Genomic DNA, 253,338 nt, shown 5'->3' with positions numbered 1-253,338 from the left:
CTTGACCGTGTCAGACGGTCGACGCGTCTGTTCCATATTTTATACGCGACACCTCACCCTCATTTAAATTCTCATTGGGGAATGCGTCGGGTAACATTCCAGACAACAGACTTGTCTTTCGCACGCGAACAGTGTCCAAATATTGTAAATCAACTCATCCCAATGAAAGTCGTCGCACATGTTAATTCGAAATTTGACAATGTGTTCCATAAGATACATCTTTGTTAAAAATTGTGACTTTAAATTTCTAAGCTTTAAAATGCAAACAATTTCCTTTTTAAACCTTTAATCTTCTTTAAAGAATTTTTTCATTATTATATTTTTAAGAGTTGTGTAAAATACTCTCAAAGTACGTGCATTTTTAAATTCCAATATAAAGTTTTAAATCTTACTTATATTTGTAAGCTTTGTCAAATATTTGTCTTGTATTCTTTTATCATAATATGCTTTCCTAATTTTATCAGTTTTAATGCTAATTTGGGTGGCGTCGAAAAGACCTTGGTCCCACTTATACGCGAACATTCTTATTATCCCGATGTGTCCAGGTAGCTTAGCGCCCGGGTTAGTCGGGATTAAAAATGTGACATATATTTGCACACGGTCGACGCGCGAACAAAGAAAGGCGCGAACAGGGATTCTCGAAGGGACGTAAAACCACTGGAGAAAGAAGAAGAGGAGTGGAAAACAACGGAAGAGAAGGCGATGGGAGGAGGCCTACCGTCACGAGAATCGCCGCTAATAGCCGCTTAAACGTGAAAGTAGTAAAGCAACAAGTGGTACGTGCTTCCTCCGTGTAACCGCGTTGCCCTAAGAGGCCTATCCTAGCTGAAGGGCTCGAGGGAGTCGGTAGTCGTAAAAATTCCTGAAGAACGCGGCGAAACAGCAGACTCTCAGATCATGTCTTTTCCGTCCACGCGGTATCCTATTTCCTTCTCTCAACCCCTCATTCCGTCTCTTTGCTGGACTTTTCTGCCGCTTTTCTTTCCTTCACAGAATGCCCTTTTTTTTCTAATCTCGAGTAGCCGAGAAAGAGCGAGACACAGAGGAAGTGTACGTAACGCGATGTAACGTCACGTAACGAATGTAATTACCTGCGCCTGCCCTTCGTATAGGATAACCTGCTAATCCCTGCTCCGGCTTTTCTTAAGCTGGAGCGCACATATCGGTCAGTTCTACACGAATAAAAATTCTTTCTCTCTCTTTCTCTCCCTTTCTCTCTTTCTGACTCGCTATCTCTTTCGATGGATCGTGTTCAAAGTGCAGTTTGCTGACAGGTTGTAAAATCAGCCTAACGTGTCGTTAAATTACGAGGCTGCTGCGGGACCGCGCAACGAGGAAAAAGAATGAACTGTGAGATGCCGCCGATTAAACGCTTTCTGCTGTGCGCGCTGCACGCTTGTCCTTAGGGTCAAAGTCGAGCCCGGCGTTCATTCTTGCGGCGTTTCAGGTGGTAGAACTGTTCAATGCTTTTCGTTATGCATTATGCACGTCACTCTTGCGTCTCTTTGTCACGTCAAATGCAGATCGGATAACCGCATTTTACGCGAATCTACAATCGTAAGTAGTTACGGTAAACGATAGTCAGACAAATTTGGAATATCTACGTAGGCGACCTACGTCTTGTATACGTACATACTATTTTTTAAACTATAGAAATTAAATTTCAAGCAACTCATTTTGTATTAATGTAATAAATTCTGGCTAGCAACATAAAATATTGATCGCATCGCAAAATATGCAAATAGATGCGAATAAAATAAATTTCTAAAATTTTATTATTTTTTACAGCACCTATAATTTTAACGATACACATTTCGGCGTTCACAAAATCGTAAAGCTCTCGAAAATAAACAATCAAGTTCCTGTTAGGCTGTCGTGCCGGACACGCTTTGTGCTATATAGCCTAACTTTATCTCTCTGCCGGATCGTATAAGGTCAGATCTGCTTTGTATCCTTCGTTGATCACCCACGCCTATGCTCACAGCCATTGTTCGGCGTAGGAAGGCCGTTTCGAGCGAACAGGTTCGCATTAAGGCGAAGAATCCGATGTTTCCTGGAAACCACTTGACGATGTGACGCGCGGACCTTTCGAATCGCGATGCTCACGCCATTCGGCGCAGCATCCCTTGCTGCGAGATTCGAGATTAGCCATATCGGATAACAGCCCCGGCCGGTCCGTTGATTGCTCACCTGAGTGCAATCCAGTTAGAAATAGATGCCGCTCGTGGACCTATGACCTCCGTCGGAATTTCACCGTCAGACTTATCGAACATTACTGTTTTATTTCGATGGAACAACACTTTGCACAAGGCAAGCCTTATATTTTTTTTCTACATATTGCTTCATAACTTTGGTCTGCAAATAGAGTTTTATGTTGTAATGAGCGCGTTTCGAATAAATATATACGCTTTGAATGCAACTCTTTTGCGACTCTTTTAAAGCAACTTTTGTCATGCAAAAATGTGAAAAAATGCATAGAGAAATATCAAAAGAAAATTTGAAATATTTTACACAAGAAGATACACATGATAGATAAAGTTTCACATATTTTTATTTTTTATATATTTTCATAAATAAAGAAAAATTAAAAAAATCCTCTTAATAAAAAAAGGATAAGAAGGGAATTCTTGCGACAGAGATTGCTTTCCGCTGAACAAAGCGGATATGAACGCGCGTCTGTATTTGACCTTCAGGATAAAATAAGGTTCGTACTAAGAATGCAAAGCGATTAGAAGAATAAGCACCGGCGCTTTTTGCGGCGCTACTAAATTCATACTTCTTACAATGACAACGAGGGCGGGACAAAGAAATATTCGCACCGACAAAGTCACCGAGTTTATCCAGCCGAGTGAGGAAACGCCGCGATTCTTCGCGCCGTCATCCTTATTACTTTCCATTGGCGCGATGATGGTTTTGCCGATTCTGACCAGCGATTCATCGTCGAAAGCGAGAGTGGGAGCTGCATTTCGATGTTAATTGCGCTTCAGATTTAAATAAGCGATTAATGAAGATGATTTGCAAGCGCGAGTTGGGCTGATTAATTCGGTAATAGATATTCAAAGCGAACAAGAAGCATCTTGCAGAGTCGTGTGTGGCGATATCATTATAATTAAGGTTTTTACAAAATAAGTCTCCAAAAATGTTTTATTCCTTTTATTCTTTTTGCAAGATATGAATATAAAAAGTAACAGTGTTATAATTTACAATATTTATTGTTTCCAGAATTCCATTGTGTTAAAATAATCGAAATTTTTAAATAAGATTTATCACGCATCATGATAATATAAATTCCATTGTAAGTTTCCGAATAAGCTACTTATAGCCGATCTTTATGTTATAAATTGTGTCGGACGTGCGCGTAATTTTGAGGTTGAGGACGTTTAATGTGGACAGTATGCACCGAGTTAGCATCGTTGCGGTAACAATACCGCAAAGGTGTCACTGGGTCACTTGCTCAAACATACGGCATATAACATCGCGAGAATTATAGCATTTAACTTCGGCTGTGTACACCATACGTGTGCATGCATAAACCGCAGACATAATTTACAAAAGAGTGTATTTTGCGAGCTAATTCCATCTGTTTCATCAGCAATGACCGCAATGTATATCAGTAACGATCGCACGCACACTTCGAACAGACACGTTAGATTCTAGCATAATTAAAAAAATATTCAATTATTAATTCGTTTAAACTGGTTTTATATATTAAAAAAAATTCCATAATGTAATTTGTATTACATTTAACATATTTTTACACTATACTTTTATAATATACATTTTTATGTCTAAAAAATGAACATGTTATATCGTGCTTAAAAAAGCCGAAAGCATAAAAAGATGTATCTAAAAAGAGCAAACCTTACGAGACCGTAGGTCACTACCGCGGGTTAACGATCCTCGGAGAGAACCGCGGCAAATCGCTATAGTAAATCGCTATCGGAGCCGTTGTAAAGGATACCCCGCGTTAACCTATCCCGATAGGCTGCGGAATGCGTTCGATGCTAGAGCAGCTGTGGAATGGCACGCAGCAAGAGGCAACACGAGCAAGGAAGCGAGATTAGGTGCACCTGCGTCCAGCGCTGGTATAATCGTACATTAAGTGTACTCTAATCCGATAAGGAATTAACTGACAAATCACCCTACTCTGATGCACCCGCATGTACAGAGGTACGCGTGCATACTCGCCAATACACACGCGCGCGGACGGCGCTCCGAGTCAACCGAAAGAGAGAGTAAAGCTGAATGTCAGTCGATGCTCCATCATTCTGCCGAGGAGTTCTACGCATTAATCGACGAATCGACTGCGTGTTTTCTCGGTCAGATCAAACGCGCTTGGCAACGTAGAGATTAAAAAAGCAGTTCCTTAACGTATAATTCTGTAAAGGTGAAAAAAAAGGAGAAAGATAAGCGTGCGTGTATTATATGATGCGTGTATGCATGCATGCTTTATAGACGTTATGTAAAACATTCACCGTGCAGTTTCGCACGGAATTATAATTAAGCGAATAAAACGTTACAGTTTGCGTTTAATATGTTAACCGTCACTCAAGATGGTATTTAAAAGAGGGAACCCTTCTCACGTTTCGTTTCTTAAATGCGCAAAATCGAGCACACACACACACACACAATAACTCTGACGTTTAAAAATAAAAAAAATGTTTTAATAAAAGAATAATTATTCAGTCACTAAGCTATAAAATAGATTGTCAAATGTATGACAAGCGATGCGAATATTGTTGATCGAAGAATTCATTTTTGTGATAACGAAAAGTAATCCCTACCTTGTTCACCAAAAAAACATCAGCTAGAAAATCCTCGCCGGCAAAAATTCGTCGCGTTACCACTTCACACTTCTTCACTGATCAGTTCGGATAGACCTTTCCTGTTTATGCGCGAAGCCCCATTGTCACTTCCGCCTTACTCTTGCCGTGATGGCTCACAATTTTTTCCGACGAGCGGCACCGCTCGCTTCGATTCACGTTATCTTTTGGTCAATTTTGTTTTTTCTTTAAAATCTATTTATTATAATCTAGTTATTATAATCGAACGCGATATTAATAAAGTCAAAATAAAATACGTGTTTGTCTAGAAAAATAAGAGTATTCGATGACAAGATTCTCTTTCTCGATTTCATAAGAATTTACGCGATCTTCAAGGACAACATCCCCGAAGATACTAGCCGTTCTCTCTCGATAATTGAGTATTCCCCCCCTCTCTCCCTTCCCCCCTTTTATCTATCTCTCTCACTCTGTCTTTCGTCTTTTTTATCCTCGGTGGCCCTGTCCTTCCCGTTCTCTGCTGCTTGTAAAATCTCGCGACCGCGAGGGGAGCCGAACGGGACCCCCGATGACGATCAAGGTGTCACCTTGACGAGGCGCTACTACGAATCGTCGTGCAGTGGGAGTTCGTTCAAGAAGGAGATCTCGCGATGGCTCGAGTCTATGGTCTCAAGAGAACTGACAGCAGTCTCCGCTTACCGGAGTAAGGTACACCTTACTACTACTACAGCCACCAGCACTACTTCTATCGCTACTACGAATACTAGCTGGAGCGCGCGAGAATCGCGCTCTCCCTTTCCGCGCTAAGTCTTGGTCGACTCCTTCGCTCTCTCCGGCTAGATGTATCCTTCGCTCTCTGCCGTCTCCCGCGTCCCTCTCTACACCTCTTTCTCTGTGTACCTTGCACCGACACGCGCGTACGTACTCGCCCTTTCTCTCTCTTTCGCTCGCTTCGCTCACCTGCACCAACCTATCTACCTTCGTTTTCTCTCGGTGCGACTCGACCGACCGATTGAACGTCCTTACCACACGCGAACGGCGCACCCACATGAGCTGGTCGCTCGTGTTCGCACGCTGGTACCGGCGACATGTGTGGAAGCCGGGGCACGCGTGTACGCGCATCTCGCGCGGCGTGTAAGAACGCCGGGGATGCTGCGGCAGAGACTACTACGTCGTCAGCGTTTGCCGCCGCCTGTAAATGCGGCTCTCGTGGGACCAACAGGTTGCACCGTGTCTTTTCGCACCTTTTTCTCCGCGCACCTGAACACCGGCGATAGCATCTATTGACAGCCAATCCCTAATAGCTGCGAAATAGATTTTTACCACCATACAAATTTAAATCGAAATTTAGGTCGAAGATGTCAGTCAAAGTGGAGCATAATTATATACAGCTGATTGTAATAATATTTAATAAAATTTGATTTCTCGGTATTAATTACTGTAGAATATTTGATCCAACAAAAATTGGTTTTACTTAAATTAAATTAGTAATATTTTAATTGAAGCGTTTCGAAATTATATTTTGAAGAGAAAAACAGATAAAAACTCCTCTTTTCGTGCAAAATGTCAGAGGCAAACAAATATCTAAAATTTACACTGCACGTAGGTGTGTGCTGTACGTAATTATTTAATTTTTGCAATCTGCTATTTTACGAGGCCGAGATTATGAAGAATTTCCGGCTTTATCGTTTTTACCATTTATACCAAATGTCAGACTAAATCAAGTGAAAATATCTGGTGTTAGTTATTTAATGTGTTTGATCAGCTTCAACATTCTAACATTTCACTAGCTGTAAGCTAGCATTATAATGATTATACATACCGAATAAATGGAGTCTGACTGATCCGTGGCCAAATGCCAGAGCCAATCAAGTAGATTGAAATATTGCGGGAAATCAGTTACAATCCACGCGTCACACGTTCAGTATTGTATCTACTAGACTTGCTACAATATGCTTAATAGGTTCCAGCATTTCGTAATTTTACACAACCTTTAAAAGTGTTATAACTAATCAAATATGACGAGCAAAACTGAAGTTATCACGATGCAATATTATAATCAAGATGATTACGCGACAAGTTTATATAATATATATATAACTATTTATTATTATTTGAAATTGTTTGATTCTCACGTTTGTCGGGAATTCATTTGTAGAATTTTCATAGGCACAATCAATGGTATAATTATAATCCCAGCTAATCTCTCGTTCTGATAAAAATAAAATTTCGCGTTTGATTGTTTCAAATAAGGTAAAAGATTCGAACGTAGTGTATGTTTAAAGCAAAAAATCAGTTTTGATATTATGGATAGTTCAAAGAAAAAAAAAAAAAAGCTACGAATTTGGACATTTCGGTTAGTTAAAACATATGCAGTAATCGACTTATAATATTTAAAAATCTAAAAAATTCGCACGATAAAGAAACTTGGAAAAAAGTAATATGTATTGGAAATATTGAAAATAAATAGCTTTTTCCAACTTTACGCAGATGCCAATATTACATTGTCAATATTAATATCTGCAGAAGAAACTTTTAAGCTGCAACAGCGCAAAAAAAAATCATGTAACTGTAGTCGCAGACATGTTGTGCGGTTGCGAGAATCGGGGTGCGACGGAGATAAACGGTCGTGGTTTCTGCTAGTGTCTATTTCGAGTAATTAACAGCAGTATATCTGAGAGTTTTAAATCTTAGGGCAATGAGAGGTGTGCGGGGAAAGAGAGGAAACGGTACAAAATAGAACATGACGGAAAACCCCCACCCTATAGCAAAGTGGTGGGGCGAGCAAGGTCCAATCAAATGTTGTAAAGTAGGGGGGGAGGGGGTAGTAGCATTTGATTGGACCTCGTTTGGGGCGAGATAACACTATATATAGTCCAGCATACAGCTAAAGCGCATTATTCTAATTGCATCAGCGATGGCAGCTTTAAGAGAATTCAGAGAACTTATCCAGTTGGACAATGAAATAAAAAGGGATTTTATCACTCAATTACCGCTTGAAATTTCAAGCACAATATTACGCATGCTTGCTAAGCGATCCCTTCACACAGTTTCTAGTGTATCTCGCAGTTATAGAATGCTTTGCAGGTATGAAATAAATCGTAATAATAAAATAAAGTATCTTTCAAATGCGTTAAATAATAAATTCAATGAAATAAAAAATCTCGCTCGATGCACTCCGCGCACTTCGCGCACTTCGCGCACTCCGCGTACTCTAAGGATATAGCATTTGTATGTAATTATTTTTATTTATTACAGATAGAAATAAAAATGTATATATGAAGTTATTATAAATGTATATATGAAATGTATATATGAGCTTTAACATTGAACTAATTCTAATTGTAAGATAAACGAGAATTTTTGTAAATAATTCGAGAAGAATAAACAAACTACTACAATTACTTTTTCAATTTTTTCTCATTCAATATATCTCATATATAATTGATTCAATCTTTGTTATCTTGTCAGTAATGTAACAATTAAAAATATATATTTATTTATACTATTTCAATATAATATAAAAATTTTTTTTTTTTTTAGTGTGTGGCGCGATCTATCATATATGCATTCTTCAATTCAGTTATAAAATAATGCTTTAAATTATATGGACGTAAGAATTTACATGAAGGTTTTATTTGAATTGATATTATATAATACTGAAGACATTATTCAATAAATATGAATAAGAAGCATGAGTAAATTACAAGTAAATGTCTTCTAATAAAACTTTTATTACATACATACGTAAATTTCTTTAACCGATACATATTTTTGAAATAATGTTACAATAATGCGATATATTATCGTAAAATGGAAATCGTGAATTTTATTCTCAAAATTTGATAACAAGTTATCTAAAACATGAATTACTGTATTAATTTCAGTCGATAGTGAGTAGATTAAAAATCATTGTCGACAGCATGACTGTCGAAGCATTAAAAGACATGTGCACCCTCTATGCTAAGCGAATAATTCAGCGTCGAGATCGACGAAATCGAGTCGGCGCGGCAGTGTCATTCGAGAGCCAAGTCCATTACACGGTGTCCACGGCTCGTGAGTTAGATTTAGGTGGATCTTGCAAATGAGCCTCCACCGTGCACTTGCTATTTTGTTTCCTGGATCGTAAATACGCCTGCAATGCGAACGGAACGGTCAACAAGAGCGAGAGGGGGGAAAAAGAGAAAGGGAGACGCGGCGAGATGGAGCCGCGCGAGGGGAGGAAAGGGGAAAGGAAGGGTTGCGGTCTCAGAGAGAAACGATACAGCGATCGTATTTTCTGCCCGTTCATGCGGAATCGGTATGTCGTGGATATCGTTCGCGACCTTCCTCCGTCGGTGGTAGATGCCCAGGCCTGGGCTGAGTTAACGGTGCACCGTGTCTCGGTGTTGCGCTTTCTTCTCGGTTCACGGAGTAAGGACGCGCGGGGCCTTTTACGACGCGCACGCTAAATCGTCGGAATATGCGCCGATATAGGAAGGCGATGACCGGTGTAACAGCGCGACGATGCCGCGCGCTGCGAGAGAGGCCATTTATTATGCACCGCTGCGGCCGGTGGCAGCGATGACTGCATTTCGCGAATATGTGTACCAGCGAGAAGATACGCGAATTGATGCACTGCCGGCGGGAGGGAAAGAAGGTGAGAGTTGCATGCGGTGGGATTCTCATCATCATGCGCGTGCTTTCGCATTCGTCACAACGGTGGCGATAATTTGTCGCACGATTGGTACCACACTTCCGATTTTAACAGAAACAAGTTATTATAAAACATTAATTTTTAATTAGAATTTAAAAATTAATTATTATCTAATATTTGTTCATACAAATTATTTCCTGTATTTTAATATAAAATTATTTCCTCTTGAATATCTAAATATTCTACCAGCGTTTTGTAAGCGGCTTACCTCCTATATATAATACAATATAAATTGAATAGAGGTTCACGGCGGTGCTAGCTCCGATCTTGACGAAGGGGATGGAATTTTCATTTTGCGAGTCTCCGGGACGAGACGTGTTTGCCATAATTTTCAATATTACACTACAAGAGTCGCCCGTTGTAATCTCCATAGCGAAAAGAATCCCGTAACGCGATGGGAGCATGCGGCGTAGTTCCCTGAATGGTGCAATAAAATTAGGCTACCATACATAATGCGTCCCGAGGCGCGCCACCGACAGACGGGACTCCCATACCTTCGCATTATCCCTGCGGTAATTCTCGGGTACGCGAAACGCATTAGTCATTTTCGCATAGGGTGGAGAGGGCGGGTAAGAAGGGGGAGAGGAAAGGGGCAGCAAGAGGGGAAGAAGAAGACGGCGGCGGAGAAGGAGGAGAGAACTGACTTATATTCATCCACCTAATCCCCCTCTGATGATCAAAGATCCCCGACTGTTGGCGGCACCGTAGCTGCAGCAACAACGACCGCCACCACTGCGCGTCCCGCCGCCGTCGCCGCAGTTTCTTCTGCGGCTGCCGCATTGCATCGCGCCGTGGGGTAATACAGAAACGATCCGTGCACTTCCGACGAGCGCGATTCACGTTTTCCGCGGCGCGGCTACTTGGGAGGCGAGCCGGTTGAATTAACTTAACCCCAACGCCTCGTTTGCCGCGGCGGTTGCGTGTATGCGCTCGCATCCCGACGCGTAACGTGTCGCGTACGCGCGCACACGTATGCACGTATGTGGTACGCGTTGCTCGTCCCTCGCGGTGGCAGCGGCCGCGCGAGAGAGCCCAGTGGACGACGGTAATAAAGCAACAAGACAATGACGGTGATTTACGCGGTCCTACGGCAAATGGGCTTACCCGTAGATTTTTGCGCGGGCAGCACGCGCGTCGGTGCGAGAGAAAGGTGGAGAGGCACCGCGCGCGATTTATTAATCTCGTCCGTGCGACACGCACGCAGATGCGATGCGACTCGGAACTCGGCTCAGCTCGACTCGGCTCGACGCGACGCAAGGCGACGCGTCGAGACCAGGTGCTAGCCGAGAGATTATTTATTTAATACATAACGCGCAGCGCATATATCTATCAAGCTCTGCGAATGGAACTGAGAAGAATGTGCGATTAGAATATTTTCCACATATAATGCTGCAAAATAATTTTCCAGAAATTTTAAAGAATGTCTTGCATGATGCAAATAATACAGTATGGAACGAAAGTTGACATAAGTATAATTTTAATTGTTTTGACACTGATAGAGGGAAAGTGAGGGAATTTTTTTTAACAATTTTATGAAATATCTCTTTATTTTTTTACTTACAAGGATTATTTTTTCAATGAGCTTGAATCTGGATGCTAAAAAAAATTCATCGAAATAATTTCTGTATTCTGTAGAATTTATGGACAAACTTGATATCCAAAAGCTTGCAATTAATAACAATGTTGTTCGTGGAAACATTTGTGCCTATCGCTATTTATAGCGAACTCTTGAAGGATCTCGTCCGCGACGACCGTGGCGTGCGAGCGTAGATCACATTAGACACGGTTGCGCATTCACAGATGCTACCAAAAAGCCATCGACGACACGACTGCGCTGCAATTGGAGAAAAAAATACATTACGAAAACCGCAAAACATTACTTTTATTTGGTGGCATCGATCATGTCTTTAGTAAATAATACGTTAAAATGCAATAGGAAAAAATAATCGACTTAATATACCGAGCATCACGTGTGAACTGAAAGATGTAACTTAAACAAAACTTATACTGATCATGTACTTATTTATATATACATTTAAATGCATGTATGCAAGATGCTTCATTGACATTGGGTACTTTATTAAGTTCTTATTTTAAGCATTGCAATTAAAAATTTCTGATAAAAAATCGGAGAAATATTAAAATATATATTGCGTGTATAAAATTATACTTTAAATAAAAAAATATATTAGAATCAACTAATTGCTTATCGACATAATGATATATTATTATCTAAAGAATATTATTAAAGATTAAAAGTCCGAATTAATTATAGTAATATGAGGGATGAATTGATTAAATGTCGGAGATATTAATTTAATTAAATCGAAAATTATCTTGAACGAGGATCGTCAGGATATATCATAAATTTATTTGTATAGACGGTTTTATAGCGACATTATGTTACTTGTGATCGAAAAATGAATTTTTATAATTATTCCATCGTTACAAAATACTCTGCACATGATTAGAGCTTGATAGCACAACATCCGGATGCAGATGTTTGAGTGTACGAGAGCACAAACCAGTATATGGAGTGAGACACGCGTGCCGGTATTCCAGACTATACTCGTTACGTACTATTATTAATATGCGCGATGTATCTACCACGTGGGTCGGCGGATATTCGTACGTTAGTTAAGCCTACCAACGCCTACAGGAAGGCCGACGTACCCGTAAAGAAGCCCAGCCGCGACAGAGTTAATTAACGTAATTGTTAGTATGAAGAGAAGCGCGACAAATAATTCTTCCGTCTGCGCGTGTAAGCTGTCGCGGAATATTCCCTTTAGAATTATAGTATCGTAAAGTTATAATCGTTGTTTTGCTTTATAAAAGCGAATGTAATATTTTTTTTTTCTGGAAATATTGGACGAACGTAACGCAACGATGTGTTATAAAAAGTTTTATGCGGTTAGCTCTTTGTTTTGTTTTAGACGCTAAAAAGTTAAATGTTAATTGTTTATTTCTTTACAATTGTAATAAATTAATATATTTATATTTTATTTTATTTTACTATATTCTACTTAGATTACAGTTTATTATAGTTTTAATATAATAAATTTAATTTAAATTCGATTTAAAAAAGACATTTTTGCAATATTTATATCGTTTACGATTTTTGAAACTTCTCTCTGGCTATTACTTTAAACAATTTTTTTAGTGTGTTCTACTTATGCTTCCGTGTGCATATTGCGTTTCAAAGCTATACAACTATTAAGCAACTGAAAAGCAAAAAGAACATCAAGGTAAGTTACGTAAATATAAACTGTGTTTCGTGTGACTGGCAATGCACACAATACAATTGCAATTTGTGGAAATGTTGGTATAAACGAGAAGAATTCTTATCGTTTTTTTTTGCTTTTCTTCTGCGGTATTCCACTTCACACTTTCACCCGTTTTCCCACATTACGTTTATTTAGAAGCGAATCTGCAACATTATCGCTCTACGCAATATCAGTCTAGTTAACACGACTGTTGAAACCAGTGATAGAAGTTTCTTTATATTAAAAATGAAAAAATAAGTAAATGATGGTTTTTTCTTAAATATTCGAAGGAATGTTATTTTCAAATTGTTCAAAGAATCCGTTAATGAAAGATTGCTTATGTAATATTATTTACTATGTCATATAATATATAATATTTAGACTGAGAAATTTGCTAACGTCTGCAATATGACAGATCATATATTACACACACCACACATCTGCAAGAAAAGTGACGCAAATTAAAAATATCAAAAAAGAGGAAAGAAGAAATTGCGTTAATAATAACGTTTTCTATTAATAATTATTAATTATTCATATTAATAATTATTAATTATAAATAGTTAATAATTAAATATTAATAATTAAATTAAATTAAAAAAAATAATTAATAATGAAATATTAATAATTAATAATTATGAATTTTTATCTCAAATTCTGTCACAAATTATAAATCGTATCTGAAGCAACCTACATTTTACGGAAAATAATTTCATATGTTTATGCTTGGTTAAACAATAATTTAAAAATTAATTATTTATGTCAGTATTAAACATGTAGAACGCGAAATTGAATTTATTTTCTATCAGTTTTTCCTGATTGAAGACTGATGTATTTGGAACATAATCTGCACATAAAACAAAATTCGAAAAATTCCGACACGTGTCACTATTCTTGCGAATGTGCGACACGTGCAACAGATGTAGTGATAAATTATTTTATTTAATAATATCAATACAATTATTAGTAATTTTCCGAATGTTTAAATAAATTTTTTTATAACTTTAACTTTAACTTATTAACTTTTTTATTTTGAAAGACTCTTTTTCAAAATTTGTAAATAAAGAAATTTAATGAATTTTTTAAATCGCGCGAAATAACATCCTTTGTGTAATAAACTTTGAGAGGAGTTGCGATATTCTTGTTGTAAATTTAGTTTAAAGAGCACGCAAAGCTCGGAAACCTGATCAAAATGTAAGAAAGAAATAACAAAAACGCCAATGTAGTTGTGTATATACTTAGTCACATTACATTTATTTATTTTCAATTACACGCAGTTTCTTGAGTTCTCGTTTTACGCTTTTCTTGCGGACATAACGAACAGAGTAACTTGTAATGACAGAACAGATTGTAGTGACGGAATGCAATTACGAAATCTCAGAATAATGTGTACTCGACTTCGTATTTTTTACGATAACCGTTGTGACGCAATAGTGTTGATTACTTACATTCAATTTGAAGATTAGTCTAAGAGAGAATTCTTAGCGACAGCTAAATAAACTCTGCATTGATTGCACTTTCGACGATATCGAAATTTCCGACTTTAAATTTAATCATTACGCAGTTCGTATTTTATGACACGTTCATGGTACGTGTTTTATGAATGTGATATCAGCACGTAGCGCTACCTCAAGTTGCCAGGAAGTGATTGAAATTTTATGATAATTATATCAAACAATACAATATTTTATTAATTAACTTTTAGAAATTTGATTGTGGCTTTCAGGCAAAATATATTTACGTTTGTCATAAAATTAATTAACAAGTGTACGCATATTAATGTAAATAATTTATTTCTGTTATATTCCGCAAATTGCGCGTTATTATATGTTGCATCTGTTTTATGGTGGAGATGGAAGCGGTATATATTACATCACGTTGACATCGCGTGCACAAGAGACGGTTCAATTGCTTATCAGAATCCGCATACAGACGTAACTTTCGCAGTAGATATTTTCTCTCTGTTGAAGATGTTAACGTCAAGTATACATTTTTCGTATATGTTTTTTCTGTTATTTTTTGTGACAAGGATAGTGCATAGCAACAAATTCTGTTCTTGTAAATACTCTATTTTCTACATATTCCTCGACATTAAGGAAACAAGTATTAACATTTTGTATATTATTCTTTGAAGGTGATCAACCAGATTCAGATTTCGCGACTGATGTCAACTTCATCTATTATAAATGGTGTGTTTCTTTCCATGGCAAAATCTACAATTAATCTATAATTAACAGTAATAATTAAGCGCAATTTTTTCAGCAATAATGAAACACCTGCAACGATCGCTTATCCCGTTACAGCGCCGCAAGATTTAATGGAAGTGTTAGAAGATAAGCGTGTAATCTTTTATATTTTTGGATATATGCAATTTCCGGAAGATCCAGGTGTTCAATATATAATGGAAGGTATAGTGTGTTTACGTAACAAATTTATATACAAACTATTATCAAATCGAAGAAAGACAAAGCAAATTGGAATTTATTTGCATTATCAGCGCTTTGTTATGAAAGAACGGACAACATCATATTACTTGACTGGAGCAAATATTCCAATGGCAGCTACCAGACTGTTTTTAAAAATGCCGAAATAGTGGGAAGTTTGTTCGCTCAAGGTATACGGCTGCTTGTGGATAGCGGGCTCGACGTGTCGAAGATTTACATCATCGGACACTCCTTGGGTGCTCATATATCCGGCTTTGCTGGCAAATGCAATGACTTCGTGATACCTCGCATTACAGGTATGTGATTAAATTTTAAATCTTAAGTCTAGTTCTTAAATATAGTAGTGGAAATGACGATAATAAAATAATAATTCGTAATTTTTTTCGTAAGTTTGCTGGAGCATTTTTATTTTATTTGTTCTGCCTGTCGCTCGTAAATGTTAAATGTGTTTTTTCTATTTAAAAAAATTTTTATTCTTAACAATCTTTGTATTTAGGAAATTAATTGTTAACTTAGTAATTAAATTTTTTTATCATTATTACTCTAATTAGAAATTGTTAAGTTAAAAATATCTGCAGTTAGTACTTTCTGATACGTACGAATATTGGATAGTCTTAAAATGGTACAAAATCATCATTCAAATACATATAGGATTGGATCCCGCGAATCCTATGTTTTATCCTTTTGGATGCTATCTAACGGCTGCAGACGCGGCATGGGTTGACGTTATTCATACAGATAGAGGCATTTATGGCATCACTACCGCTATGGGAACAGCCGATTTTTATGCAAACGGTGGCGTTCGTCCTCAACCTGGTTGCAAACTTATCAATCCAATATTAAGTAAAGACGGTAATACTTGATGTGACTAATTATGTTATTTCTTTCTTGTTGCAGTGCAAATTAATTTTTAACAGATAGATTATTATTGAATATTTTGTTTTAATATTAATTATTTAATAACATACATGAATTACTTGTGTTCGTGCTATTTTTAATATTTTTTTCTCTTTTTCAAACTTCACAATTTGTTAAAATTATATATATATATTTAACTTTATAAATACGTAACCACGTTTTAAAAATTTTAAACTAAAACTGAATTTTGTAAAATATATTAATTGTTAAAAAAATCATATATTTATATTGAAAGAAAATGTACACTGAATTAACCATTACATTGTAAATATTAATTAATTGTTGCCTAATATCTCACAAGTAATTTTTGTTTAAGAATTTTATAAGAACTCTGAAAAAAAATTTATTGAGTATAATTATTCATTGTTTATAGTGGTTAAAAAATTTCGCAAATAATTTTTAAAAATTATTAAGTCGATTTTCTATTTTATAAGATTGCAAACATTTAAATTATTAATGTTTTATTTTAATTACTTTTTTGTTCTTATAAGATTTCTGCAGTCATCAAAGATCAGTCACATTGTACGCAGTGTCAAAGCGTCAGCCAAAAGAATTTATCGCGGTACAGTGTTCTACTTATTTACGTTATATGTTGACTAACTGCACAAATAATTTAAATACTACCATTGGATATACGGCGTCGAATGTGTAAGATGATAATTCTTTTTAATTATGCATCAGCAAACAGATTAAAGATTACGTTTATGAAATATTAAAGATATTAATAAATAATAAAATTTTTTTGCAGACATGGATCATTTTATTTCTCTACAGGAATTGTAGAGGAATGATATAACGCAAGCCGATTATTACATTTGTCTTTACAATTGTATAATGGTGATAACACGATACATATAAAAATTATCCTGCATAGAATATCCAAGGCTAATTGAGTTACTTTTTTTAGAGAGTTAACTTTTTAGAGAGATAACATTTTTTTATTTTTTTTTAAATTTTTTTATAGTATAATTTAATCTGTCTTTTTAATGAATCTTAATATACTCGTATTTGTAAGAAACTACATATATAGCGACAAAAATATTCTTTTTTTTTAAACATTGGAAATTTACGATAAATAATAATTTTTTTAATATCTTTTTATAAAAATCTACATATTGAATCCAGGTCGTTTAAAGAATCTATAAATAAATAAATAAAAGATATATTTTGTTGAAAGTCTTTGATATTCTAGATATATATAATATTTTAAATGTTTTATTGAAAAAGTTGCTGTAAATGTTACAAGTATATCTCTACTAATTTGCGTATTCTTGACAGGTTCAATAATAAATTTTCCGCATTTTCAGCATCTAAAAAATACTGTGCCGTCAAATTTAATTTTATATAATAAGCTTATAAATTCTAAGATTATCTAACTATTTTAAAGAAAAATATGATAAATATTTCAAACTAATTTTTTAAAATAAAAATATGTATATTTACTAATGGGAACTAATAAATGCAATTATAATAAATATTATACGTATTTATTTTAACAGATTGAGCATTATTAAATGTAATTATAATCTTTGAATGTCAACAATAAAGAGTAAGATTGTTTTTTATTAATTTATTTTACTCGCTAATATTATTGGTAAAAAGTTGATGTATATATGTGTGATATCAGTGTGATTTAATCTGTAGAACTCCAATCATAATACAGCTGCAGACACTAAAGACTATTTCTGCTGCATCTTATGGAACGCCTTCGTATTTATGTTAATAGCGGGTCCAATTTCGTGCCGGATCGTAAAACAAAACACGGTTTTGGCAATCGGCCAGTGATCTTTTCAGAGTTTACACCTGTCTACGGTTGCGCGTTTGTTTTTTTTTAGGGTTTCACTATTCGGCAATTTCAGAATGCTTGTCAACCTTTATTTTTAAAAACACATATAATAGTTTATTTTTAATTCTGGGAAGACGGATCGCGTAAGGCAGTGGTCGGATTAATTTTGACTTATACTACTACTAAGTGATCAAAAACTCGAGAATAATAATTTTGCTAATTTAGATACATCTTTTCTTCTTGAAGCATTATTATGAATTGACTATAAACATATTTTTTGGATATATTTATTATTATTTATGAACATTTAATTTATAAATCTCGAGAGATTTGATCATCGTCAAGCGGGAGTTAATAAAAAAATATGAAAAAAAACAATGGCAATTTTCATCAATAAATATAAATTAAAAAAAAAAATACTTTAATATTTTTTACGCAAATATTAAAATTTAATCAATTTATAATCAATCTATAGTCTTTGTCTTTCATTCATGATTTTTTATAAGTTTATAGTTATAAACTTGTATATAAGTCATATATTCCATCAGGCAGAATATGAGTCATGCACATTATTAATCTGTTATAATTAGTATAATTATGCTTTCCGCGTTGCGCGCAATTTCTCAACTGGTCGCTAAATTTGATGCAGCGTATGTACGTGATATGTCGCGTAAATTCTAAAATGAATACTTGGCTCTCTCAGCGAGAGACATCGCCGCTAATTCTGGTTTAATGAGAGGCCCTGATGAAGGACTTTGATTGCTGACGCGCGACGCGTACTAAAACCAAGCCAATCCATAAAATAAGTTGCGGTGACTGAAGGACGCGAACAGCGTCCGGCTGTTGCAGAATATGATTTACAGAGTGGAACAAAGCGTAACTCTCCCGCAATTTTTTTGCGACCGAATCTTTATGTCGCCGTGTGCGTGATATATTATCCGCGCGAGAAACACGTTTATGAATACACAGGTGCCTTTCTCTGCTGCTGCTTCTCGCTCGTTTAATCGGTATATTAAGATTTTATTTGAGATTCTATCGCAGATATCAACAGTCATTCGCGAAGTTTGCTCCGTCTTCGATGACAAGCATTTATCATCACTGCATGCAAATTAACTTAAAATCATAATTTGACGACTGTAAGATTATCACGAAACATTGTAAATATCTTTCACCATCGTAGCGTATTATAAAATTAAGTAACAAAACTAAAGCAATACGAAATTGAAAACTTCGAGATTATAAATCAATTGTTGGTGTCGAGAAGATAATAATTTGAATCGGTAAATATTTTTACTAGCAAAAATGAGCAAAAATTTCTAATATTTGTAATATAATTAAAATAGAAATAAATTTTTTCAGAAATTATATTTTTACAGAGATAATTGTGAAACATATATAATTGTATCAGCAATGTTTTTAAAAGGCGCAGTTGTGTTTTTCTTTCCTTTAGCAAAGAGTAAAAGTATCGGCTTCTCCAGACATATGTGTTGCATGGCATTGAAAACAAATAGCTAGTGTCTACATTCCTGTCTGCCGCGATCAAATCGTATAGTGTCTTTGTTTCATCTTCACAAATGGCACTTCCGCCCACGTATCGCGTCTGGGGAGGAACTATGAACCAATTTGGCCGGCTGACGCACGAGCGGCCGATTATAATTTCACATCGAACGCCGGTCGTCATGAATAATTGATATAGATTGTTTCCATGCCTGGCACTCGTCGGCCGAACCTCCCATCGCGAGCGCTCGCTCGCATTCCGCAGACTTCTTAGCATCCCCGAAAGGTATTCGTGATTATAAATAAGTATTGCGCGATTGATGCTTTTATAAACTGCACAGCTCTAAAAAGGTACAGGTTGAAAAGTCGCTCGACAGAAAATACCGATGTCAGTAAGTTCAACAATGTTATCATTAGCAATAGAGTAACGACAGTAAATATTGCCTTGAGATCTTATGAAGGATCGTAGAAGGATCGTTATGAAGAATTGTAGAGTGTTGAGAAGATACTTGCTATAAAAGTTTCGGATTCGCCGCGCGTTCATTCCCATTTAAGCAATCTACCAATTACTCGCTTGATATGGAAAACGAGCAGCACGCAGTCTGCCTTCTCACCGCTCTTTCTCGCTTCACTTGCGAACCTTTCTTTTCGCATTCGTCTGGCCGCTTCGCAGGTCCGCTGCCGCGCGCTGATTCTCGCCGTGAGCGTCGCGTGCAGTGGCACGTTAACTGCATCGTTGTAAAGCAGATTTCATTTAAAGCGGCGCGACGGAGGCGGAAAGGCCGTAAGAAAATAAGGAGATGCGCGCAGCGAGCGCTTGTGGCCCGACCTATGTAATTTTCATTCGCACTCGTGACCGCGTTTAATCGCGACTGAGGCAAAATGAACGCTTAATGGAATACGTATACTGGGTGATTCACGGTTGAATCGAGAGATCACGTATACAAGTCCCGAATAAAGATTCCGAAAGTAAAGTATAAGCAAATATGTAACGCGATATAATATTATCGAATTCGAAGCAAACCCTGTTTATTAAGTTATTTTAACACCTAATTGGAATTCTTTCTGATATTAATAATCATTTTTGTTTTCCATTAATAGAAGTCTTTTACGAAAATTTTCAAAAATAATAGCAATTTTTAAATAAGAAAAGATTAAAGTAGATAGCGCTGAATTCAACGATATACAACGTGACGAATCGCTTAGAACTTTGAAAATTGAAAATCTGTTTTAAAATTTTTTAATTTTTACTTTTTTTAAAGGCTATACTATAATTACACGCAAAAAAAACTGGGAAAAAATTGAGGAAAGATAAAAATTAAATAGAATATTTTCTTTCAAGTTTAATTAAAATTGTAATACATTAACATTGAATAATGATACAATATCAAGCAATACAGATTTTATTTTCTTCATAATATAATATAGTATATTTTTATATATATACTACTAGTAGAGGAAAAAGCGCTTTTATAATTCAAAATATTTTATTTCAACACTAAACATTTTATTTCCACACTAAACATTATAGAGTTATAAATGCGCGCGTTATTTAGCATTGATCTAATATTTACGAGACCCCGAGTTCCCACTCTTCAAACGTCCGTTCAAAATTTAATCCTACATAGATGGTAAAATTTGATTTATAGTCATATAAGTTTCGAAACGCAAAAGTTCTCGGCTGTGTCGTGTATCATCCTGTAGATCCTGGGCATCAGGATGAACGGAGGCGGGTTGACTTTCAAGTCGGGAGTCGCGACTGGACGTTCTTTTCGACTTTAGTATCATTGGCGGCAAATTAAAAGCCGGCCTTCAAAGGCCGACTAAATGAGATTGCGAAAACGATGCGTTGCGCACGCAAACGAATTCTAAGTCGATGAAGCGCACTTGATAAACGAACGCACACTCAGCGAAACTTTCGCAGCGTTGTTATTCTCAATCGTGAAACGCTAAATGCGGCTGTCTGCTAAATGTTAAATATACATTTTATTATACCATATTATATCATTTGGTAAGCTTAGAACTGTATTGTGATGCATTAAAATCTTATATTTTAGACGTTTAGATTATACGAAGAAATGTTTTAAGTTCATAATTTTAATAATTAATTAATTAATTTTTTTATTTTGCCAATATATTTGCCGATAATTACATAAATATAACATTAATATAGGAATCATTACATTATATATGACACGTAAATTAAAAATTTTTGAATTAAAATAATGCAGAGCTCGCTTTGTTTTGGTGGATTAATAGTTAACGACTTATTGAAAATGATGTAGCAAAGATGGTCTGCGACCTTGAGATAGAATATAGCTAGACAGAGATAGATATAGAATAGAATAACGTCAAGATTTTCTTTTTCATTACACCCGTCATGTAATGAAGATCGCGTCGAACATCTGTTGTAACAAGCGTCACTCAATATATCACACGTTGTACGAAGATCACCTCCTTATGATTTATTACACATTATTAGTATTATCGCACTTTCAGTATTATCGGACTGCGCATCGCATCACACGCATCGGTTTCAACGCGGCGCCTCACATGACGTCCATCAAGAAGCGATAATTAAAAAGAAGGAGGGTTTAAATCGCCTAGATGTGCACGAGATCGACCATCTGCTCCGTGCGATTAGAATGAGAATGGAGTAAGTCATGCTTACTAGAGAAGTTTCGCTATCGAAGCGTGGAAGTATCGTGTTAATTCTGCACATTAACATTTACTTTCTAGTAATTGACTAGAACAAGTCAAACGACACATTTTTGGAAAATTCTGTAGAGAAAATTATTTGTTACATTTCTTCAAGTAAATGTTAATGTGCAGAATTAACACGATACTTCCACGCTTTGATAGCGAAACTTCAAAGAGAAGACTTTGTTCTTAATAGCTTACTACTCGGAAATTATAGATGTACATTTTGATAAAGAAAAATTTTCTCAATCTACGACGTTCAAATTAATGTGAATCTACTTATTGTTAAAAATAGTTTGCATGGTTCAGAATGATTCGATATACATGTAGAGCGATACACAATTCTAGCTGCGTACGTCGTCGTCGGCGTAATCGCCGAGTTGATCACCACGACAGACGCACAGACGCACAGACAGCAAGAGAGAAAAGAGAGTTCTCCATTGCGTCGTACGACAATGCACTTCAACTCAGATGCGCCTACCGCTGCGACTCGAGAGTTGAACCAGAGCCCGCTGCATCCGAGAGAAAGAGAGAGAAAGAAAGGCTGGTCTCTCCTCTCCAGAGGGCATATTTCTTTGATCTCGATTTTTGTCCCGCCTCGCTACCCCTTTCACTCCTCTTTCCCTCCTTCGTCCGCGGAGAGCTCAAGACCGGTTAATCCAGATTAACTTTGAGCCCGAGCACGTAGATACACGTATATGCGGCAGTGTGTACATATTGTAAGCGTAAGGATTCGGGAGGCGCGAAAAATTTATTATAAACGGAATTTTTAAAAACTTACAGACCTTTTCGTATCCACGAGCGCTTTTATCTCCATGTTCGCATCACTTAAACTACGCACCTTAACGTACGATATGTCCCTATCAAGCAAGTCCATCTTGTTAATCTGTAACGTTGCTACAAAAGACGATGCTGGATCTTCGGGTATCTTTTCTTCCTGGTCTATCACATGGCTCGTACCGGCTGTTGCTGCTGCCCAACTCCTCGGCCAGTTAAGACTAACATAGTCTTCCTGCTCGCAATTATAACAAGTTATCTTCCTCCGCAGATAGTCCTTCGATAGGTAACCCGATTGCTCACAGTTAAAGCACGTTGACGAATCTTGTCTGTTGGCAACGTCCTTGATCGAAACTTTGTTTTGGCCGCTTGAGCTAACCGCGCTTCCGTTACGAGTGGCCGGGGGCAGCCTTCCTGGATTTCTCTGTCTTTCTTTCATCACTTGCACCACGGCCTGCACAATCTTTTTCATTTCCCTCGGTATTTGCAGCCCTCCGGATTCAGAACTAGTTTGTCCTGGTCCTTTATTGTTAACCGGTTGCTCGAGAAGCCCGATATTCTTGCCACGCTGTTCTATCTAGCGCGGTGTCCCCTGATTGGTCCACGTAAGGCCGCTCTCCGTACCTAATAGCACGATCAAGTTTTTCTGCGATTAATTACGAATCACTCTAGCTCGAATCCTACTTCTGATATTTTAAACTGTAAGCGTAAGGATTCGGGAGGCGCAGATAAATAAATCGAGATTACTACACAATACTCACAAACTTCTACTTTATAATAATTCAGCTCTAGTCTTTTAGTACAATTCGCCAATGTGTCTTCAAGCTCTTTCGACTCCGAACTGTCTCACAGTTCACGACTCACACACACTACGCACTCTCTTGTCACGAATCTCGCATGCCCAGTCCCTATCTTTCTTCCTTGTTTTGCACTTTCATTACTTATATATCTATTAAGGGAACAGAATTTCTCTTTCCGGGCAATCGTCTGATATTTAGCTTCCTACTTTATCCACTAAGGTCGTACGACTTACCGGAGCTTACAATACTGATAGGTATGCGGGGTGTAAAAATTGTACACGCGTCTAGACAGCTTCGCGGGACTTGCACTCTCAGGAAATCCTTTCTTACGGTCTCGCGAGCTCACTTTACGACTTTAATCGCGTTTAGTTATTCAGAGAGACTATTGGCGTCACACGATATAGTGACCGTGTGCTTCTTGTCATATCTTTTTTTTGTCGAAGTTTTTTGCTCGGTAGCAATTGGACTGATTATAATTTGTGTTTACATTCATATGTAATTTTGATCATGTGTTAATAATAATATTTAAAAAATTTTTTACATTTAGAAATTATAACATAAGTATATTTAATTATACATACATTATAATTTAATTACATTGAATTATATGTAGGGACAATAATTACAAGAATTGTATTGTTTATTTTTTCAATTATTTTACGGCAATTTATGAAAAAAGTAAATTTCTTTTTAATTTCCGCGATTTTAAGAAAGACTGATTTTTCAAACATTTTTTTATTAATTAACGATTAACTATATTATTATGTGTTTATATTTATAAACTTTTTGCTCTGTTTTATTATTTTAAAGAAGGTCGAAAAACCTGATTATAGAGCAACATCCTTGAGCAACGAAAACTTCACTCTTTGCATTCCGCAAATCGGTTGCGTGCATCGCGCGTCGTCCATGAACACATCAATTTTTGCATCCCTGACTCGAGTTTTGCACTAAATGACGAATATTGTAACGCTCAATGCGCTTTAACGAGAACACGTGTGCGACGGCTGGCCGCGAGGATACTTATGTGCAGGTCTCCTCGGTAACGCGATTACGCGAGATCCCGGCGAGATCCGATCTCGACGACGGGATTAAAGGCAATTGCGAGGCGATCGAGAACCGCCATTGGGTAATAAATGCGGCACATAATGAACCGCCTTTATCTAGCAGACTCGTTGAAAGCCGCCGCCGTTCGTGAATGTAAATTTATTCTCCGTGCGTAACAGTGTTGCGTTTTGCCTCCAAGGATAGCGCAAGCACGGCGGAATCTCGTTACATTGAACACACTACAATGTCCGGTCGTTTTTTCACATCTTTTTTCACATCTTTAATATGCTTTTTTAGATCCAATTTATTTTACACACGTGGCTTTTTATCATCTAAATTTTCTATCGCCCGATATCAATGAGCCGCAAAATCGCAGTTTGTACTCATGTGATTGCCGGAAATTTTAATTGATGGAAAAGAACGTTAATGAAAATGATATTGTAAATTCTCTGCAACTTTGTAAGTTTCGCAGAATTCGCTTATTCATTGTAATCGCAGCAACTAGTTTTACCAGTTTTTGTTAAAACATCATTAAAAGTCAATCAGAAGTTTTTCAAAACATCGCACATGTAAATTGTTTGTCGATTCTGTCTTACGCTTTTCTTACGATAAGTTGTCATTATTAACTTGTAATTTGTCCATGGTGGAATTTTCTCTTGCTATTTTGCAAATTAATAACTCTAGAGTAAAATTATTAACAGATAACATATCGTAAATACGAAATAATCATGTAATATGCATGAGTCATGTGAAAGTTTGCACAGTAATTTTATTTACGCATTATTTCGACATTCAATCTTCTTTGATGATATTTAATATTTGGACATATAAACTTTATTTTAAAGAGATCAACTTTATTTGATCATATCTTTGCTAAAAATTTGATTTTTTCAAATTGCTCCTTAAATATATTTTTAATTATACATAAACAATAATTAAAAAATTATCAAAATTACAAATAAATGCTAAAGACAATCTAATTTTTTTATTTGTCACTTCGATGTCCTCTTTTAAGAAAATTCTATTATTTGAAATACTCATATCATTACTTGTGATTCGACCTTACTGTCAATGTTCAAAATAACTGCAAAGTTTTGCAGGACACGTAAAAGAAATTAGAGACTAACAAAACTAATTACATACGCAACTTCTTTATTTGCGATTGTTTGCTTCGAGATAGAGAATTTGTTAAACTTTCATTATGTAAGAGATATTCGCTGTAACCACAAACTTACTGTACAGGCATAACAGATGCCAAGGCATAAAGGGACACGCGCATCTGTCAAGTACCAGCGAGTGTCTCGGGTTTAAACGAGCTCTAGAAGCGCGCATAATTTAGTTGCACTGATATGCATTCATTCGCGAGACACATGCTACTTCTCATGATGGAACAACGAGCCTGTTCAGGATCACCATCTAGGGATAAACAACTGAGCAATGTAGCTCTTCCCGAGCACTTGGTGGTCACCAAAACCTGTCCGACACTCCGAGTGACTTCGGCATTTTTCACGGGATCTTCCTCGATACCGACCCACGCGCGCCAAGCCGCGTCCAGTTCTCGAAGTGGACCTTTTCCAAGGTCAGTGACGTGTGGGCCGCTAGAGAGAGTCCTGACGAAGTGCACTTTGTTGCGAAAGCACTTGCGAACGTCGCGCACGTCGCGTGACGTTTTGACATTGCGACGCGAATGCAATCTCGCGATGAAATTTTTCGCACTGAACCGACGTCCCTCGTAAAAATTGCGTCATTTCACGAAGTCGGCTTAACGGTCAATGAATTCTATCGTACACGTCTTGTCAAGAATGTGTGTGAACTTTGAAGAACGTAAAGAAATTATTGCGATATTCTTTAATATTTATCATTCAATGCGTTGGTAATTAAAGTCAAATCAAATCTCTAACAGAGTTGAATTAAAGTTCACTGAAAGAAATGTTGGAAATAGTAAACAGATATATATAATTTTTAATGTCGAAATATCTGATATTAGTTGATGCATCAACTAAATCAACTGAATTTCAAATTGATTCGCGTAATTAAGCAAATTCGCGTCACATAAAATTGCGACGGCATCATCTTGCGATGATTAAATTATGACCCGGATGGTACGCGTATCCTGCGTGGCGGATGAGCAATCGGGATCAGTGCGTTGCAGCTAATCGGACTAGAAGACGTTAATTAAATCTAATACGGCATATGGATTTGCGTGCAGCGCGAGGAGTATAAGGTGGCGTCTATCGGATGCGATGCGGGGATGCGCTCTGTATAAGGCGTCGTTTCCGATATTAATGATGGCAACGCATTGCTAGTAATGAACACATGCGCGACCTGTCCCGCCCACATACAAGAAGAGCAGCAAAGTTATCTGGACAGTTCCGCGGCGTAATGCGCGTACTACTCTCGCGCGCGGATTTGCATGGCGATTGTAGCTGGATGAAGCTTTGTCCGTCTGCTCCGAGCAGGTCTGCGTCATTTTGAGTTTGCGTAGTGAGTTATCGACCAGCATCTTGAATAGTGCAAGCAATGGTACAGCGAGATAAAAATATGACTTTTCGCACGCCTTATATTTAATGATATATTCAAGCGTAGAAGAGAAGTGAAATCTAGATTTAAAAATAAAAATAGACCAAAATGAAAAAAGATCGGAATAATTTATTTATTTATTTATTTATTTATGTTGTAATTATAAAGAAATTAAAATTATAATTTATTGTTATCTCTAAATTAATATGTAGATATTTTAGCTGCTTCCCAAGTGCGTGTGTAAAGCTACTTAATTTCTTCTCTAATTGTGAAGAAAATAATCGTATTAATTATAGTGGATTATTTTAAAAATAACAATAAAATCTTTCATAAATAGGCTGAAAATATAAAAGTATGAGATTAAGTAGTAAAATACTTGATTTAAATTATAAAATTGATGATGCACTTGGTACAAATTTAGCTTCTTAAACGGCTTTACCGTAATAAAGCAGTAATTAAGAATAACACTCGATACTCGAATTGATTAACATTAAACACATACAACGTTTTCCTTTTCTTCCAAATTATGGTTATTATTATCCATTTTATTAGTTATATTACTATTTACAAACTATCAAAAAATATCACAAAACGTTTAAAGAATGTGTTCGTGAAACAATATTCGAAGAACGCTGATCTATTCATTTGCCGATTAGTCTATGAACTATGCGCCAACCATACGCTTCTTCCGCGACGTCTGCCAACGCGGTGTAAGATGAGTCGATCTTTACTGAGAGATATCGCTTGCCATAAGGCGTTCAAGTTCATTAAGTATCATTCAAGAACGGCCCCATTATGCGCTCGCGCGCTCGGTAGGTGCGCGCAATTCCTTTTTCGCGGCGCGCAATCCAGCCGATTCATGCGCGAAGCCGGGATTACGTTCAGAACATTTCGTTACATACGCCCGATATTTACGAGATTCGACTCTTAGAATAAAACGTGAACGAAGAGCTCGGTCAGTGGTAAGGAAGGCGTACATCGCCGTAATGAGAACGTACGGCGCTAATCAAAGGATGAGAATAATTTAAGACGAAACTCGTGCGTCCTCACCCATATTGTTAATCCGCCACAATCTACTATTCTTAATTACTCCCAATAAAATAGTGCGGTTTATCGCGCTATTAAATTGCTATATGAATAATTTATTGTAGAATATAAAAAACTTACAAGTTTTGTTGATTGTAAACCGCTTCAGAGATAATTAGATAACATTTCTCGTATTTTCGAAGTATTTTCTCGCATTGCGATAAAATCTGAGAAAAATCTTTGATTTTTCAAAATTTTTCATTTATTGCACATTGTTTTTTTTCGGCGATCAATTAAAAACAGTACTAATAACAAAATTTAATAATGTTTGCATCGAAGATTTTGAAAAGATCATTATGTGTCTACACAGGAAAATTTTTTGGAAACTTTAAAATTTTCTGAAATATTTATGTAAATCTTAATAAAAAAATTAATAAAATATTGTTACAAATAATTTTGCTAATAACTAAAAATTAAAAAAAGAGATACGTATGTACATTCCAACATAGTTTCTGTTGTAGTTATCTTCAGTTAGTCAGTTAGTTTTCGTTGCAGGCGATAATAAATATTTATATTTTCAACGTTTTATCTTACATTAATAATTAATATTTTTGTTTTAAATGTTGTAATCGCTTATTATAAATTTGTAAATGTTAAATATAATACATTTTAAGTATAAGTTTTATTTCTAAGAAAAATTTTTGGCTAGGTTTTCGAAGTAAGTTTATTCTATCTTATTATTATTTATAGTCATTAGTTGCTGTTGGAGAGAAGTTTATCCGAAAGGAGTTATCATTTTTCATAGAACGCTTACCGACTCGTCGACTTCCAATATCACTATCTACATTTATTTTACACAGTTAAAACTATATATTCATTTCTCTACACTGCCAATAAACATATCTTTTATCTGTGTGTTTATGCTATATCTATAAATTGTAGATCAGAAATGTGCTTCGTATATTGATTTAATTATGTAATTTAATACAGTCTAGTTTTAACTTTAAATTGAATGCAAATACTTTGTTATAATATGGATGGATAAACTAAAATTAGTGCATTGCAATAATAAATATAATGCTTTTTTAAATTTGTATTATGCGATATTAATGCAAACTTTCAATTGTAACCATCGAAAAAAGTGGTCTAATCAATTTCGAAAATTAAGAACGGAAATATCAAAATATGTGACAAACATCTTCAATTTTAATTATATACGTAAGCATACAATCAAATTGGTATTTTTCCGTTAAAATCCTTTTACAATGTTACGTAGGACATGTATATAAGATATGTATGTGAATAGCTGCAGCACGCATACAGTGCGCAGATAGTATGTAAGGCGATTTGTCTCTCAATTAATTCATTTTATGTGTGTATATATTATACGCGTAAAAAAAATTACTTAATATTGAAAATTTTAATTTAATAAATATCTCTTGATATTTAAATTTGTGTATAAGATTTGTATATGCTTGTTCGTGCATTTTAGCAGGCACGATGAATGGAATTGCTTTCTATTGTCACATTATTTTCTCCCAAGTGGCAATTATCCAGTGATTTAACAATGCATGACAAATATAATCAGAACGTTAATAGCTTGATGTTTGTAAAACGTAAAAGAGTATTAATTTATTAAAATTTTTGAAAAATTAACTTCTAAATTAATTTTTTAAATATTTTTATGTAAAGTATGTAAAATAAATTTATATATCAAAGAAGTATCGCTTATATTGATTATAAAACTGATACACTGTGAAATATCTGGCTAATTCGGGCTAATTATATTTACCCTATTTTTGAACAGTTAATTCTTTGAAAGGATTTCAAAATGTTCATACATATATTTTAATTGACAGATATTTTAAAAATTTCTTTTATACTATACTTTGGAGCTGGGGATATTTTTTCTTCGTTTTTATTTCTTGTGCTTCATCTTTTTATATTTATAATTTAATACAAATTAGGCCATACATGCGCGCCTTTTTTTTCTCTCCTTTCCTTTCTTTCCTTTCAACACTTTAAATAGCTTGTTAAAATACAAACTGTCAAACACAATAATCTCTGTGATAACCGATCGAAAACCGTCGAGATGACAACTTAAAGAGGCCTTAAAAGTAAACAACATGCCCTTTTTAAGGTAAGGAAATTAATTTTTCGTACTTGATCTTTTTATGTTTATAATTTAATAGAAAATTGTACAAAATCGTCAGAAATATGTAGTAAACTTCATTCAGAACGAGTTTCACTTTTATGATATGAGAATGTATAAAACATTGCACGTCAAAATAATAATTAGAATTAATAGTTAGAAAAACGAATCTAATTGAATTAGATTACAGTTTGCATATTCGTTATAAGTAATTTAAAATGGATAGTAAAAATATCGAAGATTTTCAGCCTCTTGAAAAGAGTTATTTTTCAGAAATTATTAAAGGTAAGACTTTCATAGTTATTATTTTTCTGATGGAATAGAAATTGAAAATAATCTGATTATATAATGTGTTAATTAATAATTAATAATAAATAATCTGATGAATTGCGCAGAGACAGGAAAAGTTGCTCTTCCATCTACTGCTTCAGTGAAAAAATCCATCCTTGAGCAGCAAACTTTTACGGGACAGCATAGTTCGCCTGTGACTGACATTGAAATACAAAATACAAAAACTGATGCAGCTGAACGATGGATGAATTTTCCTGCCGATAAATCTATCGTATGCAAATATTTTTATATGAAAAGAATTACATGTTTTTTTCGTTGATTTAATAATTAATTTGTTTTATTATTTTATTTGTTTTATTATTGTTTATTAAAATGTATCATGTTGCAGAAATGCGCTACTGTTGAATCAATCAGACCTTTTATAATAATAAAAAGTACAATTTCATCGATATTTTCCATTTCCATTCCTCCATAATAAACTGCACATAAATTCTTCATCATATTATCAAATTTTTAATAGTACATGTGATATCTACAATTTTTAATAAATTTTTATTTTCTTATAAATGCAGAGTTTTTCAGCGAAAACATGTTCACCAAAAGTGCGAACAAAATACATCGAGAAAAATATGGAGATGACAAGAAAGACATATAAGGATCTTAAAATAGAAAATGCTTTAGAAACAGAAGGTGTCAAATTGTACGATATATTGCCGCCCAAGAAAATTCGTCCATTACTTTCTTATACAGAGAAATACGACTTATACTCTAAGACAAGTTACTTACCGTTAGAAGTGTTTGACAATGAAGAATACGACTGTAGGTGAGAAATATGATACAATATGTGATAATGGTGTTTATACTCTTGGGAAACTAAAGCTGCTTTGTAAGCTTGAGCTTCCATAAACTTTAGAGAATTTATCAGATAAATTTGTGTCTACATTTTCGTATAAGTAGAATATTATGATGACAAGATATAATAATAGCAAAGATTAGCAAATATACTGATAAAAATTTCATGATTAAAAAGTATAGTGTAGTACATAAATATAATATTATTGTATAACATTTTTAAAAGAAACATTGCATAATTTGTAACAGAGGTTTTCTTTGAAAGACGACAATTTATAACAAACATGAGTTTGCTCTGCTTTAATAATATAATAGTATAAAATATATTAAATAATATAATGATACATAAAGTATATTAAGGTAGTTTAATAGCGCAGGATTGAGAAGAGCTTGCTCAAACTCAATTTCGCGTTTCTAGGTAATTTTCAGAAGCACAGTTTTGCACCAGAGCATGAAATTTGGGTACATAGTAACAAAAATATAAGCTATTAAAGCAATCGATTAAATACTACGTTAAATAAAGTTTCCTTTTTAATAAATAATTAATAATCCTAGCATTAAAAATAAAAAATTTCTTTATAAAATTAATTTAAATATATTTAATAAATATAATTTATTGCTAGAGTAAAAATAAAAATTTACACGTAAAATTTATATGAATAAAAAGACGTGTTAAAAATATGTTATTGGTTACTTAAACATTAAAATATTAACACTTTATGACAAATATACTTTATAGACTCTGTGATGTGATTATTGTAATAATCTGTGATTCGCGACAGGACTCCAGATGAATGGCTAAATCTGGGTATTATCGATGGTGTTCGTCATTCGTTACCAGCCACGGTATTCGTGGAAAAGATTATACGCAGGAAACGGATTTCCCACTTTAATCAAGATGATAAATTGCTGAGTAATTTGTTTGGCTGGTTTAATGCCGCCGTTATGGATTATGATAACGAAAGAAAAGTTTGGACCGTTATCATCCTGGACAGTCATAAACGAAAATTCCTTCTGCCCAGAATATACGTTCGCTTTTTAGGAGAAGATCTCAAAAAATTTGCCCAAAGGGTGGCTGCTGCAGTCAAATTAAGACGAATTGCTGAAACCAATATTAGGTTAATTCAAATATTCGATAAATGTGTTTAATGAATGGTTTGATGCAAATTTTAATATAAAATTAAATTTTTCTTTAGAGATTATAAAATTTAATGTTAAAAATCTTGGAAAAATTAATTTTATTCGGTATTTAATACATTGTTTAACTTTTATAAAATATTTCTTATATTTTCCAATTTTTAAATTAATTCAAGTTACTTATGTCGAAAAATATGAAAATATTTCTTTAATATATGCACAATATATACAGATTTTATATTTTTTACATTTTATGTTACAATAAAAGTATGCAACATTAAAATTTATGCTAAAAATACGAAAAACTTATATTTTTTAACTCAAACACAGGAAATTTTAAATAACATTAAAATATTAAGAAAAGATTTTTTTATAATCATTGGATTTTTTTAATGAGAAAAAATAATAAAGGGAAAGTTCTGTCACGTTTTTTTTGTTTTGCTTTTCATGTTCTTTATCCAATTATTTTATGTAACACAGATACAGAGATACCTTTATAACTGTTTAACGTTTTAATTAAATATTTATTAATGTATTTATAAAAACGTTTCATAAAAATACAAGAACATTTTGTTAACTTTTCAGCTTTCTATTTCGCGTAATAAATATAATTTTGTCGGTATTCATTTATGTATTTCTGAGAAAAGTAATGGCTATAGTAAAGAATATAGTAAAAAATAATAAAAACAAATAAATTTCAAACAAATATTTTTTACATTTATAATTATTTTTTTACTGAAATACTAGTCGCTATAAAATTCTGACATATAGACACTTTACGTTTCTGGATTGTAACATTCTTGTAATATTTTAATTATATAATTGTACGTAGATACCAGTTTTATTTGGACTGCATGCTAGTAGAAGGTATGCCGACGCTCCATGAAATGCAACAGGAAGATATAATTCTCTCGGTCACCCGACAAGGTTCTATGAAATGTGAATCTAAACATCTTTCTGGGGTAGGTATATATAATCATTTATTACTTATTTTTTTAAATATATTATTTTTTAAATATGACATTTAGTTAATAGATGAAATCGTTTTGGAGTATCGTCGTACTATGTGTGATCTTATGTGGAGATCTCTCATGGCGAAAGAACCGGAAATATATAACTTTATTACGCTGGAAGAAATTAACGATGTTTATGAAATGAAAGTATCAGAAATGGGAAAGACTCACATAGGAATGAAAGACTTTACGGTATTAAAAAAGAAATGATTTTTATGTATATTCATGTTTTACGTGAATTTTCGTTTTAATTAAAAGTTGTTCATAGGACACCAAAAATATTTTCTATTCGATGGTTTTATACGTTTTCCCGGAAGTGTATGAAGCGATGCAGTGTGTAGTCGTTGAAAGTATTCACGTATCAAATATGAAACTTTTTGTTTCGAATTACGGAAAATCAATGCCTTTGTCGGAATTTGAATCGCAACAGTATCAAGAGGCAGGCGCGGTAATAAAATATTTGAAAATAACGTGGTTAGAGAGGATTACTCAGTTAGTTCGACTGCGCTTAAGGGATATGAAAAAAGATGGTTGGTTTGATCTCGAACAGAAAAATTATGATGTATACAATGCATCGAAATTAAAACGATTCATGGATCTCATTGTATATCAAATGCAGGTAATAGTCATAGTTTGATTGCATTTTATATTGTAATTGTTTCAGTTTTTATTATTAATATTCATAATAAAAATGCATAAAAAATTGTGTGATTATTTTAAATTGTTAGTAAGTTTATTCAAAGTTTATATAAGGGAAAATAAAAATAGAGAATATGGATTAAAAAAATATGAAAGAATTTAATAAATAAATAAAAAATAAATAAAAAATAGAAAATAGAAGACTACTTTAAGGTTTATTCGATATTTGATTTTTAAACAAAATTGTAAATAAAAGAATAAAATATATATGTATTTATAAAATACAATTGCCTAGGTAAAAAAGATATTAATTTTAATATTACATTAAATTATTTATCTATAATTTATTGCATATAATATTTCACTCTATAGCATATAAATTATATTCTATATATTTATTTTCTCTCTAATCTACATCAATTTATGTAAAATTAATAAAGATTTAAAGTTTCGCAACTAATATTTTATTTTCGGTCGTGTGGCGTTGTTATATTTGTTGTTACAGAATGCCCTCCGGAATCTCGTTGAGAAATCGATTGCCCTGTATTTAGAAGTACTGGAAACTCCGGCGCTTTGTATACTAAACGTAAATAAAAATTTTGTGTGGGGAGACGATCTCGTTAATACCCAATTTGAGCCTTTAGGAAATCCAATATTTAATATCGATATCGCAATGAATGATAAAAGTGCCTATTACTTAACGGATTTAGAATCATTTGAGGTATGAACCATTATTTTTCTCTCTATGTTAATTGACGAATTAGATTAGTTGTTCGCAAATTATTTGCAATAATTAAACAATGTTTAAAAACTGGAACACATTCTTTTAAAAATCTATTTGTGATAGTAATAATTCGATAAATTGATTTTGTTGTAAATATGTGTTCAAGAAATAAACATGACTTTTATATTATGTATAATACTTTGATTGATTTTTAGGAAGTTATCGTAACTTTGTTGGACAATATCTTAAGCCAATGCCATCAAATTAGACAAGTTCACCCTTTCTTGCTAACCTTGCTAAAGTTTCCCGAAGATTTGTATCTCAGCTCGGTCGACTTAATGGAGGAACACGTTTGCGAAGTCCGTAATCGCTTGAGAACTGTTTATCGAAAGTCCATAATACCCTTACAGGCATACGCGAGAGAATATCAACAGTATTTAGAAATTTACAAATTGAATATCGAAAAATATGTGGAGTAAGTTCAGATCGCTTCGGGCAATGTCAGATAACCATTTAATCAAATGTTCGAAAAACAAATAACTAGAAAGCAAAAATACGAATATAAAATACGGAATATCCTTCACCTTTTCCATTTTTCCAGGGATTTTAAAAGTGCAGGTCACACTGCCGCAGAGATAAAAAATGAAATATCCTTTCATCTTAAGATGAAATCGATCCTCGAATTTTCGCTGCCGAAGGACATCGTTATTGGACCTTTCCGCGTGAATGTTCAACCTCTAAGGAAATTTTTGGTACAGAAGCGACAGAGCTGTTGCACGCAGTTGCTTATTATGTTTACAGAAAGCTTAAGGGCACGAATCGACGTCGTTCTGACTGATTACATGCGAATTAGAACAAGGTTAAAGGCAACGTCACGTAATATCGAGCATCTGCTGGAAGAGCAGGATTGGGTAAAGACTATACCGTTGACGGTGAAAGCTCTGAATGATATAGTGCAGAAGTTAAAGTACGAATATGATGTCCTCGATTATTTCTGGTGGTATCTGTCTGATCAGGATTTCGAAGCCAAGTGGCAAGCCATTGGTTTTCCATGCCAAATACAATTATATGTAAGAATCGCCAATTGTTGCCATGTAAAGACATATAAATATATAATAATTTAGGGAATACTGCTAAATAAATTTATCGGGTTTTTTATAAATATAAAATGTTAACATCTTTAAATATTTATTAGAAATAAAGTAATAGAACACAAAAAATATATGATATAACTTTTTTATTCGTCTTTTTCTGTTTAGCTATTAATGAATTTCATTATTTATTGCTTTATTGGAAATTTTATAAATAAAAAAAGTTTTTTTATGTATTATGTATAGATGGATTTTTTTCATTTTTTTTTTATTATTCAATCCAGTAATGCGATGTTTCCTTTCCACCGGGCTCGCGACCCGAGAGCCCAGCAGGAAACATCGCATCACTGATTCAATCTATAATACATCTAATATATCCACGATCACCTTTTATGTATTATGTACAGATGGAAGAAGTTGCGAAACGTTTTACCAGCGAATATGAAAAATTCCACAAGCTACAAGTGCAGGATGAAATTCTGCTATCGGAGAGAATCAGTGCGCTCGTGGGAAATGTTACAAATGTAGCATTGCAAACAGATATCAGTAAAGTACACGAGATAGCTGTGGAGGTAAAGAGGATTTGGAAGATAATGAAAGAATGCCAGGAATCGAGTTTATTGTTGAACAAACGGCAGAAATTGTTCGGGATGGGTGTAGTGCCATTCGAGCAATTAAGTAAATTAATGGAGGAATACGAACCGTATCAGATTTTATGGATTATCGCATCCGGTAATTAGAAGCGCAGATGAATTACAAAGTTTTGGAGAATTTCCTTGTTGAAATTCACGCATAATGTCGTCATAATTAAATTTACGCCTCCGTGAAACTTCTTTTAGACAGTAATGTAATGCTTCAAATTATGATAAAAGCAAATGTAAATTTTTTTTATTCTTATGACATTTAAGAACTTTCTTATCAGAATTTTTACATTTTTAATTATTTTTTGTACTATTCTATTACTATTCCATTTTTATCATTATTATTCTATTTTACTTTTGTTCTATTTTACGAAATTTTAAGTTCCAACGTAGTTTCCATATTATTAATCTATTTAAACGATTATTTTTATTTTATTATTATACTTTAATAATTCTCAAGATTATTTTAAATGAATAGTAAGTTTAAATTAAATATTTGCAAATTTTATATATTTCCAAATGTAGATTTTTTGAAATGGCAAGAGGTGTGGCTGGAGAATCCTCTGATGAATGTCGATGTGAATCAAGTAGAAGACATGATTGGTGAAATGCACAGAGCTATCTCGCATTGCATAATAGTATTTGAAGAGAATCCAAGTAGGTCGATACTTTGTTTAGGATTCTTTGAGTTTCAAACGCGTCATGTATGAATTGCAAATCATAGGCAAACTGATTTGTCATAAATGATAACCGATATTTTCTTTTGCGATTCATAGAGGTGGCGGCTATAGCACTCACTGTACGAGATCAAATTGAGGCATTTAAACCCTACGTTGGCATTATGCAGGCTCTGCGAAATCCAGGAATGAGGACGCGGCACTTCGAAAAACTTTTTAAGCAAACTGACATACAAATGACACTTACACCACATTTAACTTTTAAGAGTTTACTTATTCTCGGTATAATGAAATTTGAGGAAATTGTGAAGAGTGTCGCGGACGTCGCGACGAAAGAATACTTGGTAGAAAGTACATTGAATAAAATGACGGATAAGTGGAAAACAATCACAATGGATATTCATCCTTATAAAAATACGGGTATGCAAAGACGATCTTTTTTCTGTTTATTTTTAAGTATAGAATATTAATAAACTTTAATATAATAAATTTTACAATTATTTTATTTTTTATTTAAATCAGAAATATATGTTCTTTTAATATAATAAATTATAAAAAAATATATTTTAATCAATTAAAAATTTATGATATTAGATATCTTTCTTATTTTATTTATTTTACTTGTTGTTTCTATAGAGAAAGACAAATTTATTATATTATTATACCTTAATAATTCTCAAGATTATTTTAAATGAATAATAAGTTTAAGTTAAAATTGTATATTTCAAATTGTAATATAATTAAATAATCAAATATTTATTGTTTTACAAAGATATTTTTAAACTATGTAAAATATTAAAATTAGCGTATTATATAACAAATCTGATTTAATAATGCCTCTTAATATGCATTTATATGCAGACATGTATATAATGAAGATTCCCGACGAAATCACTACTCTCTTAGATGATGATATATTCAATACGCAGATAATTAGTTTAAATCCTTGCAAAGCTGCTTTTGAAAACCAAATCGATGAGTGGGAAACGAAATTGCGATTAATTCAGCAGTCATTCGCATTATGGTTGGAAGTACAAAGGTAACAAATATAACGCAAACTTCCCTTGCCATTTGTGTGAAATATAAACTCGTATTGATCGTATACATTGTTAAAAACTGTGAAACAGGCGTTGGACATATTTAGAACCAATATTCTCATTCGAAGATATTAATCTGCAGCTACTCGTGGAAACGCGGAAATTCAATATGATGCAGGAAAGCTGGAGGCAAATCATGAAAAATGCGTGCGATTGCCCATACGTATGAAGCATAAATTTCATTATTTAATATCACGCTTCGCGTGATTTACATTTCTCCATTTGCTGATCTGTTGAAGCAATGAACATTCTAAATAAAACATCAATTGGAATTAATGTTTGAAAAATACATTTGACACATTCATGTTACGTAACTAAATTTATCACAGATTTAAAAATATTTTTCAAACTAAAATATAGATTTTATATAGATTTTATGTAGATCAATTTTTACAATTTTTGTTTCTATTAATTTTGATATAAAAAGTTTAACTTTAAAGAAGTAACTAATTAATGTTAATAACATTAATAACTAACTATAAATATTTAATGCTTATTAGATTGAATTTATTTATATATATTTTTTGGCTAGTATATTGAAAATTATATATAAAAAAATTGTTTGCAGTAGGATTTGCTCAGCAGCTTGTTAAGTTTTTTTTAGTACATTTTTAAAAGTTTTATATATTTATATTATAATTTATATATTATAAAAACATACACTAAATATGAATAAATGAATATATATCTATATAATAATTCTGGAAACATTATCGTATTTTACTTAATACAGATAATCATAACGTGCGCAGACAAGACTTTGTTAGAGAGACTGAAGGAATGTCTGTTGATCCTGGAAACCGTACAGAAAGGCTTATCCGATTATCTGCAGACTAAGCGAATGATCTTCCCACGCTTCTTCTTCTTGAGCGATGGAGAACTGCTCGAAATTATCGGTCAGTCGAAACACGTTCAAGCAATACAACCGCATCTAAAGAAGTGTTTCGAGAATATCAGGCAATTGAGGTTCGAAGATGATCTCAGGATCACGAGAATGTACTCTAATGAGTACGAAGAAGTTGCATTATGGTCGCCGATCTATCCCGACGGAAATGTTGAGAATTGGCTAAGACAGATCGAAGACGTAATGCGCACTACTTTGCGAAAGATGATCGGTGAGACTCTCGAAGTTGTCGAATCGATACCGCGGCAGGAGTGGGTGTATATGTGGCCGGGCCAGGTAGTCCTGTGCGGAAGTCAAACATATTGGACCGCTCGTGTGGAGGATGGCATTAGGAGCGACACTCTGTCTGATTATTACAGTTTAATACTGCTACATGTATGTAAGAAATGATGACTCGCTGTCTCGTAAAATCAAATCAAACGTTTTTATTTAATTCGTGTATACATTTATTTATTTTTTTTTTTTTTTTTGAATTTTTAATTTTTGATTACATTATATTTTGCTTCTGTCTTAGAAATTCAAAAATTATGATAATACAGTTATGATAAAGTTAATATAATATAATTAAGTATTCTGTTGAAAAAAAGTTATATCTTTTTCTTGCGTTTTTTTCTTAATATAAGTACATTTTTTTATATGATAGGTTTATAAAGCAAATTTTCTTTACTTACACGGTATTTCTTTCACATAATTAATTTGTTGTGATAAAAAAAGGCAAACTCAAAGCAAAAACAAGCTCACTTTTTGAAAATCTGCATTTTGCATTATTTGCATTTAATAAGCATTAAATCAAAATCTTTCCTTGAATGTAATATTTTTCCGTGAAATGAAAAAATGAGCTTGTATGTAAAAGTACATTTTCATTTTTCTTACATATCAAAGAAAATTCAACATTATTGTTTTTTTAAGTAAATAAAATGCATAACTAATAAACTCGAAAATAATGTGTGTACGGATATGTGTGATACGTTCGTTTACATAACATTTTGCAGCTCGAGACATTGCAAAAATTAATACGCAGTCAACAAACTGAGTTACAAAGACTGTTGCTAGAGACTGTGATTACAATTGAGGTTTATGCCAGAGATGTTGTGTATAATTTAATCCAAGAAAAGGTAACAAGTGTCAACGATTTCGAATGGATTTCTCAATTACGATACTATTGGGTCGACAATAAGGACTTAAAGATTCGCGCAATAAACGCAGAATTTTCATACGAGTAAGTTGATACTCGATAATTAATATTTGACATTATAAAATTTATTGTGAACTCACATTTCCGATAACTTTATTGATATTTCATAATTTAATCATGAATTGGATATAAGAGAATTTAATTTTATATTGAAAAGCTTCAAAGCAGCATTATTAAATTCACCGTTTATTATTTTCAGAATTTATGAAAATTAAATTTTGTTAAATTTGTTGTTTTTCCAAGTAAATCAAATAAGAGATATTTATATAATCGATAATATACTCTAATTAAAAATCTTTCATTACTCTAACGAGGCAGATTTTAAGCTTTCTGAAATTATGTATGTACATATTTACTCGAAATTATTTATTGACTTTTTACAAAAGATCGAAGGGACTTTCTTTTGCGATAACATCTGCTCGGTAATTTCACGAAGCTACATTTAATTATATTCTTTAATGGAATCGCAGTCTTTAGAGATAAATTTAGGTAATAATATAAGCATCGCAGAAAACTCTCTCAGGAGCTTGTTAGAATATAGTATTTTACTGTTAGATCAAGCACTAGCTCTTGCTTTTAAAATTGTATTAGCTATATTGAAGTTCTGTCGACATGCAAATTTTTATTAAGCATCCTTTCACCTTAGGTTCTCTTCATCGCAGAATATAAGAAAACGAGAATTTTGCTCGTAGAATTTCACTCTAACAAGAGTATCGCAAGCAAATTTAATCTTATAATCTTATTTTGTAACTATTTTGCGCTTATTTATCGCTTTAAAACCGTGCAGCCATTTATCGATTTTTTAAATATAATTAATTATATATATAATTTTATATGATTATTATACATAATTATTATTATTATAATTTTTATTTTTTATTTTAGTTAAATTTAATGTTCTTTATCTATTAAAATTTTTTATTTTATTATAATTATAAAATTAACAACCTACAAATTTACAGATTAAACACATTTTACCGCGTAAAGCACGTTTAATTAAATGTTGCAAGAACGTAACTAATGCAATATCTTCTACCTGTGACGCTTTTATAATGATCGTTCTGTATGCTTGTTGCGACTGGCTTTTACAAAGGCTTTTAAAATTAATAATTCATTACTTTCTCATTACCTAATATTTTCAAGCCACTTTTGTAGTTCTTTTGCTGTAGTTCTTTTGCTGTTCTGTAATTTTCGTTTTGATAGAAATATGACATCTCTTTTTAACAAACTATGTAACTAAGGTAATTATTATATAATATTTTCTATGTATCTTACAGATACGAATATTTAGGTAACAGCGGAAGGTTAGTAATTACACCATTGACCAATCGCTGCTTCCTCACGCTTACCAGTGCTTTGCATTTGAAATTCGGCGCTGCATTGACCGGTCCGACTGGCACCGGTAAAACGGAGACTACAAAGGACCTCGCAAAAGCTTTTGCGATTCAGTGTGTGGTTTTTAATTGTTCCAACCAACTGGACTTCAGGTCTATGGGTAAATTCTTCAAGGCTCTTGCCAGGTAAGACGCGAATATTTTACATCGGCTGGCTATTTTTGACGCTATTTACGTTGACATTTACGTTTGACAATTCATTGTAAGTTTAAGTTTATATAACTTTATAACATTTCTAGCACTGGTGCGTGGGTATGTTTTGTTGGATTTAATCGGATCGATATCGAAGTTTTGTCCGTCGTAGCACAGCAAATCATAACGATTCAAAAAGCACAACAGGCGCAAGCAAAAGCGTAAGTAAATTGTGACCTAAATATTCCATGTACATAGAATGGTTTGGAACAGTTCAGGAAATGACAGTGAAATGGTTTTAAATTGAATAAAAACTAGTAGTATTTTGACACAACAATATTTCTTTAGGAAAAAATTTATTTATTGTTTACTTCTGGATTTATTTAATATTGATATCTAAGTGGTTTGACATTGGATTATAGCCAATCGATAATATAATATCAATTATTTCCTTTATCAAATAGCTACTTATGATAATAGAGATATCATGAATAATGCAATTTTAAAAATTTGCTTGCAAAATGAATTATAATTTATCAGATAGTGATATCTTTTTATCAATTTTTCTCTGCTTTATTTATTCTATTATGTATTAATACATCGAACAATTTGTATACGTATAATAATGCACTACATATAATAATAATAATTCTGTGCAAACTAAAAAACAATATATAGTAACATTATCATTATGATTTAAATTTTATTTATTATCGCGCGAATCTAGTTTTTCAACGCAATTATAAAAACATTTCTCTTCTTATTATTTATATTCATTATCTGCAGTTTGTAATGATAAATTTTTTTATACGTTATCTCAAAAGCTATAAAGTTACATGCTACAGTAATGTATGAAAATCGAGATAATAATCGTAAGTATCGTAATATTTTACGAAGATGACAATTAGAATTGTATAAAATAATGTTTATATTTAAAAATAGAAATTATTAATTTTCAAAAATATAACAATGTTATGCATATTTATCTCGATAATTTTTCCATTTAATTTTACATGTAAAATTCATAAACTCGTAGATTTCTTTTTGAAGGAGTTGAGCTTGTCTTGAAACCGTCCTGTGCTACATTCATCACTATAAATCCTGGTTATTCCGGTGAAATAAAAGAATTACCTGGTAACTTGAAGGCACTTTTCCGACCCATGGCTATGGTGATCCCGGAATATACTTTGATCGCTGAAATATTATTGTTTTCGTACGGATTTGCGGATGCCGGAAATCTTGCTAGAAAAATCACGACAACTTTCAAATTGAGTTCAGAGCTACTAAGTACACAAGTATCTTTATTTTCCTTTCATTTCTTTTTGTTTTCTCCTCTTTTAAAGATTACATAAGAAATATACGTTTTAGCAAGTTATTAGAATTAATTATTGTTTGTGTACATTATTAATGCACACAATAACAATGTGAATAATAAATATGTAAATTAATATATGTATTTATGTGTATTAAAAAAAATTAAGGAAGCATAAAACATGCAATATAACGTAAACAAATTAAAATTACATTACACAATTTGATTATAATAATAGAAAGTATATTTAGTTGATAACTCATCAAGCTAAATATTGAAATAATTTTTTTAAAAAGTTTTAAAAGTAATCATTAAATGATTAAATAAATAACTAATTCAATTAATAGCAAGCATTAACTGAATGTAATTAATATATTTTTTTGCCAAATGTGTTAAAACGTATGTACATCGATTAATTATGTGCTAAAACTAATTTGTTTTGTAATTCCAACTAATTACATCTGAAACGTAATATGATAGGATCATTATGACTTTGGTATGCGTACGATGAAAGCTGTTATTACTGCTGCTGGCAAATTGAAGAAAGAGCAGAGGAAACTTCAAGAGAAACAAATTTGTCTGCGTGCTTTGAAAGACGTAAATGTTCCCAAGTTTTTGAAGAATGATTTAAAGTTGTTTAATGGTGAGTTGACTTTCATCTTGGAAATATAAAATCATTTTAGAATATATAAAATATGCAAAACATTCATACTGTGTAAAATATCTTTAACCTTTGAGAGATATGTATCATATTTTATAACTAAGTAATATTCTTTCTGAATATAAAATAAAACAACTTATTTTTTATGCTTTCAATGCATCTTATTTTTAGATTTATATCTGTACTTTACAAGTGTCGCTGAAAGTATATTTCTGTTTTTGAAGTTTTTGCTTGTAAATTATTCGTTCACTGGTTTTTTTAATTGTTTTATTTTCTGTTCGATAAACGAATTTTCTTGTATTTATACTTTTTTCACGGACATCAATAGAAGAAAATGTCCAATCTAATTAACGAGTATCCATAATAATAGACACTCCAGAAATTATGTCAAACCTATTTCCTTTTTTTCCAGGAATTGTGTCAGACTTATTCCCAGGAGTTACTGAAAACTCAATAAATTATAGCATCTTAAAAGCAGGCATTTGCAAATCTATTGAATTAATGGGTTTAGAAGATATCGATGGTGAGTTAAATTTTTCTCTTAATCTGTATTTTTTTGCTATTTTTATTTTTAAATGCATTGAATATATTTGAAGTGTATATCTCCACGCAAACACTTAAAAAAATAACTTTATAAATTATATTGAAAATATTTTTTTATAGAGAGAAAGCACATTGCAAAATATACACACATATATACAGGGTATCCGACAATTGCTGAATCACCTCTCGGGTGCAGGTAGAGCGGGTTAAATCGAGTAGAAAAGTTCTCTATCGTTTTGCGAGTTTCGCAATAATTAATTTTAAATTAATTATATAAGATCGGCCAATTCGCACGAGTCTAAGCGCGCGGCGAGAAGAGACCCGTGGCAGTACAGCTGTTATTTAACTCACTGTTATTTGGTTACTTGGCGCGCGACGAAGCGGTGAGAGGAACGCTTTAAACATAGCAACATACAAGCGGCGCGTAGCGCTGAAACTGTTCCGCATTCTTTTCGTTATCAAAAGAAATAAAATAATTAATGATAATTAATTAATAATTAATAATAAAAAATAATAATAAATAAATAATAAGTAATTAATAATGATAAATAAATAATAAATAAAAATAAATCTTATAGCAAATATTATTATGCTATCATTTCCACACCACCTTGCGGTAGATAACACGGCGCATTTTTTTTAAAGTGGTATCCCCAATAGGTCTAATCCACTCTCATAATTTAATGTAAAAATTGTTCGAAGTGCCTTCCTCGTTCTCGTAAACAGAGTTCGGCCCTTCGAGTAATATTGCTTGTCGCGCGATATGCCATTTCCGGAGTGATGGTATTGAAAGCTGGAAGAATTGCTTCTCGTACTTTAGTTTTTGTACCATCATGCCTGTACTCGACTAAATGTTTGATATGTCTCCAAACAAAATAATCGAGTACATTAAGATCTAGCGATCGCGCCGGCCAAATGATTGGGCCACCTTGACCCATCCATCTGTTTGGATAATACGCGTTTAAAAATTTACGTACCTGACGTGAGAAATGCGCAGGAGCTTCGTCGTGTTGAAAAATGAGCTCTGCTCGTACGCGGAGAGGAACATCCACGAGGAGCATTAGTAACTCATTTTGGAGAAAATTTGCGTAAATTTCTCCATTCAGACGCGGCGGGAGAAAAAAGGGGCCAATCTGAAAATCACCGAAAGAGAATGATTTGTTAAAGTTGCAAAAGAAAATTCCTTATTTTTTACTAATAATAAATAAATTTATTATACTTACGATTCGGTCCGCTATTATTCCTGCCCATACATTTATCGACCAGCGATATTGAAATGCGTACTGCCGAACGGCGTGCGGATTTTCTTCTTGCCATAACAAGAAGTTATGACTGTTAAATATGCCGTTCGGTGTGAAAGTGGCTTCGTCTGTCCACAGGATGCGGTCGGGGAAAAAATCGTTGACACGTCAAGTCAAGTCAAGTCGGGCCAAGAGGGTAGAGTCAGGGTGGATATATGTTGAATAGATTGATTCATTCACTGTTTTCGTTTCATAAATTATTTTCCCGTGGTCACTACAAGCGAAACTTCAAAGTGTAATATGCGCTGATAGCAAACTTGTATATGACAACGCGCTACGCACGAAATGCAGCGATTATCTATAAAGGTGTAATGTGGAAGTGATGCTTTAGCAACAATTTTAGTTAACTTTTCTTCCTCAAATATGTGATAACATGTTATTTTTATATTTATTTAACAACTATTGCGCAACACAAGTGCGGTATAAGCGATGCGTCATGCAGCGCGACGCATATAGTGCGATACTGATGATTCATTTTTAAAAGATTCGATTTCGGAACATAATAAAATCATATATGGTTGAATTCAGCGTAAAAAATGCTACAACTTTTGTCATTAAAAAAATTTTGAAATTCAAAAAAATAATAACAAGGGGTGGAGGTAAATTAAAAAAAATTACATTTTTTGAAAATCCAACTACACAGTTATAAAGCCTATTACAAGCCATACAACTTCTATTTGAAACATTTTTTTGTATCTCCTACGGTTTTGGCGATAGTTACATACAAAGAAAAAACCCGTTTTTTTTCAAAAGGGTGTTTTACCTCTTAAATTTGAGTTAAGGCCGCTATAAAAAAATACGTGTCTCCTCAAATTGTACGTTTTACAACATATTTCAAGAAGAATCAAATCGAGAGGGGACACTTGTGAACGTTCCCTTGTTAATCGATCGACTAATATTTTGACTATCGAAGACAACCCGTTAGAATATAATTTGGTCGTCGCCCAGGGTCAAGACGTATTGATTCGCGAATTAAAAAATAAATTAGAAAAGTCGGAAGACTCGAAATTCGAAACGGCATAATATATCAGAAAAAAGACGGACAAATTCTATTTTATGTACCCGCAAATATGGAGAGTAATGTATTACACAAATATCACGATGAATTAGGTCATTTAGGCGTAGAGAAAACTGTCAATGTCTATTATGTATAATTATTGGTTTCCGGGTCTACGTCAAAAGGTAGAATCTTACATACGAAATTGCCTGAAATGTATCGCATTTTCTCCCTTATCGGGTCGACGTGAGGGTTATCTGCATAGTATTCCTAAAGGAAGTGTACCATTCCACACAATACATATCGATTTTTATGGCCCGGTGGACAAGAAGTGATTAATTAAGCAATACGTATTTCTAATTGTAGATGCGTTCACTAAATATGTAAAATTATACGCGACGAAAAATACTTCTACGAACGAAGCAAAGCGATGTTTAGAGGATTATTTCGCAAATTATAGCCGACCAGAAATCATAATTTCTGACAGAGGTACGTCATTTACATCACACGAATTTAATAATTTTGTTAAAGAAAACGGAATAAAACACATTCTAATAGCGACGGGATCGCCTCAGGCAAATGGACAGGTTGGACGAATTAATAGGACTCTTACACCTATGTTAGCTAAGCTCGTGGAAAACGAAAGTGGGAAATATTGGTATCAGATATTGACGGATGTAGAATATGCATTAAATAATACTTTTAATAAGAGCATAGGAGATATACCGAGTAGAGTTTTGTTTGGAATACTATAGCGAGGAAAAGTTAAAGACGAAGTTGCAATGTACATGCAGACTGAGTTAAGAACGTAGGATCGAAATTTAAATCTTATTAGAAGTAAGGTAGCGGAAAAAACGGAGTCAGCGCAGAAACGCAATGAAATGTTAATAAATAAAAAACGAAAGGCAGCGCGTGTGTATAAAAAAGGGGACTTAGTTACGATAACGAACTTTGAGAGTACAGTTGGAGCTTTGAAAAAATTGTTACCGAAATTTAAGGGACCGTATCAAATTGTAAAATGCTTGCGAAATGACAGATATCTTGTATCCGATATTGAGGGCCACCAGAATACACGTCGTGCCTATCAAGGCGTTTGGCAAACTTGCAATATGCGGCCATGGAAAAACAGCGATTCTATTAGATTAGAATAAGCAAGACTAATTATACTATTGGCGGTACTAGCAGGGTTCAATATGTACGGGACGTACATATGTCAGGCTGTCGGCTGTTGTAAGCGATAACGAGCGTTTCGAAAAGTTTGAGCGATAGACGGCGCTTCAGAAACAGAACGCATATAGAGATGTGTTAAGACTACGTATTTTGGGCGAAAGAGGGGAGTCCGCTGTCAACATTGACGAAGTGAAGTTGAATACCTTGTACTGGAAGACTTAAGTACTGATTCCAAAGTAATTCATTACAAATTTACCTACAACAGTTTCTTTATTATTTTTACAATGTATATATATTTGTTGTTCCTTAAGTGTAGAGTACAACCATGTATTTGGTGTTCTTAATGCTATCCATAAAGTTTGATTACTCTTAATATAACGCGTATCGCAATTATCCGTATTTTTTGTTATGTGTGAGTACGCTTGTATTTCGCAAAGAGAATTTGTGTTTATAATATAAATAGAACTATAGGGTTCGCATAAATATGTATTGTGTACATTAATACATTTATCTAAGTTTTCTTTCGTTATAGTCATGTATGTCGGTCCGTCTGTATTTATCGCGATTATATGTTGATTCACTTCAGTGAAAACAAAAATATTGTCATGGTCATGTATAGGTAAAGGAATTATTTTTATTATTTTGTATTTAGGAAACGTTATCAAAGGGAATTGTAGTATAGTATAAATATTTGTATTGTCATAGTATGCGCTTGTGTTAATTAATTTTTTGATGGTATTCCATTCTTCTATTTTAAGTCCAAAGGGAAATGGTGTTCCTTGAGGCAAATGAGGTGTCGCTTCTTTTAATTCAAAAATTATTTTTTCTATTGGTGTTATTTTTGGATTTAATATTCCGTTTTGTATTCGTGTCAGAAAGTCAATAATATCTTGAATATCTCGTTGTAGATCAGTCAAAATTGCGTTTATTATTAGAAAGTGTTCTAATATATCTTCTCGTTTAATTTCATCCGCGATTCAATTGTAAATATTTTTTGTAGCGTTTTTTAATAATTCGTTATTATGTTCTAGTGTATCTTCTAGCTTATTTATGTGTGTAAGCGTTGTGTTTAATATTTTTATTTGCGTTTTCGCGGCGTGTTGTGTTATTTGTTCGTTATTCTTTATGCTACGTGTTATATTATATCAAAAGTGTAAGGTTTTAAGATAATTCTTATATGTGTGTGTTCTGTATTTCGTCCTTTGGAAGGGTCTTGTAATTTGCGCGAGTGCTACTGTGCGTCAGTTCTTGTTAGATCGTGTCTAATGATGGATCTTTCTTTTGAAAATTTGATTATTGTTGTGCGGCCTACGACCGGCCGGCGAGTAGTGATTGTGCGTGAGCTAACCACGGCGGAGCTATTGGAGGACGTAGTTCCCGCTTACGTTGAGGGTTCGGTGGAGCGATATCATACTCGCTGCGAAAGGGCGGCCCTTACCCTTGAACTCATCAAAGGGTTGCGTAGTGCGGTGTCGAGGCAATTTCGACGATTTGGTGGGCATCGTCATCGTCGTATGGGGTGTCTAGAGTGGCGACGTGCAATGTTGACCATACTCGAGGCGACTTGCACCCTGAACCGGGTTTTTTGGCTCCAGGAGGAGGCCAGTGAGAACGAGGATTATCCCGATTCTCCATAATGCGGTAAGTGTGATTTAGTTTTCAATAAAATGCTTAATGCGGTTTGCATGCACCAGCATTGTTTTTCGCCCTTTTTTAATAATGTAGTTAACGCTTGATTTTTTCTCGATTACTACGTAAGGTCCTGTCCATAACGCGTCAAGTTTTTTCGAGCATCCTCGTCTTAGTGTTTAAATGTGCTTACTTGAGTCTTTTTATCATAATAATCTTTAGCTTTAATTTTTTTTACCTTTAAATTTTCTTTTGCCACTTGGTGTGCGGCTCTTAATTTTTCTCTTAGTTCCGCGGCGTAATTATCGTACGTATAGCTAGTTTTCGGTGGATAGGTTAATGCTGTCGGAAGCGTTGCTTGATGTCCGTATATTAATTCGTACGGAGTATAGGTTGTCGCGGTGTGCGGTGTTGTATTATACGTGAACATCGCGTAAGGTATCCACTCATCCCAATCTATTTGATCGGAGTTAATATAATGTCGTAAATATTCTGCTAACGTTCTATGTGATTGTTCGAATGCTCCGTTGCTTTCCGGATAATATGCAGTTGTTTGTATTTTTTCTATCTTTAACAATTTGCACACGTTTTTGAATATTTCGCTTACAAAGTTGGTACCTTGATCTGTTGAAATTTTTTCGAGTATTCCGTATTCTAATATTATTTTCGTCACAAATTCTTTAGCTATTGTGTTAGCTTCTTGATTAGTAATTGGTAGGGCGCGGATGTTCGTGCACGATCCCGTGTCGCGCGCAGAGAACCGCTGCGTGCGAGTGAGATAGATGTATTGAATTCGGATGAATTGACAATCGGGTCTTCTTGAGAAATGCTACCTTAGCGAATACTCGACTCACTCGCATGCAGCGGTTCTCTGCGCGCGACACGGGATCGTGCACGAACATCCGCGCCCTAGTAATTAGTATAGCTTTACTAAATTTAGTCAGATTATCTTGAAAAGTTAGGATGTATTTATTTCCGTTATCAGTAATCGTTAGTGGTCCTACAATATCAAGAGCGCATTTTTCAAAAGATTTCTTTGGCGTATCAGTGATTATTAACGGTGCCTTTGTTCGTCGTGATAATTTATTTTTCTGGCATAAGCCACATTTGGCTATGTAATTTTCGACATCTTTTATTAGTCCCTTTTAATTATGTTTTAAGCGTATACGATTAATTGTTCTTTCTTTTCCTTGATGCCCTTCTATAGGTGCATCGTGGTATTCGTAAAGTATGCGTCGTTTTTCTTCTTCACTATATATTTTAAGTGCATCGTTATTTTCTTCCTTTTGGAACGTAAAAATTTTTTCGGCCACATTGCGACTTAATGCGTCTGCATTTGTATTAGATTTCCCTGACTTATGAATGATTTCATAATCGTATTCTTCTAATTTTAATCTCCAACGGATTAATCTTGATCCCGGATCAGTTACATTAAATAGCCATACAAGTGGTTTATGATCGGTAACTATTTTGAATTTAGTTCCGTATAAGTATGGTCGGAAATGTTTTACTGCCCATACTATAGTTAGTAATTCTTTTTCTGTAGTATTATAATTTTGCTCAGCTCGAGAGAGTATTCGGCTGGCGTATGCTATAGGACGGTCATGTCCTATCAGGCCTTGTTATAGTATAGCTCCAATGCGTAATCTGATGCGTCGGTAATTAATAGAAATTCTTCGTTAAAGTCCGGATATTTAAGGATTAATGCTGTTATTAACTTTTCTCTAAGGATATCAAACGCGGTTTGTTGCTCGTTTGTCCATTCAAATTTTATTTCCTTTTTTGTTAATTTGGTTAGCGGTTTAGCGATCTTTGAAAAATCTTCAATAAATCTTCGATAATATCCCGCAAGTCCGATAAAAGATTGTATGTCTTTTATTTTTCTCGGTACCGGAAAATTTTTTACCGCCTTTAATTTCTCTGGGTCAGGCATGATCCCATTCTCAGCTATTACATGCCCCAGATAAGTAACTTCTTTCCTAAGGAACTCGCATTTATCGGGTTGTAATTTGAGATTGTTGGTTCGTATTCTTCGCAACACGTCTTCTAATCTACGGTTGTGCTCTTGGAGACTGGCTCCATATATCACTATGTCATCGAGATATACTAGGCACTTTATTCCTTGTACATCTGTTAGAATTGTATTCATTAGGCGTTGAAAAGTTGCGGGCGCGTTTGTTAATCCAAAGGGCATTCTATTAAACTCATAGTGCCCATGTAGAGAATGCAGTTTTTTCTTTATCTTTGCCGGCCATTGGTATTTGGTGATACTCTGATGCTAAGTCTAACGTCGAAAAATATTTCGAATTTCCTAATTGATCGAGTATATCCGTAATGTTAGGTAATGGGAATGAATCTCCGATTGTTAAATCGTTTAATTTTCGGAAATCTACGACTACACATAATTTTGCCTTTTCTGAAGCGTCTGTCTTTTTTGGCACCACTAGCAATGGAGCATTCCATTGGCTATTGCTCGGCTGAATAATTTTATTTTTTAGCATTTCCTACACTTGTCGATTTACCTCTGTCTTATGTTTCTCGGGCAGGTCGAGTGTTGACCGGTGCTGAATCGGCACGCGTCGCTATCTCATGTTTCGCGACCGCGGTAGCCGTCAGTGGTTCTCCTTCTAGATGAAATACGTCATCGAAATCTTCGCAGATTTTAAGTAAGGTTTTTCGCTCTTCGTTATTTAAGTGATCGAGACGAAGCGCCTCTTTAATTCGTTGCATGCGTGACAAGGGAATTTCCTTCGGTATATACGTTTGAGCTATTAATATCTCGGCATTTCCTTCTGTCTTTACTTCTTCAATTTCTACTACTGGAGCTTGCATTTCTATTTTAGTTTCGGTAGTATTTATTATGCTAATCGGGCAACTATTATTTTTTGGCTCGACTAGGCAATTTTCGATAAATATTCCTGGTCTAGTTTCCACTGTTTGGATTATTCCTGCTGTGTTTTCTTTAGTTATGGCTGTTATGATAGTTTCGCTTCTAGCTTCTAAAGTAAATTTTTTGCATGGCAAAAGCGTAAATAAATTTTTATCGATGCGTAGTTTTTTAATAGTATAGTCCCAAGATGCTTGATATTTTTGTAGGAAGTCGGTTCCGAGGATTCCGTCATATTCAATAGGAAAGTCGTCTTTTATCACGTTTAACTCGTGTTTAACATCTCTTGTTTTTAAACAAGAAGGAATAGTTGCTTGCATTACGCCTATAGTATCTGCTTTGTGCCCTATTGCGCCAATAATTGTTATCTTTTTATCGTATATTATGGTTTCATCTTTCAATTTATTTAATTTTATTAGACTCATGGTAGCTCCTGTGTCGATCAACATATTTATTTTATTGTAAATCACTTCATTCATGGGTAGTGAAATCAGATCGAGCTCAGTGTGTGCATAGTTTATCTCATCAGCTGTTAGTACCTTATGCTTTCGTACTGTCCTAGCTGTTGCTTTAATTGTTTTCCTTTCTGCATCGTCGTTTTCAGTCGATTTCAGCGATGCTTATTAGTTTTATTTATGGTATTTCGCGTGTTTGATTCTTCATTTATTTTCTTATTTTTAGTATATTTCGGTTTTCCGTTTAATATCCAACATTCGGTACGGTTATGTCCGGATTTCTTGCAATAATTACAATGTTTATCCAGCGTATTAAATCTCGATCCGCTCGGTTTAGGCAAAGTGAATTGATTACCGTAGCGGCTCGTTCGGCAATCGCGACCGTAATGTCCTTGCTTGCCGCATTTATGGCATTGAAATGCCTTAGGATTATTAAAACTTTTATTCGCGTTGTACGCGGAATCACGTGGTTATCTTTAATTTTTCCTCTGCTTTGGCCCCTTTGATGGCTTCCTGCAGGGTTGCATATCGTTGCGCGCGTATTACCATTCGTATATCCTCGCGCAGTTCGTACACAAAATTTTGTAGCGCTAGCTGTTTAACGGTATCTAATATAGCGCGTTTATCTTGCGGTGTCTTTCCTGGACTGTCTGTTAGAGATTCGTATAGCTGCATCGCTAAATGGTCTGCTCGTGCCCCATATTCTACTGCACTTTTTCCGAGTCGTTGTTTCAAATGATTAAATTCAATTTGAATTGATGTAGGATTTCTCTTAGGGTAGTAAAAGCTTTCCAGTTTGTTTTTTAACTGTTCAAACGATCTGATATCTTTGATCTCAAAATTTATTAATGCTCTGCCTCGCAGTTTAGTCGACATTATGACGTCGAGTAGCTCGTCTTCGAACTCGGGCTTTACATACTTCATTGCACATGTACAAGCGCTTAGAAATGATTTTAAGTTCGTTCGTGACGTACCGTCAAAAATAGGTATTAAATTTATCGCGTTTTTTGATGTCATGTAGCGTGGTGCGTCAGTGTCTGTTTCGTACGTCTTCAGTAGTTCGACCGTACGAAATTTCGGTTTCGCGTTCTTGTCGCGGATTTCGTTCGTGATGGTGCGCATGAAGATACTCAAATAATGTCGCAATCTGTTCGCGTATTACGTGCAATGCTTCTTCTGTGGCTGAATTCTGAGTAGTTTTAGTTTTTGGGCGTGTTCCCGTTCGAAGTCCGCCGGCTTCGTTTTCTCTTTTGCTTTATTAACGCGGATATTTCGTTTTCTATTTCGATGTCTGCCTCACTCTTTCTTCTTTGAGACATTTTTTCGTTTCTTTTTTCACGGATTTCGTCCGGATCAAATATGCTACTATCGTATGATGTTAGCTCAAACTTGCTGTAATCTGACACGCGGCTTGGTGTTTTACTAATGTAAGGTCTAGTCTTTTTAGTTTTTATTTTTATCACGGTATCGTTAAGAGCGGGAATTAAACTCGAATCGATATCTCCGAAAGTGTAATCTCGTTTATTCTCTACGTTTGCATATAATTCGTCGTCGGTATCACTGTCCGAGTTTGTGTATTGTAGAGTACGGCGTACGTTATCGCTTATGTCGCGAGTCGCGTCTTCGATAATGCGTATCGGGTTTAACGCTGTGCGGATCGCGTGTCGCGCTTGGTCGCTTAATAGCCACGACCTATTTCGTATGGGACCGGAGTCGCTTTCGCTTTTGTACATTCACGCGTTTTTATATATTATATAATGGTTCGGACTTACAGTAGTAGTAGTATGATCGCTCGCACGTTGCCTCGTCCTTAGCTGCGGTTCGCTGTCCGGCTGTAGATCGTAGGCTGTAGATGTAGGTCGCTCGGCTGCTTTCTGCGGCTGGCTCCTATTTCGCTGACTCCGCTTGGCACTGCTTGGCTCTGGATAGTCTGCTGCTGCGCTGCTACTCTGCTTACCGTTGCGTTGGTCGGGGTCTTCTCGTTTCAATAATCTCCGTATTGAAACTTGTCCGCCGACTATTTTGCACTCAATTTTCGGCTGCTTACTGCTGCGTTGGTCGGGGTCTTCTCGTTTCAATAATCTCCGTATTGAAACTTGTCCACCGACTGATTTTCACTCACTTAAATTTTTTCTTTTTGTTTCAGGCTCTGGACGTTCCGGGTTCCTGGTCCCGAAGGAGAGGCAGATTCCACCGCTGCCAGATTATTGTTGTGCCCTTGGTAATAGGGCACGGGTTCGGGATCTGCCGAGGAGTTAGGCCGGGAATCCGGGAATAATCCTTTTTTGTTCTTCTTAATAAAAAAACAATCTCCCATATATTTATTGGTTTCTTGATTTATTACAAGTTCCCTTACTAATAGATAAACTAAGTTCCGTCAGGAATCCTTGCCTTAGTGTAGTATCACGGAACCTCAAGTTACTCTTATTCGCTTTTAGCGATTTGTTATAATTCGCGATTTTCTAGATTTGTGGTCCCGACGGACATACGTCCGTTCCTTTTGACTGATAGTTTTCGACCCGCCGTCGTGATCTCGCGACGGCGATTTTATAGTCGCGAAACTGCACTTGATTGCAGTTTTGAAGGTTTTTTTGATCGAACTTGCTGACGAAATCCGATAGTTTGTCAGTATTGTCGCGTTAAAAAAGTTAATTAGATTTTCATTTTTGCTGCGCGATTCTCCGGTGTCTCGCACGAGCCGGAAACGCACTGAATCGTCAGTGTTCTTATTTGATATCTTAATCTGATATGTAATAGATATTCTTATATTTTATTAATATATATATATATTTTATTATTAATAATTGGTTGTGGTTCTTTGGACCCACAACAAGGTGTTTTCTTTTCACGAGTACTTCGACGAGGAGCTGGTTGTTCGTTTACAACTTTTGAGTTAGTTACAGTTTTATCTTTTATTCCTGTATTAATAGATTTAGTTTCAGATGAACTTTCTTCTTGATCGTCCTCCGTTGCAGTTGTGAATTCTTCATCTTCATGTTCAGATTCCAATTCCTCTTGAACATTTGTTCCGATAAACGGTTGATGATGTTTAAATCTTGTTTTATCAAAAATGACATCTCGGCTACAGATTATTCGTTGTTCTTCTGGACACCATAAGCGGTAACCATTATCTGTGTATCCCACCATGATACAATTTTTTGATTGAGAATCAAATTTCCTGGGATTTAATTCCTTAGGTACATGCATGTACGCAATGCATCCAAAGACTTTTAGTTTCCTTACATCTGGCCTTTTATTATACCATAACTTCGCTGGAACTATATTTTTCAACGCTGCTGTCGGACTTCGATTAATAATATAAATTGCACTTAGAACTGCTTCCGCCCAATAACTTTTATCTAGCTGTGAATGTAATATCATACATCGAGCTTTATCAAGAATGGTTCTGTTCATCCTTTCGGCAACGCCGTTTTGTTGTAGCGTATATCGAATTCAATATGTATTCAATATGGATTCCTTTTTCTTGAAACGCTTGGATCATTTCTTTAGATGTATATTTCCGGCCGTTGTCACAACGAAATCTACTGATTTTTGAATTAAAGTGTGCAGTGACCATAGCCTCATAAATTTTAAAGTAGTGGAAAACTTCACCTTTTCTTTTAAGTAGATACGCAACTATAAAATGTGTGTAATTGTCGATAAATATCAGTATATATCGATTACCTTCTCGTGACTCGGGTGTAATTGGTCCAATCACATCGCTGTGTATGAGTTCCAATGGACGTTTAGCTCTTGTCCTTTCCTGATTGTGAGGCAATTTCGTTTGCTTTCCCTCTATACAGGTATGACAGATTTTATTATTTGTTAGTTCCAATTTTGTGGAATCTATTCCGTCCACCATTGTTGCGACCCTTTTTAGATTATTAAGTCCTATATGTCCGTAACATTCATGCCAGATTTTAGCATCATTACTTGTACGACAGTTGCTATTTTAGCCAAGCTCATTAATTCCAATTCATATACTTGATGTCTTCTGTACGCTACTGCATAAACTTAAGTATCCTTTTGTATTTTTCCTTTTCTATTTTCAAAAACAACTTTGAAACCATTTGCTTCAAGTTTTGGCACTGACAACAAGTTAAATTCTAATTTAGGCACATAGAGGACATTTTTAACAGTGACTTCAATTTCCTTTCCGTTAACAATAGTTTTTCCATAAATAGTGCCTACTTTATTTGCCATTAACGTTGTACCTGCTTTTGCAATACGAATTTTTGTAGGTTGTGTCAATAATCTTGTATTTTGCAGAAGCTTTTCATCCCTGGTTAAATGCTCTAATACTCCGAAATCTAAAATCCAGGTAGAATCCTTTTCATGTTTTATATCATTAATTATTGCTGAAAAACTGACTGCTTTAAATATCTGCATCTGCCGCGAGATTTGCTTGCTTTTCCTTATATCTGTTCTGTCGAATTCCTTCAGGCTGTTGCTTCGGTTTCTTACATTCCGACCGGCGATGACCATATGCACTACATTTGTAACACCTGTTATAGAAATGTTTGTTTCCAGTGTGTATATTTTTCCGACTGTCATTCGTCGATGAAGTAAATGCTGTATAATGCTGTGCTTCGTTCTTCGTTAATTTAACATTTCCTTTCCGTTTAGACTCTTCATCAAGGAGACGATTTTTGACAAAACTTAGAGTCAATGATTCTTTTGATAACGTTTCCAACACCGTCACTATGACATTATATTCAGGGGGCATTGTTAAGAGTAAATGACACACAATGTCCGTTTCTTCCATGTTCGCTCCTGTGGACTTAAGTTCACGTACAAACAATTCAAATTTTAGGAAATGCGACGATAAAGACTCAACCGAAGGTTTAAATTTCATTAACAATAATTTTTTGCGTAAGAGTAATTGACTAGCTACACTTCGTCGTTCAAATACATTTTTTAATTCCGTCCAGATGTCAAAAGTAAATAACTTATCTTTTGCGTACTCTAAATGCGAATCTGCTATCCTTTGGACTATTTGGGACTTGCATTTCGTGTCTTTTCTCTTTGGACTTACCATTCGCGAATTGTAAGCCTCTTGTGTCTCTCCAGCTTTTATTTCAGCGTCTAATACTTGAGATTCGATATGTTTTTTCAAACTGAGCTCTTCCAGCAATACTTCCATTTGAAACTTCCAGTTGTTATAATTTGTATCATCGAAGAGTGATACTCGATGCTTATCTTCCTCCATTGAGTTGAGATTATTCCTCCTTTTCGTCAGTGTGAGGTTAGTCGATTCAATTTTTATAACTGGGCAATTGCTGGGCAATTCCTGGGCCCATAACCTGTTATGTTTATTAATATTATGCGCACATTCGACCCCGCACACACAGAAGAGAAAGAAAGGAGCTGATTATATCTCTTCAGAGAATTAAAGAGAGAATTTGTACAAAACCACACCTTTATTCTTACAGAGGTTCGGGCGAGCCAGAAAGCAAGGTACAAAGGCAATTGCTAGGGGGCGAGACAAAAGAAGCAAGGCTTAAAGAAGAAAATAAGTGTCACTGTAGCGCCGCACTAGCGCGAGTTTTAAAAACAAGTATAACTAACTTTCTAACACTTCTAATTGAGATTTCTCAAGAAGCACGTTGGATGAGCACCTATTGCTGTAGAGCAGCACTCGGAATTAATTGCACATTTCGGGCCGATTCAGGAGATAACGCTTCCTATTCCCCCACTACCGCCCGGCCGCTGGCGGCCGAGCCGCCGATAGCTCTGGCTCAGGAGCCAATTGAAAGCTGGATGAATTGCTTCTCGTATTTCAGCTTCTGTACCATCACGCCTGTACTCGACTAAATGTTTGATATGTCCCCAAACGAAATAATCGAGTACATTAAGGTCTCAAGAAGCACGTTGGATGAACACCTGTTGCTGTAGAGCAATAAATAATGAAATAGAAAAAAATGAATTTGATAACAAATGAATGTTATAGACCTTTATTATAGACCTTCTTATTCATTTTTTTCTATCTTATTATTTATTGCTCTACAGCAGCGCTCGGAATTAGTTGCACATTTCGGACCGATTCAGGAGACGACGCCTCCTGTTCCCTCACTACCGCTCGGCCACTGGCGGCCGAGCCGCCGATAGCTCTGGCGCAGGAGCGTTTTATATTAAAAATAGGCTGAATTGTTTAGGCCAGTGCTGTCAGCTATTTGCAACTTTCGGCTGGATTTCTCGATGCACGCTTACTGCTCCCCCTCCTACTGCTCGCGCGTTGACAACGCGCCGCTGGACACTCGTAACTAAGGAGCGCGACGCTTTGTCTCAGGACCGTGCGTAATATAAAAATTGTAGGATCATAAGACACAATCTAATTGTCTAACAATACTGCAAAAGTTATTGACATTTTTTCTTGGTATTTTAATAATTGCATAAATTATTTTATTACTATATATATATACAGAGTGTCTGGCAATAATCGCCCCACCGGTCATATACAGGTAGAGGAGGTCAAATCGAGTAGAAAAGTCCTTTACCATTTTTTAATTTTTATAATAAGTACTGAGTAATTAACGAAAAAAGATCGGCGAATCCGCGCGAGTAAAGCGCGCACGGTGAGAAGGACATCCCACTGCTATGCGATCACTAGGCGCGCGATGAAGCGTTGGGAGGAGCGCTCTACAAATGACAATGGCAACATACGAGCGGCGCGTAACGCTAGATCCTTGTGTCCTAGTGATCGCGTAGCAGTGGGACGTCCTTCTCACCGCGCGCGCTTCACTCGCGCGGATTCGCCGATCTTTTTTCGTTAATTACTCAGTACTTATTATAAAAATTAAAAAATGGTAAAGGACTTTTCTACTCGATTTGACCTCCTCTACCTGTATATGACCGGTGGGGCGATTATTGCCAGACACCCCCTGTATATATAATAATTATTACTTTACTATATTATTATTTAAAGTTTTTAATGTGCTTTTTTAATTATATTGATTTATTTAAAATCATTATATGTATATAAAATAATAATTATAATAGAATTAAACGAAATAGATTTCCACATCACCCATGAGGTACTATTAATGATGCGTTTTTTTTAAAGTGGTTTTTCCAGTAGACCTATTCCACTAACAAGATAATAAGAAAATAAATCGCGTAGGGAAAGTAAAATTTACAGATACAGAACGAAACAAAGAATATTTGCAAAAATAAAGAATTAATTAATTACATTTTCTAAATCGTTTACACTGTAAACAATACGCACGGTCCTGAGACAAAGCGTCGCGCTCCTTAGTTACGAGTGTCCGGCGGCGCGTTGTCAACGTGCGAGCAGTAGAAGGGGGAGCAGTAGGCGTGCATCGAGAAATCCGGCCGAAAGTTGCAAATTGCTGACAGCACTGGTTTAGGCATCTCTCAGGAAATCGTAACATTTTCTTCACTACATAAATAATGTTTATTTTCATTAATACATAATATATATATATTTAATTATTAAAAATAAACATTATTTATGTAGCAAAGAAAATATTACTATTTTCTGAGAGGTGCCTCAACAACCCAGCCTATTTCTTATATAAAACGCTCCTGCGCTAGAGCTATCGGCGGCTCGGCCGCCAGTGGCCGAGCGGTAGTGAGGGAACAGGAGGCGTCGTCTCCTGAATCGGTCCGAAATGTGCAACTAATTCCGAGCGCTGCTGTAGAGCAATAAATAATAAGATAGAAAAAAATGAATAAAAAAGTCTATAACATTCATTTGTTATCAAATTTATTTTTTTCTATTTCATTATTTATTGCTCTACAGCAACAGATGTTCATCCAACGTGCTTCTTGAGATCTTAATGTACTCGATTATTTCGTTTGGGGACATATCAAACATTTAGTCGAGTACAGGCGTGATGGTACAGAAGCTGAAGTACGAGAAGCAATTCTTCCAGCTTTCAATACCATCACTCCGGAAATGGCATATCGCGCGACACGCAATATTACTCGAAGGGCCGAACTCTGTTTACGAGAACGAGGAAGGCACTTCGAACAATTTTTACATTAAATTATGAGAGTGGATTAGACCTATTGGGGATACCACTTTAAAAAAAATGCGCCGTGTTATCTACCGCAAGGTGGTGTGGAAATGATAGCATAATAATATTTGCTATAAGATTTATTTTTATTTATTTATTATTTATTTATCATTATTAATTACTTATTATTTATTTATTATGTATTTATTATTATTTTTTATTATTAATTATTAATTAATTATCATTAATTATTTTATTTCTTTTGATAACGAAAATAATGCGGGACAGTTTCAGCGCTACGCGTCGCTTGTACGTTGCTATGTTTAAAGCGTTCCTCTCACCGCTTCGTCGCGCGCCTAGTAACCAAATAACGGTGGGTTGTACTGCCACGAGTCTCTTCTCGCCGCGCGCTTAGACTCGCGCGAATTGGTCGATCTTATATAATTAATTTAAAATTAATTATTGCGAAACTCGCAAAACGATAGAGAACTTTTCTACTCGGTTTAACCCGCTCTACCTGCACCCGAGAGGTGATTCAGCAATTGTCAGACACCCTGTATATAAAGAAAATATATATTCTTAAATCTCTTCTACAAAATATAAAATCTTTATTTAAAATATTTAAATTAAAAATGATTTATTTTTACATTTTCTATTATACATCAGTCGAATGTGAATTTCTTTCTCTTTATTCACAAATTAGTAAAATATATCTATAACTTTATACCGTGCATAAAAAATCACATTAAAGAAACGTTAATGAACAAAATAAAATACAAAATATACTTGCATATTATCATATTTGAAAGTTTTTTTAAATATTCCACATTCACTGTTTTTTTGTGGTTGACATACACTATTTTATAAACGAATAATATGGTGACGTATAAATTACATTAAACGAATGTATGTTTTATTGATGTTTTGTTTAATTAAAAAGTGAATAAGAATTTGTTCTCTCTCTTTTAGACGGACAAATTAATTTAGCTTTTGATGCTGGAACTTTCGAGCCAATATCGCATTTAGTTCGCACTTAAAAGACTTCTGCTTGCAATAAATCATATCATTGCATTAAAGTCACTTTTATTTGCGGTAGAAGGATTATTTTTTCATTTTTCTATATTTATAAAAATTTTATTAATATTGATATTTTACTTAATAATACAAAATAATATTAATTTATTATAAATTTCTTTAATGAAATGTTAATAATGTTAATTATTTATATTTGAAAAATATTTTCTAATGAGATAGATAATGTGATTTAGCATATGATTAGATGCTTTACTGCGTATAAGCACACAGAAACGAATAGAATTTGCAAGACAGAAGAGTTTAGAATCATACTAAAAGTCATATTTTCTCAGACAACAAAATAATATAAATCAAAGAAAGTTTATTAATTATATATATAACTATTATGTCACATAAGCCCGCGAAACTTATATATGATAATATTTTTCTTTCTTTTATTGATTTTTGCAAACAGAATTGGAATTATAAATTATTACTGTTAGTTTTATAAAAGGCACAGATAAATAATTTGATATAATATATTCATATCATATTAATTTTAATATGCATAAGTAATCTAGTCTTGCGTTCTGTTTCACATAATAAATAAAAGTTCGCATAAATTTTCATAAAATTGTGTGTGATAATAATTGTGCTTTTAATAACTGAGTAAATTTTATATGCATTCAATAATGCAGATATATATGAGAAATCGGGAAGAGAAATGAAATAAAACTTCAAGACTCGATTAATATGAGCATAATATAGTGTCTACGTTCGACAGCGAGCAGTAACAGTATGATCTCTCGAACATGCCAGTTTGAGTTTTATACCGTTTCGGCGGTAAGATATTGATTTTTAACGCATCAAAGGGTGGCCGATTTAGCGGAAAGTTTCATATTTTGATCACTGTCGCTTTAAGACCGCCGATCGCGCACGTATTTACAACGGTGATTTCTTTGTCGGCCCTACATATTTAGTATAATCTTGTGTTTGATTTAAATACTTTTAATTATTGTATACATTTAATTATTGTATGTTTAAATATTTGCTTCGTTGAACCATATTTTGCTATTAAATTTAGAATGTATTATAATTATGTACGTATAAATCCTTAATTATTACTGTTAATTTCATATAAATGGCATAGATAAATAATTTAATTTAATATATTCATACCTTATTAAATTTATATTTTTGATATTTTAATATAAATTAAAGTGAGATAAAAGAAACAAAATGTGAAACTTTTATAAAAACTTAAAAAAAGAATAATATTTTTATAATAATTAAAAAAAATTGAAATAATTTTTTTATTACTTACCTTTTTCGTGAAGGTGCGAATTTTATATACTTTTTATGGCACAAAAAATAATATTCTAATATATCTATTTTGCAAAATTACGCAAATCACAAAAATAAGTATCAGTATGCGAAACGTGTTTTCGTATTAAAGTATCTAATTTAAAATAGCGCGCGTAAATATGACGAGACAGTAGATTTGTTTTTTACAGCTGAACTGGCTGCACTAGTTCAGAGTTTATCTTTTTTTCTCTACATTGGAAAGAGAAAGAAGAACTCTGAATTAATGCAGCCAGTTCAGCTATAAAGAATAGACCTAGTTTGGATCAATACTATTCACAGTTTCCGTAACTCGTTTGACTATTTTGTCGAGTCAATTGCGTGTAATTTTAATTACAGGCTTTGTTCAAAAAGTGATTCAGCTTTACGAAATGACGCTGTTGCGTAATGGATTGATGCTGGTGGGTTCGACCAGTTCCGGAAAGACCAAGGTAAGCAGCTAAAATGTGTTCTAAAAGAGGTCTGTTCTTTATAGTTGAACTGGCTGCATTAGTTCAGAGTTTATCTTTTTCCCTCTACATTGGAAGGAGAAAGATGAACTCTGAACTAGTGCAGCCAGTTCTGCTATAAAGAGCAGACCTAAGAGTATGTGACTCGCAGCGCCATCAGGTGTAGTAATAATAAGCTCAGTGCAGTCTAGCGACATGTAGCATACGCCCATATTCTATCGTTACAATCAATAAAGTTAAATTAAAGTATTTAGTTAAGTGTATTAGTTCCTGTGTATCAGTTCCTGTGTATCTGTTCCTGTTACCATAAGGACACAGCATATTTTGGCAACAAGGCACGTACTAAGTTTCGTAATAAATGAAGAATAAAAGAAGAAAGAAGAAGAAGGATCTGGTGTGAAGAAGGTGTGTCAAAAGAAATCGTCCGAAAGAAAACTAAGTCGAGATGTTGAAGTCAATTCAACCTCCTACGGGAACATCTTCAGAAAAGAAGTCCGTAAATATCGCCCAGGTGCCACAATTACAAGTTACAAGTCGAATCTTTCGAAAATTATATCGATAGGTTCACAGCATTTTTTAAAGTTAATAAGGTACCCGAGAATGAGAAAGTCAGCTTTAATAGTTGTCATCGGGGCCGAACTTTATACCATATTAAAAAATAATCTTTTACTGGAAAAGTCTATAAAAGCAGGTAAAAGATATGCTGACTTGATATTGATAGATATGCCAATTTAGTAGAAGGTCGCAATTATATACGAAAACTATCATGGAATATATTCTGGCTCTGAAACAAATGGCAATTACTTGTAATTACAGAGAGTCTCAGCCTTAAGAGACAGACTTATCATAGATCTAAACGATGAGTTCTTAATAAGGAAGTTATTGGCGAAACCAACCAACATGTACTTTGCACAAGCATCTAAGATATGTTTGGATTATGAAACAGTATCAGCAAAATCTAAATTGGTAGAGCGAAGGCCTAGTACATGCTGTATCTAATGTCAACAAAATAAAGAATCAGCGAAGTCAGCAAGGTTCGAAGGCAACAAAGGCTAAGTCAGATATTCAACGCCTACTCAACAAAGGAAACTGTACAAGATGTGGTCGCAGTCAGCATAAGACAAATGAGTGTCCAGCTTAAAAACAGCAGTGGTTATGTTTCCAATGTGGAAACAAGGTGATGATGAAACAAGATGAAACAAGGTGATGTGTCTGCAATCTGCAGATCAAAAAGCAAGATCAAGGTCCAGCACGAAGAAAAAGATCAATCCAACACTATCAACACAGTGGAAATAATAACTGGGAGCGTATCATTAATATCTAGTTTGGTAAAGATAAATTTATTAATCGATAATGTCACGCATAGATTTGAAATTGACGCAGGCTAGTGTATCATTGTGCCTTACAGTCATGTCTTATAATAGATACAAAAAATTTATATTTGTCGTATGTTAGTCTAAGAAAGTGCAATATAGCATTAAGAGCTGTAAACAATCAGATTTTGGAAGCTATGGATCAAATTAACGTTAATGTAAAGCAGCGCTCGGAATTAGATGCACATTTTGAATCAATTTCCGAGACGACGCCCCTATCTTCTTTACTACCGCTCGAGGTTCGACGGCGGAGCCGCCGATAGCGCGTGTAATGCTCTGATTCAAGAACGTCCCCATATAAAAAATGGGCTAGGATTGTACCTTTCATGAAATCTTTATTAAAATTTATATTGTAAGGTGTTACATTGTAAAGTATCTTAATAAGATTCGTAATTTTCCATTAGTTATTTCAAATAATAAGTTATCAACGCCATTAATTGGTGGAGATTAGCTAGATGTTTTAGTTTTTTACGCTTAATTGGCGCAATCAAATTATGTCTCAGCAATCAGTCCTTGCTATTAGTCAAGATTTAAAGAGTTTGTCAGTCAATAGCGAAATCTTCACGAAGTTTCCTAATATTACATTAGAGTCAAACTTACCCATAAAAGGTTTTACGGTGAATATTAATCTGAAAAATAAGACAGTTCCAGTATTTCACAGACCATATTCAGTACCATACGTTTTCAGACAGGCTATTGAAAATGAGTTTTCAAATTTAGAAAAGCAAAATATTATTTTAAAAGTCTCATCTTTGGAATGGGCAAGTCCTATTGTATGCGTTCCTTGTAAAAATAATGAAATGAGATTGTGCGTAGATTTAAAAACAATAAAGTAAACTCACAAGTCAGAATGGATCAGTATCCGTTATTATTGGCCGAAGAGATATTTAATGATTTAGTTGGATGTAAAGTTTTTCGTAAGTTAGATTTTAAAAACACGTATCTACAATTGTCTGTCAGCGAAGCTAGTCAACCATTATTAACAATCAATATGCACATGGAATTATGGCGTTTTCAGCGTCTATGTTTCGGTATAAATACAACAGCTCTTATTTTTTAGTCCATAATGGATCAAGTGTTAAAAGGTTTTAAGAAAATCAAGGCTTACTTAGATGATATACTCCGGAGTAGATTACTCCGACAGTTTCTGCAAAATGGCATTAGGCGTCGTATCGTATCAAAACTGTTGATAGATTCACTTTATTTCACATGTTTAATGACACTTTGTCTTTTGATGCATCAAAAAATCTTCATTTGTTCAGCCGTGAGATGTGTTCAAAGTTGACGCTTTCGAAAAAAAAATGAATTTCTCACGAGAAAATTTTCGTGCGATGATATTTTACGACTTTAAGAAGTCGCTAACTCCGCTACAGTGCGTCGAAAGTCTTCGTTTGGCTTTTGGCAATGAAGCATCATCCCAAAGAACTGTTTATGAGTGGTATGCGAACTTCAAGCGCGGTCGAGTAGAGCTCAGTGACGAATCTCGTGAAAGCCATCCTGCTACGGCGGTCACTCCAGAGAACGTCGATGCTGTGCACAACTTACTGCAGGAAGATCATCATACGACCTACAGAGAAATTAAGGTGTCTCTAGGCATTGGTATGACTCAAATCAGAACAATTCTATATGATTATCTTGGCCAAGATTACGCATTATCTTGCACCAAGATAACGCATTGTTGCACAACGCAGAGAAGACAACTGAGTTTATGGCTGCATGTATACAATTGATGACTCATCCACCTTCCGATTTGGCATCTTGTGACTTTTTTCTATTTGCATACATCAAGGATAAAATGCGTGGTTTGAAGTTTAACACGACAGATACGGCGGTGGAGGCGTTCGAAAATCTGGTGTTTGAGGCCTCCAGAAAAATGAACAAAATGCTTCGACGATTGGTTTCATCGACTGGAAAAGTGTATTCATCGTAACGGAGAGTATTTTGAAAAACAATAAAGCCTTAAATTTCAGAAATTAATTATATGTTTTTATACGATTTTTGCGGAAACTTTCGGAGCAACCTACGTATTAGAAGGCGAAAATCTTGAAAATTGTAAAAGTACATTGAATGAGCGGTCCTAGAGCGGTTAAATAATTATAATATTAAGGTAAATTTAGAGAAATGCTGAATTTTTTTGTAAAGCTGGAATTTGAATAAGATAAAAACTATAAAAGAAAAAAAATAGTCGAGAAATAAAAAGGTTTTAAGATTATATGTTTACATTTTATTACATTTCTCTGGATTAATACAGGTAAAATGGATTAAATCAGATGGATTAAAACAGATAACATTTATTTGAGCAATAATGTTTACATAATGTTTCCTTAAATATAATATATATAATATAATATAATATATATTAAAAATATAATATATATAAAAAATATAATATATATAAATTAACATTAATACTAATATGTATATATAAATTCTAGATTATATATATATATATATAAATTATCGGTGTAAAATTCACGTACATTTTAATCACTTAAATTCGTCATATTTTATTTGAATTAGTATAAAGAAACCGCGCAATATACGTAAATGAGTTTTAAAATCGCAGCAATATAACAATATTGATAACAATATACTCATATACATAATAATATACACAAATCATATACACAGTGACACATATATACATATACACAAATACACACATATACACATATATACATATATACATATAGTTAATGTGTCTCTATATATAGAGACACATTAACAAATACATATTATGCAATACATATCATGTTATACATATTATGTAATAAATATGAATACTTAGACTTAACTAAGAATGGTTTTATATCACAAGAAATAGTAAAAAAAATATGTTAAATAATGCTAAAAAAAACTGTCTTTAGATATGCAGTTTAATTTAATAAAAACATATACTTAAAATGCTCTTTTGAATACTATTAAACATTAAAAAAAATATTTTAAAGAACAAACTATTATGCTAATATATTTTACCGGCTTTATATAAGTATTATGTCAATGTTTATTTTTACTTCAAAACTCTCTCAAAAATATCCATTTTGTTTATTTTAAAAGTATCATCTAGAAAAGGAACATAAAATTTGTATCACATTTTTCCTGCCAAAAAATCAAAATTGATTGAATCTCGATTGAATGTGTTTACGAATTTCTACGCAAAACAAGATTCAATCCAGATCATGTGTATTATATAGTTTCTTGATGGCAAAGCCCCCCCGTAGGGGGGGGCGGAATACACTGCCTCTACGCATACATTTTCCACGCGAAGTGAGGTTCCATATGGGTTTGCAACTGAAAGATAAAAAGTGTAGAAAGTTGCGAATCCATGTAGAACCTCGCTTCGCGTGGAAAATGTATGTAGGAGGCAGTGTGTTCCGCCCCCCTCTACGGGGGGGTCCAACTGCTCCCCCTTCGGGGGGGCTTCACTGTTTCCACACATACATTTTCTACGCAAAGCGAGATTTTACATGGGTTTGCAACTTTCTACACTTTTTATCTTTCACATGAGGTCTTACATGGGTTTGTAACATTACATCACATAACACACGCCACTTCTCATGTGAAGTTTTTATCTTTCAGTTGTAAACCCATGTGGAATCTCACTTTGCGTGGAAAATGTATGCGTGGAAACAGTGTGTTCCTATCAAGGAACTATATTCCACGACCTACATCAAGTGGTTGTAAATAAATTGTAAATAGTAAATTATAATTTAATTTTTCTATTATATATCAGTATAAATAGTAAAATGTTCACTTTTAAATAATCTGTTGCATTGTTTTTTTTAAAGATTTTTCTTTTTATTAATTTTTTTTTATTTATTTTTTATTTATTTTTTTTTAATTTTTTTAAAATTTATTTTTTATTTATTTTTTTTATTTATTTTTAAAAGAAGAATTATTTTTTTAAAGACATACATATTTATTTTTTTATTTATTTCCAAAAAAAGATTTATTTTTTTAAAGACATACATTTGTGGACATATATAATTGAAATCTCGTTAAGAGTTATGATAATAACATCGATAACATAATAACATCAATAACATCATAACATCGATATCATAACATCGATAACATCATAACGAGTGACATATTGATATATAATAGAAATAGTTTTTTTTTTTCACTTTTACAAGACAGTTTTGGTTCTAGATAATAAAATAAATGTCTAAATGTCTCTATATATGTCTACTATATCTACGTGTCTATTCTATCCATATATATCGTGTTATCGTGATGGACGCAGATGGATTTGTGACTTGTATGAGTACGAGTAAACTGCGTAGATCTCAAAGTTTATGCTTGCAGTATCAGGTTCGTGATTCTTAACAATATACTTTTGCATTAAGAAAATATTCAGAAAACAATTCGATAAACATAATATATAAATATATCATTTATAGTCTCTATCTTTTTCAATTAAAAATACATGACGTGATGTAAACACAGTAAATTGATCATTATTAATTCGACAATTAAAAATGACAAATTTTTATTATGGTAAAAATTCAAGAGTGAGAATCACATTCATCTGCTTTTCACGTCGAAATATTATTTAATTCATAAATTTAGATTGGGTTTTAACAGAATTAAAAATTTAAAATATTATAAAAACCGTTACATACAGTTAGACACCCACTGTCTAGCTGTATGCAGAAACTCCATTGTCCTGCTTAGTGTTCTGTGCAGCATTTTTTTTAGACAACGGCGGAATTTCGAACTACACATAGAATACATTAAGAAATTAACACTAAAATTTGTGTAATACAACAGCATAAATAACTGTTGTATATGCCACAAATATATTGGTGGTTCCAATGTTTTCACAGTGTAGTAGTATGCTGCCGCACGAGTTACATAGCTGAAACAGAATAATAACTCGACTCGTAACGCTATTTTCTTGACAATTTAATCTCCGCTAAGAAAATTAACTCTCTTATTCTTGTCGTAAACTGTAATTTGCGCTATAATGTAATCTTGTTAAGAAACAATTACTTGTTAAGAAACAAGAATAAATTTTTACTGAGCATTGTGTCAATGAGATTAGAAAATTAAAAAATTACGATAATACTTCTTGCTTCATCAAATTTAGGAAAAATTAAGAGTTGTAAATTATTTGTAACTTTTGTTCAATCACTTTCTTAAAATCTTTCAGATTTAAAAATATTTTGCAGGAATTTAAAATTGATTAAAAAAAAATCCGGCGGATAATTATTCGGCAAAAATTTTTATCGTAGTGATTTTTCTTACTGTATTAAATTTCACGGAAAAGTAAAATATTCATAAAATATTATCTCTAAAACTTTGTTATCTTACACATTATTATCTTTATGTAGTAAGTATACTATTTAATGTAAACTAAGCAATAAATAATAAATATTTTATGTGAATTTATTTAGTTAATTATTATCAGCACAAATGTGTTCCCATTATCAAACAAACTATTATTCGAGCATGAATATCAGCATTATAATTCTGCGCTTATATATAATGCTTTTGTAGTGTTTTAAAAATGCACAGTCCTATTCTGGCGTACATAACATATTATTCAATTTTCTGAATAATATTAATAGATTTCAAAGAAACAATACGCATTTACCATTATAAGCGGATTCAATTATGCAGATTATGCAGTTACCCGTATACATTTGAAACCACATTAACCAGAGATTTAGCTCTACAAATATTGCACGCTCAAGTGCGTTGTGTGAATCGAAATAATCCAGTACTGTAGGAAAATCCAAATGGAAAAATACATAAGGAATGGAAAAGATGTAAAGGAGATACTCACCTCGGTACATTAAGAACTATGAAGGCCACGCTAATTAGTACGAGCTTTATAGTGATCTTCTTGCACTTCAATTTAGTGGCTTCGATATTTCGAACAGATACAATAACTGCAAAGTGAAAAACAGATTCTATGTATAGCTTTTATGTGTGTTTAGAAACATAAAAAAAAAAAAGAAATTTGTTTCGTATACTCGATAGAAGTGTACCTTTTTAGTTTCGTTAAACATGAAATCTAATACTACAGCCTAAAAGGAGAATGTTCACGCCAACGGAGAAAACTATTGAAGAAAAAAAATCGTGCTGAGTTTTGCAAAGAAAATTTTAAAGCTGTCGTAATCTCCCGTCGCCCGAAAGTATGTTTTTAATTTTATTAGGATATAATTTATGAAAAAAAAATTCTACTGAATTAAATCTTATCTCGCAGTAGATTAACTTACGAGTAATTGGAGTTTCTACTTGAGCGTTTCTTGAGGTTGGCAGTGAACGAGATGAAGATTGATTCCGGGAATGATGACTCTTAAACAAACGTCGTCGCGACGTACCCCCGAGTGAAACCAGATTTATATCGCCGGCGTCGTTATTGCGGTTATTGCTCTTGTTGCTTCTCTGAAAACAGTTTAAAAAATATTTTTGAAAAATACTTAGTGTTAATGCGTTTTTTTTGCTATGCCGCTGATCCGTTGTGATGCAGGTGTAAAATCGTGCCTGCATTCGAAAGAGTAACTTCGAAACAAGGCAGATTTGTCGCGCAATATTTACAGAAGCAACTAGAAACTATTGTATATATATTGTATATTATATATTGTATATATAGGTTTATTATGCAAAAATATATGGTATTTTGTACAATATAAATCTCTGACTTGTGCCTGATACCCTTCCAATCCTCCTTACCCACACTAAAAAAAAAATTTTCTTAATTTTAGTAAATATACACTACGCGTCAAAATTAAGGGATAGAAAATTTCGGGTCGATTTTTGGATGTTTTTGAGCGGCTGTATCTCCGCGAAAAATGGACAAAAAAAATATTTAAAAAAAGTGTTTTGAAGCTTAAATCTTCTAGTTTCTGATTCTTCGAAGAAAACTCCCGTATTATCATTTTTAACTGAGTTATCCTCCATTGAACGGACCAGTCCGGAAATGAAAAAAATTTCCCCAAATTGGGCAACGTGCATGAACCAGAAAAATTTTTTTTGTCAAAAATCGATTCCACGACGTTAAAGCTCATACAATTCTCAACAATTTGCTTTTTTAGTGAATGCTGTGCGATTTTTTTTGACCGAGTACTGCCGTTAGACGCTCATGCATGTTTCTTTCTCTGTACAGAAGGAGAAGAGCGACAAATCATTCTTACCTTGGCGAGAATTGTTTAAGTGATTTTGGGGGTGGTTTTTCGGGTATTAGGGTGTCTTCCGACGCATGCATCGGATCGGTCTCTTTTGTACTTTGTTTGTTAATCTCGAAACTTTCTCCCTGCAAAAGGAGAAGAGCGACAAATCATTTTTAAAAAATCGCTCTAGGAACGTTCCAAACTTTAATCAGTTGAAATTATTTCTTTATATCTATTATAACTTTAAAATCTTGTATCATGATTATTTCAACGCTCTGTAATTGCACATAAAAAAATAACTTTGATGATAGACTTTTTTTTAGAAGTCACAATGTGCAGTGACTTGCTATATTTTTTATCAGTGAAACGAACACTGCAATCACTTTTTATGCATTCATCTTTCAATGACTGAACGTTGCTCGATCAAGGCGAGCTTAACATCATGCAGATTCATTTATTATTATTTTAATTAGAATAGCTAATTAGTATACAGAATTAGTATACAGATTTTCTTCATAAATAAAAAAGTGGATAAATATAATACTAGACAAAATAAAAAGAATTTTAAAAAATCACTATTTATCTGTAAATTAGAAACAGATGGCAATTAAAATAATTGAATTTAGAACAAAACATTTGTTACTGCTACATTTTCATATTAAAGAATATTAAACGATAATGTTACGAAATCGAAATTTGCGCAGATCAAGATTAATGATCAGTCTTTCAGACAATATCCTTCATACATTGATAACAACGTATATCCTGTTGGCAATAAGCTAATATCGCCGCTGTTTAAGAGATGACGTAATCTGCATGAAGTTATTAGTCTCGCCTTGGCCGAAGAACGTTCAGTCATTGAAAAACATGCAGTGTTCGTTGATCAAAAATACAGTGCATCACTGCATATTGCGACTTCCAACAGACAAAATCTATCATCAAAGTTCTTTCTAATTTACGAAGAAAATATAACAACAATTCAATAACTTGTGTGCTATGAACTACATATGTCTTTATGTGATATTGATGTTAACTGAACAATAGTAATTGGAAATTGTTTCGCCGATTCCAAAAAGAACTAGCGACAGCTGGATACCAGTAATTTCCTTACCACATAATTAATTTGGTAATTATGGAATTTTCTACTTTGCTTTTGACTGTTCTCACGGCGGGTGCTTGTCTATATTATTTTGTTCTAAGCAAGTTATCTTACTTCGAACAATTAAAAATTCCGCATGTACGGCCAATTCCGTTACTGGGTAACATGGCACCCTGCATTTTACGACGTGTAACCATGGCGGACAACTTACTCAACATCTACAATTTATTCAATGACGCAAAGTATTTTGGTTTTTTCGAATTTATGCAACCGAAATACGTGATCCGTGATCCGGATCTGATCAATTCACTCGCCATTAAAAATTTCGATTATTTCTGTGATCATATCAACTTTGTAAACGAGGAGCTTGAACCAATGGCCAGCAAAAATTTATTTGGTCTACGGGGCGATCATTGGCGCGAAATGCGAAAGCTTCTTAGTCCGAGCTTCACGTCCAGCAAAATGAAAATGATGTTTGAACTGATGTGTCAGTGCGCAAAGAACTTCACTGATTTTTTAATTGCTGAATCTGGAAACATCGGCAAGACATACAACATGCAGGACATACTGCCTAGATACTCTAATGATGTGGTTGCCACGTGCGCTTTTGGTATCAGTGTGGATTCTTTCAAGCATCCGAATAATGAATTTTATCTGCTCGGCAAGAAAGCTATGAATTTTGCTAGTCCTCGAGTAATGTTTGCATTTCTCATGCATAGAAACTTTCCAAAAATTGCAAATTTCTTCAGAATAAGGATGTTCAGCGCAGAAGTGGACAATTTCTTTAAGAATGTTGTCACCAGTACAGTGAAGGCCAGGGACGAGCAAGGGATTGTTCGACCGGACATGATTCAATTGATGATGGAAACTAGAAACAAGAACCATGGACCAACATTCGATATTAACGAGATGACCGCTCAAGCATTTGTTTTTTTCTTGGGCGGATTTGATACAGTATCAAGAGCTATGTGCTTTGCTGTACACGAGGTCGCTGTTAATGCTGACATACAGAACAAGTTGAGAGAAGAAATCGAAGATGTTCTCAGGGAAACCGATAACAAACCCACATACGAGGCTATCAACAACATGAAATACATGGATGCTATTGTGAACGAAATCATGAGAATTTATCCTCCAGCGATTTTCATCGATAGAGTATGCGTCAAGGAATTCGAATTGCCACCAGCGACACCGGATGGAAAACCGATCACACTTAAGCCGGGAGATAGCATTTTATTCCCGACTTACGCTCTGCATCACGATTCCAAGTATTATTCTCAGCCAGAGAAATTTGATCCAGACAGGTTCCTGAATGGCGAAGTAGATAATTCAGTGTACTTGCCATTCGGTGTCGGTCCTAGGATCTGCATAGGTAACAGATTTGCTCTAATGGAAGCAAAAATTATGCTGTTTTATTTGTTATGGCATTGTGATCTTGAACCTGACGCTAAGACCAGAAATCCTATCGTTCTGGATAAAAAAGCGCTTGCCATGACGTCGGAAAATGGTTTCTGGTTAAAAGTGCGGGCGAGGAAGTCGTCGGTTTCTACCAAGAAATTCTTGTCAAATGGACAAAAAATTTGAAACATTTATAGCATGTAATGTTTACTTTATAAATTAAAGTCATATTTAGAATAAACCTTATAAGTGGATATTAAAGGATGTGTGTATAATGGGTATAATGGATATATATGGATATTTATTTTATTAAATGTTAAAAGGATAAATTCTGAATATATTTAAATAAAGTGCCATGTAGGACAGTAGATTCAATGAAAATGTATTTGTGTAATTTATATTATAATTATTAAAATTTTTGAGCCGTTAATAAATCAATGCTTTTTCTTCATAAAAAGTATCCGAGAAGATTGTACATATTGTAATTCTTTAATATTTTTTTGCGTAAAACAAAGGAGCCTCTTGAGACTCAAATGTTCGTAAAATCTTTTTATAAAATATATAACGTAAAAAAGTGAAGAAAAAATTACATAAAAAATGATGTTATAACTAAATTTTCTTAAAATGTTTAAAAAAATTTACAATTTTTATTTTACGGTAAAATATTGTATTATTTTTTTATTTAATATTGTATAAACAATCTTTTGAAAATCTTCAGAAATACGTGTGTCGATCAAAGAAATTTATGTAAAAATAAAATTTTTATTAGAAAATATTTATTTGTAATTTACTCATACCTTTTACTGATATTTATTAAGTTGTTTTTAATAATGCATTCAATACTATATCAATTCAAATTAAACCTTCACGTAAATTTTTACGTCCATATAATGTAAAGCATTATTTTCTAACTGTATTGAAAAATGCGCATGTGATATATTGCGCCACTTTGTAACAAGTATCACAAGTATCTTAACCTTGAACGAATGTAAAGTAATAAAACAGCGCAAATATTCTTTTAATTAATTATATAGTAATATAATAAAACAATAAAACGTTTATACATTAATGTAATAAAACATTTATATATTAATGTAATAAATTAAAAATATAGTCAAATTTTTTTGTAATTAGATAAGTAAATAAGTAGATAATTAAAAAGAAAGACTGTCAACAGATAAATCTCTATTAAATTTTCTATTCTATTATTATAACAATATATACATATTTTAGTGCTCACGTAATCACTTGATTACAAAAAAACTTATTTTCCAATACTAAATATTATTTCTTTCTATCCATTACATTTTCATTAACATATTGCATTGACATCTTTGTCAAATAGATATTTATGAATAAAATATTAATGTCAATAAAAAAAAGTTACACCATATAAAAATAGACATTATTTCGATTTGATTCTATTTTTAATATTGTATTAACACTTTACATAATCGTATATTATTTTTATTCAAACAATGTATAGTCACTCATATATAAAAAAATTAATTCTATTAAAATAATTTCATAATTTTATTAGATTAATAATTTCTTTTATAGTATTGTTATGAATCGAAATGTGAATCAAACATGATATTAGAAAAAATGAACAGAAGCATGCATTAGTTATTTATAAATTAGAATCAAATATATATAAACAATGAAAGTAATTCAATTTAGAACAAAACATTTGTTACTGGTACACTGTCTTATTAAAGAATATTAAACAATAGTTACTAAACAGAAAATTACGCAGATTGAGATTTATAATCGGACTGTTAGGCAATATCTTTCACGCAAGCAATAATGTAATATCATTTACTGATAACAACGTATATCATGTTCGCAGTAAGCTATATTTAAGAGATTACATAATCTGCACTTCATGTTATAAATCTCGCCCTAAAATAAAAACTTTCAGTGACTGAAAAACGCGCAAAGTGTTTGTTTCACTGATTCAGAATATAACGAGTCATTGCGCATTAACTTCTAACAAACATAATCTACCATCAAAGTTTTTTTTGATTTACAAAGAAAATCTAATAATAATTCAGTAAATTAGTGCACTATCAACTACGTATATCTTCATATAATATTGATACTAACTAAAGAAAAGTGTTTGGAAACTCTTTCGCCAATTTAAAAAAAAACTAGCAACAGCTGGACATCATTAATTTTTTTATCACGTAATTAATCCGGAAATTATGGAATTTTCTACTTTGCTTTTGACTGTTTTCACGGCGGTTGCTTGTCTATATTATTTTGTTCTAAGCAAGCTATCTTACTTTGAACGACTAAAAATTCCGCACTTACGGCCAATTCCGTTATTGGGTAACATGCTACCCCTCATTTTACAACGTGTAACCATGGCGGACAATTTACTCAACACATACAATTCATTCGCTGACGCAAAGTATTTTGGTTTTTTCGAATTTATGAGCCCGAGATACGTGATCCGTGATCCGGATCTGATCAATTCAATCGCCATTAAAAATTTTGATTATTTCTGTGATCATAATAACTTTGTAAACGAGAAGCTTGAACCAATGGCCAGCAGAAATTTATTCGGTCTGCGGGGCGATCATTGTGGCGCGAAATGCGGAAGCTTCTTAGTCCGAGCTTTACGTCCAGCAAAATGAAAACGATGTTTGAACTGATATGTCAGTGCGCAAAGAACTTCACTAATTTTTTAATTGCTGAATCTGGAAACACCGGCAAGACATACGACATGCAGGACATACTGCCCAGATACTCTAATGATGTGGTTGCCACGTGCGCTTTTGGTATCAGTGTGGATTCTTTCAAGCATCCGAATAATGAATTCTATCTGCTCGGCAAGAAAGCTATGAATTTTGCTAGTCCTCGAGTAATGTTCGCATTTCTCATGCATAGAAACTTTCCAAAAATTGCAAATTTTTTTAGAATAAGAATGTTCAGCGCAGAAGTAGACAATTTCTTTAAGAATGTTGTCACCAGTACAGTGAAGGCCAGGGACGAGCAAGGGATTGTTCGATCGGACATGATTCAATTGATGATGGAAACTAGAAACAAGAACCATGGACCAGCATTCGATATCAACGAGATGACCGCTCAAGCATTCGTTTTTTTCCTGGCTGGATTTGATACCGTGTCAAAAGCAATGTGCTTTGCGGTGCACGAAGTCGCTGTTAATCTTGATATACAGAGCAAGTTGAGAGAAGAAATCGAAGATGTTCTCAGGGAAACCAATAACAAACCCACATACGAGGCTATCAACGGCATGAAGTATTTAGATGCCGTTGTGAATGAAACTCTGAGACTTTATCCTCCAGTGATTTTTCTCGATAGATTGTGCGTTAAGGAATTCGAATTGCCTCCAGCAACATCGGATGGAAAACCGACCACACTTAAGCCGGGAGATAATATTTGGTTGCCGACTTACGCTCTGCATCACGATTCGCAGTATTATTCTCAGCCGAAGAAATTTGATCCAGACAGGTTCCTGAACGGCGAAGTGGATAATTCCGTTTACTTGACATTTGGTATCGGTCCTAGGATCTGCATAGGTAACAGATTTGCCCTAATGGAAGCAAAAATTATGCTATTTTATTTATTATGGCATTGCGATCTTGAACCTGACGCTAAAACCAGAAATCCTATCGTTCTGGAAAAAAAATCGTTTGCTATGACGTCGGAAAATGGTCTTTGGTTAAAAGTGCGGGCGAGGAAGTCATCGATTTCTACCAAGTAATGCTTGTTGAATGGACAAAAAATTTAAAACATTTATAACATATGATAATGTATTCTATACTACATCAATTCAAACAAAACCGTATAAATTCTTACGTCCATATAATGTAAAGCATTATTTTGCAACTGAATTTAAAAATGCATGTGATATTTTGCACTACTTTATACAGTGAGTGTCACAAATATTTTAATGTTGAATAAATATAAAGTAATGAAGCGGCACAAATGTTCTTCTAATTAATTAACATTTATATATTAATGTGATGAAATAAAAATATAGTCAAATTTTTTGTAATAAAATTAAAAAGAGTTACTGTATTCAACAGCTAAATTGTTTATTTAATTTTCTACTCTATTATATTTATTATGACAAATATTCTTTTAGTGCTACGTAATCACTTAATTACAGAAAAAAAATTATTCCTTTATATCTAATATAGATTTTTTCTATCTTACTTTCATTATTATACTGCATTAACATCTTTGTCATATAGATATTTATAAATAAAATATTAATGCCAATAGAAAAAATATATATCTTATGCATAAGTAGACTTTATTTCGATTTGATTCTATTTTTAGTATTCTATTATATATATAACTTCAGAATTTTATATTATTTGTATTTGAACAATGTATGTCATTCATATATAAAGAAATTAATTATATTAAAATAATATCTTAATTTTGTTAAATAAACAGTTGTTTCTTTTATAGTAATCCTTTGTCATTGATTGAAATCAAAGATAAATCAAAGATAAGATTTGGAAAAATAAACAAAGTTTAAAATCCTGTATTATTTATTATTTATTTATGAATAGTTATTTATGAATTAGATCAAATATATAAATACACAATACAAATGATTGAATTTAGAATGAAATATTTGTTACAGCTATATTGTCTTATTAAAAAATATTAAACGATGATGTAAACGATGATGAAAATTACGCAGATAGAGATTTATGATCGGTTTTTAGACAATACCTTTCACGTATGCTATAAGTATGATATAACAATGCATATCATAGTCGCAATAAGTTAATGGCGCCGGTGTTCTAGACATGACGTAATCTGCACTTGATAATGTTATTAATCTCGCCTTGAACGAGCAACGTTCAGTCATTGAAAGACGCGCGAAGTGTTTGTTTCGCTTATCAAAAATATAGCGAGTCACTGTACATTGTGATTTCTATCAAATAACATCTATCAAAGTCTTTTCTAATTTGTGTGCTATTAACTACGTATGTCTTCATGTGTGATATTGATATTAACTGAACAATAATATTTAGAAATTGTTTCGCCGATTCCAAAAAAAACTAGCAACAGCTGGACATCAGTAATTTCTTAGTTACGTAATCAATCCAGAAATTATGGAATTTTCAACTTTACTTCTGATTGTTCTCACGGCGGTTGTTTGTTTATATTATTTTGTTCTAAGCAAGCTATCTTATTTTGAACGACTGAAAATTCCGCATTTTCGGCCAATTCCGTTATTGGGTAACATGGCACCCTTCATTTTACGACGTGTAACCATGGCGGACAACTTACTCAACATCTACAATTTATTTCCTGACACAAAGTATTTCGGTTTTTTCGAATTTATGCAGCCGATATACGTGATCCGTGATCCGAACCTGATCAATTCAATCGCCATTAAAAACTTCGATTATTTTTGTGATCATAAGGGCTTTATTAACGAGGAGCTTGAACCAATGGCCAGCAGAAATTTATTCGCTCTGCGGGGCGATCACTGGCGTGAAATGCGGAAGCTTCTTAGTCCGAGCTTCACGTCCAGTAAAATGAAAGCAATGTTCGAACTAATGTGTCAGTGCGCAAAGAACTTCACCGATTTTTTAATTGCTGAATCTGGAAACACGGGCAAGACATACGACATGGAAGATATGATGCCCAGATATTCTAATGATGTGGTTGCTACGTGCGCTTTTGGTATCAGTGTGGATTCTTTCAAGCATCCGAATAATGAATTTTATCTGCTCGGCAAGAAAGCTATGAATTTTGCTAGTCCTCGAGTAATGTTCGCATTTCTCATGCATAGAAACTTTCCAAAAATTGCAAATTTCTTTAGAATAAGAATCTTCAGCACAGAAGTGGACAAATTTTTTAAGGATGTTGTCACTAGTACAGTGAAAGCCAGGGACGAGCAAGGGATTGTTCGTCCGGACATGATTCAATTGATGATGGAAGCTAGAAATAATGACCATGGACCAATATTTGACATCGACGAGATGACCGCTCAAGCATTCGTTTTTTTTTTGGCTGGATTTGATACCGTGTCAAAAGCAATGTGCTTTGCGGTACATGAAGTCGCTGTTAATCCTGACATACAGAGCAAGTTGAGAGAAGAAATCGAAGATGTTCTCAGAGAAACCAATAACAAACCCACATACGAGGCTATCAACGGCATGAAGTATTTAGATGCCGTTGTGAACGAAACTCTGAGACTTTATCCTCCAGCGGTTTTTGCCGATAGAGTATGCGTTAAGGAATTCGAATTGCCACCAGTAACACCGGATGAAAAACCGATCACACTTAAGCCGGGAGATAATATTTGGTTTCCGGTTTACGCTCTGCATCACGATTCGCAGTATTATTCTCAGCCGAAGAAATTTGATCCAGATAGGTTCCTGAATGGCGAAGTGGATAATTCCGTTTACTTGACATTCGGTATCGGTCCTAGGAACTGCATAGGTAACAGATTTGCCCTAATGGAAGCAAAAATTATGCTGTTTTATATGTTATGGCATTGCAATCTTGAACCTGACGCTAAGACCAGAAATCCTATCGTTCTGGATAAAAAAGCGCTCGCCATGACGTCGGAAAATGGTTTCTGGTTAAAAGTGCGGGCGAGGAAGTCGTCGGTTTCTACCGAGTAATGCTTGTCGAATGGACAAAAAATTTAAAACATTTATAACATATGATAATGTATTCTATACTATATCAATTCAAACAAAACTATGTAAATTCTTACGTCCATATAATGTATAGCATTATTTTGTAACTGAATTGAAAATTGCGCATGTGATATATTGCGCTACTTTATAAAATGTTTATAAAAAGTTTCACACAAATATTTTAATCTTGAATAAATATATGATAAAGTAAAATAATAAAACAGCACGAATGTTTTTTTAATTAATTAACATTTATATATTAATGCAATAAAATTAAAATATAGTCAAATTTTTTTGTAATAAAATTATTTTAAAAAGTTACTGTATTCAACAGATAAATCTCTATTAAATTTTCTACTCTATTATGTCTATTATGACAAATATTCTTTTAGTGCTACGTAATTACTTAATTACAAAGGAAAAATTACTCCCTTATACCTCATATAGATTTTTTCTAAATACTACATTTTTATTACATATTGCATTAACATCTTTGTCATATAGATATTTATGAATGAAATATAAATACAAATAAAAAGTTTATATTATTATACAAAAAAATAGACTTTATTTCGATTTGATTCTATTTTTATATATGAATCGAAATGTGAATCAAAGATAATATTTGGAGAAATAAACACAATTTGAAATCATGCATTAGTTATTTATAAATTAGAATCAAATATATAAATGCACAATAAAAATAATTGAACGTATATATATATTGTTATTGTATTATGCTATTAAGAATAATAAATAATAATGTTGCCCGATGTTGCGCATAAATCGCGGTTTACACTTGGTCAATTAATCTTTAAGTATTCATTATAGCATTCACGTGCAACGAACATGATACACTCATACGTATAATGAAAATATGTGTCATGTTCACAATAAGCTAATTATAGTGCTACTGTTGGAGGAATGATGAAGTCATTACAGCGCTGCTGTTGGAGCACGCGTGTAGTAGCTGATCTCGCCTTGGATGAGAAGCGTTCAGTCAGTTGAAAGATACGCGACGTGTTCGTCTGGCTAATCGGAAATATACTGAGTCAGTACGATATCAATTTTTCGTAAACATTTTATTGTTAAAGTTATTTTTAGATTGCACAGAAATTCTGCCAACAATTCACAAAATTAGTATACAATCAAATACGTACGTTTTAACACGATATTAATTGTACAATAAAATTTGGAAATTGTTTCGTCGATTTCAAGAAAAACTGACTACAATCAGCAACCAGCAGTTTCTTTATCACATAATCAATATCGAAAGTATAATATATTCATAATGGAAACTTCAACCTTGCTTCTGACTATCCTCACTGCAGGTATTTGTCTATACTACTTTGTTCTAAGCAAGTTATTTCACTACAAGCGGCTGAAGATTCCACATACCCGACCGATTCCGTTATTGGGCAACATGGCATCGCTAATTTTCCAACGTGAATCTGCACCACACAGTTTGAGAAATATGTACAATCAATTCTGTGATGCAAAATATTATTGTTTCTACGAATTTACGACGCCAACTTACATAATCCGTGATCCGGATCTTATCAATATGATCGCCATTAAAAATTTCGACAGCTTTTGCGATCGTCGTAACGTCGTGAATGAAGACATCGAACCGATGGCCGGTAGGAATCTACTCGGCATGCGGGGCGATCACTGGCGCGAGATGCGAAAGCTCCTTAGTCCTAGTTTCACGTCCAGTAAAATGAAAATGATGTTTGAATTGATGTGTCACTGCGCTAAAAATTTTATTGATTTTCTAACGATTGAATCTGGTAAGACCGGCAAAACGTACGACATGCTGGACATACTGTCAAGATATGCCAATGACGTGGTTGCCACGTGCGCTTTTGGTATCAATGTGGACTCGTTCAAGTATCCAAATAATGATTTCTTTTTGCTCGGCAAGGAAGTTATAAACTTTAATAGCCCTCGCATGCTTTTTGCATTTCTCATGCATAGAAACTTTCCAAAAATTGCAAAGTTATTTAAACTGAGAATGTTTAGCGCAAAGGTGGATAAATTCTTCAAGGGCGTTGTCACTAGCACAGTGAAGGCTAGAGACGAACAGGGGATTGTTCGACCAGACATGATTCAATTAATGATGGAGACTAGAAACAAGAACCATGGCGCTACGTTCGATATCAACGAGATGACAGCTCAGGCATTCATCTTTTTTTCGGCTGGATTTGAGACTGTGACAAAAACTATGTGTTTTATGGCACACGAAATTACCGTCAATCCTGATGTACAGAGGAAGTTGAGAGAGGAGATCGACGATGTTCTCAAGGTGACCAACGGCAAACCTACATACGAGGCAATCAACGGCATGAAGTATTTAGATGCCGTTGTGAACGAAACTCTGAGATTTTATCCTCCATCATTTTCTACCGATAGAATTTGCGTCAAAGAATTCGTATTGCCACCGGCGACTCCAGATAGCGAACCGTTAACCCTTAAACCGGGAGATAATGTTTGGTTTCCTATTTACGCTCTGCATCATGATTCTAAGTATTATCCTGAACCAGAAAAGTTCGATCCAGATAGGTTTCTAAATGGCAAAGTGGATAATTCGGTTTACATTCCATTCGGTATCGGGCCTAGGCTCTGTATAGGCAACAGATTTGCTCTAATGGAAGCAAAAATTATGCTGTTTCATTTATTATGGCATTGTGATCTGGAACTAGACATTAAAACCAGAAATCCTCTCGTTTTTGATAAGAAAACAATGGTCATGATGGTGGAAGGTGGTTTCTGGTTAAAATTGCGAATGAGGAAATCGTTGATTCCTGTCGTGTAATTCTTGACAAATGGATATAGAATTTAGAACACGTATATGTAATAATATTTACTTTAAAAAGGGTTATAGAATTATATTTAAAATAGTCTCTACAAATTATTAATTATTTAAGATGCCATAAAAATGGATATGGTGTATATGATAATGGCATACCATGCAAGGCAATAAGTGGTTTTTTAAATAAAATTAGTTTAGTTTTTAATGTTGCAATTATCAGGATTATCACGTAAAGCAGTAGATTCAATAAAAATTTTGTTAGTTTCTGTCGCAATTAACAATATTTACGAGCCATTATTAAATCAATGCTTCTGTCTTCGTAAAAAATACCTCAACAAACTATAACTATCTTTTTTCCGCGTAAAACAAAAAAGCTTCTTTACATTTGAATGTTTAAATTCAGCCTTTTTTTTATAAATTTTTAAAATTTAAAAATGAAGAATAAAGAGTTGCAAAAAATTATTTTGCAGCTGATATATATATTCTTCATGTTTGCGAAAAAATAAGGAATAATATTATATTTATTTATTTTGAATATTTTAAATATACATGAAACAAAAATATCAATTTTCTATAGTTATATTTAATTTATATGTCAAATATAAAATAGGATGACACCATGAAACCTTAATATATTTTAAAAAATTGTTATTTTATCTTACAATTCAAGATATCATATCATTATAACAATACTTTGATAATTTGTAGAATAATGTATTAATAAAAATAAATAAAATAATAATAATATATATATATATAATAATATTAATAAAAGTTTTTATTAATACTTATAAATATTTTTATTAATATTTTTATTAATTTTATTAAATAAATAAAAAATAAAAATATTAATAAAAAAAACAATTTTTATTGCAAAAATTATTTCTTAACTTTCTTCCATTTACACATTTTCCTCATTTTTATTTCTTAAATACAACTTTTAATTCTGTTTTTCAATGCTACTTCAATTTAATTGCATGTAAGTTTGTAGATATATATATATATATATATATGATAAGAAAAAGCGTAACTTTGTAACTAAATACAAGAGTATATTGAAGAATTGATGGATTGCATAACTTTATTTACAATTATCTCAATCCTATATACATACACATACACAAATATAAAATGGCAAAACAGCATATGTGTACATTTCGTTACATAACATTTGTATGTTAAAAAAGCAATAAATAAATGTATATTTTTTTTTCTATATTCAAATAATAAATAAAAATAAAATTCTATTTTGCAGACGAGCTGTTAGTAAATTTCAAAGAGAGATATTTCTGTTCGCAATATAAACACTTAATTATTAAAGAAATATTATATTTTGTTTAAATCTTATTGAAGACTATTTTTGTAATAACATGATACTTGTCACTTTGATATTTATTAATAAAATGTTGACAAAAAAACTAAAAAATATATTCAATTCATATGCCATCGCATAGAAAAAGGAAAGGAATAAAATGGTATTCCAATTTAACTATATTTTTAGTTTTGTGTTTAAAACTTGAATAATTTCTAGTTGCTTAAAAGCAAATAATATCATTTGCATAGAAGCAGCAATTATTTCTTATATAGTTAGCCTTTGTAATAAATCGAGAAATAAAATTAGCATAAGATTAAACAGAAGAAAAAACCTCAAATTGTTCTACAGATTTCTTATCTGCAGTTAGATAAAATATGCGATAAAAATTAAATTTGGAATACAACATGCGATTACAACATAGGTTCATTTTAATATCTTAAACGATGATATTGAGATGACGATACATTGAGATGAATACGTTTTCAATCGATTTTTAAATTTATCAATTTACTTCACAAGCAATGAGCATAACACATCGATAAAAATAAAAATGCAAAATAAGCAATAAATACAGGATAGCGCCATCAATTAAAGATATAATTTTATGACTTTTACGCACTTTGTATCTCTCTATCTCGTCTTGAAAGATAAAAAGCATTTTTTTTTCGTAAAATAGATTAGTTTCTTGACAATATTTCTTATTTGTATTCCTTAAATACTGCATTTAATAATGTTTTTCAGTGCTACTGCAATTGAATTAAATATAAATTTGTACATCTATATCTAATGATAAAAATAGAATTTAAAACACAACATGTTATTGCAACATTATTTCATTTTAAAATCTTCGACGATGACATTCAGATATCGATAAATTGAAATCAATACGTTCTCAGTTAAACTTCAAGTCATTCTACTTCATGCGCAATGAGCATGACATGATAAGAATAAAAATGCAACAGATAGAATAGTATTATTAATGAAAGATATAACCTTATGACTTTTATGCGCACTTTGTGGCTATATATCTCGTCTTGATAGATAAAAAGCATTCAGTTATAGCATAGTGTGCATAGTGCATGTTTCATTGTCAAGGCAATAAGATAGTCGTTTCTCGGAATAGTTTGATCACGAAAATAGTTTCCGATTTGAAGTTTCGGCATAGTTTCCGATTTTAATAATAATTATTAAAAGTAATAAAAAAGTCCGATTGAACGTTTTTACGAAATATTAACGTAAATGTAAATTATTTAAATAAACAATAGATTGTGAAAATTATTTCGCCGATAAAAGTGATAAAAAATAGCAACAACCAGCAATATTCTTTGCACACATAATTAAACCAATTATCATTATTGCAATGGAGATTTCTACTCTGCTCTTAACTATCCTCACGGCAAGTGTTTGTTTTTACTATTTCATTGTGAGCAAGTTATCTCATTTCGAGCAGCTGAAGATTCCGCACGTGCGACCAATTCCGTTGCTGGGCAATATGGTTTCTTACATTTTTGGACACAAGTCCTTGATGGATAATTTAGGCAGTATATACAATTTGTTTCCTGACGCAAAGTACTTTGGATTTTATGAATTTATGAGACCTACCTATGTGATCCGCGATCCGGACTTAATCAATACAATTGCTATCAAACACTTTGATAATTTTTGCGACCACCTTAATTTCACTAACGAGGAAATTGAACCAATGGCAAGCAAAAACCTGTTTGGTCTGCGAGGCGATCATTGGCGCGAAATGCGAAAGCTCCTCAGTCCTAGCTTCACGTCCAGCAAAATGAAAATGATGTTTGGATTAATGTGCCAGTGTGCTGACAATTTCGCTAATTTTCTGGCCACCGAATCCGGGAGTACTGGCAAAACTTATGATATGAAGAATGTGCTGAGCAGATATGCAAACGACGTCGTAGCTACGTGCGCTTTTGGAATCAGCGTGGACTCGTTCAAGCATCCGAAGAATGAATTCTTTCTGCTAGGCAAAACTCTAATATTTAACACATGGATGTCTTTTGTATTTCTTATGCATAGAAACTTTCCGAAAATTTCAAAGTTTATCAATCTAAGAATGTTTGGTTCGAAAGTGGACAAATTCTTCAAGGATGTCGTCACTAGTACAGTAAAGGCAAGGGACGAGCAGGGGATTATTCGACCTGATATGATTCAGCTAATGATGGAGACTAGAGACAAAAATCATGGCCCCGCATTCGACATCGACGAGATGACTGCACAAGCATTCGTCTTTTTTCTGGGCGGATTTGATACCGTGTCGACGATCATGTCTTTTGCGGCGCACGAGGTCGCTGTCAATCCTAATATACAGAGCAAGTTGAGAGAGGAGATCGACGATGTCCTCAAGATGACCAACGGCAAACCTACATACGAGGCAATCAACAACATGAAATTATTGGACGCAATTATAAACGAAACTCTAAGACTTTATCCTCCAGGATTTTTTATCGATAGATTGTGCGTTAAAGAGTTCGAATTACCATCAGCGACGCCAAATAGTAAATCGGTCATACTTAAGCCCGGAGATAATATTTGGTTTCCAGTTTTTGCTTTACACCGTGATTCTAAATATTATTCACAGCCGGAAAAGTTCGATCCAGACAGATTCCTGAATGACGAAGTAGATAATTCAGTTTACATGCCATTCGGTATTGGGCCCAGAATTTGCATAGGTAACAGATTCGCCATAATGGAAACAAAAATTATGCTGTTTTATCTTTTATGGCATTGCGATGTTGAACCCGACACTAAAACCACGAATCCTATGGTATTGAATAAAAGGTCGTTTGTCGTGATGCCAGAAAATGGGTTCTGGTTAAAATTGCGGACGAGAAAATCGACGGTTCCTGTCGCGTAATTCTTGTCGAATCGATATTGAATTTAGAATATCTATATGTAATAATGTTTACTTCAAAAAAAAGTTATAGAATTATATTTAAAATAGTCTCTATGAATAGTCTCTATGAATTATTATGTATTTAAAGTGCCGTAATTATGGATATGATGTATATGATAATAGTATCATGCAGGGCAATAAGTAACATTTTTTAATAAAATTAGTTCAGTTTTTTATGTCGCAATAAAGACTTGCGAATTGTTGGTAAATCAATGTTCTTTCTTTATAAAAAGTATCTGAGAAAAAGTGTATATGTATACACTAATCTTAATATTTTTCTACGTAAAATGAAGAAGTTTCTTGACACTTAATTTTTAATTTAAGTATTAAACATAAAAGAAGCTAAGAATAAAAAGTTGTTTTGCAGCTGATATATATCTTTTACTTTGACAAATGAAATAAGACATTATATTATATTAATTAATTTTGGAGTATTATGAATGATCTTATGAATTATAACAATCATAATATTTTATTAGTTTTGATATACAGTACTTATCGTGTAAAATCTTCATTTCTGTATAAATCGAATTGTAATAATTATTCTGTAAACAATAATAAATATTAACTATCTAGTTTTTATTTCTATTATATAGTCAATTTTTTTATAAAATAGATTAAAAATTATTCATTATCACTGTTATAATTAGTATTTTTATAATATTTAGATAAAATTTCAGGTGCAGTGTTTTTCATTCTAAATAACAAGTGTGATATAATGTTAAACAGTTGAATTAATTTTATTATATTATTTCGAAATAAGACAAAGATTTTGTAACCTATTATGTATTTTGCATTTTTATTCTTATTAGTGTATCATATTCATTGGTCGTGAAGTTGACTTAAAGGTCAACTCCAAACGTATTCATCTCAATGTATCGTCATCTCACAATCAGTATCATTGTTTAAGATATTAAAATGAAACAATGTTGTAACCATACAGATATGCTAATGACGTGGTTGCCATATGCGCTTTTGGTATCAGTGTGGACTCATTCAAGTACCCGAAGAACGAATTTTTTCTACTTGATAAAACCCTGAACGTCGGCGGCTGGCAGTCATTTACATTTTTCATGAACAGAAACTTCCCGAAAGTTGCAAAATTTTTCGGACTTAGAATGTTTAGTACCAGGATAGACAATTTTTTCAAGGAAGTCGTCACGAGCACCGTGAAGGCCAGAGACGAGCAAGGATTTATTCGACCAGATATGATCCAGCTAATGATGGAAACTAGAGACAAAAATCACGGACCAGTGTTCGATATTAACGAGATGACCGCTTAGGTGTTTATCTTTTTCTTAGGTGGATTCGATTCCGTGGCAACGGTTATATACTTTGCGACGCACAAGATTGCTGTTAATCGAGACATACAAAATAAATTGAGAAAAGAGGTCGACGATGTTCTCAAAGAGACTAATGGCAAGCCCACTTATGAAACCATCAACGGTATGAAGTATATGGATGCTGTGGTGAACAAAGTTCTAAGATTTTATCCGCTGGCGACTTTCCTTGATAGATTATGCGTCAAAGAATTCGAATTGCCACCAGCTACTTCAGACGGCGAACCGGTCACAGTCAAACCTGGAGATAGCATTTGATTTCCGAGTTACGCTATACAGCGTGATTCTAAGTATTATTCGCAATCAGAGAAATTCGATTCGGACAGATTTCTAAACAGCGAAATGGACAACTCGGTGTATATTCCGTTCGGTATCGGTCCAAGAATTTGTATAGGTAATAGATTCGCTCTAATGGAAATAAAAATTATGCTGTTGTATCTGCTACGGCGTTGCGATGTTGAACCTGATGTTAAGACCAAAAATCCCATGATATTGAACAAAAAAACGTTTATTATGAATGCTGAAGATGGATTCTGGTTAAAAGTGCAAACAAGAAAATCAGCGGTTCCTTTTACAAAATAATTATTGAATAAACATGGAATTTAGAACATTAATAATGTATAAAATTTACTTAAAGCATTAGAATTCTATTCAAAATGATTCTTATAAATTAATTATTAGAATGTCAAAAAGAAGTACAAAAATATATAAAAGAAAAATATCTCGAAAGGCAATAGATAAAAATGTGCTCAGTTTCTCTCTCGCGACTATATCAAAACTTTCATAATTTTTGTCTGAAACAAAACAATCGTACAACAAACAAGCAATCGTACTTTTTATTACTATTAAAACAGTTGAATTACTTTTTTTTCAAATTTTGCAGAAAAAATTTCTATATTAGTAAAAGTTACGAACAATAATTTTACATTGAATATGTATTTCGTATTATCCGAAAAAAAGTAGGTTAATATTATTAATATTATTAATATTATATTATATTTAATATTAATAATATTATTAATATTATTAATATTATATTATATTTAATATTATTTTAAATAAAATAAAATTACCGATCCTACAATACTAAATTTGTTATAAATATAAAACAATCAATTAGTAGTGCAGAACTATTATTGATTTCTCAATTTCAATTCGCTAAAAAGATGGTATCGATTTTCCATCAGCAAAATTTTACATGATGCTTACTGTCGTAATTCTTTATTTTTGAAGTTAAACATATTTTAATAATTATGTTTTAAACGGAAATATTTCTGTGTGAAATAAAAATTTAGTTAAGATAAATATTTGGATTTTATTGAAATCACTCTGAGTATATCCACGAAATTTAATTTAATTCTTTGTTTGTGATGTATCCCTTTTTAGGCCATATATTTTGTATGAGCATAGCAACGCTTCGAATAAAATTTATTACCACCACGCCTTCATTGAGTTCTTAGAATTCACAAAACATTGTATACAATAGCACTCAGTACATATGATTATTTGTAAAGATGTACAGTAAATTCTATAATAAACTTTACATAATATTTGATTAACAACAAATAATCAAATTAAAATATTAAATATTTATTTATTTGTTATGCAGAGAGCATTGCATATAATATTTTATAACATTTTAAAATCTTTAATTCAGTTAGATTGATATACAATCATACAAATTTATTATGAATTTCTATTTTCTAAAAAAACTGCAATATGTATTGAATCTGAATATAAATGAAGATTTTACACAAAAAAATTACCACGTGCCATAATAAATTGCAACATTTGTACTTTACAAGAACATTTATAATATGATAGATAAATGTAACCGATATTTTCACTTTATCGCTGCATAGTTTGTTATATTAAACGTATTAAATTAATGTATGTAAATAAAACGTATAAAATGAAACATTAAACATAAAACAAAGTAGGTAGTAGAAAGACGCGCTTAAGTGCAATATAATTTTCCCTGAAATTTCTATTTTTGATTTTTACTTGCAGTAACTTTATATCAAATGTTGAAATAAGATCTGCATGACTCGCCTCGAGGGATTATAATTTACGAAGTCCATTTAATGCACAATTTTGCATTTAAAGTATCCTTCATATATTATGAATATGTTTTAGCTCTGCACTCATTTTCGCGTTTGTTTAATAAACATTCATACACAATAAGAGTCCTGTATTTTCTCCACAATCTCAAAAATGCACTTTCCGGCATCACGAAGAATGCTTTTTTGCACATCGCTATAGAAATCCAAATTTTAGCGTTGGCCTAAAAATTATAACGTCATGATTTTTGTTTTTTTATCAAAGTGAATCTTTAGGCTATACAGAAATTTTTTAATGTAAACTTGTTTCTTTGACTTATCTATTTTTCTAATATATTAATAACAGACTATTGTAACCAACCGAAGTCTTATTTTACACTTACAATATAAAAACCATTAATAATAATATGTATATAGCATGATAAAAAGCTTAATAAATTTGATTTTACTGAAATGCAGATATATTATTTAATCAACTTTTATTTGTCTGCAATGTTACAAGTGGCAACTTTGAATATCAGCATGTTTCCTTTGCTAAAGTAATAGCGACACAAAGAATGTCGCGTCTTTCTACTACCTACTTTGTTTTATGTTTAATATTTAATTTTGTAATTTAATACGTTTAATATAACAAACTATGCAACGACGATATGTTTTCCCTCGCGTGAATTTTACAATGACGCGTTAATTCGCAAAGAAATATCTCAAGATTTGCGTCGCAATCTTTCCGTCCCTGTATCCACCCATCGCCCGCGATATCAATGACCGAGCAGAACCATATTCCACCGCGACTCACGATATATACATCGATAATACACACCCACGAACGATCATAAACAGTGTGCGGTAGGAAGCAACAGTGTGCGCATATGTCGATTCGTAAAGATGAATGACGGTTGGTTATATAAGCCAATGTGTGGATATTTATACGTTGGTCGAAAATAGTCGACAAACTGCATTCACAGAGGCGGCATGGTCCTCTAATACGCACATAGATAGCGGCACACTTTATATATATAAACTTTATATATATGTATACATACATATATCAAATAAGTAAACATGTGTGTGTGCGTGTGTGTGTGTGCGTGCATATATATCTGTCGGCGCAACAATATATGAAATCGAAATAAAAGTCTGTTTGACGAACTGAAAAAAAAAATTGGTACGATTTTTTAATTTCTATTCTTTCTAAACATGGCAATTTTCACATTTTATGTTTTATATTGGCGTGTTCTCGATATCATTATATCTATTAAAATTATAAGAGTTTGATGTTGATCCTCAGTCGAGGCATGTCATGTCTATTTTCGATGTACAACTTGTACACGTGTACTTTTTTCCTAATTTTTAATACGATATCTTTTAGGAGTTGCGTAAGTGAGTAGACTATTTCCAGATTTGTTGATGTTTCAAATTACATATGCTCGCTTCGATGTTCCACTTGTGTGAATAGCATATATACACGACCGATCGCCGGGAACCCAATATTTCAATGTTTACGTATAGAGATTTATGATAACATACGTGTAAAGAAACACTTCTAATCGATATCATGCGAATGTTACATTCCGAATTTCAAGGGATTTTATATATCTTCACAAGCAATAAATTTCATATATTGTTGCGCCAACAGGTATATATGTAGATATAAAATGTTTACTTATTTGATATATGTATGTATCCGAGAGAAAAAAGGAAATAATATTTCTATTCTCTATTCTAATTGTTTCAATAACATTGTGCAGATCACGTAAAATTTCCTATCGTACATCGAATTAAATTCTCTTTCCGTTTTAACATACTATAACTTTTCCAAAATCAAAATAAGTCTAATAGTTATATATTTAGTAATTATCCACTAATTTTCAATAAAATATATATACACACACACACACACATAATTTTGTATAAAAACTGTCATAATAAATTATATACGCGCGCACGCATCAACTGCATAGCAGTTTCAATTAATAGAAGATATCCATTTATATACCAACGCAATCATTTAGTAGGTTAAAGCTTTTTAAAGCAGAGAACACCTTATATATATCCCTTCAAAGTTATGCGGAATTAATTTAATTCTTATTATATATTTAATTATTATTAATTAATATAAATAAAAATGCGTTAAATTGGTGTTAAAACTGATGTTTCTAATTGAAAACATATTAGCACCTAAAAAAGTAATAGAAGGGCCCAAATTAAAATTTTTTGCTCTGTACAAAACAAAGTTGAATCCGTAAGAATCAGAATAAAATCTTAATTTGATGTAAAAAGAACATCTTTTGGAAGAAGTGTCGTACATCATAATACATGCACGCGTGAGACATTAAAATGCAATTAGGAAAATTTGAAGATAACTCACCAGGTATTTACGGAGATTAAGTTTGGACTTTTTGGCAGGAGCGACTGTATGGCAGTGACCGGTTGAGTTTGAACTGAATTGCCGCTTTAATTTGTTAATATTCAGTATGATCATGATATTCATCGTCACGATGCACACGAGCGGCGCGACTAGACTGAGTGTAGTATCTACAATGTTGACATCCTCCATAGGCGCGTGATAATCGGGATTCAAGATGCACATAAAGTCGTTCCCTATCTTTACCAAGCCGGCAGTGAAGAAGCTGTATGAATGACCAACTAACGATATGACGATTTGTCCCCCGATAATAAGCTTTATACGTTGAACACTGCACAACCGCGTAAGTCGTAATGGATATTGAATAGCAATATATCTTTCAACGGTGCAACAGGTGATCAGCCAGGTATTAAGGGAGCTGCAAATTGAGCTGACGTACACCACTGCTTTACACCAGCTATCGCTGTTAAACATGCGATTATCGAACATGTTATTTAACCAAACTAAACCCAGAGTGATAAGATAACTGAAATCCACAATGCTGAGCACCGTCAGAAAATAACTGGAACCATGGTCTTTTACCTGTCTACTGACAGAAAAAACACACACAACTAAGTTTCCAAATAGACCGAATACAACTATGAACGGTATGTAGTATGTATGGCAGAACTCCAAGATAAGGAACAAGATGTGAAGAATAAAGTGATTGTCGTAATCTGTCAGCATCTCCGAGCTCTTCTTGAGACTGTCATTCGTATTGTTTGACTCGTTAAAGTACATCTCGACTATTATTTGTCGAAGACTTTTTACTGGCAGGTACAAGGTCATTATATTTAATATTAACAGTGATTTATATTAATATTATTAATATTTTATATTATTTATTTATATAATTTAATATTAATATTAACTCTTAATTGTCACGTGTCGCAGCGAGCAGAATTGTACTTATTATTCAACTTTTCACACACTCTTTATAATTAATTCCTTTTTCCCCTATCTTTTCTATCGTGTCACTGCACGCGGAGAAAATTTAGACAAAGATTGAAGATATAATATAGCTTTCTGATGTAATAGTGCCGCGCTGAATTTCCGCAGATATTTTCAAGAATTTCCACCGTCACCTTTCATCCGATGAATTCTTTTACAGTTTTCAGTTAAAATTCCACAAGAGATTCCTTTTCTTCAATCCTCCTAAGTGATCTCTTTAATGCTTCTAATTTAATTCTTCTTGCTGAAGCACCGATTTCTTTTGTTGGATAATTGAACTATGAGCTCCAATTAAAACACCATCAAACAAATTTACTTCTTAAAGTACATCTCGACTATTATTTGTCGAAGATTTTTCACTGGCAGGTACAGGATCATTATATTTAATATTACCAGTAATTTATATTAATATTATTAATATTTTATATTATTTATTTATATAATTTAATATTAATATTAACTCTTAAACGTCTTTTTTTTCAAACTGTCTTTAAACTTTTTCGCGAGGCGAAAAAAATGTCTTATCCACTTAGACTGACGGATGATATAGAATGTTTTAAAACGTGCGTGTCATCCACCCACGCAGAATGTTCCTTTTAGCGAATTACTGATGATCAAATTGTTTTAGAATTTGACAGCAAAAAGCACTATGGGAACAATTTACAAATTATTCAAGCATAAACTGCAAGAATAATATTGGCGGTAATACGATGAATATGTAATACCGTTGGCGCTTTTAATTTAAATTCTCTCGCACATCAAAGTGCTTCTAATAATTTCATTCAATAATCAAGCTGCAATGTGCGAACAGCAATTCGATCAAAGAGACTCCGAGTATCCTCGAACGATCTATCACAACAGGTGAGAATAATATTTTTTGCGAACTTTATATTTCAGTGAAATATAAGGAACTGAAATGCATACGCCCACGTACTTCGATGCGAAAGGTCGTCAGGTTAACTGCAAGCGCGAGTTCTAAACGCATCTGTATTAGTCGAAAAGTTTTTCGCATGCGCTCTATAGAGAACCAATCGATGCTCGCCGTCGTTGCCGCCGCGGGTGACGTCGTCGCCGTCGACGCTAACGTCGCCGTCGCCGCCGACGCCGTAGTCGGCTGTGTCGCCCCGCTCCGGGTCATTTTTGTCTCGCGGCTTCGAAGAACCGATTGCAAAAGTAGAGCATCGTGTTCTCTGATCCCGCAACAAAGGGATGTAAATGAGGTTATCAGTATTTTAACGTTCTTTTTCTCTCAAAAACATATAAAATTTTTACAATGTAACAGAATATTTTGATATATACTAAAATTGTAAGTATTATTTAGAGTTAATAGGATTTTTATATAAAATTCTGTTTCAAAACTCGCATGTACAAAGTTATAATACTTTTGCTATTTGAAAAATAATTTATTTGAATTTTGATTCGAGATAGATCGATTTTTTCGATGAATCCATAAAAGAATCCACGTCACATCTATGTGAAATTTCCGGGCGTCCCTATTGTAAAAGTATCCAACCGAGTAACTTCTGTTTGAATAAAATCTTTGTTCAATGACAAGTAGACTTAATTTGCTTGAAAATGGTCAAAAGGTTCAATAGCGTTTTAGTCAAACCTAGAGATATTTACATGTTTTAATAAATGACATGTTAATTCTCGTGACACGTTAATTCTGACACTTAATTCTCTTTCTATCTATTTTAAATTTATGGTTTTGTTAAATTATAGGGGAAACATATTTAATATTAAGACTTTAAAGAAAGCTTATTAATTAAATTAATTGTTAGCACTTCTCTCTTGAATTTTTTTTACACGCACTGGACACGTTATTATGTGTTACAACACGTTATGTATTTAAAACTCGTTTCAGTATTAAAAATCTGCCTAGCCTGCCTAAAGACCGTAGGATTCTTACTACAGTCATTGTGAAACTTCGGAAGACCCACCCAGGGAGAAATACAAGTAGACGCAATAGACATCTAATTAACGTTTATAATAAACATCTCATTGACGTTTCTTCGACCCGTATTCCTCCAGCTTTTTAGATAATTATCTACAAAACTGGACGTGATGAAGCAAAACGGCTTACGAATTTAGATTCAATGACCCAAAATCTATAAGAAACATCTACTCTGGTTTGAGTTTATTTCCAAATTTTTTTTTTGTGGTTTTGTGTAATCGATTAATCATCATGTCGAAAGAAGATTATTTCTATCCATTTGACTGAGCCGAGCGAAGGATTTCGATGTCTTGCCGCGCGCTCGTATACTTGTGCGAAAAAAATGGGCTGTAGGCTGCTTCGAATTTCGGTTACATTAGGCTCGCCTCTTAAATTTTAGAAAAATTCAAAAATAGGAAAAAAATGTTTAAAAAAATCAATATTATTACACCAACAAAAATTTAGATAAAAACAATTTAATATAGTATGCCTTTTAGATCTCTAGAATAGTTTAATCAATACTAATTACTATGTTCAACGTATGTACGTAACTCTATTTTGGTGGTGTGATTTCAATCATCTTTGCAATCAACTCTCCACGTTAGTTTTCCAATTTGTATGCAATGGCTTCGTTACTAATACAATTCTAGTTGTACGCTGTTGAGCAACAACAAATTGCTAGTTTATGTGAACAACACGAATTACCGTTTACTAGTGAATAAATTAAATTATATATGTAGGGAAATTAATATGTAAGTAGAATTATGCAAATAATACATAAGATGGGCCAAAGAAAACGTGCCATCTTGTTTATTATGTAACCGATTGATTTGTGGAAAATATACCAAAATAACGAGTGTCAATTTTATTTTTTTCAAAAGTAAATATCTATTAAAATTATACATATATCTTTTAATTATGAAATAAATAGAAATTGTTTATTAGTTTATTATATTGTTATTAGTTTATTTATATATGATTTGCGTAATAAATAGTATAATATATAAGAAGTTTTATTGAATGCATGTGTTATTTTCAGTTTTTAAACATTTACACACAAAGACTTTTTGAACAATTTGGAGAAAGTAACAAATAAAATTTTTAACATATATATTGCTTCCAAATTGACGAGAAAACAAAGCTTTATTAACGTCTTTAAAATTTAATTTATAAAAACATTTTTATGTTTAATATAAAACACTTTTGTGCAATCCATTATAACAGATTATAATTCATTATACACTACATTAATTCATTATAACAAAATATTTGCAATCGTTTATATTTGATTCTTTTTGTGAAGCGAATTTAGCATAATATTAAATTCCTTTTTAACAAAGAGTCACAAAAGAATTTTTTTATTTAGAATTTAACTTTTAAAGCACATGGAATTTTGTTTTAATTAATTAAATAAACAGATTTTTTTACACTAATACACGAATAATAAAAGCAATATATATATAAAAATAAATTCAATTTTAAAACAAACTTTGTGCTTAGCACATTCTAAAACAGATCCGAAATGGCAGGAGTGACGGATGCAAAACAAACTGTTTTACAATCACTATGAGCATACCTATTTCCGAACTCATTCCACATTCAACATTGATTTGTGTGGACCTTTGTTCCACGATAAATGCTTTTGTTTTACAACTGATCTGGTTTAGCTTATCGCTCTCTGTACTGGCTTTTTGGCATTAACCGAGATAACTACATAGCAACTAATTGGGTTATCCCAGATGTATTGAAAAAATTGCAAATTATTCTTGCTTATATTTTATGAAATATAAAAGTACAAACACGCAAAAATAATTATAAAATAATATTTTGTTCCTTTTTAGTGTTACGAAGTCTTAAAACATGCGTGTACAAGCCTAAAAGGTCAATCACAACCAAACGGCAAGCCATTCACATCAGTTGTCACATATGTATTGAATCCAAAAGCTGTAACAATAGCACAACTATATGGCGAATATGATTCCAATACACACGAGTGGTAAGTACATATTGTACATATCTTATATAGAAAATCTTATGAAATGCATACTAATATCGAGAGTTTCGTAAATCATGGGGAGACCTCTAAAATAAACATAATATTAATACCGAATGCATTTCACGTTTACAGGACAGATGGGATATTGCCAACTTTAATACGAACGGATGTAGCAGTAGTGAATCCTGACAAATGTTGGTATATTTTTGACGGACCGATCGATACAGTTTGGATCGAGAATATCAATACCATCCTGGACGATAATAAGAAGCTTTGTCTCACGTCCGGCGAAATAATAAAGTTACTACCGACTCAAACTATAATGTTTGAAGTAGCGGATCTTCAAGCAGCTTCCCCGGCTACAGTTTCCAGGCAAAGCTAATTTTAATAATATAAAATATTATTTCTTTATTGCCATGGAACATATGATATTGCTTATATTATAATACTACAATAGTTTGCGCATCAGAAGATTTCGAATAAAATTTAATAAACGTATTGCTCATAAACACATTAACGGAATATTGTCAACTTTAACAAAGCGAATAATAATAAATGCATTCCTATTTTTCGATCGAAATAATTACAAGGGATTGTATTAATTAAAATATTAATTAGAAACTTGTAATTTATACGTTTTTATTCTTATATGAAACAGATGTGGTATGGTGTATATGGAACCGGAAAATTTAGGTCTGCAACCTCTGATCGATTGCTGGATACGATCATTGCCAACGGTAAGTTATTATTTTTGATATAAAAATATCCTTTTAGCTTATATTATTTATTGAGAGACATGGTCGTCTTGTACCAAGTCACGTGCAACAAACAGTGAAACGTTTAAATAAGAGTTGGAAATTAACAGGAAAATATTAATTTATTTTAACAAGCGCTATTATCGTTTAATTAAAATCGTATTTGATGATAAATAAAAGTATTTATTTTTTAATAATATATTTTTTCTTATTAAATATTCACTAATTGCAAAATGTATTATATATTTTACAAATTATGAAAAATTAATTATGTGTGTTATTGAAATAAAATTACTGTATTATAAAAATATAAATTTGAATTAAATATAATTAATGTTTAATTTACAATTTATCAATTTTTAATAAGCATTTTTAATACTAATATATTTTTCAATATTCGAGTTAAAAGATTTCAGTCATTAAGGTATATTTACATTTTATGTACTTTGTCAAAAGAATTAATTTACATAACATTATTACTAAATGAAATGCATATAAAATTCTAATATGTAAAACGAATCCTTACATTGAATGATTTATAGACGATGAACGATTATATCGAGGAAATAATCAAGTTATCCAATCAACTGGTGCTTCCCGGTTTGAAGATTATACGTGAGAGCTTGCAAGAGATCGTGGATATCGTAGATTCTGCTATTATTCAATCTTACATAAATTTGATGAACTTTAGAATTGGATTAATAACCGAACGCGAAGAAAAAGCACCACTGAATTTCGCTTTCCAACGAACTATACGTACGTTTTTTTCTCATAATTATCAGACCGACTGAACTACTAACAATGCAACTGCAATATCACATACAAGTCAAACATCATAAATGATAAGTACGCCATAGTGGAAGCTTTAAGTTGCTTCGAAGTTACATTACGCAATCACGGATGCAATAGCCGCACATGCAAAGTAAAGCTAGCACTCGCAATCAATATACTCGGAGGTATGCAATATTGTAAATGCAAACGTATCTATTTATCAGTTCTGTACAATTTGCAATATGTAGAAAGTTCGACAGTAAAGATTGAGCCCGGCTCTATAAAAGATATAAGCTCGTACAAGATATACATAGTTTAATAAAATATTCAGCTTTTGAATAGTTTAATATTAGAATAATAATATATTAGAGAGAGAGAGAGAGAGAGAGAGAGAGAGAGAGAGAGAGAGAGAGAAAGAGAGAGAGAGCATAATTATGTGATCATTGCAAAATTAAACTAGTACGAGCAATTTTATATTATATATAATATTATTCGTTTATAATAACATATAAATATAATATTTATTAAAATTAAAACTATATTTATAATATCTAAAATATTATCATTATTTTTAATTGATTGTTGTAATAATTTTATATCGATTTCTCTCTTTTTTTCTTTCTCTCTCTCTCTCTCTCTGTATCAGATTTAATTAAATTCTTAGTATCTTATTTATCAATGAATTGTAATTATCTCGAATGACAATGTATTTCGTATTATAGAGGATTTATTGTCACCGTGGGCAGCTTTTGCAACCGTTTGGGGATTGGGTGCTGTTTGTAATTATGAAAGTCGTTGTATATTTAGTGACTGGCTGAGAAAAGTACAAAAGGATGCTCAACACAAAATACCGTTTCCAAAAGATGGTCTTGTGTTTGATTACAGGTGCAAATATTATATAAAATTTTATGTGATTCGAGAAATAAGTAAATTAAGAAATAAAGCACATTGCAACGTATTTCTCTTTAGAAATTATTTGCTTGAAAATTTTATACAGACAAATTTATTACAATACAAATATTAAATAAAAATAATTTTAAAAAATAATAAAAAATAAACAAAAATAGATAAAACACAAAAATCCAAGAAAAAAAAATTACAGATTAAAATTTTGATATTTATAGACAGAAATAATTTAATATTACATTTTTGTATTATTTTTTAAATTGTATCTTACTTTTAATTGTAATTTTATTAATGAAATAAACCCAAAATATTATGAAAACATTTAAAGTAATTATTGTCACGTGTAAAAATTAAATGCAACAAATAGAATTAAATTAATTTAAATGTTTGCCGAGACGAAATATTTTTCTTTATATAAAGAAAAAGAAGAAAACTTTTGGAAGCAATATCTCGTGAATAATTTATATTAAAGGAGTAAACTGCGTAGTTATTTGTATATATCTTATTATATATATATATAATTAATCTTACAAATTAAACAGAGAATAATATATAACATAAAAGTAGCGTAATATATTTAGGTTACACGATGGATTCACCGACTCCATCGACGGTCAAGAGCCAATTTCACCTAAATGGTACAAGTGGTTGGATGGCATTCCACCCATCAGAATAACGCCGGAAACAGAATACGCCGGTAAATTGTATCTATTCCGCAGTCGAATGTTTATAATCATATAAGTATCTTGTTATTTCATTATATAAATTGTGAAAATGACGACAAATGACTTGAAAATATATACAAGGTGATTCAAAATAACCTGATGTTCTTGCAAAACCATATTCTTGAGCGAATTCTGAGACGATTTTTAATTTTACAAAATTTTGTCCAAAGCTTAGTTTTCGAGTTATAATTGAAAATAGGTAGCAACTTACGAGTTCGGTACAACGAGCAGGCAGGGACGCGCAACGTATAATGAGACTGTCAAGAGTTTACTATCGTCTCATGACGCATTGCATCGTCCTTGCCTGTCCGTTGTATCAGACTCATAAGTAGCAAACTATTTTCAATTATAACTCGAAAATTAAGTTTTGGACAAAATTTTGTAAAAGGAAAAATCGTCTCAGAATTCGCTCAAGAATATGGCATTGCAAGGACATTAGGTTATTTTGAATCACCCTGTATACAAAAATATCGTTGTGCCTTTAAAATTGATCAAAGATTTTATTGATATAAGAATTTGAAATCTCTATGGAACATCTTACAGCACATAAATTAATTAATATACAACATTTTATTCGGTACACTATTAATCTTTGACAAACAATGCTTTTACAGATATCGAAATTCCAACTATGGACTATGTGCGAAATTCGGTGATAATTGAATATCTTCTGATTAATGAAACGAATATACTCTGCGTGGGTCCAACCGGAAGCGGCAAGACTTTAACGATATCAGCAAAATTATCGCGCAGCATGCCAAAAAAATATATTTGCGATTTTCTGACATTCTCGGCGCGAACCACGGCAAATGAGACGCAGGTACCGTAAGAAAGCGAATTACATATTTCTTGTACAGGAAATTGGATTGATTAGTACGGATCTATTTCCACGCAGGACGTAATTGACACGAAATTGAACAGGCGACGTAAAGGTATCTATGGGCCGCCTATTCTAAAAAAGCAAATTTTCTTTATTGACGATTTGAACATGCCGACCTTGGATACATGCGACGCCCAATCGCCTCTTGAATTAATTCGTCAATTTATGGATTTTGGCGGTGAGTAAATTAACGAAATTAATTAAAACATTGGTTTCAATAAAAAGTATCAAGAATTACAATCTTCTTTGGCTTGAGATTCTCCTGCTATTCCATCGTTTTGAAATTTGCGAGCCTAAACATCAAGTTATAAAATTAATTAATTTATAATAACATGCAAAACTAATATTAAATTGATACATGCAATTGCATATGTATAATCATATTTAATATAGAATAACATAATCGCTAATATACTTTTTTAAATCATAAATATGTCAATCTTTAATTATATTTATACTTGACTTTGATAGACAGCTAAATTTTATAATATATTTAGAATGAATATATAGCATTATTTCTTTAAATTCTTTTTTTGATAAAAGAGAGAAATAATTATCGAGCAATATTGCGTAATTTTATATTATAAATAATTCTATATTATTTTTTGCTTTATATGGTATAAATTGCATAATGCATAATAAAGGTTAATGAATAATTGTCATTTCCAATGCCGTAGCATCGTTAAATACTTTTTACTCGAGAGATTCGCAATCTTCGTATTTCCTTCGTATTTCATTAGAACCTTCGTTTAAACGATTTCCTTGAAGATAAATTGTATCACGAAGTAAGTAAAATCAACTCTTAAATTAATGAAAACTTTAATTTCAATCTTCCAGCGCTCTCCGTGCAAAAATTTTCATTGAAAAAAAAAAAATTTGTTGAATTGTATCAATAATCCAAAATTTAATTGATGACAATTATTGTAATGCATACAAAAAGTAGAGCATCTGTATATAAAAATATATAAATTATTAATATTAATTCACTCGATTAAAATACGTGTGAAATGTTAATTCACAATGCTATTAAATACTTGCTCACTTACATTCAGAATTCAACGAATCTTAATAATCCACTTCTACGGTATAATGGCCCCCAAGGCAATGTGTATTATCGAGAACGACCTTTTACGTAGACGGAATCCGATATCATGCATTCCATTCGATTTGTACATTCCGTATAAAGACCAGATTAATATATTTTTCCCACAATATCGGATAAATTACACAGCCGTGGAATTGTTAAAAGATCTGATATATTATCCGTTAGATTATGCTCTCATCTTATTGAATCAAGTTTCAACAAATTAAGAAATGTTTTGCGATTTTTATTTTATACTAGCATTAAAAAAATTTGTTTTATTAAAATACCAGTCAGAGAAAATGATAGTCATAGTGTATATTGTGCAATACAATAAAACGAAAAATGCGTAATAAGTAAGTTAAAATTTCAATGTGTTTTCTCTAGGGTGGTATGACAGAAAGGAAATCGGATCTTTCAGATTGATCAAGGACGTAAATTTTGTCGCAGCAATGGGATTATCCAGAGGTGGAAGAAACCCAATAACTGCTAGACTCTTACGACATTTCCATATTATTGCTTTTCCAGAGATGGAGGACGATGGCAAAGTAAGTTCGCACGGTATTTGCGAAACTGCGCGTTGAATACATTAACGCTAATTGCTTACATTTATCGACGGTCGCCCGTAAGAAATTGGTCATTTTATTTTCATCTGGAAAAAAATGTGAAATTTTTCCGAGCAAATTTTGTACGCTGAAGTCATAATTTTCGAATAAAGACGAGGATTAAATAAAATTTGCAAGATTTCAAGCATAGCTGTCGACAGACACGACAACACCGTCATCATGTGTCAAATAAAAAGCGAAAAGGTTTAATGACGTTTAGTGACGTTTACATCACTAAATCCCTAAATCAATCTTTGAAATTGTATATTTTAGGTGTAACAATAAAGGTAAGCCCCAATCTGCAGATAATAAATCAAAGATAAAAATAGTATGTAAATAGTGATTTCTGTGAAAAAAATGCTTTATGTTTTCATAAATCTATCCTGTTAAATCTATCATGATATTTTTCTTTATTTACAAATAGTAATAATAATTTTTTTAATTGTTATTACTTGAGATTCTAAGTTCCCTTACTTAGTTAATGTGTGACAAGATATTCCTTTTTTGGAACCAATCTTTCACAAAGCCTTCTTTTTTTTCTTTTTTATTTGTAAATATATTAACAGGGCATATTTTTTTCATATAACACAGATTTATGTGACACGGAACATATCCCTCGTGTTATATTGTATTTTTATCAAAGAAAATTACATTTTTGATACAAATCTATTGACTCAAAATTTATTAAAGAAACTATAGTAAAACTATAGAAGTAAAAATTGTCAATAGACTTCAAAGACATCTCATATAAAAAGGATACACATACGCATACGCAATCTCATAAGAGAAATTTAGAACCAAAATTTTTGTCATGTAATATTTAGCTTTGCATTTCCACTTATTCTGCGTATTGAAATTTAAATTTAAAAAAAACTTCAAGCATTGGCCCTCGAAAATAGCTTGTCGAAATCTTCCGACGACACAGCATCTTGTTACACCCGGAACTATACGTATACGACACGTGTATTTCCTTGCACTGCGTCGTCAAGTTTTCTTCCGTTAAATCGACATCCACACCCAGGCGCATAATCGCAGTTCGTAGAAAAGAAAGAACACCGTGACACCGTAGCTACATTGTTTGCCTTGCTCCTTTATGCCCATCGCAATTAGACGTCGTAAATCGTGACGTACCGACCATAATTTATCATAATTATCTACTCCGTTGATATAATGGAGACTATAATCCCTGCCGACTCCGCAAGACTCCCTTCTGTGTACGTTTCGATCAAGGTCGGTGAAGCGGGTCCGAGTGTTGGAAATATTTATGTCAAATATATTTATACTCTCTGCGGAGTGTTCTTCTAATTCTGCGGTACATTTTGCGGTTATATAAAAGCCACTGGTTGAATATTAAATCAAGATAATGATATAATTACCAAGATTATTATCATTAAGATAATAATACTATAATAAGAGTATTATTACTGTATTCAATAAAATGAGATAAACGAGATAATAAAGTAAATTTTAGTAGAAACGTAGGCGGTAATTTTTTTTTAACATGTGCGTACGGTTTTCTATTATAAGAAATTTAAATTAACTTTTCTTTCACCATAAATCAACTTTCACTACTTTTCAAATTTTAATATTAATTACTCTTATAATCTTGAAATTAAAATTTTACTAAGGTAAATTCTGCAAAATTGTTTTAGAATTAGTTAAGACAGAATTACATAAAAAATAAACTTTAAAAAAAAAATTAATTAAAACTTGTTCAAAGAATTTATACATGCAAAGCAAAATTATGCATTTACTGTTTATATTTTTGTTAAATAATAATTTAATACTTATAAAGTTAAAAATAAATCTAATCTAATGAATTTAATCTAAGTTAATTTTATATTTGGCTTGTAGTCGCATATCTTCAGAACAATCTTCAACTCGTGGCTTTCAAACACACCGAAGCTCGGAAATATGCTGGACGATATAGTAGACGGCACTTTGAAAGTTTTCACAATTATACGCAGCAAAATGTTACCCACTCCCAACAAATCCCACTACACTTTTAACCTTCACGATTTGAGCAAAGTGTTCCAAGGTATTCTTATGGCGGACGCAAGAAAAATGCTAGTTAGTATAATTTTCCAATATTGTTAATTTAAAAATCTGTATCTCATTTAAAAAAACAGTTCGAAACTAATAATAAACTACTTCAATAAAGAAATGTTGATAAACCTGAATAATTTTATTCTATGAAAAGAACTATTCTCGATAAAGGAATATGTGCTCAAGTGATTAAAGCACGCGTATAGTCAGACGAATCTACCATTCGGCTGTGGCTCGTACGTGCGCATCGCTCGTGGCATTGTATGAGCAATATATCGCTATTGCGAAGTTCAAATAAAGCAAAAAAAAAAAAATAACTTTGTTTTAGAAAGTAAAGCAAAAAGAAGCATATCGTTCAAATGGCTTCATTTGGCGTGACAAAAAGGTCACTCTGTACATAAATCGATGAACGTTGTTAAACGCTTTTAATTCTTTTTCAAACTGCTTTAAAAGATAGATGATTGCACGGTTATAAACCAATGTCATACTTTATCCAATAGCTAGTATGAAATTGAATGCGTCATGCGATTCGTATCAAGAAGCAAAAACACGTGTTTTAAAATTATATCCAGTAAAAATCGACACGTTTTTTATTGCTCATAAATTCGCGTATTTCGTTAATTTAATTTTAAAAGTATTATATAATATTTATACACATTTAATTTGTCTTTTTGCACAGACTCGCGAGAAGCTGTTATTACTTTGGTATCATGAGAATATTCGAATCTTCAGTGATCGTTTGATTAACGATGAGGATAGAAAATGTTTAGAGCAATTCTTACGGAATATATTAAAGGAGAAGTTTAATTGTGATGCTGATAATATTATCGGGACAAAATCATTATTTTATGGTGATTTTTGCAGTACGACGCGAGAATATGAACAAATAACAGATATGAAAAAAGTAATTTACTATTTATAGTTTAATAATATCAATTTAATAATTAATATGTAATATAATAAAAATTTCTAAGTTATAATTTTTAGTAATTTAACAATCACAAAAATAAAATGTATGTTATTTTAATCTCTTTTATGTATTAATAGATGAAAAAAATTCTGATCGACTTTTTGGAGGATTATAATCATTCAACAATGTCGCCGATACAATTAATATTTTTTGAAGATGCTATGAATCACATTTGTCGAATTATGCGTATTCTTCGGCAACCAAGAGGAAATGCTTTATTGCTAGGAATGGCTGGATCAGGTATGCTTATACAATCTTTCTATAAGACCGTGTCCGGCGAAACCTTTGCCTGGAAATCGTTAGACAAGAAATTCTAACGGGAGCAGATAGAGTAACGCACCTCCCTCTAAAATGCTTTGTAAAGAAAGCCTCAGTTAGCCGGATGCAAATTCCAAAATGTTTGGACATTCATGAAGCTTAAGCTTTGGAAGGTCAAGCAGCTATTTCGAGAAATTTGATTGATCTAGAGATCTTTATTTCAAGAATATGCCACAAAATTAGTGGAAAGTGTGCCTCGGATGCCAGGCAATTATTGATAATGGAGGTGACTGGACAAATTATTAATAATAAAGCATCACGGTCCTTATCAAGTAGAATGTGTGTATTTTTTCAGTTTATTACAATAAGTAGTCTTCGAGTCATGCCGGACACGCGCTTATCAAACAGATTGTGTTAGATACGTGCAAATAGAATTTAAGTATTTTTATGTATGACTAATAATAATTGAGAGAGAGAGAGAGAGAGAGAGAGAGAGGGAGGGAGAGAGAGAGAGAGAGAGAGAGAGAGAGAGAGAGAGAGAGAGAGAGAGAGAGAGAGAGAGTTTAAATACTCTCCTATTAAGTTTAAATGTGGATTACATCGGTATTAATTAATCAACTTTAAACATATGTCTAATGTTTTTTATATACGTTGAATAATATATGTTTACCATATTATATAAGTTTAAAAAATTAAAACTGATCTTGTCAGAGAAATGAAATTTTCATCTCAAAATCAAATATATTAACTGCCCTTGATTTTCTCTTCTTATTCATTTTAACAATCATTTAATATCTTGAAATTTTTCTCATATTTCTGAGAAATTAATATCGATGACTCTCTTCGTCTAAGCAGCTTCTGCTTATTATATTGTATAAATTGCGTCCGGTAATGCGAAATGGTAAGTTCAAAGCGGAACGCTTTTATTTTACTAGGACGTCAGATCTTAACAAAGCTTTCATCGCATATCCAAGAGTACAACTGTTTCCAGATTGAAATCAATAGATGTTATACAATTTACAATTGGAGAGACGACATCAAAAATATAATGCTAAAGACAGGATTGCGGAATCAATCTGTTGTCTTTTTATTCTCAGATACGCAGGTATAACAGCGAGATTAAATTTTACAATAACTAAATGTGCACAATGTTGTTAAACAAATTATTATTATTTTAAATAATTTTAAATAAATTTATGTTTATAATTATTTAGCTACGTTATGATTATGGTTATATATTGATCGTGTGCGGATTTATTGAGTATTCTCGTATTGTATCATTGTAACGCAATATCGCCAGCCGTACGTATTTGAGTTTCACACGACACCAACGCAAAGTCACGTCCGTGTGCGCCGGCGTCAAATTGACGACCGAGCGTCGAATCGATGGCTGAGCGCACATAGACGTGACTTTCCGTTGTTGTGTATGTGGAGTCCAATACTCACGGCTGACGAATTTACTGTAACGTTGAAAACAATGATATGATACGAAAAAATTTGCTTCCCGTATTATTACGACGTATCCGTATCACTCATGTATATCATCCGCATTATCTATACGTATTGTAAATAATAAATAAGTATAGGTATAATTAATACAAATATATGTATTTTTCTTTTTTTTTTGTATTAATTTCATATTGTAAAATATGCTTGTCTGCTTTAAGCATATAATTATTTTACACACCCTAAAAAAATATTCTATTCTTTAGCGGTATCCTTTTGATTCTAGAGGATTTTTCTCTGATATACGGCCTGAAGAAGATACTTTAATATGTAGAGAAACAACTTATAACAATAAGACACTGGATTTAATGCAATCCTGTTAATGTTAGAAGAATCTCTTCTTCTTGTAAATTTAATATTATTCTTATTTAGAGCATTTATAACGATACTTTAAAACAAATGTTTGTTACTTTCAATCTTATTAACAATAAGCATTAATTTATACCTGATTATCATATATTGATTAAAGCAGGGCTCGGAACTATTTCATCTTTTTGGCCGATTCTTGTGGTATACACCTCCTTTCCTCTTCTTATCGCGCGCGCGGCAGTCGCCCTAGGGCCAGCGCCGCCGAACGTTAGGAGCGGCGATAAATGTTGAGTTCTTCTCCCTTAATTATTAAAAGTTAAAAAAATTTATTAAAAATATTTTTTTGATTTTTAAATTTATTATGTGGAAATATTTCAATAAATTTCCACGTCACCTATGAGGTACTATTGCTATTGGGGAAAAAAATATTTTTAATCAATTTTTTAAATATTAATCGGATAACGCTGCTCCTAACGCTTGGCGGCGCTGGCCCTAGTGGCTGCCGCGCGCGCGGTAAGGAGAGAAAAGGAGGCGTATACCACGAGAATCGGCCGAAAAGATGAAATAATTCCGAGCCCTGGATTAGAGGAAAATCCTTTCTTTTACTTCGTTCATTTCGAACAGCACGGTACACAACTTGTCACTGCTCGCACAAAGCTCGCTGCCTTGTGTATGGTGATCGCATGCATATCGCGTAGCAACTAAATAATAATCTTCTTTTATCAAATGCGTGTATCTTGCATATCCTCTTATTTCAAGAGGCTATTCAAGTTACTATGGAATTTCCTATAGAAAAATTTACTCATGATCATAGCTCGTGCGTCCACTTTTTTATAGATGAATACGTGTTAAAGAGGAATATGCTCAATAATGCAAACTCGAAACCAATAGCATCATGACATCGCGATAGGGGAAGCACGCACGAGAGCGAAAATTGCCTACGTTACGCGTCCGTGTGCCAGTACGGTACCGAAACAGCTGAGCGCACATGAACGCGTGACGTAACAATTTTCACTTGTGTGAGTGCTTCCTCTATCGCAATGCCATAGTGTCAGCGATTTCAAGTTTACTACTGAATATGCTTCATGTAAGATTTTTTGCTTAAGGAAATGCTTAGAGGAATGTCTCGCTTATGAGTAAAATATTGTTTTTTTAATTTAAAAAAAAATGCATTTTAAAACCCAATTGAAGTAATCATTTAAGTGTCAATTTGAAATATAACGAACAAATAATTTAGTAACAATTGAAATGTGTGTATATTTCATTAATTAAATTAAATTAAATTAAATATTAATTAAATTAAATAAAATTAAATGGCACTCTTAGAATGACTGTAATTTGTGCTGATATTGAAATTCTTCGCGTTTCTATAAATCATATCCCCTAACGTTCTATGAAATTATACGTTCATCTAGATAAAAAATGACTCCATGTTGGAGGACTTAAATAATATACTGAGCACCGGCGATGTTCCGAACGTATATCAAGCTGATGAAATGGACAAAATATATCAAGCAATGCGGACGTCAATACAAGAGCCTAGACTGCAGATCAATAAGGGCAATCTTTTTTCCGCTTATCTGAAGGCAGTCAGAAACAACTTACATATTGTCATCACAATGAGGTACTTAAAAACTTAAATTTTACAATTAGTGCCACTTTTTAACGTCTCGTGAAAAACTTTATAGTATATATTTATAATATAATAATTTTTATAATTTTATTTTTTATGCCCTATAAATGATTACGTCACTTTGCAAGGTAGCTAGCAAGAAATTACAAGTTACAACAAATGGATATTAAAAACAAAAATATGAAATTTATGCGATGGCACATTTTCGGAAGCAGAAAAACATAACTGTCACATAGCTTTTAATACAATGTTGGACATGAAATCGCGCAAAACTGAATTATTCCTTGTCATGACATGCTAATGAATTCAAAGATTCATCTATGAAATTTGTACATTTACGACGAATAGATACGATTCTGATATATCGAGTCACACAGTTTTTAATAGCCGTCAGTTTTTAATTGACGTCATTAATCTTATATCGCATGCCGCACCTTAATGTAAAGTTGCTATAAGCAAAGAATGGATCGATAGATTTTGGGATAATAGTTCAGTCATTAAATTTTTTTGATATTTATGTGAAACATAAAATAAAATGTAATGAATAATAAAAATAATATAAATTTTTATGAAAATTGTTCAATTACAGTTTCTAAAAAACTGATATACAAATTTTATTTCATAAATAATCCATGTCTTTCAAGCTTTCATCATCAAGCTTTTGTAAGTATTTTTATCTGACTTAAGATTTTTAAGTTAATAAGCATAATTTCCTACATAAAGAATTAGATTTTAATAGAATAAAGATAAAAAAGTAACTGTACAAATATTTGAAAGCTCCAATATCCAATATCTGGGCAAATATTAATAGATAAAATGTAAAACGGCGAAAAGCCCAAAAGATTGACGAAATATTGCTCGGTGAATTTAATTTATTCGCGTCGGTTGCTAAAAGTACAAGTACAAGTTCATCTATGTCTGCATAGATTTTTCATATAATAAAGAAATCACTCAACGTTAATTGATATTCGAATCATACTTGCATTGTGTACATTCTACAATATCAAGTTTTTTGCCAATTTTTTTTTTAAATGCTAATTTATACCATGTATCCTTTAATCATACTTTTTTATACTTGTTAAACTGAAAGGATCTTTTAAAGAGGGACTAGAAAAATAATAATATTATTCATTAATCCTATTAATATAAAAAAAAATTTGTTGCCCAAATAAATTTATTGCTTTTCTATTCTTAATCTGTTTAATCAGTTTGAAAAAGTATTATTATAATTATAGATTTGTAATACAAGATTATGCAGTAATTAAATAATTTAAGACGATTTGCTAAAATAAGTATTTAGAGAATTAACTAGTACAAATTAGGTAAAATTCATTTGTAAGTCAATAATTCATTAAGTAAATACAGTAATCTGTTAAAGAATTAACTTACAAGTTGCTTTAATATTTAATTTAATTTCTCATATTATTATTCGATAAATTATGAAATGTGCGATTTAATTTTTATATCTAATCATAAATTCACAAGCAGAAATTTAATGTTGCACATTTTTAATATACAGCCCGATCGGAGATATATTTCGTGCTCGCATCAGACAATTTCCGGCGCTAATAAATTGCTCTACAATTGATTGGTTTTGCCCCTGGCCGAATACCGCGCTTCAGGTTTGTATAATACGATAAAAGTGTGACTAGAAATATATCTGTCTCCGCTAATCTTTGCTATAAATATTTTTTTATACAAATATTAAGTCAACGTTAAAAAAAAAAAAAATCTCTCTAGCTCAAATATTAATTATATATATAATTATAGATTACATTAATACGAAGTTTTAATATTATGAGATATCACATTGAGAATTTAGAGAAATTTAATGATTTTATTATTTTATTCTTTTAGAATCTTCGTAATTCTATGTGAGATTATTATTTTATATTAACTATGATAATCAAATAAGTTGATATAATCAAATAATATAAATTTTAATGTCACTTATCACTTTCGATACTAATGCCATTATGTGATAGTTCCAAAACAGAATATTTGAGTTATGAAATAAATTTTTTAAAGATGTTTCGACAATTTTTATTGTATCAAATTATAAAATATCCAAAATTTTCGATTATTTTGATCCGCATTTAACACTAAATATAATCATCTAATGTGGGAATGTACTTATCTCGTACGAGAATCCGCATCTTTTGTTATAAGGAATTTTGGAGATAGCAATGTTCAATGTAGCGTATGAATATGGATATCTCAGCGTATAACATTTAATAATTTCGCGACATCACTTATTCTGAGTTACGTTTTGATTTCCCCCGGAAGTTCCTCATAAATTAATTTTCGTAACTTGGTATAAGTTCATAGAGCGTAATATTACATAATTTCTCCAAGTTTGCCAGCCTCAAATTATTACTATTACGAAGTACATGACGGTAGAAAAAGAGTGTAATTAGTTGAAAACTAATGATACTGAGTATAATTAGTTGCAACACACCTATTTTTGCATAGAGCATAGCAACGTATCTTCTGTCGGACATTAAAGACAAATTGATCACGGACAAAATTTGGCAACCTATCATAAGGATATGCGGATATATGCATAGCAGCGCGATCAATGCCAGTGATCGTTTCTTGAAGGTAAACACACAATTTTATTTCATATGAGATAGACACTGTACTCTAAATAAAACTAAATAAAACTTACCTTAGGAACTAGAACGTTGTAACTATGTTACTTCTACGTCGTACATGGAGTTACTGACTAGCTATACCAAGCTGCTGAAAAAGAAGAAGAACGAATTAAATTCTGCAATAACTCGTTTGTCCGCTGGTGAGTAAAGTTTAAAACTACAGAATTATTAAATATTATATTGTTCAAAAATGTTTAGACAAATTTTAAATTTAAATTCACAATTTATTCTCTCAGATACATACAGATTGTAACAAATAATGTGTGATATATTTTTTTTGTAATGTAATCGAAATCTCAAAATAGAATTTGAAAAACTGTACAAAGTGAAAGGAAAAAAGAATATAAAATTTTAATTGTTTCTTTTTGTCTGGAAAATTCTTTCTTAGTTGAAGGCCAAAAAGGTTCAATTTAAATGATCGATTTTAGATGAATTACAACGAAAATTTTTCTTTTATTTAATGCCTTTCTTATTTTATCACTGGCGCACACTTGGCACAAAAGTAAACGGATTTTATGGGTCAAAGGTACATGACCGCACTCGATAATTTTCCAGTCCATAAATTTAACGCTGTTTGTCTGATACTAGCTTGTAGTAAATTTAATATCGATTTGTCCTACGTGTACGTCGTGCGTATCATTCGCATCCGTAGAAGGCTGGAAATAAAATATTTTAGCTTTCAAATCCTCATGATGTATTTTTATATAATATTTCAATCAAACTAGTCAATCAAAAGTCCTATTCAATCAATCAATTCAAAGTTAGTTTGATTTGTATGTACGAAAAATTATCTTAATCAAGTCATTATTATATCTTCATTATCCGATATAATTTAATTTTATATTAATATTTTGTATGAGAGATAATTGGAAAATAATCGTATGTCTATATATACGTTACTTAAAATTTTTATTTACTTTATTATTATCGAAAGCAATATATATATATATTATAATCAACGTTGTTAAAAGCACAGAAAATTATGTTTCTTTAGAGACTATGTTCTTATTCTGTCGATTAACATCATGTCGAGTCAGGGAACACATTTACTCAAACTTTATAAGCTTTAAAAGAAAATCCATTATCGCTGACTTGTTCAAAATACAAGACAATGCAAATTAATGACTGCATCTGATTTACATAAATCAGCATACAATTTAGCCTTTGTAACTCAACGCATCGACGTCCCCAAATAGGATTGACCAAGTTGGCAAACACAGAGGCAGAAGTTAATGATATACAGAAAATAGTGAAACATATAAAGCCGAAGTTAGAGAAAGCGACGGAAGTTATGGCGAGGATAATTCAAGAAATTTCTCGAAACACAGTAAGCTCAATACTCGTCAAATAAAAAGTTTTGCAATCTTTATCTTTGACAGTTAAATATGTTATCATGTTTTTCGTACGAAATCTCATCAGTTATGATAACATAGATCTATTCAACGATATCTTTCATGATGGAACTGAAATTATTCTTTGACTCACAATCAGTGATCAAACTCGAAATCGATGACATCATGACACCGCGATAGGGAAAGCACGCACACAAGCGATAACTGCCTATGTCACGTGTTCGTGTGCCGGTGACCTGTACGGCTGAGCGCTTACAGGCACATGTCGTAGCGATTTTCACTCGGCTGTTTCCTCCATCGCGGTGCCATGGGGTCATTTCGAGTTTGCATCACTCAATTGTAAAAGAAACACCTGATTTATCTCGATCTTTAATAATTCCTTTGATGTCTTATATCTTTGATGTCTTGATTTTTTCGTAAAATTATTTAGTAAAAAACTTATTATAAAGATCCCTTTAATCATTAACTCTAATGATGTTTTTGTAAGGCAATTATTGTTCAAAGCTGTCGTAAGCTTTTGTAAGCAGAAGAATCTTTTCGCGATTTTGTTTATGTCAAAAGAGCTCTGATAAAATAATGTAACGTTTTAGCAAAATTAAAAGCTACCTGTTCGCGAAATTTTTTTGTAAGTTTCGTATCCCCAGGCAAGACATCACTACACTACAAGGTTTCAAAGTATCATATACTAATTAATTAAGAGTAAGTATATTCGAACGAAAATACTTTATCATTTTAATTTATTAATTAAAAAAGAACCGTTACAATAAAATCTAAAATTAAGTCATTATTTTTCGCTATAAAATGCTTAAAAATTTTCTCGTTTAAGAGATATACTCATATTCGTTAAAAATTTCTTTCTCTCAACTGCAGAAAACAATACATTATCATGAGTTTAAAGTTAACTGCTTTGCTCTTATTAAATTAGAATATTTTTTATAATAAATAAACGACATACAATAAAAAAATACGATTACTGAAATTTTCGCATTTATGATTCGCCGAGAAAATACAATCCCTAATAAAAAGTACACGTTTAAAAGTCATAATAATCAGTTTGCATATGCTCGCGCAAAGAGAGCATCATACTAATTCCATAAGCTATAATAATCCAAGTTTAAAAGCGTAGAAACGAATGGTATTAAACGAACAAAACTAAATGAACGAATTTCCCAGATTTTTCTGTATATTTTTTCAATAATTATATTACAAACATTGTCAGAGTAAAATGAGAATGCAACACAATTATTAAAATTTTATGTTTTATAAGTTATACTTTGATGTTATGAATTATAAAATAGTTGCATTCTAACTTTTATACACGTATTCATTATAATTTTATTTTATTGTTATAACTTTTATATTTTATTTTAATTAATTTTTGCTCCCTAACAATTTTATTATTTACATGGACAAATTTAATCAGATTCCATTCTTCTCTCTTTTAAAATTTATACTAATCTGTTTCTAAATCCTCTCATCGCACAAGTTAATATACCCTTTACAAAATATGTTTACGTAGTTAAAATACGAATTGTGGATAAAATAAGCCTAAAATACGCTTGTTGTAGATTGAAGCCGAAAAAACTAAAGTGGCAGCTGTGAAACAAGAAGCGGCGGCATCAAAAATGAGGGAGGAAAATAAAGTGATCAGGGATGAGGTGGAGATCGACTTGAGTGCGTTTTATCCCTGCGAAATAAATGTTTCACCGTGAAAGTAGACTTCAAATTATGTTATTTAAAACAGCACAATGCGGGCGCTTTTGTGTGTGTGTGTGTGTGTGTGTGTGGGTGAGTGGGTGGGTGGGTGGATGCATGCGTGCGCGCGTGTGTAAAAGGTGTCTCATTTTATTTTAAACAGTCAAATATCTGGAAATTACAGGATTTTACAAAAAAATGCTTTGTACAAAAGTTTTATGACTTCGACGTATGATAGTGCTATTGGTTTGTCCTTGGATAGTCGTTGGATAGTCGACAGACTTATCATAACATCCGTTCATGATTCCCTCAGATTCTTGAATCATTTGAAGATGAAAATCTTAATGCCAAAATGTCGTGGCTATAATTTTTGATCAGGAAGGGTTTAAAATTCATTAATCAGCTTGTTAAAATTTCACACGTTCAAGAACATCGCATATTGAAAGGGTCTTTCTATAACACTTTACTCAGCTCGATCGAAATAATAATACTTGAAATTATTGTTCACTTTATTTTTTTGTACACTTTTCGCAAGATTGATGAATTTCGGGATAATAATAGTAATTGTCGTACGGAAACGCGATGCGCATCGTCAAAGCGTTCGTGTGAAGCGTGCCGTGACAAATATTTCACATTGTGATGAGAGAAAATCAATACAATTGGAAATATATATATAGTATATACAGGGTGATTCAAAATAACCTGATGTCCTTGCAATGGCATATTCTTGAGCGAATTCTGCGATTTTTCCTTTTACAAAATTTTGTCCAAAGCTTAGTTTTCGACTTATAATTGAAAATAGGTAGCAACTTACGAGTTCGGTACAACGGGCAAGCAGGGACGCGCAACGTATAATGAGACTGTCAAATGTTTACTATCGTCTCATGACGCATTGCACCGTCCCTGTCTGTCCGTTGTATCGGACTCGTAAGTAGTAAACTATTTTCAATTATAAGTCAAAAACTAAACTTCGGACAAAATTTTGTAAAAGGAAAAATCATCTCAGAATTTGCTCAAGAATATGGCATTGCAAGGACATCAGGTTATTTTGAATCACCCTGTATATACAGTTTTTATTTTCCATTGCCAGGCAACTAAACTTGCTTCTGATCCGGTATACCTCGATTCTCAATTGTGTAAATCCGCCAGACCAAAATTCGCTTTGCACATGTTGCAGAATATCAAACTGTCATTATACTACTTAAAATCCGTTAATTTAAAAAAATGATTTATTAATTAACTACGCTGCGAATCAACAAATTATTAAGATCGATAGATTCGGAATAAAACACTTAATCTGGTAGTATGCCCCGATAGCGGGTGATCGGATACACCCTATATATATATATATATACACACAGGGTGTCCGATAATTGCTGAATCACCTCTCGGGTGCAGGTAGAGCGGGTTAAACCGAGTAGAAAAGTCCTGGGGTGGTAACTCGGAGCGACTCCTTGCTTCCGCGACGTCGAATCCGGCCTCGCTCGTTTGGATACTCGCATCCTGAGTGAGGGGGCGTCTCCCCATGGTCTCGATCGATATGTGGTGCATATTCTCGGCCACGGTCTGCGTACCGGCGTTCGCCGTTTATGGAAAACGGTGCATCTTATCCGCGGGCGATGGGCCGTCACTACGCGGTTCGAGAGTTCATTGAACAGTGTTTTTCTTCGATTTCGGCTATTCCTGGTCCTTTGAGTTGCGTGCAAATTTTTCGCGCGCTCCTCAGATTATGACAGGGCGAGGCGTCTTTGATTCGCCCACAGATTGTCTAGAACGCCCTTCTTATTACTTATTCGCCAGTTTCGGAAACTTGCGCTTTCGTTAGCCGATAAGATGCTGATGTGTGATGCGAAAATTGTGAGAGTGACTTGCTAAGCTGGCCGGGCCATACTCAAGTCATCTCGATGCTTGTCCTTGGCAACGACGACAGGATCTTCCACTCGTTCTGCAGCATAATGCGATCCTTATGCACTTGTTTCATTATTATGGAGTCGGTTCTAAAATAATGTGCATCTATAATGTATAGCCAAAATGTTGGTGGCGGTTCGGGTGGCGATAATTGCAGGAATTCGCTATATGACCTTATTTGCGTGATCGCTGCCGTGTGACCTTTCCAATTTTTCCGCGATGACCCTGCTCATTCCCGGGTGTGACCGTCGTTTTACAACATTTCACTCGCGCCAGCCACTCAGGTCGCCGTCCCACGACGGAGTCTTAATTTCCCTGTCACTTAATTTAATAATAATAATACGGTAATACCAAGGCAAAGACAGCCTAATGCAATCGCTGAAGCGGGGAAGATTGCTTCCTCTCAGGGGCGAGGGGCAACTCTGGATTTCCCCCTCCCTCTACTCCCCTTCTCATCCTTCTCTCCCTCACCCTACTCCCTCTTCTCCCTTTCATCTACTCCCCCTCCCCACACCTCTACTTCCCCTACTCCCCTTCTCATCCTTCTCTCCCTCATCCTACTCCCCCTTCTCCCTTTCACCCTACTCCTCCTCCCCATACCCCTACTTCCCTTCCTCCCCCCTCCACCCCTTGGTCGGGCTGCTACCCTTGTGACGGCGCAGCGGAGAGCGTCACGTCACACTTTTTATTTATATTTACATAACTTACGTTGGTTAGCATTTGAAGTCAAACCATACTTTACACATTTACACATTTGCTTTTATAATGAAATACATACGTGTTAAATAATAATTCAGAGGTATACATTATATGCGATGAATTTAGAGAACTTATATTTATGTTGAGATGCGTTGACTTATCTCGTAATAATAACTAACTACTTGCTATACCGTACACGTAATATGCAAATTATAGATATTAGATATGTATATTAGATAAAGAGAACTTCATTAATTAGTTCTTTCATCATCTATTCCCATATCTTAGTATCTTGAGAAAACTCAAGCCAGTTTGGAATGCAAAAGCATATTGGAAATAGCATTCTTATATTGCGAACTGTCGCGTCGAGAATACATATACCCGTGTTATTTACTTTGATTTTCTGCTTTTGTGAAAATATATCGCATTGTACGCGGGTCACATATCAGAATTTTGACGGAGAATTTTGCGATATCACGAAGTGTTTGCAAAGCTTGCGGAAACGCAAGCCTAAATATGTATTGTTTGCAGTCGTTTTGTAAATACAACTGGAACAAAATAGTAATCTAAAGCAATAGAAATAAAAGTTTTACTTGTACGAGTTTACGTACAGGTAAGAAAAAAATATAAAAATGCAATATCAAAAACAAATCACCGACAAAATTCTCAATACTTGTTTAATCAATATACACCAATTGACCGAGTTTAATATATATTTATTATATCAAATCGTAAAAATGATGTTTAAAATCGCACCCAACTTTTTGATTATTTAAAAATTGCATAAGCACAGTGTTCATAAAAAGATTATAAATTTGAAAGCATTTAAACGATTTAAATAAAACTCAAGAGTAATAGTAATACTTAAGTAGTACTCGAAAGAGTTGAGAGAAACTGTAATTGTCTGTTTATAACTTACCCGTTTTACATATCCGCAGATGAGGCAAAATCAATGCTCGAGGCTGCCGAGGCCAGTTTGAAAGCGTTAAATAAAAACGATATTATGGTGGTAAGAGCGATGAAAAGACCGCCGATAGAAGTGCGTTTAGTGATCGAGACAATGTGCATTGTGAATAACGTGAAACCAAATAAGGTTTGTTCAGGCATTTGCATATAATTATGCAAATATTGCAGAATAATAGTTACAAATATATTTAAATAAACTATTAATATTTATTTTTAATATTTAACTAATTATAATTATAAAAAATTCATATAATATAATAGTCATTTTTTATTTTTTATTATTTATACAATTTATATGCGCATCTTTTACACGGCAATATATTATTTTAATAAGCAATATATTATTTTATAATAATAAACTGACTTTTCAGAACTATACATTTCAATAAAAATTAAAAAAAAACTTGATCCAAGATATCTTTACCTTGTTTTATAAAAAAGTGATTAATATGATTTTTAATGAATTTAATAAATACGAAGTTCATAAAATATATGATTATTCTTAGATTCCTGGAGAACGTCCCGGTGAAATGACATTAGATTACTGGACTCCTGGAAATGAGATGCTAGCAGATCCAATATATTTCCTTCACACAATACAGCACTATAAAAAGGAAGATATCAAAGAGGAAATGATCAATACATTGAAAGACTACATAGAAAATCCCAACTTTCAACCAGCCAAAGTAAATATCATCTTGTAAAATAGCAAATTACATTTCTGCATGCTGTATCAATTTAATTTTTAAGAAAAAGTAATTTTAATATGCATTTATTTTCAATGTATAACGATTAATACGAATTTAATACAAATACTAGAATGTTTTTAATCGGTACATTTGTATTTACAATATGGAATTGCAATATCGAAAGGTACTTCGAGTCTCGAAGCCATGCTATTCCTTGTGCATGTGGATCCACGCGATATACAACTACTATGACGTGAATACAAAAGTTGCGCCTAAGATGACAGGTTTGACTACAACCGAGAAAACCTTGGCTGAAACCGAAAAGATTTTGGAAGCCACTATGTCGAGACTCCGAGAAGTAGAGGGAAGCATCAAAAAGTTGCAAAATCAGTTGAGTGAAGAAGAAGTGAGAAAGGCCGAACTGGAAAGGCAGACCCAACTTTACGAAGAACGAATTACGTATGCTGTAAGATTGATTGTGAGTCTATCGAACGAAGAAAAACGATGGTTTGTCATACTGGAGGATATGAAAATATCTCTAAAAAATGCTGTCGGTGACATTCTTCTGGCGTCAGGTGCGGACGATCATGTTATAATCATCTCATTTGAATTATTTTGTATTTATAGAAAAAGCCAAAACGTTTCAATCAGCCGTATATTACCGAAAAAAATAATCCAAAAAAAAAAATTTCTTTGATATTAATTCTCTACTGTTAGTCGACGTCATTTGCATAATTTAACTCATAATTTATATCGCGATAATTAAAACGTACTCGTAATTTCAACAATCAAACACACTAAAATAAAATAAAAAAGATTATTAATGAAATTAATAACAGCATGCATAATGGCTTAAAGTGTCATTATAGATAATTGCTTAATTTCAATTTTATATTATGAAATTTGTCATTATATTATTTTGAAATTTAACAAGAGCATCGATTGTTAAAATTCTACAAGATTCACTTTAATGTAGAATTGATATGACATTTATGATGTAACAAACTCGCAGCGATTCTAGTAAATCCAATTTTTCTGCTAAGCCTATAGGGATCTTGCTCTTTACAGAGTATAGCGACATAAATTCCATCTGGCCTTCTAGCACAATATTCACGACATCTTATCAAAAATATTTAAAAGGAAATATTTATCATACTCCAGCAAGCTTATGTATCGTATTTTATTCAACTATATCCTGATTTTAATATTATATTCTTTTTATACTCGTTTTAAAGGTAAACAGATTTAAAGATTACTTTGTGTACGTATATATATTATTTAAAATTATTCTTTTATTATATAATGTCTTTATCGCCAAACATGTAGATATGAAGAAATAATGAAAGCTGCAAAAAATCTCAAAACATGATCATAGAAACATTTGCATTTTTTACTTTTAATTGATGCAAGTTTGATTTGTTATGTTTTTTATGAATAACTTTAAAAGCACAATTCTTTCATAACATTGTCAATGAATGCTTCATTATGTTATCTTCTTATTGATTCCTCTAGTCTAAACTCGAAATAATATTACAATTCCTTCATAGGTTCATTGACGACAATTGTTTACCATTGCATTCATGTGAGATGGACAAAGCTTTGGCTTTAGCAAGCTAATCAAATGTCCACTGCAGCTTTGTTTATTTTAGCAGCAGAGTGGAGCTTATTTCACATAATCCCTTCATACCATTCTTGCCTACAGGTGCGATAGCATATCTGACACCTTTCACGGACACCTACCGCCGGGAGCTTCTGATCTCCTGGTACAGCGCTCTCGGCGAGGATGTACCTCACACTCTAGACTGCAAACCGATATTAATTCTCGGTAATCAGATTGAGATAAGAAATTGGCACATCTGCGGTTTACCCAAAGACACCATATTCGTTGAGAACGCGATTCTCGTTATGAATTCCAAGCGAATTCCTCTCTTTATCGATCCGCAGGCACAGGCGAACAAGTGGATACGCAATATAGTAAGTCACTTGCAAAAACAGTGAGAGAATTCCTTTAACATATTTTGCGGAATATACCCTTTATAAATTTCATACAGCTGCCGATAAGAAATGAAATGTAAAAGAGAGACTCAACTGAACTATATTTATATATTCATTATACAAACTTTAAATAATAATATAAAATCACAGAAATATAATGCTTATAATTATAGTAGAAATTCATTATTGGAATATTTAACTTTACTCATGTATAACATAATTTTAAATTTTATTCGATAAAGCGATAATTCTGTTGGAAATTTGTATAAATATTATATATCATATATATATATATATATATGAAATGACTGTCTTGTTAGATTTAAAGCGTTCAATATAACAGTCTAACTGAAATTTTTAACAATTTTAGAAAATTAATTTCATAATAGAAAAGTTTATATTTATTTTAAATTTCTCAAATTTTTGAAATGCTGGTTTTACAGTTGTACGATAGACTCCTTCAGTTACCGCTTGTATGGATTGTTCAAAGCATTCTCCTGCTATTTCGATTATCTAAGTTATTTCAAATTCCAGTGCAAACCAATTGGACTTTCAATTACAAAAATAATGGATAAAGACCTTTTACGCACGATTGAAGATTGCGTGCGATTCGGCAAGCCCTGCTTGATTGAAAATGTTGGTACAGAATTGGAAGCTGCCCTAGATTCCATTCTTAAACGTACGCTATTTAGACATGCCGGACAGCTCAGTGTCAAAATTGGCGAGGATATTGTGCCCTACAACTTTGATTTTCGCCTTTACCTAACTACGAAACTACCGAATCCCCATTACGCACCAGAAATAGCAGCAAAAGTGTTGATAGTCAACTTTACGCTTACTGTTGGGTAAGATTTTACTTTTCTCAAAAAGGAAAATATATGCAGATATATATCATTTATGTAAAATTCATAAAATTTGTAATACATATGAAGTTTGCAGTAAAAGTTGCTGTGCAATATAAAATCAGTTATTCTCATAATCTGAAAATATTTTCTTAAGCATGCGACCGATTATTTCTAACTTTTATCTCACAAAATTTACTATTTTATTTTTCACAGAATAATATTTCTCAGAAGAATATTTTTTAGAATAATACAAATTTGTTTATTTGTGAATAATAGAAGTATTCAATCTTTAATGATTGATACAATAAAGCAGACTTACATTTAGTTAATAAAATAATAAAAATCTTTTTGACATTGATTGATACGGGTGGCGAACATAACGTCCAATTTATGTCTAATTTTACACATGTGTGAAACCACACAGCGGCCTTGTCGAACAGATACTCTCTCTGGTCACAATACAGGAACGCCCTGATATCGAGCAGGAAAGGAACAGACTTATTGTATCAAATGTCGAAATAAAACACGATCTAACAGAGACCGAAGATAAAATTCTACACAAACTCACAGCATCCGAAGAATTGACAATAGATGACATGAATCTAATTCTTATCCTAAAAGCCCAGAGCGAGGAAATCAAGGTCAAGTAAAATAGATAATGTATAATATTCTGCTAATAAAATAAATTAAAATTATTAGCTTTTTTAAATTATTGTTTTACTTTTGCGTAACATTAATTTAAATAAAATTCTAATAACAAAATAAATTGCATACATATGTTCGTCAGTCCGTTTATAAAAAAATAGAGAGAAACTATTTAATATTAAAAATGCAATAATGACTTCTCTTCTTTTTATCGTGCAGTTTATCAAACACATCACTCAATTATTCCGTGATTTTTTAATACAGACAAAGATAGAGGCCGCCGAATTTGCGCAAGCAGATATCGATTTAACGAGATCATTATACATGCCGATTGCAAATCGAGCACAAATACTGTTTTTTTGTATTGCCGATCTCCAGTGTATCAATATTATGTACCAGTATTCCTTAGAGTGGTTTGTCGTTAATGTTAATAATAGCATACTAAATGCCGAAACAAACAGTAAGTATTTTTTCCCTCCAATATCGTATTGTAGTTGTATTCTAATGTCTTTTATTCTAACATCATATTTGTCTCATATTTAATATCTCATTGATTTTAACTTTTATGATATAAAGATATCTAAAAAATTTATATAAATTTGACGAATCTTTCTGCGTTTCACTTACTATAGCAGAATCATCACACAAAGCTTATTATGATTGGCAAATAAATCATTCATGTATAATATTTTTAAAGTTTAAAACTTAAAGTTAAAAACTTGATTGGTACACTAAATTAATAATTAATATTATTTTTAAAATTTAAATAAATTTTTAAAATTTATACACAGATATATCTTTATATAATACATACAATCATTAATTCAATATTTAATCTCGCAGAAGATATCGATAAGCGGATCGTAAATATCAACAAAAATTTGACGTTTGAGCTGTTCTCGAACGTATGTCACGGTTTATTTGTGAAACATAAGCTGCACTTCGGGTTTCTTCTCTGCGCGCGTATTCTCTTGGATGACGGCACTATCGATTCGAAAGAATGGCAACATTTTCTTACAACAATCGCACCGATTCAAGTAAAACTTATAGCTATGCATATTAATCATTTTGTATTATTATTATTATATATTTGCACTTTACCAAATAAAAAAATTAGAAAATTTTATTAAATAAATTAATAATTATATTATTTTCTGTAGAAAATGCTATATAATAATGCAATAATAATATATATGTAAATAATATATTTGATCACACCTGGAGCACTAAATAGTTTCTGTCTAACAAAAGCATTAATAATTCCCGTAATTTTGCATTTATCTAACTCAATATATTAATATTCTCCGACTACAGTGACATATCATACTAAAATTATCGTTAAAATTATTTTTGAAATTAAGAATTAATTCTAAAATTATAGATATTTTATAATATTATTCTATTCTCTCAACATATTATAGCATTATTTAACCATGGAACAAATATTGAATGCAAAATAGAAATGTGTTTATTTTAACATATCTCCATTTTTGAAATATAGAATTTTTGAATTAGATTTAATTTTTTTTATTGACTTTTGACAATTAAAGTGGATATTTAGTAAATATCCAGTAAATAGAAGCAAAAAGACTACAAATGACAAAACCCTTTCTGTTTTAAGAACTGGAAATTTATAATTCAAAAAAATGAATTTTTACTGATTTTTTTTAATTCGTCATTTTAATTTTTGCAGAAGTATTGAGCTTTCACATAGAAAAGAAATATAAAAATGTTTATCATTTCTCGTACATTATCGACATATATATCAAAATTTCTTTTCTCTTAGGAATTGCCAAATCCCGCGCCTAAATGGATTACTTCGCAGTGCTGGAAGGAAATTCAAGCTTTGGAAAGGCTTCCAAAATTTAACAAATTTATTATATTTTTCCAACAATCGTTAATCCAGTTTAAAAATATATTTGATACTCAGGAAGCACATTTGTAAGTGGATTATTTTCCTTGATATGGCATAAATAATGATTACGACATTAATTAATTCGCAGAAAGTGATTATACAAGTTTTATTAGAAAATATGATAAACGTGACATAAGTTAATTTTATATTCAATTATATTTTAATTAATTATTAATTTTTAGTAAGTTTTATTTTTACTTACAAGGATATATTTTTGTTGGACATTTTTAAAAGATAGTATTGTTTAGATATTGTCATATCAAAAATAAAACTCTGTATATCACTTTCCATTAAAAATATCAAAGTTAAAAAAATCAAAATCAAAGTTTCATATTAATAAGTTAAAAAAATCAAAATCAAAGTTTCATATTAAAAATAAAACTTTGATTATTCAGAGTGCCATTTCCCGAACCATGGGCCACAAAGCTGGACGACTTTGAAAAATTGTTGGTGCTCAAGTGCCTACGGCCCGACAAAGTCATTAATACTATGCAAATCTATCTAGCGAAGTATCTAGGTCGGCAGTTTATTGAACCGCAAGTTGCGAATTTGTCAGCAATTTATATGGCATCATCTAACACCAAGCCGATTGTCTTTATTTTATCGCCCGGCACTGACCCGCTGAAGAAATTACATAAATTCGCCGACAAATTAGAAATGGGGACAAAATTACATTCAATATCTCTCGGGCAGAATCAAGAACTCAAAGCGCAAGCCATGTTAAAACAAGCGGCGGAAGTTGGCAACTGGGTTTTCTTTCAAGTTAGAAATTCTTTCATTCATTATCTCGTTCTCGTTTTTACATAAATTAATCCATACTACTTTGATATTTTTCTCTGACAATGTCCTATTTTTCTACATATATTGTTCTTCTCTTTTCTTATGATCAGAGTATGACAAATATAATAAGAATATATTTTAATTATGTATGATGAGAAAAAAGAAAATTCTGAAAATGATTTATTCTGTGTAGACATATTCGTAATCGTAGCGAAAAAAGGAGATGAGATTTATATATTCGATAAAATAAAATAAATATGATATTTGAAAATGATATTTATATATGATAACTTTTTTTTATTGCAGAATTGCCACTTGACACCAAGCTGGATGCTGGAACTCGAATCCTTCATCGAAACGTTGTCATCGGAAAATGTTCATCAAGATTTTCGATTGTGGATGACATCCGAGCCGTCGTCCAATTTTCCCCTTAGTATTCTTCACAATAGCAGCAAAATGATAATACAGACACCGCGAGGTATAAAGGTATCATTTACATCAATTCATTTTAATGGGAAACCGGTATAAATTTTTAAAATAAAATTATTTTGGTTTTACGTTCCATTAAAACAACTTTCATTTCTACACATATACGGAAAATACAATACTTTTTACAAATAATTGTGTAACATTAATGTTTTTATCATTAAAACATAGAAGAAGAGAAACATTTCTACTATAAAATACAATGTAGCATAATTAAACAGGAAAAATGGATAAAACTTTGTTTATATTATGACTTTTACTTGGGATAGTTTATCTCGTACTTTTTATTTCTTTTTACATTTTAACGCAGGCCAACATGCTTCATGCATACCTGACACAAGTGATAGAAATACAAGAGCTTTTGAAATCCGACCACCCGAAAGCTCCGTCATTCAAGTGGCTTGTATTCTCACTTTGCATGTTCCACTCAATTCTGCTCGAGAGACGGAAATTTGGTTCTCTCGGCTTCAACATATCCTACGAGTTTACAAACGAGGATTTAGCTATATGCGTTTTGCAACTATACATATTTCTCATGGAATACGATACTTCACCGTATAAGGTAAAATACCGATGACAGACGAAAAAGATCAAAGCATTCATGTTTCAATCACATTTCTTCTTGAACTCTCTATGAAATTAAAAGTGCAATAAAAATTTATATTTTTATATTCCTGCCTTTAAATATGAAGTTTCTACATTAAATACGCGATTCTACATCTTGCAATATTTTACTTTGAGTAGAATTCGTCGTTTTTTATATCATAATTATTTTTTAAATATTGTTATATAAGTTTGTTAAAAATTCAACGTTTTGATTTTTGAAACTACAAATTATGCATTATAAAATAAAATTATTGATTTGCAAATAACATTATATTTTTGGGCATAAGTATAGATTCTCACATATACTACTGGACACATTAACTATGGTGGACGAATAACAGATGATTGGGATCGTCGATGTGTCTTGACACTTCTCGAGGATTATTATAATCCTGATGTTGCCCTTCCAGACTACCAATTTGATCAACAGGGCATTTATTATCAGGTATATAAATTCAAATAAAACAACAAGCATTTTTTAAAAATGTTTGTAAGATAAATTAAAGACCAAAAGTTTAAAGTAAGGGCATTTATTATCAGGTATATAAATTCAAATAAAACAACAGGCATTTCCTAGAAATGTTTGTAAGATAAATTAAAGACCAAAAGTTTAAAGTACGATATTTTCAAAAAAATAAAGATGCATTATTTATTAAGTCTGAAAAAATAAAAACATCACATTGTACTATAAAGATCATCCAATTTTATTTTGTCATGTGAAACAAATTTAGGAAAAATATTTGAATTTGGAAAACTTGTTATTTTACCTACCTTATAATATTATTAAAAGATATAATGATTAAACAATAACAAAAACTATTAAAAAATAAAAATATAAGAAAATTACAATATAAAAAGTATTTAATAGTATTTAATTTAATAGTAATAAGTATTTAATAATAATAATGATAATATAGTTATACTAAAAAATTTTTAATATTTAAAAAATCACAATAAAAGTATTTTACAAAAGAATTCATCATGCTTTATCTCACGTCTTTATGTCACGTTGCATTTTCATATATGAAGTTGCCGACTACAGCGTCATTTGACGATTATGTGGAGTATATAAAGGATTTGCCTTTAAACGATGATCCATCATTATTTGGCCTGCATTCAAATGCTGATATAAATTGCGCGCAAGCGGAAGCATACATTTGCCTTGCAACTCTATCAAATATACAATCTAAAGACCTTGGTGTTGCAACCGCAAATGTGGAAGAAGTGACAAGTGAAATAACTAACAATATGTTAGCCACAATTCCTGAACCCTTTGACTTAATTGCAATGCAAATGAGGTACTATTGTACGATATATCTTTTCATTGAAGTTCTGATATTTTAAATTTTAAATTTTAGTATACTTTTAATATCATTTTGTAATCATAATTTAAAGGAGTTTTGCAGCTTTATTTTGACGTATGCTAAAATATCTTTTCTTAGGAAAAAACATTTATTTTTTATTTTATATCTTTTAATTATTTTTATTCTGTATACTTGTAATAAAAGACATGTTTTAATTAGATATATTATTAGATATATTTTTAAATTATTCACATAGTCAAGTTATTTACATAGTAAAAAGAAGTTATAGATTTTAATTTATAATTCAAAGTTGTATTTTTTTTTACGCAATATAATAAAGAAATAAAAATTTTTAGATCGCTTTAAGACAAGCATAGCAAAGACGCATAAAATCTAAATTTAAATGATAAAAATAAATTGGTTCTTTAAGTAAAATGCAAATTGAATTTCAGATACCCATTATTGTACGAGGAATCTCTTAATACTGTTCTGTTGGAAGAAGCTCGTCGATACAACGGCTTACTCGAAATCGTGCAATCAACGTTACAGGATCTTTTGAAAGCTTTAAAAGGTTTGATTGTCATGTCGGAGCAACTCGAAAGGATAGTTATTAGTCTTTTTAACAATAAAATACCCGCAAATTGGCAAAGCAAGAGTTATCCTTCTTTAAAATCTTTGGGTATGTATAAAAAAATCTAAATCACAAATTTTTAACAATATACTTATTTTTTTAGTGATTTTATAGATTTTATTTAAAGTCAATTACAATTAAAATTTTTTAATTATTTTAATTAGCCGCATGGTTCCACGATTTGAAGAAAAAAATTAAATTTATAAGTGATTGGCGAGATCACGGTATACCATCAGCATTTTGGATGCCCAGTTTTTACTTTCCTCAAGCCCTCCTAACTGGCACGTTGCAAAACTTTGCACGCAAACATATAGTATCCATTGACACAATCGATTTTAGCTACAAGGTATACTGTCAATTATACCTTTAATTAATCGATTAATAGTCCAATGTGATTGACCTGCAACATACGATAATTATAGGAAGTTAAATTAAAGGAGACTAATGAATTTTCAAAACATTTTCAGCTATTTGAGTTTTATTAAACATGAATAATAATCAAATATATTAATTAAATAAAACTTTATATGCAAATTCTATTTTATAACTTTGATCAAAAATATCTGCAAATGTGTGGAATCAATAATTATTAATTAGATTATTATTAAATCATTGTATGCTGATTTGCAGCAATTTTAAATTATTTTACGTTTAAAAATTGATAAATGACAAGAATAATTCTATGTGAATGTCATGTAAAATGTGCTTTATATTATAGGTTTTATCTTCTAAACCAATGCAGAGACCATCGAATGGTTGTGTCATTTATGATCTTTTTCTGGAGGGCTGTCGGTGGGACGGAAAATATCTCGCGGAATCTTTTCCAAAACAATTATTTACCCGTTAAGTATTAATAAGTTTCTAATTATATTATTGTTAATAAATTTAATCTAATTTTAGATTAAATTTTAAAGTATAAATTTTCTAAAATATGCTTTAAAAACTTCACTTTAAAGCTCATTAAGCAAATTACAATTTTGTGCAGTTGTTCTGCATTTTATTTACATTTATACGACAGGTAATGTTGTTTATTTTAGAGATGCCACCGATTTTCCTATTACCGGAAGTTGACCACGCAATTCTACCTTATGGAATTTACATATGTCCTTTATATAAAACTATTGAGCGCACTGGAACGCTGAGCACAACGGGACATTCCACGAACTTCGTTCTAGCAATGGAAATTCCTACTGACAAGTCACAGTCTCATTGGATAAAAAGGGGAGTGATGTTGATATGCGCCTTGGACTATTAGAATTTCTCTGTCACAATGTACCACAAATTAGCAGCTTATAATGGAAGGCGCAATTAGCACTCTAAGTGTGCGCGTTATTAATTTTATACTTAATATACAGGATGTTTCAGTGATGTCCTCTTTAACCATCATTACAGTTAGTTATTTTAAACAATTAGACAAAGAGGATTGTCATAAAGTAGTTAAGGATTTTGTCAGTCGAGAACAACATGAAATAAAGCGTAATCTGAAATCTATTTCATATTCAAAATATATTTATATTTTGTACAATTATGTAAATCTATTGACAAAATCATTGCTGTCAAATAAAAGTAACAATGTTACATGTATTGAATTAGATGCAATAATGAGATCGCTAAAAGGAAAATTAGAATATAGAGTAAAGTATAACCTTTTTGGATTTGTCGTAAATTTTGCATTAAAATGCATAGCAAATAAAGATGTATTTATTAATGAAGCATTACAGGTTTACTGAAAAACATTTATTAATAATAGAGCAACATGTTACATTAATCATTATTTTCAGAAACGCGAAAAAATAAATACAATAATTATTGCTTAACCGTGGAGGAATTAAAAGTGTAAAACACATTAGTAATTATAATAGAATCATTAGAACAAATCTGCCAACATATGTGGGACGAATATTATGTAACATCATCAGCAATTTATCCCATACATTTAACTATAACCGGCAAATTAAGTATTAGTGATAACGTGACGGACGAATCAGAAAATAATGACAACAGATACTATGATATTGATCATGCATTATCAAATAAAATAAAACAAATTATTTGTCAATGCCTGAAAGAAAAGTATGACAAGCCAGAAATAAAAAATGTTATTCAAACGGCACCTTTTTTAAATCCGCGATTTAAATCAAATTATTTACCTGAAGAAACAATTAATGCTGTTAATAAAATCAAATTGAAAATTATCCAACCGCGAAGATTAGAAAAACATCCTTCAACGTGTTCGTCTAATGTATTAAATAAAGAAAATAATTGTTTCGAAGGATTAACGGCTATTTTACAACCAGAACAGGCTAAACAAACTAAGACATTCGAGAAGTTGATGGATACAAAATTAAAATATTATATCAAATCTCCAATAACAGATTCAGAAAAGAATCCACTACTCTGATGAAACAATCATTCAAAAGATTTTCCAAATTTATGTATTGCGGAAAAATATTTGATACTACCAGGAACCAGCGTTCCATCTGAACGTGTGTTTAGTTGCGCAGAAAATATTATAACCGACACACGTGCATGTTTATCTGCAAAACATGCGGAACAACTAATAATTTTTGCAATGAATAAACATATATGTGAAGATTTCGAACGTTTTACATATGTATCAATAGACTTCAGTTAATTTTCGAAGTTGTAAATTAAAAAAATCTTACTTGAGTTTTAATTTATAACTCCGAAAATTAACTAAAGTTTATTAATATTTATGTAAAACGTTCGAAATCTTTAAATGATATGCGGTGGCCTTGCGGCGTAAATCTGTTGTGATCTTTATTTTATTTCTCTTCGTAACGAGTGTTTGAAATCTTTACAATTATTATAAATCAGTATTCGTATAGTTCTGGGCATGCACAATGCCTTTCCAAAGAGTTCTGATGATAGAAACAATTAGAATTTGTTTTAAATAATTATTTCCTTGAAAAACGCATATTTTTTAGTATAGAGGTAAGACGCTGGTCGTATGTCAATAGTTCTATCGATTTTAAATGACATTTCGTGTCAGTCTGTAATCACTTTTCATTTCTACGAAGAGTTCTATACGTTATTAGAATGTTGATTAAACAAATTATATCGCTCGAGACGCTAAACGTATAAATATCAAGCTATCGAGGTGAAACACTGATCGTTTTTCTACGTATGGATTATAAAATTTTTATTTTATTGTGTAAAAGTGTATTGTTTTAAATTGTACAATATAAGTGAGATAAAAGAACAGGTATGCAAGTATTTATATTTCTGCAATGAATGTACCAATTGCAATATTATATCTTATATATTTTATATATCAATAAATTAGAAAAATGCTCCTATTTTATCTATGTAGTCAATAATATAGATCATAATATTAATTATATTAACTATAATCTTCATTATTGTCTTGTTCATTATTTCTCAAAACATTATTTATCTGCGTAATGAACGCACTGTAATGCTTCTCTCTGCCCCTCTTTCTCTCTCCACCATATCATCGTTCTCGCTCTCTCTCCCTTCCTCCCCCCTAACGCCTTCTCACACTCTATCGCGCGCGAGAGCGCTCTTGCTCCCCCGAAATCGTTTACTATACATATTTCGCATCCTACCGCTTGTCTTGAAAATTGTTAGGTAGGTTTGAATGTTGTTAGTATTTACATACAAACAGAAAAACTGTACGTCTCTTTCCTCGATCGCTTCTATCAAGCACTTTTCAACGAAATATTCCTCGCATCGCGTTCAGTTAAATACGTTCTGTCATACAGAACAGATCACAATGTCTTGCGACAAAGTAGTTCGATCAAACAAAACGGTAGTGAAGCACTATATAATAAAAAAAAACTTTAGAGTACAGTGTCGGGTACCATCTTGCAAAACAATTTATAAATATGTGCGGTTTATTAAAAATAATAAATTTACGAACCATGTACTCCGAAAGCATCTCGAATTTTATGAGTACGAAGAGAATCAGAAGACAAACATAAATTGGAGATATTATAGACTAACCAAAAAAAAAGAAGAAGAGTGTATTTTATGTGATATGACCCTAAATAATTTAAATGAAAGCACATCAGAGCACATAAAAAAACATTCAAAAGAAGAAAAAAGTCTAGGGCGACATAAATTTGAAGATTGGAGCTGGAAATATTTGAAACAAGTAGAAGATTCTACGGCTAAGTGCAGACTTTGCACTCAATCAAAAAATTTTAATCTGTATATAGAAATTCAGAATTTAAAGAAGCATGTCGAAAATACTCACCAAAAAAAATGGCAAAGAGTTAAACCATCATACAAACAATCCTGGGAACACCAAATAAAAAAATTTCACTTTTTGAATATTTATTATAATAAGCCTGTAAATTTTAAAACTAAGTGTCGATTTTGCAGTAAATACCTTACATGTATAACGGCTCACTCGCTTAAACAACATATAAAAGAGCATAAATGGATTTGCAAAATTGAAGATTTAAAAAAACCGGCGCCTTTCAATAAAAATTTAAAATATTTTCGATTAATAAGCCCAACAAATAAAGAAATGGAATGCGTTTTATGTACCCAGTCTGTGTCAAATCAGACGAAACAAATGAATAACCATATAATAAATCATTCTCCAGAAAAACTGAAACTTTTTAAATTTAACAATTGGGTGTTCAAATACGCAAGACAAGAAACAGAAATTGTTAAATGTATAATTTGTGCAGAAAATATAAGCATACATTTTCACATGCAGAATTTAAGAAAACATATCAAAAATAAACATTCAGCTGACAAAATACTACAAAAAGATTTGGACCAAGGAACAGCACACGATCAAGCTGGACCGTCCACAAGCTACGCAAGCTAAAAGAAAAACGATCGTAAGTTTTAATCATATTTTATTAATTATTATTGCTTAGTAATATTTGTCATAACATTTTATTCTTTCAACGGTGTACTCAATCAAAATATGATAAAAACAACAAAAATCAAATAATTAATATATGTTTTTTATATATTACAGATGTTTATATAGATTTCTCTACATTTGACAATGGAAACAATAGTACCGATGTTTTTAAGTGGCATCTCATGACCAGCGATAACGACAGTCTTGACTTTGACCTAAGTGATTGGAAATACATGAAGACAGTTTGTGTATAATTTGACTTATTTATCGCATATCGGTTTTGTGTTTATAAATGTATAAGATTTGTAAATTTAAATACATATATATTTATAAATTTATAACATAATTGTTTAAATCAAATTGTTTAAATTTATAAAATTATATACATAATTATAGAAATTACTTTAAAATGTAATATTCTTCAAATTATGCTTTAAAATCAAATACTGTGTTACTACATTTATAAAAACTAAACCGATTTCATAAATGTAACAAATTTTTTCTCTAGTGACGATTCTTCGAGTGATGTACTCAGCACATATATAACAAAACTCACTTAATTAGTACTTGTCCGAAATATTTATGTAAATTTTATCGAGTCGCATTCTGCAGCTTAAAACAGATCTGTCTACGTCACTCAATATTTGAAGAAAAAAACTACTGATTATGTTTTGCAATTTAACATAAAAATATCATTTTTTGTATAATATTATCGTAAAAAAAGTAGACGTCAGAACCCTTAACAAATCACTAACGACTGTGTTAAGAAAGAACTGGAGGATTATATATGTCGCAGTAGGGCATAGATATATTCTTGTACATAAGAAGACAGTATTTCTTCAAATCCACGTACGAAATATATATTCCTTTAGTTCCTTTCTACAATGCTTGTGTAGATACTTTTTGAAGAGTTTGCACGTCTACATTTTATATGACTATGAAATAATTTTAAAGAATCATGTAAAAAGTAAAAGTTTGAATATATTGGTAAATGCGTAAGAAACAAACATACTATCCATGTTATTATCCATGTTATTAAAAATCATCACACACACACACACACACACACACACACACACACACACACACACGCGCGCGCGCGCGCGCACGCACGCGCGCACGCACACACACACACGCACACACACACACGCACGCACGCACGCACACGCACGCGCACACACACACACGCGCGCGCGCGCGCGCACACGCACACACACACACTTAAGGGCTTTGACAAAATTACCGAATATTCGAACAAATGTATGTCTTGCAAAAATAAATATTGTTACATTAAATTTTTTTAATATTCGTGAACATGTAGAAGGAAACATACAAAAATTTTTAAATACGAAGAGAAGGGAACAGTACGAATATCGCCGGACATATGTTAAATATTTCAACAATTTATGTTTCAATTATGTATATTATCTGTGCAAATGTTCCGTCTATATTTGAATCACTCAAATAATGTAACAATATTCTGAATCATTATGTGTAAGATACTGTATCATTTCTTTTATTATTTTAATGTTATGCTTATGCTGATGAGAATTCCTCGATCATGATTAATGTTGTCTTAAAGTATTATAAGTATGTACTAGATTGTATTATTTCATTATTTTAAGCTTATTTAAAAATTTCTCGATTACGAATTTAATGTCATCTCTAAAATAATTCTAGCATGTAGCAGATTTTATCATTTTATCATTTTAATGTTATTATTATTTAAAAATTTCTTAACTATGAAATTAATGTTATAGCTAAGGTATTACAAGTAGGAAATTGTATCATTATATCATTTTAATGTTATTTCGTTTATTTCAAAATTTCTCGAATCTTTTACAAATTTAATGTTATTGTTTGCGTTATAAATGAGCTTTTGGCACATAAATTTGCATGCGGAAGTAACACATATTTGGAGATTCGTGTAATTATTTAAATATATTTCGAGATTGAATATATATTCACACAGATACATAAAGCATGTGATAATAATTATAACATTTATTATAATATATATACATTAAAAAAATATATATAAAAAACCCATGTTTTATTTAATTACATTACACAAATATTTATTACGCTTCCTAAAATTGAAAAAAAAAGATACGTTTAATTATCAAGTTGAATAAGCAGAATTATAGCGATTTATTCTTGCTTTATAACAGTGATCGGAAGTATTATAAAGCAACTTGTTTTGGTTGCAAACTTGTTTTGGTTGTGACAAGAACGTGTACTTGGCGCCTTTTTTTTACCTTTTTTTTAAAAAGGTAATTTTTTGATAGATAAAATATACCTCGTGTACATTCCATGTATATACATGTAACGTACATACATACGATATACGCTGAGATAGATACATTTATGCATATACATAGGATATCATATGGATATATATACAATGTATAAACGAACGAGATCGCTGCCTGTATATACATAGAATATACCTCGTGTACATTCCATGTATATACATCAAACGTATATATATATACGATATACGCTAAGGTAGATACATTTATGGATATACATAGGATATTATATGGATATACATACAATGCATATTCGGACGAGATCGCTGCCTATATACAGTGAGCGGCAAAAGTTCCTGAACGATCAATTATCTCAGAAAATATTGATTTATTGGAAAAATGTTTCAAACAAAAAGAGTAGAGTTTAAAGAAATCCATTAGCTGATGATATTTATTTGACCTTGGAATGACCTTGAAAAGCCCGGTCAAGATCAACATAAAAATCTTAAATGGAAACCTCCATTTTTGATTACATATTTTTGTAGCTGAAGTCGAGACGTTTTCAAAACACTTTAGTAAAATATTTTTCTATTAAGCACTTTTCCAGTTATAAGATTTGAAAGTTACAGTATTTTGACATAAAATACAAAATATCTTGTAAAACATTCAGTTTTTGGTAATCTTATCTTAATACTTTTATGCACAGAATAATGAGACGAATCAATTCGTGTAAAGAAAACACATAGTTGTTTTAAAAAAAAAGTATGCAGCTGCATGTTGCAAATTACATATTTTTTTCTTAAAAGCAACTATGTATTTTCTTTATACAAATTGATTCGTCTCATTATTCTGTGCATAAAAGTATTAAGATAAGATTACCAAAAACTGAATGTTTTACAAGAATATATTTTGTATTTTATGTCAAAATACTGTAACTTTCAAATCTTATAACTGGAAAAGTGCTTATATATATAATAAAAAAATATTTTACTAAAGTGTTTTGAAAACGTCTCGACTTCGGCTATAAGAATATGTAATAAAAAATGGGGGTCTTTGTTTAAGATTTTTATGTTGATCTTGACCACGCTTTTCAAGATCATCCCAAGGTCAAATAAATATCATCAGCTAATGGATTTCTTTAAACCCTACTCTTTTTGTTTGAAACATTTTTCCAATAAATCAATATTTTCTGAGATAATTGATCGTTCCGTAACTTTTGCCACTCACTGTATATGTATATACATAGGACGTACATAGAATATCCTAATGTTTATTGGATTGCTTTGAATCTGCATTGCTTCCTTCGGTACGTGTGATGGATAGACCCGTAGACGATGCGGTTGCCACTGGGATATACCATGTCTTTTTGGCAAATATGTCGTCTATGATCTATAAAGATGAATACAACGGCTATTAGAAAATGCAGACATTGTTAAGAAAACACACTCATTTGTCTTTTATTTAATTGTTTTTATACCATAAAAAACTGCCATGTTCTTCTATTGTTTCCTGATTTATTATTGTCATCTTTTATTGATTTATATGTTTTTTCCAAACTGCGTAATTCAGCTGCACATTGTGGTCCCGTTACTATATGCCCCTTCTTACTCATAACTTTGGCAATTTCATCCTAAATTTTTTTATGCTAACGTTTCCCATCAGAAAATTTTTTTTCAGACTCCTTATATTTTCCAACAGTAACAGTACACACGATTCAGACCATCTGTATAAAGACCCTAAAATACGTAATATATACAAACGTCACTAATTATTACATTTGTTGTAAAAGATTGAACTTATAATTGTTGTTCATGAGAACTTTTACATACCTGAATCTTCAGTATCGGTGTTTTTAGTTTCCTCCTCGTAAGTCGCACAAACAGTTGCACAAATATCCGGACTTGACATTACCACTGTACATTGCTGCCTAAAAAAACAAAAATGATTAATCTTGCAATTCTCGCGTTTTCTTTGCAAAATACTAAATATATTAAATATAAAGATAATATACCGCATAGCTATAATTGACGCATAGCTACCAAGCAATACAGGCATACGATAACATAGGTATACAATATACCTATATCGTATAGGTTAGAATGGAAACTTCACTCCGTGCAAAATGCAAATCTAATTATTCGATTGAACAGTGCGACGGAAGTTCCAGTAATGAGACCACAAATTTTTTTAGTAAAATTAGCGAAAGATATTTTTCGCTAATTTCACTAAAAAAAATTGTAAGCTTTGCAAGGGACAACGTATTCATTTGTTATTCTGCTCTGATACCTCAAAATACTTATTCGGCGAAGCTGTTTTCGCAGTCTCGTTTAACCGGCACTGTCTGCGTTTCCGTTTTAATAGTGAAATAATGATATTCCATGCATGGGTTAAGATCGTTGGCAAAGTAATTCGTGGCGACGACTGTGGTCTCATTACTGGAACTTCCGTCGCACTGTTCAATCGAATAATTGGATTTGCATTTTGCACGGAATGAAGTTTCCATTCTAACCTATACGATATAGGTATATTGTATACCTATGTTATCGTATGCCTGTATTGCTTGGTAGCTATGCGTCAATTATAGCTATGCGGTATATTATCTTTATATTTAATATATTTAGTATTTTGCAAAGAAAACGCGCAAGATGTAATCATTTTTGTGGCAAATGTACAGTGGTAATTCCGGATATTTGTGCAACTGTTTGTGCGACTTACGAGGAGGAAACTAAAAACACCGATACTGAAGATTCAGGTATGTAAAAGTTCTCATGAACAACAATTATAAGTTCAATCTTTTACAACAAATGTAATAATTAGTGACGTTTGTATATATTACGTATTTTAGGGTCTTTATACAGATGGTCTGAATCGTGTGTACTGTTACTGTTGGAAAATATAAGGAGTCTGAAAAAAAATTTTCTGATGGGAAACGTTAGCATAAAAAAATTTAGGATGAAATTGCCAAAGTTATGAGTAAGAAGGGGCATATAGTAACGGGACCACAATGTGCAGCTGAATTACGCAGTTTGGAAAAAACATATAAATCAATAAAAGATGACAATAATAAATCAGGAAACAATAGAAGAACATGGCAGTTTTTTATGGTATAAAAACAATTAAATAAAAGACAAATGAGTGTGTTTTCTTAACAATGTCTGCATTTTCTAATAGCCGTTGTATTCATCTTTATAGATCATAGACGACATATTTGCCAAAAAGACATGGTATATCCCAGTGGCAACCGCATCGTCTACGGGTCTATCCATCACACGTACCGAAGGAAGCAATGCAGATTCAAAGCAATCCAATAAACATTAGGATATTCTATGTACGTCCTATGTATATACATATACAGTGAGTGGCAAAAGTTACGGAACGATCAATTATCTCAGAAAATATTGATTTATTGGAAAAATGTTTCAAACAAAAAGAGTAGGGTTTAAAGAAATCCATTAGCTGATGATATTTATTTGACCTTGGGATGATCTTGAAAAGCGTGGTCAAGATCAACATAAAAATCTTAAACAAAGACCCCCATTTTTTATTACATATTCTTATAGCTGAAGTCGAGACGTTTTCAAAACACTTTAGTAAATAATTTTTTTATTAAGCACTTTTCCAGTTATAAGATTTGAAAGTAACAGTATTTTGACATTAAATACAAAATATCTTGTAAAACATTCAGTTTTTGGTAATCTTATCTTAATACTTCTATGCACAGAATAATGAGACGAATCAATTTGTGTAAAGAAAATACATAGTTGCTTTTAAGAAAAAAATATGTAATTTGCAACATGCAGTTGCATACTTTTTTTTAAAAACAACTATGTGTTTTTTTTACACGAATTGATTCGTCTCATTATTCTGTGCATAAAAGTATTAAGATAAGTGTGGCGGCTCACCGCCACACAGCTGTACTGAAGCGGCATAATACGCCGCGGCGCCGCTACGCGCCGCAGGCCTTCTACCAGTTATAAGCTTGCGGACCCACCGCCAGGTTGCGCAGGCGGTGAAGAGCCTTCTCGCGATCAAGCTTCGATCGACGAGATATAAAAGAGCTGCTCCGCAGATCTTTACTCACTCACTCGCTTCAAGGCGAGCTCTCACTAAGGGCCCTTGAACGGAGTCACAGCTCTGCTTCGAAGAGCGCAACCAGCAAGTCTTCTCGACTTTTCACAGTGCCTGGGAAGGCACGGAAGCGAAAGACTCAGTCTCAGCTCTGACCGCACACCTCACGTAGGATGTACATCTACGGTCAGCTGACGCACCAGCATCGCCGTCGTCACCACAGACTCTACAGCGGAAAATAATTCCCTTAGAGTTCTGTGCCCGGTTGACTCGGCCCCCACGTGACACTCACGTTCCGGGGACATCCGAATGCGAAGGCCTCTCCCGCCTCGGCTCGCAGACTCACTTGCGACTCACATCGAGAGCCGGATGGTCGCAGCGCATGGCACAACGGAGACATACTCCACCGCAACGCAAACCTCGCCGCCGGGATGCAACACGCACCCTCGTATGAATCGTCCTGTTAAGGACCCGATTCCAACCACGCAGACGCGGCCGGTAATATCTTACCGCGCCCGTCACCTTTCATTCGAAACTCGCGGCCTTACACTCTGCCGCGAATGCGCCGCTGGCGCACTCAAGTTACACACACACTTGTACATACATACTTCTCTCTGACAAAGAAATAAACACATTTCTACACCATTGACTCTCTCTCACTTCTCACCAGTCGAACACAATCCATTAGGCCATCCGCCTATAATAAGATTACCAAAAACTGAATGTTTTACAAGATATTTTGTATTTTATGTCAAAATACTGTAACTTTCAAATCTTATAACTGGAAAAGTGCTTATATATAATAGAAAAATATTTTACTAAAGTGTTTTGAAAACGTCTCGACTTCAGCTACAAAAATATGTAATCAAAAATGGAGGTTTCCATTTAAGATTTTTATGTTGATCTTGACCGGGCTTTTCAAGGTCATTCCAAGGTCAAATAAATATCATCAGCTAATGGATTTCTTTAAACCCTACTCTTTTTGTTTGAAACATTATTCCAATAAATCAATATTTTCTGAGATAATTGATCGTTCAGGAACTTTTGCCGCTCACTGTATATAGGCAGCGATCTCGTTCGAATATGCATTGTATGTATATCCATATAATATCCTATGTATATCCATAAATGTATCTACCTTAGCGTATATCGTATATATATACGTTTGATGTATATACATGGAATGTACACGAGGTATATTCTATGTATATACAGGCAGCGATCTCGTTCGAATATACATTGTATATATATATCCATATGATATCCTATGTATATGCATAAATGTATCTACCTCAGCGTATATCGTATGTATGTACGTTACATGTATATACATGGAATGTACACGAGGTATATTCTATGTATATACAGACAGCGATTTCGTTCGAATATACATTCTATGTATATCTGTAAGATATCTTATGTATATCCACAAATGTATCTACATCAGCGTATATCATATGTATGCACATAGTGTATACAGTACATTTTTTTCACATTATGGATATTTCATGTATATACATAGGATATCGAATGTTTACTGGGTGGTGGGTGTGCTCATGGTAAATTTTTGCACAAACCATACTTCCACTGTTTATGGATTAATCTTGTATTGGTTTTATTGCTTGGTTGGTTTTACAGAACCATCAACAACATTAAAAGGGAAATCTACTGCAAGTTCACTGTTGGCAAAAAAACTTCGTCAAAAAGAAAAGCATGAATACGTTCGGAACAAACGACATAAGGAGCGGATGGAAATGGACAATAAGCTCCTTGCTCTTCTCGATAAATTCATTGAAAAATAGTAAAGTAGAAACCTCACGTTTAAATATCTATAAATTTTGTTCTTGTTCCTGTTGCTATTATCATTACTTTTATTATTACGTTATTAATATGTTTTACAATTTTTGTTTTCAAACATTTTATATTTTTTTCTATATATTTCTTATATTTACAAAACATTATCTTTGTGCAATATATAGAATGTATGACAATGTATAGGTCCACGAAACTAGACCGAGTTTTAGCATTTGTTCTGTTGAAGAAAATGGTAATAAAAGTTAAAAAAAAATGATAAAGTAAATTGGCATAACATGAAAAATTTTTCTATAGACTCATTTCTTTGTAAATGCAACAATTGCAGAAAAATGCAATTGCACAAAATGCATCTATGGAACAATTTTTTATGTTAAGCCATTAAATTTTTTCTTTTACTACTTTATTTCTTCTTTACTAATTTTTTATGTTAAGCCATTAAATTTTTTTCTTTACAAAATTTCCAGCTATGGAAATACCAGATGGAAATAATATTTCGAGCGAAACCAGGTATGTTCGAACTCGTGAATGGAAATACTCAATGTTATAAGGTCATAAAAGGCCTACAGCTACCGACGCTATTTACAAACAGCGGCCTTTGATTTAGGCGACACCGAAGCTGCCGATTCTACCGACGCGTGCGCGAGCGTTAGAGGCACACACACATACACACAGATAGCGGCTCATCCTTTCTTTTATTATTCCTTAGAAATAAACAAAATGCGAACGCAACCAATCGAGCTCGATGAGCGATCAGGCAGTCTTGAGCTGGCTTCCGTACGAGGCAGTTCTGTTTTTCGTGGCTGGCCGATGTTAGTCCAAGCAAACATGTAAAACGAATTATTAAAACATTTACGTACATTAAGCACGCCCACAATTTATTACGGAAACCCCTTACAAAATTCAGAAGTGGGATTACCGGTGCCAAGTTTGGCGATTATGACCGCGCGATTGTGACTGTGCGTTTATGTTAAGAATTTATGTTATGCTTATGTTACGGGCCTTTACGTTTTTATGAAACCTTACGAACTGTATTTTGACTGTATTTGAAACAGTAGACACTCGATACATAAGATATCTTATAGATATACATAGAATGTATAGAATGTATATTCGAATAAATCGCTGTCTGTATATACATAGAATATACTTCGTGTACATTCCATGTATATACATGTAACGTACATACATACGATATACGCTGAGGTAGATACATTTATGGATATACATAGGATATTATATAAATATACATACAATGCATATTCGAACGAGATCGCTGCCTATATACAGTGAGCGGCAAAAGTTCCAGAACGATCAATTATCTCAGAAAATATTGATTTATTGGAAAAATGTTTCAAACAAAAAGAGTAGGGTTTAAAGAAATCCATTAGCTGATGATATTTATTTGACCTTGGAATGACCTTGAAAAGCCCGGTCAAGATCAACATAAAAATCTTAAATGGAAACCTCCATTTTTAATTACATATTTTTGTAGCTGAAGTCGAGACGTTTTCAAAACACTTTAGTAAAATATTTTTTTATTATATATATAAGCACTTTTCCAGTTATAAGATTTGAAAGTTATAGTATTTTGACATAAAATACAAAATATCTTGTAAAACATTCAGTTTTTGGTAATCTTATCTTAATACTTTTGTGCACAGAATAATGAGACGAATCAATTCGTGTAAAGAAAACACATAGTTGTTTTAAAAAAAAAGTATGCAGCTGCATGTTGCAAATTACATATTTTTTTCTTAAAAGCAACTATGTATTTTCTTTATACAAATTGATTCGTCTCATTATTCTGTGCATAGAAGTATTAAGATAAGATTACCAAAAACTGAATGTTTTACAAGATATTTTGTATTTTATGTCAAAATACTGTAACTTTCAAATCTTATAACTGGAAAAGTGCTTATATATATAATAAAAAAATATTTTACTAAAGTGTTTTGAAAACGTCTCGACTTCAGCTATAAGAATATGTAATAAAAAATGGGGGTCTTTGTTTAAGATTTTTATGTTGATCTTGACCACGCTTTTCAAGATCATCCCAAGGTCAAATAAATATCATCAGCTAATGGATTTCTTTAAACCCTACTCTTTTTGTTTGAAACATTTTTCCAATAAATCAATATTTTCTGAGATAATTGATCGTTCCGTAACTTTTGCCACTCACTGTATATGTATATACATAGGACGTACATAGAATATCCTAATGTTTATTGGATTGCTTTGAATCTGCATTGCTTCCTTCGGTACGTGTGATGGATAGACCCGTAGACGATGCGGTTGCCACTGGGATATACCATGTCTTTTTGGCAAATATGTCGTCTATGATCTATAAAGATGAATACAACGGCTATTAGAAAATGCAGACATTGTTAAGAAAACACACTCATTTGTCTTTTATTTAATTGTTTTTATACCATAAAAAACTGCCATGTTCTTCTATTGTTTCCTGATTTATTATTGTCATCTTTTATTGATTTATATGTTTTTTCCAAACTGCGTAATTCAGCTGCACATTGTGGTCCCGTTACTATATGCCCCTTCTTACTCATAACTTTGGCAATTTCATCCTAAATTTTTTTATGCTAACGTTTCCCATCAGAAAATTTTTTTTCAGACTCCTTATATTTTCCAACAGTAACAGTACACACGATTCAGACCATCTGTATAAAGACCCTAAAATACGTAATATATACAAACGTCACTAATTATTACATTTGTTGTAAAAGATTGAACTTATAATTGTTGTTCATGAGAACTTTTACATACCTGAATCTTCAGTATCGGTGTTTTTAGTTTCCTCCTCGTAAGTCGCACAAACAGTTGCACAAATATCCGGACTTGACATTACCACTGTACATTGCTGCCTAAAAAAACAAAAATGATTAATCTTGCAATTCTCGCGTTTTCTTTGCAAAATACTAAATATATTAAATATAAAGATAATATACCGCATAGCTATAATTGACGCATAGCTACCAAGCAATACAGGCATACGATAACATAGGTATACAATATACCTATATCGTATAGGTTAGAATGGAAACTTCACTCCGTGCAAAATGCAAATCTAATTATTCGATTGAACAGTGCGACGGAAGTTCCAGTAATGAGACCACAAATTTTTTTAGTAAAATTAGCGAAAGATATTTTTCGCTAATTTCACTAAAAAAAATTGTAAGCTTTGCAAGGGACAACGTATTCATTTGTTATTCTGCTCTGATACCTCAAAATACTTATTCGGCGAAGCTGTTTTCGCAGTCTCGTTTAACCGGCACTGTCTGCGTTTCCGTTTTAATAGTGAAATAATGATATTCCATGCATGGGTTAAGATCGTTGGCAAAGTAATTCGTGGCGACGACTGTGGTCTCATTACTGGAACTTCCGTCGCACTGTTCAATCGAATAATTGGATTTGCATTTTGCACGGAATGAAGTTTCCATTCTAACCTATACGATATAGGTATATTGTATACCTATGTTATCGTATGCCTGTATTGCTTGGTAGCTATGCGTCAATTATAGCTATGCGGTATATTATCTTTATATTTAATATATTTAGTATTTTGCAAAGAAAACGCGAGAATTGCAAGATTAATCATTTTTGTTTTTTTAGGCAGCAATGTACAGTGGTAATGTCAAGTCCGGATATTTGTGCAACTGTTTGTGCGACTTACGAGGAGGAAACTAAAAACACCGATACTGAAGATTCAGGTATGTAAAAGTTCTCATGAACAACAATTATAAGTTCAATCTTTTACAACAAATGTAATAATTAGTGACGTTTGTATATATTACGTATTTTAGGGTCTTTATACAGATGGTCTGAATCGTGTGTACTGTTACTGTTGGAAAATATAAGGAGTCTGAAAAAAAATTTTCTGATGGGAAACGTTAGCATAAAAAAATTTAGGATGAAATTGCCAAAGTTATGAGTAAGAAGGGGCATATAGTAACGGGACCACAATGTGCAGCTGAATTACGCAGTTTGGAAAAAACATATAAATCAATAAAAGATGACAATAATAAATCAGGAAACAATAGAAGAACATGGCAGTTTTTTATGGTATAAAAACAATTAAATAAAAGACAAATGAGTGTGTTTTCTTAACAATGTCTGCATTTTCTAATAGCCGTTGTATTCATCTTTATAGATCATAGACGACATATTTGCCAAAAAGACATGGTATATCCCAGTGGCAACCGCATCGTCTACGGGTCTATCCATCACACGTACCGAAGGAAGCAATGCAGATTCAAAGCAATCCAATAAACATTAGGATATTCTATGTACGTCCTATGTATATACATATACAGTGAGTGGCAAAAGTTACGGAACGATCAATTATCTCAGAAAATATTGATTTATTGGAAAAATGTTTCAAACAAAAAGAGTAGGGTTTAAAGAAATCCATTAGCTGATGATATTTATTTGACCTTGGGATGATCTTGAAAAGCGTGGTCAAGATCAACATAAAAATCTTAAACAAAGACCCCCATTTTTTATTACATATTCTTATAGCTGAAGTCGAGACGTTTTCAAAACACTTTAGTAAAATATTTTTTTATTAAGCACTTTTCCAGTTATAAGATTTGAAAGTTACAGTATTTTGACATAAAATACAAAATATATTCTTGTAAAACATTCAGTTTTTGGTAATCTTATCTTAATACTTTTATGCACAGAATAATGAGACGAATCAATTTGTATAAAGAAAATACATAGTTGCTTTTAAGAAAAAAATATGTAATTTGCAACATGCAGCTGCATACTTTTTTTTTAAAACAACTATGTGTTTTCTTTACACGAATTGATTCGTCTCATTATTCTGTGCACAAAAGTATTAAGATAAGATTACCAAAAACTGAATGTTTTACAAGATATTTTGTATTTTATGTCAAAATACTGTAACTTTCAAATCTTATAACTGGAAAAGTACTTATATAATAAAAAAATATTTTACTAAAGTGTTTTGAAAACGTCTCGACTTCAGCTACAAAAATATGTAATCAAAAATGGAGGTTTCTATTTAAGATTTTTATGTTGATCTTGACCGGGCTTTTCAAGGTCATTCCAAGGTCAAATAAATATCATCAGCTAATGGATTTCTTTAAACCCTACTCTTTTTGTTTGAAACATTTTTCCAATAAATCAATATTTTCTGAGATAATTGATCGTTCCGGAACTTTGGCCGCTCACTGTATATAGGCAGCGATCTCGTTTGAATATGCATTGTATGTATATCCATATAATATCCTATGTATATCCATAAATGTATCTATCTTAGCGTATATCGTATATATATACGTTTGATGTATATACATGGAATATACACGAGGTATATTCTATGAATATACAGGCAGCGATCTCGTTCGAATATACATTGTATATATATCCATATTGTAACGATGCAGCATGCATCGTCACGGCTACAGACCGAACATCGTCCGTAGCCAAAAAGGGCGTATCGCGCGCCGATAAACTTTTCATATAAACACCGACGGTCAATCGCCGGACGGCCCCCCACACCTGACCGTTTTCGAAATTTACCAGGTGGGGGTCCGCCGGCTAAACCGCCGATGCTTGCCGATCCTTCGCCAGTCGGGCGGCAGCCGGGTATAAAAGAGGCCCGGCTGTACGCTTTTCTACCAGATCCTGTTCACTGCTCGCCAGTAAACGTCCTGTTGCGAGAGCACTCTTAATCCTTCGAGAATACTCGAAGTCTATGTCCAGCAGCCTCACGAGCACGAGCATACTCGTGCACCAACTGAGCATACTCGGCCCCAGGAACCGCTTCCACGTTACGGGCACACCCGTATCCTCGCCGAGCATACTCGGCTCTAGATCACGATACGAGAATACTCGTATTCCTGCCGAGCATACTCGGCCGCCAGGAACCGTCCTCCGTTCCTTCGTGCGAGCATACTCGCACGTTACCGAGAATACTCGGTTTCGTTTCCTCGCATACGAGCATACTCGTATATTACCGAGCATACTCGGTTTCGTTTCCTCGCATACGAGCGCACTCGTATTATAACCGAGCATACTCGGTCTCGTTACCTAAATACGAGCACACTTGTATATTACCGAGCGCACTCGGCTTCATTCTTACATACAGGCCTACCCGTATACCACCGGGAATACTCGGCTCCACGTTAGAACACCAGCCATTTCGAGACGCGGGCAATACGCGCGTCCTCGCTCCCGTCTTCATCCTTTTAAAATCGGGTCCTCAAATCCGGCAGGCAATCGCGAACTAATCGAACCAGCGGCGAACATCGACACCACCGCGCACGCGGCCGAACATATCGATCAGTCGATCGATCCTCGCCGTCGCTCGAACGCATCGATCAACGCGCTCGCTGTCGCCTAGGGGCCACTGCAACACCCGCGCTTGCGCTGACGCTTTCTCGTCACAATTATTCATCACCGCCGAGATAATTTATAAACCGCGTTCAAACCAACATATTAAAACGCTCTGTATCCACACGGATTTGTAAAGTATAGACTTCATCAGTTAAGAAATAAATCTTGTTTTATTACTTCATTTTATTTATTTCATCCGAGCATTCTTCTGCGTGCCCCCAACCGACCGAACTCCTGACTCCGACGAGTTACTCCGCGCAAAACAACGTACCGTTTCATGGCGCCCGAACAGGGACCAGATAAAGGGGCACGCCAAAAGGATCCACTCGCGATGACCGCGTGGATACAGCAATTAGCGCGCTCCGAAATATCGCGACTCTTGCAAAGCCGCAACGTCGATTGCACCGGCACTTTAGATGACCTCCGACGCCGGTTACGCGAATACGTTCGCGCAAATCCGGGGGATATCGCACCCCCGAAACCCGAGGCATCCGACACCGAGGGCCCCGCGCCCGCCCGCAAAGCTTTAAATATTCCGTCGCTACGGCTCCCCGCCAATTCTTACGACGACGACGATCGAGCGAGTTTCTACTCGACCTCCAACCCTCCGGTCCCCATAGCCAGCCCATTTGATCCGGCAAAAACCATGGACCAGATCCGCAAGTGGGGATGCCATTTTGATGGCAGGGATCCGGCCGCGTTCCTCGAACGACTCGAAGAGCTAAGGGAGGGGTACCACTTCTCCGGGGCCCATCTCCTCCTCGGGTTGCCCGAGATTCTAAAAGGCGAGCCGTTACTATGGTTTCGAAACCGCCGCCACGCGTGGAAAAACTGGGGGGATTTCCTAGGGGAATTTCGCGGGCATTTCTTACCGCGCCGTTACCAGGCCCGCCTACGACGGGAAGCCACTAGCCGCCGCCAGCTACCGGGCGAAACTTTTAAAAAGTTTTCAACCGCACTGCTCACAATCGCGCGCCGCGCTGGGGGGTTTTCAGAAGCCGAAACGATCGATCTATTAATCGAAAATATGGACCCCGAATACCGTCTCTATATTCGACCGCACGACGCGATCGATTATTACGAGTTATCCGACCGGGCGGAAGAATACGAAGAGCTGATAGAGCAGCGCCGCCAGCGGGACCGAAAGATACTGGAGGACCGGAACGTGGCCGCCGCCGAGTATAGTCGAGAAGACTGTTGCTGGCGATGCAAGCAGCGGGGCCACACCCGGCTGGACTGCAAGCGACCGCCACGCAAATTTTGTTCCCGATGCGGGAAAAACGGCGTTTTTACCCGTGACTGCCATCCGCCGGCGGGAAACGCCACACGGGCCGGGGCAACGGCGGCCGCCGACCGGTCCAATTAGAAATCATTTACCGGCCGCGACCGCACTTAAACGTGCTGCGGGAAGATCGTATTGGCCCTCCTCGACTCGGGCTCCGACCGATCGTTTATTAACGACACCGTTTATTAACCGCTCGCCGGGTATATCTCCGAGAAGGGCTATCGCTCTCGCTCGATACTCGAACACGTTACGGTAGCTGACGGCGGATCTGCCCCTATCACCAAAAGCTACGAACTGGAAATAGGCCTGGGAGGGAGAAAATTCTCCCACGAGTTCCAGGTCCTACCAGCGCTCGGGAGCGACATGTTGATAGGGGTGGATTTGTGGGCCCACCTGGGAATCGTGCTTCCGCCCCCACCACTACCGACACTCGCACCGATATCCGGCCGTACCGGCACCATTTCAAACGGCCTAACCCCGCGCACCGATTCCGAGACGCGGCAATTACGCGTTTTCCTAGAGCGGGAGCTTGCACTCTTTCAAAACGTCACCGGACCCACCAATCGCGTAGAGCATCACCTCCGACTAACGGACCCGCGGCCAATCAAACAGCGTTACCGCCCCCGCAATCCGGCCATGCAAGGGATCATCAATGAGGCCGTGGAAGAAATGGAACGAGAGGGGGTGATCGAGTCGTCGCAGAGTGCCTGGAGCTCACCGGTCGTAATTGTGAAAAAGAAGGACGGCAAGCCCCGCTTCTGCATAGATTTTCGGAAAGTCAACGCCGTGACCGAACGCGACGCGTACCCTCTCCCTCACATTACGGCCACACTCGACAAATTAAGAGGCGCGAAGTACTTGTCAACACTCGACCTCAGGAGCGGGTACTGGCAAGTGCCACTAACGGCCGCAAGCCGGCCAATCACCGCTTTCACCGTACCCGGGAAGGGGTTGATGCAGTTCCGAGTAATGCCGTTCGGACTGCATTCCGCCCCAGCGACCTTCCAGCGGTTGCTCGATACCGTATTGGGCCCCGCGTTGGAGCCCAACGTGTTCGTCTATCTCGACGACATCATTGTTGCCAGCGCTACGTTTAGCGAACACCTACAACATTTAGCTGAAGTATTCCGCCGCCTTCGAGAGGCCAGACTGCGGCTAAATCCAGATAAATGCCACTTCTGCCGGACCGAACTCACATATCTCGGACATGTCATTTCGCGGGAAGGCATTCACACCAATCCCGCAAAGATAAGCGCCGTATCTCAGTGGCCGGCTCCTACCACGATTAGAAAGGTACGCCAGTTCCTCGGCATGGCCTCGTGGTACCGCCGTTTCATTAAAGACTTCTCCGCCGTATCCGCGCCGCTTACTAAACTAACGCGGAAAAATGCGCGCTGGCAATGGGGACCGGAGGAAGAAGGCGCCTTCAACGCGCTTAAAAACGCACTCATAACCGCGCCCGTGCTCGCTTGCCCCGACTTCCGGCTACCGTTCGTATTGCAAACGGACGCAAGCGCGTACGGACTCGGGGCCGTTCTCACGCAGGATTTCGCCGAGGGCGAACGGATAATAGCGTACGCAAGCCGCACTTTGAATCCGGCCGAGAAGAATTACAGCGCGACCGAATTGGAATGCCTCGCGGTCGTATGGGGGATCCGCCGGATGCGGGACTACTTGGAAGGATATTCCTTCACGGTAATCACCGACCACCAATCGCTCCGCTGGCTAAAGAGCCTAGAAACCCCCACCGGCCGCCTCGGACGCTGGCTTTTCGAGCTGCAACAATACAGCTTCGACATCCGGTACCGGCGCGGAGCGTTAAATAAAGTTGCCGACGCGCTTTCCCGGGAACCAGAAACCTGCGCCGCCCAGACGGCAAATTGCGCGTGATATGGCAACCTCCTGAAAAAGGTAAGAAGGGAGCCTGCGAACTACCCCGATTACACCATCCAGGAGGGGAGACTTTACCGCCATCTCCGACACGATTTAGAGTTTCGCGAACACACCGAGCAAGAGCAATGGAAACGCTGTCTCTCTCGCCCCGAACGGGAGGAGGTCATGCGTCGATTCCACGACGAACCGACCGCGGGACATTTAGGCGTAGCGAAAACAATTCACCGCGTGACCAGGCGATACTACTGGCCCGGAATGTTCCGCGATATCGCCCGCTACGTGCGAAATTGCGAAAACTGTCTCGCCCATAAAGCGTACCAAGGCAAGCCTGCCGGACGCGCCCACGCGCACAATGTCACCGCGCCGTGGCAGCAAGTCACGATCGACTTAGTAGAGCCGCTACCACGCTCCACGAACGGCCACTCGTGGCTTTTCGTCTTACAAGACCGGTTCACCAAGTGGGTTGAATTGCAACCCCTGCGCAAGGCCACGAGCGAGGCAATATGTAAAACAGTAGCGGAGCGAATCATATACCGGCACGGTTGCCCCGAACTTATCGTCTCGGACAACGGCCGGCAATTCATATCCCGCCAGTTTAAAGACTTATTAAAGTCATTCGGGATAGCGCACCGCACCACGCCGATCTATACGCCACAATGCAATCCAGTCGAGCGGATCAATAAAACGATAAAGACCATGATCGGACAATTCGTCGGACGCGATCACCGCCAATGGGATCGCCACATCCTCGCGCTCCAATACGCATACAACAGCGCATGTCACGACGCGACCGGACTCACGCCCGCGTTCGCCAATTACGGGCGCGAACTATCACCATCCCGAAGATCGAACACACCCGCCTGTACCGATTCCGACGACAGCCTGGCGGCGCCACCTGGACGAGGCCCGGGAGCTAATTACTGTCAATCTCGCCAGAGCTTTTCAGAGGCAAGAGTCGTATTACAATATGCGGCGACGGGATTGGCGGCCGAAGATCGGCGCGACAGTGTGGCGCAAAGAACACCCTCTGTCAAACAAGGCCGCAGGCGTGAACGCCAAACTCGCGCCAAAATACGCCGGTCCGTACGTAATAGGCCGAATCGTCACCCCCGTTATCTACGATTTAAAAGATAAGAGGGGACGATGGCTTAGGCACATACATGTGCAGGACCTGAAGCCAGGGAATGGGGAAGATGCCCCTACCAAATAGGCTGACCAGACCACCGTGACGGGGATGCTAGAATATAAGGAGCGTTTCTGAGAATCTTCGGCCTAGAAAGCTAGAACTCGCATCCAAGATGACTAGCTCCTGGAACATCCTCGATGAGATCGAGATCTTGCTGGCCGACGAGCCAGCACCGAAGCCAACGCCAAAGCCTGCTCCGAAGCCGTCACCACCGGCACGCGTGATCCCCAAGGTGGGGACCACGATCCAGCGATCCGACCAGCAGCAGCAGAGGAAGGCTGCCTTCTTGGCCTCGCCACCGCCACCACCACCCAAGGGGCGGAAACGAGGGCCACCGGACCCCGCGCGTACCATCACGCACACGGCGCCGCAGGAACGTAGGCCGACCAGACCGGCGGCCATGCCGACCACCGCACCGCCGGGACCAGCCGCTACCAGCAGACGGCCATCATGGGCCGTTGAAACTCGGCCGTCAACGGCCGCCGCCGCACCGCCGACATCACCAGCCGCCGCACGACGGCCGCTACCAGCCGCTGCACGGCCGCCACCAGCCGTAGCACGGCCGCCACCAGCAGCTACCAGGCCACCGCCAGCAGCTACCAGGCCACCGCCAGCAGCTACCAGGCCACCACCAGCCGCCGCACCACCTGCGCCACCAGCAGGAAGGGCACCGGATCCGCCACCTTTTATGGTGGAATTCGCGCCAAAGGAATTCGCGGCGATTCCTTACTGGTCCGTTGTAGTCTCGCGTGGCTACAAGTTGCGAACAGCGGACGGACGGCGCTACAAGCTCCGCTTCTCGCGAGATGGGCGGCTTATCAAGAGCCGTCCACAGCCGCCGCAGGCACCCACCCCCGAAAACCGGGGGGTGATGTAACGATGCAGCATGCATCGTCACGGCTACGGACCGAACATCGTCCGTAGCCAAAAAGGGCGCATCGCGCGCCGATAAACTTTTCATATAAACACCGACGGTCAATCGCCGGACGGCCCCCCACACCTGACCGTTTTCGAAATTTACCAGGTGGGGGTCCGCCGGCTAAACCGCCGATGCTTGCCGATCCTTCGCCAGTCGGGCGGCAGCCGGGTATAAAAGAGGCCCGGCTGTACGCTTTTCTACCAGATCCCGTTCACTGCTCGTCAGTGAACGTCCTGTTGCGAGAGCACTCGTAATCCTTCGAGAATACTCGAAGTCTATGTCCAGCAGCCTCACGAGCACGAGCATACTCGTGCACCAACCGAGCATACTCGGCCCCAGGAACCGCTTCCACGTTACGGGCACACCCGTATCCTCGCCGAGCATACTCGGCTCTAGACCACGATACGAGAATACTCGTATTCCTGCCGAGCATACTCGGCCGCCAGGAACCGTCCTCCGTTCCTTCGTGCGAGCATACTCGCACGTTACCGAGAATACTCGGTTTCGTTTCCTCGCATACAAGCATACTCGTATATTACCGAGCATACTCGGTTTCGTTTCCTCGCATACGAGCGCACTCGTATTATAACCGAGCATACTCGGTCTCGTTACCTAAATACGAGCACACTCGTATATTACCGAGCGCACTCGGCTTCATTCTTACATACGGGCCTACCCGTATACCACCGGGAATACTCGGCTCCACGTTAGAACACCAGCCATTTCAAGACGCGGGCAATACGCGCGTCCTCGCTCCCGTCTTTATCCTTTTAAAATCGGATCCTCAAATCCGGCAGGCAATCGCGAACTAATCGAACCAGCGGCGAACATCGACACCACCGCGCACGCGGCCGAACATATCGATCAGTCGATCGATCCTTGCCGTCGCTCGAACGCATCGACCTACGCGCTCGCAGTCGCCTAGGGGCCACTGCAACACCCGCGCTTGCGCTGACGCTTTCTCGTCACAATTATTCATCACCGCCGAGATAATTTATAAACCGCGTTCAAACCAACATATTAAAACGCTCTGTATCCACACGGATTTGTAAAGTATAGACTTCATCAGTTAAGAAATAAATCTTGTTTTATTACTTCATTTTATTTATTTCATCCGAGCATTCTTCTGCGTGCCCCCAACCGACCGAACTCCTGACTCCGACGAGTTACTCCGCGCAAAACAACGTACCGTTTCAATATGATATCCTATGTATATGCATAAATGTATCTACCTCAGCGTATATCGTATGTATGTACGTTACATGTATATACATGGAATGTACACGAGGTATATTCTATGTATATACAGACAGCGATTTCGTTCGAATATACATTCTATGTATATCTGTAAGATATCTTATGTATATCCACAAATGTATCTACATCAGCGTATATCATATGTATGCACATAGTGTATACAGTACATTTTTTTCACATTATGGATATTTCATGTATATACATAGGATATCGAATGTTTACTGGGTGGTGGGTGTGCTTATGGTAAATTTTTGCACAAACCATTCTTCCACTGTTTATGGATTAATCTTGTATTGGTTTTATTGCTTGGTTGGTTTTACAGAACCATCAACAACATTAAAAGGGAAATCTACTGCAAGTTCACTGTTGGCAAAAAAACTTTGTCAAAAAGAAAAGCATGAATACGTTCGGAACAAACGACATAAGGAGCGGATGGAAATGGACAATAAGCTCCTTGCTCTTCTCGATAAATTCATTGAAAAACAGTAAAGTAGAAACCTCACGTTTAAATATCTATAAATTTTGTTCTTGTTCCTGTTGCTATTATCATTACTTTTATTATTACGTTATTAATATGTTCTACAATTTTTGTTTTCAAACATTTTATATTTTTTTCTAAATATTTCTTATATTTACAAAACATTATCTTTGTGCAATATATAGAATGTATGACAATATATAGGCCCACGAAACTAGACCGAGTTTTAGCATTTGTTCTGTTGAAGAAAATGGTAATAAAAGTTAAAAAAAAATGATAAAGTAAATTGGCATAACATGAAAAATTTTTCTATAGACTCATTTGTTTGTAAATGCAACAATTGCAGAAAAATGCAATTGCACAAAATGCATCTATGGAACAATTTTTTATGTTAAGCCATTAAATTTTTTCTTTTACTACTTTATTTCTTCTTTACTAATTTTTTATGTTAAGCCATTAAATTTTTTTCTTTACAAAATTTCCAGCTATGGAAATACCAGATGGAAATAATATTTCGAGCGAAACCAGGTATGTTCGAACTCGTAAATGGAAATACTCAATGTTATAAGGTCATAAAAGGCCTACAGCTACCGACGCTATTTACAAACAGCGGCCTTTGATTTAGACGACGCCGAAGCTGCCGATTCTACCGACGCGATGCGCGAGCGTTAGAGGCAGATAGCGGCTCATTCTTTCTTTTATTATTTTTTAGAAATAAACAAAATGCGAACGCAACCAATCGAGCTCGATGAGCGATCAGGCAGTCTTGAGCTGGCTTCCGTACGAGGCAGTTCTGTTTTTCGTGGCCGGCCGATGTTAGTCCAAGCAAACATGTAAAACGAATTATTAAAACATTTACGTACATTACGCACGCCCACAATTTATTACGGAAACCCCTTACAAAATTCAGAAGTGGGATTACCGGTGCCAAGTTTGGCGATTATGACCGCGCGATTGTGACTGTGCGTTTATGTTACGAATTTATGTTATGCTTATGTTACGGGCCTTTACGTTTTTATAAAACCTTACGAACTGTATTTTGACTGTATTTGAAACAGTAGACACTCGATTACTAACTTATGGTAGTGAATAAATTTCCAATCAGTTAAGAAAAAGACAACGTGTCAAAATGAGCACGCTTACGGCATTAGAGCTGAAAGAGAAATTAAAGGAAAGAAATCTGCCAACTTCCGGAACGAAGAATGAGCTGCTAAAACGATTATTAGAAGAGGGTGTTCCATTAAAAGAGCTTCGTGCGACAGGACACCCCGCAAACGAGATGCATGATTTGCAATCTGACGAATCTCAACAGGGGACGGCGAGCATTCAATCCGTGTCTGTCCGTGAGATTGAACTTTTGCGGAAGGAGAGAGACTTAGCCATGCGCGAGGTTGAATTACTAAGGAGAGAGGTAGATCTCTTACGAATGACGCCCAGAGCAGAAGAGAGCACGCCTGTTCGAGCAAGTACGAAAAAATGGCAAGAGCTCAAAGATTTGGTAGGCAAATACGACGGAAGTAACTATGATTTTGACCGATGGGAGAAACAGACAAGAAAACTACTTTCCACGTATGAACTAGACGAGCATAAGGCGAAAGCGCTGGTATGCAGCAAGTTGACTGGAAAAGCGTAGAAATGGTATCACTCGAGGGCTGACTGCGTTGAATTAAGTTGCGACGATCTGTTGGACGAGCTGAAGAAAATATATGGACAACGACTAGATCCGCTGACTCTACGACGCGAATTCGAAGCGAGAGTATGGAAGGCAGGCGAAACCTTCACAGACTATCTACACGACAAAGTGACGCTTGCAAATAAAGTGCCGACCGCAGAAGCCGAAATGATTAGCTACATTATCGAGGGTATTCCGAGTCAAGAATTGCGCACGCAAGCAAAAGTGCAATGTTATCAGTCAATAGACGCGATGCTAACCGCGTTCGCAGGCGTTCCGTCGCCTAAAGAAGCGCACCATAAGCAGTTTCCACAACGCCGAGGAGACCAGGTAACGGGAAATTGTAAATCGCCAGGAAAAGAACAACGAAGGTCAAAGGAAGCGGTCTCGCAGAAATGCTACAACTGCAACGAGGAAGGACACTATGCAGCAGAGTGCAAGAAAGCGAGGAGAGAACGAGGATCCTGCTACAAGTGCGGAAAGTTAGGTCACCGTGCTAATCAGTGCAGCCCTCCGAAGGAAGACATCAACTGCGTGATACAGGACAACGAGAGGACGATGATTTTCGGCGACTGGTGGAACTACAAATAAACGATAAGGACGGTAACTTTAAAATAGATTTTAACGCGTTAATCGATTCAGGGAGCCCTATCTGCTTCGTTAAAGAATGTTATATTCCGCGGAAATATATTGTTGTTGATTCGGGACGCGACCGATTCTTTGGTGTTAACGGCAGCGGATTGAAAGTATTGGGCCTTGTAAAAGCAACACTCGTATTTAATCGCGAGAAATATTTTATTGTATTACGTGTCGTCCCGGACGAAACAATGCAAAACCCGATGATCTTGGGACGCGATTTTATGAAGCTGGCAAGGTTATCATTGAGCAATAAAGAAGTTATCGATATTATGAATATTGAGATGGATAATAATAACTCTCACGTGTCTCCGCAAGATATGCGTATAAACGAGAACCTTTCGACTGAGGTGAAGACGCGAGCACGTAATATGTTCGAGAAATGTTATGTTAACGTACAGAGACCACCAAGTCCCGCGGTAGAAAACACGATGAAACTTACGCTTACAAACAATAAACCGTTTTCGTGCGCGCCGCGACGACTTTCCTACGATGAAAAAACTAAGTTACGACACATTTTAGATGACCTAATCGTCAAGGGTATCATCAGAAAGAGTGCATCCGAATATGCATCGCCAATCGTCCTAATAAAAAAGAAAAACGGAGAGGTACGAATGTGCATAGATTTTTGGGCCTTAAATAAGATAACAACTCGTGATAACTTCCCACTCCCCCTAATCGAAGATCAACTGGATTTACTAGAAGGGAAAAAATATTTTACGACATTAGATCTAAAAGATGGATTTTTCCATATTAAAATGCACGAAGATTCCGTAAAATATACTTCGTTTGTCACGCCTTTAGGACAGTACGAGTACGTGAGAATGCCATTCGGATTAAAAGGTGCTCCTCTCAAATTCCAACGCAGATATTATGTAACGCAGATATTTAAAGATCTAATTAATGCAGGAGAAATATCTGTATATTTGGACGACTTCCTCATCGCGACGGAAACAATCGAACACCATTTTCAAGTATTGGAAGAAGTTCTTAAATTACTTGTCGCGAATCGTTTAGAATTACGTTTAGATAAATGTCGCTTTTTCCAAACAAAGCTAGATTATTTAGGTTATACGATAACTAACGAAAGCATACGACCGACAGATCAAGGCATCGAATCGGTAAAGAAATTTTCCGTTCCGCGAAATACTAGAGACGTACAGAGTTTCCTAAGTTTATGTTCCTATTTTAGAAAGTTTGTAGAGAATTTTTCAATTATAAAAACCTCTGTACGACCTGACAAGAAAAGACGCGAATTTTCATTTTGGGGAAATAGAGAAACGAGCATTCGAAATGCTTAAAGACCGATTGAGTGATACACCTATATTAAGCCTATATTCTCCACAAGATGAGACAGAGCTCCACTGTGACGCGAGCTCAGTTGGTTTTGGAGCGATTCTATTACAAAAAAAGGCAGATCGGAAACTGCACTCAATATTTTATTTCTCTAAAAGAACAACCGAGGCAGAATCGAAGTACCATAGCTTCGAGTTGGAAACATTGGCAATAATTTATGCACTCCGCCGATTTCGGACGTATCTACTCGGACTAAAAATCAAAATTATCACCGATTGTCAAGCCTTAAGTCTAACGCTAAATAAAAAAGAGACTAACCCTCGTATTGCGCGGTGGGTTTTAGAATTGCAAAATTATGACTACACTCTCGAACACAGATCTGGTTCTCGCATGTTACACGTTGACGCACTAAGTCGACAAATTTTCGTAATCGAAGATAACTCCTTTGACAAAAACCTCGCATTATGTCAAAGCGATGATCCCGTAATTACCAAAATTCGGAAGGAATTAGAACTCTCTGAAAGTAAATTATTTGAAATGAGAAACGGATTAGTGTATAAGAAACGTCAAGGGCAAATTTTATTTTATGTTCCTAACGCATTAGAGACTAGCGTTATCCATAAGTATCATAATGAAATGAGTCACGTGGGTACCGAGAAAACAATTCGAAATATACTAGGCAGCTATTGGTTCCCTGAAATGAAAGCAAAAGTCGAAAAATATCTCAAGAGTTGTCTAAAGTGTATCGCGTTTGCACCAAATTCCGGAAAACCCGAAGGCACGTTACATAATATACCCAAAAGTAATATACCGTTCGCCACGATACACGTCGATCACTTAGCCCCTGCATCTAGATCGGGCTCCATTAAAAACCGGTATATTTTCCTTATTATCGACGCATTCACAAAATATGTAAAATTATATGCAACTAAAAGCACTAACACGACAGAAGTTATAAAATGCCTCCGTTCTTATTTCGAGCATTACAGTCGACCGTTACGTATTATTTCGGATCGTGGCAGTTGCTTCACGTCGCGTAAATTTGAAGAATTCTTAAATACTCAAAACATACAACACGTTAAGGGGGAAGCCTCGTGTAACCGGTTAAAAAAATTGAAAAATTTTTTTTTGCTTTAATTAATAGCAATCCATGTAGAAAATATATTCCCAAAGTTACAAAACAAAATTCGAAGTTTTAAGGAGTCCACAGCCCATTTCTTGCGCGCAGATATACAAGCGCGCGGCGGGGCGCTTGGTCAACGGTACCATAAGATATAAGATTATAGAATTTGTAACTGTTTTTGGCGCGTTTTCGGAAGTACTTATTTGAGAGTGCAATTTGGAGAGTGCAAGCAAAGTGTGAAATTCGAAGAAGCAGGAAATCGGAGCCTCAGTTTTAAACTTGTTGTTACACTTTTTTTTTTTACTTTTCAATACCGAAAACTTTAAACGCGTTTTTCTCGAAACCAGTTTTTGGCAATTGGCGGGAAAGATTACTCAAAAACTATTCGATCAATCGAGTTGTCCCTGTGTATACATGTAGTTTAATAATATAAATTGTCGATGAACCTATAAAATTAGTAAAATAATTAATTTAAACAATTTTTATCGCATAAATAAGGTGACATTTTGTGGGTCAAAATCGCAATTTTTTTTTAAAGTGTTGCCATTTTTTCAATTTTCAACTTTTTACTTATTTTTTAGGTTCATCGACTAGATAATTTCATAGAAAAGAAAAACTTTTTTTTTTTTTTTAATTTTAAACGAGTGCAAAAGACGCTACAATTCCCGCCAATTCACAACTCCAGTGATGAGGCTGCGTCAACATTTGTTTATAGTGGCTCTATAATCAATTATTTTTAAACAAAAAAAATTTTTTTTTACTTTTTAATATATGTTATAAAACACTAAAAAGTTTAAAAAAAATCCGTTGCATTGTTTCTTAAAAAAAAATTCCTAAAAATCACCTTTGTTTTAGCGATTCATACGAGGCTCCTTCCTTAAGATTGCCACCGCTTCACCTCAGGCGAATGGCCAAGTTGAGAGGCTTAACCGTACGATTTTGCCGATGATGGCTAAGTTAGCGGATGAACGAAATACATCCTGGTGTAATACGCTCAAAGATGTGGAATTTGCTTGTAACAACACCGTGTCTAAGGCCACAAACGAATGCCCAAGCATGCTGCTTTTTGGAGTATGTCAGCGTGGTAATATAATCGACGAGTTACGAGATGCGTTAGAGATAAATGGACAAATTGAAACACCCCGTGATTTACCGTATTTGCGCGAAAAGGCTAGTCAACAAATCCAAAAGACTCAAAACGCAAATAAGCAAATTTATGATCGCAAACATAAGGTCACAACGAAATACCAGATAGGTGACAAAATAATGATAAGAAATTTCGATAATTCACCAGGTGTTTCTCAAAAATTAATACCTAAATTTAAAGGTCCATATCAAATCGATCGCGTGCTCCGAAACGATCGGTATGTAATCAAAGATGTCGAAGGATTTCAATTATCGCAAACTCCCTATCGTGGGACATGGGAAGCGTCAAACATGCGACCTTGGATACCGGGTTAATATAAACTTAGATTAAGATACTTACTATTCTTTCCGTATTATTTATGCGTTGTATAACCATTGATATAAGATAAGTTTAAGCCATATATGTATTTTTTATTTTATTAAGTTTGAGTTGGATTTACCTGCGCATTATGTCAGGTGACAAGTTTTATCTTTTTCTTTTTCGCCGCCTCCCATGTGCGATTAATCGGGGCGATTAATGGTCAGGCTCGCCGAATTATAAGGTCATAAAAGGCCTACAGCTACCGACGCTATTTACAAACAGCGGCCTTTGATTTAGGCGACACCGAAGCTGCCGATTCTACCGACGCGATGCGCGAGCGTTAGAGGCACACACACACACAGATAGCGGCTCATCCTTTCTTTTATTATTCCTTAGAAATAAACAAAATGCGAACGCGGCCAATCGAGCTCGATGAGCGATCAGGCAGTTTTGAGCTGGTTTCCGTACGAGGCAGTTCTGTTTTTCGTGGCCGGCCGATGTTAGTCCAAGCAAACATGTAAAACAAATTATTAAAACATTTACGTACATTAAGCACGCCCACAATTTATTACGGAAACCCCTTACAATGTCCAGCAAATGAAGGTACGGCATGTAGAACGTGGAACAATCTAAACGCAAAGGCAATGCTGATAATATCATCAGGTATGGAGTATGAACAATTGCAAACCGTGGTAAGTTGCCAGACAGCACCTGAAATGTGGAACCGTCTAAAAACCATACATGAGCAAAGATCAGCAGTCAATAAACTACAACTTAAGCAACAATTTTTTAATTATAAAATGACAGAGACTGATTCAGTTGCTCAACATCTAAGTAAAATAGATTCGTTAGCACAGGCACTTGCTGACGTAGACGAGCCGGTCATCAAAGTGGATAAACTAGCAAAGGCGCTTGGAAGTCTTCCTATAAAATACAGCGGTTTCATTACAGCTTGGGATTCATACGATGAAACAAAACAAACCTACGAGAATCTGGTTGCACGACTAATGAAGGAAGAGAAACGGCTGACTGAAGCAGAGAAAGTGGCAGTAGCTTTTGCATCCTTGAATGTAAATAAAACGCCAAAAACAAATACAGATCAAAAAGGAAAATCTACAGATAAAAGAAATGTAGAGTGCTTCTTCTGCAAGAAGAAGGGTCACTATAAGTCAGAATGCCGTAAGAGACTGAATAAGCAACAGTTACAAAAAAAAGATAAAAATCGGAAACATCAAGCCTTATCAGTAGAGCATAAAAATATTATGGCATGTGACAACGAAGAGGGGTGGCTGGGTGATAGTGCTGCCTCAAAGCATATGTCCTATCGAAGAGAGTGGTTTACCAACTTACATACTAAAAACATTAAAGATTTTGTACAAGTTGGTAATAATTCTCAAATCGAAGTAGAAGGTTACGGTGATGTAAAGCTTCTAGCACTAATCAATGGCGAGTGGGAGCCACGCACACTTGAAAACGTATCGTATGTTCCAAAACTAAGTAAGAATCTTTTTTCAGTGGGAGCAGCAACAAAAATAAAAACCTAAAAGTAATTTTCAGCAAGGACAAAATGGAAATTTACAGCAATCGTCTAGTGGCCACGGGCATAAAGCAATCCAATCACTGTTATAAAATGCTATTCAAACCGGCGACCAAAACAGTAGCAAATGTATCAGTGATAAGTTCAGCAACACTGTGGCATGAGAGACTAGGCCACATCAATTTTCAAGCACTAAAGAATATGGCTGATCAAGGTCTACTACCAAATACATAAATAAAAACAACTGAAGGATTATTTTGCGAATCTTGCCAATACGGTAAATTGCATCGGTTACCTTTTAAACAGAATATAAAAGATAAAGGTTTAAGACCAGGCGAATGTCTGCACATGAATCTGTGTGGAAAGATGTCATATCCTTTAATCAGCGGGGCATACTATTATATACTGTTCAAAGACGAAAGTACGTCCTACAGAATTATTCGTTTTATCAAGCATAAGAGTGACGCTTTTTCACAGTTTCTCGAAATACAAAAATTAGTTGAAAGACAAACGGGTAATTTAGTAAAGAAAGTAAAAAGTGATAGAGGTCTAGAATTTAACAATGATCAGTTCCAGCGACGTTTCCGTGAAAAAGGAATAATCCATGAGTTCAGCGCTCCATATACTGCAGAGCAAAATGGAAGAATCGAGAGAGAAAAATGAACAATTGTGGAAACAGCTCGCAGTATGTTATTTGCAGCAAAGTTGGAGCCAAATCTATGGGCTGAAGCAGCAAACACAAGCGTTTATCTACTCAATCGACGACCTCAAGAATCAGACAAAACAATACCATATGAACAATGGACAGGGCGGAAAGTTACATTGAAACATCTCAGAAAATTTGGATCAGAGGTCTATATACACGTTCCGAAGCAGTTTAGAACAAAATTCGAAAGCAAATCCAGAAAAATGATACTAGTAAGATACGACAACAACAGTTCGAATTACAGAGTACTGGATCCACAAACCTTGAAAATTACAGTAACCCGAGATGTATTTAATGAACAAGATGTCAATAAAAGTAAAGAGGATACAACTTCCTCGATCGAGAAACAGCAAGAGGAAGATGTACAGAATGAAATTGGAACAGCAGGACAAGATAATATCAAAGATGTTTTTGACAGCTCAGTAGATGCAGAACAGTTAGAAGAAAAAGAGGACAGACCTAAAGCCACAGAACAACACATACTAAGGGATCGAAATAAAATTCAAAAACCAGCACAATACAATGAAACCTACTATATGGCCTGTGCAGTAGTAATAATGGAAGAACCAAAATCATATGAAGAAGCAATGTCAAGTAGTGAGGCCAAAAATTGGTGTCAAGCTATGGAAGAGGAAATGGATTCATTAGCAGCCAACGGAACATGATCTCTAGTACCTCAATCGGAAAAACAGAAGATTATAGACTGCAAATGGCTGTATAAGCTAAAGCGTAAATCAGATGGAACGATCGATAAGTATAAAGCTCGTTTATGCGCGAAAGGTTTCCTGCAAGCAAAAGGTATAGACTATAGTGATACTTTTTCTCCTGTAATTAGATACGATTCTATTCGAATTCTCTTAGCTTTAGCTGCAATACATGATCTAGACATACAACAATTTGACGTAAAAACTGCGTTTTTATATGGAGAACTAACAGACGAAATTTATATGAAACAGCCGAAAGGCTTTGATACAAATCCTAATTTAATTTGTAAATTACATGAGTGTGTTAGAGAATTTAGTACCTTTAATTAATTATCAATCTTTTTAAATCTTAGCATAAACAAATTAATTTTTGCACTTGTTATCAATGTTAGTTATCAAATTTATATAAATTAATAATATAATATTTATGTAAATATTACATCTTTTAGGAATTATCACGTGGTACAATTCCGACACTATTGGCACTAATTTTATGCTCTTCGTCTTTCGAAGTGATAAATGCTCATTCTTTATGGGCGTCATTTCTGTACGCTTTGAATGATGTTAAATCAGTAGCAGCGTTTACTGGCAAAACGGACAGATCAATTGCGGTATATTATCTTTATATTTAATATATTTAGTATTTTACAAAGAAAACGCGAGAATTGCAAGATTAATCATTTTTGTTTTTTTAGGCAGCAATGTCCAGTGGCTGTCAAATTTTAGTCAGCACACCACGATATCTAGTTCGATTCTTAAATAACAATAAAGATCTATTGTCATTTGATAGACTTGTTTATTTAGTTCTTGACAATGTTGATGTAATTTTGGATAAATATTACAATTCGGTGAGTACAAACTTGGATTATAATTAACATTTTTTTTCTACTGTATGATTTATAGTATATTGAGATATTTTGACAGTTGGGAATATTGTTTAAAAAACATAATATAATAAAAAATCATGAACCACAAGGAGACAATAGACCAATACTACAAACAATTATATCAGCAACTAAGTGGATGTCTGAGATAAAGAAATTTGTACGTTTGATAATGTACAATTTGTATATATGCATTGTATCATTTTTAGAAGCGGTTGTTTTTAAATCTGTGCGTCCAAAAGTATATAAATTGAAATCCACATACAAAAATAAAAAAATAGCAGATAAAAAGCTATATACATATAGTAGTTATGTATAATTTATGCTGCATCAATGTTGATTAATTATAATTGAAAAAATACATATTTTTGATGAACTGTTTTAATGTTAGATATATTAAAAAATGATTATAAGGCATTGAAAACAATGATAGTATGTATAAATGCCGAAAAAGCAAAACAGCTAAATGCCTTTTTACTTTCAACGAAGAAAACTTTGTTAATTTATGAAAATATGATGTTAGCGACAGCGGTATTGGTAGTTTTCCACCAAGAGACACAAGCGACACAAAAGTATTATTCGCTCTGTTGCTCATTGAATATCGAACAAAGACAGAGTAATACTTGTGTCGATTTGTGTCAACTTGTGTCCTTTGCTGGAAAACATACATTATACACGAAAACATTGATGTAAGATTACTACTGTACAATGCTCATAATCACATCCTACATTAAGCGTGTTACTTTAACTAAATAATGTTTAGTGTGTTAAATGTGAGATGTGAATATAAACCTAAGCAGTTCTTTCTCTAGTTTTTGTTTATTATATAAATAAATGTATTATTTTATATTTTTTAGGCACGTAAGTTGTTGGACATACCGGAAGAATTATTAAATCTTTCAACGCATATTGTAGAAGTAGTTTTAGCTGGCATAGCGCCATATGACAAAGATTATGCATGGAATCACTACACTAACAAAGCGGTTTACAAATGGTTTGCAGAAAATTTTGATGAAAGATCTTATATTATCAGCAAGGTAAATTTATATCAAAATAAGAAAAAAGTATGAAGAGGAAAATACGCAAATATGCAATTAGAGATATGCAAAATTGTAAAAAAATGAAGCTCTATCTAGTGAGGTTTGCGAGGTTTCCTTATAAGAGAATGCAATAACGCATTACATGCAAATATATTTGACATTCGACCGTTTGATATGGAGATCAATGCAAAATTATTCTTTACGTTTCAGAAACAAAACCATCACGACTGCTTGCATTGTCAGCGCCACATGCGAATAACATCAGGATAATATGGAGTATTGAGAAGGATTGCCAGTTGTCGACCATATTTACTGTATGCAATCACACAGGAAGCAAAGGAGAAGGCTATGATTCTGTGAACAATTTATGTTCAACGAACGTAGATGAGGAGAATGTAAACAAGCTCAGTTTCACACGAGAACAGGAATGCATTCTCAAATCTACCTAACAGTTTTCAAGACAAGCGGTAGGATCTGATGCGATATGTATAGTATAATATGTATAATAAACGATTTCGGGGGAGCAAGTGCGCTTTCGCGCGCGATTGAGAGAGAGAGAGAGAGAGAGAGAGAGAGAGAGAGAGAGAGAGAGAGAGAGAGAGAGAGAGAGAGAGAGAGAGAGAGAGAGAGAGAGAGAGAGAGAGAGAGAGAGAGAGAGAGAGAGAGAGAGAGAGAGAGAGAGAGAGAGAGAGAGAGAGAGAGAGAGAGAGAGAGAGAGAGAGAGAGAGAGAGAGAGAGAGAGAGAGAGAGAGAGAGAGAGCGATGATATGATGGAGAGAGAAAGAGGAGCAGAGAGAAACATTACAGTGCGTTTGCTACGCAGATAAATAATGTTTTGAGAAATAATGTACTAGAAATTAATGGAGATTATGGTTAATATAATTAATACTATGATCTATATCATGGACTACATCGGTGAAATATGAGCATTTTTCTAATTTATTAATATATATAATATAATATTGCAATTGAGATACATTCTCAATGCAAAAATATAAATACTTACATAATTATTTCTTCATATTATTTATATTTTAGATACACCATCGTTATCGTCATTTTTGTCATTCTCATAGCGCAATATACTCGAAATTATTGGTTTGATTTTCATATTTTAACATTTTTATATTCTAACATGCTGTTGCTAATTACTTCATGATTACAGTTTTCAACGCCTTATATTTAAACACTTCAGTATTTATAATAAAATTGGCAAATATTTAATATTTTAATATTTGCTACAATTTACTGTGTTTTCATTGTTTATGAGTAAAAAGCATTATTTCGTTTCAGTAACAAAAAAAAAATTTAGATAAATAGAAAAGTAGATAACAAATATAAATTTTTATAATAAAATACATTAACCGTAAAAATCAGCCGAAAAGTTCAATTACTTCCGATCAATGTTATAAAGCAAGAATAAATCGCTATAATTCTGCTTATTCAACTTGATAATTAAACGTATCTTTTTTTTTCAATTTTAGGAAGCGTAATAAATATGTGTGTAATGTAATTAAATAAAACATGGGTTTTTATATATATTTTTTTAATGTATATATCTTATAAATGTTATAATTATTATCACATGCTTTATGTATCTGTGTGAATATATATTCAATCTCGAATTATATTTAAATAATTACACGAATCTTCGAATTACTGCAAATTTATGTGCCAAAAGCTCATTTATAACGCAAACAATAACATTAAATTCGTAAAAGATTCGAGAAATTTTGAAATAAACGAAATAACGTTAAAATAATATAATGATACAATTTCCTACTTGTAATACCTTAGCTATAACATTAACTAGTTGAGAAATTTTTAAATAATAATAACATAAAAATGATAAAATGATAAAATCTGCTACATGCTAGAATTATTTTAGAGATGACATTAAATTCGTAACCGAGAAATTTTTAAATAAGTTTAAAATAATAAAATAATACAATCTAGTACATACTTATAATACTTTAAGACAACATTAATCATGATCGAGGAATTTTTATATCAGCATAAGCATAACATTAAAATAATAAAAGAAATGATACAGTATCTTACACATAATGATTCAAAATATTGTTACATTATTTATCAGTGATTCAAATATAGACGGAACATTTGCACAGATAATTAAAACATAATTTGTTGAAATATTTAACATATGTCTGGCGATATTTGTACTGTTCCCTTCTCTTCGTATTTAAAAATTTTTTTATGCTTTCTTCTACATGTTCACGAATATTAAAAAAATTTAATGTAACAATATTTATTTTTGCAAGACATACATTTGCTCGAATATTCGGTAATTTTGTCAAAGCCCTTAAGTGTGTGTGTGCGCGCGCGCGTGTGTGTGTGTGTGTGTGTGTGTGTGTAATAATTTTTAATAACATGGATAGTATGTTTGTTTCTTACGCATTTACCAATATATTCAAACTTTTACTTTTTACATGATTCTTTAAAATCATTTCATAAAGTCATATAAAATGTGTAGACGTGCGAACTCTTCAAAAAGTATTCACACAAGCATTGTAATAAGGAACTGAAAAAATATATATTTTGTATGTGGATTTGGAGAAATATTGTCTTCTTATAGAGAAGAATACATCTATGCCCAACTGCGACATATATAATCCTCCAGTTCTTTCTTAACACAGTCGTTAGTGATTTGCTAAGGGTTCTGACGTCTACTTTTTTCACAATAATATTGTATAAAAAAATATTTAAGATATATTAAAGATATTTTTATGTTAAATTGTAAAACATATAATCAGTAGTTTCCTTCTTCAAATATTGAGTGACGTAAACAGATCTGTTTTAAGCTGCAGAATGCGATTTGATAAAATTTACATAAATATTTCGAATAAGTACTAATTATCTAAGTTTTGTTATATATGCGCTGAGTACGTCACTCAAACAATCGTCACTAGAGAAAAAATTTGTTACATTTATGAAATCGGTTTAGTTTTTATAAATGTAGTAACACAGTATTTGATTTTAAAGCATAATTTGAAGAATATTACATTTTAAAGTAATATCTATAATTATGTATATAATTTCATAAATTTAAACAATTCAGTTAAGTTATAAATTTATAAATATATACGTATTTAAATTTACAAATCTTATACATTTATATAAACACAAAACCGATATGCGATAAATAAGTCAAATTATACACCAATGTCTTCATGTATTTCAAATCACTTGGGTCAAAGTCAAGACTGTCGTTATCGCTGGTCATGAGATGCTACTTAAAAATGTCGCTACCATCATTTCCATTGTCAAATGTAGATAAATGTATATAAACATCTGTAATAAAAAACAAATATTAATTATGTGATTTTTGTTCTTTTTTATCACATTTTGATTGAGTACACCAGTGCTCGGAATTAGTCTGAACATTTCAGCCGATTTCCGTGGTATACGCCTCCTTTTCTCTCCTTACCGCGCGCGCCGCAGCCGCTAGGGCCAGCGCTGCCGAACGTTAGGAGCGGCACTATCTGATTAGGTTCTATGAGTAGGTTCTTCTCCCTATTTATTAAAATTAAAAAAAATTTATTAAAATTTATTAAAAATAAATTTTTTTTTAAATTTATTAAGTGGAAATATTTCAATAGATTTCTACGTCACCCATGAGGTACTAATACTGACACGTTTTTCAAAAAGTGGTTTCTATTTACATTATTGCATCAATTGTTCATTCTCATAAAAGGCTAAGAAAATCTAATTAAGAAAATCTCTTTTATATATATATATTTTTTTTTAAATTAAGAATTTATTTTTATCTTTAGTGGAATAGGTCTACGGGGGAAACCATTTAAAAAAAAACGCGTCAGCATTAGTATCTCATGGGTGACGTGGAAATCTATTGAAATATTTCCACTTAATAAATTTAAAAATAAAAAATTTATTTTTAATAAATTTTAATACATTTTTTTAAATTTTAATAAATAGGAAAAAGAACCCATTCATAATCAGATAGTGTCGCTCCTAACGCTCGGCGGCGCTGGCCCTAGCGGCTGCGGCGCGCGCGGTAAGGAGAGGAAAGGAGGCGTATACCACGGAAATCGGCTGAAATGTTCAGACTAATTCCGAGCACTGGAGTACACCATTGAAAGAATAAAATGTTATGACAAATATTACTAAGCAATAATAATTAATAAAATATGATTAAAACTTACGATCGTTTTTCTTTTACTTTGTATAACTTGTCGACGGTTCAGCTAGATCGCGTGCTGTTCCTTGTGCCAAATCTTTTTGTTTTATTTTATCCTTATCTGTTGAATGTTTATTTTCGTGTCGTTGTAGAATTGTTGTGTGAAATGAAACGTTTATACTTTTTTTACAAACTCTACATTTTACAATATCACACTTTTGTTTTGCATATTTGAATGTCCAGTCGAGGAATTTATAAGATTTCAGATCTGATTGAGTATGATTTTGTACGTGATTATATATTTGCTTCGTCTGATTGGACAGAGGTAGTTTACATAAAATACATTCTATTCTTTCTTTGTTTACCTCGTCCTTGAACCGGAAATACTGCCAATTGTTGTCACATGCTTCTTTTTTTTTAGATTCTTTGTTTTTATAAATAAAAGTATGTTTCTTCATGTGTCGTTTAAGCGATTTTGCCGTGATGTATGTAAATTTTGTATCGCACAATCGACATTCTGTTTTAAAATTTTCAGGTTTTCTATAATTCTTCAAAAAATGATGCTTTTTAATTTTATATTCCCAAGTTTGTGTATGTAATAGTTCTTGCCACTCTTCTTCATGGACTTCTGTAGTATGTTTTTTGATGTTGTGAAGTTGAATAAACAATTTAAAAGTTTTTGATTCACATTCACATAGCCTACATTTACCAGAAAAATCTTCCACTTGTTTCAAGTATTTCCACGTCCAATCTTCCGTTTTTTGGCGTCCTAAATTTTTATCTTCTGTCGAATGTTTTTTTATGTGTTCCGCTTTGCTTTCATTGGACTTATGCTCAATTGCCGTGAAGACGCATAAAATGCATTCTTCTTCTTTATCTTTTGTAAGCTTATGTAAAAAGTTATTTTATTCAAGAATCAAACAAAGTAAAATAAAGTGGGATCAATGAGGCATAAATCTCGTAAGTGAGAGGTTTAATCAAGTCTTGTCGCACACACGTCACTTTTTCCGACTCGGCTCTACTGCGGCCAGCCTCGTTATGTCCCTTCTCCCAAAAAAAAAGAAACTCGTCGCGGCGACGGTGTCGCGCTCGTCACGCCAAGTCGCAACGTTTCTCGAAAACAAATAATATAGCGCTAAATTTAAATCTAAATCCTACACTTATAATATTTCACGTCTTTGTCCTTATTTTTTTCCTCATTTTTTTCATGACAATAAAAATCAAAATGTTTTTTTTCTAAGTGCTTTGTAAATTTATTATTTTTATCGAACCGCACGTATTTATAAATTCTTTTACAAGATGATACTTGACACTGTACTCGAAAATTTTCCTTCTTACTATAATGTTTCAATACCGTAACTAGCTTATCTCGACACATTGTGATCCGATCTGGATGATAGAATATATTTAACTGAACGCGATGCGAGGATTATTTCGTTGAAAAGTGCTTGATAGAAGCGATCGAGGAAAGAGATGTACAGTTTTTCTGTTTGTATGTAAATACTAACAACGTTTAAACCTAACAGTTTTAAAGACAAGCGGTAGGATCTGATGCGAAATATGTATAGTAAACGAGCAAGAGCGGAAGAGCATGAGCGCTCTCGCGTGCGAAAAAGTGTGAGAAGGCGTGAGGGAGAGAGAGCGAGAACGATGATATGATGGAGAGAGAAAGAGGGGCAGAGAGAAGCATTACAGTGCGTTCGTTACACAGATAAATAATGTTTTGAGAAATAATGAACAAAACAATAATGAAGATTATAGTTAATATAATTAATATTATGATCTATATTATTGACTACATAAATAAAATAGGAGTATTTTTCTAATTTATTGATATATAAAATATATAAGATATAATATTGCAATTGGTACATTCATTGCAGAAATATAAATACTTGCATGCCTGTTTTTTCATCTCACTTATATTGTACAATTTAAAACAATACACTTTTACACAGTGAAATAAAAATTTTAAAATCCATGACGTAGAAAAACGATCAGTGTCTCACCCCAATAGCTCGGTATTTATACGTCCAGCGTCTCGAGCGATATAATTTGTTTAATCAACATTCTAATAACGTATAGAACTCTTCGTAGAAATGAAAAGTGATTACAGACTGACACGAAATGTCATTTAAAATCAATAGAACTATTGACATACGACCAGCGTCTAACCTCTATACTAAAAAATATGCGTTTTTTAAGGAAATAATTATTTAAAACAAATTCTAATTGTTTCTATCATCAGAACTCTTTGGAAAGGCATTGTGCATGCCCAGAACTATACAAAAACTAATTTATAATAATTGTAAAGATTTCAAACACTCGTTACAAAGAGAAATAAAATAAAGATTACAACAAATTTACGCCGCAAGGCCACCGCATATCATTTAAAGATTTCGAACGTTTTACATATGTATCCAGGGCCGCATTTATACTTTTGGAGGCCTTCGGCGCAACATCATTATGAGGCCTCAAAAGAACAAGTCTATTTTAGTTAATCAAATTCATATGCATTTTTTTTAAGCTTTTATTTAAAATAAAAGTCGACATACATTACATGATGCAAAAAGACGAAATTTAATAAACAATTACCGCTTACAAATTTTTCAGCGGCCTCTAGTTTTTATATTATAAATTTAATATTTAAAAGTAAATATTTTATTTTGCAATTATAACTGGGATGTTTTTAATTTTGTCATTTGTGTGGGAGTAATATTTTAAAATGAGGCCCCCGCTTGCGCTTAATGCGCCTTATGGTGAATTAAAACTCAAGTAAGATTTTTCAATTTATAACTTCAAAAATTAACTGAAGTCTATTGATACATATGGTATGTAAAACGTTCGAAATCTTCACATATATGTTTATTCATTGCAAAAAATATTAGTTGTTCCGCATGTTTTGCAGATAAACATGCACGTGTGTCGGTTATAATATTTTCTGCGCAACTAAACACACGTTTAGATGGAACGCTGGTACCTGGTAGTATGAAATATTTTTCCGCAATACATAAATTTGGAAAATCTTTTGAATGATCGTTCCATCAGAGTAGTGGATTCTTTTCTAAATCTGTTATTGGAGAATTGATATAGTATTTCAATTCCGTATCCACCAACTCCTCGAATGTCTCAAATATATGAAGCATCTTCTGCAGATGCAACATGCCAATAATAATCATTGTTGGCTACTTGGTATTTAATAATTTAAATTATTGAAATATTTAATTGAATTAATAAAATGTAAAACAAACGTTCAGATTTATGTAATTAAAATTATTGAACTAATGTGAACAATTTTCTTTTATTTTTTAAGGAGATTCTGGATGTCCATTGGAACCGTGGCTGCTAACTCCGTATTCTGAAGTACAGCCAGGTACACAGGAGGAATATTTTAATCAAAGACACAGTACCACGCGAAATACTGTAGAACGTTTTATTGTCTAAGGAGACATCGTACATTAGAATATACACCACAGATTAATGTTATATAATTTTGATATAAAATAATGTTATATTTTCAAAAAATGCAAAATTACTTAAACTACTTAACTTAATAATATAATGTAACTACTTAAAACTACTAATAAAATATATTATTATAATGAAGAAGCAAATTTTTTGTTGTAACAATATTATTATTCTGCCATATATATCAAATCTGCATTCACAAACTGTTTAATATAAGCAATATCTGTAACTGCAATATCTGTAACAGTATCTGTCAATTTTTGTACTGCTTTCGTTTGCATCTGCATTTCATGTAGTATCTGTGCATCGATATCTAAAATAAAAGAACAAAAATAAAAGAACATTTACAAAAGAAGATTATATGTAATTTTATTTAAATTTAAAAGAAGTTAAAATATATTTTCCAGACAACATGTATGTGTGTGTGTGTCTAAAAGATCTATGTGACATCTTTTAGACAAGCGTATTGTCTGGATAATTTTCACTTTTATTACATTTTTTAAACAAACTTCGTGATCTTTTTAATTTTCTTACCACGAAGGTCTGCAGTCTTTTGCCTTTTCAGGCACTTTCTTTGGGATTCGGATATCGGTGAAGACGAATGCATCAATGTTTCTTGATGTTCGTTATTATTTGTATTTAAATTAAGGGATAAATGTACTTCAAATAATGAAGTTATGAATGTTGTCTGTGGAGTATATTGTTGCAAAACAGTATCTCCTTGATGAGACAGATGGATGAGTGAGGTTCGAAAATGTATGCGTGTGAATGTGCATGCGAGCGTGCGTGCGTACGCGCGTATGTACGCGCATGAAAAACGAGCGACGTGTGACACAAGATCACGCGCCGCAAAATAATTTCTCTCGTTCTTTCCATGGCAAAAAAATGACAGAGCGCTATCATTTCCACATCACCTTGCGGTAGATAGCATGGTGCGTTTTTTTATTGTGGTTCAGACATACGTACAAAAAATACATTTCTCTGTATCGTTAGAAGATTTCGTTTTGATAAAAAAATGAGGGACAATCATATCTCAGAGTGGGGGTTCAGCACCACGGCCGCTCATGCATAGTCATTGCAGCAAACAACTCCCCGCGCGCTTAGCGACCATGATCGCTGAGCGATCGTATCTCGCCGTGCGCTTGCATTCGGCGATCTTTAGTAATTAATAACTCGTTAATTGTTGCAAAAATTGCAAAATAATACAGAACTTTTCGACTCAGTTTAGTCCGCTTTACTTGCACATGAGCGCTTTGTCAAAATTATAGGGATACCCTGTATATATTATTTTTTATAGAATTTTCTAAACAATTTCATTTAAAAAATTAATTATTGCAAATGTCAAAAAAAAATTATTATTAGACAACGATATATTATTCAAATTTAAAGCAAAATATTTAATGTTAATCTATAATATTTGCTAAAATTAATTTTGATTTCAAAAGGCTAAAGAAGAACCTTATTATAACTTTTATCGATTAAATACATGTGTCAATAAAAATCTGTCTATATGAATAATGTCTAAGTTATTTCTCGACAGCCACATGCAAATTTAATGCTATTCCTTATATTTTTTAAAGTAAAGCTTTAATTTTACCAATACTGCACCGCAATCGACGTGCAGCGCGTAAGCAAAGGTCAAGCGCCGAACGCGAGAAAGCACGCATAAGGGCCGTTTACATGCTAAACGAGAAGAACACAGCGACGATGACGATTTCTCGGATGCTGAGGAATTACTATATGGTCCAGGAATAGCTGATTAGGAATAAGATAATTATTTATTTTCTTTATTTATAAATTATCAACAATTAAAACTTTAAACGCGTCGTTCTCAAAACAACTTTTTTTAACCGCATTGACAGCAAATCAAAACAATTGTGCATCCGATTAATATGACTATATGGTCGCATTTTGTTCAGAAAACCCGTTTCTTTTTCTACTCGACGTAGGATTTTTTAAATTAAAGGTTTCCTTCTATTTTTTAATCAATAAAAAAGCTTAATTTTTTCGCGAAATTAAAAAATTTTTTTTTAAAGATCAGCCATTTTGTCATTTTTTATATAATAATTTATTCCTACGTCGGATAATAGTCGTCGATATCTAGGTTGTAAATATTTTTGCCTTTTTGATTTTAGGTGAACCGTATGGCCGAATTGCTATCAACGTGACAGCGATAATTTTTTGCAGCTCTTACTTGGGGACCGTGTACAGCGAAGATATACGCTTCAAATCAAATTAAAAAATTTTTCGATTTTCTAAAATGTTCAATAAAATATTGTCAGAGTTTCAAAAAGATCCATTGTATAGTTTCTTTGTAAAAAATTCCCAAAAATATCTATACTTTTCGGACCGTTCCAGTGGCGTCCTCCTTAACCATCGTTATAGTTAGTTATTTTAAACAATTAGGCAAAGAGGATTGTCATATAGTAGTTTAGGATTTTGTCAGTCAAAAAGAATATGAAATAGAACGTGATCTTAAGTATAGAATGCGGAATAAAATTAAATAATGAAATTTTTAAGGATTCAGCTGTATGTTCAAAAATTTCTTTTGGAAGAACGAAAGTGCAATGTGTTGTAAAAAATGTGCTTTGCCTTAAATCTATCAAACTAATATTGGAAGAAATGCAAAATTTGTCATATTCTATTTCAATACATGCGAGAAATAAAGAAAATGAAAAATTCTTTCCGTTTGTAGTTTGTTATTTCTACAAGGAAAAAGGACTGCGACATAAGAATATAGATTTCTACCAAAATGCTAATAAAAATTCTGAAGCAATATCTAAAAAAATAAAATTATGTATTGAAAAGAATAATTTGGATATGAAAAATTTTTATTATCAAATGGAGCCAATAATGCCTCTATTACTTATAGAAAAAATATTTTTGTATATCAAAATTTAAAGTCAACCATAAATAATAATTTAATTAAAGGTAATTACCAGCGTCATATTTTGCATAATACAGAAAGGCGTGCAATAAAAGTCTCATTGTATGATGTAAAAAATTTAGTTGCAAAAATTTATGCAGAATTTAGCAACAGTTCTAAAAAAGTGGAAGAATCATATTTTGATTTTGTGCAATTGTAGTATGAAAAAATATTAAAATATTCACAAATAAGATGGTTATTATTCCAAGCTATTGAACGACCGCTTTCCTTTTGACCTGCGATAAAAACATATTTTAAACAAAGTAGGCGAAGAGGATTGTCATAAAGTAGTTTAGGATTGTGTCAGTCGAGAAGAACGTGGAATAGAGCGTAATCTGAAAACTATTTTATATCCAGAATATATTTATATTTTGTACATCATTATGTAAATCTAATGACAAAATCTTTGCCGTCAAATGAAAGTAACAATGTTACATGTATTAAATTAGATGCAATCCCTGGTAGAAAAATCACCATGGTGCTAGGCTGGCGCTAACTTACTTGTCCCACTGCCTGATAAGGAGCTAGTATGGCATGCAGACTAGCGCCAGACATAAAATCATCACATTCTTCCAGTTTAATACCCGATTTAATCGACTAGTCAGGCGTTAGCTAGCTCTAGTGTAGTGCTATCTAGCCGTGGTGTGGCGCACGGTAGTTCTGATGTTGTACTATCTAGCCATGATGTGGCGATAGCTAGTTCTCACGCAGTTCTTATTTTTATAATCGACATCCAGACGTTAAAAATAAAATTTAATATTTTTCATTAAAAATATATATAACAAAATATAAAATATTTAATTTTCGATAATTCTCTCTTAATATTTTTACATACACATGTCCGTATAGAATTTGACGTTGCAATGTTCGGAAAAGATCTAAATGTTCACAGAAAATGATATTCAATAGAAACTCAATGTTTTATATCCAAAATTATATTAACATAAATTTTTTAAGCACTGTTAATCTGGACATTTAAATATGGAAGTTATATGAAAGTATTAATATGTTAAAACATTGAACAAAATTGTTTCAACTATTGTGTGAACTTTTTATTCTATATGGATGATAAAATGAGAAATACAATTAAGAAATAATTTAAGAATAATTTTAAAAAATTAACAACTTGAAAAGACAGTTATTAGGCGTTTAGAGTTTGGTTTTTAATTCGATCCTTTCGGTGTCCCTCCCAGTCTTTTGCATTCGACAAAGTATTGCTGATTGTCTTCAAAATGTGGGATTCTTTAATATATTCTCCCTTTATATTTAATCCGATATATATGTCTGAAATAATTGTAAATAGAAATAATAAATTATGCACATACACGGTATGAGTTCAGTTACTTACTGATAATAATTAAATAATATAGTTATTTTACCTTCAATATACTGATACAGACGAGTTCTTTTGAAAACTTTTTTCCCGTTTATCTCTTTAATTGCCGTGTATTTTAATGCAATCTCTCTTGACATAATTATTTTTAATTTGTTGCTAATGTTTTTCGATAATGTTTGATCTACATCGATGTACTGACGTAAATAAGCACACTGAAAATATAAACATAGAAATTGTTAGACTATGCAAAACACTATCAAAGAACTGTTATTATATTTTACATACACACACACACGCACACATACTACACACATTTTAATTATACTTATACCAGATTTATTATACTTATACCAGAAGCACTTACAAATTCAGAACAAAAATTTTTCATTTTTAATTTTGTGTTAAATTACAAGCAGCCGTTTGATTAATCAGAACACTTTTTATTTTTTTTATATCAAATGCGATATTTTCTACTTTTGAAAGTAGCAAATTTATTTTTGTAAATAAAAATTTATTTTAAAAAATTTCGAAACATATATACATAAAAAATTATATATATATATGTGTGTGTGTGTGTGTGGAAAATTTCGATTGCGTTTATAATTTCAACTAACTTGTATCATTTATTTCAATCGCAGATTTCAACTGTTGTATAACATCAGCGGAACCCTCGTTTAGCTGGTTTGTTAAAATATTCGGAATAGTTGATATGACGGGTATTTCATTTTCAAACAGTAAGACATTTTCCTCCTGGCACTGTTGATCTGAAAAATATACAAACTTCTAGTAAAAATTAGTCAAGAAATATATAGTATAAGTTTATCTAAAAATACCATACCTAAATTATTTGAAAACAAGTCCAAGTCATAGAATTTTTCATCTGAAAAAAATACACCATAAAATTAAAGAATTCGTAAATAATGTATTCTATAAAGAAACATTTCATCATTATGAAATCATTGAAACGTATTTTATTATTTATAATTATACGATTTCTCATTTGCCATTTACTTCTGTAATTCAAGATAATTAAGAATATCAACATTTAATGTTGTGAACAAATCTAATCTGAATGTAAACGAATATAAATAAGAAATTTTATAAATTACCTTTGTCATGTTTATCTTTACTAGATTCTTCATAAGAATCATTTTTCATTGCAGTGTAATTTTTGTCGTTGGTTTGCTGTGACATACACTCATCTGGAAAATAATTATAAAAATAATAATGTGTAAAATTATAATAAATGATGCAAAGTATTTAATTACGAATGTAAACACAGAAAAATGATGTTTGTTCAAGTGAATTAATTTGAGAATTACTAGCATTTTTTACAAACTTCATTAGATTTCTCATCTGTATATTACAACAATTAAAATAATACGTATAGTAAAGAAAATTAAATATATTATTTAACTAATTATGCAATATAATCAATTTTAAAATATTATTCTTAAACAAATAGACTGAGCAGGAAGAATTACTATATTCATCAACATCAAATGATTTTTATACCAAAATGAATGTTAAATTATGTTGTATAAAATTATAAAAAATTTTTAATTATGTTGCAGGCGTTGTGGATTGTAATGTATAAAAATATAATAATATATAGTTATGTAGAGCAATTGATGTAAATGTAGTGGCAATAATAAAAAAGTAACATACATAATTGAATTATATGATACATATGCATTCAAATAAAGTTACCTTCGAATAAGGTATCACATATTGCAGATTCGTCCGTGCATTTATTCTTTTTCTCAAGTCTTTTTGATAAATTTTCGCCTAAAAAAATAAGAAAATGTAATTATATGCGGTAAAAATTTAAATAGATACATTAATTATTAAACTTAGACAATCACAAAGTACATTTAGATGAGCTAGATAATTTGGAAGAACCAATTTTTTCTGCATATGATTTTTCGCCAGTCTTTTTTAATATTTTAAAAGCTGAAAATGTTAAAAATAATTAATAATTATAAATTATTATTGAATATAAAAATAGATTATTAATACATCTCATCCTATTAATTATGCTTTAAATACACATTTTACAAATACATTCGTTTGGAAGACGATCCTCGTGAAGAAATTCTTCCACTGTCGTGACAGAATTGAATAGTTCGTTTATCTGTTCTTCATTTTTTAAAAGTTTTTTTTTGCGAATTGAATTTTCTACTTTCTTTGATTTTTCATTTTGATCTTCATTTGAATTACTTGTAAAAGCAAATTCCTTGTCATTTAATAATTGTAATCTAAGCAGAGCATCGGCATACGTTTCTGTAATAAGTTTATTACAATAATAACAATAATAAAAATTTGGTAATATTTTACAGTATTAACTTCTTATATAATTAATAGTAAAATTACATAAATTCATACTTCCATGTGCTTTAATTTCCACGGTGTACTCCGGCCATGATGTTGGTGCAGTGTCTAAATTCTTTACAATGTTATGTAACAGTTCGGAATCTCTCTCAGTGTATGGTGGCGGAAGAAATTTACATTTTATTTTTTTGTCTTCGCGTTCCAGTCGAGCCAATTTCTTGGCACAATGTCCAGTTGTTTTATGGACCCTTTTCTTCCTCTTGTCACGAATTGGACGATCACGTATGGACGACTTTCGTCGTCACTATCACTAGTGTCAGACATCTATAAATATAAGATAAACAAATTTAAATATACCCAGCAACCTGTAGAAAAATTATGTCACTGGCTATGTTACAATATCACTTACTGTGAAAATTCGATTTTTATCAATAGCGATGTTCAATCTTGTAAATACTTTTCGTTCAGTAGTCCTGCCATCTTGTTCGTGCTCGTGTTTTCTGCAACGTTTTTTGTTTCTCGAGCCTTGGTAGCGTTTCTATGACAACATTGTCGACATTCACACATGAATATTGACACCGTCTATTTTGACATTAGATAGACACTATTTTCTTCAGTTCGAATTCTGCAGACGTTAGCCTGCGGTATACACAAAGCATTTGTAGTGGCTTAGAGTGCAAAAGTTTGGAAATTGCAAGCTTCTACACGACTATCACTGCCAACCACACTACATTGTTATAAACCTTTCTATTTGAATCCATATTTTCATGTTTTGCACACTGCACTTATCACCGCACCACATCACACTAAGCCAATTGTAAACTTAAATATTCGCTTTTATATTAATGCAAAAGTTCCAAAAAGCAAAGACTTTTGTATTTTCTTTATTTGGTTTTAAAATCATTAATTTTGTTGAAATTGTATTAATTAAAATTGATTTGTCTGTTGATGCTGGTTTAGGATTTAATTCATAAATATCTACATTTGCAGAATTACACGGATATGTGTACACGAAATCCTTTACTTTCATAATGTCGACGTTTGCTTTAAAAATACCATCTGTGACATATATTTTTTTTATACGACAAATATTTTTATTGTTTAAAATAACAGTATTGTCGGGTGATTTTGTTGTAATGGTTATTTGTTTATATTTTAATTTTTTTATTTCTCCATTAGTCTGTTGTAGAATTTCTATTGAAGGGAGAGACGGTTTTTCATTAAGACATAATTTTTTTTCGTGCATTCTTCGAGCTAATTGAGGAGCAACATTGTGTGGTGAACGTAATGTGTTTTTTATTTTTCCTAAAAAAATTTCAAACGGAAACGCAGTTATGTAATTTAAGTTACATTGCATATTCTGTACGTCGTCTGGTATATGTTGAAGGCTGTGTACGTTCATTACCACAAATTCTGGACCATACAGTTCTTTTGATATTAAAATGAACTTTTGCAACAGATCTCTGGCGTAATCGACATAGTTTAAAGCATTTTTTGAACATAACATTCGACATGCTACATGTAAAAGAAGAAAATGCTTGTACATATTTTTATCAAGAATATCTTTAAATAGAATTGGCCCGCCGAATAATAAAATAAATCTATAATCAGTTACTTTATAATTTAAATGGCACGATACAGGTCTAATTTTTCGGTCAAACTCGATTGGCTGCTGGTGTTTTATAATTTCCATTTTCTTGCATAATTCGCTTCTCTGCTCTTGACTTAATTTAACATTTAAATCATTAGACATCAACGCATCCAATATTTTTTTCATGACTCCTAAAAAACAAAGATGCATTGAGTCGAGAATAAATTGATCTATCATATTCAATGATGGCTGTATTAATACAAGCGGAGAAACAATTGTGTGATGTTCGATATCGTTGAAATTTCTGAAAGTTTCGTCAGTTCGTTTTTCACAATTATCTTTGGTTATGTATATGTCATTGTATTATTAATTTTTATTCCTTCAATTGTACACCGTTCACAGCCATATTTAGCATTGTGTCCTTTTATACCTTTCAAGAATGATCGAGCCGGTGTATCACATACAAAACATTTGATTTTTACTTCATATTGTTTACCGTTAATATCTATGCCACTATGCTTAAGATCGTTAATTTCTAAAATAAATTGACATAAAAATTCTTCTACATCCTTCGGTTTATGATTTCCTGAGTATAATGCTGTGACAAATGGAGAATAAACGTCAGGTTCAAAGTAAACTTTTACGAGTATAGGTCATACAACTTTTGCACTAGATTTAAATAGTTTTATGCCATCGATATTAATAATTAAATTTAAAGTATTGCTGTTATGTATATCGTTATTTACACAAGACTGTAGGCCTTGTTTAATACCAAAGTAAGTAAATTGTCCCTCAGTGCCGTCAGAATCTGTCATTGTAATTATTTTGTATGTTGCAGTATTTGTCTGCAAAAAGGTTTTTGCGGATTTTGGCAATGAAGGCATTAACCTAGTCCGAAAAATATTTAACAACTTATCTAAAGTTGATTGCGGAACTTGACATTCTAAAGCCCATGCTCTTAATTTTTTTTCTTTGTCTGCATCAGTGGGTTCAGTTTCTACGTGAGTCTCAGGATCATTAACATCATTATCTTCGTTTTCTTCATATATCTCATCGTTGTTACACTCACTAGAATCATCACTATTAGTGTCTTGATTATTAATTTTATTTTCAGAAACTGAAATAGATTCTTGGGTGTCAAATACAGGTTCTTTTCTTAAATCATTGGAATTGCCACAATGCTCTTTTATTTTTGATTCCACGCCGCTCCTCAATTTTTTGTTTTGCCTATTAATACTAATTTGTTTAATGTGTCTTTTCAATTTTAAAGTATTTCTATATTTGGAAGCTCTGTATCTCGCAGAGAATAATTTCAAATTTTTATCCATTTTAAAACGTCTAGATTATTTAGATATATTTGCAGACTGCAGTACATAAATCTCTCGATTCCTAGCCTAACTAATTCCGAATGTCATATTTTATGCCAGAAATGTCATATTTCATGTCAGAAATGATCTTTTCCCAGCCTTGAATAGCCCTGACTAGAAGTAGTCTGGAAAAAACTAGCGCCAGACTACTTCTAATTAGACATTATTAACATAGTATATTTCTAGCACCTCGTTAGAAATAGCTTGACGCTGATTCGCGCCACTTCAAAACTAAATTTATTATATTAAATAGGGATACAACATGACAGTCAAGATAGGAGCTAGCTAGACATCAGGATCTAGCGTGGCACTTTCTACCAGGGAATAATAAGATCGCTAAAAGGAAAATTAGAAATTAGAGTAAAGTATAAACTTTTTGAATTTGTCGTAAATTTTGCATTAAAATGCATAGCAAATAAAGATGTATTTATTAATAAAACATTACAGGTTTACTGAAAAACATTTATTAGTAATAGAGCAACATGTTACATTAATCATTATTTTCAGAAACGCGAAAAAATAAATACAATAATTACTGTTTAACCGTCGAGGAATTAAAAGTGTAAAACACATTAGTAATTATAATAGAACCATTAGAACAAATCTGCCAACATATGTGCGGCAAATATTATGTAACATCATCAGCAATTTATCCCATACATTTAACTATAACCGGCAAATTAAGTATTAGTGATTAAGTAACGTGACGGACGAATCAGAAAATAATGACAACAGATACTGTGATATTGATCATGCATTATCAAATGAAATAAAACAAATTATTTGTCAATGCTTGAAAGAAAAGTATGACAAGCCAGAAATAAAAAATGTTATTCAAACGGCACCTTTTTTAAATCCGCGATTTAAATCAAATTATTTACCTGAAGAAACAATTAATCTTGTTACTAAAATCAAATTGGAAATTATGCAACTCCAACCGCGAAGATTAGAAAAACATCTTTCAACGTGTTCGTCTAATGTATTAAATAAAGAAAATAATTGTTTCAAAGGATTAACGGCTATTTTATAACCAGAACAGGCTAGACAAACTAAGACATTCGAGGAGTTGATGGATACGAAATTAAAATAGTATATCAAATCTCCAATAACAGATTTAGAAAAGAATCCACTACTCTGATGGAACGATCATTCAAAAGATTTTCCAAATTTATGTATTGCGGAAAAATATTTCATACTACCAGGTACCAGCGTTCCATCTGAACGTGTGTTTAGTTGCGCAGAAAATATAATAACCGACACACATGCATGTTTATCTGCAAAACATGCGGAACAACTATATTTTTTGCAATGAATAAACATATATGTAAAGATTTCGAACGTTTTACATACATATGTATCAATACACTTCAGTTAATTTTCGGAGTTATAAATTAAAAAATCTTACTTGAGTTTTAATTTATAACTCCGAAATTTAACTGAAGTCTATTGATACATATGTAAAACGTTCGAAATCTTTAAATGATATGCGGTGGCCTTGCGGCGTAAATTTGTTGTGATCTTTATTTTATTTCTCTTTGTAACGAATGTTTGAAATCTTTACAATTATTATAAATCAGTTTTCGTATATTTCTGGGCATGCACAATGCCTTTCCAAAGAGTTCTGATGATAGAAACAATTAGAATTTGTTTTAAATAATTATTTTCTTGAAAAACGCTTATTTTTTTTAGTATAGAGGTAAGACGTACGTCAATAGTTCTATCGATTTGAAATGACATTTCGTGTCAGTCTGTAATCACTTTTCATTTTTATGAAGAGTTCTATACGTTATTAGAATGTTGATTAAACAAATTATATCGCTCGAGACGCTGGACGTATAAATACCGCGCTATCGAAGTGAGACACTAATCGTTTTTCTACGTCATGGATTTTAAAATTTTTATTTTATTGTGTAAAAGTATATTGTTTTGAATTGTACAATATAAGTGAGATGAAAAAACAGGCATGCAAGTATTTATATTTCTGCAATAAATGTACCAATTGCAATATTATATCTTATATATTTTATATATGTATCAATAAATTAAAAAAATGCTCCTATTTTATCTATGTAGTCAATAATATAGATCATAATATTAATTATATTAACTATAATCTTCATTATTGTCTTGTTCATTATTTCTCAAAACATTATTTATCTGCGTAACGAACGCACTGTAATGCTTTTCTCTGCCCCTCTTTCTCTCTCGACCATATCATCGATCTCGCTCTCTTTTCCTCCCGCCTTTTCACACTCTATCGCGCGCGAGAGCGCTCTTGCTCCTCCGAAATCGTTTACTATATTTACATATTTCGCATCAGATCCTACCGCTTGTCTTGAAAACTGTTAGGTAGGTTTGAACGGTGTTAGTATTTACATTCAAACAGAAAAACTGTACGTCTCTTTCCTCGATCGCTTCTATCAAGGACTTTTCAACGAAATATTCCTCGCATCGCGTTCAGTTAAATACGTTCTGTCATACAGAACAGATCACAATGTCTTGCGACAAACTAGTTCGATCAAACCCAACAGTAGTGAAACATTATATAATAAAAAAAAACTTTAGAGTACAGTGCCGAGTACCATCTTGCAAAAAGATTTATAAATACGTGCGGTACGAAAAAAATAATAAATTTACGAATCATTTGCAAAAAAAACATTTAGATTTTTATCTGTATGAAGAAAGTCAGAAGGCAAACGTGCAATGAAAATATTATAGGCTAACAACAGAAAAAAAAGAAGAGTGTATTTTATGTGACATCACCCCAACTGAATTAAATGAAAGTATATCAAAACACATAGAAAAACATTCAAAACTAGAAAAAAATCTAGGACGCCAAAAAGACGAACATTGGGATTGGAAATACATGAAAAAAACTGGAGATTCTTCTGTTGAATGCAGCAGGCTTTGTGCAAATAAACCAGAAACTGTAAAATTATCAATACAGTTACAAAAAATGAAAGAACATGTTGAAAAGGATCATAACAAAAAGTGGCAAGTGACAAAGTCATTAAAAACACAGTCGTGGAAATATCAAAAAGAAGAGCATTACTTTTTGAATAAATGTTATACAAAGCCTGCGCAAATGCAAATAAAATGTCGATTGTGCAAATTAAAATTAACATATGTCGAGACGCGATCGCTTACCCGACACATAAAGACACATACATTTGTTTATAACACTGAAAAGTCTAACGAAATGGCACGGGATAAAAACTGGAGATACTTTCGATTTACGAAACGAGAAGTAAAAAGATAAATAGAGTGTATCATATGTGGACAACTTTTGCGCAATCTAACGCTGCGAACAAAGAATCATATAGAACGAGAACATTCTCCACAAGAATTAACATCTCATGAATTTGACGATTGGGTGTTTAAATATGCAAGACATGAAGATATGGTAGAATGTACACTTTGTGAAGAAAATATAAGAGTTAATTTTTACACATCCATTTTAAAAAAACATATCAAAAATAAACATTCAGCCAATATAGAAAGACTACAACAAGCCGAAAACCGCTGGAAACTTTATATTCAAGAAAACAGCTGGTTGCAAAAATGTTACATAAATGCTGGTGATTTTCAAGCAGAATTTAAATTTTGTGAAGACAAAGTAGTATATATCAAGAATACACAATTTAAGGAACACATAAAGAACACGCATATTAATATTCACTCGCTTGAAGAACTAAAAAATGCATTTGATAACTACGAAACTCAGTGGAAATATCTAAGGTACACAAATGACATTGTAACGGAAGAAAAGATAGAATGCATGATATGTCAAGAAACTGTCTCACAACCTCACGTAAATCATTGTCCAGAAATACGATACTATAAATTTTATAGTATCGTCTATCAAAAGCTCATGAAAAAATTTTTATGTAATAATTATTTTATATTTTAATTATAAATTTTAATATAATAATATTTTAATATATTAATATAATATAATTATAAATTTATTTTTATTTAATATATTAATTATAAATTTTATAATATCGTCTATCAAAAGCTCATGAAAAAATTTTTATGTAATAATTATTTTATATTTTAATTATAAACAATTACGTTCGCATTTATAATTGTAATATTTATTTTTAAATTATTTTAGGTTTCTACGCGAGGAAATGAATAAACATTATCAGTGAGTAAATATTTGAAAATAATTATATGAGATGATGTTATTTAATAAGTAATACCATTTGATGCCTTATCAAAGAGGCTTCAACTATTATAAATTTTGTAATAAGTTTCTAAGAATTTTATGTACACGATATCCCAAAACTATTGGATAATCTTTTAATGGTTGAATCTTTAGGAAATTCTAAAACGATAATTAATAACTTTAATATAAAAATATCGAATAGTAATAGTTTTTAAACGGAAAATTGTTATATTTTACGAATAAGAATTGCAAATGATAAAAATATCCTATATTTATTTATAAATATCAACATTTATGTCATTTGTCATTGCGCCGTGCCTGAGTACGCGAAACTTCCGCCTTGTCATTCAATATAATTATTTCTAAAATATAATTATTTCTAGTAGAAAAACTATTACTAAAACTATATTATAGTTTTGACAATTTTTATATTACATTTTATATTAATTTATAAAGTTATTAAAGGATTACTTGGTGGTTTAAGAACATTCTATATATTGTAAATTATGAAATAAGCACTATATGTAAAATATCAAACAATTATTATACACTATGTTTACAGAACTATAAATAAAAAACTAGACAAATTATTGCGCAAACGAATAAACATTATGCCTTTTAAGCCATCTTCATTTTCGCTGCAATCGATTCAACAAGTGGAAGATTTCAATAATATTACAGATGAAGAATACGAAAATGCGGTAAATTTTCCACAAATTTATAAAACATGGAATAATTACAAAACAAAAATACAAATTTTCTGTAATATAATAACAAAACTAATATAAATAATTTTTTTCTAATTTACAATTGATTTTATTTCAGGTCGAGTATTTACATTTTGCAGGCGGCTTCACTCTACACGATGCAATAAAATATTATATGAAAGAGGCAATAACTGATGATGCAATTTAACATTACTCAGCTTGAGGAGAGCGCGGAAATCTTCTATTGTTTGAAACTAAATTAATTAAAGCAATATATGGTAAGTTTTTTTGGCTTAATATAATGTATTGCATGTATAGTACTAAGTTGTTATACAAAATAAATTGTGATTTGATTACTTGCATTGATTAATCTTTTAAAATATACATTGTATTACGCACACACATTTATACATACATAAACTCTTATATTAGAAAAAAGTTATCTTGTCTAAAATATATATAGAATATTTTATTTTATACAATAAATTGCAAATTAATGTTATTTTTAATTTACAGATGCTGTATGCAGGAATTCACATTTTGGAAAACCATTGCGTGACGAATATTTCAGAGAAGTGGGAGAGGCAGTACGTTTTGGAAAACAAAGAAATCGCAATGTAACAAAAAGAATGAGTGAAAGAGGAAGAGGACAACGACAGAGATTGCGACATGCAGCAGATAACAACTTGTTTGGCGAAGTAGTAGAAGACAATGCAATCGATAATACAGACGATGCAAATGATGGTGATCTAGAAAATAATTAATTATTATACTATCAAAACTACTGTACTCAGCTGCCTCCCAATGACGCCTCCCGATTGTTATCGCTTTAACATCAAGATTGATTTCGATAACCGCGATTTTGACGGACAAATGCTGCTTTTGCTGGACGCCAAGGTCAGAAAACTGCAGTGCAAAGGCTATACCCGATATATTACGGACAATCGCATTGAATCTGCGCTTAGAACTCTATTGAATTTACTCGTTATACTGATCTGTTCCATTTCCCTGCTATTGTGTTCGCGAGCGATATATAGAGCACAGTTGCTGAAGTTTGAGACGATTAACTTCTTTAAGAAAACGTACGGCACGACGTTGAGTACTGTACAGTTGTACTTTCAAAACTAAAAAAAAAAACTATTGTACTACTTATTTATAACTATCTATTATTTGTAAAGAAAAATAAAAAATAAAACGTATTAAATGTATTAAAAAAAAAAAAAATTTTTTTTAAAATTAAAATTATAAATATACTTATTAAACACAAGCTAACAGTAACACAATATCGATGTTATACTATTTCACTTAATAATGTAATTAATATATATATATTTATATGTACACTCAACAACAGAAATGCCACAACGCATGAATTTATGCATATATATAAATTCTTGTGTTGAGCCATTTCTGTTATTAAGTGTACATAAATATATATATTGTTACGTCCTGTACGGACCTTTCCCTTGCACAAGTTTCTCACGACCAGTCGGGAAAATTCAAAGAAACGTTCCGAGAATATTATTTTAATGATTTAAGATCCCGAATGTACCATAATAATCTTTTAGGCCTTCAATCGAAAATTCGTCGAGATAAGACACGCGACCGCGATAGTAGACTTTGAATTTTCGCCGACAGAAAAGCCGACGGAACGATATACATGTCATTCGAGCAATCCATCTATTAATCTTCAAACAACCTTTTTTATCTTATTTTTATTAACAACCCCTCGGAAGGAATGTCTCCCTTCCAAAACCCAAAATTTCGAGTATAAAAGGAAGACACCCACCCGTGAAAGCAGCAGTTAAGCAGTTAATATAGTTCTCTCAACATCTCTGAATCCAGCTCAATCGAATCTTAGTTCATACCTTAAAATATTAGAAAAACCGATTGTATCTCAAAGTGCTTGTATATCAATAATTATAGTAAACGTGTTTGTGTTAAACAATATTTCGACTAAAACCATTTCTCACACATTCAACCTACCCTCGCCTTATTCCTAATTGTTTCTTCAGATCAGCACTCAGTATCTATATTTTCGGTGCGGACCACCGCACGTAGTATCGATTTCTGTATCCCCGCGTATCGTGGTGCGGCCCACCGCACGCTTTACGCCTGGAATTTCTGGACTAACACAAAATTCCTTTCTTATCCCGAAATCCAAAACTCGTCGCGGAGGAGTGAAGTACCGCGCGCGGCAATTGCTTCTCCAACATATTAAACCAACCTCCGAGCAATATTCATTATACATCGACGTGAATACGGACCACTGAACGACCCAAGAAGATCCAGATATATTTCCAGGACATCCAAGTAGTAAGTCAAAACCTTTATAATTAAATTAGTTGTAAGACCTCTCACCTTTTCCTCTTCTACCCCCCCCTCCCTCTCCTTTTGAAAATTTGCACGAGGTTCCGCCCTTGGTAAAAGGAGTTAATTCTCTTGACCAGAAAAGGGAACCACGAACGATTGGTTGAGGCCTCTAACAGCGTAATATCGATCATTACGATCGTTGACCTGTTCTCAGCCAAGGGAAATCGTTCGGCTCGCGCGGTCGCCTCCTCTCAAACCGACCAGCGAGCAAACACCACAAATTTATACTTTTATTGTTGCGTCCGTCCGTATACTTGACCCGCCCCTTTCCCTCCAGGTTAGGACGTAACAATATATATTAGTTAATTAGTTACATTATTAAATAAAAAAGTATAACATTGATATTGTGTTACTTTAATAAAAATTTTTCTCGATAACCCGCATTTCTGTTGAGAGTTCTGGACGCCTCCCGAAGAGTTCTAGCGATAATTATTAACACTCGAAGCGCTCAGAGGCGAAATAAAAAAGTTCTCGATTGTTGAAGTTTCGGATTAGAAAAATTTCTAAGTCCTACAGGAAAAAAAATTTTTTTTTGGTAACCGGCAGTTTTGTTGAGAGTTCTGTATAGCCCCTCACGAATTCTAACGATTATCTTTAAGGCTCGAAACGCTAAAATCAAAATTGAATGAGTTTTCGCTATTTTTCGTTTTCTAAGTCGAGAATTTCAAATTTAATTTACGTAGTATTTCAAGCAGAACTATTTTTGAAACTTATCTAGAACTATAGAACTATTTGAAATCTACTTAGAACTATAAAAAAATTTGGATTTTTTACATAATGAGGGGCGTCGTGAAGTTAGCCCCCCGATTTTTCAAATGGTGTTTTCTTTATTTTAAATGGCAGAACTCTTTCTAAAATGGTCTGAAAACTCTAGAATTTTTCAGGGGGCATCCAGAACTGTAATCATTTTTTTCAATTTTGAAAAATGGGGGGCCAACTTCACAGAGGTGTATCCGCCCAGCCAACCGCCGAATACAAGCATGCGGCGAGATACAATAAAAAGAACGAGAGACAATTATATCTCAGAACGAGCTTTGCTGCTTGTAGTAAACAACTCCCCACGCGCTTTGCGATCATGATCGCTGGGCGGTCGTATCTCGCCGCGCATTTAGCAGTAGGCTGGGCGAATACGCGCTTATTCGATATCAGAGCTTGGCGCAATTTGCACATTTCGGTCGATTTTCGTAAGCTAACGCCTACCGACTCCCCACTACGTCTTGAGACAACGCACGTGGGGCTTTGCCTCAAGTACGATGCGTTTGTAACACGATGAGGTTTGATGTCCCCTGATTGCCAAATATCAATACTTTAAACTCAATTTTTAAAATCTTTTTTTTTAATAATTTATTCAATAACAAAGTTTCAAAATTCTTGATTATTACATTTACGATACAAGAATCCTAAAATATTATTAAATTATATTCGATAGATTGGATTTGTTAAATGTTCCAGAAACTCTTTCCAATTTATAAATTAATAAATAATTGTTAATTCAAATTGAATAAGACGTTTTTATTAAAAACGTTTATTTTATTAGATAGTGTTTAAAATATTGATACTTGGCAGTCAGGGAGCATGGAATCTCATCGCGTTACAGATGCGTTGTATCTGAGGCAGAGCGCCCTATGCGTTGTCTCAAGAGATATAGTGGGGAGCCAGTAGACGTTAGTTTACGAAAATCGGCCGAAATGTGCAGATTATGCCAAGCTCTGTTCGGTATTATTGCCGATATACAGGGTGTCCCGCACAAGGTAAATCACCTCTCGTGTACAGGTAGAGTGGGTTAAAGCGAGTAAAAAAGTCCTATACCGTTTTGCGATTTTAATAATTAATGAGAAATTAATTTAAAAATATCGACCAATTCGCGCGAATTTAAGGGGGGAGCCTCGTATGACCGGTTCAAAAAATCAAAATTTTTTGTTTTAATCCAGCGCTCGGAATTATATAGTTGCACAGTTCAGCCGATTTCCGCGGTATACGCCTCCTTTCCTCTCCTTACCGCGCGCGCCGCAGCCGCTAGGGCCAGCGCCGCCGAGCGTTAGGAGCGGCACTATCTGATTACGAGTGGGTTCTTCTTCCTATTTATTAAAATTTAAAAAAATGTATTAAAATTTATTAAAAATAATTTTATTTTTAAATTTATTAAGTGGAAATGTTTCAATAGATTTCCACGTCACCCATGAGATACTAATGCTGACGCGTTTTTTTAAAAGTGGTTTCTCCCGTAGGCCTATTCCACTAAAGATAAAAATAAATTCTTTATTTAAAAAAAAATATATATATAAAAGAGATTTTCTTAATTAGATTTTCTTGGCCTTTTATGAGAATAAACAATTGATGCAATAATGTAGATAGAAACCACTTTTTAAAAAACGCATCAGCATTAGTACCTCATGGGTGACGTAGAAATCTATTAAAATATTTATTTTTAATAAATTTATTTTTAATAAATTTTAATAAATTTTAAAAAATTTTAATAAATAAGGAGAAGAACCTACTTACAGAACCTAATCAGATAGTGCCGCTCCTAACGCTCGGTGGCGCTGGCCCTAACGGCTGCGGCGCGCGCGGTAAGAAGAGGAAAGGAGGCGTATACCGCGGAAATCGGCTGAAATGTTCAACTAATTCCGAGCACTGCTTTAATCAATAGTAGTCAACATAGAAAATGTATTTCAAAGTTGCAAGAAATTCGAAGTTTTAAAGAGTTCATAGTCCATTTCTTGCGTGCAGGTATACCTGCGCTCGTATACCTGCACGAAAGAAATGGACTGTGGACTCCTTAAAACTTCGAATTTCGTTCTGCAACTTTCGAAATACATTTTCTACATTGACTACTATTGATTAAAGCAAAAAAAAATTTTCGATTTTTTAAACCGGTCATACGAGGCTTTCCCCTTAACTCTTTCGTTACTACGAGCAACTATAGTCGCTCGTCACGCAATGCTGTTCATATAGTACGGTCGACTATGGTCGTCTGATATACTACATCACATATTGAAATAGGAATATAATAATAATTTAAATTAAATTTAAAATAATTTAATAATTTAATTATTAAAAGAATTAGTCCCATTTAGCGATGGCGTACTGGCGGCCAGTTTCATCGTAACGAAAGGGTTAATTAATTTTCATTAATTATTGCAAAAATCACAAAACGGTAAAGAACTTTTTTATTTGGTTTAACCCGCCTCTACCTATACACGAGAGGTGATTTATCTTGTGCAGAACACCCTGTATAAGAAACGAATATAAAACTGAAATAACAAGAAAAAAAATATTTTTTATAAATTTTTCCTCTATTATTTAATCTCATAATTAGTAAATTTTCCATATTTGAAATCATTATCTTATTCAAACAATTTTAATTCTAAAAAAACTAAATTTTTAATTTTTTGTGTAAAATTTCTTTTTCTATTTTTCAAAATTTTCTAATTATTAAAATTCTTAAGTTATTTATCACAAAACTAAAGATTTGAAATTCTTAGATTTTTGATTTCCAAAATATAAATATTTGTTTGTATGTATCGATCAACAAAATATTGATCAACTTCGAAAAATTTTAATAAAAATGTTAAAGCATCTGCTGTTGTTTTATATCTTTACATCATCAAATGCTTTTTCGTTCTAATGAGATACATAAGATGTGTTTTATTATTTGTATGATTAACAAGACTAGGACGCATAAAACGTTTCTCCAGCTTACATCGGAATATAATCCATTTTGCGACATCAGGAGAAAAAACGTTAGAAACTCTGTACTACACAATACGATATAATACGTATATACGATATAATAACGTGTATTTCTTTTCAAGTATGTTTTTCTCCTTCCGAGGAACATTAATTGATGTAATAAAGATAGTTCAACTCTTAGTTTAATAACTTTTATAACAAAAACAGTTCAGTTTAATAACTTTTTATGCTATTACACATCGCGAAGGTAATTGATGCTAGCAGTCGAGACGAGAGAGATGTAACGGCAGTGAACGCAAAGTTAATTTTAGCCATTTTTTACAAAACAAAAGTTAAAGTTAAATGACAAGAGAAAGGTTAATGCGTTGTTTATATATTGCATAAAATTATTCTGTTTCTTTTTTGTTCAGCAGATTTCTTACAATACTATTATAATATCAATTTTTATCAAGACATAATTTCAGGAATAAATTTCAGGAATAAACTCACTTATTTCCAAAAGTGAACGATTCATTAATACTCGTCGCTGCACTCGCGTAATTTAAAAATCTATTTCTCGATCAATCTTTAATCGTGAAAGAACCTTTAATAAAAATGTTTAATAAATTTAGTTCAAGTTGAATCGAGGTATCCATAGAGTTTATTTATTGGTATAATTTAATTCTCGCACTCCTTGTATAGAAATTATTTCTATTTGCATTCTCTGAACATTTGTCTTTACCAATACATATACGTATTATTGTCTTTATCATTATTCATCAATTTGTTTATAAAAGATTACGAAGAAAAATGTCGTCAATATGTAAACAAATGAAATATGAATAGGACATATCTGGAGATGTTTCTCTCACGTATTTGCCGTATTCTTTTTTAAAATTATTATTTGTAAGATAACGTTATGTCCTATCTTAAAAAAGGCATGTTAAGTCGATACTCGCATTTATTGTTGCCTCTTTTCCGTAATACTGATCGGTTATAATACATATAATCGATATAATACATATTGTGCATTACTTCGTACGTTATTTCGTGCTATCGAGCGGTTGACATTATATATATAATATAATACGAATGGATATAATGTATAGAATGACAAGATTTTAAAGAAGAATAAAACAATAAATAAATGTAAATAAATGCATATTTACTATATCTTATTTAACTGCTGTTGATTATATTCTTGCATAAACGTTATAAATGCACCGTTGTTATAACAATATCACGTATCGTGTCGTGTCGTCGTTATAATTTCCTGCGCTGCATAATATATTACATATGCATAACATATTACAAACGATTTGATATTCAATCTGTGGAAAATATCAAAAAGAAATACATTTCTCTTGTGTCGTGGAATTATGAATACGCAATGAAAAATGATACGTTATGTGAAATACGAATATGAACTATTCGTATTTTGTGTAATATTTCTCTTATGATCAAACAAATATAACAACATAATAGGTTAGAAACTGTTAGTTTAATAATAAGATAACAGTTTAATAACTTTTCATGTTATTACACATCGCGCTGGGCGAAGATAATTGATGCCAGCAGTCGGGAGAAACGAAGCGATGGTGACGAGAAATCGGCTTTCGTTATTTTCTATAACAAATCACACTTAATTAATAAATTAAAATAAAAGACATATTTTTTGCAAATGCAATCAAACGTCAAACATTTGAAACGCTTCTCTTAAAATAAAATTTATTACAGTAATACGAACACTCTTCAAGATTGATTGTAACTACATAAATGAGATGTAGATTTGTGTGTTTTTATATATACATATATTGTAATAACACCCTTTAATATTCTGCGGATGATTGACTAGAAACAAGATAATACTATAAAAATAAGAGCAAACGAGATAAATTATCATCAAAGAAAATTATTGTCTATTAGAGTATTAAAAAATTCATTAAATCGCCATTCCTACTTATCGCAATTAACGTTCCGCGTGACTCTTTGTTACCTCGATTGTGAATGAAGTGTACCTATATTATATTATAAAATCATAATTTGTCATTATTTTCCCATATGTTCTGAATAGGACTGTTAACTTCGCATAAAACAAATCGTTTTCCATAAATAATTATCGTAATATTTGTGTACTACGAGAAGGCGTTTTATAAAAACACAAAAATCAATATAAAAATAATAGACCACGCAAATAAAAAAAAATATTGTAAAAATTGTCACCAAGTATTCTTATAAACATTTAGGCAGGGAAGCTATGATTAAAACGGAGTGTTATTACTTTTCGCATTAGCTGTAAAAGTCAACATATGTACATCTCCTTTACTTCAACAAAATCCTAAAAAGTCATAACTTTATATTTCATATTATTGTGTTCTAAATGTACCCAATCAACAGACAATGTTTTTTAAACGTTTTTCAAACGTTTATTTTTTATTAATTTTACGTTTCACGATTTGTTTTTAAAATAAAACTTATTTAACGTTTATTTAACATTTATTAAATGTTTATTATACTTTTATTATTCATTTGGAATAGTTATTTTAAAAAACATTTATTTAATGTTTATTAAATATTTATTAAACATGGGTATTTATATTGGGTATTTATATACAATAAACTTTAAATACATATTTAATAAATATTTAATAAATATTTTAACGTTTAAAAAACATTTAAAAAACCTCTACTGATTGGGTATTTATATACAATAAACTTTAAATAAATATACAAACATTAAGATCTCAACCATCATATAATATGGATCTAAGATTTCTCTCCTACCTCGTTCCATCTTGGGTGGATGAGCTTTCTACAAGTGCTTTACTACAATTCTAACGTGGTTGAACTACTCTTCGGTTAATTATGTTAATTTGCTTCTTATATTGTATTTAATTAATGCGTTGCGGTTTATTGGTTTTTGTAATAATACCGATGAAGGCCTGATGACAGGCTGAAACGTTTGTTTTTAATGTAAATGTTATAATGGTTATAAACTAATATACGATAACTTTCGCACGAATATCCGGCTGTTGGCTCTTTACGCTCCTTTCGAATATTATTGATTTTAACAATCATCAGAGCCTGATACATCTATAATTTAAAAATTTTTTTAACTTTTAACGATCAAGAGAGAAGAACCTAACATTTATCGGATAGCGCCGCTCCTAACGCTCGGCAGCGCTGGCCCTAGAGGCTGCCGCGCGCGTGGTAAGGAAAGGAAAGGAGGCGTATACCATAAGAACCAAAAAGATAAAATAATTCCGAGCCCTGATCTAACGTATTGATCCTAAAGTGCTAGAGTTCAGAAAATTAATAAATAGATATTTGTATTCTCTTTTATCATGTATCTATCTTTTTTTATAATAAAAAATAGATAGATAAATTTTACCCAATCTACGTCACCATGCTGAATCTATAACGCCGAAACAATAAAAATAGCTTAAATAATTAATCTTTCTGTCGAATTCGTCAATTTACTTTCGATATATTTTCTTTTTTACAAAAACATTTTCTCGTAGCTATTATCTCTTATATTGTTTCTTGGGACAAATATGGTTCCGGCAAAAATGTCTTTTTTTTCCTGTAGTAGGTTGATGAAGAAGATATGGAAGGGGGGGGGGGGTACATGGCAAAATCGGTGCATGCCTACATGTAAAATTTTTGTTACGTGAGCCAGAATCCCTTGCAAGCCCGTAAGAGAGAATGAGAGAGCGAGAGTCGAGCTCTTCCCGATCATCGACCCTCCGTACCAGATCCAGACTATCACGGCGACTGCAAAGTACGATACGTCAATAATACGATATAGCACAAGGACACCTGTTTGCCTTGACCAGCGTGCACAGCGGCAAGCGTGCCGTCGCTAGCAACAATCAAGACATAATTGCAAAGTTTACACTAGCTGCGTGTGACATAGGTACGGGAAATTCGCTTTATATCTCTCATTCCGACATTTAACACATTTATGTCAATTCCTAGCAGTGATGCAAGATCGAACATCTTGCATCAAGCACCACATGAGGGGAAGAGCTCCCACCATGGCGGCACCACATGAGGGGAAGAGCCCCCACCATGGCGGCACCACACAAGCGAGCATCGCTGACGTCACGTGTCCGTGCGCGCTCGCCGTTCCAATAGCGTATGAGTCGTAGGAGTCGTGGGGGCTCTTCTCCTCATGTGGTGTTTGATGCAGGATGCTCGATCTTGCATCACTGATTCCTAGAGACTTCCAGAATCGATAAGAAAGTCTCGATCAATATGTCGGTGAGGATTTTTGTAATTAAAAGCGATCAATCATGTAACCGATTACGTATTCTCGAAGTAATTAATTATTTTATTTATAGAAAATATCAGCGAGTTAAGTTACATTAACTGAGAATGTGTAGCAACTTGATACAATAATAAATTAAACTCATAGTTCTCGCAAATGCGCATTTAATGTATTCGAGAAAGAAATATGTATCTATTTTGCAAAATTATACTACTCAGTCTCGCGACAATGTATTATACAGAACTTGCCGTCACATAATGTCATCGCGGAATGTCCTACTTCTTGATTGCCACGCGTCGTTCAATTTGCACGATTATCTGAGCCTAATACGCTGAAAAGTCAGTTCAACGCGTGCGGGATAGCTCCAATTATTGCGGAGAGCCGCACGACGACGACAACGACGACGATGAGGCAACATACGCCATCGTCCGCTTTTATCTACGCCCGCGCCTATTGCGTCCGACTATTCTTCTCTTTATTAGCCTTCTCTCTTCCCCCTACGTTTCGCGCTCTTTTGCCTTTCACCCGTGGCCACCCTCTTCCACCGCCTCCTTTTCTGTGTCTCTTCTCTCTCTTGTTTTCGCTCTTTCTTTCTCTCTTTCTAGTTCCGCTCTCGGTAGTTTGATACATCCCTGCGGATCATTCGAGGGGAACTCTCACGCCCTTCCATCTAACCAATCATCCACTTTATAGCCCTTCCCTGTTTCCCTATCGCCGCCGTTGCCACCACCACCGCCTACTGTCGTCGATGGAGTCTGATGCCGAGTGAAGTCGCGCACACGAGTCAGTTCCAGGAATAGCGGCGATCGCTATACATCAGCAGCAATACCCCAAGTGCACCCAGTAACAGTACCCAAGTGCACTCAGCCGGTAGCAGATTGTGGCGGCAGCGATACGCACCCCAGTACAAGCAGTGCGACTACCTGTGCGATTCCTACCGGCGGAAAATCAGATTGCTGCATCGGAAATGTATGTATATATCAGAGAAAATCAGAGCGATTGCTGCATCGGATATGTATGTGTATATATATATATATATTAAATGGGTTATAATTTAAATTAGTTAAATTTTTTTTTATATAAAGCTTTAAAATTTGAAGTTCTATATGTTTTAAGGGAGAACACCAGGGTGACGGCCGAAAAAAAAGGCTATTTTCGTGAATTTTTTTTTCATTATCTAATAGTATGTTTAATTTATAAACTATATATGTTAAAAGTACATACTTATATTATGTTACAAAAAAAATTTCATAAAATAATATTTATATTTATAATAACTATGGTGATTGATGTGCACCTCGTCTGAAAAAACATGGGTGCACGGGCGCTCGTGCTGCATCTGAACGGGAGCTCTAAAATAAATTTTTTAAATTGTGATTTAAAGTATATGAATGTAGTTTTAGTTGCACGTACGGATTTTTTGATAAAATAATTTTTGACAAAATGGCACTGTTTAAAAAAAAAGTTTTCGATTTTTCAACAAAAATTCGTTACTTCTTTAATTGTTTTTCAAAAACTAATAATCCGATTGAAAAATCCGTACGTGCAACTGAAGACAATTTTGTTGTAAACATTCTGTCCAAATTTCAAGTTATTCGGATAAAAATTGGCCGAGATATGAGAGCGCCCAGTTACGAAAACGTGGTTTCGAGAAAAACGCGTTTAAAGTTTTACAACTAATTGGTTCATATAAAACGATAAAATTTTGTAACGAACCAAAGTGCGTCCAATCCGGGTGCATATGAAGTGCCTTCTGAAGCAATAGAACTCAAGCACGTAGATAACAAAAGAATACCGGTAAAACTCCCTACAGACAGATCAAGGGGACTGCCGAATCTTTTCAGGTAGCGCGCGGCCGGTTCTACTAGCGGCATCTGACCAAGTTCTACTCTATGACATATTTACTATAGTTCCGTTACGAATTTCACCATAATATTATAGGGACATATTTTTAAGACTCCAAACATCACAAAAATGCAAAAAAAAAAAATCGATTTTTTGAAACCGTCACCGTGGTGTTCCCCCTTAAGATCAAAAATGCCAAAAATAGCTTGTCGCACGAAAAGGAATTAATCTAGAGAGTTGAAATTTTATGTAATACCAATTGCAAACTTTTTAAAAGGTGAGACCGAAAAAAATATAAAATTTTTTTTATTATTATAAATAAGGGACACTAATAAGCACATATATGTGTTCAAATTTTTTAAATTTAAAATTTTCACACAAAATTATTAATATAAAAGAATAGAAATTAATGAAAATAATTTAGTAAATGTCAGAGCGACAGCGTGATGTATTCAAAAATTTAATTTTGTCACACGATGTCCACGACTTTTTGGTTCCAATATGTGCTATATCTACAAAGTGTCGGTAATACATACTTGTAAAACATGATTATGTATATCAATCAGATTTGAAATATAAATACACACGTATTGTAAATACATGTATTGTAGCATTTATTTTTGCATTTACAGTTTATTTAGCAAAAGATCAGTTATTTTCAATAACCTGTGTAATTTGAAAATGTACATTTAAATTATTTTAATAAATTACTTCTATAATTTTGTGTGTGTGTGTGTGTGTGTGTGTGTGCGTGCGCGTGTGTAAATAAAATGTTGCATTTTTGTCAATATTTAAAAAGATGATAAACTCTTATAGATATTTCATACAGTAATGACCAATAACTTATTTTGAATAGTAAAAGCCAGGGTTGGGCGTTTACACGTAAACTATAATAGATGCAAAAATACTCGCATATTAAACACGAATGCAAGCTAAACAGTAAAAACAATCTTTTCATCTATAATTTGAGAAGAGACTATAGTTATGAACCGTCGCAAGAAAGTGTGCAAATTGTAATCTTGAATTTTAGAGTACAATTTACGAAAAATTACGATATAATGTAAAATGAACAAAGATATACATTTTTAATTAATAATCTAACACATATAAAAGAAAGACTCAAATGATAGCTATTACATAATATAATAGAAGGGCATTGAGAGCCGTCGCGGGATGTTAGTGCGAAATTTTAATTTAAAAAAAAAAATTAATTTATTAGTCTACGTGAGACAGTTAACTTTGTACATCGATTTCTAGTTCGAGATACTTAAAGTGTATGAAAATTTTAGTACATTGTTCTCACATATGGAGAATCAGTATGTACTGATAGGAATTATTAGAAAGAAAGGAAGAGAGCAAAAATATCAGGGCGCGAGTGGCTGAGCCGGGAAGCTTTCCCGGTTTAGCCACTCGCGCCCTGATATTTTTACTTTCTTCCTTTCTTTCTAATAATTCCTATCAGTACATACTTAATCAATAGACCATGTTATTTCATAATCGGAATATGATGCTATTATTTTTCCATCGCAATACAAATATTTATGTTTTCTTAACAAGCTTGCCAATCTTTTTACCAAATGTGGAAAATCAAATGATGCGTAATATTTTTTTTCATTATGTATAAAATATGTCTTATCTGAGTGCACACCAAGTTGAGCATAAGCGCTTTGATTAGATGGACCTTGATCGCACGTTATAAGTCGTACATCAGCACCTGTTTTGCTCAATCTATCTAAGCATTCTTTCATTAAAATCACTATTTCTTCCGCTTTCATACATTTTCCTGGAAAAAAATATGCTAGCGGTTAACGCCATGGATGAAGCGCATTTATACTATCCACACAAAATACAAATACGCATTTTGTCCTTTCACTTTTCCTTCCTAAAGGCCCAAGATCAACGAGTCCTTTTATTTGATCCAGACTAAATGAGTATTCTTCATATGATTTTATATACATTTCATCCCATTTTAAAGCACAAACTCTTTGTTCTACAGGCAACTTTGAAATTTTTTCCTGCAATTTGCGGAATATAACATCACAAAATCCTGGCATTATATTAAATTCTTCGTGCCATCTTCTAATAGTTTGTTCTGCAGGAAAATTGCAACCTGCCTTTCGTAAACGACGCAATGCAGATGCCGAATAATAAAAAAGCTGTTTCAAAAGAGTTTTTTCTTCCTCTGTATATGCCGCATGTGGAGTATGGAGTTGTTAATTAATCATTGCTTTTGCAACGGGATGCAGATTTTGTTCATTAATTAAATTTTGTATTTTCTTTTTGTTATTTTTTTTATTTATTTTTTTTTTTTAGGTACTTGGCGACGTTGTAAACGCAATTTTAAACGCTTTATAGTCTGCCGCAAACGAATATTTTCACGTTTTAAACTTTTAATTATCTTTTCTGGATTATATTCTTTTTCACAATTTTGTCATTAACAGATCACACTTATCAATGTTTTCATATCTTACAGGTTCTAAATGCATCCATTTGTAATATCTTCCTCTTCTAATGATTTGTCAAAATTTATATTTGCTGGAAGATAAGTTTGTTTGAATCGATCTAATAATTGCTTATTTATTTTATCATTATGATCGATATTAAATGATGTTCCTGCAATTGCGTTATTATATGTATTTCCTACTTCTACCATTTCTTTTATTTGGTTTTGTTCTTTTTTTAGAACTCTTTGCATCTCTCCTATTTCCATAGCTGCCTTAGATTTTTCTTCTAAATTTATCAAATCATTAAATCGAATTGGCACAGCATCGCGTTTTAATGTTTTCTTGCCTTCTCCCTTAAATGAGTTAGCATTAAATGATCTGCACACAGACTAGCACGACGAAATGAATTGACAGTCCATTTTTCTAATTTAATATTCCCTAAAATAAAGTAATGAAAAACGATTGACAAATAGTAAATATTTTGAAAGTACTTTCAAAACATAATTATTTTATTTTCAAATAATAAATGAGATAATAATTGAGGGCGCGGATCAAAGAACTCGCTCTGCGCTCAAATCGTGTAAAAGTATTGTCTAAACGTCTCAGAGCATGAAAATTTTGAAAGTCGCAAAATTAATTTTTTTTAAATATAGGTTTGTAGAGATCGACGAGACGGAACTTTTTTCTATTTGCAGTTTTTTTGTTCGATGCTTATTTTTAATAATAAAAATAAAAAACTGAAAAATTTTTATCCCCAAATTCAATAAGATTTTAAGATATAAATCGTCGTAATTTGGCCAAATTTTATTGAAATTGTTTGAAATTTGGTATACGCATGCAGTATAGTCTAGTGATGCCTACAAAACAATAAAGAAGCTGAAAATCGCCTATTGTTTAATAATAATTAATTGCAAATTGAGGCCAATCGGTAACCACGTTTTTTTAGTTTCGCCGACAAAAAGTATCAAGGGAACTTGAAATTTGGAACAACTTCCAGTGATACATTGATTCCTCACTACTGAAGGAAGATTTCTGGAAATTTTCAGATTGATTCATTGAAAATTTGCGGAAATATGCATTTTATAAGAAAACATGTGACACCGGCAATGATAGCTTTGTGAGCGCTGAGCACTATCAGGCAGCGTACTCACCGTTCGGATTTCCAGGACTCGATTTTATAATGATTTTTTAATGGTTATACATTTGAACAATTGCTCACTTCCCACGAAATATCGAAATGATGAACTATTATTTATACGGTTTCTTAATTAAATACTTTTATTATTATTATTTCGAAATATTTCACATACACTCCAGAGACGCGGTTTTTAGGACGATAGTAATTTAACAAGTAACAATAGTTAAAGTTGTAAAAAATTATTATAAAATCGAGTCCTGGAAAACCGAACGGCGAGTACGCTGCCTGATGGTGCTCTGCGCTCACAAAGCTATCATTGCCGGTGTCGCATGTTTTCTTATAAAATGCATATTTCCGCAAATTTTCAATGAATCAATCTGAAAATTTCCAGAAATCTTCCTTCAGTAGTGAGGAATCAATGTATCACTGGAAGTTGTTCCAAATTTCAAGTTCCCTTGATACTTTTTGTCGGCGAAACTAAAAAAACGTGGTTACCGATTGGCCTCAATTTGCAATTAATTATTATTAAACAATAGGCGATTTTCAGCTTCTTTATTGTTTTGTAGGCATCACTAGACTATACTGCATGCGTATACCAAATTTCAAACAATTTCAATAAAATTTGGCCAAATTACGACGATTTATATCTTAAAATCTTATTGAATTTGGGGATAAAAATTTTTCAGTTTTTTATTTTTATTATTAAAAATAAGCATCGAACAAAAAAACTGCAAATAGAAAAAAGTTCCGTCTCGTCGATCTCTACAAGCCTATATTTAAAAAAAATTAATTTTGCGACTTTCAAAATTTTCATGCTCTGAGACGTTTAGACAATACTTTTACACGATTTGAGCGCAGAGCGAGTTCTTTGATCCGCGCCCTCAATTATTATCTCATTTATTATTTGAAAATAAAATAATTATGTTTTGAAAGTACTTTCAAAATATTTACTATTTGTCAATCGTTTTTCATTACTTTATTTTAGGGAATATTAAATTAGAAAAATGGACTGTTAATTCATTTCGTCGTGCTAGTCTGTGTGCAGATCATTTAATGCTAACTCATTTAAGGGAGAAGGCAAGAAAACATTAAAACGCGATGCTGTGCCAATTCGATTTAATGATTTGATAAATTTAGAAGAAAAATCTAAGGCAGCTATGGAAATAGGAGAGATGCAAAGAGTTCTAAAAAAAGAACAAAACCAAATAAAAGAAATGGTAGAAGTAGGAAATACATATAATAACGCAATTGCAGGAACATCATTTAATATCGATCATAATGATAAAATAAATAAGCAATTATTAGATCGATTCAAACAAACTTATCTTCCAGCAAATATAAATTTTGACAAATCATTAGAAGAGGAAGATATTACAAATGGATGCATTTAGAACCTGTAAGATATGAAAACATTGATAAGTGTGATCTGTTAATGACAAAATTGTGAAAAAGAATATAATCCAGAAAAGATAATTAAAAGTTTAAAACGTGAAAATATTCGTTTGCGGCAGACTATAAAGCGTTTAAAATTGCGTTTACAACGTCGCCAAGTACCTAAAAAAAAAATAAATAAAAAAAATAACAAAAAGAAAATACAAAATTTAATTAATGAACAAAATCTGCATCCCGTTGCAAAAGCAATGATTAATTAACAACTCCATACTCCACATGCGGCATATACAGAGGAAGAAAAAACTCTTTTGAAACAGCTTTTTTATTATTCGGCATCTGCATTGCGTCGTTTACGAAAGGCAGGTTGCAATTTTCCTGCAGAACAAACTATTAGAAGATGGCACGAAGAATTTAATATAATGCCAGGATTTTGTGATGTTATATTCCGCAAATTGCAGGAAAAAATTTCAAAGTTGCCTGTAGAACAAAGAGTTTGTGCTTTAAAATGGGATGAAATGTATATAAAATCATATGAAGAATACTCATTTAGTCTGGATCAAATAAAAGGACTCGTTGATCTTGGGCCTTTAGGAAGGAAAAGTGAAAGGACAAAATGCGTATTTGTATTTTGTGTGGATAGTATAAATGCGCTTCATCCATGGCGTTAACCGCTAGCATATTTTTTTCCAGGAAAATGTATGAAAGCGGAAGAAATAGTGATTTTAATGAAAGAATGCTTAGATAGATTGAGCAAAACAGGTGCTGATGTACGACTTATAACGTGCGATCAAGGTCCATCTAATCAAAGCGCTTATGCTCAACTTGGTGTGCACTCAGATAAGACATATTTTATACATAATGAAAAAAAATATTACGCATCATTTGATTTTCCACATTTGGTAAAAAGATTGGCAAGCTTGTTAAGAAAACATAAATATTTGTATTGCGATGGAAAAATAATAGCATCATATTCCGATTATGAAATAACATGGTCTATTGATTAAGTATGTACTGATAGGAATTATTAGAAAGAAAGGAAGAGAGCAAAAATATCAGGGCGCGAGTGGCTAAACCGGGAAAGCTTCCCGGCTCAGCCACTCGCGCCCTGATATTTTTGCTCTCTTCCTTTCTTTCTAATAATTCCTATCAGTACATACTGATTCTCCATATGTGAGAACAATGTACTAAAATTTTCATACACTTTAAGTATCTCGAACTAGAAATCGATGTACAAAGTTAACTGTCTCACGTAGACTAATAAATTAATTTTTTTTTTTAAATTAAAATTTCGCACTAACATCCCGCGACGGCTCTCAATGCTCTTCTATTATATTATGTAATAGCTATCATTTGAGTCTTTTCTTTATATGTGTTAGATTATTAATTAAAAATGTATATCTTTGTTCATTTTACATTATATCGTAATTTTTCGTAAATTGTACTCTAAAATTCAAGATTACAATTTGCACACTTTCTTGCGACGGTTCATAACTATAGTCTCTTCTCAAATTATAGATGAAAAGATTGTTTTTACTGTTTAGCTTGCATTCGTGTTTAATATGCGAGTATTTTTGCATCTATTATAGTTTACGTGTAAACGCCCAACCCTGGCTTTTACTATTCAAAATAAGTTATTGGTCATTACTGTATGAAATATCTATAAGAGTTTATCATCTTTTTAAATATTGACAAAAATGCAACATTTTATTTACACACACGCACGCACACACACACACACACACGAAATTATACAGGGTGTCTGGCAATAATCGCCCCACCGGTCATATACAGGTAGAGGAGGTCAAATCGAGTGGAAAAGTCCTTTACCATTTTTTAATTTTCATAATAAGTACTGAGTAATTAACGAAAAAAGATCGGCGAATCCGCGCGAGTAAAGCGCGCGCGGTGAGAAGGACGTCCCACTGCTACGCGATCACTAGGACACAAGGATCTAGCGTTACGCGCCGCTCGTATGTTGCCATTGTCATTTGTAGAGCGCTCCTCCCAACGCTTCATCGCGCGCCTAGTGATCGCATAACAGTGGGATGTCCTTCTCGCTGCGCGCGCTTTACTTGCACGGATTCACCAATCTTTTTTCGTTAATTAGTACTTATTACAAAAATCAAAAAATGGTAAAGGACTTTTCTACTCGATTTGACCTCCTCTACCTGTATATGACCGGTGGGGCGATTATTGCCAGACACCCTGTAGAAGTAATTTATTAAAATAATTTAAATGTACATTTTCAAATTACACAGGTTATTGAAAATAACTGATCTTTTGCTGAATAAACTGTAAATGCAAAAATAAATGCTACAATACATGTATTTACAATACGTGTGTATTTATATTTCAAATCTGATTGATATACATAATCATGTTTTATAAGTATGCATTACCGACACTTTGTAGATATAGCACATATCGGAACCAAAAAGTCGTGGACATAGCACGGAAGAGACCCAAAAGATCGTGGACATTACCTACGGGATTCGTGGACATTGGCTACGTAGTTCAATGTGCACGTTTTGTGCACATAGAGGCGCTAGCCCACAGAAACACGAAAAATGCGGGCATGTCCACTCTCAGTCTTCTCTCTGGCCAGACTTTCTAAGTAGATGGCCTTTTTTCTTTTTTGGGCTTCCGTCAGTTTTCTGGAAAAATTAAACACCGGCTTGAAAGATTTATTTTCTTGTGGCTGTTTCAAAATTGCACCAACTCCTTTTATAGAAGCATCAGTATAAATATATATCGGTGCTTCTGGGTTAAAAATTGCCAGTACTGGGTCCGAACATAAACATTTTTTTACTTTATTAAAACTCTCTTCACATTCTTCTGTCCAATTATAATCTACATTTTTCCTCAGTAGATTATATAATGGTTCTAATAATATAGAGTATTTTGGTATATACTCTAAATAAAAACTAATTTTTCCTAAAAACTGTCTGATTTGCTTTTTTGTTTGTGGTCTAGGAAATTTATTTATGGCCACCAGGTTATCATTTAATGGTCTTACTGAGTTATCACCAATTTCGTGTCCTAAATATGTGGTCTTTCTTTGTGCAAATTTACATTTTGCTTTATTTAATTTGAAACCTTCACTTTTTAATGTTTTTAGTGTTAATTCTATATGTTTTATATGATCTACATAATTTTCAGAATATATCAGTATGTCATTTATATAGTTTACCGCAAAAGCATCTAAACCATTTTTTCTTAAGACACTAGACAATACTCTTTGGAAAATAGCTGGTGACGATTTCAGTCCTAACGGTAGACACGTCCATTGCCAGTGTCCATGATGTGTCACAAAAGCAAAAATTTTATATCTGTCTTTTTCTCGTACTGGTATCGACCAAAACGCTGAGTTTATATCCAGTTTAGTGTAATATTTACAGCCTCTAGCACGTACTGTCAAATCTTCAATTCTTGGGAATGGTTGACTCTCTGGAACAATTATTTTGTTTAATTCTCTGAAGTCTATGCATAAACGAGATTTTCTTTCTTCTTCTTTTTTATAAACTAATGTTATTGGGGCGGCATACGGGCTACAAGACTCTTGAATTAGTCCTGCTTTCAACAATTCTTTGATTTGCTTTTCAATCTCTATTTTGTTCTCTACTGTGCATCTATAAGGTTTTCTTGCTGTATATTTATTTACGGTTAATCTTATAGCTGCTTCATAGTTTCTTGTTCTACCAATATCAAATTTATCTTTTGCAAACGATTCTTCATATTCTAATAAAATGTCTTCTAATTTGTTTTTAGCATGTTCCTTTTTTTCTTGGATAACATTCATATTAACTTTTTTCTCTTTAGACCTTTTATAGTTTTGTGTAATCTTTAATTTCTCATCTTGTCGCAATTTGAAAGCTTGAATTAAATCTAAACCTAATAACAGGTCCTCTTTAAATCTTCTACTTTTCACTATAAAAAATGGGAAATATTTTTCAATATCGAAAATCTTAATTAATACAGACACTATACCTTCTGACTTTGCAACGCCTGATACGCCTTCTATGTTTTCACCCCCACTTATTCCTTTCTTCATTTTTTCTTTTTTATAAAATTCATAACTCATCAAGGAGATATTAGATCCGGAGTCGTACAAAGCAATTGCCGGTTTTTTATCAACTAATATCTTCAATTTTATAAGTGGGGTAACTACACGTTTTTTGCTTCTTCAGCATGAGCAACAGCATCTTGTATTTCTGAATTATTTACTAATTTAATATTCTCATTTTTGACTGTTCTATTACGACATAAGTTTTCTGGATAAAATCTATTTTTATAACCTAATTTTTCACAATGAGTGCAATTTTTCTTCTCACTCATGTTTTGTTTTGGTTTTACTATTTTATTTGACTGACCAAATAGTCTTAATCTAGACATTAAGTCTTCTATGGTCACTAACTCTTTTTTGTTTAGTTTATTTTTAATAAATTGTGGTAATGATACCACTATCAAATTTATTTGTGACTTTAAAGTTAAGTCTGGATCAACTTCAATCAAAAGGCTTCTTTTCTTTAAAGCGAAATCTAGAAATGATCTATTCAAGTATTTAAAGCTGTAAGCGTATTCAACTTGATCCCAGGACTTTTCATCAAAGGTATCCAAAAAAGAATTGTTCCAAAATTCCCATGCATGAGCTAATAAATTTGTCTGCATATAGATCGTATACCAAGTCAGTGCAGATCCTTCCAAAAATAACCGTAGGGCCTCAGCATATTTATTTTCTTTCAATCCTAATCTTTTACACTCCTGGATAAATAGATTTATCCATGTTTTAGCGTTAGAGTTATTCTCATCAAATTTTTCCAAAACTATATCCTTGGCTATAGAGTGCATAGACCTTTCGGTGTTGGTGCTTGGTACGCTAACTTCTTGTTTTGATTGCACTTCATCTAAATACAGATCATGAAAGACTACATTACCTTTCTCATCCAAGTAAATAGTTTGCAGTTTATCCGTTAAAGATATTACAACATTTCTATATTTATCCCGCACATTCAAACTTTTCACAACGTTCTTAACCACATTGCTAGCAAACAATTCTTTATGTGCTTCACTAGTTTGTTGTTCTTTAGGGAATGCAAAAATTTCCTCCTGATCCACCAATTGTATAGTTTTCACCTTGACCACTGTGCTCTTAGAGTTTGCTCCGGCTTCGGCTATAAAATGGAATCTTGTTTTAATCTTCTCCATTGTATTGATTTGTAAGTCACGAATTCAACGAATTAACCAAGGAGGTGAATTTGTAGGTTAATTGAATAACAACCCGTGTGGATGCAGTTTAGAACTGTAATTAAAAACATATTTACAAACTTATAAACAAACCAAATAACCAAATAACAACTCTAGGTATCTTTCTTTACAAACCTGAATCAACACAATTGTCGAAATTCAGAATAAACAATAATTAAACTATTTAAACCAAGGTTTACTCGAGCGAGTCATTCAGCTGCAAATCTCAATCTAACCTCCCTACTCACGTCTGTCTCATAATGCTCGTCACTGTAGGTTATCTGACGTCTGCGTCAGGTGACTAAGTTTGGCGCCAGTATTCAAACTAACAGATATAATAATTAATAGAATGAATGCCGGCGGTCGGTGTACGTGGCTCAGTTACGTTTCTTAAAGGAAAGAAAGAAAAGCACGACACATAGGTGTTAGAGCAAACGAGACATCGATAGGGACACCGAGCTGCCCTAATTCGACCCGACCCCTGACTCTAAAAGTTCTACACCTTTAGAGTCAGGAGTCGGGTCAAGTTAATAAACCGAAAACGCCATTAGATGAACATGCTATCTGCTATAGAGTTTACAAAAATTTTATTTTCTCATTATTTTTTGTTAAAAAACAACTATTGGAAATATAGAGAAAGTTTTAAACAACCACATAAAGAGATGTTAGAAAGTTACATAAGTTAAATATATAAATACGAGGGGTGTTTGATAAGTCAGTGACTTTGATAAGAAATGATGCTCAGATCGCAAGTCTGATATTAATGTAAGGATTTTAATATAGATATCCAAAATACAGCACATATATGTGTAGTGTGTAATTTATTCAAGAATTAAAAGAAAGAATGGGATCAATGAGGCGTAAATCTCGTAAATGAGAGGTTAACAAAATAAATTCTTGTCGCACGCACGTAACTCTACTCGACTCGACTCGACTCGACTCGACCGAACTCCCCACTCTACCGGCGAGCTACATAAAATAAAAAAAATAAGAACATCGTCGCGGCGACGGTGTCGCGCTCGTCACGCTAAGTCGCAACATTTAGGCGAAAACAAATAATACAGCGCTTAATTTAAATCTTAATCCTACACATCCGACTGACATCTGTCCTCAGATGTCGTTATCTTCGTTATCTGGCGGATCCTCCTGTAGATTTGCCCACGGTTTCATGTAATCAGCGGCAGTCGAAGTTCTTCTGGGGCCTTCTCCTTCACCTACTTTCTCTACGATATATCAATCGTTTCGTAGAACCCGCTTGATTCGATAGGGTCCTAAATATTTTGTACAGAGTTTTAGATTTGATCCGCCCTGCGTTCGTTGGATGGCTACTAGGTCGTCTTCGCTGTAGCTGCTCGGAGGTTTACGCTTTTTGTTGTAGCTTTGCCTGTTTTCAGCCTGGATCTTTGAAATAGCTTTACGTGCTTCTTCTCGTAATTGATCGCGTTTTTCTAGGAAAATGGTGGCATTTTCTGTTTCCAATATCTCTTTTATCTGAGGGTCTTTTTTAAGCCTCATCCGTGTTCCGAACATGAGATGGAATGGAGTCATTCCTGTACTCCGGCTTGGTACCTGATTTAAATACTGCTGTGCTCGTGTGACAAACTTGTGCCATTGGGTCGGATGCGGCATGGATAGCTTAGTTAATAACGGGTTTAACGTCCGATTTATTCGCTCGATCTGACCGTTGCCTCTTGGTACGCCAGTAACGATAGTGACGTGTTCTATACCCTCGTCTTCACAGTATATTTTGAAATTGTTCGATGTAAAGGCTGTCCCCTGATCGGATATTATTCGTCTGGGATTTCCGAAAACAGCTGACTGCTTCATTAAATGGTTGAGTACTTCTACTGTCCCAGTGCTCCTCGTTGGATAGAGCCATACAAACTTGGTGAAGGTGTCTATCACCGCAAATATATGTGTTGATACCTCTTCTGTGTCGACGGCATTGGATCCAAATGATTCACATGGTAGGTGTCCAACAGAGCTTCCTTATCGAGGGGATGGAGTAATCCTTCTTGCTTACCAAATTTTTTCGTAGCCATGATGCACGCGAAACAATTTTGAATGACTTTCTCGATCTTCAGATACATATTCTTGAACCAGTAATCAGACTTCAGCAGTTGTTTCGTTTTTGCACTTCCAAAATGGCCGCGTTCATGGATCTGACGGATTATAGAAGTTTGCATCAGTCTCGGTACGACGATTGGGGTATCGCCATTCACTTCTTTACACAACAGTCCATTCGCCATTATAAATCCATCTGCTCGTCCTTTTTTCATCTTCTTCTTAGTCTCTTTCAATTCCTCGTCTTCCAGCTGATTTTGACGGAGTCTTGTCAAAATATCATCTTGACATTCTTCAATTATCATGGCGGAAGATAACGGATGTCGGCTCAAGGCATCCACATGTCGCATTATGTTGCCAGGACGATGTACGATCGAATACCGAAATTTTTCGAGGTAAAGCGCCCATCTTGCTACTTGCGGACAAATATCCTTTTTCTTCATAGTCTGCATAAACGCCTTACAGTCGGTTACTATAGTAAACGAGATTCCGATTAAATATACCCTAAACTTCTTTAGTGCTTTTATGATGGCTAACACTTCTAGTCTATAACTATTGTATTTCGCTTCAGTCGGCGTAGTCTTACCACTTGCATAATATATCGGGTGAAATAAACGATCCTCGCTATCGCGCTGTAATAATATTGCATCGAATCCAAAGGCGGATGCGTCGGTGTGTAATTCTGTCTCCGCCGCCGGACAGTACAAACGTAAAATAGGTCTATTACTAAGAGCCAGTTTCAACTGATCGAATGCATGTTTTTGTGCCTTACCGAAATCAAATTTTCTTTCATCTTTTAACAGATCTGTTAGTGGACGCGCTATTAGGGAATATTGCGGCACAAACTTACGAAAGTAGCCTGTAAGGCCTAAGAAACTTTGTACGGCGCGCACACTAGTCGGCTTTGGAAAATGTTTCACGGCGTCAGTCTTTTCTTCAGAAGGCGTGATCTTTCCGTTTTCTACTACGTATCCTAAATAATGCACTTTCGACTTTAATAACTGGCATTATTTCCAATTAAATGATAACCCGTATCTAGCCGCCGTCTTTAATATCAGCTTAAGTCATGATAATCCCTCTTGTACATCAATCGAAGGTACTATCAAATCATCCATGTACATCGTTACAATTTTTTCCGCAGTTAAATCGCAAAAAACGGCATTTACATATTTTTGAAAATACGCTGGAGAAGTGCTAAGGCCAAATGGCATTCTTAAAAATTCGTAATGTGAGACACGTACAAATTTACATACGTTTTTATAAATTGCAAATATTTATTGTTGTAGACGGACGGGTACCGCGCGAAACAAAAGGCTACAAATAGAATAATGTTTCCCGTCGGAATGAACGATCCAATTTTGGCTCGTGCGTTACGGAGATTTATACGAGGTGACAGATGGAGATGTCCGAACGATCAGCAATTGGCGATGCGAGCGACGTAAGTTGAAAAATTTTATTGACATTATTGATATCGATGTTTAAATAATGACACGAATAAAAATCAATTCTCTACGTTTAAAAGGCTACATACACCTAAAGACGTAAAAAATAGGCCTTTTTCTCGATTTTTTTTTTTTTTTTTTTGAGAACGTAATGTATGTAATTAATCTAGTCTTAATTAATCTTAATTAATCTTCAGATTTATAGACAAGCCCACAAGAGTTATCGCTAATTAGAATATCCGATTCCGCAAGGATGGCTAAACCGCACAGTCATTTGGGCTTAGCAAACCCACGGACCTGAGCTCACACACTACGGTCATACATACACATATACACTAGCACATTTACACATTACACACACGTGAAGTATTAAAGAAAGCATTGTATGAGTAAATTAATAGTGTTTTCGATTATTAAGAGTCATTGATTACGTTTACACGTCAACCTTAAGGCCACTTCAACCCAGTTTCAGTTAAAGTAATCGACGATTAGCTTTTAATGTTACCTTCAGTATTTCGATATATCCGTTTCTTTAACTTTTTTCTATTATAACATATGTTTTATTTGTCATGTTGGCGATTCTGTAATCGACAATTAAATTAATCAGAACTTGATCGAAGTGGTCCTTATGTCTGTATCAAACTACACATTGGCTTAGTTTACACCGATTGTTTAGTACGCGTACCAAGTACTAAATCTGCTTCTCCGATAGATATAAATCGTTTAGTGTAAAATCTACACCAATCAAAGAAGCAAATTTAGTTCTTAAGGAGGCATATACCTTTCTCGGCCCGAAAAATAGTGCTTTTTCACTAATTTTTTTTCAAGAAACAAAAAGGCACATTAGGATCGGGGTTTTTTTATATTAAAGAACATAATTTAGACTTTTAAATCAATTTTTATTGAAGTAAAATAACCCCCCTTTACCCCCTCTGCAGTCCCACGAAGTTGACCATGCTCGATGAGACTTGAATTGCGGTACCATGGATTAGTCCTTGACCGATCATCTGAAATAAAAAATCAATATAGCACCTTGAAGTTTATTAAATTCACTCGTATTTGACCCATTCTTTTTTTAAATTTCGAATTTAAAACAAAATGGCGGATGTTCAAACTTAAGATATCATTTTTCACGTATAAATTTCATTTTTAAGCGTGTCAAAAAAATATAAAAAATTAAGATATTAAAAAAATCATGGGTCAAATACTAGAGAATTTTATAAGCTTTCAGACAAAAAAAAAAAAACGGGGAGGAATCGGTTTAGTAGTTATTGAGATATTTATGGTACCGACTTTGAAAACGTGGTTTCGAGAAAAATGCGTTCAAAGTTTTCGAACAAGTTTATACTATAATAAAGGGGTTTTTTTGCGACTTACATATAATCACCTATTCCGGGGCCATACAGGGAATCCTCCTGGGAAAAGTGTTTGTCGACTTTTTGATTTTTGCTCAGCCGGCGGCTGATACGGGCCTCCCGCGTCGTGTGCTGTGCTCGGATGTCTGCTTGGTCGCAGCGCCGAGTGTCTGTTGATGCAGCGAATTGTGCTGCGTTTCGTCCAACAGTTATTTCCATTATATTCATCACTCGTAGAAGGGCCGACGAACCTTCGTTGAATAAGCAAATTGCGAGGAAAGTCGCAATTTCCACGATTTTTGCGCTGCTGTTGGTGTAATTGTGGGCCATTCTCCAGATCAAGTTATTAAAACTTTCGTTGGCGTTTTGTGTATATCCGCCGAGGCAGCGTTTTAATAATGTCTCATTAGTAAGATCTTCGTATATAGGGCGGATCGCATCCAAAACCTCGTCTGGTAAAGCATTGTAGTTTTGCTCGTACCTGTTCAACGATCCGTTCGCTTTTGCTTGTTGCCACTCGCACCATGAATCCGAGGCTTGAGGACAAAGATGATGTTGCGGTTTGTCTTTCGTCGAACTATAATGATAGAAAGTGGCCCACTCTGCATCCCGCATTCATTCCACTGAGTCGAAATTTCGCCGAATAGCCAAACCATAATACATTGAGAGTTTGTCTATCATTTTCGCAGTTAATTTATTCCTTCCTCCAATGCCCTTGTGATCTTTTTTGCACTTCCGGAGTCGAGCACCCATGTGTTTCTGCACGTGTTCAATGCATTCTTTTTTTTCTACTTCAACTGTATCTCCGTACGGTCGAAATTCAACGATACCTTTGAACGTCTTCGAATCACTGTCACCAATGTAATGCGTATATTTTACTCCGTACTTTTTCTGTGATCTGTGAAACATTTCTTTAATAGAATCGACCTCCATTTTTCCAGCTGAACCTTCATGATTTGATTGACATTTGTTTTGGTGCTCGATTTCCCACTCGCGAAATCCCATACTCTTCAGTGTCTTTCTTTTCGGCCCAAACCTCGCATTCTTTGCAGTACGAAGATTTCACGTTTACGTGATGTCAAGTTAGTGGTGTCCCTATAGCTGTCTTCCTCATGCGACCGTCTAATGAAGGAAGTGCGAGCGAGACAGTGAGGGCAGCTCGGTGTCCCTATCGATGTCTCGTTTGCTCTAACACCTATGTGTCATGCTTTTCTTTCTTTCCTTTAAGAAACGTAGCTGAGCCGCGTGCACCGACCGCCGGCATTTATTCTATTAATTATTATATCATATAAAGAGGCTTAATTTTATGAAGAATAGAAATTTGTATTGAAATGTTTAATTATATGAATATAAGAATCGTTTGCTTCCGTAACAAAAATACACGCTCGTCCTGATTAATTATTGATTCATTTATGATTGCGTAATTAATAACTTCTTTATTATAAGCAAAATTAGTAATAATGGAACAGGATAAGTCGCTAGAACATACTGTCTCCAATAAATGTTCAAATATAAGATTTATTCGAAAATATGTATAATATATGTATAATATGTATAATATATGATCTTATATTTGAACATTTATAGGAGACAGTATGTTCTAGCGACTTATCCTGGTGCATTATTACTAATTTTGCTTATAGTAAAGAAGTTATTAATTACGCAATCATAAATGAATCAATAATTAATCAGGACAAGCGTGTATTTTTGTTACGGAAGCAAACAATTCTTATATTCGTATAATTAAACATTTCAATACAAATTTCTATTCTTCATAAAATTAAGCCTTTTTATATGATATAATAATTAATAGAATGAATGCCGGCGGTCGATGTACGTGGCTCAGTTACGTTTCTTAAAGGAAAGAAAGAAAAGCACGACACATAGGTGTTAGAGCAAACGAGACATCGATAGGGACACCGAGCTGCCCTAATTCGACCCGACCCCTGACTCTAAAAGTTCTACACCTTTAGAGTCAGAAGTCGGGTCAAGTTAATAAATCGAAAACGCCATTAGATGAACATGCTATCTGCTATAGAGTTTACAAAAATTTTATTTTCTCATTATTTTTTGTTAAAAAACAACTATTGGAAATATAGAGAAAGTTTTAAACAACCACATAAAGAGATGTTAGAAAGTTACATAAGTTAAATATATAAATACGAGGGGTGTTTGATAAGTCAGTGACTTTGATAAGAAATGATGCTCAGATCGCAAGTTTGATATTAATGTAAGGATTTTAATATAGATATCCAAAATACAGCACATATATGTGTAGTGTGTAATTTATTCAAGAATTAAAAGAAAGAATGGGATCAATGAGGCGTAAATCTCGTAAATGAGAGGTTAACAAAATAAATTCTTGTCACACGCACGTAACTCTACTCGACTCGACTCGACTCGACCGAACTCCCTACTCTACCGGCGAGCTACATAAAATAAAAAAAATAAGAACATCGTCGCGGCGACGGTGTCGCGCTCGTCACGCTAAGTCGCAACATTTAGGCGAAAACAAATAATACAGCGCTTAATTTAAATCTTAATCCTACACATCCGACTGACATCTGTCCTCAGATGTCGTTATCTTCGTTATCTGGCGGATCCTCCTGTAGATTTGCCCACGGTTTCATGTAATCAGCGGCAGTCGAAGTTCTTCTGGGGCCTTCTCCTTCACCTACTTTCTCTACGATATATCAATCGTTTCGTAGAACCCGCTTGATTCGATAGGGTCCTAAATATTTTGTACAGAGTTTTAGATTTGATCCGCCCTGCGTTCGTTGGATGGCTACTAGGTCGTCTTCGCTGTAGCTGCTCGGAGGTTTACGCTTTTTGTTGTAGCTTTGCCTGTTTTCAGCCTGGATCTTTGAAATAGCTTTACGTGCTTCTTCTCGTAATTGATCGCGTTTTTCTAGGAAAATGGTGGCATTTTCTGTTTCCAATATCTCTTTTATCTGAGGGTCTTCTTTAAGCCTCATCCGTGTTCCAAACATGAGATGGAATGGAGTCATTCCTGTACTCCGGCTTGGTACCTGATTTAAATACTGCTGTGCTCGTGTGACAAACTTGTGCCATTGGGTCGGATGCGGCATGGATAGCTTAGTTAATAACGGGTTTAACGTCCGATTTATTCGCTCGATCTGACCGTTGCCTCTTGGTACGCCAGTAACGATAGTGACGTGTTCTATACCCTCGTCTTCACAGTATATTTTGAAATTGTTCGATGTAAAGGCTGTCCCCTGATCGGATATTATTCGTCTGGGATTTCCGAAAACAGCTGACTGCTTCATTAAATGGTTGAGTACTTCTACTGTCCCAGTGCTCCTCGTTGGATAGAGCCATACAAACTTGGTGAAGGTGTCTATCACCGCAAATATATGTGTTGATACCTCTTCTGTGTCGACGGCATTGGATCCAAATGATTCACATGGTAGGTGTCCAACAGAGCTTCCTTATCGAGGGGATGGAGTAATCCTTCTTGCTTACCAAATTTTTTCGTAGCCATGATGCACGCAAAACAATTTTGAATGACTTTCTCGATCTTCAGATACATATTCTTGAACCAGTAATCAGACTTCAGCAGTTGTTTCGTTTTTGCACTTCCAAAATGGCCGCGTTCATGGATCTGACGGATTATAGAAGTTTGCATCAGTCTCGGTACGACGATTGGGGTATCGCCATTCACTTCTTTACACAACAGTCCATTCGCCATTATAAATCCATCTGCTCGTCCTTTTTTCATCTTCTTCTTAGTCTCTTTCAATTCCTCGTCTTCCAGCTGATTTTGACGGAGTCTTGTCAAAATATCATCTTGACATTCTTCAATTATCATGGCGGAAGATAACGGATGTCGGCTCAAGGCATCCACATGTCGCATTATGTTGCCAGGACGATGTACGATCGAATACCGAAATTTTTCGAGGTAAAGCGCCCATCTTGCTACTTGCGGACAAATATCTTTTTTCTTCATAGTCTGCATAAACGCCTTACAGTCGGTTACTATAGTAAACGAGATTCCGATTAAATATACCCTAAACTTCTTTAGTGCTTTTATGATGGCTAACACTTCTAGTCTATAACTATTGTATTTCGCTTCAGTCGGCGTAGTCTTACCACTTGCATAATATATCGGGTGAAATAAACGATCCTCGCTATCGCGCTGTAATAATATTGCATCGAATCCAAAGGCGGATGCGTCGGTGTGTAATTCTGTCTCCGCCGCCGGACAGTACAAACGTAAAATAGGTCTATTACTGTAGGAATTTAGTTATATAATTATCGGTGCTGCCATCTATGTGTCACTAGCAATCAGGATTTAATGCGTGAGATGGCCACACTCACTTTAACTTTGCACTGTTCTGTTGTAGTTGTTATATACGTCTCTCTGATAATAAGTGTTCCGAAAGTTAATTCAATAAACAGTCCAATATATATTAATATATATATATAAATGGGTATATACATTTGCCTGTATATCGAACTTGTGAATTTTTGTAAAAACATTAAACTGTGCATTCTGTTCGCATCATAATCTTTCTTGTTCATTTTAAAACGAACCACGCTTTCAACAACAAGGTTATGGGCCCAGTGCCGCGTGGTGAAGCGAACAGGAAATAACGAAAAATGACGGACGGGCAGCAATACACGGGAAACTTAGAAGATATTCAGGTATCTACTAACAAAGTTCCAAAATTAACACTGACTAATTATTTGGAATGGAAACAGAGAATTCGATTGTTGTTGAGGCAACGAGGCTGCTTAAAACTAATCGACGGCACGGAGTCTCCGCCGGGATCGGATGCCTCGACGAGAGAAATCGAAATATACCAACGTAAAGAAGACCGAGCAGTTACTACGATTTTGTTGAGTTGCTCCAACGAAATATTGGCCATTTTAGACGACTCAGATACTGCGATACAGACTTGGACTAAAATAAAGGAACACTTTGAGCCAACTACTAGAGCGAGGTTAGCCGGCCTATTTGATGAATTTTACGAAATGAGATTCAAACCAGATGACGAATCTATAGGTATGTACATTGGTCGGATAAAGAAAAAGGTTAATGCTATGGTAGAAGCTGGATTCATATACTCGGAGCAAATGGTAACATTTCAATTAATTAGACGCCTTCCAAAAGAGTATGATTGCATAGTTCAAGCTCTGCATAGAATACCGGACAAGGATTTCAAGGTTGACCACATTGCAGAGGCCTTGATAGCGGAGGAATGTCGTATTAAACAAAGAGCTCGAGACGATAAAGCTGATGATGTCAACAACGCTTTAACTACAGGTAACCAGAAGAATAAAGGATATCAAAGACAGGGGCCACAACAAAATAAGGCTCAATCACCGCAACAAAGAGGTCAAATTAAGTGCTTCAGATGTGGAAAAGAGGGACACATGGCCAAGGATTGTCGAAACAAATTTAAAGGCAATGCACGTACAGCAAAGGGGGACGAGACAGGATTCTTTGTAACAATACCACATTGTTTACAATCACAAACTACTGAGAATAAGTGGATAGTCGATTCCGGTGCAAGTGCACATTTCTGCAATGACATCTCACTGTTTAAGAATTTTCAAGAAATTCGATTGAATGTGAAAGTTGCTGATCTTAATACGATGAGTGAGGTAAAGGGTCGTGGAGACGTCACTCTTAACTTATAGGTAGGAAACGGGCGAAAAACTCTTCACCTGTATAACGTCCTATATGCTCCTACTTTCAGAATTAACTTGTTATCTGGAGTAAAGTTAGTTCAAGGAAATCATCACGCAGTGATCACCGAAAATGCCTGTCGCATCTACAAACCAAATTGGAAATTTTTTTTCGCAGCATTCTTAAAGAATGGAATGTACATAGTACCTGTTATATCCGACGTGGACGAGACTACCGCAAATGTGTTAAAGGTGGACACAGACATTAACTTATGGCATCGCCGCTTGACACACTTAAATAATAGTACTATTAGACAAATGATTCAAAAGAAAGCAGTAACGGGAGCCTCTCTCTCAGGAACCGAAAAAGGAAAAGACTGCTCAATCTGTCCAATGGCAAAATCTACTCGTAACTCATTTAAACCACTTCCCGAACGAGTGAGTAAGGATATTCTGGAACTAACACACATGGACATATGGGGATCATCCAAGGTCAAGACAATGCGAGGCTTTAGATATTTTCTTTCAATCATTGACGATTTTTCAAGAAAAGCGACTGTTTACTTATTAAAAGAAAAATCGGAAGCGTTCACCTATTTTAAGGAGTACATGACTAAGGCTGAACGTCAAACAGGAAAGAAACTAAAACGGATCCGTACCGACAACGGTAATTCTCCTGAACAAAATGGTATATGTGAAAGATTCAACCGCACCATCATGGAGGGTGTGCGAGCAGCACTACTTGACTCAGGTCTCCCTGAGAGATTTTGGGGTGAATTACTAATAGCAAGTACCCATGTTCGTAATCGTTGCAGTCACAGAACACTACATATGGCTACACCTCTAGAAAAATGGACGAACAAAAGACCGTCAATTGGTCACTTGAGAACTCTAGGTTGTCGAGCCTATGTACACAGACCAAAGGTGACGAGATCAAAATTAGAGTCCAGAGCTGACATTGGATATCTGGTTGGATACTCCCTTTGCACAAGGGGATACCGGGTCTGGATTCCAAAGCTAAATAAAGTAAAGGACACTATCCACGTTAGATTCGAAGAGTCGGTCATGCATAAGAACGACATCCAACAACGAAGAAAGTCACAAGATCAATCATCTAAAGATACACTACTATACAATGATGAAAGCGAATTGGACATGACAACAGGAGAAAAAGAAGTCGAAATACTCCCCATTGACAATGCTGATGTGCCGCTATCTCCCCTCAAAATAGAGAGAGTATTAGGTAGGAGAAAATTGAATAACCGCATAGAAGTTTTCTATTATTTAACTCGTAACCCAGATGGTAAGCGAGAACGAATGAGATCTTTAGAAGATGTCCGAAAATATTGTGAAGAGCACTCAATCGAATACCGTCCAGAAGAATTCGACTTCAATACTAAAGAAGAAATCGAGCACTTGCCAACTCTCAAACCCATCAAGAAAACGAGTGCTGAATCTTCTGACAGCGAATATGAGGATCTGGAAAATAGCGACAACGAGGGTAATTTGGAAATATGACTAGCAAATGACAAGGACATCGTTATTCCGAAAAGCTATATTGAAGCCATCAATAGCCCACAAAAACTTCAATGGGAAATGGCAATGAAGGAAGAATTACACATGCTTGAACAAAGAAATGTCTGGGCCATTGTCCCACGAAGTACTGAAATGTCTGTAATAACTAATAGATGGGTTTATGCTGTAAAAACTAATACCAAGGGCGAGATACTAAAATTTAAGGCAAGATTGGTCGCCGGAGGTCATCGGCAAATTTTTGGAATTGATTACGATGACGTATTTAGCCCGGTTGTAGACTTCTCGTTGCTCAGACTATTCTATGCAATTTGTATCAGTGTATTAGGATGGCTATCATATCAAATAGATATCAAAGGAGCGTATCTATATGGTGAATTGAAACATGTCATTTATATGTTACAACCTCAAGGATCCGAAGGAGACGTGAACAAAGTTTGTAAACTAAACAAATCCATTTACGGGCTACACCAGAGTGGTAAAGAGTGGCATGCAAAATTAAGAAAGACATTACTGGAACGCGGCTTTACACCTTTGAAATCAGCCAATTGCGTATTCGGATATGAAGACAAGGCCATGCTACTAATTTATGTGGACGATATTGCCATTTTTGCTGCCAATCAGCTCTACTTCGATATGGTAATATCCACACTAGAATCCTGCTTTGAAATCAAGAAGATTGGTCCGATAAGTAAACTACTTGGAGTACAATTCATTAATGAAGGAGGAGTAATTGGTTTACATCAAAAACAATACATTGAAGAATTAAAGCAGCTGTTTCCCTCTATTAATAAAGTACCGCTATCATTGCCAGCACCTCCACATGGAATGCCGAGGCCGGATATACAGACCACTGAGGACGGCGCAAGATCTAATTATCCGTACAGAAATTTGTTGGGTTGTTTGCAATATATATCCAATCGAAGCAGACCTGACATATCATATTCAGTGAATTACTACGCTCAATTCTGCGAGAATTATAACAAATCTCTATGGGAGGGCCTTTGCGGCGTTGTGCGTTACTTATGGACTACACGAGATGCCGTTCTACATCTGAAGACTGACGAACTCACCATCAATACATACGTAGACGCGAGCTGGGCGGTAGCCAACGAACGAAGATCCATCACCGGTTATATAATTAGGCTCGGGACTGCAATAATATCTTGGAAATCGGTAAAACAAAAATGTATTTCGTTATCGTCAATGGAAGCGGAGTATGTTGCTCTCAATGCAGCAGCTAAGGAAAATATATGGCTTCATAGAGTAGTGAAAGAATTTAGCAAGATTATACATCTCAATGTACCCAAGCCAGTAATATACTGTGATAATTTGGGAGCAATCAGTTGTTCCAAAAAGGATATCGAGAACTCGCGGACTAAGCACATTAAGCTTAGATATCATTTTGTAAAAGACTGTATAAATCGTGAATTATTTGACTTGCAATTTGTACCTTCAAGAGAAAATATGGCGGATTATATGACTAAGACTTTTTCTATTCAAAGAAAACCATATTTTCAAGAATTTATTTTCGTTAAATGATTTTGTTTATATGCTGGTGAAGGGGCCATTTTGTAGGAATTTAGTTATATAATTATCGGTGCTGCCATCTATGTGTCACCAGCAATTAGGATTTAATGCGTGAGATGGCCACACTCACTTTAACTTCGCACTGTTCTGTTGTAGTTGTTATATACATCTCTCTGATAATAAGTGTTCCGAAAGTTAATTCAATAAACAGTCCAATATATATTAATATATATATAAATGGGTATATACATTTGCCTGTATATCGAACTTGTGAATTTTTGTAAAAACATTAAACTGTGCATTCTGTTCGCATCATAATCTTTCTTGTTCATTTTAAAACAAACCACGCTTTCAACAACAATTACTAAGAGCCAGTTTCAACTGATCGAATGCATGTTTTTGTGCCTTACTGAAATCAAATTTTCTTTCATCTTTTAACAGATCTGTTAGTGGTCGCGCTATGAGGGAATATTGCGGCACAAACTTACGAAAGTAGCCTGTAAGGCCTAAGAAACTTTGTACGGCGCGCACACTAGTCGGCTTTGGAAAATGTTTCACGGCGTCAGTCTTTTCTTCAGAAGGCGTGATCTTTCCGTTTTCTACTACGTATTCTAAATAATGCACTTTCGACTTTAATAACTGGCATTTTTTCCAATTAAATGATAACCCGTATCTAGCCGCCGTCTTTAATATCAGCTTAAGAGGATGCTGAAGTCATATTGTTACCGACCGAACTTCTAATTTTCTGGAAAGTATGGCATTTTTTATTGCTTTGATAGAATTACAAATCCTTTGGTGTAAGTAAAGTGCACATGCTAATCTTTCGGTGGATAGTGAAATTTAAACCAAAAAATAAAAAAAATTTTTGAAAATTTATCGACAATGTCACCTCAAAGAATTATATCTTTTATATCAAAATTATACTGCTTCAATCTGCAAAACAAGAGTGTGTGCCGAAGAAGAGCGTATGAAACAATAATGGAAAACCAAAAAAATAGAGCTTAGAGACTTATTTTCAAAATGCCATACTTTTCCAGATTTATGCAAAGCATGCGTGCAATATAGAAGAAAATGGTAAAAAAGAGCTATAGATTAGTTCCGCGATTTTGGGATAGAGGCGCTATACAGTTCTCAGTGCTATCTGTCATATACAGAATCCTTTAGGTTAGTTATGTGTGTTAGTTGTGCGTGTGTGTGTGTGTTTGTGTTATGTGCTACAAAACCCGGCTGAAAAAAATGGGTTGAAGGCACTCTGAAGGATAAAAAAGTGTATGTATTATACATAAATTTTGCAACATTTTTGCAAATATTTATATTATTTAGTTACATACATTCATATTCTAATTTCTGTAAAATACTTTAATTCATGTGCTTCATGTGTTTATATTATATATATTATGTGCTCCATATTATGTATATTCACATCAAAGTATCTATGTAAAAAGTTAATATTATTTTGTATATTGTATATATTTTTATAATAAATGTATATGTCATATAACTTATTTATAAAGCATGAAATATAAAGGTATTTTTAATTTCTTGTATGTATCACTTGTAAAAAAATTTGGATAAAAAAAACGTTAATTTTGTGACTTGCAATAATCTGTTTCAATATATACTTCTTTTAAATACTTACAATTAGCCTTATTTTATGCGTTTACCTTGGTATCTAAAATACACATCAAAATGTAAAATTAATTTCTAGTTCAGTAGAAAAAAAACATTGTAGTCTTACACCAGAGAGGAATGATAAAATATCATGTATATGTAATAACAAATAAATCACTTTTCCACTGACATTATACACAACTTTGCAGAAATAATTTTATTCTGTGAATTTTGAATGTGTGGTGCGGTTTAAAACACACAGTCGAAATATGTTTATATTTTTTAAATAATAGTTCTGATTTTTCATGAATCACAGTGGTTTTATAAAATGTTCAATTTTAACAGTTTTTATTAGACTGTACTTTAGACAATATTATATTTTGCCATTTCTCTCTGTTGTAAGACAAGAATGTTTCGTTTCTACTGTAATACAAATACATTTTCGATTTTGATACGTATTTTAAATACCAAGTTAATCACATAAAATAAGGCTAATTGTAAGTATTTAAAAGAAGCATATAATAAAACAGATTATTGCAAGTCGCAAAATTAATGTTGTTTCTTTTATCAAGATTATTTTACAAATAATAGACACAAAAAAATAAAAATATCTTTATATTTCATGCTTTAGAAATAAAAAATATGGCATATATCATACATTTATTGTAAAAAAAGTATACAAAATGATGTCAATTTCTTAGAAAGATATTTTGATATGAATATAGATAATATGGAGCATATAATATACATTATATATATACATAGAGCATATGACGTAATAAAAGTATCTTACAATAAAGAATAAGACAAGCCAGAAGCGGTTTTCTCGTGGACTGGCATTAGAAAATTCTTATTCTTGTCTTCAAGCCAGAGGCGGTTTTCTCGTGGACTGGCATTAGAAAATTCTTATTCTTGTCTTCAAGCCAGAGGCGGTTTTCTCGTGGACTGGCATTAGAAAATTCTTATTCTTGTCTTCAAGCCAGAGGCGATTTCCTCGTGGACTGGCAATATAAAATAAGACAAGCCAGAGGCGGTTTTCTCGTGGACTGACAATATAGAATAAGACAAGTCAGAGGCGGTTTTCTCGTGGACTGACAATATAGAATAAGACAAGTCAGAGGCGGTTTTCTCGTGGACTGGCATTAGAAAATTCTTAACAATTTTAATAAATATAGTCAGAGGCGATCTAACGTCAGCTGACCGTTTAGAAAAAAGACAGCTAAAGGCGATTTATTCGTGAACTGGCAAATTGTAAGAAATATTGTCAGAGGCGATCTATCGTGAGCTGACAATTTTTAATAAATATAGCCAGAGGCGATCTAACGTCAGCTGACAGTTTAGAAAAAAGAGAGCTAAAGGCGATTTATTCGTGGACTGGCAAATTGTAAGAAATATTGTCAAAAATGATCTAACGTCAGCTAACAATTTTTAATAAATATTGTCAGAGGCGATCTAACGTCAGCTGACCGTTTAGAAAAAAGAGAGCCAAAGACGATTTATTCGTGAACTGGCAGATTTTAAGAAATATTGTCATAGGCGATCTATCGTGAGCTGACAATTTTTAATAAATATAGCCAGAGGCGATCTAACGTCAGCTGACAGTTTAGAAAAAAGAGAGCTAAAGGCGATTTATTCGTGGACTGGCAAATTGTAAGAAATATTGTCAGAAATGATCTAACGTCAGCTAACAATTTTTAATAAATATTGTCAGAGGCGATCTAACGTCAGCTGACCGTTTAGAAAAAAGAGAGCCAAAGACGATTTATTCGTGAACTGGCAGATTTTAAGAAATATTGTCATAGGCGATCTATCGTGAGCTGACAATTTTTAATAAATATAGCCAGAGGCGATCTAACGTCAGCTGACAGTTTAGAAAAAAGAGAGCTAGAGGCGATTTATACGTGGACTGGCAAATTGTAAGAAATATTGTCAGAAATGATCTAACGTCAGCTAACAATTTTTAATAAATATTGTCAGAGGCGATCTAACGTCAGCTGACCGTTTAGAAAAAAGAGAGCCAAAGACGATTTATTCGTGAACTGGCAGATTTTAAGAAATATTGTCATAGGCGATCTAACGTCAGCTGACAGATTTGAAGAAATACGTATTTATTTTAGTTAGCAATTTACTGCACGTGTGGTCTGTTTATATTTTATCAGATAATTTATAAGGTCATTTAACCTTTTTTCTCGCAATTAAAATTCTAGCGTATGGCTGAATGATGTACATACGAGACAAAATAGACTTATACAAGGTGTCTAATAGATATAAGTTAGATATGATAAAATATTTTATTTGAAAAATGTATGTATAATACTATATATCTAATTGGAAAAATATGTTATATGTTTTTCCTAAATTTATTCTTATGTAATTAATACAAAATAAATAAATAAGTTAATTAATTATTGAATACATACATATACATATTGAATATAGTTATCTTTATTTTGTATTTTATATAACTGAAATGATATATACTTCCATTATTTCAGTCATTATCATATAAAATACAAAATAAAGATAACTATTTATTGATTATATGTGTATATGTATATATTAATTAATTGATTAATTAGTTATTTAGTATTTACTACATAAGGATAAAAATAAGAAAAGTATATGACATTTTTCTTCAGTGATATATATAGTATTATATGTATATTTTTCATTTATTATTTTGTCATATTTAGTTTGTATTTATTTGACACCTTGTATACGCTTATGTTTTCTCGGACATTATATTGCAGCCTTGCAACGAAATTTCAGTCGAGGAAACAAGCGCAAGCATCGTTTGTTTACAAACTTCCGATGACACACGTACACAGACCACACGTCAGTGTAGTGAGTCACCACTACAAACAAATGCGTACACACAGACCTACGCGGCATAGGTCCGTAGGCTGCGCCGATAATGTCATTTCATTTTTAGTACCATCGAAATGATGGCGCTTTCGCGTCGGAGTTCGCCCGTCACTTCAGCATCCTCTTAAGTCATGATAATTTCTCTTGTACATCAATCGAAGGTACTATCAAATCATCCATGTACATCGTTACAATTTTTTCCGCAGTTAAATCGCAAAAAACGACATTTACATATTTTTGAAAATACGCTGGAGAAGTGCTAAGGCCAAATGGCATTCTTAAAAATTCGTAATGTGAGCAGTGATGCGCTGTCGTGGGAATAAAGTTGCGTCTGCGCACTAAGCAAACGCTTTGAACCCTCAGTAATTCACTCTCTTCTTTCACAATATCAGCTGATTTCAATTGTAATTGATTATAATATGTCGTGTGTCATTAAAAACGCGGGAAAACTATCATATCCCCTATAGTACACCTAGATACATTTGTGGTAGCAGCCGACGTCTAGCTGTGACGTCAGCTTACGCATGCGCACGGAGGTTCCGTACGGGAAAAAATCCCACGACAGCGCATCACTGAATGTGAGACACGTACAAATTTACATACGTTTTTATAAATTGCAAATATTTATTGTTGTAGACGGACGGGTACCGCGCGAAACAAAAGGCTACAAATAGAATAATGTTTCCCGTCGGAATAAACGATCCAATTTTGGCTCGTGCGTTACGGAGATTTATACGAGGTGAAAGATGGAGATGTCCGAACGATCAGCAATTGGCGATGCGAGCGACGTAAGTTGAAAAATTTTATTGACATTATTGATATCGATGTTTAAATAATGACACGAATAAAAATCAATTCTCTACGTTTAAAGGGCTACATACACCTAAAGACGTAAAAAATAGGCCTTTTCATCGATTTTTTTTTTTTTTTTTGAGAACGTAATGTATGTAATTAATCTAGTCTTAATTAATCTTAATTAATCTTCAGATTTATAGACAAGCCCACAAGAGTTATCGCTAATTAGAATATCCGATTCCGCAAGGATGGCTAAACCGCACAGTCATTTGGGCTTAGCAAACCCACGGACCTGAGCTCACACACTACGGTCATACATACACATATACACTAGCGCATTTACACATTACACACACGTGAAGTATTAAAGAAAGCATTGTATAAGTAAATTAATAGTGTTTTCGATTATTAAGAGCCATTGATTACGTTTACACGTCAACCTTAAGGCCACTTCAACCCAGTTTCAGTTAAAGTAATCGACGATTAGCTTTTAATGTTACCTTCAGTATTTCGATATATCCGTTTCTTTAACTTTTTTCTATTATAACATATGTTTTATTTGTCATGTTGGCGATTCTGTAATCGACAATTAAATTAATCAGAACTTGGTCGAAGTGGTCTTTATGTCTGTATCAAACTACACATTGGCTTAGTTTACACCGATTGTTTAGTACGCGTACCAAGTACTAAATCTGCTTCTCCGATAGATATAAATCGTTTAGTGTAAAATCTACACCAATCAAAGAAGCAAATTTAGTTCTTAAGGAGGCATATACTTTTCTCGGCCCGAAAAATAGTGCTTTTTCACTAATTTTTTTTCAAGAAACAAAAAGGCACATTAGGATCGGGGTTTTTTTATATTAAAGAACATAATTTAGACTTTTAAATCAATTTTTATTGAAGTAAAATAACCCCCCTTTACCCCCTCTGCAGTCCCACGAAGTTGACCATGCTCGATGAGACTTGAATTGCGGTACCATGGATTAGTCCTTGACCGATCATCTGAAATAAAAAATCAATATAGCACCTTGAAGTTTATTAAATTCACTCGTATTTGACCCATTCTTTTTTTAAATTTCAAATTTAAAACAAAATGGCGGATGTTCAAACTTAAGATATCATTTTTCACGTATAAATTTCATTTTTAAGCGTGTCAAAAAAATATAAAAAATTAAGATATTAAAAAAATCATGGGTCAAATACTAGAGAATTTTATAAGCTTTCAGACAAAAAAAAACGGGGAGGAATCGGTTTAGTAGTTATTGAGATATTTATGGTACCGACTTTGAAAACGTGGTTTCGAGAAAAATGCGTTCAAAGTTTTCGAACAAGTTTATACTATAATAAAGAGGTTTTTTTTGCGACTTACATATAATCACCTATTCCGGGGCCATACAGGGAATCCTCCTGGGAAAAGTGTTCGTCGACTTTTTGATTTTTGCTCAGCCGGCGGCTGATACGGGCCTCCCGCGTCGTGTGCTGTGCTCGGATGTCTGCTTGGTCGCAGCGCCGAGTGTCTGTTGATGCAGCGAATGGTGCTGCGTTTCGTCCAACAGTTATTTCCATTATATTCATCACTCGTAGAAGGGCCGACGAACCTTCGTTGAATAAGCAAATTGCGAGGAAAGTCGCAATTTCCACGATTTTTGCGCTGCTGTTGGTGTAATTGTGGGCCATTCTCCAGATCAAGTTATTAAAACTTTCGTTGGCGTTTTGTGTATATCCGCCGAGGCAGCGTTTTAATAATGTCTCATTAGTAAGATCTTCGTATATAGGGCGGATCGCATCCAAAACCTCGTCTGGTAAAGCATTGTAGTTTTGCTCGTACCTGTTCAACGATCCGTTCGCTTTTGCTTGTTGCCACTCGCACCATGAATCCGAGGCTTGAGGACAAAGATGATGTTGCGGTTTGTCTTTCGTCGAACTATAATGATAGAAAGTGGCCCACTCTGCATCCCGCATTCATTCCACTGAGTCGAAATTTCGCCGAATAGTCAAACCATAATACATTGAGAGTTTGTCTATCATTTTCGCAGTTAATTTATTCCTTCCTCCAATGCCCTTGTGATCTTTTATGCACTTCCGGAGTCGAGCACCCATGTGTTTCTGCACGTGTTCAATGCATTCTTTTTTTTCTACTTCAACTGTATCTCCGTATGGTCGAGATTCAACGATACCTTTGAACGTCTTCGAATCACTGTCACCAATGTAATGCGTATATTTTACTCCGTACTTTTTCTGTGATCTGTGAAACATTTCTTTAATAGAATCGACCTCCATTTTTCTAGCTGAACCTTCATGATTTGATTGACATTTGTTTTGGTGCTCGATTTCCCACTCGCGAAATCCTATACTCTTCAGTGTCTTTCTTTTTGGCCCAAACCTTGCATTTTTTACAGTACGAAGATTTCACGTTTACGTCGACAATCTTCTTCGAATGCACTCCGATGAGACTGCACACGCCCTACAGAGAAGAAAACCCGCGCCTATGCCAAGTTCCGTCTTCCGAAACACCTAAATCCGTAGCGTTTTCGACCTCTTGCTCCAAACTTGTCCTCAACTGCTCCTCTTGTACCGCGTCTTTTATGAGTAATTCCGCGATGGCCTTGGATGCTATATAAATATTATTCTAAATTTCATTGTGCGATTTTTGAGCGACAAGAGAAGGCAAATCCATTAATCCACAAAATTTTTTTTTGGCAGATACTTTTTGTCCTAAGCAATGCATTGCAAAACTGAATCGCCGGTTGATTTCGTACGATAATCCAATTTTCGGGCAAGAAGAAACGTCTGTTGGCCTGCATTTGTCACAAATAATCACAATTTTAAAGCCAAGTCCGCGAGTGCTTTCTGTCTGGAATTTTACGTCACCTTCGCACGTTTTACATTTTACGACTTGTGAAATTTCATTAAAAACGGAATTAAAATTTAGAATTCGGTAATTTAAAGTGTCATTCTCCGGCACAAGCACATCAGATACCGACATCGATTTTAATTTATTAGCAGCACTAACGGTTTTCTCGGTTTCGCTTTCTAAAGCCCATCTATTTGGTGGCTTTGGACGTTTTGGCGTCCAATCTTTGCAAAATGCACCGCTTCGTACCCCCATTAAGTTGGACCCCCCACCATCGCCAAATCAAGTCGCACCTATCAATTAATTTAGTGCTAATTATGTGCTAATTAGTTGCCGCAATCCGGATTTTGTTGCTCTTACCGTTTAGCAGGAATTCACGTTTAAAGTGGGGGGAGCCAGCTTGACATTAAGCTGGCCCCCCCACCATAACAAAAAAAATATATAGAGTGCTCGAATCAAAAAATCATTTATACCAGAATTTGTTGCTATTTTGTTGCTCCAAGATAGCGTGAAAACATTTTGAAAAAATTATATTATTTACAGTAAATGCGTAGTGTCGTATAGTGGTGTGTACTGGTATATCTTAAATAATGCAATTTTTTTCAAAATGTTTTTACGCTATCTTAGAGCAACAAAATAGCAACAAATTCTAGCATAAATAATTTCTTGATTCGAGCACTCTATATATTTTTTTCCGCTATGGGGGGGGGGGCTAACTTAATATCAAGATAGCTCACTTAATACAAACTTCATCAATTCTTGCTAAACGGTAAAAGCAACAAAATCCGGACTACAGCAACAAATTAGCACATAATTAGCACCAAATTAATAATAATTAATTAATTAAAAGATGCGACTTTACTTAAGAATGATTACATTGCACCATGTCATGTACAATCTAAGTAAAATTGACTAAAAGAAATTTGTTGCTTGTATGATTTTGGTACCAAATTAATCTACAGACTCTGTACTATCAAAATATATAAGAAATTGAATTTGTTGCTCGTTTTAAAGTATCGAGAAGCGATACTTTGTCGTCGCGGAACGGTACGGCGCGAACTAAAAACGTTTATCATTAGTTGAAATAATTTGTTGCTTGTATGTTTCTGGTCTCAAATTAATCTACGAACAATATACTATTCAAAAAAATAAGAAACTGAATTTGTTGCTCGTTTTAAAGTATCGGGAAGCGACACTTTGTCGTCGCGTACTGGTACAGCGCGGATTAATAACGTTATAATTAGTTGAAATAATTTGTTGCTTGTATGTTTCTGGTCTCAAATTAATCTACGAACAATATACTATTCAAAAAAATAAGAAACTGAATTTGTTGCTCGTTTTAAAGTATCGAGAAGCGACACTTTGTCGTCGCGGACTGGTACGGCGCGGATTAATAACGTTATAATTAGTTGAAATAATTTGTTGCTCGTATGTTTCTGGTCTCAAATTAATCTACGATCAATATACTATTAAAAAAAAATAAGAAACTGAATTTGTTGCTCGTTTTAAAGTATCGAGAAGCGACCTTTGTCGTCGCGGATTGATACGGCGCGGACTAAAAACGTTATAATTAGTTAAAAAAATTTGTTGCTCGTATGTTTCTGGTCTCAAATTAATCTACGAACAATATACTATTCAAAAAAATAAGAAACTGAATATGTTGCTCGTTTTAAAGTATCGAGAAGCGACACTTTGTCGTCGCGGACTGGTACGGCGCAAATTAATAACATTATAATTAGTTGAAATAATTTGTTGCTCGTATGTTTCTGGTCTTAAATTAATCTACGAACAATATACTATTCGAAAAAATAAGAAACTGAATTTGTTGCATGTTTTAAAGTATCGAGAAGCGACACTTTGTCGTCGCGGATTGATACGGCGCAGACTAAAAACGTTTATAATTAGTTGAAATAATTTGTTGCTCGTATGTTTCTGGTCTCAAATTAATCTACGAACAATATATTATTCAAAAAAATAAGAAACTGAGTTTATTGCTCGTTTTAAAGTATCGGGAAGCGACACTTTGTCGTCGCGGATTGATACGGCGCGGACTAAAAACGTTATAATTAGTTAAAAAAATTTGTTGCTTGTATGTTTCTGGTCTCAAATTAATCTACAAAGTCTGTACTATCGAAATATATAAAAAATTGAATTTGTTGCTCGTTTTAAAGTATCAAGAAGCGACACTTTGTCGTCGCAGACCGGTACGGCGTGGATTAAAAACGTTATAATTAGTTGAAATAATTTGTTGCTCGTATGTTTCTGGTCTCAAATTAATCTACGAACAATATACTATTCAAAAAAATAAGAAACTGAATTTGTTGCTCGTTTTAAAGTATCGAGAAGCGACACTTTGTCGTCGCGGAACGGTACGGCGCGGACTAAAAACGTTTATAATTAGTTGAAATAATTTGTTGCTTGTATGTTTCTGGTCTCAAATTAATCTACGAACAATATATTATTCAAAAAAATAAGAAACTGAATTTGTTGCTCGTTTTAAAGTATCGGGAAGCGACACTTTGTCGTCGCGGATTGATACGGCGCGGATTAAAAACGTTATAATTAGTTAAAAAAATTTGTTGCTTGTATGTTTTTGATCTCAAATTAATCTACAGACTCTGTACTATCGAAATATATAAGAAATTGAATTTGTTGCTTGTTTTAAAGTATCGAGAAGCGACACTTTGTCGTCGTGGACCGGTACGGCGTGGATTAAAAACGTTATAATTAGTTGAAATAATTTGTTGCTCGTATGTTTCTGGTCTTAAATTAATCTACGAACAATATACTATTCAAAAAAATAAGAAACTGAATTTGTTGCTTGTTTTAAAGTATCAAAAAGCGACACTTTGTCGTCGCGGATTGATACGGCGCGGACTAAAAACGTTATAATTAGTTAAAAAAATTTGTTGCTTGCATGTTTTTGGTACCAAATTAATCTACAGACTCTGTACTATCGAAATATATAAGAAATTGAATTTGTTGCTCGTTGTAAAATGTCAAGAAAGGACACTATAAAAAGTTTCTTCTTAAATTGTTTCTTCTCGAAACTTTAAAACGAGCAACAAATTCAATTTCTTATTTTTTTGAATAGTATATTGTTCGTAGATTAATTTGAGACCAGAATCATACGAGTAACAAATTATTTCAACTAATTATAAATGTTTTTAGTCCGCGCCGTACCGATCCGCGACGACAAAGTGTCGCTTCTCGATAGTTTAAAACAAGCAACAAATTCAATTTTTTATTTTTTTGAATAGTATATTGTTCGTAGATTAATTTGAGATCAGAAACATACAAGCAACAAATTATTTCAACTAATTATAACGTTATTAATTTGCGCCGTACCATTCCGCGACGACAAAGTGTCGCTTCTCGATACTTTAAAACGAGCAACAAATTCAATTTCTTATTTTTTTGAATAGTATATTGTTCGTAGATTAATTTGAGACCAGAAACATACAAGCAACAAATTATTTCAACTAATTATAACGTTATTAATCCGCGCTGTACCAGTCCGCGACGACAAAGTGTCGCTTCTCGATACTTTAAAACGAGCAACAAATTCAGTTTCTTATTTTTTTAAATAGTATATTGTTCGTAGATTAATTTGAGACCAGAAACATACGAGCAACAAATTATTTCAACTAATTATAAACGTTTTTAGTCCGCGCCGTACCGTTCCGCGACGACAAAGTATCGCTTCTCGATACTTTGAAACGAGTGTAAGCTTTGCGTATCTTTAATGTTATAAAAATCACGTCAGAGAGGTCGTTAGAATTAGATTCTTGAAAGAAATTAAGGATAGAAGAGCTGGCTGTGATTAGAATCAAATAATGCCCTTGAATATTATAATTAACTGTTCAAATCTTTTTCTTTATTTTTTTTCACTCAAAAGTCTGACGAAAGCTGATCTCGCGAATAGTTCGTATATTCAAGGAATATCGTAATATAATAGAAGATCACACTTCGCTCGCAGTCGGGCAGTAACCGGCTCCTTTCCTTGCGATTATATTTTTATGGTTCCTCTTTCCCAATTTTCCGGGTCTACGTCTCGTTAATCGTTTAGCTAATCCTTCTCACTTTTCCTGGAATTCTTTCTCTCCTCGTCTTCGTCCCTTTCTTTTCCTTTACAAATGTCCTCTTTTCTCTCCCAACTTTCGGAAGGCAAACTGCCGCGAGAAACCGTTGTCCAGCTCTTTTCTTGTCCTCTCTTCTTTTCCCTCCAAAGGGCTCTCTCGCCATCCGACCAATCAGCTCTCGCCAGCAATTTTTACAAGGATTAGTGCCCTCTTATACAATAAGCATTACTCGCTATTATCAATATCGACCGAGACCTATTTATCTCGTGAGTTTATTATAATGTTATCTCGTGAGTTTCTTACAAGCAACAAATTCAATTTCTTATATATTTCGATAGTACAGAGTCTGTAGATTAATTTGGTACCGAAATCATACAAGCAACAAATTTCTTTTAGTCAATTTTATTTAGATTGTACATGACATGGTGCAACATAATCATTCTTAAGTAAAGTCGCATCTTTTAATTAATTAATTATTATTAATTTGGTGCTAATTATGTGCTAATTTGTTGCTGTAGTCCGGATTTTGTTGCTTTTACCGTTTAGCAAGAATTGATGTTTGTATTAAGTGAGCTATCTTGATATTAAGTTAGCCCCCCCCATAGCGGAAAAAAATATATAGAGTGCTCGACTCAAGAAATTATTTATGCTAGAATTTGTTGCTATTTTGTTGCTCTAAGATAGCGTGAAAACATTTTGAAAAAATTGCATTATTTAAGATATACCAGTACACACCACTATACGACACTACGCATTTACTGTAAATAATATAATTTTTTCAAAATGTTTTCACGCTATCTTGGAGCAACAAAATAGCAACAAATTCTGGTATAAATGATTTTTTGATTCGAGCACTCTATATATTTTTTTTGTTATGGGGGGGCCAGCTTAATGTCAAGCTGCCCCCCCCCCCCACTTTAAACGTAAATTCCTGCTAAACGGTAAGAGCAACAAAATCCGGATTGCGGCAACTAATTAGCACATAATTAGCACTAAATTAATTGATAGGTGCGACTTGATTTGGCGATGGTGGGGGGTCCAACTTAATGGGGGTCCGCTTCGTGCCTCCTTTTTTGGGTACCATGTGTAGTGGTGAGGCCCATGCGCTTTTTGATGGTGCGATTATTCCTTTTTGTAAAAGCAGGTCGAATTGCAATTTTGCTTCTCTCAACTTGTCCGGCGAGAGTCTTCGTGGTCGGCACGCCTCCGGAGAACTTGGTGTGGTTTCGATGAAATGCATCGTTGAGTGCGGTACTGATTTTTTTTTTCTTGATGAGCTGGTTAATTGTGGGTACTCAGCCAGTAACGCATGATAAGGCGACTCCTGTAGCAGGGTTTTAATTGACACGTGCTCGGACTTGTAGTACAAGCTATTGGTAGCTAGTCCTGTTGTTGCGTCCAGCAGCTTGCCTTTTCGTACGTCCGGCAACAGGTGGAAATATCCTAAGAAGTCGGATCCGATTAGGTTGTGTGACGTCGGCCACTATGAATTTCCAGTGAAAGGCACGTCTCAATCCGAGGTTGAGCTGCAGTGCGATCCACCTGTATGTATGTATCAGAGATCCGTTTGCTGCGAAGAGGGCTTGCGTTGCTCCGGACATTCGCCCGTGTACCATCGAACGAAGGTAGACACTAATGTCTGACCCTGTGTCGATTAAGTAGCGGACCTTGATTTGTTTATCAGTTACTAGACGGCGGCATGGTTTCGGGTTCGTCTGCCGCCATCAATTCCGGCTCGTTCAGTTTTCCTGTTTCTTGCTTTTCTCCTTCTTGTAAGAGCATGGTTCTGTACATTGCCTGGCCTTGTCGCCGAAACGTCTGTGGTAAAAACAGAAACTGTTCTCAGTTTCCGTTATAGAGTTTGCCCTCGTGCGGCTTCGTGACTTCGGGCGATGCTGCTTGTTGTGGCGTTCGTGTCGGCTTAGTCACGTGTTCAAAGCAGCCACCTGATTTGTCAGTGACTGTATCTGTTCCGCCAGTGAGCCTGTCGGCTTAGGTGTTTTTTCCTCTCTTTCGGTTGATTGACCAATGGTGGCGACGATTCGACACGTCACTTTGTGGACGCAGTCTGCGTGATCTGCTACTTCCTCGAGTAAATCCTCAGCGCGTGTTGTCAGAATGATTTGCATCTGCGTCGGTAGTCGGCCGAACCACAATGTTCGCAGGAGCTGGTCAGGCACTGCGTTCCCCGCGAGCGTTTGGTGGTGGTGCAGGAACTGCGACGGCTTTGTTACCTATTTTTTTGCGTTCTAATAATTAGCGGATGCGGTGCTCCTGTGAGTCGCTCAACCGTTGTATTAATGCCTTCTTTACGGCGTCGTATTTTCCGTATGCCGGTGGGTTGGTAATTACATCTTTGATTCTCCGGATGTATTTGGTCTCTATTTGTAAGATTGCGTACGCGTATTTTGTCGCATCTGCCGTGACTGCGCTTAGCAGGAATTGGCTCTCGAGTTGTGCGAACCAGTTCCGGTTCTTCCGGCCAGAATGGTGGTACTCGTACGGAGACCTTGCCCGCTTGTGTGGGCTCTGCACCTGGCATTTCTCCGACTTTATCCGGGAGGCTCATTCTCTCTCTCTCTGCCAGTCGTCGGGGTCACCAGTTTATGGGGGTTGCTTTCGTTGTTTTGGCGAGGAAAGGAAAACAGTCTTGTTGGTTATAAACGAGTCTTTATTATATTACTCGTGTACGTCTACGTACTGACTACGTCAGTATTATGTTTGTTCCATCCTGTGAGCAACTGTAATAAAGTAAAATGCAAAATATAATAAAAATACAAAGGATGACGAATATCCTGTGAGCAACTGTAATAAAGTAAAAGGCAAAATATAATAAAAATACAAAGGATGACGAATATCCTGTGAGCAACTGTAATAAAGTAAAAGGCAAAATATAATAAAAATACAAAGGATGACCGAATACACCTCCACTTCTGGCTAATAATAATTCTACAAACCTTTATATCCTCTGACTGCATTCGTGATTGTATAAATAAATATGTCTGCCATTGAATACCATCAAATATTTTCTGCCATCATTTGAGTATACTAATATCTATCAAAAAATTACCTTTTTTAAAAAAAGGTAAAAAAAAGGCGCCAAGTACACGCTCTTGTCATAACTAAAACAAAATAGTATTGATTTACTTTTCAAAAAAATTGTCGTATATATTAAACCTTTCAATAAAACCTGTCGTATATATTAAAATTTTCAAAAAAAGCTATCCCATATATTTCTTACAAAAAAATATGATATCAGGAAATGGCACCAAGTGGGACTAAAGAACTATGAAAAAACTTGTACACTATTTCTATAAAACTCTTCTATAAAACTCTTGTACATAAAGCTGTCGTATATATAATTAATTATATTATATACTATATTTTATCATATTTTACATATACTATACTATATATACTATATATATTATAAAAAAATAAAAAAAATATTTAAAAAATAAAAATATTAAAAAACGCAAAAAAAACTTGGCGCTGCTACAGTAAACTACATGTTAATTTTATTACTTTGAGGTGTAGCAGCGCCAAGTTTTTTTGCGTTTTTTAATAAATATTTTTATTTTTTAAATATTTTTTAAATTTTTTTATAATATATATAGTATATATAGTATAGTATATGTAAAATATGATAAAATATAGTATATAATATAATTAATTATATATACGACAGCTTTATGTACAAGAGTTTTATAGAAGAGTTATATAGAAATAGTGTACAAGTTTTTTCATAGTTCTTTAGTCCCACTTGGTGCCATTTCCTGATATCATATTTTTTTGTAAGAAATATATAGGATAGCTTTTTTTGAAAATTTTAATATATACGACAGGTTTTATTGAAAGGTTTAATATATACGACAATTTTTTTGAAAAGTAAATCAATACTATTTTGTTTTAGTTATGACAAGAGCGTGTACTTGGCGCCTTTTTTTTACCTTTTTTTAAAAAAGGTAATTTTTTGATAGATATTATTTCTTTTTTTTTAATAATATATATACAACAGTTTTTTTAAATTTATCATATACAATTTTTTTGAAAGGTAAAACACTGTTTTGTTTTGATTGTAATAAAATTGACTGGAAATTATAAATAATGTTGGAACTAATTTAGTATACATAAAACAGAAATATTTAACTTTGAGCTATTTAATTTTATTTATTTTAGACAAATCATACACTAAAGTCTCTAAACAATTGTCACATAAGGCATAGTGATAATTGGTATAATTGTATAAATTTTAATTTTACCATACATTCTGTCAAAAAAGCACATGATTCGAGACTTTAGTGTATGATTTGCCTAAAATAATATACCTAAAATATGATATGAACATTTTCTTACACTTAATTCTCTGCCCACATTGTGATATGGATAATTTTGTTGTCAACCATAGCGTTAATTACAGAAGGCGACTTATGCTATATTTTTTTAAATATAAAATTGACTGAGAATTATAAATATTGTTGAAACTAATCTAGGATACTCAGAACAGAAATATTAAACTTTGAGCTATTCAATTTTATTTATTTTAGACAAATCATCCACTAAAGTCTCGAATCATGTATGAATAATAACTTGCAAAATAAAAATTTTCAAAGGTGTAGTAGATACTTACTAAGGCATTCACATTCACCAACATATCACTTATTTCATTTAATACGAATTTTTAACAAATTTGGTCACTCGCACTACACTGCTCTGGATTAATAAGCAGTCTTGAGTGTGCACCAAAGTTACAAAGTAATGTAGTGCGAGTGACCAAATTTGTTAGACCGAATTTATTATTACTTTTTTATAACACTTTCTGATCTGAAAGGTTATGTAAAAATGTCAAATCGTAAGTGCGCGCCGTGCGGCTTCTCAGCGCCATCAGCGCATCTAACGTCAGAAATCGGAAACTGGACATTTTAGCTAGACATCCTAGGAAAATGAAAATTATTTCAACATTTCGACTTTAGATTATTATAACTTTTTTTCTACAGCACCTACAGTAAAAACAAGCATACTTTTCTTATGTAATTTGGGTATGCGCTATCGATTGAGCCTATTATCAACTCAATCGGCCCAGCCGTTATTGAGATCCGATAATCTCGGCTCGTCTCAACTTTTGGGCTTGCGTAAAGAGACACGGTCGGTCTTGCGCTTGCGTTGCGCGCTGCGCGTGAACTTGGCGCGAGACACTACCGTGTCTCTTGATAAAAATCGACAATCAAGCAGTGTGATAGTACTTGGTTGAGCTTTCAAAGAGAGTGCTCATACATACTGCAAAGATATAAAATAGTGACACATCACATAACAACTGCAATCGTACAATTGCAATACAGATATCTTATTTTATCATTCTGATCCAAGTTAAATATGAAGCATTTTTATTGTCAAGTATCTGGAAAGAATAAACATCTGAAATACTACACATATATTATACATACTTCGTTTGAATCGTTATTGCGTTATTGCGCCAAAAAGCGCTTTCACGGCGTGTGGTGCAAACTCGTGAATCAGAATAAAAATATACGTGTCCGGTAGGTAATTACCATCTATTATATTAATGATTACATTTAAACACCCACTGTCTAACTGTATGTAAAAATTCCATTGTCTTGCTTAGCATTTTGTGCAGCATTTTGTTCAGACAACTGCGGAATTTTGAACTGCACATAGAGTACATTAGAAAATTGACACTGAAATTTGTGTAATACAACAGCATAAATAACTGTTGTAAATGCCAAAAGTACATTGGTGGTTCCAGTGTCTTGTGTTTTCGGTAGTTTTGTGTAGTCGGACGCTTTTTTTTTTTTTTTTTTTTGGTATGGCAGGGGAAATCTTTTATGGATACCCACGGGTTTCAGGGGGAGACCCGTGGGTTATGTGGGAGTCTCCTGGGGATGAAGTCCCCAGGCATACCCACTAAAACCCCTGCCGGTAGCCTTCCTAGACCGTAGAAAGGGAGGGTGAAGCATCAGTAAAGGTATTATTCTCACCCCCCCCCCCCTTAAGTCTGACCGCATTGCGGTTTCTTCACGGTGGGGGAGGGGAACTTTGTCACCCCCCCCCTTTAAGGTTTCCGTCTCTACCGGGGAAGGCCGGGCTACCGCGGCCTTTCCCCGCCCTCCCGTGTTTTGGCGGGGGGCTGAGGTCAGTCGGGAGCGGGGGGACACCCCGCAGGAAAGGGGGGTAAGTTCCTTCTCCCGGCCTTTCCATGTTGGGAGGGCCTTGTGTAGGTCCTCCCCAAGGTCCCCCCAGGCTTGGTTGGCACTGTGATCACCACAGCCCGGGAAGACCTAATTTATTATCTACCCCCTGGGGGGTGAGGGGGGTTGTAATGGTGGTGGATGAGGGGGAGAAGCATCGTCTCCTGCCACCACCGCCTCCCCTCGAAACCGTGCCCGGTGAGTACCTGTGTAAGGTAAAAGTGGTGTGCCTTGGCTCATTCACAAAGGTTTGATGGAAAACCTACAACCTTTAGTGACGACAGAGTCGTCCCATTCCTAAGGTTTTTTTAATCATGGGAACCCCCTAACCCAGGTTTTATAACGGAGTTTTCCTTCTCCGGGTTGCATAACGAGTTTTTCCTTCCCCGGGGCGATCTTTGTTAAGCCTGGATCCCGGCCAGCTGGTTATTTCCATTTGAGATTTTTTACTAGGAGGTGTTCTCAAACCCCCGGTTGTTTAACGAGGCTATCTATCCTCGGAGCGATTTTTGTTTAGCTTGGACCCGGCCAGCTGGTTACTTCCATTTGAGATTTTTCACTAGGAGGTGTCCTCCGATCCCCGGTTGTTTAACGAGGTTTTCTTTCCTCGGGGCGATATTTGTTTAGTCTGGAATTCGGCCAGCTGGTTATTTCCATTTGAGACTTTTTCATCAGGAGGTGTCTCAAACCCCCGGTTTTTGTGACAAGGTTTTCCTTCCTCAGCTTTTTAGGGCATGCAGGCTGGCGGAGGGAAAGAGGGAGAGGGTAAGAAAGAAGAGGAAAAAGGAAAGAAAAAGGAGACAGTCTACAGAGGCCCATTTTGAGGTTTTCCCCCTCAGTTTTTTTGCAGAGTTGTACTTCTCTGGCCAAATTTTAGGTCATAAGGTGAAGTGCAAGCCTCAGAGCCTTTTTTGGGTATGGCGCCCCAAGTTTTTGTAACGAAGTTAAGCTTCTCTGGGTGTGCTTTAGATCCTGCATCTCCACGGATTTACGGGGAGCCCCAGCATAACCATGACAATATTTTCGTTTTCACTGAAGTGAATCAACATATAATCGCGATAAATACAGACGGACCGACATACATGACTATAACGAAAGAAAACTTAGATAAATGTATCAATGTACACATAACATATTTATGTAAATCCTATAGTTCTATTTATATTGTAAACACAAATTCTTTTTGCGAAATACAAGCGTACTCACACATAACAAAAAATACGGATAATTGCGATAAGGGTTATATATTAAGAGTAATCAAACTTTATGGATAGCATTAAGAACACCAAATACATGGTTGTACTCTACACTTAAGGAACAACAAATATATATACATTGTAAAAATACTAAAGAAACTGTTGTAGGTGAATTTGTAGTGAATTACTTTGGAATCAGTACTTAATAAAGATAACTTATTTGTCAGGATAATATTATATAAGTCTTCCAGTACAAGGTATTCGACTTCACTTCGTCAGTGTTGACAGCGGACTCCCCTCTTTCGCCCAAAATACGTAGTCTTAACACATCACGACAAGGTGGCACACCGTCGCCAGGGGTAGTCGGGCGCCTGTTGTACGCTTTTCGTGCGTGACAATATGTCGGCCACTATTATTTCTTTGCCTGTGTCTGATGTTCGTAGAGAATTAGCCGATGAATTCTAGATGCCTGGCTTGCTTTGGAGAGCTCTGCTACGGATCTTTTTGAAAAGCATAAATGAGAGGCTTATAGTCCGTGAAAATAGTAAACGTTCTCCCTTCCAAGGTGTGGCGGAAATATTTCACTGCCGCGTATATCGCTAATAATTCGCGATCACACGGACTATATTTCTTTTATGCTGGTGTTAATTTCTTACTTAGGAACGTCAAAGGTTATTGGATCTGGCTCTTGCATTGCTGTACGACTGCTCCGATGACCACTTTGGAAGCATCGGTAGTGAGTGTAAGTCCGGCGGCCGGATCGAGGTGAGCTAATAGTGCACCTCGTGCCAGATTGTTTTTGCATTTAGTGAAAGCCATATCTCGTTCCGCGGTCCATTCGACTAGGTCTTTTCCGCTTCGTTAGTGTAGTGATTCCATATATAATCTTCGTCATATGGCGCAATGCCAGCTAAAAATACTTCTACAATATACGTCATCAATACAATACGTCTTCGTCATTTATTTTAATATTAAATTTGATAGCAACGCTTATTGACGCTTGTCGAAAAAACACAACGTAATAAGGAGCTAACATTAAATTTTTCTTAAATACATCTACTAAAAATAATATATTTGTCAATGTTAAAATAATCTGTGAAAAGAAATCACAGTGTAATATATTTTAACGTAATGTGTCTGATGCAACAAAGCGAGAAGCTGCTTCTCCAGAATTCAAAGCTGATTTTTTTTCTTAGAGAGAAGATTTTAATGGATTGGTAGACTTAATTATAAAGTTATTTACCTCAGACCTTCGCGGCTTAATGCACACGAATTAAAAATAACAAATCGATTTCATGATCGACTTATTTTGCGACGTGAACTAGCCTTGGAATCACGCCAGATCCGAGGGAGCACGCCCAATGGAAATCGGTAACCCGCGATACTCCACGTATTTCGGGAACTAGGTAACTTGCGCGATATCGGCAATAAATGCACGATTCGGTAACTCGCGGTATCGGCAATAGATGCTCGATTCGGTAATAGCGGTAACAGCGGTAACTCGACGAAATTTTTATCGCCCGTGGTCGGCGAAGACCTGATACTATTCATAACAGCAACTATGAATCTATTTGCTGTTTCTCGTGCAATTCATACAAAATCGACAAGTTTTTGATCTATCTGCATCATCAGATATTTTATATCATATTATAGAATTCTATCATTCTAACAGTAACATTAACACGGATTTACGAATGGTTATGGTTATATTAATGATTACATTTAGACACCCACTGTCTAACTGTATGTAGAAATTCCATTGTCTTGCTTAGCATTCTGTGCAGCATTTTGTTCAGACAACTGCGGAATTTTGAACTGCACATGGAGTACATTAAGAAATTGACACTGAAATTTGTGTAATACAACAGCATAAATAACTGTTGTAAATGCCAGAAGTACATTGGTGGTTTCAGTGTTTTGTGTTTTCGGTAGTTTTGTGTAGTCGGGCGCCTTTTTTTTTTTTTTTTGTATGGCAGGGGAAATTCTTTATGGATACCCACGGGTTTCGGGGGGAGACCCGTGGGTTATGTGGGAGTCTCCTGGGGATAAAGTCCCCAGGCATACCCACTAAAACCCCTGCCGGTAGTTTTCCTAGACCGTAGAGAGAAAGGGTGAGGCATCACCAGAGGTATTCTTCTCACCCCCTCTCAGGTCTGACCGCATTGCGGTGTTTTCACGGAGGGGGGGAAGGAACATTGCCCCCCCTTCCCTTCATGGTTTCCGTCTCTACCGGGGATGGCCGGGCTACCGCGGCCTTTCCCCGCCCTCCCGTGTTTTCGTGGGGGGCTGAGGTCAGTCGGGAGCGGGAGCTTCCGACTGACCTTCCGGCGGAAGGGGGATTAAGTTCCCCTTCCCGGCCTTTTCATGTTGGTCGGGCCTTGTGTAGGCCCTCACCAGGGTCCCCCCAGGCTTGGTTGGCACTGTGATCACCACCGCCCGGGGAGACCCCATTTATTATCTACCCCCTGTGGGGTGGGGGGGTTGTAATGGTGGTGGATGAGGGGGAGGAGCATCGTCTCCTGCCACCACCGCCTCCCCTCGAAACATCCGTGCCCGGTGAGTACCTGTGTAAGGTAAAAGTGGTGTGCCTTGACTCATCCACGAAGGTTTGATGGAAAACCTACAACCTTTAGTGACGACAGAGTCGTCCCATTCCTGAGGTTTTTTCAATCATGGGAACCCCCTAACCCAGGTTTTATAACGGAGTTTTCCTTCTCCGGGTTGCATAACGAGTTTTTTCTTCCCCGGGGCGATCTTTGTTAAGCCTGGATCCCGGCCAGCTGGTTATTTCCATTTGAGATTTTTCACTAGGAGGTGTCCTCCGATCCCCGGTTGTTTAACGAGGTTTTTCTTCCTCGGGGCGATATTTGTTTAGCCTGGAATTCGGCCAGCAGGTTATTTCCATTTGGGACTTTTCATCAGGAGGTGTCTCAAACCCCCGGTTTTTGTGACAAGGTTTTCCTTCCTCGGCTTTTTGGGGCATGCAGGCTGGCGGAAAGAAAGGGGGAGAGGGTAAGAAAAGAGAGGAAAAAGGAAAGAAAAAGGAGACAGTCTACAAAGGTCTATTTTGAGGTCTTCTCCCTCAGTTTTTTGGCAGAGTTGTAAGTACTTCTCCGGCCAAATTTTAGGTCATAAGGTGAAGTGCAAACCTCAGAGCCTTTTTTGGGCATGGCGCCCCAAGTTTTGTAACGAAGTTAAGCTTCTCCGGGTGTGCTCTTAGATCCCGCATCTTCACGAATAAATTTGCGGGGAGCCCCAGCACCACGACAAGGTGGCACACCGTTGCCAGGGGTAGTCGGGCGCCTGTTGTACGCTTTCCGTGCGTGACAAGGTGTCGGCCACTATTATTTCTTTGCCTGTGTCTGATGTTCGTAGAGAATTAGCCGATGAATTCTAGATGCCTGGCTTGCTTTGGAGAGCTCTGCTACGGATCTTTTTGAAAAGCATAAATGAGAGGCTTATAGTCCGTGAAAATAGTAAACGTTCTCCCTTCCAAGGTGTGGCGGAAATATTTCACTGCCGCGTATATCGCTAATAATTCGCGATCACACGGACTATATTTCTTTTATGCTGGTGTTAATTTCTTACTTAGGAACGCCAAAGGTTATTGGATCTGGCTCTTGCATTGCTGTACGACTGCTCCGATGACCACTTTGGAAGCATCGGTAGTGAGTGTAAGTCCGGCGGCCGGATCGAGGTGAGCTAATAGTGCACCTCGTGCCAGATTGTTTTTGCATTTAGTGAAAGCCATATCTCGTTCCGCGGTCCATTCGACTAGGTCTTTTCCGCTTCGTTAGTGTAGTGATTCCATATATAATCTTCGTCATATGGCGCAATGCCAGCTAAAAATACTTCTACAATATACGTCTTCAATACAATACGTCTTCGTCATTTATTTTAATATTAAATTTGATAGCAACGCTTATTGACGCTTGTCGAAAAAACACAACGTAATAAGGAGCTAACACATTAAATTTTTCTTAAATACATCTACTAAAAATAATATATTTGTCAATGTTAAAATAATCTGTGAAAAGAAATCACAGTGTAATATATTTTAACGTAATGTGTCTGATGCAACAAAGCGAGAAGCTGCTTCTCCAGAATTCAAAGCTGATTTTTTTTCTTAGAGAGAAGATTTTAATGGATTGGTAGACTTAATTATAAAGTTATTTACCTCAGACCTTCGCGGCTTAATGCACACGAATTAAAAATAACAAATCGATTTCATGATCGACTTATTTTGCGACGTGAACTAGCCTTGGAATCACGCCAGATCCGAGGGAGCACGCCCAATGGAAATCGGTAACCCGCGATACTCCACGTATTTCGGGAACTAGGTAACTTGCGCGATATCGGCAATAAATGCACGATTCGGTAACTCGCGGTATCGGCAATAGATGCTCGATTCGGTAACAGCGGTAACTCGACGAAATTTTTATCGCCCGTGGTCGGCGAAGACCTGATACTATTCATAACAGCAACTATGAATCTATTTACTGTTTCTCGTGCAATTCATACAAAATCGACAAGTTTTTGATCTATCTGCATTAATCAGATATTTTATATCATATTATAGAATTCTATCATTCTAACAGTAACATTAACACGGATTTACGAATGGTTATGGTTATATTAATGATTACATTTAGACACCCACTGTCTAACTGTATGTAGAAATTCCATTGTCTTGCTTAGCATTCTGTGCAGCATTTTGTTCAGACAACTGCGGAATTTTGAACTGCACATGGAGTACATTAGGAAATTGACACTGAAATTTGTGTAATACAACAGCATAAATAACTGTTGTAAATGCCAGAAGTACATTGGTGGTTCCAGTGTCTTGTGTTTTCGGTAGTTTTGTGTAGTCGGGCGCCTTTTTTTTTTTTTTTTTGGTATGGCAGAGGAAATTTTTTATGTATACCCACGGGTTTGGGGGGGAGACCCGTGGGTTATGTGGGAGTCTCCTGGGGATAAAGTCCCCAGGCATACCCACTAAAACCCCTGCCGGTAGCCTTCCTAGACCGTAGAGAGGGAGAGTGAGGCACACGAGAGACAGTGATGCGATCTTTTCCACAGCGGTCCCGGCTCGGCTGCTTCACACAACCTTACAGAAGCGCTACGTCACGTATTCGTGTGAGCTCGGCTGTTCAACCAATGGAAGAGAGCGAACGTCTCTCTTCCACCGAGCCTGTTAAATATTAAAGGGTCAAATTTAAAGCAATTTTGTGAGTTAAATAATATTTAGTTATTTTTAGCTATCATATGTTTGAAAAATTACTATTTTAACACAAAACATGTTTTTAAAAAAACAACTACATCTAATCAATCCATTTCTGTGGTTGAATTGCTTAGTTTCAAAGTAGCAGCGCCACTATCCAATAAAATAAATGAATAGCGGTGACGTTGCTATGAGTGATAACAAGTCGTGTAGAAAATACCGCCAAATAAACTGTATATTTCTAAGAGTGCCTGAAGTGCTACTTAATTTATAATAGAAAAAGTGCTAATTTGCGAAAAAAAAAGAAAAAGAGGAAAGAGATATCTATCTTTTAGTTAGATGCAGAATTAGTGCGACGATATTTACAGCAACAAGGAGATGCTCTCTGCAGTGAATTTGGATTGCTTTCAGAATAAAACATATGTACACATACACGCATGATACCTATTTATATTTACTTTATTTATACTTAAAATGCATTAAAATGTGTTTGTATAATTTTTTAAATATAACTATGAATAATAAGTTTAATTATCTATCACTCTGTGCTTAGAATAACGATAAAAATAGTAATATTTAACCAAAGTAATGAGTAATTTTTGACACATTGCAAATTAATGATATTAATCAATTAAAACACAATAGTGAGTGATTTTTGACTAAATCAAAAGTTTACAGTAACATATGCACATAGTAAGAAATAAACTAAATTTTAGTCAAATGTAATACATTTTTTTAGTTAAATTATTTAACTTTATTGTCTTAGTTAAATTAACTACATATTTAGTAGGAGCAGAGACGACATATGGAAATAGTTAAAAGTGACACAATTTGAGTATAATTTGACACTACAGATTTAACAGTGTACTGCATATTAGCAAGAGTTACTGCAGTAACTACATATACATGTACTGTGGAGATTAGTGGAGGAACACAGTAACATATTAAAAATGCAAATAGATGTAAGATTAGTAATTTTATTAGTACTATTAATAAGTAGTGGTCTTCCGCACCACCTTTGAGGTTCCACTTATGGCGCGTTCGATTTTTTTTTAAGTGGTTCGTCGCCTGGAGCCCTATTGTACCACTTTTTTACACCTGTTATTTACAGGTTAAAATAATTTACAGTAGTTGACACTGTATTTTTGTATCTATATTATACTTACTGTACTTTGTATACTCACTGTACTTGTACTTTTGCGCGTTGCGCGTATATTGGCGAGTTGGAAAAATTACTTACTTTATAATTTTCTACAAATACAAAATATATTTTGTATTTATTATGCCTGTAATGCTATCAAGAGTAATGAAAAATACAAGGTGTCCCATTTTAAACGATCCACTCAAATATCTCAGAAACACCGAGTTAAATAAAAAAAATTTTTCAAATAAAAGTTGTAGGGTTTGGAGAGGGAAAAAATATAGGGATATTAGTTTGATCTTGGATGGAGGCGCTTCTGAGATTTAAAGGTTATCTTTATTTTTTCAAATGGAAGGACTTTAATTTTTTTATATAAATCGATTTCTTGTAATATTTGTCGTAAAAAGTTATAAGACTAGGATGGCCAAAAATTGAATGGTTTACAAGATATTTTATATTTTAATTTGACATAATTTTACACAAACTATGAAATATCTCGTTAAATATTCATTTTTTAATTATCTTACTTCAACACTTTTATGCACAAAATAATGAAAGAAATCAATTCGTGTAAAAAAAATACATAGTTGACTTTAAGAAAGAAGTATATATATTTAAGAAGAAAGTATATTATATCATATCTGCTAAATATACTTAAATATAACTCTGCTAGATTTTTTTCTTAAAGACAACTATGTGTTTTTTTTATACCAATTGATCTCTCTCATTATTTTGTGCATAAAAGTGTTGAAGTAAGATAATTGAAAAATAAATATTTAACGAGATATTTCATAGTTTGTGTAAAATTATGTCAAATTAAAATATAAAATATCTTGTAAACCATTCAATTTTTGGCCATCCTAGTCTTATAACTTTTTACGACAAATATTACAAGAAATCGATTTATATAAAAAAATTAATGTCCTTCCATTTGAAAAAATAAAGATGACCTTTAAATCTCAGAAGCGCCTCCATCCAAGATCAAA

General features: G+C 34.0%; 6 protein-coding genes, 7 long non-coding RNA genes and 2 pseudogenes across 20 annotated transcripts; 10 read left to right on the top strand and 5 right to left on the bottom strand.

Annotated features, from left to right (window-relative positions):
- Positions 1-11,005: 11,005 nt before the first annotated feature.
- LOC137000498 (uncharacterized) lies at positions 11,006-14,521 on the bottom strand. The gene is made up of 2 exons (XR_010890732.1): positions 14,189-14,521; positions 11,006-11,311 (listed from the first exon to the last, which is right to left on the bottom strand). It is a non-coding gene; the product is annotated as an uncharacterized lncRNA (long non-coding RNA).
- Positions 14,522-14,532: 11 nt separating this feature from the next.
- Positions 14,533-17,577, top strand: LOC105676982 (lipase member H-B-like). Of its 2 annotated transcripts, none has more exons than XM_067357143.1 (7): positions 14,533-14,798; positions 14,875-14,929; positions 15,003-15,148; positions 15,238-15,480; positions 15,836-16,027; positions 16,594-16,750; positions 16,851-17,577. In XM_067357143.1, the coding sequence occupies exons 1-7, from the start codon at positions 14,711-14,713 to the stop codon at positions 16,891-16,893; spliced, it is 924 nt and encodes a 307-aa protein (XP_067213244.1). In that variant the 5' UTR covers positions 14,533-14,710; the 3' UTR covers positions 16,894-17,577. The 2 variants fall into 2 exon arrangements, with proteins under 2 accessions (XP_067213244.1, XP_012230659.1); XM_012375236.2 differs by having other exon boundaries at positions 14,577-14,798; positions 15,836-16,036.
- Positions 17,578-30,103: 12,526 nt separating this feature from the next.
- LOC105676984 (dynein axonemal heavy chain 1-like) lies at positions 30,104-136,802 on the top strand. The gene is made up of 61 exons (XM_067356925.1): positions 30,104-30,689; positions 30,800-30,966; positions 31,268-31,518; positions 32,330-32,665; positions 33,517-33,646; positions 33,713-33,904; positions 33,966-34,316; positions 34,842-35,057; positions 35,276-35,535; positions 35,662-36,130; positions 36,559-36,883; positions 37,318-37,449; positions 37,569-37,889; positions 38,331-38,508; positions 38,597-38,729; positions 39,300-39,845; positions 40,463-40,689; positions 41,943-42,185; positions 42,299-42,412; positions 43,228-43,486; positions 43,984-44,146; positions 44,577-44,687; positions 63,841-63,932; positions 99,159-99,313; positions 99,446-99,685; positions 99,972-100,050; positions 100,611-100,824; positions 101,562-101,724; positions 102,327-102,442; positions 103,085-103,290; positions 103,366-103,528; positions 104,819-104,979; positions 106,891-107,106; positions 107,762-107,986; positions 108,130-108,292; positions 109,246-109,415; positions 111,541-111,749; positions 113,278-113,380; positions 114,231-114,359; positions 114,432-114,552; positions 115,609-115,739; positions 117,333-117,438; positions 121,005-121,159; positions 121,539-121,718; positions 121,906-122,296; positions 123,424-123,695; positions 124,251-124,561; positions 124,986-125,202; positions 125,471-125,666; positions 126,050-126,243; positions 126,993-127,147; positions 127,517-127,883; positions 128,208-128,387; positions 128,698-128,949; positions 129,286-129,438; positions 130,023-130,291; positions 130,750-130,976; positions 131,093-131,274; positions 131,647-131,770; positions 131,966-135,766; positions 135,910-136,802. Exons 1-60 carry the CDS (start codon positions 30,623-30,625, stop codon positions 132,181-132,183), a joined length of 12,396 nt encoding a protein of 4,131 aa, XP_067213026.1. The 5' UTR covers positions 30,104-30,622; the 3' UTR covers positions 132,184-135,766; positions 135,910-136,802.
- LOC105676977 (cytochrome P450 9e2-like) lies at positions 73,273-75,716 on the top strand. The gene has a single exon (XM_012375230.2). The coding sequence runs from the start codon at positions 73,577-73,579 to the stop codon at positions 75,125-75,127; it is 1,551 nt and encodes a 516-aa protein (XP_012230653.1). The 5' UTR covers positions 73,273-73,576; the 3' UTR covers positions 75,128-75,716.
- Positions 75,861-79,918, top strand: LOC105676948 (cytochrome P450 9e2-like; annotated as a pseudogene).
- LOC105676979 (cytochrome P450 9e2-like) lies at positions 79,808-81,806 on the top strand. The gene has a single exon (XM_012375232.2). It carries the CDS (start codon positions 80,044-80,046, stop codon positions 81,565-81,567), a length of 1,524 nt encoding a protein of 507 aa, XP_012230655.2. The 5' UTR covers positions 79,808-80,043; the 3' UTR covers positions 81,568-81,806.
- Positions 82,320-85,651, top strand: LOC105676978 (cytochrome P450 9e2-like). The gene has a single exon (XM_012375231.2). It carries the CDS (start codon positions 82,877-82,879, stop codon positions 84,398-84,400), a length of 1,524 nt encoding a protein of 507 aa, XP_012230654.1. The 5' UTR covers positions 82,320-82,876; the 3' UTR covers positions 84,401-85,651.
- LOC105676980 (cytochrome P450 9e2-like) lies at positions 86,747-90,566 on the top strand (annotated as a pseudogene).
- Positions 136,803-137,781: 979 nt separating the features above from the next.
- LOC105676954 (uncharacterized) lies at positions 137,782-140,641 on the bottom strand. The gene is made up of 4 exons (XR_001101475.2): positions 140,059-140,641; positions 139,877-139,974; positions 139,525-139,783; positions 137,782-139,436 (listed from the first exon to the last, which is right to left on the bottom strand). It is a non-coding gene; the product is annotated as an uncharacterized lncRNA (long non-coding RNA).
- Positions 140,642-140,715: 74 nt separating this feature from the next.
- LOC105676953 (uncharacterized) lies at positions 140,716-144,792 on the top strand. Of its 7 annotated transcripts, none has more exons than XR_010891015.1 (6): positions 140,716-140,799; positions 140,893-141,151; positions 141,240-141,375; positions 143,754-143,916; positions 144,395-144,437; positions 144,535-144,792. It is a non-coding gene; the product is annotated as an uncharacterized lncRNA (long non-coding RNA). The 7 variants fall into 7 exon arrangements; XR_010891012.1 differs by having other exon boundaries at positions 143,754-144,162; XR_010891014.1 differs by having other exon boundaries at positions 144,395-144,792.
- Positions 144,604-147,035, bottom strand: LOC137000841 (uncharacterized). The gene is made up of 4 exons (XR_010891016.1): positions 146,894-147,035; positions 146,712-146,809; positions 146,360-146,618; positions 144,604-146,271 (listed from the first exon to the last, which is right to left on the bottom strand). It is a non-coding gene; the product is annotated as an uncharacterized lncRNA (long non-coding RNA).
- Positions 147,036-171,403: 24,368 nt separating this feature from the next.
- Positions 171,404-175,086, bottom strand: LOC137000842 (uncharacterized). The gene is made up of 2 exons (XR_010891017.1): positions 172,556-175,086; positions 171,404-171,683 (listed from the first exon to the last, which is right to left on the bottom strand). It is a non-coding gene; the product is annotated as an uncharacterized lncRNA (long non-coding RNA).
- A 15,156-nt stretch (positions 175,087-190,242) lies between these two features.
- On the top strand, positions 190,243-191,227 carry LOC105668564 (uncharacterized). The gene is made up of 3 exons (XR_001100127.2): positions 190,243-190,421; positions 190,546-190,705; positions 190,944-191,227. It is a non-coding gene; the product is annotated as an uncharacterized lncRNA (long non-coding RNA).
- A 9,997-nt stretch (positions 191,228-201,224) lies between these two features.
- LOC137000834 (uncharacterized) lies at positions 201,225-232,041 on the top strand. The gene is made up of 3 exons (XR_010891005.1): positions 201,225-201,711; positions 216,156-216,307; positions 231,494-232,041. It is a non-coding gene; the product is annotated as an uncharacterized lncRNA (long non-coding RNA).
- A 132-nt stretch (positions 232,042-232,173) lies between these two features.
- Positions 232,174-233,616, bottom strand: LOC137000833 (uncharacterized). The gene is made up of 2 exons (XM_067358360.1): positions 233,022-233,616; positions 232,174-232,654 (listed from the first exon to the last, which is right to left on the bottom strand). The coding sequence occupies exons 1-2, from the start codon at positions 233,612-233,614 to the stop codon at positions 232,651-232,653; spliced, it is 597 nt and encodes a 198-aa protein (XP_067214461.1). The 5' UTR covers positions 233,615-233,616; the 3' UTR covers positions 232,174-232,650.
- Positions 233,617-253,338: the final 19,722 nt, after the last annotated feature.

Source organism: Linepithema humile, chromosome 6 (genome assembly GCF_040581485.1).
Source record: "Linepithema humile isolate Giens D197 chromosome 6, Lhum_UNIL_v1.0, whole genome shotgun sequence".
In the NCBI taxonomy this organism is placed as follows: Eukaryota; Metazoa; Arthropoda; class Insecta; order Hymenoptera; family Formicidae; genus Linepithema; species Linepithema humile.
This window is presented reverse-complemented; position numbering and strand designations above follow the sequence as displayed.

Excerpts from the sequence above, each read along its gene's own strand:
- LOC105676979 (XM_012375232.2), top strand. The coding sequence starts at position 80,044 with ATGGAATTTTCAACTTTACTTCTGATTGTTCTCACGGCGGTTGTTTGT.
- LOC137000833 (XM_067358360.1), bottom strand. The coding sequence starts at position 233,614 with ATGCGGGATGCAGAGTGGGCCACTTTCTATCATTATAGTTCGACGAAA.
- LOC105676982 (XM_012375236.2), top strand. The coding sequence starts at position 14,711 with ATGTTAACGTCAAGTATACATTTTTCGTATATGTTTTTTCTGTTATTT. Across the intron at positions 14,799-14,874 it reads TAGCAACAAATTCTGTTCTT|GTGATCAACCAGATTCAGAT; the intron begins GTAAATACTCTA and ends TATTCTTTGAAG. Across the intron at positions 15,149-15,237 it reads TGTTCAATATATAATGGAAG|CGCTTTGTTATGAAAGAACG; the intron begins GTATAGTGTGTT and ends TTGCATTATCAG.
- LOC105676978 (XM_012375231.2), top strand. The coding sequence starts at position 82,877 with ATGGAAACTTCAACCTTGCTTCTGACTATCCTCACTGCAGGTATTTGT.
- LOC105676977 (XM_012375230.2), top strand. The coding sequence starts at position 73,577 with ATGGAATTTTCTACTTTGCTTTTGACTGTTCTCACGGCGGGTGCTTGT.
- LOC105676984 (XM_067356925.1), top strand. The coding sequence starts at position 30,623 with ATGGATAGTAAAAATATCGAAGATTTTCAGCCTCTTGAAAAGAGTTAT. Across the intron at positions 31,519-32,329 it reads AATGAAGAATACGACTGTAG|GACTCCAGATGAATGGCTAA; the intron begins GTGAGAAATATG and ends GATTCGCGACAG. Across the intron at positions 129,439-130,022 it reads AACAGGGCATTTATTATCAG|TTGCCGACTACAGCGTCATT; the intron begins GTATATAAATTC and ends TCATATATGAAG.